The 288,358-nt window shown below is 40.1% G+C and overlaps 3 protein-coding genes across 7 annotated transcripts; all 3 read right to left on the bottom strand.

Moving 5' to 3' along the window:
- Window positions 1-39,935: 39,935 nt before the first annotated feature.
- GPNMB (glycoprotein nmb) lies at window positions 39,936-68,633 on the bottom strand. The gene is made up of 11 exons (XM_010587216.3): window positions 68,455-68,633; window positions 60,984-61,136; window positions 60,141-60,284; window positions 57,847-58,020; window positions 53,729-53,887; window positions 53,096-53,407; window positions 48,216-48,314; window positions 47,370-47,457; window positions 44,990-45,204; window positions 41,486-41,579; window positions 39,936-41,065 (listed from the first exon to the last, which is right to left on the bottom strand). The coding sequence occupies exons 1-11, from the start codon at window positions 68,522-68,524 to the stop codon at window positions 40,912-40,914; spliced, it is 1,662 nt and encodes a 553-aa protein (XP_010585518.1). The 5' UTR covers window positions 68,525-68,633; the 3' UTR covers window positions 39,936-40,911.
- A 34,223-nt stretch (window positions 68,634-102,856) lies between these two features.
- Window positions 102,857-132,263, bottom strand: NUP42 (nucleoporin 42). Of its 2 annotated transcripts, XM_003407081.4 has the most exons (7): window positions 132,054-132,263; window positions 127,435-127,663; window positions 126,047-126,141; window positions 114,312-114,388; window positions 113,471-113,557; window positions 109,578-109,662; window positions 102,857-108,938 (listed from the first exon to the last, which is right to left on the bottom strand). In XM_003407081.4, the coding sequence occupies exons 1-7, from the start codon at window positions 132,172-132,174 to the stop codon at window positions 108,370-108,372; spliced, it is 1,263 nt and encodes a 420-aa protein (XP_003407129.1). In that variant the 5' UTR covers window positions 132,175-132,263; the 3' UTR covers window positions 102,857-108,369. The 2 variants fall into 2 exon arrangements, with proteins under 2 accessions (XP_003407129.1, XP_064146140.1); XM_064290070.1 differs by lacking the exons at window positions 102,857-108,938; window positions 109,578-109,662; window positions 113,471-113,557; window positions 114,312-114,388 and adding an exon at window positions 114,397-120,020.
- Window positions 132,264-138,661: 6,398 nt separating this feature from the next.
- On the bottom strand, window positions 138,662-266,200 carry KLHL7 (kelch like family member 7). 4 transcript variants are annotated; one of them, XM_023544356.2, is made up of 12 exons: window positions 265,862-266,200; window positions 220,869-221,044; window positions 187,216-187,318; window positions 185,832-185,925; window positions 185,394-185,518; window positions 179,851-180,026; window positions 176,522-176,696; window positions 162,803-162,945; window positions 152,538-152,778; window positions 149,870-150,071; window positions 146,301-146,398; window positions 138,662-145,308 (listed from the first exon to the last, which is right to left on the bottom strand). In XM_023544356.2, the coding sequence occupies exons 3-12, from the start codon at window positions 187,292-187,294 to the stop codon at window positions 145,025-145,027; spliced, it is 1,617 nt and encodes a 538-aa protein (XP_023400124.1). In that variant the 5' UTR covers window positions 187,295-187,318; window positions 220,869-221,044; window positions 265,862-266,200; the 3' UTR covers window positions 138,662-145,024. The 4 variants fall into 4 exon arrangements, with proteins under 4 accessions (XP_023400124.1, XP_010585519.1, XP_010585520.1 ...); XM_010587217.3 differs by lacking the exon at window positions 220,869-221,044 and having other exon boundaries at window positions 138,664-145,308; XM_010587218.3 differs by lacking the exons at window positions 220,869-221,044; window positions 265,862-266,200 and adding an exon at window positions 208,247-208,894 and having other exon boundaries at window positions 138,664-145,308.
- Between the last annotated feature and the right edge of the window lie 22,158 nt (window positions 266,201-288,358).

Below are 288,358 nucleotides of genomic sequence, written 5' to 3'. Positions count from 1 at the left end.
TGAATTTGGTGGTTTTCCCCAGCTTTTGGGGTCCATTCTACATTCCTATCCTTTTTTTCTGCACACTCCACGCCTACTTAACCACCGTATTTGCTTCAAGGAGAATAAGTCTTTTATCCAAATCATCATTTCCCCAAATCTGCCAAACCCTGGTGTCTTGCCTATCTAAAAAAAAAAAAAAAAAAAAAAAACCTGTGCAGTCAGGTTGATTCCAACTCATGGTGACCCTATGCTACAGAACAGAGTAGAACTGCCCCACAGAGTTTTCAAGAGGTGCCTGGTGGATTCAAAGTGCCAGCCTATTGGTTAGTAGCCATAGCACTTACCCACTACGCCACCAGGGTTATCTAGTGCTGCTATGACAGAAATACAAGTGGATGGCTTTAAGGAAGAGAAATGTATTCACTCACAATCTAATAGGCTACAAGTCTGAATTCAGGGCATCGGCTCCAGGAGAAGGTTTTCTCTCTCTGTCGGCTCTGGAGGAAGGCCTTGCTTCTCAGCCCAGAGACCCTGGGTCGAAAGGATGTGCTATTCTCCTGTCTCTTGTGTCTTAGTGGTATGGGGTCGCCCTGTGTCTCTGCTCACTTCTTTTATATCTCAAAAGAGATTGGCTTAAATTGTAGATTAATCTTGTAGATTGAGTCTACATAACTGCTGCTAACCCCATCTCATTAACATCATGAACACAGGATTTAAAACACATAGAAAATCACATCAGATGACAAAATGGTGGACAGCCACACAATACTGGGAATCATGGCCTAGCCAAGTTGACAGATATTTTTGGTGGGACACAATTCAATCCACAGCACCTGGCCTTCAGCCAATCCAGGGTCTCCCTGCAACAAACTAATCCATTGTCAAAACCTACTTAGGCTATCTCCAAAATATTTCATTTTAGATCCAGGTTCTTGTCTTTATTCCCACTGCCCCTTCCTTGGTCCAGGTTCTCATTAGCTTTTGCCCATGGTAATTAATGAGACAGGGAGCGTGGTGGTTCAGTGGCAGAGTTCTTGCCTTCCATGCAGGAAACCTGGGTTTAATTCTTGCCCAATACACGTCATGTGCAGCCACTACCCATCTGTCAGTGGAGGCTTGCACATTGCTATGATGCTAAACAGGTTTTAGCAACTTCCAGACTAAGATGGGCTAGGAAGAAAGGCCTGGCAATCTACTTCCAAAATGAACCCATGAAAACCCTATGGATCAGAATAAAATATTGTCTGACATAGTGCTGGAAGATGAACCTCCTAGGTTGGAAAGCACTCAAAATACACAGTGGCCACAACAATGGACTGAAGCATACCAATGATGGTGAAGATGGCATGGTCTGAGACAACGTCTCATTCTGTTGCACATGTGGTCGCCATGAGTCAGAGCCCACAAATGACAGCTAATAACAACATGTCATTTGTGTTAATTAACAGAAGCAGTTTTTTTTCTTTTCTAATTAAAATATTATGCTTTTGGTGAAAGTTTACACAGCAAATTATGTTCCTATTTAAAAATTTCTATAAAATTTGTTCGGTGACATTGGTTACATTTTTCACAGTGCGTCAACTTTCTCATTATTTCTGTTCTGGTGGTTTCATTTCCAGTAATCTGGTTTCCCTGCCCGCTTGCCTTCTCGTCTTTGCTTTTGGGTAAATATTGACCATTTGGTCTCATCTGGATGATTTACTGACAGATGATATTGTTTATTTCATGAGCCAATTTGTCATTTAGCTAAAAAATGACTTCATGGAGTAGTATTGGTTCAAGGTTTAAAAAAAGTATCTTAGGGCGATAGTACTGATAGTATCAGTCCAGTATGTCTGGACTTTAAGAATTTTTCTGTTCCACATTTTGCTCCCCTTCTATCAGGATCCATCTATTGTGTTCGTGATCAGAACGTCCAGTATTAGTAGCCGGGTACCATCTAAGTCTTCTGGTTTCAGGGTGGTTAAGGTGGTGATTTGTGTAAGAGACCAACAGTTGTATATTAGATGGCCGCTCATGAGCTTTTAAGACCCCAGATGCTAATCACCAAACTAGAATGTAGAACATAAACTTTACATACTGTATTATGCTAGTTGACTGAGCTGTCCCACAAGAGTATGGTCTTAAGACTTCAGATCCCATAAACCAATCCTGCAAGGTGTTTGGCTATGTTTAAAAAGTATCCATGTTTGTGCCCCTTATGTGCTTTACTGTATATATATATGGATACATATACTTACATATATATACACCTGTATATAGATACATTGGAAACGCTGGTGGTGTAGTGGTTAAGAGCTACAGCTGCTAACCAAAAGGTCGGCAGTTTGAATCCACCAGGCGCTCCCTGGAAACCCTATGGGGCAGTTCTACTCTGTCTACAGCAACTGGGTTTTTTTTTATGACATATAAAACTGTGTAACAACTAAATAATAGGAGTGTGGACACGTGTATGTGTGTATGCATGTAAGTGTATAGGTGTATATATGTGTCTACTTTGCATGTAAGTGTATAGGTGTGTATATGTGTCTACTTTGTCCTATAGGGTCACTATGAGTCAGAATCGACTTGACAGCAATGGGTTATAGATACAGCTATAATGCCCACATATATACACACATATATATGTGGGCGTATATAGATGTATATGCGGGTTTGACAATTCCCACCTATGGAGTGCTGGGAACAGAGGGTTACAGACAAAACAGTTTCCTGAAGGAGTCTGGAATTATAAATTAACCAGGTGTCAAAGAGCAAAATTAATAACAGGCATCTTACTTTGATTTTATGGTTTTTTCTTACCCACTGTCCTAGTCATCTAGTGCTGCTATAACAGAAATACCACAAGTGGGTGGCTTTAACAAACAGAAGTTTATTCTCTCACAGTCTAGTAGGCTACAAGTCTGAATTCAGGATGCCAGCTTCAGGGGAAGGCCCTGTCTCTCTGTTGGCTCTGGAGGAAGTTCTTTGTTATCAATCTTCGCTGGACTGGGAGCTTCTCAGGCTCAGTGATCTTGGGTCCAAAGGACATGCTCTGCTGCCGGTGCTGCTTTCTTGGTGGTATGAGGTCCACTTGTCTCTCTGCTCACTTCTCTCTTTTGTATCTCAAAAGAGATTGACTAAAGACAAAATCTAATCTTGTAGCTCTCATCAACACAACTGCTGCTAATCCATCTCTTTAACATCATGGTGATAGGATTTACAACACATAGGAAAATCACATCAAATGACAAAACAGTGAAAATCACACAATGCTGGGAATCATGGCCTAGCCAAATTGATACACATATTTTGGGGGGACATAATTCAATCCATGACACCCACCAAAGCCAAATTTTTTAACAGCCTGATCAGAGACAACCTTGTGACTTGGTATCAGTTGACCTTAGTAAAAGGGGAAGGCAGGGTTCAATCAGTCACGTTAAGATTAGCCAGTGGGTGATCTTCTGTTCTTCTCCCTCCTTTTCTCTTTTTAAGCTTCATTGTAACTATCCTACTTGGAGCCATTTGCTTTGTTAGAATCAGAGTGATCTCCCTATATGCATGTAAAATAACTGCTCAGAATAAAACTTATATTCCAAGATCCTTAAATTTTGATTCTTTTTTTAAATAATATTTTATTGTGTTTTAGGTGAAAGTTTACATAGCAAATTAGGTTCCCCTTTAACAATTTTTATACAAATGGTTCCATGCCATGGGCTACAATTTTTACAACATGTCAGCATTCTCAAAGACCACTGCTGGCACAGTGGTTAAAGCACTCAGCTGCTAACGAAAAGGTCAGCCTTTTGAAAAGTTTTCGTGGGAGAAAGATGGTGGCAGCCAGCTTCCATTAAAGATTTACAGCCTTGAAAACCCTATGGGATAGTTCTATGACTCAGAATCGACTCAACGACAGTGGTTTTGGGTTTCTTGGTTTGATTATTATTCTCATTATTTCCATTCTGTTTGTTCCATTTCCATTGATCTAGCTTCCCTTTACCTCCTCACCTTCTCATCTTTGCTTTTGGGTAAATGTTGACCGTTTGGTCTCAAATAGTTAATTGTTTAAGGAAGCACATTACTCATGGGTGATATTGTTTATTTTATAAGCCAGTCTATTATTTGGCTGAAAGGTGACCTGCAGAAATACCTCCAGTTCCAAGTTCAAAGGTTATCTTAGGGTGATAGTCTCCGGGGTTCCTCTAGTCTGTATTGGTCCAGTAGTTCTGGCCTTTTTTAGGAATTTGAGTTTTATTCTACATTTTTCTCCCCTTCTTTCCAGGACCTTCTATCGTGTCCCTGATCAGAACCATTGGTAGTGGTAGTTGGGCACAATCTAGGTCTTCTGTTCTTAGGTTAGAAGGAGGCTGTGGTTCATATAGGCTATTACTCCTGTGAACTAGTTTCTTCTTTGAGCCTTTGATTTCCTTCATTCTCTTTTGTTCCATATGGGTAGAGACGAATAGTTGTATCTTAGATGGCCACTTACAAGCTCTTAAGACTCCAGACTCTACTCACCAAACTAGGATGTAGAACATTGTTTTTGTGAACAGCTATGCCAGTTGGCTGAGTTGTCCCTAGAGCTGTCAAGCCTTTTAACCCAGTAAACCAATCCCACTAGTTGTTTGGATATATGTAGGAAGCCTCCATAACTTCACTCCCTTTGTGGAGTTTTGAGTATTTTTAACAAGGGTCATGACTACAAGGACTTCTTAACTTATGGACCCTAGTGAGGTCCCTGCTGTAGTTCATTCAGGAACCTCCTGTTTGCTCTGTTAGCAGCAAAGGCAAAAGGCCCCTGAATTTGTTTCCCAGAGCTTCCTGGAAAGGCGGGAAACTGCAGTTACAGAGGTGTTTTCTGAAGCCACCTCCCAGGAATTGAGAAGAGCGTGGAGGTGGTGCTGCAGGAGATGGACTTCAAGGGCTTGCCCTGAAGAGAATAAACAACAACAACAAAAAAACCCAGTTGTGTAGATTCCGACTCATGGCGACCCCATGTGGGTCTGAGTGTTCCATAGTGGTTTCAATTGGTGATTTTTTTTTAACTTTTATTGTGCTTTAAGTGAAAGTTTACAAAGCAACTCAGTCTCTCATACAAAAATTTATATACACCTTGCTATATACTCCGTCTAATGAGACAGCACACTCCTTCCCTCCACTCTCTATTTTCGTGTCCATTTGGCCAGGTTCTGACCCCCTCTGCCCTCTCATCTCCTGTCCAGACAGGAGCTGCCCACATAGTCTCATGTGTCTACTTGATCCAAGAAGCTCATTCTTCACCAGTATCATTTTCTATCCCATAGTCCAGTCCAGTCCCTGTCTGAAGAGTTGGCTTTGCAAATGATTTCTGTCTGGGGACCATGACCTCCAGGGTCCTTCTAGTCTCAGTCAGACCATTAAGTCTGGTCTTTTTACGAGAATTTGAGGTCTGCATCCCACTGCTCTCCTGCTCCCTCAGGGATTCTCTATTGTGTTCCCTGTCAGGGCAGTCATTGGTTGTAGCCAGGTACCATCTAGTTCTTCTGGTTTCAGTCTGGTGTAGTCTCTGGTTTATGTGGCCCTTTCTCAGTTGCTGATTTTTTCGAAAGTGGATCATGAGGCCTTATCTTCCGAGACACCTTGTCAACCTTTCAGTTAGCAGCTGAGCACCTAACTGTTTGTGCCATCCAGAACAGAACAGAGAGATAGGAAGAACAGAGCAGGCTAGCCAGAGAAGGGCCTGGAGGCTAAGCTGGATAAAGGCTGAGTGTGGTGTAATAAACTGCTGTAATATGGCTTTTCTAGCCATGGTCTTATAATTCCCATAAAATGATTGGCTGGGACTATGCAAATTGAGCGACTTATGGCAGTGGCATCACTAGGGTTCGTATCACCCAGTGCAGTAACTCATGGCGTCACCTCTCCTCCTTTCCCCTCATGGGTGGAGCAGGCCAGCAAACTCCTCCCGACCCCCGTGGGCAGAGCAGCTGGCCACCGCCCAGCGGCAGGGCCAAGTCTGTGCAACTCAGGATGGCCCCACCCCTCCCATCCACTCCCCACCCTTCAGCTCCCCACAGCTCCTCCCTTCTCCTATTGGCCAAGATGGAGACCATCCTCTCCGCCCAATGGTGGTCACCATGGCCATACATATGCACCTGAATGGCAGATGAGGGGGCAGGCAAGTTCCCACACTGGGTGATGGGTAACACCAACTCTGCTGATACCACTGCCTTGGCAGCTGACCAACTGACAGAACCGATGGCCCTCCGCTGCTGCCACTGCAGAGCAGCCACTGCTAACCCTGGGGTCATTTTGGTGTCAACCCTCAGACAGTGCCATTTGGTATGGTCTACACCCCTCTAGTGAAGCCACGGCTTATGGTCTACTGAGGGGATTGGTCAGTTTTGGTCCTGGTGGGAGGATCATGCTTTGAAATTGACAAGGTATAAAGGAGCCCTGGTTGCGTAGTCATTAAGCACTTAGCGCTTACTGAAAGGTCAGCAGTTCAAACCCAACAGCTGCTCCGTGGGAGAAGCATGTGGCAGCCTGCTTCTGTAAAGATTACAGACTTGAAAACCCTATGGGGCAGTTCTACTCTATCCTATAGGGTTGCTATGAATCAAAATTCACTTTACAGCAATGGGTTTGATTTGGCTTAGTTTGAGGCTTATATGAGGGCCAGTCCCACAGAGGTTTGGTGGGACCTCACTACCAAGAAGAGTCTGGAACAGAGAGCATTCTTTGGACCCGAGGTCCCTGCTCCAAGAACCTCCTAGACCCAGAAGAAAGAGTGAAAGCTGAAGACGGCTCAGAACAGCAGCAGTGGGCTGGCCAGCGCAGAGAGTGAGTTGGCTGTGGTGGGCTTGCTGGGCCATAGAATAAGAGCTGAGCACCTTCAGGCAAGAGGCTTGCCAGTGGAGCTAAAAGAGGTGTTATCACTTGCCGGTGCAGGGCAGAAGCCTGAGTGTGCCCTGTGCAGGAGTTGCATCGGAGGATTCTGTTCAGGGGTCTTCCTGCAGCAGGGCAGAGCTGGATGCCTCTGGGCAGTGGCGCTTAAAGAGTTGTAATACTTGATTGAGCAGGGCAAGAGAAGCCTGAATATGCCACATGCAGGGGTTGTACCCCTGCCCCCAGCACGGGCAACAGAGCTCTCCAGGCCCACGTAGATGGGCAGGAGCCGGCAGCAGAGGCCAGTGAGACCCAGTGGCAGAGCAGAAGTCTTGGGAGCCCTGCAAGCCCCCAGGCAGCAGGGTGGTTGCTGGAGGCAGGTGATGTGAATACAGCATCTGGCCTGAACTACGATGCCCCTGCCCAGCAACATAAGAACAGACATGGATAATTTGGGGAGGGGTAGAAAGTTTTCCTCTTGAGAATCTGTTGTTATTGTTTACTATTTGTTTTCTCTAAATAGTAATAATGGCTTTCACTTTACCAACATTGCGTAAGTGTCTTGTGTGTCTGGCTCAATCACAGATGACCGTAGCACCCGTGGAATGGTTGATGCCACTGGGTGTATATGTCTTATTCCTAGCAGTCTTATGGGTGCCTGGAAGTTTGAGGCACAGCCTGTCTGCATGTTCAATGAAGAGAGACAGACATGTATATATACTGAGCAAGCTTCCCTGATGTACCCACATGGAACCATAGGGTGCTTAACATCACACCTGGCACATAACTATTTAACAATGAATGATTAAATTCATAGTTGCAGGATTGAGAAGTTTATCAAATCCGATTCATGCATGAATTTATAATGCATCAGTATTCCTAACCTGTACATCTCAAACCCCTTTTGACTGCAAAGCATCCTAGAATCCACATATGCATCAATATTGATTTTGGACGGAATAAACACGTCTTCCACAGCAAATGGATGTAGATAGATGCTATTTCAATGCAATATAACTTTATTTAAAAGCTTTGCTGAATTCGTAGCAGCTTTTGGTCATGCATTTGTCCGATGATATTTAAAGAGCCACATTTAAGACAAAAGGTCTTTATAATTAAAAAGCTTGGGACCACTACTGTCTAGCCTCCAGGCCCTTACTCACCCAGCCTCAGCTACTCTTCCCAGCCTCTCAGGGCAGCTCATTCCACCACTGGGCAGCTGTAGCTATTGGTGGATATTTCTGCCTCATTTAAGTTTATCCCTTTGTCCTGGATTTCTGCTCCCTTTGTACTGTTTCTGCCCTCAGGAGACCTTGCAGAGGGAGGGTCTAGGATTAAAAATTTCCGCTGTGCTACTAACCTAAAGGTTGATGGTTCAAATTCACACAACAGCACCACAGAAGAAAGTCCTGGAGATCTGCTTCTGTAAAGATTAAACAAAAAAAACCAAACCCATTGCCATCGAGTTGATTCTGACTCATAGAAACCCACAGGGTTTCCAAGGCTGTAATCTTTATGCAAGCAGACTACCACATCTTTCTCCCATGAAGTAACTGTTGGGTTCAAACTCTCAGGAAAGATTACAACCAAGAAAACCCTATGGGGTAGTTCTACTCTGTAACACATGGGGTTGCCATGAGTCAGAACTGACTCCATGGCAACGGTTTGGTTTTTTTGTTTTGTTGTTGTTGTTAAGTGCCGTTGAGTAGATTCTAACTCACAAAGATCCTATAGGGGAGAATAGAACTGCCCCATAGGGTTTCCAAGGAGCTGCTGGAAGATTCGAACTGCCAACCTTTTGGTTACCAGCCAAGCTCTGAACCATTGCCCCAATATTTTTTAAATACTATGTATTTACATATTATATTTCTATTTAAAAATCATTTTGTCTCCCTCCCTTTGTAATTCTCCTAATTGGATGATGGACAAAATCCTTTTAAAAGAGGAGATGAGTAATAGGGACTTGTTTTATAAATGTAGGAGTCAGGCAGGACCTCTCTCTTCACTCCAGTCAGTTCTGCACGCCTGCTCAGACGTTGTGTGTTGGTTTGCCAGGCATGCCATAGGGCTGGAAGGACAAGGAGTTCAGCGTGGATCAACACCAAAGGTTGTGATAAGATGAATTGTTGGCTTTTTCAATAAGCACTGAGCTGTGGTTTGAGGGCACCAAGAGCACAGTCAGGGGCTTCTAATGTAGGAGGTTCCTATATGGGAAAGTGCCTTGGCCACCGTTTCTCCAGTGAGTGTATCTCTGGGCCAACATGAGTGCTCTGACTCTCAACACTTCCCTTGGGTGGCCTTGTTTTCTCAGGTTTGCAGCCACTTGATACCCTCAGCCACTGTCTGCCCAGAAACTGGGCCTCTGAACACCCACATTTTCCTCTTGTATTGCTGGGCCCTGTCTCATAGTCAGACTATTGTTTTCTCACACAGCCTGCAGGAATTGGTAGGGAGTTTGAGGCCTCCTAGCCCAGCCCTGCTTATGCTTCATCCTCATGCTGATAAGCGTAGGTGCAGTTTGCAAACAGTTTGCACGTTTTGGGTCACTCTGAGTAGACAGTGACTCACACCCTCACCAAAAATCCTAACCATGGTTCAAGCCAACAAACATTTGGGTATCAGCCACTGGTCTAGAGCCAGGGTGGGAAAATGTGAATAAAACAGTCTCCGCTCCCAAGGACCTCAGAAAAAAAGAAAGATGATGATTAGAGTAAATGTTGTAAATGCTATGTATTCATATTTGACAACCACTTGTCCATCAGTTTGTCCCACTGTGGTAGCTTGTGTGTTGCTATGAAGCTGGAAGCTATGCCACCAGTATTTCAAATACCAAGAGGGTCACCCATGGTGGACAGTTTTCAGCAGAGCTTCCAGACAAAAACAGACTAGGAAGAAAGGCCTGGTGATCTACTTCTGAAAATTAGCCAATGAAAACCTTATGGATCACAATAGAATATTGTTGAGGTGGGAGGGAAGGAAGGGAAAATTACCAAATAGATAGAAGACGTGTTAATATTGAAGAAGAGAAAGGCTAAACACAATATGGGGGTAGTCAGCAAAACATGACCAAGGCATGGGAGTGCTGAGAGGAACACAAGGACAAAGGTCAACAGTGGTAAATACCATAGCATAGAAAATCCTGCAACAATAGTATCAACAAGCATGAAATTATGAATGGATACATAGGGAGATAAGTATGCCAAGAGATGTTGGGAGGATATAAGGGAACACTCCCACTTGAAGTTACAGGTTTGGTGGTGGATATTTCTCCATACATAACTGTAGGTGCTGCCTATATACTTATATAGACATTGAGCACATAAGGACCATAGTCAGGGCAACTTCTTAGTCATAAACAAACACCTCAGGAGACAAAGGTCCCAGGCTTGAAGTCAATGGACTATAGACTCAAGGGACATTTACGTTAATTGGCACAACATAGTTCATAGACAAAGTTCTGCTTCCTACTTTGTGAGTAGTGTCCAGGGTCTTAAAAGCTTGCCAGCAGCCATCTAAGATATAACTATTTGTCTCTTACATCTGGAGCAAAGGAAAATTAAAAAAACCAAAGACCCAAGGGAGCAATTAGTCCAAAGAACTAATCGACCACATGAACCACAGCCAACACGACTCTGAGACCAGAAGGACTAGATGGTGCCCAGGTACTACCACCAACCGCTCTGACTGGGATCACAGCAGAGGACCCTGGACAGAGCAGGAGAAAAATTGCAGAACAAAAAATCAAATTTTCAAAAAAGACCATGCTTACTGGTCTGACAGAGACTGGAGTAACCCCTGAGACTATGGGCCTAAATCACCCTTCTGAACTAGAACTGAAGCCATTCCCGGAGACCACCTTTCAGCCAAACCATAGACAGGACTATAAAATAAACAATGACATCCAAGAGGAACATGCTCTTTAGAACAATCAATTATATGAGATCAAAAGGGCAATATCTGCCCAAAAGCAAAGATGAGAATGCAGGAAGAGGTAAAAAACCTAGACAAAAGGAAATAGGAAACCTAGGAGGGAAATGGGGAGAGTGCTGACACGTTGTGGGGAATTAAACCATTGTCATGGAACACTTTATGTGTGGTGCACAAACTATTGAATGGGAAACTAATTAGCTCTATAAACTATCACTTAAAGAACAATAAAAAAAATTTTTAATTAAAAAAAAAAGGATCTTGTTCCATATACCGCTGGAAGACGAGCCCTGTGGATTGAAAGTCACTCAAAATACACAATAGGCGCAACAATGGACTCACACATACTGATGATCATGAAGATGGCTCTGAACTAATCACCAATATTGTGTTCTGTTGAACGTGGGGTCACCGAGAGCTGACTTGTCAGAAGCTAACAACCACATTTGTATTTGACAGAGGAGAATTGCAAATGCTGTAATGTATTGAAGCAATTCTGGAGGAGCTGGAGAAGGCTTCATGAAGCGTAATATTTGAGCAGACCTGGGTCTTGAGGCAGAAGAAAGGAGAGTGGGCTACAGGGCCACCACATTGCCCATCTTCAGGGACCCCTTTCACATTGTACTCCATGGGAATGCCAACACCTCTGGACACAGCTTGGAGGTGCTGTGGGGTGCCGTTCCAGGTGAGAGGAATACATGGTGAGAGTGCCAACCCAGAGAAGTCAGTGGGTTCTTACCTCCATATCTGCCTCTGCCTGTGAGACTTTTTGCCCCCTGGAGCTGATCTGTGGTCTTAGATAATGGTTCAGAAGTTCTGCAGCTGGCCTGACCCAAAAGCCAAATCAGCGTCCCTGCCCCCATGATCTCATGAGACAAGATATTGGGTTGTTTTCTTTCCAAAGAAACTGATTTCTGATGGGCCTCTTTTGATCAGATCTGTTGACAGTCCAGTAAAAATTCTGCTTTGCTTTAACTATTTTTAACCTCAATTTTATGAGGTTCATCAATTTCCTGATTATTCTTAAGACCTGAGCAATTCTGAATAGCAGATGAGGATAAGCCTCCTGGCTGAACTCATGAGGGCTAGGCCAGAGCAGACGGACTGTGCCTCCTTACCAGTAGCTTAGTGCCCTGGTTAGATCCCTGCAGTGAGGAGTTTACAGTCTGGTGCCCTCATAGGAACTCGCCACCACAGAAGAGTGCCCAGAGGGCTGGGGGCAGAGGTGAGGGAGGTTTATTCTGCCTGAGGTGGCGAGGAGACATCTCGCAGAGTGGGTCAGTTTTGAACCTGGGATTCTGGCTTTTACAGCTCTGCACCTTTCAGTCACACCTAAGGAAGATATCTGACAGCAGAAATTCCTTCCTGCAGTTGTGGCAGATCAATTCCCTTCTCTCCCTGGTAGCTTCACAAATTGACACCACAGAGAATGCTGAGACATGTAGGCAATGACTTTAGGAGCGCTCCGGTGCTGACCCATCCAGGATCAGGGTGGCCTCTCAGCCCGCTTAGGCTCCATCCTTTATTTACATTTGCCCAAAGAGCAGTCCTTTGAACCCAAACTCTGGGCCACCGGGGATGGACATGTACTCTAAGGGAAAACTCTGGCTCCAATGCTGGCACTCCCTTGTTCTTCTATAGATTTGTATTTTCTTAGATAGTTTCTGGTCAAGAAGGAATTCTCTTATATCCCTGTCAGCTCAATCATACACTAAAAAGATGTTTTTATATTTTATGCTGTATACTTGGCTTTGTTGTAATGTGAGCAGCTTCTTTGAACATCTGCTCCATCTTGTTGCTGGGAACAGAACTGGCAATTGAGATTTTATCTTTTTTATTCCCCCTAAAATTCATTTACGGAGACCTGGTGGTGCAGTGGTTAAAGCATTTGACTGCTAACCAAACCCACCAGTTGCTCCGTGGGAGAAAGATGTGGCAGCCTGCTTCTGTGAAGATTTACAGCCTTGGAAACCCTATGGGGCACTTCTACTCAGCCCTACAGGGTTACTATGAGTCACAATCGGCTCCACAGCAGTAGGTTTGGTTTTGGTTTTGGGAAAACTCATTTTCAGCTGACAATAAAGATTGATCACCCGTTGAGTGGTGAACAGCAGTTAGCCCCTCTCCATTGGGCCTACTTTGAGTTCAGTCACACTGTTCTGAGAAGAGGCTTCTGAGAAAGGAACCCAGGACCTGCATCCTGTCAGGCAGCTCCTGATTCCTTTGTTGTAGGAAGTTTAGGGGGGGCTAGGAATCATTTAAGAAACCCTGGTGGCACAATGGTTAAGCACTCGGCTGCTAATTGAAAAGTCACTGTTCAAACCCACCAGCCACTCCACAGAATAAAAGACCTGGTGATCTGCCCCTGTAAAAATTACAGCTTTGGGTAGTATGGGGTAGTTCTTCTCTGTCCTATAAGGTCACTATGAGTCCGACTGACCTCGACAGCACATAACAACAACAGGAATCATTTGAAGAGATGTAGTGGCTCGAGTCGTTATTGTTTTAATTGTATAAGTCATGGTTTTTCTTCCACTAAGAAAAGCGTTCAAAGTGCCACAAGAGTTAATTTCCATCTCCAAAGATTTAATTGCTTGACAAAGGCAAGAACTTAAGAGAACAAATGTATTCATGGTTTGGTTAGGTTTGATTCATTATTTTTCTTTCTTGTGCTTCACAAACAAAAAAGACCTCTCCTTTGCAAATCAATTGTATGTGGTGTGTGAAGGTGAAGAAATGATATATCAAGAAGCTGGGTATTACGCACATAGTATAAACCAGGGATGTGGCTGATGTACTTGATGCTGAGGAAATCAGAACCTTTGTTTTGCACTTAGAGAATCACTGGAAGTCCAAAACAAAAAACCAAGTACAACAGTCAGAGTATGCTTTATAGCTCTTTGTCTCTAAACCTATGGAGGTCGACTCAACGGCACTGGGCTTATGGAGGTACTGTAGGTAAACTGTTTAGGAGAATGTTCTATCAGTAATCCTACCAAATGTCAGGATGTGTTGGTTTTGTTTAAAAAATGGAAGGGTTTACTTTGTTCCTTGCTTTCTACAAACTATGGTTCCTATGATCTCCTAGGTGTCCCTGGGTGGTGCAGACAGTAAACATATTCAGCTGCTAACCGAAAGGTTGGTGTTTGAATCCACCCAAAGCCACCTTGGAAGAAAGGCCTGGCGATCTGAAAAATCAACCACTGAAAACCCTATGGAACACAATTGTACTCTGGCGTACCCGAAGTCACCATGAGTTGGAGTTTACTCTGAGGCAACTGGACTGTTTACAATCTCCTGAGAAGGAGGCTTCTGTTACAGTAAGCTTAACTTGAGCCACACTGGGGATCTTTGCTTTCTTCTTTTGCTTCCATTTCTTCTCTTTAGAGTTCTGAAATAACAAGGTTATGGTCAAATTAGGACCCAAACAGTTCTCTCAGGGGGCACATTGCAAAAATGTGACTAAAAAAAAATGTGACTGAGACTTCCTAATGTTGGGCAAACCAGAGCAACCCACATTGACATTGATTAAATTCAAGGTGATTCTATATAGAACAGGTCCCAGTCAAAAAGAAGTTCAAGCCAGCCTTCTCTCTCAATGACAACTCCCTTCCTCCTCTTTTCTGGGAACAGTTTGTATTTCCTGAAATGCTCAGGCTCTAAACCGAAGAGGCAATGACAGAGGGCGAAATCTGACAAAACGGGCTTTCAGCTGTCCGAAAAGCTCATGCGAAGCCGTTTGCCTTGTGGGATGACAAAAACGACTTGAACTCTGTACTGTTTTGTTTTTGTTTTCACACCGGGTCTACTCTTCTCCACTAGGTTACCACAACGAAAGTGGTTCCTGTGGTGGTCACAGGCTTTAAGTTTGGGGGTTTTTGCTCCATGTTTTTCTGAGAGCTTCCAGTCCTTCAAAAACAAGTCTCATTATAACCCTGGGGGATCTCTGTCCCCATGGCCCTCGTTACCCACTTGATTACAGGGACTGTGGTGCAGAATCTAAGAAGTATTTGGGTGTGGGAGTTTTAACCAGAATCATTAGTCTACCTATAGCAGGGAACCATGCTACGAAATCCTAGCTCAAGCCCTGGGGTTTGTATTTGTGGGATTTTAGACAGTAGTCAACCAGTGAGTTGCCTTGAAAGCAGCTACTTCATGATTACTGAGTTCGAGTTAAATGGTTTCGAAAGGTTTTTCTATGCCAGGAAGGGCCTAGCCAGGCGCTCTGGGAATGCCAAGAAGTCTGAGCCTCCGCGTGGTGGAGGAAAAAGACACAGACATGTGAAATAGGAAAATAACAAGAATGAATTTAAATATGTCTACAAAAGGAACCCAGTAGCACAAGCAGTTTATAATCAGCTACTGACCTGAAGGTTGGCAGTTTGAACCCAACCAGTGGCACAGTGAAAGAAAGTCTCGAGAATTTGCTTCTGTAAAGATTGTTAGTTGCCATCGAGTCTATTCATGGTGAACCCACGTACAGAAGTACTCCACAGGGTTTTCAAAGCTGTGACCTTTCGGAAGCAGACCGCCAGACCTGTCTCCCAAGGCATCTCTAAGTGGGTTTGAATCACCAACCTTTCGCTTAGTAGTCAAGCACTTAACTGTTTGCCTAAAGATTACAGCCAAGAAAACCCTATGGAGCAGTTCTACTCTGTAGCACATGGGGTTGCCATGAGTTGTGGGCTGACTTGACAGCAGCTAAGACAACATATATTACAAAGAGTCCCCGGGTAGTACAAACGGTTAACCTGGACTACCGAATGAAATGTTGGTGGTTCAAACCCACGCTGAAGTGTCTCGAAAGATAGGCTTGGCAATCTGCTTCTGAAAGGTCACAGCCATGAAAACCCTATGGGGAACAGTTTTACTCTGCACGCATGGGGTCACCTTGAGTTGGAATCAACTTGATGGCAATCAGTTATTTATTTATTTTTACACATACGACAATAGAAGTGAGGTCTTGTGGCAGTTTTAAAATATGACCCTCAAATTCTTTGACACTTTTCCCAATGTGAGATTGGAGTCTATGCCCCATTCACTTGAATCTGGGTGGGCTTGTCAGTGCTTTGATCAATAAAACATGGCTAAAATGACACTACGTGGCATCCAAGGCTAGATTAGAAAAAGCCACGCAGTTTCTGCTTGGCTCTCCTGGAATGATGCCTCTTGGGGTGCTCCCTCTGAGAACACAACCACCCTGTTGTGAGAAATCCAAGACACACAGAGAGGCCACATGTCTGTGCTTTGGTCAGCAATGTGTCTATGTGCAGAGTAAAACTGTTCCCCACAGGGCTTTCACGGCTGTGACCTTTCAGAAGCAGATCAACAGCTGCAGCTGAGCCCAGCCTTCAAGTCATCCTACTCCACGTCCCAGACATGTAAGAGAAGAATCCTCCAGATGATTTCAGCCCCCAGCTGTTTGAGTCTTCCCTGCCAAGGCCCCAGACATCACAAAGGAGAAAGAGGCCATGCCATCCCTGCTGTGCCCTGTCCAGTTTCTTTTTTTTTAATTTAGGACTTTTTAACTTACTAATGATTAAGGACATTCTTTTTTTTTTTAATTGTACTTTAGATGAAGGTTTACAGAACAAACCAGTTTCTCATTACACAGTTAGTACACATATTGTTTTGTGACATTGGTTACCAATCCCATGGCCTGTCAACACTCTCCCTTCTTAACCTTGGGCTCCCTGTTACCAGCTTTCCTGTCCACTCCTGCCTTCTAATCCTTGCCCCTGAGCTGGTGTGCCCCTTTAGTCTCCTTTTGTTCTATGGGCCTATCTAATCTTTGGCTGAAAGGTGAACTTCAGAAGTGACTTCAGTACTGAGCTAAAAGGGTGTCCAGAGACCACACTCTCCAGGTTTCTCCAGTCTCTGTTAGGCCAGTAAGTCTGGGTTTTTTTTGTGTGTGAGTTAGAATTTTTTTCTACATTATTCTCCGGCTCTGTCCGTGACACTCTATTGTGATCCCTGTCAGAACAGTCAGTGGTGGTAGCTGGGCACTATCTAGTTGTGCTGGACTCAGTCCGTTGAAGGCTGTGGTAGTTGTGGACCATTAGTCCTTTGGACTAATCTTTCCCTTATGTTTTTGGTTTTCTTCATTCATCCTTGTTCCCAAAGGGGTGAGACCAGTGGGGTATCTTAGGTGGCCGCTCATAAGCTTTTAAGACCCCAGATGCTACTCACCAAGATAAAATGTAGAACATTTTCTTTATAAACTATGTTATGCCAGTTGAGCTAGATGTTCCCTGAGACCATGGTCCCCAGAGCCCTCAGCCCAGCAATTTGTTCCTTCACGGAGTTTGGATGTGTCTATGGAGCTTCCATGACCTTGCCTTATACAAGTTATGCAGGCTTCCACAGAAAAGTTACCACTTATCTATTGTCTATTTAGTGGATTTAGTGTTTTCCCAACCCCATCTCTCCCCTCCCTCATAACCATCAAAGATTGTTTCATTTTGTGTGTAAACCTTTTCATGGGTTTTTATAGCAGTGGCCTCATACAATGTTTGTCCTTTTGTGATTGACTTATTTCACTCAGCATGATGCCCTCCAGATTCATCCATGTTATGAGATACTTAGAAGAGTCATCATTGTTCTTTAACGTTGCACAGTATTCCATTGTGTGTATGTACCATAGTTTGTTTATCCGTTCATCTGTTAATGGGCATCTAGGTTGTTTCCATCTTTTGCTGTTGTGAACATGCTGCAGTGAACATGGGTGTGCATATGTCTATTAGTTGATAGCTCTTATTTCTCTAGGATATATTCCTAGGAGTGGTATTTCTGGTATTTCTGTTTCTGGCTTTTTAAGGAAGTACCATATCGTATTCCAAAATGGTTGTACCATTTTGCTTTCCCACCAGCAGTGCATGAGAGTTCCAATCTCCCGCAACCTCTCCAACATTTGTTATTTTCTCTCTTTTTTTTTTATTTGTGCCAGTAATGCCAGGGTGAGATGGTATCTCACTATGGTTTTGGTTTGCATTTCTCTAATGACTAGTGATCGTGAGCCTTTCCTCATTTATCTCTTAGCCGCTTGAATGTTTTCTTTGGCAATGTGTCTGTTCATTTCCTTTGCCCATTTTTTAATTGGATTATTTGTCTTTTTGTTGTAGAGGTGTTGGGTTTTCCTGTAGACTTTAAAGACTAGACCTTGGCTGGATTTTTCCTAGCCAAAAATTTTTTTCCCAGTCTGTGAGTTCTCTTTTTACTCTTTTGGTGAAGGCTTTTGATGAGCATCAGTGTTCAATCTTTAGAAGATCCCAGTTATCTAGCTTACCTTCTGGAGTTTGTGTGTTGTTAGTTACGGTTTGTATCCTGTTAATGCCATGTATTAGGGCCTCTAGTGTTGATTCTATTTTTTCTTCTACGATCTTTATAGTTTTTGGTTTTATATTTAGGTCTTTGATCCATTTTGAATTAGTTTTTGTGTATGGTGTGAGGTATGATCCTGTTTCATTTTTTTGCAGATGGACATCCAGTTTTGCCAGCACCATTTGTTAAAAAGACTGTCTTTCCCCCATTTGATGGACTTTGGGCCCTTGTCAAAGATGAGGTGACCATAGGTAACGGATTTACTTCTGAGTTCTCAATTCTGCTCCACTGGTCAACGTATCTGTCATTGTACCAATACCAGGCTGTTTTGACTACCGTAGCTGTATAGTAGGTTCTGAGGTCAGGTAGCGTGAGTCCTCCTACTTTTTTCTTCACCTTCAATAGTGCTTTACTTACTGGGGCCTCTTCCCTTTCCGTATAAACTTAATGATTAGTCTTTCCATCTCTTTAAAAAGGTTGTTGGTATTTGGATCAGGATTGTTTTGTATTTGTAGATTCCTTTGGGTAGAATTGTCATTTTCACAATGTTGAGTCTACCTATCCCTGAGCATGGTATGTTTTTCCATTTATGTAGATCTCTTTTGGTTTCTTGCAGTAGTGTTTTGTAGTTCTCTTTGTATAGGTCTTTTACAGCCCTGGTTAGATTTATTCCTCAGTATTTTGTTTTTTTAGGGGCTGTAATAAATGGTATTGTTTTCTTGATTTCCTTTTCATCATTCTATTTATTGGTGTATGGGAGTTCAACTGATTTTTGTATGTTTATCTTGTATCCTGCTACTCTGCTGAATTTTCCTATTAGTTCCAGAAGCTTCCTCTTGGAGTCTTTTGAGTTTTCTATGTATAGTATCATGTCAACCGCAAATAGGGATAGTTTTACTTCTTCATTACCAATTTGGATGTTCTTTATTTCTTTTTCTTACCTTATTGCTTTAGCTAAGACTTCCAGTGCAATGTTAAATAGGAGTGGGTAATAAAACAGCACCCTTGTCTTGTTCCTGTTCTCAAGGCGGATGTTTTCAGCCTCTCTCCATTAAGAATGATGTTGCCTGTGGGTTTTTTTTTTTTTATATATATAGATGCCCTTTATTATATTGCAGAATTTCCCTTCTATACCTATTTTATTGAGAGGGTTTTATCAGGAATGGGTGTTGGACTTTGTTGAATGCCTTTTCTGTGTTGATTGAGATGATCATGTGATTCTTTTATTTTATGTGGTGTATTACATTGATTGATTTTCTAATGTTGAACCATTCTTGCATACCTGGTATGAATCCCACTTGGTCGTGATATATTATTTTTTTATATCTGTTCAGTTTCTTATGCCACAGAATCTGTGAGTGTAATAAAGAGGCTGTTGTTTGACACCAAGTTTGGAATGTTTGTTACTCAGCCATAGTAACTGGAATCTGCATCAACGTCAAGCAAACTGTTCAAATTGTGTTAAAGAAGTATGGCAGACAGCCCGGCATAAAACAAGTATTAAATAAACATTTTGTTGAGTGAATATTGAAAACAGAAAGAGAAAGTATTTTATGCTGGATGGGAGAGGAGGAGAGTAGAGAGAACAGTGGGAGCCTAAGATTGGAGGCAGGTAAGAGACACATTTGGTTCTAAGGAGAGTGAATAAACCAGATGGCCAGATAGGTTCTGGCAGGAAGTAGTGGGGCATCAGAGTGGAAAGGAAAGTGGATGTCAGATTGCACAGTGATTGTACCCCCTTTTTCAGTCTTGATGAACACAGTGAGAGATCATCATTTCTGGGTCGTGATTCCAAGTACAGGTCCCTAGGCATTAGTTGTAACACCAACCTAGTGTTCTTCTGCTCTGAACAAATCACAATGCAAGGCAGGGATTTTAAAGTTAAGCTTGAATCCTCATGTGAACAAAGAGGAGCACTTCATTATTTACAGACAATAGGCTTCCCCATTGCCACTGTAGATGCCCTTGGAGGCCACACCCTGCAGGTGATGGAGAACCGCTGAAAGCTCCTGAATACAGATTTGGCAATTCCAAAGTTATGTTTTAAAAGATGATCTTAGAAGCAGTGGGAGCCCTGATGGTGCAGGGGTTAATAGTTACAGCATGCTAAGGCTGTGTCCTATAGGGTCACTATGAGTTAGAATTGAAACGACGGTAACAAGTTTTTTTTTTTTTTAGAAGCAGTGAGCAATATGAGGAGATAGAGAGGGGCAGGAGGTTGGGAAAGCCATTAGGAGACCATCACAATGACCCAGATCTGAAGTGTTAACAGCTGACAGAGGAATGTTGGAGAGTGTTATAGATTGAATTGTGTTCCCCCAGAATAGATATTGAAATTCTGAACCCTGTACTTGTAAAGATGATCCTGTATGGAAATAGGATTTTCTTTGTTAGGTTAATTAGGTCATACCTGAGTAGGGTGGGTTCAAAATCGAATCATTTCTGAGTTGTAGAAAGAGCAGAATGGACACAGAGACAGAAAGGGGGGGGGGCAACAGGCTCTATGTGATGATTGTTTACAAGGCAAGGATCCAAGGAATACCTGGGGCTACTGATAAGGATGGAATGGACAAGACTGAGACCCCAATTTGAACTTTTACGTTCCAGAACTGTGAGAAAATACATTTCTTTTTTTAAGCCACCCACTTGTGGTATTTCTGTTATAGCAGTACAAAGTGACTAAGACAGAGATGAAGGGACAGATTTAAAAAAAAAACTTAAAAGTGTTAGGTTTACATTTAAAAAAAAATTTTTTTTTTAAGGGTAGTCCTCAGAGGATGAATGGTGTTGTTCAGCACAGTTCCATTACTGCCTTTAATAACCTTATGGGTTGTTTAAGGGACTAAGGCAAAGACTAAGATCAAAATGTTACTAGCAGAAGAACCAGGAGTCCCCTCAGGGCATGTTTAGTATCCATGGGCCCAGGACCAACAGGAAGCAGCCATTTTCACACAGTATTAAATTGAAGGAGATCACCAGCTGGAAGATTTGAAACGCAGCTCATCTACTGAAGTAACCTTCTGTTTTCTAAGCAAGGCTTTCAGCCGTGGCCCATCTGAGGAGCTGGTGAATATGGAACGCTTTCATCGCTACCTCTTGTCAAGAGTGTCAAGGGTTACAGAAGTAATTTTTCAGGATTAATGGCCATTTTGAACTCTACCAGAAATCACATCTTAAAGTTGGAGGGTGGGTTTTGTGGAAAAGGGGGAGAGGTCAGGGATTTGGGTTTCAAAGCTCTAGGCAGCTTGGCATAGACTAGCTTGAATTTTATTCCTATTAGGTTGTTCAGATCACACATAAAGAATAAAAAGATTGTCAATAACTAGTCCTTTTAAAAATTATTTAAAAATTTCAAACATGTGGAATAGTGTAGAGAAAAACAAATGAACCACCCAGATGTAGCAGATTTCATTTTACTATATTTGTTTTAGATCTTTTTTCTTTAAGAAAGATAAAAGGTTACAGATTCAGCTGAAACCCCTTTATACCCCTTCCTAATCCCACCCCTCTCTCACATCCTGAGAGATAACCACCGGGCCTGACTTGATACACACCATTCCCATGCATGTTTTGATTCTTTAACTTCATATGTATGCATAAACAATTTATAGTATTGTTTGAAATGGTTTTAAATTTTACCTAAATATTTTCATACTCTACCAATGACTTATTATCAACATATCTTTGTTGTTTTTGTTTGCATTCCCCTAATTGCTAGTGTGGTTGAACATCTTTTCATATGTTTATTGGCATTTGGATTTCTTCCGTAATGAATTGTCTGTTTGCTAACCTTTGCCAATTTTCTACTTCTTTCTCTTTATTCTGAAATTCTTTTTTGAGGCTCTTTTTGTCTTAGTTATCCAGTGCTGCTATAACAGAAATACCACAAGTGGATGGCTTCAACAAACACAAGTTTATTCTCTCACAGTCTAGTAGGCAAGAAGTCCAAATTCAGGGCACCAGCTCTAGGGGAAGGCTTTCTCTCTCTGTCAGCTCTGAGGGAAAGTCCTTGTCATCAATCTTCCCTATTTGAGGAGTTTCTCAGCACAGGAAGCCCCGGTCCAAAAGATGTACTATGCTCCTGGTGCTTCTTTCTTGGTGGTATGAAGTCCCCAGGTCTCTCTGCTTGCTTCTCTCTTTTATATCTCAAAAGAGATTGACTTAAAATACAACCTTATCTTGTAGATTCAGTCCTGCCTCATTAACATAACTGTCACTAATCCCATCTTGTTAACATCATAGAGATAGGATTTACAACACAAAGGAAAATCACATCAGATGACAAAATGGTGGACAATCACACAATACTGGAAATCATGGCCTAGCCAGGTTGATACACTTACCTTTGGGGACACAACTCAATCCACATTTCAATTCTTTAACTTCATATGTATGCATAAACAATTTATAGTATTGTTTGAAATTTTACCTAAATATTGTCATACTCTACCAATAACTTATTATCAACATATCTTTGTTGTTTTCATTTGCATTGCCCTAATTTTTTTTAATTGCTAGTGTGCTTGAACATCTTTTCATATGTTTATTGGCATTTGGATTTCTTCTTTATGAATTGTCTGTTTGCTGACCTTTGCCAATTTTTTTCTTTCTCTTTTCTTTTTATTGTGCTTTAGGTGAAAGTTTACAAACCAAGTCAGTCTCTCATACAAAACTGATATACATTTTGCTGTATACTCCTAGTTGCTCTCCCCCTAATGAAACAGCACACTCCTTCTCTCCACCCTGTATTTCTGTGTCCATTCAGCCAGCTTCTCACCCCCTCTGCCTTCTCATCTCCCCTCTAGACAGGAGCTGGCCGCATAGTCTCATGTGTCTGCTTGATCCAAGAGGTTCACTCCTCACCAGTATCATTTTCTATCTTACAGTCCAGTCCAATCCCTGTCTGAAGAATTGGCTTTGGGAATGGTTCCTGTCTTGGGCTAACAGAAGATCTGGGGACCATGACCTCTGCGGTCCTTCTAGTCTCAGTCAGACCATTAAGTCTGGTCTTTTTATGAGAATTTGGTGCCTGCATCCCACTGTTCTCCTGCTCCTTCAGGGATTCTCTGTTGTGTTCCCTGTCATGGCAGTCATTGGTTATAGTAGGGCACCATCTAGTTTTTCTGGTCTCGGGCTGCTGTAGTCTCTGATTGATGTGGCCCTTTCTGTCTCTTGGACCTTCGCCAATTTTTTATATTCTTTTTCTTTATTTTAAAATTCTTTTTGAGGTTCTTTTATTACACTGGGAAACCCTGATGATGTAGCGGTTAAGTGTTATGGCTGCTAACCAAAAGGTTGGCAGTTCAAATCCACCAGGTGCTCCTTGGAAACTCTATGGGGCAGTTCTACCCTGTCTGATAGGGTAGCTATGAGCCAGAATCAACTTGATGGCAATGACTTTATTACACTAAAAGAAATAAGTAACATTGGAAAAGACCAAAGAATACACATAGCATGTCTATAAAGTATGTTGTTGCTGTTGTTAGGTGTCATCAAGTCGGTTCCAACTCGTAGTGATGCTATGTACAACAAAACGAAACACTGCCCGTTCCTGCACCATCCTCACACTTGTTGCTATGTTTTAGCCAAGCAGCTTAAGTAATAAAACATGAGCAATGCTATTGAAGCCTCCTGATCGCTGCTCCCCACAGCACCCTGTTCCTCCTCCCCAGAGGCAAACATTGTGCAGAATTTTGCAAAATCATTCTTTTCTATAGATATATTACATATGTTTGCGTATATTTCCATATTGTGTAGTTTCACGTGCTTTTGAAAACTTTGTATAAGTGATATCATATTGTATGTGTTCTTTTGCAGTTTGCTTTTTCCAGTCAACATTATGTTGATGAGATTCTTTCTTCTTGGTGTTCATAGCTAGAGGTTCGTTCATTTTCACTGATGATTAGTATTCCGTTGTATACCACAACTAATTTATTCACTCTACTGTTTATGCACATTTGGGTTGTTTGTGATGCTGCTCTGAATATTCTTGTATGTGTCCCCTGGAACACATGTGCAAGAGTTTCTCTGAAGTATTACACACCTAGGAGTGGGGTTGTTGCATCATAGGTACTATGTGCATCTTCAGCTTCACCAGATGATGCCTAATTGTTTTTCAAAGCCATTGTTCCAAGTTAAACTCCCAAAAGCAAAGTATAAGAGTTCTGGTGTTCTCATTCTCACCAGCACTTGATTTTGTCAGATTATTTTTTCATCATTGTCAGTCTGGTGGGTGCGAAATTGGTCTCATTCTAGGGTGTCATGGATTGAATTATGTCCCTCCAAAAACGTGTGTATCAACTTGGTTAGGCCATGATTCCCAGTTTTGTATGGTTGTCCTCCACTTTGTGATTGTAATTTCATGTTGGAAGGATTAGAGTGGGATTGTAACACCACTCTCGCTCAGGTCACCTCCCTGATGCAAGGTAAAGGGAGTTTCCCTGGGGTGTGGCCTGCACCACCTTTTATATCTCACGAGATAAAAGGAAAGGGAAGCACGCAGAGAGTTGGGGACCTCACACCACCAAGAAAGAAGCACCAGGAGCAGAGCATGTCCTTTGGACCCTGTGTGAAGAAGCTCCTCTTCCAGGGGAATATTGATGAGAAGGCTGACAGAGAGAGAAAGCCTTCCCCTGGAGCTGAGGCCCTGAATTTGGACTTGTAACCTACTAGACCATGAGAAAATAAATTTCTTTTTGTTAAAGGCATCCACTGTGGTATTTCTGTCATGGCAGCACTAGATGACTAAGACATGGGGTAATGTACATTCCTTAATAGTTTTTTATATATTCTGGGTACTAATCTTTATCAGCCACATGCATTGCACATATATTCTTCCAATCTGTGCCTTTTCAATGTTAATCAGCTTTATTGAGGTATAATTTATATAAAATAAACATAACCAATTTTAAGTCTACAATTTGCTGATTTTGACAATGTATACAGTCATATAACCACCACCATAATCATGGTATAAAATGTTTCCCTTATCCCAAAAATTTCCTGTGGCCCTTTGCAGCCAATCCTCCCCCCGCCGCCTTCAGTCCCTATAGCTTTGCCTTTTCCAGAACGTCATATAAATGGACTTCTTCAGTACACCTGGTTTCTTTCATTTTGCATAATACTTTTGAGAGTCATCTGTGTTGTTGCATTTATAAGAGTTCGTTCTATTTTTTTGTCTGGTAATGCTTCATTATCTGGAAGTTCTAGTTTGTTTATTCATTCACCCGTTGACGGAAATTTAGGTTGTTTCCAGTTTGTGGCTATTATGAAGAAGACCATTTTAAACATTTGAGTACAAGTCATGTATGAACACATGTTTTAATTTTGAGAGGGTGAATACCTAGGTATAGAGTGGTTGCGGGCATACGGCATGTGGATAATTAACTTGTAACAAACTGAGGAACTATTTTCCAAAGAGGCTGTCCCATTTTGCTTTCCCACTCACAGTATATAAGAATTCTGTGGCTTCTTTAAAAAAAAAAAAAGAAAGAAAGAAATTTGTGTTGTTTCACATAGAATTTTAAATTATAATATAATCAGATATATCAGTCTTTTTCTTTGTGGTAAGTGTCTTTGAGGATTTACAAAATTCCCCATCATTTAGTTCTTTTTTTAAATTTTTTAAATTGTACTTTAGATGAAGGTTTACAGAACAAACTAGCTTCTCATTAAACACTTAGTTCACATATTGTTTTGTGACTTTGGTTACCAACCCCACAACAAGTCAACACTCTCTCTTCTTAACCTTGGGTTCCCTATTACCAGCTTTCCTGTCCCTTCCTGCCTTTTAGTCCTTGCCGCTGGGCGATTGTGCCTCTTGAGTCTCCTTTTTTTCTGTGGGCTTATCTAATCTTTGGCTGAAGGGTGAACCTCAGAAGTGACTTCACCACTGAGCTAAAAGGGTGTCTGGGGGCCATACTTTCAGGGTTTCTCCAGTCTCTGTCAGGCCAGTAAGTCTTTTTTTTTCTGTATGTGTGAGTTAGAATTTTGTTCTACATTTTTCTCCAGTTCTGCCTGGGACCCTCTATTGTGATCCCTGTCAGAGCAGTCATTGGTGGTAGCTGGGCACCATCTAGTTGTACTGGACCCAGTCTGGTGGGGGCAGTGTTAGTTGTGGCCTATTCCTCCTTTGGACTAATCATTCCCTGAAGGGGTGAGACCAGTGGAGTATCTTAGATGGCTGCTCACAGGCTTTTAAGGCCCCAGATGCTACACACCAAAGTAGAATGTAGAACATTTTCTTTATAAACTATATTATGCCAATTGAGCTAGATGTCCCCTGAGACCATGGCCCCCAGAGCCCTCAGCCCAGTAATTCAGTCCCTCAGGGAGTTTGGATGTGCCTATGGAGCTTCCGTGACCTTGCCTTGGACGTTTGTGTTGGCTTCCCCCGTATTGTGTACTGTCTTACCCTTCACCAAAGTTTCTACTTATCTGTTGTCTATTTTGTGTTTTTCCATCCCCACTCCTCCCCTCCCTCATAACCATCAAAGATTGTTTCTTCTTGTGTGTAAACCTTTTCATGAGTTTTTACAGTAGTGGTCTCATTCGATATTTGTCCTTTTGTGATTGACTTATTTCACTCAGCATAATACCCTCCAGATTCATCCATGTTGTGAGATGCTTTGAAGATTCATCATTGTTCTTTATCATTGCTTAGTATTCCATTGTGTGTATACCATAGTTTGTTTATCCATTCATCTGTTGATGGGCATCTAGGTTGTGTCCATCTTTTTCCTATTGTGAACAATACTGCAATGAACATGGGTGTGCATATGTCTATTCGTTTGATGGCTCTTATTTCTCTAGGTTATATTCCTAGAGGTGGAATTGCTGGATCATGTGGTATTTTTATTTCTAGCTTTCTAATGAAGTACCATATCGTTTTCCAAAATGGTTGTACCATTTTGATTCCCACCAGCAGTGCGTAAGAGTTCCAATCTCCCCACAGCCTCTCCAAAATTTGTTATTTTCTGTTTTTTGATTTCTGCCAGTAATGCTGGGGTGAGATGGTATCTCATTGTGGTTTTGATTTGCATTTCTCTAATAGCTAGTGATCTCGAGCATTTCCTTATGTGCCTGTTAGCCCCTTGAATGTCTTTGGTGAAGTGCCTGTTCATTTCCTTTGCTCATTTTTTAATTGGATTATTTGTCTTTTTGTTGTAAAAGTGTTGGATTTTATTGCGGATTTTAGAGATTAGACCTTTGTTGGATTTTTCATAGGCAAAAATTTTTTTCCTGATCTGTAGATTCTTTTTACTCTTTTGGTGAAGTCTTTTGATGAGCATAAAGGTTTAATTTTTAGAAGATTCCGTTTATCTAGCTTAGCTTCTGAAATTTGTGTGTTGTTAGTTACGGTTTGTATCCTGTTAATGCTGTGTATTAAGGCCTCTAATGTTGATTCTATTTTGCCTTCTATGATCTTTATAGTTTTTGGTTTTTGCCTTCTATGATCTTTATAGTTTTTGGTTTTATATTTAGGTCTTTGATCCATTTTGAATTAGTTTTTGTGTATGGTGTGAGGTATGATCCTGTTTCATTGTTTTTGCAGATGGACATCCAGTTTTGCCAGCACCATTTGTTAAAAATATTGTCTTTTCCCCATTTGTCCATCATTTAGTACTTAATATTGTGATTCTCCTATTTATAATTTCTCCTGAGAAGATTATTAGATTTTTTTTTTTCTTCAGGAAGTTCTTTTATAACATAACATTCGTAGGCAATGTACACTTAGCTTTCTATGTCACATGATACAGCATTTGTAGTCATGACAGAATAATGTGACATAAGAGTGAGGGGAAGAGTTCAAAGTACTAAATTAAGAAAATTAAGAGGCAGGGCCAAGATGGTGGAGTAGTCAGATGCTTCCAGTGAACCGTCTTATAACAAAGACCAGAAAAAACAAGTGAAATGATTATATTTCTGACAAGCTAGGAGCCCTGAATATCAAAGGCAAAGTTAGAAAATGGACTGAGCAGCAGGGGAGGGAGAGATGGTTCAGAAGTGGAGAGGAGTTGCAGGACCTGAATTGCCAGGAACCCTCAGGCACCATTCCAGGGAGTGACTGTGGTGGGCTGGTGGTAGCATTCAGCCGCAGTTTCTGAGAAGAACAGTGCTCTCAGAAAAAGCTAAGTACTTGCGTATATTTTACCATGCTTCCCCCCCCTCCCCAAGCTGGCTTCAGTGGCTGTCCATTTCCCTGGGCCTGAGATAGGGCCTGCTGAGTGCTCTGAGCCATTCTCCCAGCCTTGGAGAAGGAATAAATTCACAACTGGGGAAAAGATAATCTGCCAGCTCCACTAACCTGGGGAGCTCAGGGCAGAAGCAGCTCCTGTCCAGGCATAAATGGCCCATGAACTTTGAATACCTTTCCCCCCTGCATGGACCTGTGTGGACCTATTTCAGGAGAATAGGCCCTTTTTGGCAGACTGCAACTTTTTCAGCTGTGTGGACAAGAGGTGGGTGTTTGATGTTTGACACTGCTTTGCCTATTAAACAGGGTCCTCACCTACCCACATCAGGGGCCTAAGGACTGGTGGCTTCACTCCCGTCACCAGTGACAGGAGTCCAAGTATAAGTGGTACCTCCCAGTCCTTAACCAAAAACATTGGGTACCCATGGTCCATCTGCAGAACCCACCCAGCTGTGCACTCCAGGGAACAGGGACTTGCTTTCCTCACAGACACTCGGGGGACAGTTGTCAGCCCCACCTTGTGAGAGTTTGGCCCCCTGCTGCAACCAGATACCTGTACCTACACCAATCACTCCTTCCCTCTAAGACTGTAGGACAAAGCCTGTACCACACACTTGATGACCAACTACCTGGACACCTGAGCTGAATCTGTACAAGAAAAGTGAATAGACTCCTAGGCTCATATACCTGATAACAGCTCTAGCCATCTGGTGACAGGACATTAGAGCTTCAAAGGTGAAAATAATCAAGCTAGCTCATTCAAGCAACCTATTTGGGCATATCAAAACAAAACAAAGCAAGAAGCTAGGATACAATAAGCGAACGTAAAATAAACTAAAACAATAACTTATAGATGGCTTGGAGACAACAGTCAATATCAAATCACATAAAGAAGCAGATCATGATCATTTCAACAAGTTCTCAGAACAAAGAATCAAGGGATCTTCTGGATGAAGTTGCCTTCCTGGAATTACCAGATGCAGAATACAAAAGATTAATATACAGAAATCTTCAAGACATCAGGGATGAGATCAGGAAGGAGATCAGGCAATACACAGAACAAGCCAAGGAACACACAGACAAAGCAGTACAAGAAATTAAGAAGGTTATTCAAGAACATAATGAAAAATTTAATAAGCTGCAAGAATCCATAGAGAGACAGCAATCAGAAATTCAGAAGATTAACAGTAAAATTATAGAATTAGACAACTCAATAGAAAGTCAGGGGAGGAGAATTGTCAAAGTGGAAGCCAGAATTAGTGAGATTGAACATAAAACACTCAGCACCAATATAGCTGAAGAAAAATCAGATAAAATAAAATTATATTTCATGTAATAAAAATTATCTGAAAAATTCTTGCTTTCCCAATTCATTTCAGAATGGAGTTCAACAATGCTTTAGAATACAGGTCAGCAAACCTTTTTCTTTAAAGAGTTCCTGATAGTAAATATTTTTAGGCTTTTCAGGCCATATGGTCTCCGTCGCAACTACTCGACTGTGCTGTTACAGTGCAAAAGCAGTTGCTGACAATATGTAAATGAATGAGCTTGGCAGTGTTCCAATAAAACTTTATTTACATACACTGAAATTTGAATTTCATGTAATTTTTATGTGTCACAAAATAGCATTCTTTTGAAATTTCTCAACCATTTAAAAATATAAAAACTATCCTTAGCTTGTGGACCATACAAGAACAGGCAGGGGGCTGGATTTGGTCCTTAAGCCATGGTTTGCTGACCTCTGATTTAGAATATAATCTTCCTTACATTTCAATAAGGAAATCAGGTAGTAATATCTTCCCCATTTCACACAGTAATAGAACCAGAAGAAACATTAGAGTTCATCCAACTTAGTTTCCCTCTTCTCCTCCTGTCCCCCATTTTATCAAGGAGGAGGATGCAGTGCAGAGATGGAAAATGATTGGCTTCAGGTCACACAACTACTGACAATGTCAGGTTGAAGTTCAGAGCTCCTGATTTAAGTTCTATCTACTTTCCTCAACTCATTTCTGAAAACTAAAATTTAAAACTACATGCATAGCCACGAAAGCTATTCCTTCTGCCGTGTACTTATCTGCAGCTAATACTTTTTTTTATACTAAGGGAATTTATTTTAACAAACAGTTAAAATTAAGCACTTTTTAAGCTCAAGTCTTGATATTTAATTTGCATCATTAAAACCTGTACAATGTAATTAATAGTGACATTACATTGTAAATTCAAGAGAAATTTTGGTTAGTGAAGGGACATGATATTTGTGAGAAAATTACACATTGAATTAGAATTTTTTAAGTACTAAAATACCACTGAGTTACTGTCTTATGCTGGGTTCTCTAAAGAAGCAAAACCAGCAAAGCATGTATGTGTGTGTATGTATATATATATACACACATATATATATGTATATATATACACACACACATATACAGAGAGAGAGGGAAAGAATGTCTTAGGCTGGGTTCTCTAGAGAAACAAAGCCAGTGAAGCATTGAGAGAGAAAGATTTATGTCAAGAAAATGGCTTATGCGGTTGTAGAGGTTGGAAAGTCCCAAGTCCGTGAGTCAGGATGGAGGCTTCTCCTGATTCACATAGCTACTGGGGCTGGCAAACCTAAGACCAGACCACGGAGGCTGACGAAACCCAAGATCAGCAGGCAAGCTGCTAGCTCAAATCCCGAGAATCAGAGATCAAATGAACTGCAGCCAGCTGTAGGATCCACAGCTAGCAAAAGCCCTCGAGGGTTGCCAGACAATCCACCTATATTGGAAGCAGGCCACACCCCCAAGGAAGCTTCCTTTCAACCGATTGTCTACTCACAGTAGATCCCATGGAGGTAATCACATCGTTATACAACTGCCAAACTACACCTTAACTGCCAAACCCCTGCGACTCATGGCCCAGCCAAGTTGACACACAACCTTAATGATCATAGCCCACCCGTTGTCAACTTGCACCTGTACACATCTCTTTAAATCATATATAATCTCTGAATAAAGACAAGTAGTACGAAGTCATACTTGTGCCTAACATGATGCAACTAACAAATGTACAACTGAAAACATACTACCCCTATTTACATCTTCTATTTTATAAGTGGAGAAAACAAAAATATTTGATGCACACATACAAGGAAGAAACACTCATGACAATTATAGCCCTCATTTCTGCAACTGGTCATGTGGTCATAACTGGTATTTAGAACTACCTTCTTCCACCACCCATTCCGTATTCCCTTTGTCCTCGGCAAGCACCTCAGCTGGTCATGGTTCTTTGCCTGGTGGGTGACCCAAACCTTCATTCCTGAAGTGTGTGGACCCTTAGTAGTCATATTGGAATTGAGTTGCTGTAGTTTTCCATTGACTTTAATCACAGGGCATGGTAGTACTGAGAGATGCCCTAAAGGATCTCCTGCATTCCAGACATATTCTTCTTTACCTCCATTATGTAATATCAGTCTGATTTCCTCCTGGTAATCAGGATCAATTACACCAGCCAATATGGTAACTCCTTTCTTTGCCTGTTGATCCAGAGGGATAAGAAGCCCAAAGTGGCCAAGTGGTAATTTTAACTTCCAGTTCAGACGAACCAGTGATGTGTCTCCAGGTGGGAGTATTCTTCCCCTTTGGAACTAAGACCTCTAGACCTGCAGAGCATAGGGTCACAGGGACATGAAGCAAAAATTTTGTGAGTGGGACACTAGGGGTATTAGTGAGTGGTGCCAGTCCCATTTCCACCCCTTTATGTCTGGACCTGTGAACCTTGGCTGTGGGAGAAACAACACCATATATTGGATGCTGGTTTAGAGCATATACAGCCTCCTGTAGAACCCTGCCCCAACTCTGCAGGGTATTTCCACCTAGCTGTTGCCGTAATTCTGTATTTAGAAGGCCATTCCATCATTCCTTCAAGTCAGCTATGTCAGAATGATGGGAAACACGGTAAGACCAGTGAATTCCATGAGAATGGGCCCATTGCTGTACTTCATTTGCTGTGAAGTGAGCCCTTTGATCCAAAGCATTGCTGTGTGGGATACCGTGATGGTGGATAAGGCATTCAGTAAGTTCATGGATAGTAGTTTTGGCAGAAGCATTGTGTGCAGGAAAGGCAAATCTGTGTCCAGGCAAATCTGTATTCCAGTAAGAACAAAACACTGCCATTTCCATAAGGGAAGTGGTCCAACATAATCAACCTGCCACCAGGTTGCTGGCTGATCACCTTGAGGAATGGTGCCATATCGGGGACTCAGTGTTGGTCTCTGCTGCTGGCAGACTGGGCGCTCAGCAGTGGCTGTAGCCAAGTCGGCCTTGGTGAGTGGAAGTCCATGGTGCTGAGCCTATTCATAACCTCCATTCCTGCCACCATGGCCACTTACTTGGTTCATGAGCCCATTGAGCAATGACAGGCATGTCTGGGGAAGGAGGATGACTGGTTTCCACAGAATGTGTCCTCCTACCCACTTGATTGTTAAAATTCTCCTCTGCCGAGGTCACCCTTTGGTGAGCATTCAAGTGAGATGCAAATATCTTCACTTCCTTGGCCCATTCAGAGATGTCTATCTGTATACCTCTTCCTCATACCTCCTTGTCTCCAATTTTCCAATTGTGTTCCTTCCAAGTCCCTGACTATCCAGCCAAACCATTGATCATAGCCCATGAATCAGTATACAACCACACATCTGGCCATTTCTCCTTCCAAGCAAAGTGAACAACCAGGGGTACTGCTTGAAGTTGTGCCCATTGGGAGGATTTCCCTTCACCACTATCCTTCAACAAGGTTCCAGAAAGGGGCTGTAGTGCTGCCGTTCTCCAATTTTGAGCACTGCCTGCCTATCATGCAGAACCACCTGTAAACCTGGCACGAGTTTTCTCTTCCTCAGTAGACTGATCATAAGGAACATCTCATAGGGCCATAGGTGCAGACTGGGAGAGGGAAGGTAATGTGACAGGAATGGAGACCATGGGCATTTGGGCTACTTTCTCATACAAATTACTTGTGCCTTCAGGTCCTCTTTGGGCCTGATCTCGTATATACCACTTCCATTTAATGATGGAGTGCTGTTGTGCAGGTACAACTTTATGGCTCTGTGGGTCAGACAACACCTAGTTCATGATGGGCAGCTCAGGCTGCATGGTGACTTGGTGTTCCATGGTTAGGCGTTCAGTCTCTACTAAGGCCCAGTAACAAGCCAAAAGTTGTTTCTCTAAAGGAGAGTAGTTATCTGCAGAGAATGGCAGGGCTTTGCTCCAAAATCCTAAGGGTCTGCACTGTGATTCACCAACAGGGCCTGCCAAAGACTCCAAACAGCTGACACTTCAAGCACGATTGGATCAAGTGGCAGAGCAGCTTGTACGGCAGCCTGAACCTGTTGTAGAGGCTTCCTCTTGGTCTGGGCCCCACTCAAAACTAGGAACTTTTTGAGTCATTTGATAAATAGGCCAGAGTAGCACACCCAAATAAGGGATATATTAATCTGCAAAACCCTAAGAGGCCCACTAGGCATTGTGACTTTTTTAGTTGTCGGAGGGGCCAGATGCAATAAGTTATCCCTCACTTTCGAAGGAATAACTATCTAGACATGCCCCATACCACCGGACCCCTAGAAATTTCACTGAGGTAAAAGTCACCTAACTTCCCACCCTCTAGTAAGCAAATGTGTTACCAATAAGTCCAATCATTGACACTTCTTCCTTACTGGGTCCAATTAGCATAATGTCGTCAGTGTAATGGACCAGTGTGACATCTTGTGGAAGGGAAAGTGGGACCGACCAAGCGCCTTCCTTATACTCCTCATTATGAAAAAATTGTAGAAAGGTATCAAACATGCAATCAGCCAAAGCCTCGCCTTTTACCAGTACCTGATGTATTAGTGGTGATATTTTACATATTTCTATTGCCACCTCATGCCATGGATTAGAGTGCCCTCTTTACAACTAGAAGCAGAGTCATCAACATCTTTAAGACTAAGCAGACTTGAGAACCAATTTAGAAAACTCGTTCTTACAATTTTGTTTCCCTACAACCACTATCGGTACCAAATGTCTTAGACTCGGTTCTCCAGTGAAGCAAAATCAGTTAAGCATCTACATATATGTGTATACATACATACATACACACACACGTGTATATATATATATATAGAGAGAGAGAGAGAGAGAGATTTATATCAAGCAAATGTCTCACGCAGTTGGAGAAGCTGGCAAGTCCCAAGTCTGTGGGTCAGGCTGGAGGCTTGTTCTGACTCATGTAGCTATAGGGGCTGGTGAACCCAAGATCCAGACCTCAGAGGCTGACAAATTCCAAGAACAGCAGGCAAGCTCCTAGCTCAAGTCCCAAGGGCCAGAGGTCAGATGAACAGGATACAGAGTGAGCAAAAGCCCATGAGCCTTGCCAGAAAGTCCACTGATATGGGATGCGGGCCACACCCCCAAGACTCCCTTTCAACTGATTGACTACTCACAGCAGATCCCATCATGGAGGTGATCACATTATATCAGATCTCATCATAGAGGTGATTTACACCATTATACAGCTGCCAAACTGAATCGTACCTGCCAAGCCACTGAGAATCATGGCCCAGCCAAGTAGACACACTACCTTAACAATCACACACACACACACACACAGATTTATATCAAGGAAATGGCTCACGTGGTTGTAGAGGCTGGAAAGTCCCAAGTCCATGGGTCAGGTGTTAGGCTGGAGGCATCTTCTTACTCACGTAGCTGTGAGCGCTGATAAACTCAAGATCAGCAGGTCAGACAGCAGGCTGCTGGCTCAAATTCCAAGAACTGGAATTCATATGATGATGAGCTGAATGCAGGATCCACAGCAGAGCAAAAGCCAGCAAGCTTTGCCAGAAAGTCCATATATATTTGATGCAGGCCATACCCCCAAGAAAACCCCCTTTCAACTTATTGGCTGCTCATAGCAGATCTCATCATGGAGGAGAATACTTTATATCAGATCTCATCATGGAAGTAATTACATCATTGCATAACTGCCAAATTACATCATAACTGCCAAATCACTGAGAATCATGGTCCAGCCAAGTTGACACACAATCTTAACCATTTTAGTTACCAAAACCCAGTGGAAGATCTCCAAAGCAAGTTTTACTCCAGAATTTTGAGGACACAGATATGACAACTCAGTTATAAGAAGCAGAGAAATTTCTTCTGCAGGTTAAACTAAGGCCAATGGGTTTGGTCAGGATACCCAAAACTTGAACTCTCTTGTTTGCATGAGGAACTGAGAGATGTCACTGCAGCAAACGCTTGTGTGGTCACATGTTGCATTAGTCTAGAATCCAAGATCCATGAGATACAGTCCTTGTCTCTCTGTTCACTGCTGTGTCCCCACTTAGAACAGAGCCTGGCACATACTGGTGCTCAGTAAATGGTGAATGATCAAAATCAGTCTGCAACTCTTATACACTGCTGGTGGGAATGTAAAATGGTACAACCACTTTGGGAATCTATTTGGCGTTATCTTTAACAGTTAGAAATAGAACTACCATACAACCCAGAAATCCCACTCCTCGGAATATACCCTAGAGAAATAAGAGCCTTCACACAAACAGATATATGCACACCCGTGTTTATTGCAGCTCTGTTTACAATAGCAAAAAGCTGGAAGCAACCAAGGTGTCCATCAACGGATGAATGGTTAAATAAATTGTGGTATATTCACACAATGGAATACTACGCATCGATAAAGAACAGTGACGAATCTGTGAAACATTTCATAACATGGAGAAACCTGGAAGGCATTATGCTGATCGAAATTAGTCAGAGGCAAAAGGACAAATATTGTATAAGGCCACTATTACAAGATCTTGAGAAATAGTATAAACTGAGAAGAACGCATACTTTTGTGGTTACGAGGTGGGGAGGGAGGGAGAGTGGGAGAGGGTTTTTTACTGATTAATTAGTAGATAAGAACTGCTTTAGGTGAAAGGAAGGACAATACTCAATATATGGAAGGTCAGCTCAACTGGACTGGACTGGACCAAAAGCAAAGAAGTTTCCGGGATAAACTGAATACTTCAAAGGTCAGCGGAGCAAGGGCGGGGGTTTGGGGGCTATGGCTTAAGGGGACTTCTAAGTCAACTGGCAAAATAATACTATTATGAAAACATTCTGCATCCCACTTTGAAATATGGCATCTGGGGTCTTAAATGCTAACAAGCAGCCATCTAAGATGCATCAATTGGTCTCAACCCACCTGGATCAAAGGAGAATGAAGAACACCAAGGTCACACGATAACTAAGAGCCCAAGAGACAGAAAGGGCCACATGAACTAGAAACTTACATCATCCTGAGACCAGAAGAACTAGATGGTGCCCGGCCACAACCGATGACTGCCCTGGCAGGGAGCACATCAGAGAACCCCTGAGGGAGCAGGAGATCAGTGGGATGCAGACCCCAAATTCTCACAAAAAGACCATACTTAATGGTCTGACTGAGACTAGAGGAATCCTGGCAGTCATAGTCCCCAAACCTTCTGTTGGCCCAGAACAGGAACCATTCCCGAAGACAACTCAGCAGACATGAAAGGGACTGGACAGTGGGTAGGAGAGAGATGCTGATGAAGAGTGAGCTAATGATATCAGGTGAACACTTGAGACTGTGTTGGCATCTCCTGTCTGGAGAGGGGATGGGAGGATAGAGAGAGTTGGAAGCTGGCAAAATTGTCACGAAAGGAGAGACTGGAAGGGCTGACTCATTAGGGGGAGAGCAAGTGGGAGAACGGAGTAAGGTGTATATAAACTTATATGTGACAGTCTGACTTGATTTGTAAACGTTCACTTGAAGCTCAATAAAAGTTAATTAAATAAATAAATACATACATACATAAAAGTCAGTCTGCAAGAGGTAATTCCTCAGAGCTGACCTCTGAATTTGCAGGGTACCTATTCTAATAGCTTTGGGATCATTCTTTGAACTTTCTCCTTGGAGAATGAAAAAATGGAACAACCGTAATGAATTTCCTCCCACTGGACCCCCATCAGAAGGTGGTTGCCTCCTTGATGGCTATCTTCCCATCTGCCCTGCCATTTGGGTTTGGAGCTACTATACTTTCTGGATATAAATAATGCATTGCAAGTATTGCCCTCTAAGCTGTTAAACAATTGAAAATTCAACAAGGGCAACAAATGCTTATGAATGAGTCAGAAGTGTTTAAAATGCAGACATTTATAAAAAGCCCTATGAATAAGAAATTCCCAGAATAATGTATTATTTACACATTTTAATTTTCTTTGGAAGTTCTAATTCTAAGCAACATTAGTCAAGCCATCCTACTGTCTTACAGGTTATTCTCTCCATTTTATAGATAGAGATTCACCAGAAGTTAAATGACTTGTTGCCAAGGTCACATGGAGAATATATCTAAATAACTCACCATTTCAGCCCTCTCCCCTGCCACTTGTTAGGTTGAAAAATTGAGGGAGGTTTGGTGAAGATTTTGACCTGCTTTCTTAGTGATTGACTTTGTATTTGCTGCTGTCTGCTACCCCCTGTAGATACAAGAAGGGAAGAGCGGATTTCAGGACCAGTATTTTTCAAAGTGTTGGGATCAGCTCATTTATCAGCATCACGTGGGGACTTGTTGGAAATACTAATTATGGGTCTCCTCCCCAGAGTACTGAAATAGAAACTCTGGAGGCAGGACTCAGCAATTTGTGTTTTAACAAAATCCTCCAGCTGGTCCTGCTGCACTCTAGAGTTTCAGGACCACTGCTTAGACCTGTGCTGTTCAAATACGGTAGCCACCAGCGCATGTGGCAATTTAAATTAAAATTTAATAGACAATTCAGTTCCTCAGTCACACTAGATTTCAAGTGTTCAATAGTCACATCTGGTTAGTAGCTGCCACACTGGAAAGCACAGATTCATAGAATATTTCCATGATCCCAGAAAGTTCTATTGGACAGCGTTGCAAGTCTAGGCAAAATTGATGGTAAAGAATGAGAAGATGGAATTATAATAGCAAGAAGACACTTAGCAAAGAAAACCACATATTACTTTGTTGCTTTAGCCTCCTAGTCGTCATAAAAATGATGGAGCCTCTTCACATGGCTTCTGTCTTCAGGCCCGACATGTATACATAATACTATAAAAACCAAAAACAAAATCAGTTGCTGTTGAGTCGACTTTGACTCATGGCAATGGCAACCCCATATGTCAGAGTAGAACTCTACTCCATAGAGTTTTCAATGGCTGATTTTTTTGGAAATAGATCGCCAGGCCTTTCTTCTGTGGCTCCTCTGGGTGGACTTGAACCTCCAACCTTTCAGTTAGCAGCTGAGCACTTAACCGTCTGCATCACTCAGAGCTTCTATATAACACTATACCATACCCAAAATGCTTCCACGTCCATTCATTCTCTCAGATGGGTATGTAGCAGGCCTGTGAGATAGGTTAGGGAGGGACTACTATACCCATTTTATAGATGAGACTGAGGCTCAAGGAAGGTTAAATGACATGCCCAAGGCTACTCAGCTTTAAGTGGCAGGACTGGATTGAAATCCAAGTCTTCTGTCTTTACATCCAAGCCCAGAACTGCTTCTTCCTCTACGGCATGGTTTCTGACACCTCGGGCCAGATAATTCTTGGTTGCAGGGGATTGTCTTGTGCATTGTAGGATGTTTATCAGCATTCTTGGCTTCTATCTACGAAATGACAGTTGCATCCCACTACCAGTTGTAACAACCAAAAATGTCTGCAGACATTCAAATGTCCCCTGGGGAGAGGGGAGGGAAGGGGTGCAAAACTGTCCCCAGCTGAGAATCACTGCACTACAGTCATTACATAAATGAGGGGAAATATCACAATTCACATTCTTCAAATTATGTACTCTTTGGAGATGATTTTAGAGCAAATAGCTTCTTTTTGGCCTTTAAGTCATCTAGGAAGTAAAGGAATGCTGGTCTCCATAATACCTTCCCTTAAGAAAACTAACAATTCTATATCATCTGGTATCCTGTACACATTTAAATTCTCCCAGTGGTTCCAGGAATAACTTTCATATATATACATACATACATATATGTGTATGTGTGCATGTGTGTGTGTGTATAAAGTCAGGATCCAATCTAGGTTTCCAAATTCCATTTGGTTGCTATGTCTATTTAGAATCTTTTAGTCTAGAACAGGTTTTGGCAAACCACAGCCCATGGGCCAAATCTGGCCCACTCGTTTTGCAAATACGGTTGTATTGAAACGCTCTTTCATCACGTTCTCTCATCTACATATTGTCTGTGGCTGCTTTAGTGCCGCAAAGACAGAGTTAGTATTTGTGACAGAGACTGTATTGCCCACAAAACTTAAATATTTACTATCTGGTCCTTTCTAGAACAACTTGGCCAATCTCCGTCTAGAGTAATTCCTCCACCTTTATTTTTAATATAGCATTGGTTGTTTGAAGAGTTCATATACGTTTCTCATAGAATATCTCTTATTTTAGATTGGCTTGATTATACACATTTATATATTAAACCTTTTAATGAAGTGTCACATCCTGTATACATATATTTTTAAATATAAAATACTTATGAGATTATCAGCGCTCTACGGGGTAGCGTTAAACAACTTTTAATGTGTCAAAAACTATAGATAAAATGGCAAAACAAACTTGAAAAATAATTACAGTACCAAAAACTTGTCTTTATCTATACTTTATTTTTTAGAAAGGAGAGAAAAAGAATGTCATCTTTGACATACGGTAGATTGTTTCAGCTACAAATTAAGGTAAAAACCCTTCTGATTAATTTTCTGTATTACTCAAATAGAGAAACTGGTAGGAAAAGCAAGGTCCTCCTCTTGTGGAAAATCACAGTATAAGATTTGAAATATGTACACCAGAATATGCAGAAATTCAGATATGTACACATGAACGTCAACTCTCTGAGGACAGGGACCAGGTATCTAGCACAGTGCCTGGTATACAGAAAGTGCTAAATAATTGTCCAGGGAATAAAGGATTGAATGGATACTATTCCTTCACACAGGCAGGCAGGGCAGGTCGTAACCAAAATAGTCAGGCCTATTTGTTAGATTAGTTGACTTGTTTTTTTTCTCCCCTGCTATAACAAGTGTGTACAACATACTAGAGGTTTGGGTCTGTCAATGGCAGCTTATGCATGTTCATGGAAACAGAACCCATTTCGCCTGGAACATAATATTCTGGACAGGAATACATTGGTTTTATGCATATGGTTATATGGAAAGCTAGAAAGTACCTGGCCTCTTTCCAGATAACCTAGGTCAGACCCTAATGAATAGTACCTTCTCCCCTTCCGGGACACAGTATGTCTAGTCTACTGAATACCCAAGACATTATAATAAAACCCAAAAAATAATGGATAGAAGCACTGCTCAGTGGTTCTATCAGTTACCTAACATGGCTGAGACTGCATGCGTGCAGTTTAATTTCTCTCTACTTCTTTAAAATGTCTCTAAACCTATCAAATGTTAAACTGTTCTCTAAACCTACAAAAAGAATTAGACCTCCCTAAGCCACAACATATATTTAACTATAATCCTTAGGAAAAAAAAGTTGACAGTCATCCACTCCAGCATGGCCCATGTAAATGGCACTGAAGAGTACGCTGCTGGTCAGAGATAAGGCTGAAGGTTTAAATGATTCCCGGCTGGTTCTTGAGCAGCGGATCCTTCTCTTGGCTTCCTCGGGAGAACGCGGCCTTTGCCCGGCTGAAGAGAGAATTCAGGCCTTTGCCTTTGGCCGCTTTCCCAGGACTGTTTTCTATTGGTTTGTATTCTTTGTATTTTCTGAAAGCAAGGAGTTGGGCAGTTATGAAGACATCTTCAGCTAGAATATGTTGCTTTTTACAACACTTTACATGCCAAGTACAAAAAGGGTTAGTTTCATTTAACTTAATCTACGGTTTATAAGACATGAAGACTTATGAAAGTATTTTCTCTTCTTCATGCAAGGAATCTACCTGCTTACTATAATTGGAGATTATACAGGTATTCCACATCACATAGACACAATTTTGTAAAGTGACTGCAGTCTGATAGCATTTTTAAAGTTTAAAAAACTGCAGCAAAATTAATAGGCCAATTTGGTATTCATAATTCAATAGAAGAGCCTCCTCCCACACACAAATGCTTAAAAGGAAAATGGCATATCTGTGTAGAAATGACAATATACAAAAGTGATTTAATATATTAGAATAAGAAACTTACTTGTACACCATGAGGGTGACCACAATGACAAATATCACCAAGCAGCCAACAGCAATCAGGGTCCCATTTTCCATTCTTAAAGAGAATGCTGGGTCTTAAAATAGAAGCAAGACCATATTAGTCACCTCTTCCCCCCAGAGTACATGCTGCTTGTAATGCAATTAAATAAACGAGGAAGGGAGCTATCTCAGAAGATACATGGCTCCCTCTGTGCTTTCAGTAATCTTTTCCATTAAATAATACATAGTCTTTGGGCCAGCTTATCTTCCATTTAGAGAATGAGTTAGCATGTCCGGAACACTGTGTTAGGGGCCCAGGGAAACACATGTCACGTCCTGGAGACGCCTGCTCAAGTCTTGGCTAACCCAGCAGTGTCCATGTGGTGAGGGGCTCTGTGATCCACCTGCCCCCTCCTCTGCCCTTATCTTCCACTCTGCCCACCTACCTTCTACCCAGGCTAAAAATTCTCATCACACTCTTTCATATCTCCATCTCTTACCTGCTGGGCATGCCCTTCTCCTGGCTTCCTTCAAGTGCCCACCTGTTTCTGACACCTTCCCAGACATTTATGAGCACACAGGGTCACGCCTCCCTTTGTGTCACCAGTCTGCTTGTCTCGCTACCATTTGCCTCCATCACAGTATGTTGCAATGATTTCTTTACAAATAGTTCTAGCCTACTAGACTACGAGTGCTGTTAAGGCAGGGATTATGCCTTCTCTGTACTCCAGAATCTATCAACTAGTCCAGCCTCTACAACCAAAGTATAACAAGAGTCTATCTAGTTTTCCTCTATCTTCTCTGCTACCATTGAAGTCTGAGCCACCAACATCTATCCCCTGAGAGGATCTCTTACTAGTCCACTTGCTTCTACTCTTTCCCTCCAACAAGACTTTCTCCACTCAGCAGTCAGAGTGATCTTCTAAAAACATCAATCAGATCATGCTTAAAACTGGCCAGTGGCTCCCTCTTGTGCATATGATAAAGCCCAAGCCCTAATGGTGGCCTAAGCAGATGCTTTCGTCTGACTCTGGCTCATGGTGACTCCATGTGTGCCAGAGTAGACTGTGCTCCATAGGGTTTTCAATGGTTGATTTTTTTGGCAGTAGAGTGCCAGGCCTTTCTTCCAAGGTATCTCTGGGTGGACCTGAACCTCCAATCTTTTGGTTAGCAGACAAGTATGTTAATCATTTGTATCACCCAAGGACTCCAAAAAAAAAAAAAAATCAAAATGGGCTGGCCCAAAGTTACAAATTACAATCCCCACTGGATTAACAGCTCTCCTTCTGAGCTTTCTTATTTGGTTCATGAAAGTGGCTTAAAAAAAACAAAAAACCCCAGTGCCGTTGAGTCGATTCCAACTCATAGCGACCCTATAGGACAGAGTAGAACTCCCCCACAGAGTTTCCAAGGAGCACCTGACAGATTTGAACTGCCGACCCTTTGGTTAGCAGCTGTAGCACTTAACCACTACCCTTAGCAGCTGTAGCACTTAACCACTACCCACCAGGGTTTCCTGAAAGTGGCTTAGGTCACGTATAAACTTACCACTCACTATAAGAAGAATGAAAGGAAAGCAAATATCTAAACATCTAATCCAGCCAATAGAAGAGTGGTTTGCCAGCACTGAAGAAGTTTCATAGAATGGGCTATGACTAAAGGTAATTCTAAAAAGTCTCTGGGTGGTGGCAGCATAGAGGAGCGACAACCACAGCAGCTCATGGAGGTGACTACTTTGAAGACTTACGTTCACTGAGATGTAGAGGTTCCGACCTGCCTCATTCTGCCCCTGCCCTCCCCAGCTCTCCAGCCCACACCCCAATCCACCCTACCCTGCATGAAGCAAAAACTCTTCTTCTCTTCCACCTTGGTTTCTTTAAAAATCCGTACCTTGATTTTATCAATAATAAGCCCTCACGTCACCTTGTAGCTAAAGAATAAATTGGCGCAAAAAAATAATGAATATCACCTGTAAGTACTATGCTTCTTTTAAAAAATCACCTATGAACTAAGTAGACACACGAGACTATGTGGGCAGCTCCTGTCTGGAGGGGAGATGAGAGGACAGAGAGGGTCAGAAGCTGGCCGAATGGACACAAAAATAGAGAGCGGAGAGAAGGAGTGTGCTGTCTCATTAGGTGGAGAGCAACTAGGAGTATCTAGCAAGGTGTATATAAATTTTTGTATGAGAGACTGACTTGATTTGTATACTTTTACTTAAAGCACAATAAAAATTAAACAAAAAAAACAGCTGAGACTGAATGGTCAACAATTATTCTAAAATAAAGATGAGAATGTACAGGGGCAGGGAAACTAGATTAATGGAAATGGAACAACTAGAATGGAAATAATGAGAATGTTCATGTATTGCAAAAAAGGTAACAACTGTCACTGAACAATTTGTGTAGAAATTGTTGAATGGAAACAAATTGCTGTGTAAACTTCCACCAAAAAATAACAAAATTTTTTTTAACTAATAAAAATAAGCCCTTATAGAAATAATGCTATGTATGAGTACTTTTTTTTTTCCACTAGTTTTAAAGCTGCCTTTTATATGGTTAATGGGTAAATATATGTTTAAGTACATTTTATCTTGTGAGATACCATAAGATCCAAGTCCAAAGTGGTTATAATTATTAGACTGTACCTGAAGATACTCAAATTAATGGAAAAAATCAGGGCTGCAATGTGTACATGATTTAATCTTTCCCTCCCATCCACCATGTAGCACTTCTTCTAAGAGGTAAAGAAAGATCTTACAACAAAGTCAGTTATAACTGACATTCAGTAACAGCTGACGGGTACAGCCCTAATTTCGGGATTGAGAGGAATTGGATGTCATTAGTAAATGTGAATTTTTAAATGAAATTCCTTAGTTGGCTTTGTTGACATTTTACCTCAGTCACAGTCAAGCATAAGAATAGCCAAATGTTGATTTTTCTGATAATCACCTAAGAATATGTAAGTTGATTTGTTGCTGTCTCAGTGCAGTGCTTGATGGAATTTGGGAAGGGGAAAGAGTTAGAATGAGCCAGGATTCACTTGGTTTCTCAATTCCTTTCTTGGCTTCATATCTTTACCCAGGTGAATTCTCATGAAAACTGTATAAGTTATCCTGATGCCAGCCTCCCTTTTATTATAGTTTAATTGGAGAACATTGTGATTTTTTTCTGATGTTGAGTTTTACACTCTCCCCTTGAAATACAAATCTATTCAAGGACACAGAAATCATATTCCATTCATACCCATTCATGATTACAGCCAATTTTTTCATCAAAGGCTTTTCCTCAGCCACTATTTTACTGGGTCTCTCTCTCATTACTTCCCTACATAGATTTGCTGTTTGATTTTAATGCCAGTTATTAAATTCTTATTCACAATAGTTTCATGAGTTTTACAGTGAAATAAAATTAAACATTGACAGCAAAGCCCTAAGTAGCCTTACTACTGTACACACACTTTGCCTGCAACACGAAATTCTCATACAACCCCTAAACAAACTCACCTTTGCCAGGGACAGGCACGGAGACGAGGGTGCTTGTAAGGCCCAGACTTGTTGCATCGCCCAAGGTGAGGTTCAGACAATACGTGCCAGTTCCCTTGAATGCTCTTCTCACAGTCAGCAAGCAGTTATTGTCTACATCCACAGGCTCACAGACTGGGTTCTGGGCAAGCTGGCAGGTGGGGTCGGAAATGATGGTACAGACTTCCGTGGGAATGCTGAGATGTGGGAGGGTGGACGAGGGCACAGGTAGCGGAGAGTAAGAGAGCGGAACGGAATATCAGCTTCAAAAGGGAAAACCATCTCACTGCTCAGGAACTAGATTCCACCTTATTGTTGCTCACACCATATGACATCTACTTGGCCATATGAAATTTATTCTTAAACAAGCCTGGGTGATGAGCTACTGTTTCCTCTGTATTTTCAGGAAGACGAGTCCTTGTGGGTGGAAGAGGAAGAAATTATCACCCCCAAGGCAAGGGGCTGTTGGAAGCTGTGCAAAGCTCAAGTCATTCCCTCTACAGTTGGCTCCCTAGAGTCCCCAAGATGGCTTAGAAGGCATTAGGCAAAGATTTTTATTAAATGCCAGAGTCTGCCCTGCTTGGGTTCCTGGGGAGATGTACCAACAACAGCAGCAACCACAGCTGTTTTTTATGTGCTACGCCCTGAGTTTAAATATATTACATGATCCTGTTTATTCCTGTTAATGACCTTATGAGGAAAGTATTATTACCCCAGTTTAACATGTGACAAACCAGCTTGGGGAGGGGGAGTAACTAGCCCAAGGTCACACTCCCAGTTAGAAGTGGAGCTGGGATTTGAACAAAGGTTGTTGGACTCAACTGTTCTTGTAACCACTAGGCTACCTGGCCATGGCATGACTCTTTTAGTCACTGCTTTACTTCTGGACAAACTTCCTGGATGGATAGACAAGCTGGGATTTGGATCTGATCAGGGTCTGGGGTGCCAATAGTCTCTCTTCTCACAAGGCCCTGGCCTCTTGCAGCAGCTTAACTCCTCAGTCATAGTCGTGTCATCATCGTTTAACACTATTTTCTGCCATCCTCACTCTACTCCTCTCCTTGGCTAGGCAATTCTTAGCTGTTCCTTTCTACCAGAAAGGTCACATACTGTCCCATTATTTTGATTTACACGCACACACATACATATACATACATTTTCATTAATTTATATATATGTAAATTAGTTACTTTGTGGAGTATATTTAATTAGTTCATTGGTATATTATTCACATATTAATTAATTTATATTTCATTTATTATATATATAAAAATCCAGTTGCTGTCGAGTTAATTCCAACTCATGGAAATCCCATTTGTGTTAGACGGAACTGTGCTCCACACGGTTTTTGATGGCTGATTTTTTGGAAGTAGATCACCAGCCTTTCCTCCTGGGTGCCTCCGGGTGGACCTGAACCTCCAACCTTTTGGTTAGCAGCTGAGTGCGGTAACCGTTTCTACCACCCAACCAAAAAAACCAAACCCGCTGCTGTCAACTCGATTCTGACTCACAGCAACCACCCAGGGACTCCTTATTATACTCATGATACACAGTGCATTAGAAAGAGTATTGTAAATCATAAAGAAAGACAGGATTAGCAGGTATTGCTATTAACACTAGCACACAGCTCCACAGCGGGGCCCCGCCCACTTAGGAGGGGTCTGCAGGGAGCTCAAGAGCAGGGTTCTGAGCCAGATGGCAGGCCCGTGACCCGCGCTCTATCCATGGGCAAGTTCTGTAATCATTGTGTGCCTCAGGTGCCTCATCTGTGAAATGAGGATTCTCAAAGGACTGTTGTGAGGGCTCAGTGTGATCACAGATGGAAAGTGCTTAGAGCATAGTAAATTTTCAAGCAAGTATGATAATTATTTTTCAACTTACCAGTTAAAAACCAAGCCAAGCCCACTGCCGTCAAGTCTATTCTGACTCACAGCGACCCTACAGGAGAGTAGAACTGCCCCACAGAGTTTCTAAGGAGCACATGGCGGATTTGAACTGCCAGCCTTTTGGTTAGCAGCCATAGCACTTTACCACTATACCACCAGGGTAATGGTTATTTCTCAAATCTAGCCAAACAAGTGCATGCTTGCTAGCACTTTGGGGCGCACTTTCGTAAGTCCTTCGTTGACTTGTATTGCTGACCAATTAGGAATTTAAATTCACTTAGAAGGGGAGAGAGCCCTGGTGGTACAGTGATTAAGAGCTACAGCTACAAACCAAAAGGTTGGCAGTTCAAATCCACAAGCTGCTCCTTGGAAACCCAATGGGGCAGTTCTACTGTCTTATAGTGGTGGTAAAGGCCTTTGGTTTGACCTGGGGTCCTCACATTGACCCATCCCTCCACCTTCGACAATGTACTCACGTCCCTTCGCAGGTCACGACAAAGTCCATCACGGAGTCTTCAGGCTGTGGCACTGTCATCCGGACAATGTTAACTTCTAGGATTCGCTCTAACAAAACAACCCCCACAGGAAAACACATCAGGACACAACAGAAACAAAGCCAACCACACCTTAACAAAGCAGAAGGTCAAACAGTAAAACAGAGACCACTTTCTCACCAAAATTTTCAAACACCCTGGATCCAGGAATCTATCCCCATAGCTTTGGATATATGCCCATGCAGCATTTTCTAAATTCAAACTGAGCTGTCTTCAGTCCAAACTAGATTTTTATTTCCAAAGCTTGTATATTCCTTAGAAAGCAGCACCCTCTGGACAGGTGGCTCAGGAAAATGTTAGGCCTCAGGAGCGGTGCAGCCCCAAGCTCAGGGTTTCTCTCAGGTGGAACCATTGCCCCAGGGATCACAGCTTGAGTTTCTACTCCACCCATTTTTTCTGTAGGCAATGTGTGGTGACCCTGTCCATTCCCCTTTTGTACATACATTGTGAAAATTAGCTAGAGGAAGGACTGAAGCTGTAGGAGCTCCATACTGGCCTTCCTCCAGCCCCCTCGTTCATTCCCATTGCTGAGGCGGAGGGCCAGAGCCTGGCCCAGGGCAGGCTTGTGACATCCGTGTGCCTCATATAAGGCTCATTTCCATCAGGGTATCTAAGGAGGGCCAGGAAAGGCAGGTAAGAACCCACATGCTAGGACAGAGTGGCATCTCCTCTGACAGGCAGTGGGGGCCCCTGATCCCCACCTCTACCTCTCTGGAGTTAGCCTTAGATGGATTCTCACGTCCTTCCCCTGCCGGTCTTCAGCCTTACCTACAATTGTGATGGTGCCTCTAAAGTAACCATATCTGTTAATCTGGCATCTTTCATCAGGAATCTCACTCAGCTCCAGGGGGTTGTCACCAGCTTGACCTGAAGAATTTCAAAGATCAGATTTTAGAGTAGTTGCTACGTAAGTAAAAGGAGATGTGCGTGATATTACCAAAAATCAGAACATTTTTTGTCTGCTCTTTACAATACCATCAACAATTCTTTACTGTTCAAATTGCTGCAGAAGTCTGATCTAAATGGGTAATGATTCACATAGATGTGAGGGCTGTTACGGTTATAATTGCTAAATTAGGTAAGTAAATACAGTTTCATAGCTTGTTTAAACACAGGAAACAAATGAAAGGTAGAAACCGTATTTAAATATGCGATTTAACTAATCACAATGAAATAAAGCCTACCATGATAGATAATTTTGAGTCAGATATTCTGGGCTCAAATTCTAGCTCCTCTTGCTTTTAGATGTTGCAGACTTTGGGTGCATCATTTAACCTATCTGTACCTCAATCTGCTTCCTGTAAAATAGGGATAATACTGACCTCCTAGGGTGGAACCGTGAAGCTTAAATGAGAAAATGTATGTAAAACATGTCTCTCATGTCTGCCACATAAGTAAGTTAATAAAGATCTGTTTCTTTTCCTCCCACCCATACCCATTGCTGACTCAAAGCGACCCTAAAGGACAGAGTAGAACTACCCCATAGGGCTTCCAAGGGGTGCCTGGAGGATTCAAACTGCCAACCTTTTGGTTAGCAGACTTAGCTCTTAACCACTACACCACCAGGGTTTCCTCTTTTCTTCTAGTAATATACATCTATATACATCTATGTATATGAATGTGCTAGAACATATGTATGTGTGTATGTGGTTAGGAGCTCAGCTGCTAACTAAAAGACTGGCAGCTGGAATCCACCAGCCATTCCTTGGAAACCCTATGGGGCAGTTCTACTCTGTTCTACAGGGTTGCTACGAGTCGGAATTGACTCGATGGCAACAAGTTATACATATATATATATAGCACTATATATATAGTGCTGATCAACATAAGTCTTACAAAGGTTGTTTTTCAGATTTACTCACTTAAGTCTGAAAAATCAGAGGAAAGAGAATTCTGTGACTTAAAAATAACGCACACCTCTCTACCCTACGATTTAATCATCAACCTGAGTTGCCTCTTTAACTGCTTCTGTCTCACTCTGGTGGTTGCATTTGGTTTCTGATTATGGCTGTGCTTTATAATGAAGCCACTTACCAAAGCAAAGAGAATACAATTTTTTGGCCGAATAATAATCCCGTGTTCACTAATTCAAGCACCTTGATATGGCCTGTATAGCTGAAAATCCTCTCTCTTCTAGAGAACAAGTGTCCCACCCTACTTCTGTTTTTTAAGTCATGGTCCGACTCCTGTTTTCTCTATGGGTCCCATTACTTATTCCCACCTTTCCTCCATACCTCATAGTTGCTTTAAGGCATTTGGGATTGATTATGCTTGATCTTACACTTTTATCTAAGACTGGGAAGTTTCCCTTTGCCATAAAACTTAACTAATTAATAAGGTAATTATATATCTTTTATCTTATGGTCTGACATAGAGAAAATAATTACAGAAATTTCAAATACATTTTCATTGGCTTAAATATATTTTTACATGTGCTGTAAGTGGAAACCCTGGTGACACAGTAGTTAAGAGCTACGGCTGCTAACCAAAAGGTCGGCAGTTTGAATCCACCAGACGCTCCTTGGAAACCCTATGGGGCAGTTCTACTCTGTCCTTTAGGGTCGCTCATGAGTCAAAATCAACTCGACGGCCATGGGTTTGGTTTGGTTTTTGATTTTTATAATATAAGTAGCTTCTAAGAAAAACAAGCTAGCTTACTAAACATGCTATTCAAAACAGACTAACATTGATTCCTTTCATCATCGAGGAATTTCTAGGTGCAAAAGTTAAAGGCTCTGTAATTTAAAAAAAATTTTATACCTAGCCCCTTATTTTAAGGAAGACATAAATACTTGTAGATAAAAAATTGGTTCTCCTACAGAACCAGAATTATGTTATATGTTTAAAGATTCTCAATGCAGTAGCATTCGTAACTGAAACTGAATTAACCTAATCATCCATCAAGAAGAAAATGGCTAAATAAATTATATTATATCCATAATTATACGTACCTATTGAATAAAATGAGATAAATTTATATGTACTGACAATGGAAAAATGTCTATATTTGTTAAGTGAATAAAAGCAAGTTATAGGACAATATTTATAGCATGAACCCATTTTCATAAAACCCAAACAACACAATCTATAAATATTTATAGTGCTCTGATGGCACAGTGGAAACCCTAGTGGTGTAGTGGTAAAGAGCTAAGGCTGCTAACCAAAAAAGTCAGCAGTTCGAATCCACCAGGTGCTCCTTGGAAACCCTATGGGGCAGTTCTGTTCTGTTCTGTAGGGTTGCTATGAGTTGGAATCAACTCCATGGCAACGGGCTTGGTGTACCTCAAAGCGGTTAAGAATTTGGCTGCTAACCAAAAGGTTGGCACCTCAAATCCACCAGCCACTGCTTGGAAACCCTATGGGGCAGTTCTGCTCTGTCCTATAGGGTTGGTGTGAGTTGGCATCACTCAACAACACTGGGTTTGGTTTTTTTGGTTATATATATTTATATTAGTTTATAAATGCATAGAAAAACACCTGGAAGGAAATACTTGAAGATATTAACAGTGGTTAACTCTTGGGAGGATGTGAAAGGGACTTTCACCTCTTACTCTAGGCTTCTATATTGCATGAATTTCTATTAAAGAACGTGCATTAATTTTGGAATTTAAAACATTTAAAAAAAGAATTAATAAAAATCAGAAGTAATGCCTGATAGTGTCTTGATTTAGATATACCTGATTTAACAAGATCTCATTTTATTACTAAAAGGTTAGATCAAGATGGAGTGTTCCCTCAGGGCTTGGTCATGGCGCCCTCTTGGGACCAGTGAGAGAATGTCAGCCTATTATCACCCCCTGATTCTGAGGTGCTGAACTCTATTAAGGGGCCAAGTGGGGAAGGGTAGTAATACTGTGGGGAGGAGAAACGGATGGATGCTAACCCTTCCCAAAGTGGACTCTTAACTTTTTGAATGTCCTCATATACTATTAATAGGAGGTGGGATTTAATTAATTATGCTTTATATCCAGGACAATTTTAATGTCTGGGGTCTTTTCAGCTTGCTAACGCCAGAAATACTCTCAAGGTGCGTTCTTTCTTTGGCCATTTGGAAACTGGTTTCAAGTGTGGCTTTGTTTTCACTTAAAACTGGGTGGCGGGGGCAGGGGAGGGAGGGAGAAGGGGGGTGGAGAAAGAAATGTAGGAGGAGAAGGGAGGAAAGTGGGGAGGGCCTGAACGTTCACAGGGGTAAATGTGTCTTCTCGTAGCTCTGAAATATGGGGGACAAACAGAAATGTGATGGGCTACAAGGGGGAAAGCATCTGCATATAAATCAAAACAACCAAACCTACTGCAGTCAAGTCCATTCTGACTCAAACTGCCCCAGTAGGGTTTCCAAGGCTTTACAGAAATCTTTACAGAAGCAGACTGCCACATCTTTCTCTCACAGAGCAGCTGGTGGGTTCAGGCCACGGACCTTTGATTAGCCGAGCACTTTAACCACTGTACCATCAGGGTTCTTAAAGAGCTTTATACAAAAATAAATAAATAAACCAAGCCCATTGTCCTCAAGTTGATTCTGACTTATAGTGACACTGTAAGACTGAGCAGACTACCCCACAGGGTTTCCAAGGAGCACCTGGTGGATTCGAACTGCCAACCTTTTGGCCAGCAGCCAAGTTCTCAACCACTATACCACCAGGGCTCCAAAGAGCTTTATCCAAACCAAAACCCAGTGCCGTCAAGTCGATTCCAACTCATAGCGACCCTACAGGACAGAGTAGAACTGCTCCACAGAGTTTCCAAGGAGCACCTGGAGGATTCGAACTGCTGACCCTTTGGTCCGCAGCCATAGCACTTAACCACTACGCCACCAGGGTTTCCAAGAGCTTTATATGAGTCACCAAATTCTATTTACAAAATGGCTTTAAACACTGTCTCCTTGCTTCCATGTTCTAAAGGCTCAAAATAATGATTAAGTGGTTAAAAAAATCAAGAGGTACAGCCAATGATTAGACAGGCCTATAAAACAAACAATAAGACACATAGTTCAGCCATGCATACCAGACTAAATGGGCACACCAGCCCAGGGCAAGGACAAGGAGGTAGGATGGGACAGGAAAGTTTGACGAATGGAAATAAGGAGCCCAAGGTCAAGAAGAGGAGAGTGTTGGCATGTCACGGAGTTGGCAACAGATGTCACAAAACAATACGTATATTAATTGTTTAATGAGAAACTAATTTGCTCTGGGAATTTTCACCTAAACCACAACTTAAAAAAAAAAATAAAAATAACAGGAAAAAATTTAGAATATATAAAGAACTTTTCCAAGTCAATAATAAGGTAAATGGTCAAATAAAAAAAAAAAAATCAACAGGTACAGAATGAAATCATTGCAGAGCCTCTACACAATCCTTTTAACTAGGGATCTAATAAAAAAAAAAAAATTTTTTTTTTTTTTAAACAATTAAGTGCTGTATGCTAACTGAAAGGTTGGTGGTTTGAACTCACCCAGCAGCTCTGTGGAAGAAAGACCTGGAGATCTGCCCCCACAAAGATTACAGCCTAGAAAACCCTATGGGGCAGTTCTACTGTCACATGAGGTCACTATGAGTCAGAATCGACTCAAAGGCACCTAATACAACCTATGTGAATATGTTTTAGCTGTTAAGGAGACCTCCTCAAAGATTACCTGGAAAAAGCTTACCTAAAGAAGAGGTGGGTTTTGGAGGTCTGGGTGAAGGAGGAGCACAAGGTCCAGGCACTGCAGCTTGCACGGTGAGGTTAAGGCTGAAGGTTCCATTGAGCACATATGTGTGGTTCGAAATGTGATTGTTGGAAACAAACAGACCAGTGTTATCCCCGAAGTTCCACTTGTATTTAATGGCAGACTCATTAAGGAAGTGGCTAGGATCATGAATCTGGACATTGAATATAATGGGGAGGCCCCTGAGGAAGATGTCATCAGATGAATTTCGATCATTCTTCTGGAACATAGACACAAATACAGGAATCTGATCTAAAAGACACATTAAAAAAAGGAAAGAATACATGGTTGCTTGATTTTAAGTGGAGGACTTCAATGGTGCTTTTAGGTTAAAAATATTAAAATTAGGGATTATTCAACATGATTTTCCTTTTTCATATTTAATTTTTCCAGTTTTCCGAAATTACTCTGGAAAACAGATGGAATCCTATAATTAAATGTACAAATTTGGGAAGGAGCCCAGGTGAATCCTAATCTAATCCAGAACACTTGGCTCAAACCCTTTCTTAGCCCACTAATAACTCCAGCAGGAAGTATTTTATTCTCAGTTAACTTAGAGTTCATATCACTCACCTGTTACCACATACAAATCCTTAACTTTTGCAATCGGTACAAATGTCCGACCACGTCTAAAGAAGACAGCCACTTCCATGAGTTGAGGGCCAAGTGTCACATTGGCTGTGTTTATAGAAACTCTCGCTGAAGATTGTCCCAATTTCTGGAAATACTGGCCTTTAATTAAGAGAATGGACATTTTCAGTTATTGGCTATATCACATGATCGTTACAGGAAGTTTTTCTTTCTTAAAGACTAGCGACCGCCACTTAGAAAAGATTGCTTTGGGGAGGGAAAAGCAGGATGTGAATATAGTCCTCGCTGTTTCAGAAAGGAAGATGGCCTAGTGCTCATTTCTATGTAAAGCTTTACGAAACAAAGCCACAAGTTATGTAAATGTAATTGTATATATCTTAAAATGATACGAGCTGTTTAGTGGGATAATACAGCCAGTCTTTAGTTTACAAATAAATACTCTATAAATACGTGATTTGGCACCTAAAATACTTCTTTTTCTTTTCCCTGTGGACAACATTTAATGTCATGGTGAAGCATCCAAGGGAGTTAAATTTATTTATCCAAAAAAAAAAAAACCAAACTATATTATTTATTATCACTACCTGTCTTAGTCATCTAGTGCTGCTATAACAGAGATACCACAAGTGGATGGCTTTAACAAAGAGAAATTTATTTCTTCACAGTAAAGTAGGCTAAAAGTCCAAATTCAGGGCATCAGCTCCAGGGGAAGGTCTTCCCTCTATGTTGGCTCTGAAGGAAGGTCCTCCTTGTCAGTCTTCCCCTGGACTAGGAGCTTCTCCACGCAAGAACCCTGGGATAAAAGGTGGAGCAGGCCACACCCCAGGGAAACTCCCTTTACATTGGATCAGGGATGTGACCTTAGTAAGGGGATTACAATTCCACCCTAATCCTCTTTAACATAAAATTACCATCACAAAATGCAGGACAACCACACAATACTGTGAATCACGGCCTAACCAAGTTGACACATATTTTGGGGGGACACAATTCAATTTATGACACTATCTATGTCACTGGTTAAGAGCTATGGATGCTAACCAAAAGGTTGACAATTTGAATCTGTCAGCTGCTCCTTGGATACCCCATGGGACCACTCTACTCTATCCTATAGGGTTGCTATGAGTCTGAATCGACGCGATGGCAAATGGAGGGGGGGGAGTGGTGCAAATGGTTTGCCCTCAACTACTAGCCTAAAGTTTATACCCGCCCAGCAGTGCCATGGAAGAAAGGCCTGGCAACCTGCTTCTGTAAAGATTACAGCCAAGAAAACCCTACGGAGCAGTTCTACTCTGTAGTACAAGGGGCGGCCATGAATTGGGATCAGCAATGGGATAGTGTATCTATATCTCTAATTTTATGTAATATATCTACTATAGGTTTTTATTATAGGTAACTATAATGTTACCCATTATAACAACATTGCTATTTCAGCCATATTATTAAGCAGCTCTTTTTTAAGAGACTGGGATTCTCCAGACTTTCTGACAGTATTTCTATATAAAAATGCGGTAAATGATGAAAAAGAAGTAGAAGGTGGTAGATATGAAAAAGAATGGAGCAATCCCATAAACATATTTCTAGGATGCCCTTTAGTCATATTTTTTTTTTCTCTAACCTTCCTCCAATCTAACTGCTACTTGGTAGCTGGACTTTAATCCTATCATGGTGCCCCGCAGAGATCCGCCGTTGGCAAGTATGGGTATTGTCAGGGGACGTTTGGAGAACCATGTTTACCACACAGTGACAAATGTCAGAAAAGCAGGGATATGTTTTTGGAATCCCCCTCCACCTTGAGATGCAGGGGCAGTTCTGTTGGAGGTTGTGGTGGGTTTGTCATACATGAGGAAAATGTTAGCTCCGGCACTGAGGGGCGAGGCCACAGAGGCAAGACTAGTTGAGGAAGAATATCAGTTAACTCTGAGACTTTGGGGAAGATGGAAATTCAGAACAGTTGTGTTAGAAACAGAGCAATTTCTGGGCAAGGGCTGATTCTAAATAAAGACATTTTAGGTTAATGGAATGTTAACCAGGCTAAAAAGAAACCGAAGTGTGTGTTAGTGAAAGTGACATCATGCAAACTGTCAGAATTCTGCCATAGGAGTGACAGGCCAAAGACATTGTGACATTTATTGAGTTGACTGAGAGGGACGTGATGTCATCGTAAAAGAAGTCAACTTTAAGGCAACCGATTTGAATAGATGCACACAGAGTTAATACATAATATTTGATATATTTTGTACTTTGTTCAACTGATGTGTATTATTAATATTTTGTTTTGGACTATAAATAGGTTAATTTAAGAAAAAGGAGTTTTCTGTAATTTATGAAGGCAAAAACATTTAGAAAACTGGAGGCTGCTCTATTGGTAGGAGTTTTCAAATACTTGGCACCTGGTGATATTTTAAACTAATAACAGCCTTTCTAATAACCTAAATTTGCTCTTCCTAAAGATAATCGATTCACCAATAATAAAATCAAGTGAGTTCCATTTGTGGTTAAAAAAAAAAAAAAAAAGGTAAGAGGACTGACTGTGGCAAAGAAGATTGGAATAGTTAGATTATTTTATTTCTACACTGTGGAATATTACTATGTAAAAACAGACTTTAATGATATATTAAAATGCTCATTATATTAAGCAAAAATGTATATACACTATAATCTGAATCAAGAAATATCAATAAAGAAAACACCATCATGTTAATGATGACAATTCTGTGGTTAATTTTGGATGGTTTTTATCTATCCTTTGTACTTTTCTGCATTTTCCAGATCTTCTACAAAGAGCAAACCCTCTGCTGTAGAGTCAATTCTGACTCATAGTGACCCGAAAGGGCAGAGCAGAACTGCCCCACAGGGTTTCCAAGGAACTGGTGGATTCAAACTGGTGACCGATTGGTTAGCAGCCAAACGCTTAACCACTATGCCAACAGGGCTCCACAGAGTGCCCAAGTTTAATTTTTAAAAATTCTTTTAAGAACATAAAAAATAAAATAAGTTAAAAAATGCTCACTCATGTGCCATTCAGATAAATAAATGTTAGCATTTTACATTACTGTTTAAGACAGGAAAAAAAAAAACTGAGTAAATCTGTTTTCAAAAAAAGAGCTCAATCTGCTTTTTTTTCCCTTAATTCTTTGGTGTCCTGGAAATTTGGCAAGGCTAACCAAGATTTTATTTTTATCCCCCACCCTCCACCCAAGCTAAAGAAAGTTAACAGGCTAAGTGTTGTTATATTCTCTGTGTTAAAATTCGCAATCATAGAGTAAGAAAAGAGAAGAAGGTTAAAAATTTAAGGACAGGTACGGGTTATGGATTGAACTGTGTCCCCCCAAAATATGTGTTGTAAACCCTAACATCTAGGCCTGTGGTTATGATCCCATTTGGGAATGGGTTTTCTTTGTTATGCTACTAAGGCAGGATTGGTGTAGGATGGTCTGCAGTCAATTGCTTTTGAGATATAAAAGAGATTAAAAAAGTGAAAAGCAGAGATGGGGAAAGAGAGATGCCAAGCCACTGGAAGACTGCCCAGGAGCAGAAGCTCAGAAGAGACAAGGAGTTTCCTCCAGAGCTGACAGAGACAGAAAGCCTTCCCCTAGCGCTGGTGCCCTGAATTCAGACTTCTGTCCTCCTAAACTTCGAGAAAAAAATTGTTAAAGTCACCCACTTGTTGTATTTCTGTTATAGCAGCACTAGATAACTAAGATAGTGGGGAAAAGTCTAAGGGGGCTTGGAAAAGTCTAACCATGCACGTAGACTGTAAAGAATCCATCTTTGTTCCTCCACCATGTGCAGATGGTCTAGAAAATGACTGTTGGCTTTTGAAAGGGGAAAACCGTCCAAGCACGCAGTCAATCAAACATATTTCAATGTGCCCAAAGGAGATAAGATAAAACATTATTTTGTTATTATGGGGACAAAATTACCTGAATTATTCATTGGAGTTTAGCCAGCAATTAAATGGCCATTTGGGGCAGATAATGAGGTCAAATTGATGTGTTGATAATGACGCACTGATACTAATCAATATTGATACACTTTTTTAATTCTTGAAGTGGATTGAATCAAGAGAGAAATATGGAGGAAAAAAAAAGTTTTACCAAGTGTGTGGAAGAGGTAGACAAATTTACATTTCTTCCATCTAGAGGGGTAAGGAAAAGGTTTCCCATCAGGGAAAACGTTGTGATGGCCTTGGTTGGTGTCATTTCCCCAGTCACCATCCTCTGTCCAGGCAGTCCAGTTGTAAACATACAGGTCAGGAGTCAAACCAGTATCTAAACAGAGAAAGAAGCAAGCCGCGATTGGTGTCTAGACTCAGGATGCCCAATGATGAGGCTCCCGAATCAAACACTTAAATATTCGTTCATAATCAGTTTAAATATAGTCAGCCATCTAAAAATCTAACATCCAGAATTAATTAGATGGTATTTATAACATGTGCACTTTTCTGCATATGTGTTATATTTCAATAAAAAGTTTTATATAAATCATTTATTCAGATAAATTCAATCTGGAGATACTAATCAATACAATATTTATTTTCATATTGAGTCTCCAAGTCACAAACATATTCAAACCAAACTGAAGGGTGCTTTGTCTTTTTATTTTGGCATACTCTTTCTTTTTTTTTTTCCTGAATCATTTGATATCCTGTCTCGCCATTCCCAAAGAATTCAGCACGTACCTCCAAAGTATAAGGGCGTTCTACAAAACCCCAACACCATTACCACCCTACCACAGTCCAGTCAGGTTTTGCAAACTGCATTAGGCTATTCTACCCGCTGCCATCAAGTCAATTCTGACTCATACTGACCCTACAGGACAGAGAAGAACTGCCCCATAGAGTTTCCAAGGAGCACCTGGTGGCTTCGAACTGCCAACCTTTTGGTGAGCAGCCGTAGCACTTAACCACTATAGCACCAGGGTTTCCACATTTGGCTATTATGTCTCTTCAAACGATACAGAAAAGAAATACACACACGAGTGCACACAAATATGGCAAAATGTTAAATCTAGGTAGAGAGTATTTAGGTACTCAACGTACACTCTGCTTTCTACTTTTCCGTATGTATCAAATTTCTCATTTTAAACAAGCCATGATCAATAACTTTTCATCTAGAACAACCCTTTCACTCTGTTTTGTGTTTCATGGCACTAATTTTTTTTAATTGTGGTAAACCATATAGAACATATTATTTGTCATTTTAATTGTTTTAAAGTGCATAATTCAGTGGCATTAATTATATTCACAATGCTGTACAGCTATCATCACTATTTATTTCCAAAATTTTTCATTATCCTAAACAGAAACTCTATACCCATTAGATAACAGTCATTGACTTTTTTGAAGAGTCTTTTTCATCAATCTATTAGTCATTATTCTTGTTTGATTCTTAAATGGTCCCAAATATGGCCAGTGGAAGCCTGTCAAGCTGGCTCCTGTGTCCTTTTAATGTGACACCATTGTCTTTGAGCACTTCCTTGTTTCTGGGCTCACCTTAGACCTGGAATCAGCCATTTCTTTAAAGAGCCCTAGTTCCTTTTAGTGGTGATGGACATTTTATTAAAATTTTCATATATCACAAAGACTCTTTCACTGTAAAAGTACTCAGATGGCTAGATCGTCACTTGAAACAATTAGAAGATTCAGCTTTTTTTGAAAAAAATACTATGAAATATTAAGCACAACATTTTTAAATGTCAAACCCTTTCTATACAGAATGTAATGTTTTCCTCATTGCAAGGAGATAAATTGATAAGGAATGAATATATCAACATTTTAATAAAAATTCTAAATAATAAAATTTGGAAGTCAGACTATATATGCATTTAACAGTTTTCAATCAGCAAAATCTCAGTAATTAGCTCTGTTTTTAGGGAATGTACAACTTTAACCAGGTAATTTAAATGTGCTCACTTGTGTTTTTAAACACATAAGAAGAGCTCACATGTAACACAAAACAAACACAGAACAAAGCAACACAAAATATACACACTTTAGTATTTGTGCTAGCCATTTAACATTTGCTTAATACTCCTGCACAGAAATTAAAATGATTGCCAAAAATCTGTCAAATTATCTAGTCTTTGAGTAGCCCATAATCCAAGAATCCCTAGGTATATGCCACTGCACACTAAGATAAAGGTGGGTATGACAATATGGCGTTTGAAGAGACTTCCAAGCAGCTGAGAGCCACCAGTTTGCTGAAGGAGGTCTGACTGACATTGATGTTGATGAAGGGGCTGTCAGGCATTTTGAGGAGGAGGCTATGGAAGGACAACAGCAGCATGCGACACTGACAGATGTACTTGCGAGCATTGAGGTTAATGAGATGGGTCTCTAGTAGTTATGAGACAAAACTCATGTTCTTGTGACACGACTAGCATTCCTTACCGTTTCTGCAGTTCTTCTCATAGACTATGTTGCCGTTGGCATCTTCCTTTTGGCATCGGGGGAATACTAGGTTCACCACAAATGTTATATTTGAGCCTACCAGTGCTGGGGAGTCACTGGTCAGGACCGCCTGCAAATGGCCTCCTAGGGCATCAAAAATGGAGATCAGTGATCAAGCATCTCTTTCTCCTTTCACTGACAAATAAACATTTAAAGAAAAATTAAATCTACTAATAAGGACCATAGGATCCAAATACCTCTTTATAATACGTTAAATTTTTTCCTGGGTCCCTGTTAACTTCAGCTTTCAGAGTACAACGTTCAAGAAGATGAGTTAAAAAAAAAAAGTAAATTAGACCAGTTAAAGACTTCTCTAATCATAGAAAGAACATTTATTTACAATAATAAAACTTCTGCTTAATTGGATTGAGGAGACTGGTTTTAAAGGTTTCTGTCTGAAATCTCAAACCATTCACTGAAGGACTTATTCTATGTAAATGGAGAGATATTTGCTTTCCCATAAACTGCAGCTTTGACATTGTCAAAAGCAATGCTTTGGAGCCACAGATCGGAAAATGGCTATTACTGCATTAGCTAGGTTTAAGGCTAAACCTGTTCATTTTCCAAATTATACTAAGTTACCAGACTGAATATTTCTAAGGAGATTAAACATTTTCCTGTGGCTTAGAAAGTGATAATGCTGGGGTAGAGGAAAGACTGCCAAATCCAGGTGCCGTTCCATCTGGTAACTAGAGTGCTCTCATGTAATCTAAAAGGCTCTACGTTCTCAAGAGTTACCTAAATAGGAAATTACAGTGGTTTGGGTTGAATCTTGTGATATACCTTTCCACGAGTTTTTCCACCTAGAGTCTCCCTGTTTCCACACTGGATAGAGCTTTTCATTCCAGTCATTTTCATCTGAAGACCAGCCACTTAACTGGTTGTGGTCCCTCATATAAGCAGAAGGTCTTTCATCGCTCAGCACTTCATGGAATCCTGTATCAATATTTGAAAAACAAATTAATTGTCTATTCTATTCCTCATTTAGTACTTATCTAACAGTGATGAAAGGAACATTCATTTTGCAAGGTTGGGAAGTATATGCGTGATATTTCCAATATGTCAAGTAAATAACCCATTCCTGTTGATTCCGATTCATAGTGACCCTATCGGACAGAGCAGAGCTGTCCCATAGAGTTTCCAAGGCTGTAATCTTCATAGGGAAACCCTGGTGGTGTAGTGGGTAAGTGCTGCAGCTGCTAACCAAAAGATCAGCAGTTTGAGTCCACCAGGCGCTCCTTGGAAACTCTGCCGGGCAGTTCTACTCTGTCCTATAGGGTCACTAGGAGTAGGAATCAACTCAGCGGCAATGGGTTTGGGTTTTTTTTTTTTTTTTAATCTTTCCAGAAGCAGACTGCTACATCTTTCTCCAGAGGCTGGTGGGTTCGAACTGCCAAACTTTCAGTTAGCAAACGAGCACATAACCACTGCACCACGAGGGCATCTTTGTCAAGTAAATAGAGGTGCTTTTTTTAAAAAAAGACTACCAGAAATATCTTGAATACAAGCATTCAGACCCTATCTCTTTATGTACTTTAAATTCAATCAAAGTAAAATTTTGAAGGTTGGCATTTCTTAGCCATTATTTTGTTTCTCAGTATATATCCTTTGAATATTTGGAGTTCGATACAATAGCACCAGAAAACACTGATGCAGGTTATCTTCAGACCAGTTTTTCTATCTTTTTCCATCCTCAACTGTTCACTCAGCCAAAGAAATGGCAGGCACAGTAATGGCTTCAGGATTCTGAGATACATACCAGTACCCGGAAGTCCACTGCTGAACAACCTAACTTTTTTTATGGCCTAGCATATGGTCTGTCTTGGTGAATGTTCCATGGACAAGTATGTCATTTACTTTGGGTTGGTTGATAGTGTTTTTCAAGTCTTGGTTGCACAGTGGTTAAAGTGATTGGCCACTAACCGCTACTAACCAAAAGGTCGGCGGTTTGAGCCTACCAGCACTCGACCTGCCCTCCAAGGGAGAAAGATGTGGCAGTTTGCTCCCATAAAAATTATGCCCTTGGAAATCCTATTGGGGCATTTCTTCTCCATCCTATAGTGTCGCTATGAGTCTGAATTGACTCCACGGCAACAGGTTTGGCTTGATTTTGATATATCCCTATTGATCTTCTGTTTTCTTGTTAGTTCAATTACTGAGAGAGGAACATTTAAATCTTCACCTATAATTCTGGATGTTAGTATTTCCACTTTCAGTTCTGTCAGTTTTTCCTTTGAATATTTTGAAGCTCTGCTGTTAGGTATATATACATTTAGAATTGTTAAATCTACTTTACCATTACAAATTGGCCCTCTTTATCCACGGTGATATTCCTAGATTTAAAGAATACTTTGATGTTAATGCTTAGTGTTTACATGGTGTATCTTTTTCCATTCTTTTACTTTTAACCTATATGCATTTTATTTAAAGTGGGTTTCTCGCAGATGGCCGCTGGTAGTCACATAGTCTCTCCTTTCTTTGAGGATTGCAGCACACTTTGCTACTTAGCAGCCACTTCCTGCCTCTATCCCTCCTCTTTGTTTTCTCCTTGCTGGCAGAATTTCTACTACAACAGTTCAAAATTCCAGAGTCTCACTTTCCCAGCTTCCCTTAAAGTTTGGGTAGGAACAGGTGATGAAATCCTGGCCAATGGGAACTGAGAGGAAGCATGCTGGTGGCTTCTGGGAGAGGTAATCCTAAATTATAAAAAGACACATGTGAGAATAAATGCCATTTTTCCCCTTCAAAATTGATTTTTGAGATGGCAGTGTAATGATGCAATACCTGGAGCTGTGGCAGCAATATTTAACCATAAGGCACAAATCTGAGGAAGTAAGCCAACACATCAAGGGTGGCATCATGGAAAGATGAAAAGAAACAGAGTCCTTGGTGATGTCCTTGAGCTGCTCCTCTAGCACTGCCTACCTCTGGACTGACTGTGTGCAACAGAAAGTGTCTTTGGGTATTTTGTTACTCACAGCCAAAAGCAAAATTTTCTATAGCACTCAGCCATCTCCTAATCATATACTGTCTTAAACTGTCTTCTCATCAATTTTTATGGTCTTGTGTCTTGGCTTAGCTATGAACTCCTGGAAACTAGAGGCCAGAGACTCTGTCTTCTTTTATTAAATCCTGGAAGAGGCCTACCACAAGGTGTGGTGTTTAGTAGGTGCTTAGAGAAGTCATACTGAATGAATTCCATCTAACCTCTTCCTTCTTTTCCTATGTCTAATAGTCATAGTTCTCTTCTTATAAAGGAGGCAGATGGTATGGAAAAGAACATTGGACCAGGAGTCTCAGAATGATTTCTAGCCGTGATTCTGTTACTAAGCCTCAGGCCACGTGCCTTCTCTGGGCCTTCAAATCAGACAAAAACCAAATCTCCTGTGACTCTGTGAGACTGTTCCTGTTTGGACACAGACACTAAGTGAAGAAAAGAAATACATGTTGATAAATATTTACAACTGAAAATTCACTTGAATTGAGTCATAGGATGGTTTAGAATGTTCCATCTGAAGAGAAGGAGGATTGTTTAGTTCAAACCCATTCCTTTTATAAATGAAGAAATTCAGGCCTGCAGAAGTGATATGATTCTCCCAGGGTCCCCTTTCATCAAGTGAAAATGAACATTCACGTATTTGATGCCTAGAACCAGTTTTTCCCACTGTTCCTAGAGTCTCCCTCTTCCTCAGATCTGAATGAAAGTCAGTGTTTCCAGAAACACCATCAACACATAGACCTCTCCTCTGATTTTAAATGTCAGAAGTCAAGGAAAAATACAGACTTAAAAGGAGGGTGACAAGGGATGGATCCCTAGGGTAATGGAATAGAACAGAGAACCCAGAAATAGCTGCACATACATATGCCCAAATGATTTTTGATGAAGGCGCAAAAAATATTCAATGGAGTCAGGATAGCCTTTTCAACAAACGGATGAAAAGACAAGCTACAGACAGGGAGAAAATATTTGCAAACCACAAATCCAACAAAGTATTAGTAACTAAAATATGTAAGGAATGTTCACAACAGTAAAAAACAAAAAACAATCCAATTAGAAAATGGACAAAAGACCATGAACAGGCATTTCACCAAAGAGGATATACAGATGGCAAATAAAAACATGAAAAGATGTTTAACATTATTAGCCATTTAGAAAATGCACATTAAAACCACAATGACATATCACTATACAACTATCAGAATGGCTAAAATAAAACAAGAGTAACACCACCAAATGGAGGTGAGGATGCAAAGAAACTGGATCCCTTGGACATTACTGGTGGGAAGTAAAGCAGTATAGCCACTCTTATAAACAGTTCAGCAGTTTCTTATAAAACAAAACATGGAATTAGCACATAATTGAGCAACTGTACTCATGGGCATTTATTCCGCAGAAATGAAAATTTATATTCACACAAAAATCTGTGCACTAATGTTCACAGCAGCTTTATTCATAAAGCCTTAAATTGGAAACAACCCAGATGTCCTTCGGTGGGTCAACGATTAAACAAATTGCGGTACATCCATACCACGGACTATTCCTCAGTAATAAAAAAAGAACAAACCTTCCACACACCAGCAACCTGGATGAATCTCCAGGGAATTATGTTGAGTGAAACATGCCAATTCCAAAGCTTTGTACTGTATGAATCCATTTATATAACACTACTGAGGTAACAAAATTGCAGATTAGTGGTTGCCAGAGGTCGGGGTTGGGGAGGCCCGGGAGGAGGGACGGAAATGGTTGTGGATATAAAAGACCAACCCGAAGGATCCTTGGGGTCAAGGTAATGTTCTGTCTCCACCGTATCAATGCCTATATCCTGGTTGTGATATTGTACTATCGTTTGCTAGATGTCACCACCGGGAAAGGGCACATGGGATCTCTTTGTATTATCTCTTACGACTGCATGTGAATCTACAATGATCTCAAAATAAAATGCTGAATTAAAAAATAAAACCAACCCTGTGACTTTTCCTTGTACACTTTGGGCTCCCTACTATGTTCACAAGGGGAGAGGTGGTGGCTGAAGCTGCTCATTAACTGCTTTGTCAACACCTTCTCCTTTCTTCTTCATACCAGGGCTATGATTGGAAAGGAAGCCCTGGTGGTGTAGTGGTTAAAGAGCAACGGCTGCTAACCAAAAGGTCAGCAGTTTGAATCCAGGCACTCCTTGGAAACTGTATGAGACAGTTCTACCCTGTCCTATAGGGTCACTATGAGTTGGAATTGACTCGATGGCAATGGGTTTCTGTGATTGGAAAATGTAGGATGTGTGGCAAAAAATCCCTTGGTGTTTGATACATTGCTAAATCCTACCAGTTCTTTTTTTTTTCCTGGCCAGAATATTTAGTCTGGCAAAGCAAAGCCAAGAATGTCCAGATTTGGTTACACAGTCTAACAGGTTGGGGATACTCTCAAGCTGACAGCCAGGATTCCAGCTCTGGCTAACTTGCTTTACTGAGCAGAGCAAAGTGATGATGGTAGAGAGAAGATGGCCTTGAATTAGGTGTCCCATCTCCCACTGACCTGTCAATCATCTGTTCCCTCTATCTGCTGGGACTATAGACCCTAGGGGAGTCTGTACTGGGAGGTACAGTGAGGGCGGATGCAGGTCTGTCAGACAGTAACAATTGCTACCATGCGTGTGGCCCATGAAAGTCTGGGTGGCACAAGTGGTTTGTGCTCCTACTAACCAAAGGTTGCCTTTGTAACCCACCCAGCAGCACCTCGGAAGAAAGGCCAGGCAACTTGCTTCCACAAAGATTAAAACAAAAACCAAACCCGTTGCCAGGGTCATAGTAACCCTACAGCACAGTGTAGAATTGCCCCACAGAGTTTCCAAAGAGCACCAGGTGCACTGGACCTCCAAGGAGTGCAGCTGTAGTGCTTAACCACATCACCAGGGCTTTCCCACTAAGATTACAACCAAGAAAACCCTATAGAGCAGTTCTGCTCTGCAACACATGGGGTCGCTATGAGTCAGGGGACTCCACGGCAGCTAACAACAACATGTCTTTCATACCTAGAACTTTGTTAGTTGATCTCACGCATTTCACAAGAACCTTATACCCAGTTTTGCAAATGAGGAAACGAAAGCTCAGCGAAGCTGGATCACTTTGTGGCCCAGTCCCCCGGTTGGCCGGGAACCCAAGTCTGTCCAACTTCAAACCCTTGTAAGGACAAGGGTAGGGATGGAAGCCCACCTCTTCCGCTTACTAGCTGTGTGACCTGAGGCGAGTTACTTGCCCTCTCCATGGCCTGTTTCTCATCTGTAAAACGGGATAATCACAAGACGTGTGCGGCACAGCGGCCCCGCAGGCACGGGGGTCGTCAGTTTCCTTTGGGGTGCGCGGGCGGCCGCTCTCCAGGCCCTAGCACCAGCCTGCCGCATGGCCTGTGTTTGGGCTCCCGCGTCCAGAATCTGGGGTCTTTTCCGAGCCTCAGTCGGAGGAGATAAGAAGAAGGCGGGGACGGGGGAGAGAGTCTCCCGGGCCAGGGTCGTGATCCAGGCCTCGGCGGCTGCAAGCAAAAGCGACCGCACCCCTCCCGCTTCCTTTACTCCACTCCTCCACCAATGCCGGGGCCCAGCCTCCTCTGTCTTCCACCCCACCGCTTATGTCCGCCCGCCCCGCCTTGCAGACCCCCTCCTCCTCTGCCTCTAGTTCCCACCTCCGCCTCCCTTCGGCCTCTCGAGGCACCCCCCTTCCCCCCGACCAGTGCAGCAAGAGGCACGGCCTCCTTGCGGGCTCCAGGGCTACCGGTGTCTCCCCAGCTCTTCTTCTTTCTACCATCACCACCAGCCCCTGATGCAACTCTGCAAAAAAACAAACCAAACCCTTTGCAGTGGAATTGATTGGGACTCATGGCCACCCCATGTGTTACACAGTAGAACAGAGCTAGGTGGGATTTTCTTGGCTGAAATCTTTATGGAGGCAGATTGCCAGGCCTTTCTTCTGTGGGGCCAAGGGGGTGGGTTTGAACCACCGGCCTTTTGGTTAGTAGATGTGCACAGGCAGTTTGCACCACCCGGGAACTTCCAACTCTGTAAGGGCAACCTGATTAAAGGACTTTGCTTTCCCACAGGGTGAAAGAGTGAAAGGAAGGGGTGCACAAGCTGCCCAGGCCGATGTTCACCCTCCTCCTCTCTCCAGCCTGGGCTCAGCAGGTGAGAAGCAAGACCCGAGCTCATGGTTTTACTTGTTAACTATAAAGAGAAGAACATCTGCTCCACTAAGGTGGTTGTGGGAATTACCTGAATAACATACGTGCAGCAGCCTGACACATGGTGGTCCCTAGGTAGATGCTGGTCCCTTCTCAGTCCTACCTCGTCTGGGCTGAGAAGCAGAGTTTCCTCTTGGGCTCATCTCTTCCCCATGGAGTGGTCTGGTAGAATCAAGACCCCCTGAACTTTTTTTTCAACTAGCGAATGTCACTACCGTATTGGAGTGGGGTAAAGTGAACCTTCTGGGTGAGGTACAAGGCACATCCTTCTCCCACTCCACAAACTCTACCTGGAGGATGGGGGTTGCCATCCCCACCTGTTCCCTGCACTGGACGAGTGGGCTGTGCTCTGGCCCAGGGTTCTCACCCTTAGCTGTGCATTCAAATCACAAGAGGTGCTTTTTAAACAGGGATGCCCCGGCCCTACCTCCAAAGATTCTGATTTCATCATCACTGTTAAAAATCCTCCAGCCTCTAACTACACATAACCTGGGTAGAGAACCATGGCTTGGGCTTGGGCTTTTCTCTCCATGACCTCACTAAGGGCAACAGCTTCCCACAGGTCTGTGAAGAGCAGTAGGATTAGAAACAGTTTCCGAGTTGGGGCTATTAGAGTGCGTGTCTCCAGATTTGGGCCCCATTTCATCTGAGGCTTCTTCCTTGTTGGATAGGAACCCAGAGGAAGCTTAGTCAGGAGAGTCGCTTTGTTCTGGGGCTAGAGACTGTGCCCCTCACCCAAGCCTGCTGTCTAGCAGGAGGGTGAGTGGCAATCATAGTGGAAACAAAGGTCGGTAAGAGAAGACTCCGTGGTTTTTACTTTCTATGAACCTGAAGCCAAGAATGAAGCCGATGGCATTTTGCTATAATAGTTTCAGCATTCCGAAAGGTTTCCAGAAGAAACAGGTGAGGAGGCCATGAAGCCTTCTTGAGGAGCTGCAGTCCAAATTCTGGCTCAGAGGACATCGTTACTCCTGTTGCTTCAGCTGATAGCCAGGGAATGGTTAAACACAGAAAGGGAGAGTTACTCACGTTTGGCGGTGTCAAGTGGCAGTCTTGCAGCCAGAAGCAGGAATCCCAGGAAACAGTGGAAACATTCCATGCCGAATTCTCACAGACTCAAGCAATCCAGGTTTAACTTTTAACTCCTCTGGCCCTATGCTCCCGGCACAATAGTCCTCTGGCCTCTGCGGAGCCCCACTCCTTATTTCAGTTAAATACAAGGCCTCGGGGCACATCATGTGATGGTATTAAGCAGTGTTGCCTGATCTGGTCTCTTGAGTTCAACCCCTTACAACTCATGTGCTTGTGACTCACTCACTCTTGGCAACGATTTGTTTACTTTACTTTACTTTTCCACGCATACCATTTCAATGTTGCGATTCCTCATTTACTAGTTTTGGGGGAACTTCCTTTCCTATGGACTCTGTTAAACTCCCTCCACTAAATAAAATCCCAATTCTGCAACCTTATTGATTATCCATTTATGATGGCAGCTTTGTCCTTCACTGACTCACTCACCCAGCTCATGTTGAGATATCACATTATGGATCTTTTTCTAGAATTTAGATGGCCAGGTCCACCCAGTGCTAGCCAATGCTTGTCCGTCGCCTTCCCTCAAGAGGAGACAAACATGGGGCAGGGGATGTGTATCAATCACTTGAAATCGTGGGATACATATATGGGTAATGACATATATATTGTGCCAGGAATGTGCTTGAAACGGATACACATGCCTCCAGCTGCTGAGAAATTTACCCAAAAGCGCATTTAGGATATCTGTGCAATTCCCAATAACTTTTGGAACAACCTGGATAATTTTTAGTAACTGTTCTCAAAAGCATTTATGTGTTGAATCCCTTGGGGGCAACTGCACAAAACATACTGCACATTTTATTTTATAGAGAGCAGGCATTAAATTTTTTTTTTTTTAAAAAAGGCTTGCCTGGAACATGATTTTTATGAAGTAAAATCATTTCTAGTTACAATATAAGCAGAAAACGTGGCACCATGAACATTTTCTTGCTTGTGAACCTTTCTAAAGCACATCCACATGATCATATTTGGTACACAGAGAAGTCCTGCTTGAGGGTGGGGGTAAAACCTGGGGTATTGGTTTACGTTTCAGTTGTGCTAAATGAGGAACAGAAATACCAAAAACCAAACCCATTGCCTTCAAGTCGATTCTGACTCATAGCGACCCTATAGGACAGAGTAGAACTGCTCCATAGAGTTTCCAAGGAGCGCCTGGAGGATTCAAACTGCTGACCTCTTGGTTAGCAGCCGTAGCACTTAACTACTACGCCACCAGGGTTTCCAGGAATAGGAATAAATAGCCCGAAATCCACAGAGCAGGAGAGGCCAACTTCCCACCCTGAGGCCACATACAGCTCTTTAGAACTTCTTGTACAGGTTTTGAAGCAAATATGAAGGGCAAAACAGTGAAGCAAACTTATTACTCAGCCACTGAGAACCCTATGGAGCACAGTTCTGAAACACATATGGAGTCACCATGAATGAGAATTGACTCAACAGCAACTTGTTCTGATAACCAATAGTTGACAATATATACCAAACCAAAAAACCAAACCCAGTGCCGTCGAGTCGATTCCGACTCATAGCGACCCTACAGGACAGGGTAGAACTGCCCCACAGAGTTTCCAAGGGGCGCCTGGCGGATTCAAACTGCCAACCTTTAGTTAGCAGCTGTGGCGCTTAACCACTACGCCACCAGTGTTTCCAAGTAATTTAATTTGTGTAGGACTCAGATACAGACGTATTTTGGATAAGGAATGTCCTAAAGCTGGTTTTCTTTCTTTCTTTTTTAATAAAACCATAGTGTGAAAAACTTTTGAAGTAGTTCATTGGTGGAATGAAAACATCTCAATTATTTGGTATTGTAAACATGATTATTCTGTTTCGAAATGGTGTCGAGAGGGCAAGTAATAGTCATCCTTTGAGTAAAAAAAAAAAAAGTCATCCTTTGAGAAGTATCCCAAATTGCCTGGAAGCATCTTAGTTTCTGATAGCCCCTTGCAGTGGCTGTAGTCCCTGAGACTTGATGATGACAGCAGCCACCCGGAGTCATACCCAGGAGTCACAGCAGACTGCAGAGGAATTAGTGCCTTTAATTTTAGGAAGTTCTCAGTTCAGCCTGGTGTTTTTAAGCAAAACCAAAAACCCAAACCCATTGCTGTTGAGTCGATTCCTACACATAGGACAGGGCAGAACTGCCCCATAGGATTTCCAAGGAGCGGCTGGTGGATTCAAACTGCCAACCTTTTTGGTTAGTAGCCAAGCTCTTAACCACTGCACCACCAGGGCTCCTGTGTTTTTAAGCAAAATAAAAAAAATTGATTAAGGTCCTCTTCTTCCCATCTTTTGTAAACGGGTATTATATTAGTTCTCTATCACTGCTGTAACAAATTACTACCAACTTGGTGGCTTAAAACAGCACAAATTTATTGTCTTACAGTTCTGGAGTTCGGAAATCCAAAATGTGTCTCAAACCAAAAACCACACCCATTGCCGTCAATTCCTACTCATGGCGACCTTATAGGGCACAGTAGAACTGCCCCCATACGGTTTCCCAGGCTGAAATCTTTATGCAAGCAGATTGTCAGGTCTTTTCTCCTGTGGAGCAGCTGATGGGTTTGAACTGCACCACCCTTAAGTTGGCACCCAAGCACTTAACCATTGCTCCACCTTGGCTTTTGGTTAGTTGTTTAGTTGATTAGCAACCTTAATTCCATTTACAGTCTTAATTCACCCCTTGCAGAGCCCTGGGGGCACAGTTGTTAAGAGCTAGGCTGCTAACCAAAAGATTGACAGTTCAAATCCACCAGCCGCTCCTTGGAAGCCCTATGGGGCAGTTCTACTCTGTCCTATAGTGTCGCTATGAGTGGGAATTGACTTCAACAGGTTTGGTTTTTTTTTTTTTTTTTTTTTGTATGCAGCATAGCATACTGACAGGTTATGTCGGTTAGGACATAGACTTTGTTGGGGGCCATTATTCTGCTACCACAGTTATACAGCAGGTATTTTAGCAAAAGCATTCTATTCATGAAGAAAAGCCTGTGATGGGAAGGCCCTCCCACGGGTTACAGACTTGTTGAAACAAAGCCCTTGATATTTGGCAGAGTGGAAATAGATCAGTTCAAAGAGAGAAAAATCCCATTTGACTGCCTTGCCCTAATGTGAGCTTTCTGATGTTTTATAATCAGAGTCACATTTTTCAGATTTGAGCATTAGCAACTGACTGGGAGACTTCTGTTTTATATCTAACTCATCAGTCTCTCCTGTCTGGGTGCTTTTCCTATGAATAAGTAATTAAACTTTCTTCCCAGGTGTTTTAAACTTTGAAATTACTCCCACCAAAATGTTCTTCCCTGGCTTTCCAAAGAAAGAGGAGAAAATGAATCACAAACTCAGCGCATTCTTTTCCGGGCACCTCTGCAATCACAAAGTGACAACAGCTAGTTTATTTTTCGCCTGGTTTTCCACCTGTGAAGGAACTGGATTGTGGATGCAGGCAAAGGGCATCTCTTCTTGGAGTGTTGGCTGCAAACATTTTTGGAACAACCTTTCTCATCAACTTCCTGGCCCTCTTTGAAATTAGAAACAGTAGTCAGTTGGTGTAGGAAACTGAATTATCACACTCTTTGAGTTCTTAAATCATCACACTGTTTAAGTTTTTGAAGTGTTTTAATTGAATTATCAGGAGCCTGGGTGGTACAAGCTGTTTGCAATCAGCTGTTAACCTAAAGGTTGAACACATCCAGTGGCTCCACGGAAGAAAGGGCTGGCAATCTGCTGGCACAAAGATCACAGCCAAGGAAACCCAATGTAACATACAGGGTCACCAGGAGTCAGAGGCTGACCCAAGGCAGCTATCAACAACAATGGAATTATCGGTGTAGAAAGGGAGGAAGACGTGAAAGCTTACCTAGCGAATGGGGAAGCAATGGAGAATGTGCTCTACCGTTAATGGTCATAGAACAGTGAACAGGGTAAGGAGAGGCAGAGGGGGATCTGTGGAGAGAGAGAGAAGGGGTAGGCCAAAATAGAAATCTTAATGGAAACTCAGCGCCCAGCTGTATCACTGTGGATTCTCCAACTATGACTCTGAACACAGGAGCCATTGTACTGCACTCAGTCAGTTGAGATCAGCTGTAAGCCCAAAACAGAAGGAGCTAGAGCAGAAGTCAAAAGGGAGGATGACCATAGCAGCAGCCAGGAAACTGAAGGTAGAATCACACCTTGGATCTTTTTCTCACACCTAAATTTGGCTTTTTTCTCAATGGAATTTTTTTTTTAAACACCTCGGACAGAATTTAATTCAGCAAGTACTGGGGGAGAGCTACTCTTCCATGGTAGCCACTATCCACCAAGGCACGAACGATGATCTCTGACCTCAAAGGAGCATAGGATCTTATTGGGAAGATAAGACATAAACCCATAAAACAGGTATGAGGCATTATTTAATTTTTTTTTTTTATGGAAACTTTCAAGCATACACAAAAATAGAGAGAATACTATTCTCTCTGCAAGTACTCAACACCAGCTTCAGTAATAATCAATATATGGGCAATCTTGTTTCTTTTCCCTCTGTATGGTGTTGTCTGCTGGATTATTTTAAAACCAACCCTAAACATCATTGGTATGTGATATTTAAGCCAAGTCATGTAGACAGAGCTACAAGAGTTTAGAGAAGATGGAGGATGCAAAGGAGCCTTTATGGTGGGCGTAGTACTTGACCTGGCCCTTGAATGATGAGCTAAATTGGATGAACACAGAGGAGATGTGGGGAGAACATTCCAGTGGGAGGAAACAATATGAGTAGGAGAATGAATGTTCACGACTAACACAACACCTTTTATCAGGTGTGCTAAGCATCGTGCCAGAAGCTGAGGCTACAAAGGAGAATAAGGCCCCTGGCTTCACATAACTTACAGTCCGGTAAGAGGCCACAGTCAGGTGAACAAGCATGTGCATGGAGGTGCTGTGATGGAGATGTCAGCTTGAACAGTGAGGGCGCCAAGGCAGGAGCTGTTCAGTTCCATCTGGGTACCAGTTGCCAGAGTCGATTCTGGGTAGTGCTGGCCAAAAGAAACAATGTGAACTGCATGAGTAATTCTAAATTTCCTGGAAGCCACAAGAAAAAAGTAAAAAGAAACAATTAAAATTAATTCTAATATCTTTTATTTAACTCAATATATCCAAAATGTCATTTCAATATGTAAAACCTGTTGCTGTGGAACCGACTCTGACTCATAGTAGGACAGTAGAATTACCCACAGGATTTCAAGGGGAGACTGGTGGATTCAAACTGCCTGCCTTTTGGTTAGCAGCTGAGCTCTTAACCACTGTGCCACCAGGGCTGCCTTTCAACATATAATCAATATAAAAACATATTAATGAGATACTTTATATTATTTTTCTCATATTAAGTCTTTGAAATCCGGTGTGTCTTTTACACCTTTGTTGTTGTTGTTGTTGTATGCAGGCGAGTCAATTCCTACTCATGGGGACCCTGTATGACAGAGTAGAGCTGCCCCATAGGATTTCCTAGGCTATAATCTTTACAGGAAGCAGATTGCCAGGTCTTTTTTCCTTCAGAGCTGCTGTTGGGTTCCAACCTTTTGGTTAACAGCTGAGCACTTCACCATTGTGCCACCAGGGCTCCTTTTTTACACCTATAATACGTATCAGGACAAGTCCTGGTGGAGCAGTGGTTAAGGTGCTAAAGGAAAGGTTGGCCGCTCCTCAGGAGAAAGATGTGGCAGTCTGCTTCCATAAAGATTACAGCCTTGGAAACCCTGTGGGGCAGTTCTAGTCTGTCCTATAGAGTTGCTAAGAGTTGGAATTGGCTCGGTGGCTACGGATTTGGGTTTTGTACATGTCAGATTGGACCAGCCACACTGCAAGTGCTTAAGAGTCACATGTGTCTGTGGCTACGGTATTGGACAGTACGGCTCTGGAGGGACAGGAATCTTCACGAGGGCACTGTGGCTTATACGGTTCTAGACAAAGAAAAGGTTGCTGAGGCTGGAGGGGAACCGAGGCCTACAGGCTGTGAGGGAGACATGCTCACCAACAGCCGGGGCTGAAGGGGGAAAGTAAGTACAATAGGGAGGGTGTTTTAATGTACATCTGGCATTTTTTTCGCTGACAGATTACCCAGGAGTGGAGATAAGAAGAGGAAACATGAAGGCCGAGTTCCCATTACACATAATTGATTTAATGACCACTTTCCACACCCCGCCTGTCCGTCTCCAGCATTCTTTTCAAAGTGGAAATAAATCTTGCAAAACTCCATTGTAAAACTTTTTGATCTCAACTTAGTCACCCATGCCTTGCTCAAGATAATGTTTTAGTGTTAACCAAGAGTAAAATCTCCCAGTGCAACTTATTTCAGAAGTGTGGTGTATGTTCCCACAACTTTTTAAATTTTATATTCAAATAATTTCAAAAATACAGAAGAGTTGCAAGATTAGTACAAAGAACTCCGATGCACCCTTTGCCCAGATTTACTAAATTTAACACTTTGCCACATTTACGCTCTATCATCTATCCCTGCGTCCGTCCATACATCCATCCATCCTCCCACCCACCCACCTACCAACCTATATATTTTTATATATACATGTGTACATACACATACATGTTAGGGGCCATCATGTTGATTTTGACTTATAGTGACCCTTTGTACAACAGAATAAAACACTACCCAGTCCTGCACAATCCTCACAATCATTGTTATGTTTGAGCACATTGTTGCAGCCATTGTGTCAATCCATTTCGTTGAAGGTCTTCCTCTTTTTCACTCACCCTCTACTTTCTTTTATTTTTTTTTCTACTTTACCAAGCATGATGTTCTTCTCCGGGGATTGGCCCCTCCTGATAACATGTCCAAAGTATGTGAGACAAAGTCTCACCATCCTTGCTTCTAAGGAGCATTCTGACTGTACTTCTTCCAAGACAGATTTATTCATCCTTCTGGCAGTCCATGGTATACTCAATATTCTTCACCAACACCATAATTCAAAGGTATCAATTCTTTTTTGGTCTTCCTTATTCATCATCCAGCTTTTGCATGCATATGAGGTGATTGAAAACACCATGACTTGGGTCAGACGCACCTTAGTCCTCAAAGAGACATCTGTGCTTTTTAACAGTTTAAAGAGGTCTTTTGCAGCAGATTTGCTCAATGCAATACGTCATTTGATCTCCTGACTGCCGCTTCCCTGGGCGTTGATTGTGGACCCAAGTAAAATTGAATCCTTGACAACGTCGATATTTTCTCATTTATTCTGATGTTGCTTATCGATCCAGTTGTGAGGGAATAAAAAGTCCTCACACACATACATGTCATTATTTTTTCATGAACCCTAAATTGCAAACATCATGCTTCTTCACTCCTATTTTCTTCGGTTCATATTCCTTAAGATCAAGAACATTCTTTTATGTAGCACTGTAACCCATAACCCTTTGCCATTGAGTCAATTTCGACTCACAGTGATCATATAGGACAGGATAGAACTGCCCAATAGTTTCCAAGGCTGTAATCTTTATGGAAACAGACTGCCACATCTTTCTCCCACGGTGCGGCTGGTGGGTTCGAACTGCCGACCTTTTGGTTAGCAGCCTAGTGCCTAACCACTTGCGCCACCAAGGATCCTTTACAGCACAGTGCAACTATCAAAAGCAGGAAATTTAACATCAGTACAATACTACTATTTAACCTCTGACCTATATTCAAATTTTGTCAATTATTCCATTAACATCCTTTATAGCATTGTCCCCCGCCTCAGTTTGGAATTCAATCCAGCTTCATACATTGTATTTAGCTTCTATGTCTCTTTGTTACTGTTGTTGTTAGCTGTCCTAGAGTCTTCTCTGACTCATGGTGACCCCAAGTACAACACAATGAAACATTGCCTGGTCCTACACCATCTTCACAATCATTAATATGCCTGAATCCATTGCTGCTGCCACTGTGAATTTTGAGGGGCTTCCAACCTAAGGGACTCATCCTCCAGCACTATACTGGACAATATTCTGTTGTGATCCACAGGGTTTTCATTGGTTAATTTTTGGAAGTAGGCGGCCAGGCCTTTCTTCCTAATCTGGAAGCTCCACTGAAACCTGTCCACCACGGGTGACCCTGTAGGTATTTGAAATACCTGTGGCATACCTTCCAGCACTGCAGCAACACACAGGCCACCACAGTGCAACAAACTGACAGATGGGTGGTGGTATGCCTCTTCAGTGTTCTTTAATCTGGAACAGTCCCTCAGACTTTGTCTTTCAAGACATTAATATTTTTGAGGCATATAGGCTGATTTTTGTACAGAATCCCTCTCATTTTGGAGTCGTCTGATGTTTCCTCATGCTTAGATTCAGGAGCATTTTGGGCAGGAACACCACATAAGGGGTATTATTTCCTTCTCAGTGTATCACATCTGCCAATACCTTTTGAATACTTTGTTCTAGTCGTTGTAATTGAAGTTAATGTGTCTTAAACAGAAATATATGCAAACTCTTAGCATAGGACAAGCCATTTAACAGGCTCCGGAAAATTTTTGTTGATTGATTTAGAAAGTTTAGGGGCCTTATGCTAGTAAGAGAAAAAAAAAAAAAAAAGTTGCCCTCATGTAGACTCCAACTCTTGTGATCTTTCAGAAATAGATTGCCAGGTATTTCTTCTGAGGTTCCTCTGGGTGGACTCAGGCTCCCAAAGGGCTATTCCAATTCTCATGAAATTATTAAACAAACTAAAGGTTTATGCACACAGAAACTAGCAAGCTTGTCCTGGTTTTAGTACATATGAAAAAATTCTGGGAAAATGCCTAGAAAAACATGCTTTCGTAGAAAATATTTATGCAAACGTAATGAGATATAACTTAGCTCACATGCAGTTTGTATAGCAGATTCTTTTTTTTTTTTATTGTGCTTTAGGTGAAAGTTTACAGCTCAGGTAGTTTCTCACACAGAAATTTATACACCAATTGTTATGTGACCCTCGTTGCAATCCCTGTAATGTGACGGCACACTCCCCCTTTCCTTCCTGGGTTTCCTGTGTCCATTCAACCAGCTCCTACCCCTTTCTGCTTTCTCATCCTGCCTCCTGACAGGAGCTGCCCATTTAGTCTTGTGTACCTGCTTGAGCTAAAAAGCACGCTCTTCACCAGTATCATTTTATATTTTATAGTCCAGTCTCATCTTTGTCTGAAGAGTTGACTTTGGGAATGACTTTAGTTCTGGGTTAACACAGAGTCTGGAGGCCATGTCTTTGGGGGTTCCTCTGGTCTCAGTCAGACCATTAAGTCTGGCCTTTTCAAGTGAATTTGAGTTCTGCACCCCACTTTTTCCTGCTCTGTCAGGGACTCTCTGTGTGTTCCCTGTCAGGGTGGTCATTGGTGGTAGCTGGGCACCATCTAGTTCTTGTGGTCTCGGGCTGATGGAATCTGGTTTATGTGGCCCTTTTGTCTCTCGGGCTCATATTTTCCTTGTGTCTTTGATGTTCTTCATTCTCCTTTGCTCCAGGTGGGTTGGGACAAATTGATGCATTTTAGATGGCCACTTGCAAGCTTTTAGGGCCCCAGACTTCACTTACCAAAGTGAGAAGCTGATTTATTTTTATAAGAGGCTACATTCCTCTTAAAAAGAGGTTGCCATCTTGCTCTCTTTATCCTCAGCATTTTCTTAGTTTGCTGGGCCTGGACAATAACTTGTTTGCACGTGTATTTACTTCTCTTTATTGATCATGTGAATTCTAAAGCTGATAAATATTTATAGCTAAATGGTCAGTTTCATTCATCCTTTACATAGAATGAATGAAAACGAAACAAGGATTATGCTCAATATCTCTAATTAAAGGCTAAATATGGAAATGGAGGCTGGAGAAATATAGGTCAGCAATGAGTGTGCCCAGCTATGTAAGATAAAACAGGACCATGTTCCAGAGCAGAGTTACTTAGGGCCCGGCATCATGACCTCACCCTCGCTTCTTTCAAGGATCTCCAGACCCCAGTGGAAAAGGGGATATGGCTGGAAGCTGACACCCGCTCTCTTGGCCTCCTTCCTGTTCACCTATCCTCCACAGAATGGAAATCTGTTACGATTTTGGAATGTGTGTGTATGTGAGGACTGAGGGATGGATAATAAAGTGTCATATAAAATGAAGTGCTTGACCAAAGCAGAGAGCCCTGCTATCGCTGTATTCGAATTTCTGGGAGGATTTTGGAGGGACTGTGGTTCATGGCAGTGTAAAATTTTAAATATGTTGTGTTGTTCTTTTGACTACCTCTTCACCATCTTCTGACATTAAGAAACATCTTCAAAGTTGGTGCTATGCACTTAACCGGTCCAGACAATTGCCTTTGTGAAAACAAAGTGCTTTATTTGATGCATATACGTCTCTAATTTCTCTTCACTGCCCTCTGTTTCCCCCCACGTCCTGGGAGGAGGGCTGTTTGCCAACTAGAAGTCACCTCACTTTGGTGTGGGTTGACTTATTTATGTCCTTTCCTGGGCGGACAGGCGAACCCAGGAAGGCGGAAGTCGTGAAGGACAGGACAAGAGGGTGAGGACAGATTCCACAAAGTCACAGAACGAGCCAAAGTTGGGCAACACTGGTATGGAGCAAGCAGAGCAACCAAATAAAAAATGTATAAGAACCACCGTATTGTTAACTCCCTCTTTACAAAGTTTTTCAAGATTTCTTGAGCCTTAAAGATTTCTCATGTTAAAAGTTATACTTCTTTTCTTGTTAGGCCTTGTTAGATTGTCACTTCTATTGCTCAGCTGCTGAATCTAGTAAGCAGAGGTTCATAAATAGAGTGTGTAGCTTGTGGGCTTGGAACATCAAAGGAGCCATCTGTTGCGACATGCTCACGGAGCCACTGACTCTGACTCACAAAGGTCTGGGTCACATGCTGAGCACTGGCTTAACTTCTCCTTATAACCTGTGTGTTCACACCCCAGTCTTTCTCCTCTTCCCTCAGAACTGCACTTTGGTTATAAGCCATTACATACTATGGTTTTGTTTGATTGCTTGTTGAACCGTTGAAAGAGATCACTCTGGTGATCCTGATGAACCAGCCATTATGAACATAAAATTTTGATTACACAAGCCTGTGGGAACCTATTCAATCTATAGCCTCAGCTATATGACTCCTCCTTGTCCAGCAGCAGAAAGGGCCTGATTGTGTAATATTACATTTCATTAGCAGAGCTTGTAAATACTACTCAGCTAACTTTGGTGCTTCTGTGGTTTGAAAAGCTACTTGAAATTATTTGGAAAAGTTATTCTCTTTTAAAATGGATTATCCGTTTTAGGATTGACTAGAATGAAGGTATTGCTTGGTCCCACACATAGAAATTTCTGAATTGCTTCTCCAAGATCGGAAATCAGCCTTATTATTAATTAACCTTGGCGCCGAGCGTGTTCATGGCTTACTCCAAAGCCATTCCCTTGGTCCTCCTTCCATGCTATTCCTCCAGTTTTGGGTGGAGTTCTCGGGAGTGTTCCAGCTCTCAGGGGAGTGGGTTCAGTCCCTGGTTTAAGTGAGCATGGGATTCCCTTCTGGCTAATGTGATGAGGGGAAGTTTGCTGGGGGACTCCAGGGAATATTTTCCTCCCAATAAGAGGGAGGCATACTAGGTCATGTAATCAGGAGGGATCAGTTCCTGGAGAAGGGCATTGTGCTTGGTAAAGTAGAAGGTCAGCAAAAAAGAGGAAGACTCTCAATGAGATGGATTGACACAGCGACTGCAACAATAGGCTCAAATATAGCAAGGATTGGGAGCATAGTGCAGGACCGGGCAGTGTTTCATTCTGTTGTGCATAGTGTCGCTATAAGTCAGAACGAACTAGACAGCACCTAACAGATACCAGGTCACTACTACCTGTCTGTCAGTTGGTTGTACTGTGATGGTTTGCATGCTGCTATGATGCTGAAAGCTAAGCCACTGGTATTTCAAATACTAACAGGGTCACTCATGGTAGACAGGGTTCAATGGTGATTCCAGATTAGGAAGAAAGGCCTAGTGATCTACTTCCAAAAATTAGCCAATGAAACCCTTATGGACTACAACAGAGCAGTTTTTGACTCTCTGGCTTTGGACATGTCATCAGGAGGGATCATTCACTGAAGGAGGACATCATGTTTCGCAAAGTAGAGGGGCAAAAGTGAAATGAATGGGTACAATAGCCACAACATTGGACTCGAACATGCCGACCATCATGAGGATGATGCAGGACTGGGCAACATTTCGTTCTGTTCTACATAAGGTTGCCATGAATAAGAATCAACTTGACAACAGCTATTTATCTACTTGTCTGCACTAGATCAAGTTCTTTGCCCCTTGTTGCTACCAGTTTTATGACTTTGAACATGGCCACGTGAGTAAATCACCCAGGGAGCTGCCATGGCCATCTTGCAACCATGAAGGAATAGACAAGAAGATGTTTACTAGGGCCCTGACCTGACACCACTGAGCTATTGAATCAATGCCAGCCCTACCTCTGGATTTCTTATTATCTGACAATCAAAAACACTATGAGTAGGGTCTTCTGTTACTTGAAGCCAAAAGTGGTCCTAAGTGATATAAACAGCATTGATTACCTGGAAGGCACTGTGCTAAGCTATCTGAGAAATAAAATTACATGGGCTATGATCCCTATCATCAGGGGCATGTACCCAAGTTCAGGGATTAGTATGCTTTTTCTGTAAAGGGCCAAATACCAAATATTTTAACCTTTCAGAGTCGATGGTCTTGGTCACAATTCCTCATCTCTGCAGTCATAGTTGGGAAAGCATAGACAATATGTAAATGAATGAGTGTGGCTGTGTTTCAATAAAACTTTATATATGAACACTGAGATTTGAATTTCATAGAATGTTCATGTGTCAAAAAGTATTCTTCCTCTTTTTTTCAACCATTTAAAAATGTAAAAAGCCTTTCTTAGCTTGTGAGCCATATAAAAATATGTGGTGGGCCCATGCGCCATAGTTTGCTGATCTGTTCTATGTAAAGATGAGCCTAGAAAAAAAATATTACTCTTTTACATGCAAAAAGGGAAAAATTGAAGGTAAGGAAAGGACAGGCTTTAAGGTTTTTTTCTTCTTCCAGTGATGACCTCTGAGCAGTTGAGAGGTGAGAGAAGACCGGAAAATCAATTTGAATAGAAGAAATGCTGAGAGAGCTTTATACTTTTAAAACTTTAAGTCTTTCCTGTCCCCAGGTCACTGAGATATTCACCTACATTTTCTTCTATTAGTCTCATTGTTTTACCTTTCACATTTTGGTCTTTAATCTACCTGGAGTTCACCTTACATGTAGTAATAGGTAGGGATCCAGGTTTATTTTTATCCACATCGAGGCAAGATTCCCCAATACCATTTTCTGAAAATTCCTCTTTTCCTTGGTTTATTGGAGAGGAGAGTGGCTGTCAATCTGGGTGCTCATTACTGGGAGATAGGATAGTCAAAATGTAGGAATGAACACCACTGGTACCAGGCAGCAGTTAGAGGAGCAGACAAGGCATTAGCAGAACAGCATGGATCTTACAACTGTAGTGCTGGATAGCGCTCAGCTACCATTGTTGAACTCTTTCCTCAAAGACTCTATAGAAGAACACTGATCAAAAGGAGGGAAATGGAGAACAGAATTCAAAATTCTCATTGAGGCTGGATGAACCTGGGAAACTGTTGTCCTGAGATAATCTTTAAACCTGAAACCAAAAATATCCTCTGAAGCCTTCTTGAAATCAAACAATCGTTTAGCTTAATTAGTAAAGAAATGTCTGCCTTGAACATTGTACCCTTTTAGAACTATCTATATGGGTTCAAAGTGACAACAGCAACTCAAAGTTCAGACAGGAAGCTTAAGGGCAGTGAGTTTATGTTAATGGGGGAGGTATAACTCAGAAAAGGAGGGTAAGAATGGTTGCACAACTCAAAAAATTAATCAGTGTTACTGAATTGTACTTGTAGAAATTGTTGAATTGGTGTATGTTTTGCTGTGTATATTTTCAACAACAACAACAAAAATATGTAGAGCTGAAGGGGGAATGTTACACAGGTGTTCACCACCACAACACACCCTTGTAAGAACACTTGGAAATAGAGAGTTACATTAAACCAGAATGGTGGGGATGGCAGAAGAGGGTATGGAATTGAGGAGTGGGAATAAAAAAGAATAAATAAAATGTGAAACAAAGGAAGGGACTTACATGAACTAATGATGGTAATCTGCCTTGAATTGAGGAATAAAATGATCTCAACTCTCTTCACCTAGGATAAAAACAAAAATGTTAAAGAGCATTTTGAAAAGCCAGATATGTTTCGTGCCGTGTCCTGGGGGTCTTCTGATCATTCTTGCCTTTGGAGTGACTACTGGGTAATTTTCCATGCCACACCAGGGTAATTTCCTCCTGGGGGAGTGACAGGCTACTTGGCAAGTGAAAACTGCTGGAAGTTTTTGTCAGGTGCAGGCAGGAGTCAGGGAGTAGGAGCATAAGAAAAGATCGGATCAGTATCCTGAGGAAGAGCATTGTGGCAGGCCTGTAAAGGCTGGACCAGACTGAGTTAACCATCATCCACACTGGACGATGATGACAGTGACGATGATGATGACGGTGACAATGACTGCTAACAAGTCAGCACCTTCCATGTGCTGGACAATGATCTAAGTACTTTACATCCTCACAAAAACCATCTGGGGTAGCTACTCTAATTGTTTCGAGTTTTCAGATGAGGAGACTAGAGCACAGAGAGGTGCAGTAATTTCCCCAAAGTCACACAGCTAGTAAGTAATGGAACTGGGATTTGAACCCCTGCAGTTGGTTCCAGAATCTGCTGCTGAGCCCTCTCAGTGTGCTGGGGGTTTCAGTAGGTATTGACATTATCGGGTGAAGCTACATCATCTGCACCATTTAACTTATGCTCTTACTGTTTCAAATAGGAACAAATTTTTAATTTTTAAAAATATGGAAGCATTAATTACTACAGAGGTCAATATTTGGATTGTTTTTGGGCTTAAAACCTTTTTTTTTCAAGAATATTTATTCTGTAGTTTTATTTCTCAAGAAGTTACTGTAACACTGACTATTTGATGTCAAAAATGTAGAGGGTCATGTTTTTTGCTGGAACCACTAAACATACTAGGAACTGTGCTTCCCAGGCCTGGATATTGAAAAAAAAAAAAAAAGTGAGAAGGGGCTATTTTGAGGGAGATACAACTATAATGGACAATAAATAAGGAAGATCGAAGAAGAATTGATGCCTTTGAATTATGGTGTTGGCAAAAAATGTTGAATATACCATGGACTGCCAAAAATATGAACAAATCTGTCTTGGAAGAAGTACAGCCAAAATGCTCCTTAGAATCAAGGATGGCAAGACTTTGTCTCAAGTACTTTGTACATGTTATCAGGAGGGACCAGTTCCTGGAGAAGGACATCATGCTTGGTAAAGTAGAGGGTCAGCAAAAAAAAGGAAGACCCTCAGTAAGATGTACTGACACAGTGGCTGTAACAATGGGCTCAGACATAATGATTTCCTTCTGTTGTACATAGGGTCACTATGAGTTGAAACAGACTCAATGGCACCTAACAACAACAACAGCTATAACAAGTTAAGAGTTTAACCAAACCTTTTCTATCTCTAATTATATTATTTATAACCTACCCTGGTGGTGTAGTGGTTAAGTGCTACGGCTGCTAACCAAAGGGTCGGCAGTTTGAATCCGCCAGGCACTCCTTGGAAACTCCATGGGGCAGTTCTACTCTGTCCTATAGGTTCGCTATGAGTTACAATCAACTCTACAGCACTGGGTTTGGTTTGGTTTTTTAATGGAAGGGATTTTGTCCTATCTTTAATGTCTCGAAAATAAGTGATTACATTTTGCAGTACCAAACAGATCAAAATACTTTCAGCGAGTAGAATAAAATGAAGAGGAAAGAAAACAATTAGAATAATGTCAAGGAGTTGTATTAAAGGGAAAGTTAAAGATTTTGTATTCAGGGCTCTCCAGTGTTAAATTGATCTTTCAGGCCAACATTTTGGAGCATGTTCAAACCAAGAAAAAAGCAACATTCTTCATTAGCTGGAAGTAACAAGAGGCATTTTCAGTGGGGTTTAATGCTGGGCAGAGACTACAGCATGCGGGAAAATAACTGAGGGGGCTGAACTCATTGAACTGATTCGCGCTGTTTACTGATGTTTAAAAATAAAAAGCCCCCATTGATTCACATTTTCTGTCCCTGAATCATTTCATCAAGTGCGCAAGGAATTGGCATGACACTCAAGGCCAAAAAAAGTGACACCATGAAAAAGGGGATCGAAAAGGAAGTGGACTTTTCTGGCAGGAACAAACCAGAGCCTGTGAAAGGGAACATTGAATATCTGTGGGGCTGGGGCAGGGGCCACAGCTGTCAGATGGGGCCCGAGCGGAACACGTGGCTCCTGCTGCAGGAATTGGGTTTCTGAGAAAGAATGGAGACCCGGGCCGAGGTGGCAGAGGAGAGCTCAGAATAGTGAAAAAGGCAGCTGGGGTTGGCACCAGAAGAGGGCACGGGACTCAGTGAAAGGCAGCCCTGCTGCAAATAAGGGCCATTGTACAACCAGACCTGCTGAGAGGAGGTGGCCGCCCCTCTGGGCCAGCCCACACCGACTCCACAACTCACAATGCTGGAGGTTAAAGGCTTAATCCATCTTTCAAAGGATGGGTTTATGAAAATATGCTTTAACAGGTACATCCTTCAGAAAGAGGGCAGACCAAACGGTTGAGTGCTTAGCTACTAGCTGGAACTCCCACTCACCCAGAGGCACCTTGAGAACAGGCCTAGTGACCTGCTTCCAAGAGGTCACCACCTTGAAAACTCTATAGAGCAGTTCTACTCTGCACACAAGGGGTCATCACAAATTGGAATCACTAGACGAGTAACTAACAATAACTATAAATATGTAGGAGCCCTGGTGGTGCAGTGGTTAAGACCTCGGCTGCTAACCAAAAGGTCAGCAGTTTGAATCCAGCAGCCGCTTCTTGGAAACCTATGGGGCAGTTCTACTCTGTTTTATAGGTTTGCTATGAGTCGGAATCGATGGCAATGTGTTTGGTTTATACATATATACTTTGTAATATATCTTACATATTACATAATTATATAGTATTTATGTATATATACACATGCATATACACACACGCATATAAAAACCACCAACCCGTACATATATATTTACATTTTATTAGGAAAATTTCAGACTTACATAAAAATAGACTAGTACAATGATTCCCTATAAATCCATCACTTGGATTTAATAATTACTAGCATTTTCCATATTTGCTTCATCTATTTTTTATCATTTTTTGCCATTGTTTTAAAACAAAGCTCAGACACTTCCTGAATGCTTCAGTATGCCTCTCTATAGAAGAAGAATTATAAGTTAATAATAATATCTTAATATCACCTTATACCTCCTCTGTTGTATTCATTATCTGTTCCTGCGTAACAATTACTACGAACTTAACAAACCTACTGCCATGGAGTCGATTCCAACTCACAGAGACCCCATAGGGATTCCAAGGCTATAACTCTCTACGGAAACAGACTGCCACATCTTTCTCCCGACTACAAACTTAGTGGTTTAAAACAACACACATTTATTATGTCACTGATCTGCTTTTTTTCACTGTAGCTTAGTTTGCATTTTACATAAACGAGATCATACAATATGTATGTCTTTTGTGTCTGGCTTTTTTTTCATTCAGCATAATGATTTTGAAGTACATCCATGTTGTTGTGCGGGTCAGTAGTTTGGCCTTTCATATTGCTCGGTAGTGTTCCGTTATGTGGATATAAAGCAACCTGTTCATGAATATTGATGTGCATCCTTCCCCGGTTTTTGGCTGTTACAAATAAAACTGCTATAAACATTGTGTGGACATATATTTTCATTTCTCTTGGATAAATACCTAGCAATGGAATGGCTGGGCCTTATGGTAGTAAACCTGTTGCTGTCGAGTAGATTCCAACTCATAGCGACACTGTAGGACAGACATAGTACAGAGTAGAACTGCCCCATAGGGTTTCCAAGGGGTGGCTGGTAGATTCAAACTGCTGACCTTTTGGTTAGCAGCCATAGCTCTTAACCACTTCACCCACCAGAGTTTCCCAAACCCGTTGCCGTCGAGTCGATTCCAACTCATAGAGACCCTGTAAGATACAGTAGAACTGCCTCATAGGATTTCCATGGAGCTCCTGATGGATTTGAACTGCCTACCTTTTGGATAGCAACTATAGCTCTTAACCACTAAGCCACCAGCGTTTCCCTTATGGTAGTAGGTGCATGTTTAACTTTTTAAGAAACTTCCAAACTTTTTTTATTTTTTTAAGGCAGCTGTATCGTTTTCACAACCAATGCACAACTAATGTATGAGGCTTCCAGTTACTTCACATCCTCATCACCACTTGGCATTGTCAAATTTTTTTAATTGAGCTCTTTTGATGGGTGTATAGCAGTATCATATTGTGGTTTTAATTTACATCTCTCTGATGACAAATGATATTGGCATGTTTTCATGTGTTTCATTTATATACATCCCTTTATTAAGTGTCCAAATATTTTGCACTTTTTAAAGTTGGGTTATTTGTTTGATTATTATTGAGTTGGAAACCCTGGTGGTGTAGTGGTTAAGAGCTATGGCTTCTGACCAAAAGTTCGGCAGTTCGAATCCACCACGCGCTCCTTGAAAACTCTGTGGGGCTGTTCCACTCTGTCCTATAGGGTCTCTAGGAGTTGGAATAGACTTGATGGCAATGGGTAGTGATTGAGTTATAGCAGTTGTTTATGTGTTGCAAATATTTTCTCCGATTTTGTGGCTTGCCTTTCTGTTTTCTTAATGGTATCTTTTAAAGCGCAAAAGCTTTACATTTTGAGAGTCCAGTTTATCAACCTATCATACAAAGTTCATGCTTTTTTTGTCCTATTTAGGAAATCCTACCTGCCTACCTGCAAGTCATAAAAATCCCATCTGTTTTTTTTTCTAGGAATTTTAGAGTAGCTTTAGCTTTTATAATATTTAGTTCCATTCAGATCTATGATTCACTTAGAGTTAAGTGTGTATGGTGTAAGGTAATGATCGATGTTCATTTTTTTCCCACATGAATAATCTGTTGTTCCCACACAATTTTTTGAAAAGGCTTCCTTTCCACATTGAATTATCTTGACACCTTTGCCAAAATCAATTGACCACATACGTGTGGGTCTATTTCTGACTCTCTGTTCAGTTTCATTGATGTACATGTCTAGCCTTTCACCAATAACACATTATTGATTACTATAACACCATGGTTAAGTGTTTGGCTGCTAACCAAAGGGTCGGCAGTTCAAATCCACCACCTAATCCTTGGAAATTCTATGGGGGAGTTCTATTCTGTTCTATAGGGTTGCTATGAGTTGGAATCGAGTCGTTGGCAATGGGTTTTTTACAGCTTCAGAATGTCTTGAACTCAAGTAGTGTAAGTCCTCTAGCTTTGTTCTTTTTAAAAATACTTTGGCTATTCTGCATCATTGGTTATTCATTTTCCAGCTTTCTGAGATGGAGTCTTAGGTCACTGATTTTATTTACTTATTTATTTTTTATTGTGCTTTTGGTGAAAGTTTACAGCTCAAGTTAATTTCTCATGCAAAAATTTATACATATATTGTTATGTGACCCTACTTGCTCTCCTTGTAATGTGACAGCACACTCCCCCTTTCCACCCTGGGGTTCCTGTTCCCATCTACCCAGCTTCTATCCCTTTCTGCCTTTTCATCTTGCCTCCAGACAGGAGCCACCCATTTGGTCTTGTGTATCTGCCTGAACTAAGAAGCACACTCTTCACCAGTATTATTTTATGTTTTATAGTCCAGTCTAATTTTCGTCTGAAGAGTACAATGATCAAGAACAGGGAATTAGTACAGTGAAACCTGTGAAAGCCAGAACTGGGGGAGACTGTCTTATTTTTCCTGGTCTCAGCAAGCTCTCTGCCTTTGACAAGATGCAGCCTTACCACTTTTCTATCACTCATTTTAGTGGGAGATACTTGAGTTTTCCTTCACTGACAGGATTCTGCCTTACACGAGTTCTGGCTTTCTCAGGTTTTACTGTATTAGTGCAATATTAGTAACTACACTACTGACATTATTTGAATTTCACTAGTTTTTTTTTTTTGCTAATGTCCTCAGGACTCAGCTAAACTGTTGTCATCTTGAAATTCTCAGCAATTTTTGAACCAAGCACCTTGCATTTTCTCTTTGCCCTGGGCCCTGAGAATTATGTAGCCAGCCCTAGTGCAGCCTCCAGGCTCCAGCTCAGCTCCTTAAAGCACCTGGCACAGCAGCAAAGAACAGCTACGTCCCTGCATGTTTCAGGGAGGGTTTCCCTGGACTCACTAATGTAGAAGAGTTTGTAGAGCTTGCTTAGAGAGAATAGCTACAGAGGTGCGGTATGACAGCCCCACCAGTCCCCCAAAACCTGCCCAGGGGTTAAGCTAACCAGCTGAGCTTTGTCCCTCCAGGGCATAGTCTTGGTTCCCCAAAGAACTGATTTCCAACACTTACTTTGGCATGAAGCTCCCGCCTCTGTTAGAGGACATTATAAGAACCCGTTGCTGTATACCACAGGATATTATTAAGGACTCTGTTGAAGGCATTGCATTCATAGGAGAAACTTCCCTCTGATCCTGGCACCTGGAGTAGTTAGCGTTCTCCTGAGCAGCTGTTTGTTTGTGTTCTCTTTTTAGAAAAAAAAGCTAGGGGCTCTGAGAGCCACACTAGGGATTGTTGCCGTCATTATCTTGTCAGAAAGTTCAGAGCCAACTCTGTGGCCATTGTCAGCAAATGTGGAGCCCATACAACATACATTTTGGTGGCAGTCCTCATCCTTGGCTCCATTTTATCTTCTCTGCACTCCCTTTCCTTTTGTACCAGTTTTCTCATCCACTCCTCCAAAGTTTTATCCCATTCTACATATTTTTGTTAGTTCCTTCATATCCTTTCTAGAACAAAATTTATTGTAATTCAATAAATGACAATGATGAATGAAAAGAAATCAAACCCTGCAAGAACAAGTGCCTTCTTCCCATAAAGTCCGCATAAAATAAAAAGGTTTTTCAGGACCTACTCATTGAAACCCTGATGGTGTAGTAGTTAAGTGCTACAGCTGCTAACCAAAAGATTGGCAGTTCAAATCCACCTAGGCGTTCCTTGGAAGCTCTATGGGTAGTTCTACTCTGTCCTCTAGGGTCGCTATGAGTCGGAGTCGATTAGAAGGCAAAGGTTTTTTTTTTTAACTCACGGAACCTCTGTATTTTTCACAAGACAATTCTGGCACAACAGCCACCAGGGCAGTCCCATGGAGTCATGAGATTCCCTGTGTGGGAGGAGCCTGAGCCTAGTGTTGAAATACCTCCAGGCTGACAGACCCCATGACACCAAGTCAGCTGCCCAAGGTTCCTGGAGAGGAGATCGCTGCCACTTCTTCCTCTTTCTTCAAAGTAAAATAAATACAAATTAAGTCACTGACCTCTAGACAGAAAAATGCATGGTAGCTATTTCTGATAAATACAGCATGATCAGTGCAGCAGGTAGGTCGTAACTTGTTGCTCCAGCTATGCAAGAAACAGGAGAGCAGAGAAAGTCAGCCCTGCCTTAACTCGCTTTGGCAATGGCTGGGTATTTGAAATACTACAGAAGGAAGATGGATAAGGACCAGGCATCACATTATTTAACTCTGATGAAATACCACGATATCTCAGGCAGCATGAAAGAGAGTAGGGTCTTCCCAACTTCTGTCGTTTTGTAGCAACGTCATGGTTTTGTCATATTCATGTACTATTTATTATTTTTTTATTTAATATTTTTCTTTGAGTTCACTGGTTATTTACAGTAATCTCACCCTAAGCAATACTATATAAGAACAGTAGGTTAATATACTAGTCATGGTTTTTCTAATCTACTGGAAAATAAATATATACCTATTCAAATAAAAATAAAAGTTTATTCATGCACCACGTAAAATCATACTGTCTACCACTTGTGGTAGGTGTGTCAGACTCTGCAACACACCGAAGGAGGAAAAGCTTGATTGTGAGTCTCAGGGTTCTCCAGAAAATACAGGCTGCAATGGGATTTGGGGAGTGGAGGTTAGAAAAATTTGTCCTTTTAAAGAGTTTATATGTATATAATAAGACTATATATAATAAATAGCCCTGGTGGCACAATGGTTAAGTGTTCAGCTGCTAACTGAAAAGTTAGTGGTTCAGACCCATCCAGTGGCTCTGCCAGAGGAAGATCTAGTGATTTGTTTCTGTAAAGATTAACCAAAACAACCAAACCCATTGCCTTAGAATTGATTCCAACTCATAATGACCCTGTAAGACAGAGTGGGATTGCCCCATAGAGTTTCCAAGAAGTAGCTGGTGGATCCGAATTGCCAACCTTTTGCTTAGTAGTTTAGCTCTTAACCACTGTGCCATCAAGGCTACAGCCTAGAAAACCCTATGGGCAATTCTACTCTGTGACATGGAGTCCCTATGAGTCGAAAATCTACTTGACAGCACCTAACAACAACATGTGCATGTAATAGCATATAGGTGTGTACTATTGTAAACTGAAACATCATTGAATACCATAAATGTAATTGATCAAAACAATCAGTCAAACTGGCCAACTCTTGTATATTGATCCTGTCTTCTTAGTTAAGTAATGGAGTAGGCCGGCTGGATTTTCTTCTGCTTTAAACTTTAGTTATTTACTTAATAGAAATTTCGTTTGAAGTTAACTTCCCTTTTGAGCTCATCTCTTCTAAGCCGCATGAGTGAATGGAAGTTAGGTAGATATGCTGAGATAAAGTATTATTTTCACAGGATAGAGAATAACTAATGTATGTAGATCTAGTTACTCTAAGAAAAAGAAAATCAGGTTTTGGAAAACCAGAAAAATCACCAGGTGGGGACTATAACTTTAATACTCTCCTATTTCTGTTTCCAGGCTTCTGATAAAATAGAGGCTTTAAAACAAATATACTTACTAACGACAATAGTCCAGTGTTTGTAAAGCCTTTAGAAAACAATGTTAGTAGTTATAATATGTTCTTTGCATATCTTATGAATAGCATTTTTTCATTCAGCTCAGCAAGAGTCAGTAAAAGGAAGTTTTGTTTACAAAATATCAACAATCATTGTGACCCGAGGGAAGACTGTATTCCACAGTGGGCTCAAAGTTTTCCCAGAAGCCTGGTGTGGAGATGTGGATGCTACACAATTCCCCTGGTGGAGAAAGGTGAAGACCTCACCTGAAAGCTGGAGAGAGTGTTGTCAGACTGTTTTCACTCCATGCTGGGCGAACAGAGGGGAAAGGAAAAGAGGACCTGAGAACCTCTGTTGTTAAGGATGGAAAATGGGGTTGTTGGCATTTTGTCATGATACAATTGGGGATAGGAAGGCAAGAAAGGGGGGAAATAAACTTTCTTCAAGGCTAAGGAAGAGAAAGCTTATTTATTAGCAACAAAACAGGAATGGGGAATGTAGTCAGGTGTTAACAGAGGCCCGGACAATGTCGGAGCTGGGCTCCAGGTCTTCAAACGTGAGGCCAACATAGAGGTGTTTATAAATGATTATTTTTTGTATCAGGTATCAGAAGCAGAAATGACACAAGACATACTTCTGAGAGTTGCTATATTGAGTTAGCCAGAAAGGTTATTTCATGGCTTCAAGATGGTGGTTTGGCAGGATGAGGGCATTGTGAGGCTAGGCAAGGCCACTCACCACAGAGTCAGGGAGCCAGTGCAAGGGCTGAGAAGCCAGGTTCGGGTCTGGGGGCTCAATCTTGTGCAATTGAGATGGAGGTTGGAGGGTTATGGCAGTAGCTCTCTCTATGGCTTGGAACACAGCAGTTATTAGACAATAGGAATGGGCTGGGGGTGCTCCTACTGACCTTCATACTGAGCTGCCCAGGCCTGCCTTCTCCTGCTGTTGGCCTGGCCAGTCTCTCAGAGTAAAAGTCCCTCTCTACCATAGTCCTTACTCCAGTGGGAGGGGTGTCTTCCCTATGTGTTGTCATTGTTGTTAGGTGCCATTGAATCCATTGCGACTCATAACAACTCCATGTGACAGAGTAGAACTGCCCCATAGGATTTTCTTGGTTGAAATCTTTACAGAAGCAGATTGCCAGGTCTTTCTTCCAGGCAGCCCCTTACTGGGCTCAAACTGCCAACTAAGTTAGCAGCCAAACACTTAACCCTTGTGTCACCAGGGCCCCTTCTCCTCCCTATGTAGAGGAGGCAAAATTAGTTTCTTAAAACAAAGCCTGGCAGTAGCTATTACTCTCCTCTGAAAGAGGTGGCATGTAGCAGTGATTAAATCAATCCCTTTATGGCTTCCTCTCACAGTAGGGGAAGGAGAAGGGAGATTGGAAATTTCAAGGTTTCTGCTAGTTCTTATGAACTGTTATGATTGGAGCAGAAACTAAGAGGCAGAGCTGACTAGGAGAGAGGTGGTTCCCCATGTGACCCAGAGAAAGATTAGAAGCAAAGGGGGCTTCCATAGAAATTTGAGGCTTCTGTTTTGTTTTAATCTTCCAGAAAGCTTCAAGGGGGCCCTCGGTTGACAGTTGAATTACATTTGTTGACCTGAAGAGAGAGAAGGATCTGGCCACTGCAGCCTCCAGGGTCACCTGCCCCCTTTTCTTCCTCATAGTGACCACAGGAACCTAACCATGTGACATATTGGTGGTGATGGGAAGTTCCTTAAAATGCAAAAAGCATAATCCTGCAGTCATGTACTTACTGAGGTTGGCGAAGAACTGTGTGAGTGTGTGTGTGTATGTGTGTGCGCATGCACGCATGTGTGTGTGCATACTTGCATACTCTTGGGTACATAATGGTTCCAGGAAAATAGATATAGAAAAAGAAATAGATGTAGATATAGATATATGACACATAGATATATGTTCAAGAAAGTTTGTCCTGGTATTATTTATATTAGTAAATTACTAGAAAAACCAAAATGTCCATCAATAAAGAGTCAAATAACAAAAAGACGGAAACAACCTAGATGCCCATCAACGAATGAGTGGATAAACAACCTGTGACACATACGCCAATGGAGTATTATGCGATGCTAAAGAACAATGATGAATCTGTGAAGTATCTCATAACATGGATGCATCTGGAGGACATCATGCTGAGTGAAATAAGTCAATCACAGAAGGAGAAATATTGTATGAGACCACTACTGTAAAAACTCATGAAAAGGTTTACGTACAAAAAGAAACAATATTTGATGGTTATGGGGGCAGGGGGATGGAAAAACACTAAGCAGACAATAGAAAAGTGGTAACTTTCATGAAGGATAAGACAGTACACAATACTGGGGAAGTCAGCACAACCTGTACAAGGCAAGGCCGTGGTAGCTCCATAGACACATCCAAACTCCCTGAGGGACCGAACTGCTGGGCTGAGGGTTGGGGATACCATGGTCTCAGGGAACATCTAGCTCAACTGGCATAACAGGATTTACAAAGAAAAAGTCCTATGTTCTACTTTGGTGAGTAGCATCCGGGGTCTTAAAAGCCTGTGAGTGGCCATCTAGGATACTCCACTGGTCTCATCCCTTCGGGAGCAAGGAAGAATGAAGAAAACTAAAGTATAGGGGAAAAATCAGTCCAAAGGACTAATGGATCACATCTACCACAGCCTCCACCAGACTGAGTCCAGTACAGCTAGATGGTGCCCAGCTACCACCACTGACTTCTCTCACAGGGATCACAGTAGAGGGTCCCGGACAGAGCTGGAGAAAAATGTAGAACAAAATTCTGACTCAAAAAGAAAGACCAGACTTGCTGGCCTGACAGAGACTGGAGAAACCCTGAGAGTATGTCCCAGATACCCTTTCAGTCCAGTAATTAGGCAACTCCTGAGGTTCACCCTGGGGCAAGGACTGAAAGGTAGGAGGGAACAGGAAAGCTGTTAATAGAAAACCCAGGGTTGAGAAGGGAGAGTGTTAATATGTTGTGGGATTGTTAACCAATATCATACGACAATGTGCGTACTAACTAAGAAGAAACTGTAAACCGTCATCTAAAGTTCAATAAAAAAAAAAAAGAGTGATAGAAAAAAATGTAAAAAGTAAAGTTAAATAAATAATGATATATTTATACAGTGGAATACTACGCAACTGTTGAAAAGAATGAGGTAGATCCTTTATCAACCAGTTTGATTAGGAAACGAGAAGAGCCTCACTATATTCCAGGTATGAGGGTTTTTTTGTTGGTAGTAGGCAGGGCTGAGGGAGTAAAGGTCAGAAAGCTGCCACTGATGACCTCAGCCTGAAGGACCAAGTGGGTGGGTCTCACAGATTGTGGGGGGCCACGTTGAATCTTGCATTTACCACTTGTTTGATGGCAACCCAGGGGAAAGAGGGGCAACAACGGCCTCTCCTTCTTTTCCTCTTTGCAGATTTTGAGCAAGTGGCTTTCATTGGCCAACTCTAACCCAGAGCCCTATGGGGATTCTGGGAAATGTAGTTCCTAGCGCCTCTCTTGTGAGGCAGAGGTGGCCTCAGAGCAGGTGGTGGTGATCCCAGGTTGATAATCACTAACTGTCTGTACCGAGAGAAAAAGGGGTACCACCAAACTTTTAACAGTGATTACCTCCGAGATGTCACCTTGAAGACTAAGGTGCGCCTGCCCCAAGCCATGGTGTTTTCAATGGCCTCATACGCATGCGAAAGTTAAATGATGAACAAAGAAGACCTAAGAATTGACACCTTTGAATTGTGGTGTTGGTGAAGAATATTGAATATATCACGGACTGCCAGAAGAATGGAAACCCTGGTGGCGTAGTGGTTAAGTGCTACAGCTGCTAACCAAAGGGTCGGCACTTCGAATCTGCCAGGCACTCCTTGGAAACTCTATGGGGCAGGTCTACTCTGTCCTATAGGGTCTCTATGAGTCAGAAACAACTCGATGGCACTGGGTTTGGTTTTTTGGTTTTTGCCAGGAGAATGAGCAAATCTGTCCTGGAAGAAGTACAACCAGAATGCTCCTTAAAAGCAAGGATGATGAGACTACTCTTCCATACTTTGGACATGTTATCAGGAGGGATCAGTCCCTGGAGAAGGACATCATGCTTCGTAGAGTATCAGCGAAAAAGAGGAAGACCCTTCACCAAAAGGATTGACACAGTGGCTGCAACAATGAGCTCAAGCTTAACAACGATTGTGAGGAAGGCACAGGACCGGGCAGTGTTTTGTCCTGTTGCAGACGGAGTCGCTACGAGCCAGAACCAATTCCATGGCGCCTGACAGCAACCACAACCTCTGGGAGAGAGAGTTCAAATAGGAAGGGAGGGAAAGGGCATGAAGGGAGACCTTTCTTTTCTTCTCTCTCTCTTTTTTTTTTTTTATAGCTTTGTTAATACATATTTCACGTACTATAAATTCCCCTCATTTGACGTATCAGTTCAGTATTTTTTAGTATGTTTACAGTTATGCAACCATTACTACAAGAGCTTTCACTTTTAATTATGTACTTTTCTGTATTGTTTAAAATTATTCTTACAAGCCTGCACTACTAAATACATATGATGGGGCTAGGACGTAACCAAACGTAGAGATTTTTGCAGGAGGAGATAAAATAGGGCTACCAGATCAAATAAAGGACACTCAGTTAAATTTCAATTTCAGATAAACAGCAAATAATTTTTAGTATAAGTTCCATGTAATATTTGGATTTTTACTTATACTAGAAAATTATTCATTGTTTATTTGAAATTCCAGAAGGTAGAATATAATTTTTATGTTATGTATTTCTGTGTTGTTTGAATTCTGTACAGTGAACAAGCATTATTTTTGCTCAGTAATAGGATTATTGAGTATAATTTCTCTGCTAAGCACTTTACGTTCATTATTTCATTTAGTCTTCATTCAATCACTAGGCGGTAGATATTAACTGTTACATAAAAAAGTTAACTTGCTCAAGTTCACCCAATTAATAAAGATTTACACTCTTTTATATAAGGCTAATGCGATCTACACAGGCTCAGCCCATCTTGATTTAGAAGCTCCTTTCTGGCTATTCTCCTTCCCGTTATGATTTCACTTCCCCCTCAAAACTGCTAAAATTCACTTACTCTGGGAAGTCTCCTCACACTGCCCACATGACTCCATTTATTTATTTTCCTTTTTTTTAAATTGTGCTTTAAGTGAAAGTTTATAGTTTCCCACACAAAAATTTATACACACATTGTTATCCAGTCCTAGTTGCTCTCCCTATAATGTGACAGCACACTCCTCCCTTCCACCCTGGATTTCCCACATCCACTCAACCAGCTCTTGTCCCTTTCTGCCTTCTCATCTCTCCTCCAGATAGGAACTGCCCATTTAGTCTCATGTATCTACCTGAGCTAAGCAGCACACTTCTCACCTGTATCATTTTATGCCTTATAAAAAAAATAGTCCAGTCTAATCTTTGTCTGCGGAGTTGGCTTCGGGAGTGGTTTTAGTTTTGGGCTAACAAAGAGCCTGGGGGCCATGTCTTCCAAGGTCCCTTCAATTTCAGTCAGACCATTAAATCTGGTCTTTTTATGTGAATTTGAGTTCTGGACCCCACTTTTCTCCTGCTCCATCAGGGATTCTCTGTTGTGTTCCCTGTCAGGACCGTCATTGGTGGTGGATGGGCACCATCCAGTTCTTCTAGTCTGAGGCTGATGGAGTCTGGTTTATACGGCCCTTTCTGTCTCTTGGGCTCATATTTTCCTGTGTCTTTGGAGTTCTTCATTTTCCTTTGCTCCAGGTGGATTGGGACTAATTGATGTATCTTAGATGGCCACTTGCTAGCTTTTAAGATCCCAGACGGCACTCACCAAAGTAGGATGCAGAACATTTTATTCTAATTTATTATCTTTTTTTTTTATTGTGCTTTAAGTGAAAGTTTACAAATCAAGTCATTCTCTCACACAAAAACTTATATACACCTTGCTATATACTCCCAATTGCTCTCCTCCGAATGAGACAGCCTGCTCACTCCCTCCACTCTCTCTTTTTGTGTCCATTTCACCAGCTTCTAATCCCCTCTACCCTCTCATCTCCCCTCTAGAGAGGAGATGCCAACATAGTCTCAAGTGTCCACCTGATCCAAGAAGCTCACTCCTCACCAGCATCCCTCTCCAACCCATTGTCCAGTCCAATCCCTGTCTGAAGAGTTGGCTTTGGGAATGGTTCTGGTCCTGGGCCAACAGAAGGTCTAGGACCGTGACCACCGGGGTCCTTCTAGTCTCAGTCAGACCATTAAGTCTGGTCTTTTTATGAGAATTTGGGGTCTGCATCCCACTGCTCTCCTGCTCCCTCAGGGGTTCCCTGTCAGGGCAGTCATTGGTTATAGCTGGGCACCATCTACCTCTTCTGGTCTGAGGCTGATGTAGTCTCTGGTTTATGTGGCCCTTTCTGTCTCTTGGGCTAGTAATTACCTTGTGTTCTTGGTGTTCTTCATTCTCCTTTGATCCAGGTGGGTTGAGACCAATTGATACATCTTAGATGGCTGCTTGCTAGTGTTTAAGACCCCAGATGCCTCTCTCCAAGGTGGGATGTAGAATGTATTCTTAATAGATTTTATTATGCCAATTGACTTAGATGTCCCCTGAAACCATGGTCTTCAAACCAACACCCCCGCCCCCCGACCCGTGCTACGCTGCCCTCCGAAGCATTCAGTTTTTTCAGGAAACTTCTTTTTTTTTTTTGGTTTAGTCCACTTGTGCTGACCTCGCCTGTATTCTGTGTTGTCTTTCTCGTCACCTAAAGCAGTTCTTATTTACTATCTAATTGGTGAATACCCCTCTCCCGCCCTCCCTCCCCACTCTCTTAACCATCAAATAATATTTTCTTCTCTGTTTAAACTATTTCTTGAGTTCTTATAATAGTGGTCTTATACAATATTTGTCTTTTAGCAAGTGACTAATTTCACTCAGCATAATGCCTTCTAGATTCCTCCATGTTATGAAATGTTTCACAGATTCTTCACTGTTCTTTATCGATGCACAGTATTCCATTGTGTGAATATACCATAATTTATTTATCCATTCATCCATTGATGGGCACCTTGGTTGCTTCCATCTTTTTGCTATTGTAGACAGTGCTGCAATGAACATGGGTGTGCATATATCTGTTAATGTAAAGGCTCTTATTTCCCTAGGATATATTCCAAAGAGTGGGATTGCTGGATAGTATGGTAGTTCTATTTCTAGCTTTTTAAGGAAGCACCAAATCGATTTCCAAAGTGGATGTGCCATTTGACATTCTTATCAGCAGTGTAGAAGTGTTCCAATCTCTCCACAGCCTCTCCAACATTTATTGTTTTGTGTTTTTTGGATTAATGCCAGCCTTGTTGGAGTGAGATGGAATCACATTGTAGTTTTGATTTGCATTTCTGTAATGGCTAATGTTCGTGATCATTTCCTCATGTGTATGTTAGCTACCCAAATGTCTTCTCTAGTGAAGTGTCTGTTCATATCTTTTGTCCATTTTTTAATTGGGTTATTTGTCTTTTTACAGTTGAGTTTTTACAGTATCATGTAGATTTTAGAGATCAGGCACTGATCAGAAATGTCATAGCTAAAACCTTTTTCCCAGTCCGTAGGTAATCTTTTTACTCTTTTGGTGAAGTCTTTGGATGAGCATAGGTGTTTGATTTTTAGGAGCTCTCAGTTATCTAGTTTCTCTTCTGCATTGTTAGTAATGTTTTGTATACTGTTTATGCCATGTATTAGGGCTCCTAACGTTGTCCCTATTTTTTCTTCCATGATCTTTATCATTTTAGATTTTATATTTAGGTCTTTGATCCATTTTGAGCTCATTTTTGTGCATGGAGTGAGGTATGGGTTTTGTTTCATTTTTTTGCAGATGGATATCCAATTATGCTAGCACCATTTGTTAAAAAGACTGTCTGTTCCTCATTTAAGCATTTTGGGGCCTTTGTCAAATATCAATTGCTCATATGTGGATGGGTTTATGTATGGATTCTCAATTCTGTTCCCTTGGTCTATGTGCCTGTTGTTGTACCAGTACCAGGCTGTTTTGACTACTGTGGCGGTATAATAGGTTCTAAAGTCAGGTAGAGTAAGGCCTCCCACTTTGTTCTTCTTTTTCAGTAATGCTTTACTTATCCGGGCCTCTTTCCCTTCTGTATGAAGTTGGTGATTTTTTTCTCCATCTCATTAAAGAATGTCATTGGAATTTGGATCGGAATTGCATTAAATATATAGATCACTTTTGGTAGAATAGACATTTTTATAATGTTAAGTCTTCCTATGCAAGAACAAGGTATGTTTTTCCACTTACGTAGGTCTCTTTCGGTCTCTTGCAGAAGTGTACTGTAGTTTTGTTTGTATAAGTCTTTTACATCTCTGGTAAGATTTATTCCTAAGTATTTTATCTTCTTGGGGGCTACTGTAAATGGTATTGATTTGATGATTTCCTCTTCAATGTTCTTTTTGTTGGTGTAGAGGAATCCAACTGATTTTTGTATGTTTATCTTGTATCCCAATACTTTGCTGAAGTCTTCTATTAGTTTCAGTAGTTTTCTTGAGGATTCCTTAGGGTTTTCTGTGTATGAGATCATATCGTCTATGAATAGAGATAATTTTACTTCTTCCTTGACAATCTGGATGCCCTTTATTTCTTTGTCTAGCCTAATTGCTCTGGCTAAGACCTCCAGCACAATGTTGAATAAGAGTGGTGATAAAGGGCATCCTTGTCTGGTTCCCTTTCTCAAGGGAAATGCTTTCAGGCTCTCTCCATTTAGGATGATGTTGACTGTTGGCTTCGTATAGATGTCCTTTATTATGTTGAGGAATTTTCCTTCTATTCCTATTTTGCTGAGAGTTTTTATCATGAAGGGGTGTTGAACTTTGTCAAATGCCTTTTCTGCATCAATTGATAAAATCATGTGATTCTTGTCTTTTGTTTTATTTATGTAGTGGATTACATTAATCGTTTTTCAAATGTTGAACCATCCGGGCATGAATCCCACTTGGTCATGGTGAATTATTTTTTTGATATGTTGTTGAATTCTATTGGCTAGAATTTTTTGAGGATTTTCTCATCTGTGTTCATGAGGGATAAAAACCCATATAGGTCTGTAATTTTCTTTTCTTGTGGTGTAATTACCTGGTTTTTGTATCAGGGGTATGCTGGCTTCATAGAATGAATTTGGGAAAATTCCATCCTTTTCTATGCTCTGAAATACCTTTAGTAGTAGTGGTGTTAACTCTTCTCTGAAAGTTTGGTAGAACTCTGCAGTGAAGCCACCCAGGCCAGGGCTTTTTTTGTTGGGAGTTTTTTGATTACCTTTACAATCTCTTCTTTTGTTATGGGTTTATCTAGTTGTTCTACCTCTGTTTGTGTTAGTTTAGGAAGGTAGTGTGTTTCTAGGAAATCATCCATTTCTTCTAGGTTTTCAAATTTTTTAGAGTACAATTTTTCATAGTAATCTGATATGATTCTTTTAATTTCAGCTGGGTCTGTTGTAATATTGCCCATCTCATTTCTTATTTGGGTAATTTGTGTCCTCTCCTGTTTTTCTTTTGTCATTTTGGCCAATGGTTTATCAATTTTGTTGATTTTTTTCAAAGAACCAGCTTTTGGTCTTGTTAATTCTTTCAATGGTTTTTGTTTTCTGTTTCATTTAGTTCTGCTCTAATTTTTATTGTTTTTTTCTGGTGCCTGAGGGTTTCTTTTGTTGCCCTCTTTCTAGTTGTTCAAGTTGTAGGGATAATTCTTTGGTTTGGGCCCGTTCGTTTTTTTGGATGTGTGCATTTATTGATATAAATTGGCCTCTGAGCACTGCTTTCACTGTGTCCCAAAGGTTCTGATAGGAAGTGTTTTCATTCTCGTTGGATTCTATGAATTTCTTTATTCCATCCTTAATGTCTTCTATAATTCAGTCTTTTTTGAGCAGGGTATTGTTCAGTTTCCAAGTGTCTGATTTCTTTTCCCTGATTTTTCTGTTATTGATTTCCACTTTTATGGTCTTACGGTCAGAGAAGATGCTTTGTAATATTTCAATGTTTTGGATCCTGCTAAGGCTTGCTTTATGACCTAATATGCTGTCTATTCTAGAGAATGCTCCATGTGCACTAGAAAAGAAAGTATACTTGGTTGCTGTTTGGTGGAGTGTTCTGTATATGTCTATGAGGTCAAGTTGGTTGATTGTAGCATTTAGATCTTCTGTGTCTTTATTGAGCTTCTTTCTGGATGTCCTGTCCTTCACTGAAAGTGGTGTGTTGAAGTCTCCTACTATTATTATGGAGCTGTCTAACTCACTTTTCAATGCTGATAGAGTTTGTTTTATGTATCTTGCAGCCCTGTCATTGGGTGCATAAATATTTAATATGAGAACATTTTCTTAATAAACTTTGTTATGTCAATTGACTTAGATGTCCCCTGAAGCCATGGTGCCCCAGGACCCCATCCCTGCTATTCTGTCCCTGGAAGTGTTTGGCTGTGTTCGGGAAACTTCTTAGCTTTTCGTTTAGTCCAGTTATGCTTACTTCCCTGCATTTCACGACTCTGTAGCATTCTGTACTTACCCCAGAGCCTTTGCATATATGTTACTGTTTGAATTTGCATACACTATTTCTATTCTTGTTCATCTTACTCTATTCATGATGTGCTCCTTGAAAGACCTGATGCTTTGTTTGGAATCTCCCATGATCCTTCAGGGCCTGTATCCCTGCCATTCTCAGAACTGAATCCGTAGTGTAGCATTTGCATTTAAACCAAAAATCCAAACCCTATTCTGACTCATTGTGACCCTATAGCACAAAGAAGAACTGCCCCATATGGTTCTCAAGGTGGTAGGTGGCACAGTGGTTAAGAGTTCAGGCTGCTGGGTAAAAGGTTGGCAGCTGGAATCCACCAGGTACTCCTTGGAAACCCTAGAGGGCAGTTCTGCTCTGTCCTATAGGGTTGCTGTGAGTTGGAATGGACTGGATGGCAGCTGGGTTAATCTTTACAGAAACAGAATGCCACATCTTTCTCCCACAGATGCGTTTGAACCACCGACCTTTCAGAGGTCTCCTTGTTTGAATTTGGTGGGTATTTAATCAGGAGTACTGATGGCACAGTGGTTAAACACTCACCTGCTAATCAACAGATCAGCGGTTGAACCCACCAGAACCAACCAACCACTCCTAGAGAGAAAGATGTGGCAGTCTGCTTCCTTAAAGATTAACCCATTGCCATCCAGTCCATTCCAACTCACAGCAACCCTATAGGACAGAGCAGAACTGCCCCCTAGAGTTTTCAAGGAGCAGCTGGAACCTTTTGGTTAGCATGCTGAATTCTTAACCACTGTGCCACCTACAGCCTTGAGAACCCTATGAGGTTGTTCTATCTTTTCCTATAGGGTCTCTATGAGTCGGAATCAACATGACTGCAACAGGCTTGTTGGGTACTTAATATCAATGATGAACACTTTCAATGAATCAAGCAAGCTTTTTCTTATACAGGACTGTATGTTGTATCTACTGATTTATGTAAATGTCTCTGAGTTGAGTGGGTTCTGAATTAATAGGTAATTCAAGTAATGTCTTTTGACTTTTTTTTTTTTGGTGGAGAAGAGATGTGAGTCATAATGTGTTAAAAGATATTCGTGACAGAGAACTCTTCTGTTCCTCAGTTTCAAAGCTGACAGGACAGATCGCTCTTTATATTATAAAAGACCAAGGAAACAAGACTTAAAGAGCTGGTTGATGAATATTGTGGAGGAAAGGGCCTCAAGATAACTGGTTAGCATATTGGTTCTAGATTACCTTCCTTGTCTGGCATAATTAGAGAGACAAACTCATACCCTTCCTAGTGAATTAAATGTAACTTTCATTTTCTGTACAAATATTCAAATGTGTATCACTAGCATTCACTAGCCTGGTAGCAAAAAAAAATTTTCTGTATCTACAGTCAGCTGTTCTCTAGGGTAGAATTTTTACTCCTGATTTCAGTATTTAAATGGCAAGTTTCATCAATGTGACAGACTGGGATACAATTTGACAAACCAGCTGATTCATAATGATCACTTCAGAAATCTGTTACTTAATAATACACAATTTGGCATGGGAAAAAAAGCATTTTTTTTTCTAAGTTACATCTTTAAAAATATGTAAATTTATTTCAAGCATGTGGAAAAGTATAGAAAATAATATAATAAATAACTATAAATTCACCACATATGCTGTCCAATTTTAACATTCTGACATATTAAGCTTAGATTAAAAAAATAAATAAAATGTCTCGGATATAAAGTTCCTTGTATACGCCTCCCGTGTCCCATTCCTTTCCCCCACCAGGTAACCATTACTCTGAATTCAGTGCTTATTATTCCCATGCAGTTATTTCTTTACTATGTTTATGTTTATGTAGACATAAATGATATATAATTTTGATTTACATTTTGTACTTTATATAAATGGTATTCTAGACATAGTATTCTGCACCTACCCTTTTGTTGTATTGTTTACACAAGTAGTGCCAGTTGTTGTCAGGTATATCCCACAATACCAAAGTTTATCTGGGACTTATTGTTGTTTGCAACTTTTTGCTACTACAAACAGTTGTTGTTTCTGTTTTTTTTGCTACTACAGTCAATGCTGCTATGTACATTTTTGCCCATGTTTCCTTGCTCAGGCAGGCAATGATTTCAACTTTCACAGTGCGTACAGTCCTCTGGCAGATCTTGTTACAACAGACTGACTCAGTCGGACTGGGGTGGGGCTTGAGATTCTGCATTTATGGTAAATTCCCAGGTGGTGCTGATATTGCACTCTTCGAGGAGGAAGGAGTGGGCCTGCCAGGTCGTAGAGGATGTGCCTCTTCAGTGTTGTTAAGTAGGTATTGCCAAATTGCCCTGTGCTGAATTGCTTGAACCAATTCACACTCCCATAAGTAATATACAAGAGTTTCTACTTGTTATTGTTAGACTTTAATTTTTGCCAATCTGATGAGCACGAAGGGGGATCACATTAATTTGCCTTTCATGAGTATTAGTGAGGTTCAGTTTTTTTTTTTTTTTAAGTCTTCTTTTGTAATACCTCTTAATTACAAGCTGGTATTTGGGGGGAATAAAATGGCTTCATTAATTTGTTTCATACTTCAAAGCATCTCTCTTAGAAAAGATTCCCTCACTTTTTGAAGGCTTTAGCTTCTTTTTTGAAGTGGCAGAAACAAAAGTAGAAAGGAAGAATTGAAAGATGGGGGCTGGAATGGAGTGAAGAGAAGTGGATATTGTCAACTCAGCCAGATGAACTTCTTAGTCTCGTTTGCTTATGGACTCTTCTCCGGGTAAGGGCAAAGAAAAGTAATTGGAATTTTAGGAAGGAAGGGCTTATCTTCAGATAAGAGGCCTGTATCTTTTGAGTTGGTGTCCCTGGTGGACAAATAGTTAAGATCTTGGCTGCTAACAGGTTGATGGTTCAAGTCCACCCAGAGACACCTTGGAAGAAAGGCCTGGTGAGCTACTTCCAAAAGTCAACTATTGCAAATCCTACAGAGCACAGGTCTACTGTGATACACATGAGGTCACCGTGAGTCAGAGTTGACTAGAGCGGCAACTGGTTAACTTGTTACCTTCTGAGTATTTATCTTGAATCTCAGGGGAATGAAGAACTTCACTTAATTGTCCAGTTAAAATTAAAACTTTGAGGGGGAAAGTGCAGAACTGAATCGTAAATTCTCATGGATTCTAAACTTTCTGGAGCCATGGAAGCTGGATGAGCCACCAAAACTACTGCCCTAAGGTAATCTTTAAACCTTAAACCCAAAATATCCCCTGAAGTCTTCATAAAACCAACAAATAGTTTAGCTTAACTAGTAGAAAAATCTGCTTGAGCATTATGCTTTTTAAAGAACTATCTATATGGGGTCAAACTGACAACAACTCAAAAGATTAGATAGGAACCTTAGGGGGCAGTGAGTTTATGTTGATGGGGGAGGAACGACTCAGAAACTGAGAGTGAGAGTGGTTGTACAATTTGAGGAATGTAACTAATGTCAATGAATTGTACATGGAGAACCTGTTGAATTGGTGTGTTTGCTGTGTATATCCTCAACAAGATAAATAGATTAAACCTTTGCCATCTAAAGATGTTATACCCCATGCCCCAAATTACACACATATAAGGAAAAATGTAGGAAACATTTATTACAAAGATAATGTATGTTTACTGTTGAAAATACTGGTAAGCAAAAAGAAAAAAAATTATCCATAATCTGACTATATAGTATATGCGGGGTGTAAAGCGTGGTTCGAAGTCCTGTGTTGGAATTCCAGTTCAACCATTTGCTAGTTAAATGATCTTGTGCAAGTCACTTAACACTTCCAAATCTTGGCTTTCTCATTTGGAAAATGAGGATGATGATAGCACTTATAGGGTTGTAAGGATTAAGTCAGCTAAAAGACAAAGTTCTTAGAATGTTGTCTGGCACATAGCAAAAGTTCATTAAAACTTGGGCTATTATTTTTTTTTTTAGACTTCTTCCCCTATGGAAATACACTTTCTCCTAAACTGAACATCATACGTGCTATTTTATAACAGGCTTTTGCCCACTGACTACAGAATGAAAACTTTTCCAAATTATTGTGTATTCTTCCAGGTCATTTAGAAAGGTGGCTTGGCACTCCAATATATTAACTTACCACAATTAACCAATTTCCTGTTGTTGGGCATTTTATACAGAATTATTTCACTCTTATGAACACTGCGTAGCTAAATCATTCTGTGCCTTTTTTAATAGTTCTCTCCTTAGTATCAGCTCTTAGCTATTGCAATCTGTTACGGGATTATCAGTCACCTCATTTGCAGTTCTGTCTCTGCCCTAGACCCCAGGTAAAAGGGCCAGCTATCGCAGTAGCTGCAGAGGAGGCCGTTTTACGTACTGGTGGGTTGCCTTTCAGTTAGGCCCGCTCTCCTAGAACTGGTTCTTGCCTCACAGGACAAACCCAGATGGTGGCTTCTTTGACACTGGCACATGCTCTTGCTGTGCTTTTTTCCCTTGCACTCCCATCAAGCCTGCCTTTATGCCTCATCACCACCTCACCACCTGAAGCCTCGCTGCCCCTTGGCCTAGGTCTAGGAGTTCCTGGCCTTCCCGGACTGCTGATGCCTGCATTCATACTGCTGGCTTTTTTGTGGGCTTCTCTGCCTGGAAACCCTGGTGGCGTAGTGGTTAAGAACTACGGCTGCTAACCAAAAGGTCGGCAGTTGGAGTCCACCAGGCGCTCCTTGGAAACCCTGTGGAGGCAGTTCTACTCCATCCTATAGGGTCACTATGAGTCGGTAATCGACTTGACGGCAGTTGGTTTTTGGTCCTCTGCTTCAGTTTCTCCCACTTTCAAGTAACCCGTAGCTGTTCTGGCACTCTTTGACAACTTTGGATCCCATTAAACTCACATTTGTGTGTGGGTGTGAGCACAGAAAGCACACTTCAACAATTAAAAAACAAAAAACCCTGTATTATTGAGTAGCCTAAATGCAGCTAGATAGGCTCTGGTTTCCCAAACTTGCCTTAAGGATCTCATGGAACACTTTTTAAAAATTGTATTCTCTGGTCAAGCCCAAAGGAAAGGCCTGGCAATGTAAATACATTATTTAGCAAGCACTGAAGTGATTCTTATCATCAGGCAAATTTGGAAACACTGGGCCTTTAACCACCATCCTCTGTGCACCCTGGGAAGTTCTGATGGGATCCAAGTAAGCTGGTAAGCCTGTAACCAACCTCTAGGTAGTGTAGGGTTCATTCCCTGGAGGTAGGGAATTTCTAGGCTTTACCTCTAAGTTGGAACAAACATTTGAAAGCCCTTAGAGCTTGCAGCCAAAGCAGAAACTTATAGTTTACTTACTATCTCTACATCAAAGATGGTTTCGAACTTACACCCTATAGGTGTCTATTCCGTCCCAAATGCTGGGGTTTCAGAACTATGAAATGGAACCATTCAGTTCTTCAAACAGCATAACGGAGATTCTAGATCCTGAGGAGTGAATCCTTTGCATATATGCTAAAATCATTCAGAGCGTTTATCTTCTATGAGGTAAGGTTTTATTTTCACTTTAAAAAAATCAGCTCTATTTCAGAGCTGTATTAGGTTACTGCTCTGGCAGTGCTATGTAATTTTTTAGGCCTGAAAAAGTGGCACAGAACTCATATATCGGCCTATACTCACAACAGGTCTCTGATTTCACAGATCATCAATGCAGAGGATATGTGAGCTTACTACCTTGATATCCAAACATGCTCTAGAAACAGGAGCTTCAGTACATACACTATTTATTCACATGAGATCACAACTTTTATACCTCTTTCAATTTATCCACTTGATGGGACAGTGTGAGAAATAGTTATATAAAAATTAGGCCAAGATAACAAAAGCTTTGTCATCCTTTAGAGTCGTCTTTAACACGAAGGAAAGTAATGCTATTGATGTTTATTCTTGAAGTAGCCTAAATATTTGAGTTTTTCCCCCCTTAATAGTTCCAGAAACTATCTCTCCTAACCCCCCTGCAAAAAAAAGGAAAAAAAAAAAAAATTAAAGGCAAAACTTTAGGATAAGACAGTAAAGTTGTGTGGAATGTAGAAAAGTGCTTTATTCAGTGCACACTGAGTTTCTTTCAGTTCCATTCATAACTACGGTAAGACAATTCCCTTGCTTGCTGACTATGTGCTGTTTTACTAAGTTTGAATTAAGCAAAACATTCAATTTTAAAACCTCTAAAATAACTATTGAAAGCTTATATGCCTTATGAATGTGTATGTGTGCGTGTGTATACATGAATACATATCTACTCTTTTATATGAACCACTCAAAACATAATTTTAAAAGCAGTCCTTTCCTGTATTTAAATACTGCCCTTCTAAATATTTAGAAGCTCCACTGGTGGTGGCTTTAATGGAATTTTTCCCAGAGTAAATTTCCTGGACTGAAATTGTTCCAGTTCTTCCACTGTTAGTTGATCCTTGGGTGTGAATAACACATTATCTGTGGTGATGCAGCCATTTGAGACTGGGAGAGATGTGGCTGTGTTGTTATTCCCAAAGACATTATGCGATGGCTTGGAAAATGCAGTGTTAGAATGTGAGCCTGGACCACCAAAGCCAGCCACAAAACTGCCACTTCCGAAGCCCGGAGCTCCTACAGGGCCTGCTGCCAAGGAAGCTGGAAATGCTGAAAATCCGGGTGGTCCAAAACCAGAAGCGGTGGGACTTTTAAATGAAAATGAAGCAGCAGATGTGATTTTAGGCTTCCCAAACCCAAAAGGTGAAGCAGAAGTAGTGGCAGCAGAACTGGCAGAGGGTGTAGCTCCGAATGCTGGAGGACTCCCAAACACGGACTGGTTTTCAGAAGGGGCCGTGACAAATCCAGAGCTTGGCTTAAAACTAAAATTCCGAGCAGTATCGCTGCTGCTGTTGTTCAATGGAAAACCTTCAAAGCAAGAAAAAGAAAAAAACAATCTGTGACAGCAAGAAAATGTAGCAATATTACTCCTTTTTTTTTTTCTCTTATTTCTGCAATGTTTGGATACTGACAAGTTTACTGGAAGGAAGAGAAGTGAAAATGACAAGCTAGAAAAACCCACTTAAGCCCTGTTGTCCTGTTTTTTCTGCTACCAATTTCATTCTCACTGTGATTCACCATCAGCCAGGGAGAATGGGGGAAGCTCTGGAAAACTCCATGGACTAGGGAGTGGGCTTTCACTTTACGCTTGCCACCCCATCTCCCCAAGGCTGTGGCTTGAGGACAACACCATGCTGCTATACACAGTGACAAGAAGGTTCTCAAAGTTGCTGCTGCAACCACAGCTATCTATTCCCATGAAGCTCTTGAAAAATAATTCCTAAAATGTATTTCTAAAGCCTGAGCCGTAGGGTCTTCCAAAAAAAATGTCCACTCTGGTCCCATTTTCAAAGATCCTTGATGAGCCAAGTCTTTTCAGGCTCCATAATGGAAGGTGGTAGTATCTGTAAAGGTGATTTTAAACGGCATTAAACACATCTTCAGGCTTTATGATACTAAGCCTAAAAATGCTAAATCAATGAAGCCCTGCATTACTTTATCACTAACCTGCCGACCCAAATGTTGGGCCTTGCCCGCTGCCAAATCCAAACACACGTGCTGCTTGACTGACTCCAGCTTTTACATCCGGAAGCTTTAAAAGCAACATGCAAATAATAAAGTGCTTGATGAATAATTCTCAACTACCTTTTCTATATACTTCATAGTCAAGTCCAATTTTTAAAATGTGCGTTTAAAAATGTGAAGTTAAGTCTTAAAAAAAAAAAAAAAAAAAAAAAGTCCCTAATATGATGTTGAAAGAATAGGTCATAATACTGAGTAAATGGTACAATCTCAAGTAATAATATGAATCTGTACAGACAAAAACGTATCAACACCAATAAGTTAAGAGTGATTATCTCTGGGTGACAGAATTATGGGTGATCTTAATTTTGTTTATGCTCTTTTATATCTTCTAAATTTCTATGGTGAGCATATATTAAAATCACAAAAAAAAATTTCTAATAGTACAGTTCAGTGTCTGTATTATACATTTGGATTTGCTTTTATCAAGAAACCTAGATGTTAGGTAAAAGGAACCTTTAGAGGATACCCATTCTATTCATTCTAATGCTTCAATTGAAGTAGATTCACAAATACGTTACAAAATGCTTACCATTAAAATCATTAAGTTATTTCCTAGTCCCTGAAAATACTCTTGCTATTCCCTGCTGTAGAAATGTCCTTTACCTCTGCATGCTGAATTCTTCACCCCCCCTTTTAAGGAACGTTTCACTTAGTGCACCTTCCATCCAAGAAGTCTTTCCTAATCAACCCAACTGAACATGACTTCTCATTTGGAGGCCCCAGTAACATTTTTTAAAAAGTCAACTTTATTGAGGTATAACTTACATACAATAAAATGCACTCACTTTTTGTATATATTTCAGTGAATTCTGAAAAATTTATAACCACTGCCAAGATTTAGAACATTTCCATCATCCCTAATACTTCCCATCTGCCTCTTCCCAGGCAACCCCCTCTTGACCCCTGGCCTAAGGCAATCAACCATTCATTTGCTTTCTATCACTACAGTTGAGGTTTGTCCTTTCTAGAGCTTCATATAAACACAATCATATAATATGTGCTCTTTTTGGGGGGTCTAGATTTTTTCCCTTAGTGTAACGTTCATCAACAGGTAAATAGATAAACAAATTATACTGTATGTATATAATAGATTACTACTCAGTAAAGAAGAAATGAACTACTGATACATGCTAAGCCAGCTGAGGGTGGGCTGTCCCAGACCCTCACCTCTGGAGGGGCTCCTGGAAAACCAGGGAAGAGCAGGAAACTCCCAGCCCTAAGGGAGGTTCTGCAGTTCTTTGCATTTAGTTATCCCTTCTATTTCAGCTACCATCAGTGGTGATGGTGGGCTACCTCTCACTAAGGGACAGAACGCTTCCAAGACGTTCTACTAAATTCAAATGGCACCACAACAATCCAAAGATGGAAGAAAAGAGCTTGCACAAGAGTCTATTTAGGAAGCACATATTTAAGAAAGGGGCAGGGTGCTGGGACTGTCAATCATTCACTAAGCTTAGGCAGATACTAGAAATAGACAAAGTAAAGTATTATAATGAAATGTGAAAAAAAACCCTGGAGTTAGAAAACCAAAAGGTAAGAACATACTTGGCATTTCCCATGCTGACAAGAACTGAAAAAAAATTCAAGCCTCGAGCTGCAATACTGAAAGATGCTATGGAGAAAATACTGAATGGTGCAGGAAGCAACAAAGCAGATGGAAGGAATACACAGTCACTGCACCAAAAAGAACTGGCCGATGTTCAGACATTTCAGGCGGTAGCATATGATCAAGAACTGATGGTACCGAAGGAAGCAGTCCAAGCTGCACTGAAGGCATTTGCAAAATAGAAGGCTCCAGGAATCGACAGAATACCAACTGAGATGTTTCAACAAACACATGCAATGCTGGAAGCGCTCACTTGTCTATGCCAAGAAATTTATAAGACAGCTACCTGGCCAACCAACTGGAAGAGATCTGTACTATTGGCCATTTGAAAAAAAAGGTGATCCAAAAGAATCTAGAAATTATAGAGCAATATCATTAATACCACATGCAAGTAAAATTTGCTGAAAATAATTCAAAAATGGTTGCAGCAGTATACTGACAGGGAACTATATTCAAGCTGTACTCAGAAGAGGTCGTGGAATAAGGGCTATCATAGCTGATGTTAGGTGGATCCCGGCTGAAAGCAGAGAATATCAGAAAGATGTTTATCTGTGCTTTACTGACTATGCAAAGGCATTCAACTGTGGGGATCATAACAAATTATGGATAGCATTCGGAAGAATGGGAATTCCAGAACACTTAATTGTGCTCATGAGGAACCTGTACATAGGCCAAGAGGCAGTCATTCAAATAGAAAAAGGGGATACTGTGTGGTTTAAAGTCAGGAAAGGTGTATGTCACGGTTGTATCCTTTCACCATACTTATTCAATTTGTATGCTAAGCAAATAATTCAAGGAACTGGGCTATATGAAGAATGTGGCATCAGGATTGAAGGAAGACTCATTAACAACCTGTGTTACACAGATGACACACAATGCATTATGCAGATGGAAAACCCTTGCTTGTTGAAAGTGAAGAGGACTTGGGGCATTTACTGAAGAAGACCGAAGACAACAGGCTTTAGTATGGATTACACCTTAACTTAAAGAAAACAAAAATCCTGTACCAATAAGCAACATCATGATAAATGGAGAAAATATTAAAGTTGTCAAGGATTTAATTTTACTTGGATCCACAATCAACACCCAAGGAAGCAGCAATGAGGAAATCAAATGACCTATTGCATTGCGCTAATCTATAGCAAAAGATTAAAGTGTTAAAAAAGCAAAGATGTCACTTTAAGGACTAAGGTGTCCCTGACCCAAGCCATGGTATTTTCAATTGTCTGATATGCATACAAAAGCTGGATGATGAATACGGAAGACCGAAGAATTGATACATTTGAATTATAGTGCTATCAAAGAACATCGACTATACCACGGGCTACCAAGAATGAACAAATCTGTCTTGGAAGAAGTACAGCCAGAATGCTCCTTAGAAGGGAGGATGGTGAGACTTCATCTCAAGCACTTTGGTCATGTTATCAGGAGGGACCAGTCCCTGGAGAAGGACATCATGCTTGGCAAAGTAGAGGGTAAGCGAAAAAGAGAAATACCCTCAACAAGATAGACTGACATGGTACAACAACTGTGAGGATGGCGCAGGACCGAGCAGTGTTTTGTCCTGTTGCACAGAGTCGCTATGAGCTGGAACTGACTGAATGGCACCTAATAACATCCTTTCTGAGAGGCTGGAAGCAGAAGGTAGCTGGGAAATTAGAAATATTAAAGTCTAAATGTAAAAATAATGTTTTAAAATAAGGTTCTTAAGAACTTTTTATGGGGATAAAAAAATTATAACTTTACTGCCAGAGGTAATAGACATGCTATAGTCAGGACCATATACTTTGGAGACAAGTGGGTATGTATCTCCTAAAGGCATTTCTGTACATGAGAAGGAATACATAGTAAGCGTTCTTCAGGCATGACAAAAGTACACAGCACTGTAAGTGTGCATTTCTACCATTTTTTCAATTTCTTTTTAAACACTGACAGTTTGAAGTTACTTGAATTTATGTAATGTTTTCCAATTTTCAAAAATCCTTACCAAAATTAAAAAGTTTACCCTAAAAATGTTTTTAGAAAGCGTAATTATCTGTACTTTTCTGACTGAGGATCAGAGAGAATTCCAGGATCTTGAGTCTAAGTGGTGATTCAGTTCTTGAAAATGTGTGTATCACAATTCTTGAGTTTTGCTTTCCATATCTAAAGTGAAATATCCTCTGCAAAAAAGACACGCCAGCCCCGAAGAGAGCTCTTCAGTACTCACCAAGGTTACTTTAGTTGCTGTATTTAGGGTTTTCAATTCATTTACCCTTTTCCTCCATTGATTTATTAACTGTTGAATGGAATTTAGCTGAAGAGAGAAAACAGAAAGACACTTAGTCAGAAATGGGCGTTTAAGTTAATCTGTCCAGTAACAACTTCATGTGTTTATTCTCCAAAATCGCAGTTTATGAAACGTACTTATGACCCATAACTTGTAAAATTTGCATTGACCTGCCCCTATTTGCCCCAAATATTCCAGCAGCTGCAGTTCCCTCTCCCTGCTTTCCAATTGTTCGTATCATCTGGTTAAAATCACAAGTACGTGGCAGCACAGAGTTGCCCACATTTGGAGGGGAGCTGAACGTATGGACTAGCTGAAATGCATGACCATGACTGTAGAAACAGAAAAATACAGCTTATATAGTTTCCTTGAGGCACCCAACTTATACAAACCCAGCTTTTTTATTTTTTTATATTTGATATGTGAAAATGTTCATCTGTATAAAAGACTACACGTTATTTAACTTTTTTAGCAGCACTCATCAAGGTGTCTGTACCTAAGAGATACTCAATAAATGTTTACAGACTGACAAAAGGGTTTGAATTCTGGAACTGACTCCCAAGTAACTTCTAATTAAAATGACATTGCTAATCACTATACTCAAAACATACTATCATCATTCAGATAACCAATCAATATCAAATAATTTAGAAAATAGTCTTTTCTTGAAAAAAGCGATAGATCTCATCAACTTTACCAACACACAAGCAACTAGAAACAGAAAAAACAGTAATTAACAGCTAATCTGTTATGGAGGTAGATGAACAGGAAACAAACTTACATAACTCTGTAAGTTATTGCTGGTTAAGAAGTTATGGTATTGAAGCCTCAACTCTTCTGGTGAAATGTCTGTAAAACCTAAGTGAGGAATCAATTGGAATCTTTAAAATAAATGCCAATAACTTTGATAGTAAAGCTAGAGATATTAGACAAGAAAATATGCTATGTTGATTATTTAAAAATTTTCCTAACTATAAATGCAAAGCCTACACTATACTTAATGTTTAGTAAAGTATAAGAATATAGTTGAATGTTTACTTAGTAAGAATGCGGAAGAATTATCTAAAATAAGTGCAGTGAAAAGATTAACAAAGATTTGACTACATATACATTTAAACTTGTTTTTTCAAAATAAACTTCTGTACATTAGAATCTACAGTAAGCAAAATTAAAAGGCAAATTGTAAACTGGGAAAACTGGAATTACAACATATATGACAGGAGAAAAACTAGTATCTTTAATGTATGACTAGCTCTTAGAAATCAATGAAGTTCCCACAGGCAAAGATTACGAACAGACAATTCACAAAAAAACACCCCAACAACAAAAGAAACCCAAACAAAAAACTCACCCAGTAAATAAGTGAAATAAAAAGTTCAATTTAAAAATACAAGTTAAAATAGAGGTAAAATGCTTTTCTTCTTAGACTGGCAAAAAAAAAAGTCTTTATTAAGGATGTGGTGAAACAAACTCTCCTAAGTGCTGTTAAGGTAACTAAAAGGTACAAATTTTCTGGGGGAAAAACTGCCAGTAAGCATCAGATGTCTTAAAAATGTTCATGCCCTTTACCTGTAATACAACTTCTAGGATATAACCTCAGAAAACATAAACAAAGGATGTTATATGTAAGGATGCTCCTTCCAGTAGTTTTTGCAAGAGACAAACTGAAAACAAAAAAGGATACAAACTAGATTTTTATACAAAGAAATGTGCACCTTTTGAAGTACACTAAAATGTTAGTTATCTGTGGACACCAGGTATTTTTATTTACGTATTTCTGTATTCTCCAAGTTTCCTACAGCCACAGCTATAACCTTTATAATTATGAAAATGCTTTTATTAAGAAAAAAATGTTCAGCATATATCCAGGATGTCTTAGAGAATTCCTTGTAACCCAGATATTAACTCCAAGCCCAGAAGAGACTATACTTTCAAATCAGAACCTTGGATTCCTTTTGCTTGTTTTCCCCATCTTTATTAACTGCTCAGGTCAAAAACCTAGGACCACCTTAGATGTCTTTTTCCAACATTCAATTAATCAGCATCCTGCCAGTTATAGCTCCAAAACAGAACCCAAATTTGACACTTCAGTCTCCACTGCTCTAATACAGTCATTACTTGCAACTGTCCCCTAACTCATTGCCTTGCTTCTACTGTTCCCCCACCACCAATTTTTCACACAGCAGCCGAGTGAACTTTTTCTAATGTGATCATATCCCTCACCTGCTTAAAGCTCTTGATGGCTGCCAAATGCAATTAGGTCCAACATGATCTGGCCCCAGACTGCCTCTCTGGCCCATCATATTACTGTTTATTCCCCAGTGATTCAGGCCTCACTAGTCCTCAAACATGACAGCCTTGTTCCCATTTCAGGGCCTTTGCACTAGCTATTCCTTTTGCCAGGAACGTTTTCTCCAGATATTCCCATAAGTGATATACTTAACTCATTTCCCTTCAAATCTCAGCTTCAATATCGCCTAAGAAAGGCTAACCACCATCTCTGCTACTGTTTCTTCCAGTCATGCTCAACTGAGGTTCCTCTTATGAAGCACAGAACACAGAAAATGATTTGACTATTCAATTCTCCCAAGGGTGGTACAAAAGTATTATTCTTGTGACATACCCATGCTGTTAAGTTGATTACAACTCATAGCAACTCTGTAAAAAAAAAAAACAAACCCAAAACCAAACCCATCGCCATCAAGTTGATTTCCAACTCAAAGCTACCCTACAGGACGGAGCAGAACTGCCCCATAGTTTCCAAGCAGCACCTGGTGGGTTCAAACTGCCAACCTTTGGGTTGGTAGCTTTAGCACTTAAGTGCTACGCACCAGGGTTTCCTTCAGGACAAAGTATAACTGCCCACAGAGTTTCCAAGGCTGTAATTCTTTACGGAAGCAGATCGTCAGGTCTTTTCCCTGCGGAGTGGCTGGTGAGTTTGAATTGCTGATCTTCTGGCATAGAAGTTAATTCGTTATATATACGGATGGCCAATGGTAGAGATTCTCAAATAAAGACAAGTGAAATAAGTGTCATTGTTTTATATTTGTCAATCTCTTTAATGACTGGTTTTAAAGAATACTGCTGGCATCTCATGGTTGCTTTTGCATTCAATGTGTTGCAGTATTTTGTTCTGGCTGAGGTATATAAAGAAAACTTGTCCTCACACAGACATGTAGTTGGAAGAGGAAAATTGCTCCATTTTTAAAAATAATTTTATTGTTGAGAATATACACAGCAAAATATATACTCAATTCAACAATTTCTACATGTACAATTCAGTGATACTGATTACACCCTTTGAATTCTGCAACCATTCTCACCCTGTTTTTCTGAGTTGTTCTTCCCCCATTACAATGCCCCCTAAGTTTCCTATCTAATTTTTCGAGGTACTATTGTCAATTTGGTCCCATATAGTTCTTTAAAAAGCACAATGCTCAAGGCAGACATTCTTTACTAGCTAAGTTAAACTTGTTTGGTTTTATGAAGACTTCAGGAGATATTCTTTTAAGGGGAAAAGAAGGCTTTACTATTACTCCAGATAGTTGTGAATTTACTTCTTTGATATTACACCAAAACTTGACAAATGCTAGTTTCTTAAACGTTAGTTACAATGAGGCCTCAAGCCACATTAATAAACTTTTGGGCTATTACATTAAAACCCACTGGGTCCCTTAGAATGGATTTTTAGTCACGCATAATTTTGTAACATCATGAATTAGTTTTTTGGAAAATAATTGGTTCACCAAATTATGCAGAACTTCTAAATGCATACGGTATTTTACAATATCAAAAAATTCAATTTTTCAATGTTAGCACGATCACATCAGAAGAGAAGCTGTCAAGTTCATGGTGGCAGAAGAGTTCTCCATAAGCCTAACTTTTGCCTGAAAGCTTGAATTTTGTCATCGGCAATAAATACTGCCAGTTGTTTTTTTTGAAGTAACAGACACATTTTCTTCTTTTGAGAAAATGTTTGCTGAATGCTTAAGTCTGAATAGCCAGTCTTTCTGTCAGTCATTCTTTCAAACAAAAATTAAGTGGACAGGTCAGCTCACAACTCAATCACACACGTGCTTTTCTGCAATTAAACTATCATACCTGGGTATTCAGCAAAGCACATTGTGTACCTCCCATTTTGTCACAAGGGATACTAAAAAGGTGTGCACTCCAGGGTCAAGATTTAATAAAAATAATAATTTTTACCTGTTCATCAACTACATTAAGTGGAACTGGCATTTAAAATTTTTTAATTGTGACTACTACAGTAGTATGGTTTGGTGCCTCTGCCTTGATTTGGGCTGCAGTTTTATTCATCAATACTTTTGCACCATCAGTGCAATTGTCAACACAGTAAAAACAGCAACTAATGTTTTAGTATTATAAAAGTATCTTTGAATTTCACTCTGGGCACTGCTTTCACTGTATCCCAAAGGTTTTGGTATGTTTTCATTTTTGTTTAATTCTACGTATTTTTTAAATTTCACATGATTTCTTCTATGATCCATTTGGTCTTTTAGCAGTGTTAGTTTCCATAAATTCATTTGTTTTTCTTTACTCCTCTTGTTATTAATTTCCAGCTTCATTCCACTATGGTCAGAGAAGATGCTTTGTATGATTTCAATCTTTTTAAATTTATTGAAATTTGCTTTGTGTCCTAAAATATGGTCTATTCTGGAGAATGATCCATGTGCACTGTGCTACTGCTGGTTGGTTGTGTTCTATATATGTCTGTTAGGTCCAAGTGGCTAATGATGTTATTCAGGTCTTCTGTTTCTTTATTCATTTTCTTTCTAGTTGTTCCATCATGAAAAGTGGTGTATTATAGTCTCCTACCATTACTGCAGATGTATTTCTCCCTTTAATTCTGCTAGAATTTGCTTTATAAATTTTGGGGCTCTGACATTAGGTACATAGATATTTATAATTGTGTCTTGCTGAACTGGTCCTTTTCTCATTATACAATGCCCTTGTCTCCTATAATGAATTTTGATTTAAAATTTATTTTGTCAGATATTAATATTGCCATTCTTGCCCTCTTATGAGTACTGCTTGCTTGGTATGCTTTTTTCCCCCTATCCTTTAAGTCTTTGTGTCTAAGGTCTGTCTCTTGTAGACAGCATACAGATGGGTCATTTTTATCCATTCTGCCACTCTGTCTCTTGATTGCAGCATTTAATCCATTTGCATCCACTGTAATTATTGATAAAGAAGGATTTACTTCAGCCATGTTGTTATACTTTTTCTTTTGTGCAGTTGATGGTTTCTTTGTTCCTCTTTACCTTCAGTGCTATCTTTAAAAATAGATTTTTATCCCTTTTATTTTTTATTATTTTTGTGATCACTGAGTCTTATTATTTCCCTTCTTTATTTTGTTGAGATTTATTTATTTTGTGGTTACCATTCTACATTTAAAGCAACTTGTTATATCTTGAAACTGCCTTAACTTCCCCAACATGTGAAAATTCTGTATATATACCAATCATTCGCTCTTTTATTTTGATTTTGTCATCAATTATAACTTTGAGATTCCGTATAATCTCATTTTAAGTTTATTGTGTTGTTATATGCATTCAGGTAGCTGTACTTTGGGTTGTTGGCTGGCATCATTGGTTTTCTTTCTGGAGGACTCCCTTTAATATTTCTTGTAGGGCTGGTCTGTTGGTTACAAATTCCCTTAATTTCTGTTTATCTGGGAATATCTTAATTTCACCCTCGGTTTTGAACGACAATTTTGCTGGGTATACTATTCTTGGTTGACAGTTCTTTTCTTTCAAGATTTTGTATATGTCATCCCATTGCCTTCTTGCCTGCATAGTTTCTGATGAGAAATCAGCAGTTAATCTTATTGAGGCCCCTTTGTAGGTAATATTTTGCTTTTCTCGGGCCGCTCTCAAAATTCTTTCTTTATCTTTGGTTCTGGAAAGTTTGATTATGATATGCCTTGGTGTATTTCTCTTAGGGTTTAACCTATATGGAGTTCGTTGAGCTTCTTCAATGAAAATCTTCTTGTCTTCCATGATATTTGGGAAGTTTTCTGCCAATATTTCTTCAAAAATTTTTTCTGAACTTTTCACCCTCTCTTCTTCTTCTGGAATTCCCATTATGCGTATATTGTTTTTCTTGATGGTGTCCCACATAGCCCTTATGTTCTGTTCAAGTTTCTTCATTCTTGTTTCCATTTGTTCCTCAAACTGAGTCATCTCAGACTTTTTGTTTTCTATTTTGCTGACTCCTCCTTCCAATGTTTCAATTCTACTTCTGTGTCCTTCCAATGAATTGTTTAGTTCTGTTATTTTATTATCAAGCTCTGGAATTTCTAGTTGTTTTTCATTTAAAGCTTCTATCTCTTTATTGAGTTTCTCATTTTGTTCTTGCATTGTTTCCCTGATTTCTTCTAGAACTTTTCCTGTGTTTTCTTTTATCTCCTTGAGAAAACTTAATACTAGGTTTCTGAAGTCTTTGTCGGGAATTTCATAGCAATAACTGCCTACGTTAAAAAAAAAAAGAAAAAGATCTTAAATCAATAGTTTAACCTGACAACTTAGAGAAATACAAGAGTAAAAGCCCAAAGATACTACAAGAAAGGAAATAGTAAAGATCAGAACAGAAATAAACAAGAATTAAAAAACAATGGACAGAAGTCGGTTCTTTGAAAGAAATCAACAAAACAGACAAACCACTGGCTAGACTGACAAAGGAAAAAATGAGAAAATGCAAATAACCAAAATAAGAAATGAAATTAGAAACATTACAACAGATCCAACTGAGATAAAGAGGATCATACAGAATACTATGAAAAATTATACTCCAATAAACTTGAAAACTTAGATTAAATAAACAAATTCCTAGAAACACACAACCTACCTAAACTTAAACAAATAGAGGTAGAAAATGTAAAGAGACCCATAACGAGGACTGAATCTATCATCAAACTGCCCCCCAAAAGAACCCTGGACCAGAAGGGTTCACAGGGGAATTTCACAAAATTTTCAGAGAAGAATTGACACTAATCCAACTCAAACTCCTCCAAAACACAGAAGGAAGGAACCTCTCTAAGACATTCTATGAAACCAGCATCACCCTGATACCTAAGCCAGAAAAAGACATCACAAAAATAGAAAATTACAGGCCAATAATCTCTCATGAATATCCCAGACCCAGTGCCGTTGATTCTGACTCATAGCGACCCTATAGAACAGAGTAGAACTGCCCCAAAGAGTTTCCAAGGAGCACCTGGAGGATTTGAATGGCTGACCCTTTGGTTAGCAGCCGTAGCACTTAACCACTACGCCACCGGCGCTTCCCTCATGAATATAGATGTAAAAAACAAAATTCTAGAACAGAACTCAACAACATATTAAGAAAATTATACACCATGACCAAGCAGGATTGATTTATCCCAGCAATGCAGGGGTGGTTCAACATTAGAAAAGCAATCAATGTAATATCATTAAATAAAACAAAGGAAAGAACCACATGATCATCTCAATAAATGCAGAAAAAGCACTTGATAAAATCCAACACCTTTTCCTGATAAAACTCTCAGCAAAATAGGAACAGAAGAGAAATTCCTCAACATGATTAAGGGCATATACAAAAAACCAACAGTCAACATTATATTCAATGGAGGGAGACTTAAAGCCTTCCCTTTGATAATGGGAATGGAACAAGGATGCCCAGGATCACCACTCCTATTCAATATTGTACTGGAAGTCCTAGCCAGAGCAAAAGGACAAGAAAAAGAAATAAAGGGTGTTACAGATTGAGTTGTGTCTCCGCAAAATGTGTATCAACATGTGTGGGCCATGATTCCCAGTACTGTGTGATTGTCTACCATTTTGTCATCTGATGAGATCTTCCTATGTGTTGTAAACCCTACCTCTATGATGTTAATGAGGCAGGATTGGAGGTAGTTATGTTAATGAGGCAGGACTTAGTCTACAAGATTAGGTTGTATCCTGAGTCAGTCTCTTGAAATACAAGACAAGTGAGCAGAGAGAGAGGGGGACCTCAAACCACCAGGAAAGCAGAGCCAGGAGGAGTGCATGTCCTTTGGACCTGGGGTTCCTGCACTGACAAGCTCTTAGAACAGGAAAAGATCGATGAAGAAAGACTGTCCCTTAGAACCAACAGAGAGAAAAAGTCTTCCCCTAGAGCTGGCACCCTCAATTTGGACTTCTAGACTCTACGATTAGGGATTGACTTGATGGTAACAAACCTTAAACCGTGAAAGAATAAATTTCTCTTTGTTAAAGCCATCTGCTTGCGGTATTTCTGTGATAGCAGCACTAGATAACTAAGACAAAGGGTATCCAAATTAGAAAAGAAGTATAACTGTCTCTTTGAGCAGGTGACATGATTGTACACATAGAAAATCCCAAAGATTCCACAAGAAAGCTGTTGCAACCAATTTAAGAATTCAGTAATGCTGCAGGGTATAAGATCAATACGCAAAAATCAGTTTGGTTACTTTATACCGACAAGGAAAATTCTGAAAAGGAAATCAAGAAAACAATACTATTTACAACCTTAAAAAAATCAAAAGCTTTTGTTCTTCAAAAAAGACTTTACCAGAAAAGGGAAAAAAGGCAAGCTACTGACTGAAAGAATATCTTTGGAAACCATATATCTGATAAGACTCTAATAACCAAAATACATAGAAAACTTCGACAACAAAAAGACAAACAACCCAATCGTAAGATGGGCAAAGGACTTCAATGGATATTTCACCAAGAGGACATTCCAATGGCCACGAAACACATGAAAAGATGCTCAAAGTAATTAGCCATCCAAGAGATGCGAATTGAAAGCACAATGAGATTTCATTTCACTCACACTAGGATGGCTAAGATTAAAAAAATAATAATAATAATAACAAATTTTAACCAGGATGTGGGGAAACCCGAACCCTTGTCCATTCCAAGGAGTGCAAAATGGTACAGCCACTGCGAAAAACAGTGTGTTGGTTCATCAAAAAAAAAAAAAAAAAAAAAATACAATTACTATAACCCACTGCCTTCAAGTCAATTCTGACTCATAGTGACCCTATAGGACAGAGTAGAACTGCCCCGTAGAGTTTCCAAGGAGCGCCTGGCAGATTCAAACTGCCGACCCCTTGGTTAACAGCTGTAGCACTTACCCACTACACCACCAGGGTTTCCAGAATTACTGTATGACCCAGCAATTCCACTTCTAGGTATACACCCGAAAAGACTTGAAAGCAGAGACTCAAAAAGAGATTTGTACACCAGTGTTCACTGCAACATTATTCACAATAGCCAAAAGGTGGAAACAACCTAAATGCCCATCAGTGGATGAAGACATAAAATGTGGTACACTCATACATACAATGGAATACTACTCAGTCAGCAAAAGAAATCTTTATACATGCTACAATATGGATTGAGCCAGAATACAGCATGCTGGGTGAAATAACTCAATCACAAAAGGATACATTTGTATGACCTACTTATATAAAAAGACAAGAAAAGGCAAATGTATAGATAACAAAGTTGATTAGTGGTTACCAGGTGCAGGATGGAGGGGGGAAGGAGGGTTATTGTTTACAGAGTACTGAGTTTCTGTATATTTGATGCAAAAACTGCATTAAGGGTAGGGGTGCACAGCCGATTATTGTAATCATTGCCAATAAGTTATATACCTATAAAAAGCTGAACTGGCAAAAGTTCTGTGATACAGTTTCAATGACAAAAAAAAAAAAAAGTAGTTGCTGAGGCTGCTTATGTATAATCGAACACCTCATGGGATCTGGTTCCTTGGTTTGGAGGTTCAGGATCATGGTTTCAGGGGACACCCCAGTTAATTGGCCTAATAATGTGTTTAGTGCTTCTGTTCTACCTTCTAGTTCACTGCAAGTGGCCATCCAAGGCACAATAATTGGTCTCTATTCACCTGGAGCAACAAAGGAAGAAGGTGAGTCAGGAATAGGAGAAAATGGAATGTGTGGTCAATTAGCTCCATGAACAACTTCCTCTGCTGTGAGACTGGAAGAACTAGATGGTGCCTGGCTACCATTACTGAACATTTTGATCAAAGATTCTATAGAAGAATCCTGATCAGAAAGGGGAACATGCAGAACAGAATTTCAAACTCTCATGGACTCCAGACGGGACTATCTTGTGTTTCTGGGTCTCCCAAGTTTTCTGCCTTAAACAGGGTGCAGCCACCACTTTTCTATCACTCTCTATTCAGTGGTAAATATTTGAGTGTTTCTTCTGACAGGTTTCCACCTTACAAAGGTTCTGACTTTGAAGGTTTTACTGTACAATGTACTACTGATTAAAATTCTAACAGCATTCTTTGCTGAAATGGAAAAACTAACCAACCTTTATCTTGAAGATTGAAGTAGGAGACCTAATACTTCCTGATTTTGAAACATACTATACATCTACAGTAATCAGAACAGCCTGGTACTGGTTCAAAGACAGACACACAGAACAATGGAACAGAATGGAGAGCCCAGAAATAAATCCATCCTTTTATGGACAACTGATTTGCCAAGGGGTCAAAGTTCATTCAATGGGAGAAGAAAGAGGGAAGAAGGAGTCAGTCTGTTCAACAAATGGTGTTGGCAAAACTGGATATCCAAATGTAGAAAAATGAAACAGGACCCATACCTCACACCACACGCACAAACTAACTCAAGATGGATCAAAGACCTAAATGTCAAAGCTAAAAATATAAAGTTCTTAGAAGAAAACATAGGGGTAAAACTATGGGACTTAACTTTTAAAATGGTGTATTATCAAACACAATTACAAATGCCATGAAGAGCAAAAGACTAAAGCACAGATGTTAAGTTTGGAGGGCTGGAAGGGGCGATGAGACTAAAACAGAGCAGAACAACTCAAACAGAAATAATGAGAATGTTGATACAAACTGAAGAATGTAACCAATGTCACAGAACATTACTGTAAAAATTGTTGAATGGCAACCTGCTTTGCTGTAGATACTTTAACCAAAAATGCTATACATATATATATGCGCACACACACACAGAGAAAATCATATATGAACTCTGAACTTGTGTACTCCCTAAAAGGGCCTCAGGGATAGGATTGAAAGATATAGCAAATAAAAGGACAGGCTATCCGGTTAAATTTGAATTCCATAATTTGTTAATACAAAGGTTGTTCTATGCCACTGAGTTGATCAGACTCATAGCGACCCTATAAGACAAAGAAAAACTGTCCCATAGGGTTTCCTAGGCTGAAATCTTTAAGGGAGCAGATCACCAGGTCTTTTCGCCTGTGGAGCTACTGGTGGGTTTGAACCACAGACCTTTCAGTTAGCAGCTAAGCACTTAACTACTGCTCCTTGTTAACGTAAATACATCCCAGATACTGCATGGGACATATTTATATTAAAAATATTATTCTTTATTTTAAATTCAAATGTAACTAGGTACCCTGTATTTTATCTGGCAATCCTACTCAGAGACTCACAAAGATACATGTTTCACATTTTCAGAACTACTGCCTTATGGTGTGAGGGTTCATTCTGAGCCAATTAAAATTAGGAAAGGCTTAATACTGTATTATCTTTTTCAAAGAAAATATCACTATCTGAAATTATTTGCTTTACTTATTGTCTCCATCTCCCTCCCTCAAAAAGATATGCTTCATAAGGGATGGATTTTGTCTGTCTTACTCATCCCTATTATCCCTAGCCCTTAGAACACGGCCTGGCACAAAAGAAATTCAATAAATATTTCCTCAATGAATGAGTGAATAAATAAGGAGTGCTGTGACACAACACAGAGAATGAAGAGGCAGAACTGAGACAAAGGGAAGATTCCAGAGTTCTAATGTAACATACTGTAGGGGCTCCCAGACACAGGTACCTACTGTTTCCTCAATAAGACAGAGGTCCAGGGCCACTCAGAATGAGCATGGAAAAGGTTGTTGGTCTAAGTTCCAGCCCAGGAAGGGCTTAGGGGCTATGGACAAGAGGAAAGAACAAGAGGAGACTATGGACAAGTGGGAAGGAAAGAGGTAGTCTAAGAAAATGCTATCTCTGCAGCCCAGGTAAGGCTCTCCACCTTCAAACATTATCTTCAGTATAGTTCTCCATATGCCTTATGAAAAATGACTCTTCTTACAAAGAAAGACAGAACAGAACCAGCTGGCCAAGGCCTTAGTGGCAGGCAGAATGTGACTCTTCTATTCACTGCATGCAGCTAAGAGGTTCTAAAGTTGTATGTACAGGGAACCAAAAAAGCAGAGCCTCTTCCTGGGTTTATAGAATTGCAATTGTAGTGACTCCTGATTTTTATTATTTTCTCATGAAAACTATATGTCTTAAAAATAAATATATGTATCCTCCACCCTCCATCCTCGAATTCTGCTAGAATACTCAAAGATACTTTAAACAATGTCCAAACTCTCCTAATAGTAGCCAAGTTGGTGGTTAATTTTTTTAATTGGCATGGCCTTAGTTTTAGAAAGTAATAGTTTTGGAACATATTTTAAAAACGTGTAATTTCTCAGTTACCTGAAATATTAGGCTCCTTTTTCATTGGTGAATAAACAGAAAACATCCACTGCCCTGATGATTCCCAAACCTCCATATCTTTTACAATTCCTTCCCTGAAAAGAAAAAAAAAAGAGCAAAAGATCTTTTTTACCTGCTTCTTAAAATTTATTGTTTATAATTCTCAATGACTAAAATTTTAAACTAGTAAATACACAATTTTAGATTTTTTCCATTATATTTTCTGAAGAGTGTTCTTTAAAAGAGTAGCATTTAGAATCATGAGCTACATTTCATGGGTATAAATATCACTATGTCTGAGAAATTAAAATCTTGGTTTTTCAATACCTAAGCTATTAACTAATATATTTACAAAGTGAGAACAATCATAGGTATTATACATTTTTTAAAGACCTAAAATATAATAAAATATACAATACCAGCTTTAGAACCATACAACTTTAAAAGTGGGTAAAGACTTTAGAGACCATTTTGTCAAATTTTCTTATTTTGCAATAGGGGAAAACAGACCCACATCCATATAGCTAATCTTCTGGCAAAGCCACGGGAAGATCCACCTCTAAATTAAGTATTTTCCCCCCTATACAGAATGCTGCAATTAACAGTATGACAGATATTGTAGAGAATACTGTATTATACTTAGAATTGCAGCAAATATACGAAAAAGGGCTTTGTTTGTTCTTTTACTTATTACTATTATTTTTGTCAACTGTATACAATACTTGGCTCAAAATGTTTACCACTGGTTGTAATTTAGTTATGGGAAATAAAAGAATAACTAGCGTATTTAAGTTCTATACTGGTAGACAGAAGCTGAGAGAATAGTTACAGACAGCCAGATATTGCATCTTGGCACCAGTCATATCACCATGAATCTTCTTAAGAAATGTCTTGAATCTATTTGACAGTAGTAAAAGAAACCAAATGAAATGAGTATGAATAGTATAAAAAAAGGGATACCTTTTTTTTTAGTGACCTTCAAGATCACGTGTATATACAGATGAGAGATAAAAGAAATATGAATATTTGGTAGATTATTTAAATCATCTTAATTATTACTCTAAATTAGCTCATACTTTGTAAAGAACTGATAATTTACAACAAACTTAACTAGGACTAACCTTGGAAAGATATTCATCATATAACATTATCAACATAAAAGTGGAAAAAGCATAATTCACCCTAAAAGGCACTCCATTGAAATAGAAAGATAATGTATTTTTAAGTGAAATAAAGTCTAGGATGACACATAGTAATACGGTGTTTATCTCAGAATAACTGGATCATGGTTTTGTTTTTAATAACGCATTACTTCTTTTTTAAAGAAAACATTGTAGGTGCTTTTGAAAAAAAATAAGGAAATAATTTTCCCAAAGGCTTTCACTTACAGGAGTTTCTTTTCTTCTTTCTGTTCATCAGGGCTAAGTAAAGCGAATGGGTTCTGAGACAATCCAAACTCCCTGTCCCTGCCAGCTGAAGTTCCAGGCTCAAAAGACCCTAATGACGACTTCTCTTGATCTTTGCTGCCCCCCCATGGTGTGGATTTGGAGAAACTGGATGGCTGTATCACACCGGAGTATCTCTGGTTAGAGGCATTCCATCCACGTCTGCTACTGCCTAAAATCATCAATAAAATAAAACAATTTTACTGTGAACTCTTTTAAGAGGCATTTTTTAAAAATCTCTAAAAACTATATTACATTTTGTCTTAATGTCTAGAGACTACAAATATTCAACAAGCATACTACTCATTTTAAATGACAATTAAATCTTCATTTCTAATTTACATAGTAAAGTATAATATCAACAAATCACATAATGATGTAATTGCATTTTTGTTTAACAAGGCTGAGAGGATGGTAAATTCATAGGTAAATTACTAAATTCAGCTAACATAAACTTAATAATAACTACTTCATATTGAAGTTGATAAAGGGCATATACCCTAAATCATAAGCTCCTTCAGGTTAAAAGCCATGCCTTATTCTTCCCTCCACTACTGGGCCCTGTATAGTAGTAAAAGCTGAAAAAGGATTTCTGAATTCAAGAGCTTATTGAATGTAAAACATTAGATCCTACCCTCTCTTCCTGAATAGATGCTTAAAATCTACTTGACTCCTCTTCTCTGGGACAAACATGTACTCCCCATCTTTCATAGGGAGATTATAGAAGTACTTTACACATGAATCAAGGGCATTGAGTTCCTCTATTATGAGCAGATATCTGGTAATAAAGTATTATAACCCATTCACGATATTTTATAAGTATCAAAATGAGCCAACAGGACTCTCTCCTCTCCAATTTTTGTATTACGGTAAAGTACGTATCACAAAATATATGCTGTCTCAACCAGTATTAAGCATCCAATTTACTGACACTAATCACTTTTGCCATGCTGTGCAGTCATCACCACTACACATTCTGAAAAAAATGATCACCTCCAACAGAAACTATTCCTGAGGCGGTAACTCCCATTCATTTCCTCCCCCATCCCCTGGTGCTGTTGATGTTAGCTGCCATTGAGTGAGCCCCCAACCTATGGCAACACCATACACAACCAGATCGGCCATTGTGAGCACCAGGCCTTTCTTTCCAGTCTTAGTCTGGAATCTGGAAGCCTTGCTGAAGCTCAATCGACATCATAGTAACACATAAGCTCCCACTGACAAGTACAGGTGGTGGCTGCACATAAGGTGCATTGGCTGGGAATGGAACCCAGATCTCCCACATGGAGGGTGAGAGTTCTACCAGGGAACCACCACTGCCAACCCCCTGCTAACCACTGATAAAACTTCTGTCTCCAAGCACTTTCTGTTCTAGATATTCCATGTAAATGAAATCACAGTATTTGTGCTTTTGGCCATGACTTACCTCACTCAAAGCATATGATCAAGTGTCATCCACATCACAGCACGTATAGAATTTCTTTATAACTGAGTAATATTCCATTGTATGTATATACCACATTTTTGTTTATCTGCTGACAGACATCTGGGTTGTTTCCACCTTTTGGCTATGATAAATAATGCTGCAATAAACACTGGTGTACGAGTACCTGTTTGTGTCTTGCTTTCAATTCTTTTGGATATATACAGTGAAACCTGTGAGAGCTGGAACTCAATAGAACAGCCTTGCTTTTCCAGGTCTTGCAAGTTTTGTGCCTTGATAGAGTGCAGTCTCACCACTTTTCTATTGCTATTAGTGGAAAATATTTGAGTTTTCCTTCTCTGACAGGCTTCCACATTACACAGGTTCCAGTTTTTGCAGCTTTTACCGTATCTGGGAGTAAAATTCCTGGGTCATACGATAACTCTACGCTTAATTTTTTGAGGAACTGCCAAACTGTTTTTTTTTTACAGCTCCTGTACCATTTTACAACCCTACCAGCAATGGATGAGTGTTCCAATTTCTCTACATCCTTGGCAACACTTATTTTCTTTTTAAGTGTTAATAGGCGTCCTAGTGGGTGTGAAACGGTATCTCATTGTGGTTTTGATTTGAATTTCCCTGACTAATGGGAGTCCCTGGGTGATACAAATGGTTAATGTGCTCCTCTGCTAACCAAAAGGTTGGAGTCTACCCAGAGGTGCCTCAGAAGAAAGACCTGGCAATCTATTTCAGAAAAATCAGCTACTGAAAACCCTATGGAGCACGGTTCTACTCTGACACCAGTGGGGTTGCCATGAGTCAGAATCGACTCAACAGCAACATTTTTTTTAAATGACTAAACGTATTGTGCATCTTTTCACGTGCTTTTTTGCCACATGTATATTTTCTCCAGAGAAATGTCTATTTAAGTCTTTTGTCCCTTTTTTTCTTGGGAGCTCTCGTTAATGCAATTTCATGGGTCAGAGCCAACTGCTGCAGATAGCCAATTCCTGAGACAGGGGTGAGGTGAGTATCAAGAGCTTTAATGTGTATTGATACACAGGAGACAGAGGGGAATGATCTCCTCCAAAGCCTGTCTCCCCCAACGGAGGCTGGCTCAAAGATTTCTAGGGCAAAATCACAGGTTTCAGGAACTTGTGGAATGTCATTCTCTCCTGGGGTGGTTCTGGGATCATGGTCCCAAGGTATCATCTCATCTGCCCAGGGGGTGACTGGTCTCCTGGGGTGATTTCGGTGGTCATAAGTCTTTCTTAGATCATATCATTTGTTTTTACAGTCTGAAAAGGACATTAGTCATTAGTAAAAATTCAACAAGGAAAAAGGAACTGAGCAGTCAAGAATAAGTTTAGAAGAAAGAAAAATGGTGTAGGTTCTGTTTATGTCATGGCTGAGCAGCCTGTTCTACCCTGGTGGTACTGTGGTTAACAGCTTAGCTTGGCTGCTAATCAAAAGGTCGGCAATTCAAATCCACCAGCTGCTTCTTGAAAACTCTACGGGGCAGCTCTAGTCTGTCCTACAGGGTTGCTATGAGTTGGAATTAATGCGATGGCAACAGGTTATGGGGTCTGATCCTTTTTTTAAACCTTGTCACTTCAACCACCTGATTTATCATCAGTTACTACTGGGGGCCAAGATTAAAGTAATTCATTTTGTTTCTGACTAAATTAGGAGATATACCATTACGTATATTAAAACTTGGAGTGATGGAAGGTATACTCAGTTATGAAAGTTCATCTCTCAGTTCTAAACCACTTAAAACCAAAGAGAAAAAAGAGAGAAGATGATTACTGGGCCAGATCGCGTGAGGAGGGGTTAATGGTATCTTATTTTTTAAAGTTTCGAATCTTTTTGGAATGACACAACTCAAAAACTTTACTTCTTCCCTTTGTATATTTTTAGCCTTGGTATTTATTAATTCCAAGAAGCATTCATTTATTTCTGGGATACATCGTTAACTTTCCAAGAGTTTTATTTACACTTTTTTCATTCACCAATTTATCCATTCAACATTCACTTTCTAATTATTACATCCAGAGTTGAGTCTCCACAGAACATTCAATACTACATTCTACTGCCCCTGAAAGTACACTCACACTTGCCAAACCCCAAGACCTAATTTTTGGTTTGGGATATTTCATTAGACCAATCATGGATGATGCAAAAGGACTCTCTTCAAGAAGAGGAGGAGTCAGACATAAAATCACAATACAACACAAAGTTTAAGGGTCAGATGAGCAGCTCTAAGGGAAGCAAGGGACATAGCACCTGGTGACACCCTTACAGGATAAGCTCCATTCCTAAAAAAAAAAAAAAAAACCTAAATATTCATGTAACCCTTAAACCTTGTGTTGTACCGTGGTTTCAAATCTGATCCCTCCTCCTCTTGAGGACAGCACTTTTGTATCATGCACAATTGGTCTAGTGAAATATGACAAACTCTTCCACAGTGACCTAGGCCCAGACAGCAGGCCAAAGGGACCCCACACTCCCTCCTGTCATAGTCCAGCGAGTTCATAATGGTTCATCCCACCCTCCCAATTTTATCCTAAACTTTATGAACATTTTTCCGCGGTATGGTTTCGCAGCTTTTATCTGATTTTCAAAGGAGTTCACGACTTCCCCCAGAGAGCCCTAATTCTGACGTAAGTTGCCCGCCTCTCCCTGGATTTAAGAGTTCAGTAAGAATTATACACAAGAATTCAAGAAAAAATAAAGTACACACAAGGCCATTAAGAAGGCGCCAGGGCCTAGCTACGCGGCTCTCCGAAACACTGCCATTTACAGAAAGTTTTGACGCGTACTTGCGATTTAAAATTACTTTGCTTGGCGTGAACACCCAATGCCACCTTTCTGTTCTCATCCACTCAACAAACACCAACCACGTGCCTAATGCACGAGTTAAAAACTGGGTGCCCGGCCCGGGCGGGGCGGGCCGGCGGAGGCCGACGACGCGACCCGACCACGTGCGGTCACCTGACCTGCGCGCCGGGCTGCTACTCGATCCCGGGACTCTAGCTTTAGGCCTCGCGGGCCGCCGGTTCCTCGCCGCCTAGAACGCGCCCCCAACCCACGCTGGTGCTCTCCCCGCTCAGCAAGGGCGGGTTTAGGAGCACGTCACCTGAGGACTGTTGCTGAGGCTGCTGCCGTCCCCCGCTCGCACCCCTGGCGCCGGGATGTTCATTCCAGCACCGGTCTCCAAAGCGGCACCGGCCTTGAAGGAAGAACTGACAAATGGTCATTGAGACGGTTCGCCTGAGGAGCGGCCTTCAGCCAGCACGCCCGACGAGTGCAGCGGCCAGAACAACTGAAGGCGCTCGGCCCCTCCCCTGTGACGTCATTTTCTCGCCGCGGAGAAGGGTCGTTTCTCTCTTGTCCCGCCCCCAGCGCGATGAGAGGCGGCGGTTTTACCCAATGGGATTTAAAGAGAGCGCGACGCGTCGCGTATGGCCTGGGAAGGCGGGACGATTGAAAAGCTGCCCCGAGAAAGGGAGGCGCGTTGGACCCTGGTACAGAGTGTTGAGTTCCAAAATGAAAGGAAAAAGATCAAAGAAAAGCCAGAACTTCTGTGAGATCCTGAGAGGGGGGTTAGCTGTGATTTGAGAGACCGAGTTGTTCTTTTCACTTGTAAGTACTGTTAAAAATAAAACACAGAAATTTGAACATAAGGTTTATTCTGAGCAGTTATTCTACATACATATTAAAAAAAAAAAAAAGAAAGAAGGAAAAAGAAGAACCTTAGTAGATTCCGACTCATAGCTACCCTATAGGTCACAGTAGAATTGCCCCATAGGGTTTCCAAGGAGCAGCTGGCCGACCTTTTGGTTAGCAGCCTAAGGCCTAACCACGCCCATGTGTTTATAAGCAGTATCTTTTGCATGTAGGGAGATCGTTTTGATTCCAGAAAAAGCAAATTGCTGGAAAGTAGGTACAATGGAGCTTATAAAGAAGAAGAGGGAGGAATATTGACGATCAAACATTAGCTAGCCTTAACATGATTGATTGGACCCTACCTTAGCCTACTTTACTGAGATCAAACGATAACAGGATTTTTCTGGCCTGGCTGCTGATAATTTGGCCCTCCACACACCTGCAGCCTGGAGACTTTTTGAGATTTAAATTAGGAGGTAATGGTATGATGGCTATCCTTTACTAGCTGGATAAGAGAAATTTACATTGCTATAGAACAGTTTCTGGCAGGCTTTTGCAGCTTGGGTGAGGCTTTTTATGGTTAATATTTGGTTTCGTGGGTAAGAAAAACCTTAAAATCAAAGTAAGATGTTGGTTATTAATTTTCTTCTTTAACACTGCTGAGAAAGTAAAATTAGCTCAGGTTGAGAAAGTAAAAATCTCCAGCAGATCATGAGGGATAACAGGCTTAGATAAAACCAGCTGTAAAACTGACAATGACAACGAATAAGGAAGACCGAAGAATTGATGCATTTGAATTATGGTGTTAGTGAGGGATGTTGGCTATATCATGCACTGCCAGAAGAACGAATAAATCTGTCTCGGAAGAATACTTCTTAACAGCAAGGATGGTGAGACTTCATCTCACGTACTTTGGACATGTTATCAGGAGGGACCAGTTCCTGGAGAAGGACATCATGCTTAGTAAAGTAGGGGTCAGCGAAGAAGAGGAAGACCCTAAATGAGAGTGGCTGCAACAATGGGCTCAAACATAACTGTTGTGAGGATGGCGCTGGATGGGACAGTTTCTGTGTTCTGTTGTACACAGGGTTGCTATGAGTTGGAACTGACTCAACAGCACCTAACAACAACAAAGCTAGTGATGCAGTGGCTAAGTGCTCAGCTGCTAACTGAAAAGCCCAGGGTTGGAACCCACCAGCAGCTACTCTGGACCTGGTGATCTGTTTCCAAAAATATTACAACCTAGCAAACCCTATGGGGCATTTCTACTCTGCATGGCGCACAACATCAACAACAAAGTTAACAGGAAACAGTGTTTCTTTTTAAGGACAAACTGCAGCTGAAAAGTATAACCTCCTTCTTTGAGGTGATTACTGTCAAACAGAGAAATTGATACCAGATATCTTGCTTTGATTTTCGGGTTTTCTTACTCATGAAACCAAAGGTTCACTTTAAAGAGATTCCTGACCAAAATTAACCTGCCAGCGGTTTGTCTTTCACCCAGAGTGGCAAATCCTTTCTTTTCAGTCGGAAGCCAGGCTTACTAAATTTGAATTTCAAAGGTATGGCTGGGTGGAGGGGCAGAGACCATCTTGTGAACTGATATCCTTTGACAGGGAAGCTATGAGTCGGCAGTGGGTTTAGTTTAGTGGGTCGGTAAAAGGAGAGGGCAGGGTTCAATCAGTCATGTTAAGATTAGCCAGTAGTTGATAATCTAATGTTTCTCCCTCTTCTTTATGAGCCTTATTGTACCTAGCTTCCTTGAGCCATTTTCTTTTTCTGGAATTGAAATAGTCTCCCTGTATGCATATGGAGCCCTGGTGACACTGCTAACCAGCCTCTCCTTGGAAACCCTATGGGGCAGTTCTACTGTCCTATAAACAAACAAAAAAAAAAACCCAAACCCGATTCCGACTCATAGCAACCCTATAGGACTTAGTAGAGCTGCCCCATAGTTTCCAGGGAGTGCCTGGTGGATTTGAACTGCCAACCTCTTGGTTAGCAGCCATAGCACTTAATCACTATGCCACTAGGGTTTCCTACTGTCTTATAGGGTTGCTATAAGTAGGAATTGGGTCCAGGGCAATGGGTTTGGTTTGATATTTGGTATATGCATATAGACTAACTGCTGAGAATAAACCTTATGTTCAAATTTTGATTATTTCTAACACTACTAACTACATTCTTACTCTTTGAGAAAACTTGTTCTTTGAAGTTGTAGGGGAAAAAACATCACAAGGTAAAAAGCTTTATTCAGCATATATCCAAAAAGGCAAAAATTGAGAAGCGGACAAACATGCTGCCCGAGTCTAAGGAAATATCACAGAATAAACAAGAATGGAAAAATGGACAAGCATGCTGCCATAGCCATGTCTGCCAGAGTCCAGAGAATGTTACAGAATAAGCAAGAATGGGAAAATGGACAAGCATGCTGCCACAGCCCTGTCTGCAGGAGTCCAAGGAAGGTTACAAAGTCATCAGTATATATTAACATTACAAATGGGCAAAACCATTGAAAACTTGGCCTTTTCACAGATTGGCTAGAAACTGATCTTACAGTTTGAATTGTCCCTCTCAACAATCATTGGTACAGGTTTCAGTAAGGTCTTCAATCATGAGAGTCTTCATTGGTCCAACAAATTTCTATTCACTAAATCTTAATAGAAAAAGATTAGATAAAAGCCTTCTGTGTTCTGTCTTATGTGAAAGGTTCCCTGAAAGATATTTTCCAAGATTATTCTATCTATTGTCTTTATCTCAGGGCCCAATTGAATTGTCCTTGTAAGTCCTTGTTAGCTCCAGGTGGGTCACATTCTCTATGCTCAAGGACAGGGAATAATGACTCCAATATTATTTCCTAAATCAAAGTCCACATAATTGTTGCCTTTTGAAATAACAGTGGTAAAATTAAAACATCCTGCTCTTGCCTGAAAGATCTAAATCACTTTTACACAGAGAAGCAGTCTCAATCTGTACCCAGGTGCAGAGCTTCAGATAAAGGGTTTCTGAAAACAACATTTCTTACCTTTGTAGTTTCCAAGGTACAGGACACTTCTCAGTCCAGACCTGAGGTTGATGGTACACACAGCTCTGCTTTGCTTTGAGCCTGTCAAAACTGTTTCATGTAAATTTTGCCTGAACTGTACCCCCAATCCTACAATAACTCTATTTTTTAGTTTTTACTGAACTCAGAGGTGCCTCATAGTTCCTCTGATGTGTAGAGTCTGTCTTTGCTGTGAGTCAAATCTGATTTTGTTGGGTTGCAGTTTTGTCCCTGGTGGTTTGGGGGATGATTGGGCTAGGGGTGAGCCTCGTTCCTGCCCACACATTTTGTTTGGGTTTTGGAAACCACAGACTCTACAGCAGCACAGGCAGTGACTGGTACAAACCAGTTTATTATCTTTAAAAATTTATTTTATTTTGAAGCAGCCCAATTTATGGAAGAGTTACAAATATAATACAAAGAACTTTTCCCCCAAACTGAGAGGATGTTGCCCATCTGATGGCCCATTACTCCAAATCCTTATTTGTATTTTCTACAGAGAAGAACATTCTCTTCTATAACCGCAATACAATCATCAAAATCAGACATAAATTCTGATGCATTACTACCATCTAATCCTCAGCCTCCATTCAAGTTTTGTTAATTTCCCGGTAATGTCCTTTAAAGGAAAAGGATCCAGTTAGAATCGTTGTTGCCTTTTGTTCTGGGATAAAATCATCACAAGGTTATAGTAAAGCAAGAAGAAAGATTTTACTCAGCATGTGTTCCCAGAGGCAAAAGTGGGAAACGGACAAGCATGCTGCCAGAGCTCTGTCTGTCCAAAGAATGTTACAGAATCATTCGTATATATTAACATTACGAATGGGTAAAATCATGAAAAGTTTCGCCTTTTCACAGATTGGCTAAAACCTGCTGAATCACTGTGATTCTACATTTTGAATTGCCTTTGTTAATAATCATTGGTACAAATTTCAGTAAGGGACAGCTGGGAGGGTCTTTACTGGTCCAGCAAATCTTACTACTTACAAATTGCTGATAGAAAAATATAAGAGTGGAAAATATAAGGGTCTTTGTGCTCTGTCTGAAGTATTTATGTGACATTTTCCCAAAAGATATTTTTCAAGATTGTCCTAGCTATTGTTTTTATACCTCAGGGCCCAGGCGATGTGTCCTTGTGAGTCCAGCTCCAGCTGAATAACATTCTTTACATTCAAGGACAGTTAATAATAGCTCCAATTGTAACTCCTAAGTCACTTTATAGTTCTTTAGTCGCTTTCAATCTGAAATGTTTTCTCAAGTCTTCCCTTGCCTTTTATCACCTTGACACTACTGAAGATCACAGACTATGTATTTTGTAGAATGTCATTTAATGTGAGTCTGTCTCATGTTTTCTCACTGGATTCAGGTCAGGATTATCACAGAGGTGATGCTGTGGTCTTACGGTATCTATCAGGTGGTTAACAATTTCAATTTGTCTCATTCCTTTTTTTTTTAATTATACTTTATGAGTCGGAATCAACTCGACGGCACTGGGTTTGGTTTTGGTTAGATGAAGGTTTACAGAGCAAACAAGTTTCTCATTGAAAAATAAATACACATATTGTTTTGTGACGTTGGTTGCCAACCCCACTACATGTCAACACTCTCCCCTTCTCGGCCTTGGGTTCTGGATTATCAGCTTTTCTGTCCCCTCCTGCCTTCTAGTCCTTTCCCCTGGGCTGAGGTGCCCATTTATTCTCATTTTGTTTTATGGGCCTGACTAATCTTTGGCTGAAGAGTGAACTTCAGGAGTGACTTCATTACTGAGCTATAAGAGTGTCCAGGGGCCATACTTTCAGGGTTTCTCCAGCCTCTGTCAGACCAGTAAGTTTGTTTTTTTTTGTGACTTAGAATTTCATTCTACATTTATCTCCAGCTCTGTCTGGGGCGCTCTATTGTGATCCTTGTCAGAGCAGTTGGTGGTGGTAGCCAGGCACCATCTGGTTGTGCTGGACTCAGTCTGATGGAGGCTATGGTAGTTGTGGTCCATTAATTCTTTGAACTAATCTTTCCCTTGTGTCTTTGGTTTTCTTCTTTCTCCCTTGCCCCTGAAGGGGTGAGACCATTGGAGTATCTCAGATGGCAGCTCATGATTTATTTACTTATTTTTATTATTGTACTTTAGATGAAAGTTTACAGAACAAACTAGCTTCTCATTAAACAATTAGTACACATACTGTTTTGTGACATTGGTTGCCAACCCCACGACATGTCAACACTCTCCCTTCTTGACCTTGGGTCCCACATTATTAGCTTTCCTGTCCCCTCCTGCCTTCTAGTCTTTGCTCCTGGGCTGGTGTGAACTTTTAATCTCCTTTTGTTTTGTGGGCCTGTCTAATCTTTGGCTGGAGGGGGAACCTCAGGAGTGACTTCAGTACTGAGCTATAATGGTGTCCAGGGGGCCATACTTTCAGGGTTTCTCCAGTCTCTGTCAGATCAGTAAGTATGGTCTTTTTTCTTTTTCTTTTTTTTTGAGTTAGACTTTTGTTCTGTGTGACCCCAATACTCCCCAGCATGTTTTCTCCTTTTTCAAAACGGGCAACTGAGAGCTTAACATAACTAAGGCCATGATGAACCTATAAGTTTTTCTCCTTCCTCTGCCTGCTTCCTCCTTCACATACCTTTGTTTTGACCTAATGTTAATGACTTTCTTTGTTTTAATCTGATGCAAATAACTTTGTTTTGTTTTGTCCGACCACCTGTGATTTACAACCCCCCACCCAGGTGTCTGATATGTATATCTTTAGCCTGATAAAGAGATGTCCAGCAGGTAGCTCTTTAGTCTGATAATTTTTTGTCACTATCTTGTGATGAATAACTCCTCCAGCCAGGCCATCTGTGAACTACAGAGACACTTGTAACCCTTGTAAGATTCTATATAAGCTCTAATGCAAAATTGCTCTTTGGGACTCCAGAGAGACAGCCTGTGTTGCTGCAGATCCCTGGTGATGTACACATCTCCTTAGTAAACTTTCTCACTCCTTCCGACTTGGAGTACATTTCATTGGCTCGACTGCTCCAGGTCATGGAACCTAATTGGGTGACATTCTGTATTTTTCTCCAGCTCTGTCTGGGACCCTCTATTGTGATCCCTGTCAGAGCAATTGGTGGTGGTAGCCTGGCACCATCTAGTTGTGCTGGGCTCAGCCTGGTGGAGGCTGTAGTACTTGTGGTCCCTCAGTCATTTGGACTAATCTTTCCCTTATGTCTTTGGTTTTCTTCATTCTCCCTTGCTCCAGATGGTGAGGGGGTGAGACTAGTGGAGTATCTTAGATGGCCACATACAAGCTTTTAAGAAACTAGATGCTACTCACCAAAGTAGAATGTAGAACATTTTCTTTATGAACTACATTATGCCAATTGAGCTAGATGTTCCCCGAGACCATGGTCCCCACACCCCTCAGTCCAGTAATGTAGTCCCTCAGGGAGTTTGGATGTGTCTATGGAGCTACCGTGACCTTGCCTTGGACAAGTTGTTCTGGCTTTCCCCGTGTTGTGTACCGTCTTACCCTTCATCAACGTTATCACTTATCTATTTTCTGTTTAGTGTTTTTCCCTTCCACTCCTCCCCACCTCGTAACCATCAAAAATTGTTTCTTTTTGTGTGTAAACCTCTCTGTGAGTTTTCATAGTAGTGGTCTCATACAATATTTGTCCTTTTGTGTGATTGACTTATTTCACTCAGCATAATGCCCTCTAGATTCATCCATGTCATGAGATGTTTTGCAGATTCCTCATTCTTAATTGTTGCATAGTATTCCATTTTGTGTACGTACCATAGTTTATCCATTCATCTGTTTATGGGTACCTAGGTTGTTTCCATTTTTTGCTATCGTGAATAATACTGCAGTGAACATGGGTGTGCATATGTCTATTTGTGTAATGTCTCTTATTTCTCTTGAGTATATTCCTAGGAGTGGAATTGCTTCTCTTTTAATGTTCACTTTCCGAGGCTTCTCCATTGTAATGTTACTTTTTCCCTTTTTGTTATTAGCATTTTGTGGGGAGATACTTTGAAACTATATAAAAATCTTTCTTCATAAAAATTTTATTCATTTATTTGTATCAGTATAGATTCATAGTTTTCAATTTTATTCAATGGGTTATAATCCATTACTATCATTTATTTTGATGCTCAACTTGTCCCCAATTTGACCAGTGGGAAACCTTTTAAGCTAGCTCCTTTTTCTTTTGATACATCCCATGATTCTTTGAGTATTTCTTTACTTTCTTGCCCCAAAGGGATGCTCCAGTCCTGGAATCAGCCATTCTCCAAAAAGCCCTGATTCCTTTTGGTGGTACTTAGAGGCCAAGATCTGGCCTTTTAAGTGTTGTTTGTTGTTACTAGGATGTTTTTGCACCTAGACCCTTTCATGAACATTGCTAGGAAATGTTTGTAAATATGAATGTATATACATACCTACATACATATTTACATATAGACAGATATGACCATGAGTTTACACTGATAATCACCTCTAATTCCAATCTAGTATCGTAAGATTCATGTTATAACTCCCTTGTTTGGTAGTGAGAAACCTGCCTCCCCCATTCTTAATTTATTTCCTTATTTGATCAATTTTTTTGTATTAACGCATGTCTCATTTGGCTCCTCCTCCATGCAAATAGCAATGTGCATGAGGACTTTGCTGGGATCAGAGAACGAAATAACAGGGGTGGCTGAAACTTAGTGAGGGTGACCATGGTGCTCGATGAGGGTGGAGAGGTGGGCAAGGCTCCTGGTTGAGATTGTCTAGATGGAGTACTGAGTGTGAGATGAGAGCCTAGGGCTAAGGCTTGCAGAACTTATAGTGCTCAGGTATATGCGTACCTACTGCTCCACAATTTCAACTCATAGGGACCCTATAGGATAGAGTAGAACTGCCCCATAGGGTTTCCAAGGCTGTAAATCTTCACGGAAGCAGATTGGCACAGCTTTCTCCTGCAGAGCAGCTGGTGGATTTGAACTGCGGACCTTTCAGTTAGCAGCTCTGTGATTAACCACTGTACCACCAGGGCTCCTTGGATTATGAGTAGTAGGTGGAAATCAGGAGCATGGCGTTACAGGAAGGAAACTTCTGGTTTTATAACAGAAGTACTTCTGCCTCCCTTTCCTCTTGTGACCCATCTTGATGTAACAGTGAAAATAAGAAAAAACATCATCTTTGACTATAGTGTGATATCCACAGTTCTGAACCACAATTTACGAAGACTGAAAGGACATGAAAGAAAAATTGTAAATTACTTAGCAGAGAGGAAGATCAAATTATATTCCTGCAAGGTGGACATAGATGTCCCCAGAGAAGCCTGAGAAGCCTGAGGAAGAGTCACCAGGAACCACAGAAGGGTGGTTTGAAAATCTATATAAGGTGCAGGTAGAACCTAGCTCCATAAACCCACCCAGTGAGGCAGTTGACTGTCCCTGCCTGACAGGATATAGGCTTAATTCTTGAAAAAATGGAATGAAAGGCTTCAGACTCCAGGACGTCAGGTAGGGAGGACAAGTTATGGTACTGACAAAAGAGGGACTGAGTAAAGATCTGCTTATTGAAGGGTGAGACAGTGTCCTATGCCTGAGCTCCAAGAATCCAGGCTTATAGTGCCCTCCTTCTAAGGGGCAGGAAATTGGAAGATTATTTTCTAGAGAAACAAACACCCTAGAAAACTACCTATGGATCTCCTTTAGGTCTCCGGCAAAAATAGTCGGCCATTCCCTCGTTATATGGTGAGGTTTTTTTTCATGTAAATTATTATCCACACAAGAAATTATTTGTACACAAAAAATATCATCAGCTTTTAAATGTCTCATTATAAATATAAATGCACAGCCAGGAACCAGGTATTTGAGGAAAGACTCCAATAGGAAAAAGCCAAGCAAACAAACAGAAAAAGAAGTCACAGGAAACAGAAATAACACCAAAAGTATAAAAATGTTAAAGAAACAAAAATATCCTCAGTAAGGATAACATGAAACAAGGGCATACTATAAAAAAGGGCAATCATAAAAAGAAAAGTACTCTTAAAGAGTTTAAACATACGATAATGGAAACAAATCCAACAGCAGTTTGGAAGAGAAAGTCAGGGAAATCACCTGGCAAGATTTGAATGGACTTGATCTTAAACCCGATTTTACATCTTTTTAATGAAAACCCAACCCAGTGCCGTGGAGTCAATTCCATAGTCTTTCTTATGATGGTGCCTTAATTGCCTGAGAAAGCCAAAAGCTTTCTAGTTGGTAAGGATAACATTTCAGACAATTTATCAGCACAGACTATTTTTTTAATTATTATTATTACTTCCAAAGTAGTTTGACACACATTGGGAAAGGAGAAAAGTTAGGAAGATAAAAAACGGACACAAGTATTTTGGAGTCCTTTGAGGCAATTGTAAAGAGGAAGAAGGTTACTTGAAGGACTCAGCAAGTGTTAAACGATGAAGCCTAAAAAATGTCCTTTAATATTATGAAATTATTGGGATTTAGTGAGAGCTGAAGGAACTCCCTGGTGGGGCAGTGGTTAAGTACTGGGCTGCCAACTGACAGGTCGGCGGTTCCAACCCAGCAGCCACTTGGTAGGATAAAGATGTGGCAGTCTGCTTCTGCAAAGATGACAGCTTTGGACACCCTATGGGGCACTTCTACTCTGTCCTATAGGGTCGCCAGGAGTCAGAATGGACTCCGCAGCAATGAGAGTGAGAGCTGGTTTGGTGACATTGGTGGCATGTAGGAGTAGACTGAGTTTTCTCAAGTCTTTGATATGTTAACAGTTCCCATCCATTGCCCTCCAGTTGATTCTGACTCATAGCGACCCTATAGGACAGAGTAGAACTGCCCCACAGGGTTTCCAAGGATGAAAACTTTTAGGGAAGCCAACTGCCCCATCCTTCTCCTCTGGAGCAGCTGGTGGGTTGGAACCGCTGACCTCTCGGTTAGCAGCAGAATGCTTAACCACTGCACTGCCAGGGCTCCTCTCTGTTAATAAAAATATAGTACCCTTAAAAGGCAGATTTTCTTCCAGATACCTCCTTTTCCATGGTCTCTGCAGCAAATCCAGGATTTCTGCTGTTAACAGTGTTAAGGTAAAGGGATATAAACTGTTTGGTTGAATCGTTTATTAAATGACTCGTTTTCTTTTAGTAATATTTTAATGTCAAAATAATTCACAGCTCAGAGTTTTTCATGAGGCTATTTATATGCCAAGTTTTTGAAAGTTTGGTCATATAGTCACAAATTGTAGTTACTGTCTTTTACAGGAATAATTTTTTCAAGATGCTAAAACTTCTATGTTCATGGTTTTCAAAGTATAAACTAAGTTGCTGTCATCCAAACAGTGGACATAACATTAACATATCAAATGTCTACAAAAAATGTAGATACTTTATAAGTATTATTGAAAAAAGGTAGTATGTCAATCCATTGGACTTTTACTCATCTTGGCATTGACGATTTTGTAGAACATTTTCAAACAAACGGACCCTAACTGGGACTTATGATGATAAAAATTACTAAGAAAAAAACTTATTATAACCTGCATTACACTGTCTACATACTTACTATAATGTGTTCTAGTCAGTTGCACAGCCTAAAAACAAAAGGCTAGTGTATCTCAAATATCTCATACAGTGCTGCATATTCCACATTGGAGATTACAAATTACATAATATAGCCATATTGTAATATTATATTCTTCTCTTAAAAAAAAATTAACTCGCCACATTTTTCAATGGAGTTCTACATTCAAAATCCTAGATAAGAATGTCCAGAATAGGCAAATCCATAAAGTATGGTGATACTTTTAAGCCTAGGGCCGGGGGTGGGGTTTGGAGGAAATTGTGGGGTGACTGCCATTAGGTAAGAGGTTTCTCTCTGGATATGAATGTTCTAAAACTGATTGTGATAATGTTGCACAATTCTGTTAACATATTAACCATTGAATGGTACATTTTAAATGAATGAATTGTATGATATCTGAATTATATCTCGATAAATTTTTATAAAAAAAAATTTTTATACACATTAAAAAAAACCCTACATAAATATACCCATCATTAGGCTTTCTCTAATTCCTTTTTTATTGAAAAGCTTTTTAGGGATCAAAACTACTATAAACTAATATAAAGAACAGAAAGAAAATGAAAATAGAAACATTGCTTCACAGATTTAAAAAATAACCATTATCTAACACGTTTAAAACAAGGAATGAATAAAACTGAACAGTCTATTTTAGGTTAAAAAATATTTAATATTATCAGATTAAAAATAATGATGGTGACAGCTTTACATGGCTCATTCCATACACAGTGTAAAGGGCAACACATTACTGTAAGGAAAGAAATGAGTAGTTGGGATTGTAAAAGATCACTGACCACATAAAACTAACCAATATGAAATCTGATGTATATTTAAAGCTGTAATTTCTACAAAACTTTTAGAGCTTACTGGGTTGAATATATATATTTGATGTGTCCTGCTAAGGAAAAAAAAATCATGTTATCTTTTTAATCCTTAAGAAGTTCAAGGTCAACACTGATATTATGGTACAACTCTCAGTGCTCTTCTAGTGATCTAGAAATTTATTGTAAATACCTTTATCTTTTGCTAGTTAATAATTCTTATTAGGATTTGATTTGATTTAATAGTAAGGATTGAAGAGACAGAATCCTTTTTTAACCACTGGGTAAAAGTGAAATAAATTAATGATGGGTGCTGAGCTGGACATTTTGCATTAAAAAGACAGTATATATTTAATTAGACTGAATATATTTCATGAGAAGCTGGGTACATTTTTAATTCCAAAAATCCATTTATGAAGTTGTGTGAATGCGTGTGTATGTGTGTGTGCTTTAACACACTCTGGGCTTACTTTTAAATGGAATACATTTGGCACTAAATGAAGCATATGAAGACAAGCAAAATGATGTGAGACGAAGCTGCTCCACCAGAGCTGCCTGTCTGGACTTGCAATTTATACTATTCCTTAGTACTTGACAGAACAGAAACAGACCAAACTACATAGCACTTCCATGATGTATGAAAATAGAATCTAGAGCTAAGATGAGGCTGCTTCACTGATGAGCCAGTCCCCTACTCTGCCATAATCACAATTACAAACGTGAAACTCATTCTAGAATTCATATTTTCATCAAATGCTGATAATTTTTCAAGTTGTCTTGCTAGATATGTTCCTGGCTATGTGGCCAGCTAAAATAGGGTCGTCTATTCAAGTAAAGAAAACCATATAAAAGAAACATTTATTTTGCAAGGATCTTATTTTACTTAAAACTTTCTTTAAAAAAACAAAACAAAACTGTAAACCAAAACTTTGTAACCAAAATCTTGAAACAAAGCACTGATGGCCACATTTTCGAATCTCTGATGAGTCTTGAAGTCCACTCATTTTTCATGTTTCAAGGGTCTCTTCATTTGCGCCACAAGTATCAACAACACAAATTAAACAACTTGTCACTGGGAAAGCACGGACTTTGGAGTTGGCGACCCATTTGTCTGTTTCAGTATTATATTCAAGGATGTGTCCTAAACGACCCACACCTTGAAAACCAGCCAAGACATAAACTATAGAGCCAACTGCTGCACATTTCACTGTTACACCCTTCCATGGCATTGGTGAGACCATCTTCCATTCATTTAATTTAATATCGTAATACTCCACGTTGTCCAGACCACCTTCAAAAGAATACAAGATAAGCAACAAGGAAAAGTATAAGGACAATTGTACGAAGATCTCTTAAAGGAATATATTTTGTATTTTCCCAACATTTTATTTGAAAAATTTCAAACACACAGAAAAGTTGTAATAAGTTTACAACGAATGCCCACATGCCCACCACCTAAATTCTACCATTAACATTTTACTAGTCTTCAATAAAATATAAATTAAGTTTTTTGTTTTAGAATCATAAATATTGATATTTATTCTACAAAATGAAAAATGTTCTATCTATTCTGGAAAATCAAGAAGTAAACTGATCAGTGGATTAACTCAATTATAATTATTCAAATGTCTTTATGTCCCTCTTTTTTTTTTAAATTTATCTTTCAGCAGTTTATAGAAAATATCAATAGATGGGGACAGGAGAAGAGAAAAGTTATTTCTTTGTTATACTTAAGTAACACTTAAAGGTACTGGATTAAATGAAGTTTGTGGGCTATCTCTAGATTGAGTCTAGATTCCCCATTATTTAAGACAATTACTAAGATTTTTCAGCATACTATTATTTAAGACAATAAAGAGGTCAAATTTACTCATTTTAAAAATAGCAATGTTTAAAAATATTTAGAAACTTGGCCATTCAGTGCTGGAATACCAGTCCTAAAACCTGTATTTAAAAAAATTTTGAAGGTGTAAATTGTTTTATTGCTCAACAGTTTGTAAGCTGTTATGATACCATTCCCCAGGGGGTATCTGGAAATGTGTGAGAGCCATCTGAGATTGTCACAATGCCTGGAGGCCATTACTGACATTTCATGGGCAAGGATGTTAAATGTCCTGCAATGTTTCATAAAATATGCTAGTTTCCAGAAAGTATAAAAATAGGTAGAATGATGTATGTGGTAAATGCTTGCCTCTAGATTTTAAGCAATGCTTCAATAATTGGCGTTAACGAAGTATCAGCTGACTCACTGGGAAAGTTGAACAGTGAATTAACATCACATACCTAAACCATTCTGACCTCCCACAGCAAATATCTTGTCCTTTACAAATACCAGTCCATGATTCTTCCTGGCCTCAATCATTGGACACAATTCAGTCCACCTGAAAAAAAGTATTTTAGTGTGCTTGCTCATAGGAAGTAAAAGGACAAGTCATTTATTAGAGGAGTCTGTTATCCCAATTAAGTACTCCTTTACCACTGATTTGTGCACATACACACAAACACACATATACAGAGAAATGGCTAGAAGGCTAGAAAACCAAAGTTTAACAGTGATTATTATAGATGGGGTAAACAGGGATTTCATTCCTTTCAACTCGGGATATGAGAGGACATAAGAAGTAGAGAATATCTGCAGACAATTAACATGTCTTAGGAAGAAATCTATTTCCTGTGGCTCACAATAACTTCCAAACTTGTAAAACAGGAACAAAAAAAGAAGAGGCAGATACTTAGAGAATAGAAAGCACTTATTCTGCCACACGTGCTTTTAATTAATGTTTACGTACAATTTAATAAGACACTAACTTATCATAGGCCTGCAGCAAACAGTAACATCTGTCACTTTCACACATCCAGCCTCAAGTCTGCACTGTGACTTCAGGCAGCTCTGGTGGTGGAAGTACTCACCATAATTCTGTCATGTTTAACTATTTATGAGCATGTTGTGTTTACAGCCACTATTATAAATAATGAAATTGAGAATATAAATGTGGACACAACTGTTGGAAGATGCTAAAGTTCACAGGTAGCAGCTTGATACACATACACAGACAACTGTCTAACTATTTTTGATATGAGATTCAATCCCTTCTTCTGCATATGCTCCCACACACACACCTGACAGTTGTGACTATGAAGGTGGTACTGGCACATAGGTCTGGGCTCTTAATAGCTAAAATAAACTACCACCACCAACAAAAGGGAAACTTGGCATAAATGTAACTTCCTAAAATGGTTATTTATGTCTCTTCTTTAAAACAACTTGATAAATTTAACTTTCTAAAACATAAATTGGGGCATGATTATTAACTCTGAAGACATTAACAATTTTTGTTTTATATTTATGTATTGCCTTTTTTTATGGTACTTTAATTTTTTTTTTTTTAGATGGTTTACAGGGCAAATTAGTTTCTCATTAAACAATATGCATATTGTTTTGTGGTATCGGCTGCCCACCCCACGTGTCAACACTCTCCCTTCTCGACCGTGGGTTCCCGAATACCAGCTTTCCTGTCCCCTCCTGCCTACTCGTCCTTGCCCCCTGGGCTGGTGTGCCCCTTTAGTCTCGTTTTGTTCTACAGGCCTATCTAATCTTTGGCTGATGGGTGAACCTCAGGAGTATGTATTGCTTTTTGTTTTAAAAATGGTTTGAGAGAAGCCACTCTCGTTTTCAGAGCACTCTGTGGGGTGAAGTGGGCAGGCATTGCTGTTTTCAGAATAAAGACGTGTTCATCCAGGGGAAAAGGGCAGCCTTTAGCTGGGAAGTGGGAGAGCCAGGACTAGGGCTCCGCTGCCTCTCTGCACACTGAGCGCCCACAGTGCACTAAAGACTGCATTTGACTTGGAAAAATTCAATTTACATACCTCTTTCTTCTTCAGATATGTCAGTGATGTAAAGTGAAGAAAAAGTCAGTGAATGCATGTTTTTATGTCTATCTACATTTCCTGAAAGTTTACAAATAAGGAAGTTTCATAAAATACACTTCCTCTACCTCACGTGCAGAACACCTGCTAAGGCCCTGCTCTGCTCTCTCCAACCTCAAGTTTAGCGCTTAGAAGCTTTTCTTAAAGGTCCATCTGCTTAAAATGTGCCATTTTTCATAGGCTTAAGTTATAAAACATGTAAGAAAAATGTAAAAAATTAGAGTAATTCTTATAAAGTGACTCAGATAACATTTTAGAAAGAAAGTCGTAGTATCTAACTTATTTTTCATTTTGACAACTGGATAATTCACATTAGCTTTTCATTTATGTTAAGTTTAAGGGCACTGAAGAGAAGAAAGAGAATTCAAACTCAACACATAAGATCAATATACACAAAAGAAATGCTAAGCCATATAAGTTTTTAAATATTCCCTAAACAGAATATATTCACCTAGTTTTAAAAAATGTTGAGGTTGCCAAATTCCTTTGTTCTTTTTGATTTACACTGATATTGCCTGAAAAAAAAAATCTCAAAATTTAGAAGCCTTAAGTTTGTATTGTAATAGGTTCCACTTTAAGAGATTTTTTAGAAATGGAAAAGTAATTAGGCAGCAGGATAAATCAGACTACAATTTTCCAGTTAGTACGCTGTATCACTTTTTGAGCACACTGTATATGAGAGAAAGGTGGTGACTGATACAAGAGGGAAGACAGCTGGTATATACACACACATCCCCTTTGGTCTGGGACAAGATGAGGCAGATTACCGAAGTCTCAACATTTCAGCGTAAGTTTCAAAAGATCAGTGGCTTTTTACATCTATTCCCTACGGTGATAACCAGTTGAGCAAAAAATGAGAAAAGAACAGTTGTAACTGCACTTTTGCCTGGGAAAGGAATTACTGATTATGTTCCTTAAATTTGTTTTAAAGTAGGCAAGAAGCATAAATAGATAAATGCATATGACTGGTCATATTTCATAATTAATTTCTCATCTTTTAATTTAAAAAAAGCAATAGCTAGAGTTAACGACTTCTTTTTTTTTTTTATATTTCTTAGTCTGGTAATATTTTTTAAACATAAAACTTAAGCACATGAGTTTTGGTGCAACTCTTTGGCATAACATTTAAATAACTTGTTCTGATAAAAGAACAACGGGCAATCCAGCCATATGAGTAACTGACTTTTTCTCAGAGCTCTTTGGATGTTTCTAGGCCATCAACAAATCACCATGTCAACTTCCTCGTTAGGTTAGTGTCACTGCACTTACCACCGTCACCATTATTCAATGTTTAGTACATTTCCTTTGGCTATATTGAATAGGGCCCATTATTAGCTGTAAGGTCAGAAAACTTGGCTCACCATTTATTTCTTTAGCATTTTGTCTTTTTAAAAGCAGTTATTTGCTTCCCGGTTGATTCAAGAATATGAAAGCAAATATGTTTTTGTAAGTATGAACACAAAAAGACATTGTATGTAGGGGCATGATTTAGTAAGGCCAGAACCAATGAGTAATACTGTTACTTAACTGCAAATTTACTACTGATCTTAAGGGTGTCACCCTACCCTCTTGCCCCCTTCCTTCCCTATATTTCCTGGCCTCTCAAGCAAAAATATTTTATATGTTTGATGCAACAATCCAGACCTGTCTCACTCATGGCACTTATTGCCTGAGAAGGACCAGAAAGAGAAGGACTCCTGTGAGATTTAAGGTCAGGGCAGTTACCATATCAAAGAAGCACTCACTGGTGTGGAGGTCCAGACTGTAAACACGCCACTGACCTCAGCATATTCAAAAGTATATGAACATTCTCAGTCTGAGAACTAAATTGTTATGGTAGGTTCCTCCTGCCTTTTGACATCCCCTTCCACTGAGCTTAAGAAATACAATTAACTGTGAAGTAAGAGTTTTAAATCGATACATACGTTTCTGTGGCGGGATCATAAACTTCACAGGAATTCAGCACTCTCCCAGAAACATTGTTCCCTAAACTTCCACCACAAACATAGATCAGGCCATTGGCTTCCACCATCCCGTGGCTGCAGCGCTGAGTCAGCATGCTGGGCTTCGTGTGCCAGCTCTCAGTTCTTGTATCATAGCATTCAAATAAATACAGGGCGGAGTTTCCTGAAAAAGAAAAGGGCCCCATTTTGCTTAACGTTGTGTGTGTGTATGAAGGTAGGGGGTGGGATGGGGTTTGAAGCCAAGTGACTATAGAGCTGAGTCATCCGTTGGGGGAGGAAAGGATTCAGGGTTGTATAATCAGTTTTACGGGGCCCTGGTGGCGCAGTGGTTAAGAATTTGTCTGCTAACCAAAAGGGCAGCGGTTGAAATCCACCAGCTGCTCCTTGGAAACCCTATGAGGCAGTTCTACCCTGTCTCATAGGGTTGCTGTGAGTCCAAATTGACTTGATGGCAATGAGTTTAGCTTTTGGTTTTAATCAGCTTTATACTCAATCAACAATAGCAAGAAAAAAAAATACACGAGTAGTTTTTCAAAATGTAAATATTCTTACTTTTCACTTAACAAAGAAAAAGCTAATTCCATTTGTACAGATCCTGAAAAATACTCAAAGAAGGATCTGTTGGAAAGACTTATTTACTGGTAACTGAACTTAAGAAGAAGAAATTGGTTTGATGTCAACAGAAAAATAAGAAACACTATAAATATGTCTTCAAGCCCAGTGGTGCATGATGAAAATTATACCCAAACTTTAAATGTTTATATAGAAGTAAAAAGCATAGCTATTTACAGCTGATAAATCTACATCTTAAAATATGAAAACTAATAATATTCTAAGGCTTATCATTTAATTAAAAAAATTATCATTAAAAATTTTTTTTTTTTTTATCATTTAATAGTCTACAACAGCCACTGTACCATTAACAAAACTATACTTCACTCTTCTCAGTGGCTGTCTGAGTAAGCCCTGAAGTCCCAGGCTGGTCCTTTCCTGTGTATACTCTCAAGGTGTTGCTATACATCTGTTGTATTGAGATTATAAGTTTTAGGGGCAAAACATATATTCATCCTGTTTCGCAACTTTTGTACATTCTGGGAGCTCCATAAAGATTTTAGAAATGATACTATTACAGACCAAGTGCTTCTGTCCTTCCCAAAGAACAAGAAATGCGACTTTTACCAAATTATTTTGCGCTTCCCACCTGCTGGGCTTTGCAAATGCTAAAGTATTAGAAACTAAAAAACAAAACAAAGCAAAACAGAACCCTTACAATTCATCACAACCCAGGTTTATGAGAAGCAAAGATCAGAAAAGAACAAACAGAACAGTCATGAACAAAAATGACTTAACTTTTAAAAAATTTCCAATGCAGTTTACTTAGTTGTTTAACACTAGGGGAAAATTACACAGTATTTAGCAGATATCTCTCTCTCTATATCTATATATACCCTCCTGTTTAAATAAAAAAAAAAATGACTTAGTAAATATTGAAGAAATAAAGTTATTTTACTACACCACAGAGTGGTTACTTTCTATCACCTTTGGGATACACTGCATTTGGAACACTCTATTAAGAAGGCCATCTCTCAAGTCACATTGAGGATATCTTAATTTTTCTTATATTCATTTGGCATGCAGTAAGGGGTAAAAACTTAGATAAATACGCTGACGAAAATGTAAACATCTGGGTTAATATAAAAATCACCAAAGAAAAATAAAGAGATTTAATTAGTATTTAAATTCCACATCATAAGTTTGCTTGGTCTTCCTAATTTTCTTTATAAGCCCGTTATTTAGCTAAAGAAATTACTTGAAAAGATGAAAGCATATAAAAGCTATTATTTGTCTAGTCTGCACCTAGAATATTAATTAAAAAAAATCACCACTGGACACTTAATAAATTATCTATCAATGAGAAAGGCTTTTACGCCCCACAACCAGTTATGATCAGTTAAGTATAAAATACCACTGCCAGTCATTAGGTTAAAAAGTTAAACAATAAAGCAAATGAAAAAGCTCATTCTTACTTTTTTCTGATACAAAGAAAGGACAGATAAGACATACTTTAAAAGCTTGAATGCTGTAAAGAGTTCTTACAGGGTTTTTTAGAAAGCCAAACTTTGAAATCTTTAAAGCAAATAGAGTAAAACCTGCGAAAGCCAGAAACTGTGTAAGGCAGAAAGCTGTCAGAGTAGGAAAACTCAGGTGTTTTCCACTAAAATGAGTGATAGAAAAGTGGTTAAGACTGCACCCTGTCAAAGGTGGAAAACGTGCAAGACCTGGAAAAACACAGCAGTCTTGTCACGTTCTGGCTCCCCCTCTCACAGTTTCACCATATTATGTATCCAAAACACCCAATCTAAAACTAAAATTCAGATGGTGCCAAATAATGTTTCATCATCATCATAAAAAATGGACAATTAACATAAACTAGGAAGCTTAAATTCTTACAAATTACTGATTTATAAAGAAGTCAGGTAAGCCTTTGGGGAAATGGGCTCTAAAATGTGACAGATAAGCATTTAAGTTAGGTCAAAAAGTATCTGGACAAATAATACCAATTGTCTACTTCAGTATGACCTGGCTTTAAAACACTTCCCCAAAACAAAAATACTTAAGAAGTCCTTACCTACTTCTGAACCTCCAGATGTATAAATTTTGCCTTCTGCAGCACAAGCAGCAAGGCTATCTCGGGGTGCTGGAGGGCCGAGTTTGGAATACCAGCTATCCTTCACTACGTTATAGCAGTCCATTCGTTTTATGGGGAAAAGCTGGGAGCCACCCAAAATGTACACTACATTGTCCCAGAACACGCACGCTGCATCTCTTCGTTTTTCAAAGGGGCAGCGGATGTCTGTCCAGCTATAATCCTGTAACAGGAAAGGACAGGAAGCTTTCAGTAAGGGAAAAATATAATTGAAAAAGACAAAGCAAAGGTAAGAGTCAAGAAAACACAAAATACAAGAATGTGTTAGTCTCCTAGAGGACTCATAAAAATATTGGCTTGAGACTAATACCTAGTTTGTATCGTGTGATTTCTTCAGAATGTTCGTTAATTGGGGCAGAGGGCTTAAGAGAGAAATGCAACTGCTTTGGGTCCTATCTGGCTTTAAAATGAACTTAAATGCACTTGGATATATGACCACCAGTCTGCCTTCTATTCCTTCTGTTACTAATAATACATGAAAGTTGTAAGTAATTTTGTTATTTTTTTTATAAAAGCTTCTTTTTCAAATGTAAATATTCACATCTTCTTCCTGCCGGATGCATGACATGAAGCTCAAACTGCCATTATCCAATTGATGTCCAAAGATGAAATCCTGAAGATACAAGAAAGTGTTTTGTGGACTTCTGTGAGGTATTAACTTCCTCTAATATTCAGCTGTCATCTGTTACGACTGGTCTGAGTACTCACTTTTGTCTCATTCTTTCACAATAAGAGCCTCTTCATAAGGCTTCAGTTTTATACAACCGACATTAAAAACTGGGGAAAATATTTTTACTTGTTCTCTTAGAGCTCTAATTCCTACCTGACCAAGTTTATTACCAGAGAAACACAATTTCATTATTAATGCACATTATTAACCTAATGAACTTCAAGTCTTGCCACTCTCACACCCCAGTTTATTTAAGATATTATTAGAGAGCAATATGGGAGGTTCTCCATAATTTCTAAAGATATCCCTGAGAAAATTATCTTTCTGTGCTCTTCCTTAATTAACCATAGGATGAGAAAACTGGTCATATAGTCTTAAAGGATCTCCAAGGCCTGTTATTCTTCAAATGAAAAATAAATGCCCATGTAGAAGCTGGAATAAAATAAATAAATAAATACCTTTTCTTTTAGCCAGATGTCCTTAAAGATTTAGATGTTAGGGTATGAGTCTCCAAAGAATGAAATAATTCCAAAGAGTTTAATAACCGAAATAGTTTTTTCTCATACCACTCAGGGGCTAGGGGAGAGAACAGGTACTCATGTGTACTTGTCATATAGGACTTGGTTATGCTTCAGATTTAAGAATTAAATTGCTCTCTTTTCTAAGTTCAAGGGAAAAAAATGACAAGCCTGGATGTGTGCATGCATGTGATATCATATACAGGAACAGGAAATGTTTCTTATCTACTTGCAATTACTAAAAAACCTTGAGTTTTTCCAATTCTCCAAACATTGTCCATAGTAACTGTACATGTCAGACACTACTAAGCTTGATAAATACTAATTGCAATATTCTGCCAAATCTTGTAGAAAGAAGTGAAATGTTCTTTGCAAGAATTCCTACCTAGAATGCGAAATAGACTTCATTGCCGCTAAAATTTAATGTTTTACATTTGGACTCATTTAAATACACCTGTGTTTAATCATATGTGGCATTGGTTGCTGTGTCTGTGGGAGTAGGGGGGAAAGAGGGAGATGATTATTTTTTTCCTGCCTCAGAGGTCCACCTAATTCCCTCAATCTACCTCTCACCCAAATAGAGTACTGAGAAGGTGATTTGATGTTTGCCTTTGGATAACTGGTTATATAGCCTAGGAGGCAACATGTGCAATCCAGGAAGCAAGGGGAGAAGGGAGGAAAAACAAAAAGATAGGCAGTCAGGCTGTCAGCTCAGTGGGTATGAATGTCAGGGTCTTACCCCAGGGATGGGACCACTTCCAACCTGTGGCTTATGTGGAAGGAAGGTTACTTGGGGCTCCCTGCACTCCTAGGCTAAGTGCAGGCTGGAGGAACACAGTTTTTATGTTGGAAAGATGGAGGAATAGCACTAGAGTTTTAGACAGAGATGTATATTAACCTAAAAATAGAATTTAATTCAGTTAAGTTTTATTGAGTATCTATTCCATACAGGGTTCTGTGGTTAGGTGATAAGAAGACATGAAAGTGAGAAAGCTTGGGAAAGACATGGATAGAAGGATTTCTTATGTTCTGACACATCACCCATATACATATTCACCCACAGGTATGCAGACACATCCATGCATCCTAGGTCCTCGTCAGCCTTTCTTGCCTCTGCTGTGACAGCCTATACTAGACATTCTAGCGTTTTTCAAACTCATGACTCCTTTTTTGTAGGCTTCCCTGGTTTCCTTTTTCTGAATCTCCACCCCACTGAAGTCCAGACTTGAAGACTTAGCATTTTTTCATATCTTGCTCTGTGTGGTTTTTCAGCTGTAGTGCAACAGATCTTATTGCTCCCAGGAGAACACAAACTTCTTGAGGTGAGGGGAGGGGCTACAATATTCCTCAAGGTAAAAGCATCATCCTGGTATTTTCCTTGAGAGTAAAGATGGGCTATATAGTCTGTATTTTGAACATACATGGATCCATAAGAATAGAAAACTATATGTTTTATATATTATTATATATTATATAATAGTATATATCATATATAAAACATACATATTCATAATCAAGACAACCAAAATACTTTTTATTTGTAGAACTTGAGAACTTTATTTTGGATCATTTCGAGAGGAAACCAGGCCAAATTAGAAAAGGTGGAGTCTTAGAAAAAAGGGAAGGCAAAATTAACAAAATGAAAAAAATCTTCCTACAGAAAGCACAGGGAGCCAATCCAATCTGATTTTAAGATGATCAAATTATAAGCGCTTTCTCTTAAGCCATTATCTGATTTACCTTAGTTTCTAAGGGCTGTTTAAAAAAAGAAATCACAGAACTATGGGGCCAACCATATGGGAAGCAGGTTTATAACAGATGCCAGAACATTTCTAGAAGTAGTTTCATGAAAAATACAAACACTTATCACTTCAGTCATTTCATAGGGTCAAAAAGAATGTAGCTCAAAGGAGCCAGGAAAATGTGTACCAAGCTAGGCTCTGTATTAGGGAGCTATGGGTCTCAGGTAAGCCACTTAGCTTCTCAGGTACTTTAGTTTCCTTCTCTGTAAAACAAAAAGACTGAACTAGATGACTAAGATTCCCTCCCACCTCCACCCTGGCTTTCACCCCTAAAGACCAATGATCTTAGGCCCCAAATGATTTAGAAAGTATCACTAAACAAACAGCTATTATTGACTTATTAGTTATTGAGGTCTTTCAGGTACTCTGCTGAAATAATGTAAAAACATTTAATTTTTATAATAACCCAGGAGGTAATATTCTCATTTTACAGAAAACTAAACCTTAGAGATGTTTAGTACTTTGTCAAAGGTTACAGAGCTCAAAAACGGTGAATTCACTCCAAAGCTGCACTCCTAACCCTTACACTGCCTGCTTCTCTAAAAACCTTCTCATAAAACCTACTCAAAAGAACACTGGACTGGGGTAGAGCAGTCTGGGTTCTTCATCCCTGTTGTGTTTCCAGCTAAGTTGACTCTGGGCATTTGACACTGCTGGGCCTCAACAGCCTCATCTGAAAAATCAGGATGCTGTCAGGATGGCTGCTGAAGTCCTGAACGATCTCCACATCTTACCGCTTATAAACACGATGCTCAATCACTAAAAGCAAAGCTTCTGTGAGAATATGGATTTTCTTCATGTCTGTGTGGTATGTGGCCTAGGGCTTGGCATACTGAAGGAAATGTTTTTACTGGGTGATAGACCACATTCATAGAGAAGTACATCTCATCCAGTGGGCCACTTCATCTGACCTTCTAAAGGTCAGAAGACAGTAGAAGTTATACCCTGTTACTAGTCTGTAACAGTTCCTCCTGGTAGCTCTATCTAAATTACACTGACTCTAGCTGCCATCTTGACACCATGGCTGCTGGTCCTGCAGCGGCTGTAGTTGCTACTAATATTTCTGTGGTTCCCTCAGGAGTGGTACCATGGAGGACCAGAAGGACCCGTGACCAACCAACAAACAGTAAGCGGGGGTTGGGAGACCAGACTTTCATCTACTTTTTTTGTTATAGTAGTTTCCATTTTTATCTTTTGCTAGAGCAATTCTTCTCCTAGGAATTTACCCTAAAAACAAAAGCCCAAGAAATAAACAAAAAACTAGACAAATGTGCAAAGCTGGCATGTATAAGGATGTTTCACTGCAGGAGTATTTTAACAGGAAGAAAATGGATATAGGCCAAATGCTCATCAGGAAGGAAAGCATTAAATAAATTTTGGAATATCCTTATGATGGAGTACTATGCAGCCCTTCTAAAGGATAATATTTTTATTGACATGGAAATATCTCCATAATATAATGGTGAGAACGTAAGAAAACCTTTTGTAAATTAGCATGCATAGTATGATCCTCTATATATAAAAATGCAGGGACCAGAATCATGTTCACTAAACTATTGATGACTGTCTTTGGACACTGGGAGCACTTTGGCTTTCTTCTTTATATCTTGCTGTATTTGAATTTTCTGTAAGTATTTATTTAAAAAAAAATACTAAAATATATCAGGCAAGTGATTCCAAAGGTATAAGGAAAACATCTGTTTATGACAGCAGAGACCTATGGTAGTGCTAAAAATTTTAACAAATGTGTGAAATTAAAACTAAGAGTATTAAAAATTGAAAAACATATATGGTTATTATACCATGAAGCTGAATTTCAACTACAGGACAGATTACAGTCTTCCCCTTCCTTCCAAATACTGCTTTTATTAAGGCAATCTGGTTTTCCAGAAGTAAACACTTGACTGTGCCAAGTAATTTCACAGACTGTACCCATTCTGAAAATGCACACATTTTCAACAGGGTCACACAAATATTTCTGGAAACTTATTAACCTCCCATAGTCCAGAAAGGACAGAGATTTAGTACTGACCCAATAGGAGAAATAACCTTGTCATTTAAATCCTACAGCAAATATAGCAGTGGAGCTAGATAATAAAGGCTTCCACATTTGGGGCTGGGGAAACACTATTGTGCTGCTGCAGGCTGCTAGATAAAATCAGGCTTAATTAGCAACAAGTAATATACAAATGGGTATCTCTCAGCAGTTAATGATTAGTTAAAATTAACGAGTCAGAAGTGAGGCCAGAGACCAGCTCAAAGGGAATTACTAATTGAGAATCACTGCTGTTTTATAAAGTCACAAAATATCCTTTGCCTCTCCACTTTCAAACATCAACCACACCACCAAAAAACAAAGCTCGGACCTAAACGATTTAGAAATTCAAGCATGAAATGAAGTTTAAGCTGAAAGTAGAGATTGTCACAGATGTTGTACTCAGTAACAGCACTCGTCCTTTGAGTAAAAAAATAAAATAGTAGGAAAGTATCTATGTGCTATCATCCTGCCAGTTATCTATACAGAAGATACGCCTTTAAATGAGCTTGGCATGCAATTTTTAAAAGCAAGGTAAATTACACTTTAAACAATGATCTCAAATCCCAGAATGCAGTAACATATTCATTTAATAGAATGTTCTCACCAATGGGACAAGCATCTATGTGCTTGGATGTGCAGAGTATAGGAGATAATGCAGATGGCCAAGGGGTTCGGAAGAGTTAGGGAAGGTGAAGCAGAAAAGAAAGGGGGAAAATGATAAGCCGTTTTACATATAAATATGAGAAAACTAGAAAACCTAAGGATGGTAAAGATCAAAGAAAAGAAAAAGTGGGAGTCAGTGAACATAATTTCTCTCATTTAATATTCATAAAAGTCCTGAGGAGATTTAAACATGTTAAAAATATTTTTTTTTAAGACCAGAAAACTGAAGGTTAGAAAAGCTAACTGACTTGCCTAAGGTCATATATGAAATACTCTTTCTACTAAACAGCTGCTTTCCTTAAAAAGCTAACAAAAAGGCTGCACAAAAGAAAAAAGACTCATGACCTAGTCTTTCAGTTCTTTCAACTGTGTCTCATTGCTTTTTTAAAAGTACAAAGTTAGATTCTATTCAGTTAATATTTTTGGGAGCTTTTATGAACATTTATGAACAAAAAATACTTATCAAGCCAGAAAGATATATTCATACTCAGAATTCAATATTCTTATTTTGTTCTTCTTCCTATCCAAATTTACCAGCTTAAGTCTTCCTCAAGAAGACCTCCATGAAGCTTCCGTTGACAAATCCAACCCGGAGGGGTCTCTTCTTTTCTGTGGCACCAAGGCCATCACACACTGGGACACTTAACCGGTTAGGTTCTGTCAGGCAGCTGGCTGACCTCAGCCTCCGTGCTCTCTAACCACTTCATCCTTATGTGTACAAGCTCATGTGCTGTGAGTCTCAGGACAGGACTGTATCATGTGTGTCTTTCATATCCTCTGCCAGTATCCAGCACCAAGTGTCAGGCCCACAAATTTCAAATCCCTGATGAATTGTGATACTAGTAATATATTTTAAAATATTATCTGTTTGAACTATGCTTTTCCAACCAGCTAACCATACAATATGCTCTGTTATTTATAACAGTTGAAGATAATTCTCCCTCATATCTGGATCACCAATATTCAAAGAAAACAATCTGCACTAAGCCTATACTGAACATGACTTAATACTTCTGGGATGACATACTTCCTGTGCCTCTAGGTATCTTATGAACAATTACCAAAGGCAGCCAATAGTAATTTTCAGGTGACATGGTATAGTAAATAATTTATCTCCTTTCCTGTTAGTTACCCTCAGGTGACTGTTACTCCTCTTGCCCTTGGGTTCTCTGCCTGCTACACTCCAGCTACTTCCAGGACTGCCAGACTGCCAGAATGGTTACACCACCCTATTTTCCTCATCCCTTCCCACTTACAGCCCTCAATCAAATACTCGCTGCTCTGTTTCCACTCCCTCAGAGCCTTTTTAGGGGGTTGATGTACTAATTTACGATAATTATGGCTGGTTGTGACCAATGGAGAATGACTTTCATGTTATCCCTCCCAGGGTTAGTTATAATCTTACTGGGGCTTTTTTTGCAGATGCAGTGACTTAACACAAAAAGAAACAGATCTCTGAGGGTGGGAACTTCAGGCACTACATGTAGGTGGAGTGGAAGGGGCTGTGACGCTGATATTAGGACAAAACAACAAATCAGTGTGTTAAGGAAATGTGTGAAATGAAATAGACTGAAGCTCTCAATATTCCTGTTTTTGAAGACATTGCAGGAAGGCAGAGCACTCAACTGAGAATTTACCTTAGAACGTGTTCCAATGTCTTCTCACACATGAACTTACAGCACACAAGTTGCAAAGAATAACTGATTTCTCCCACTGGGTGCTGTTATACTGCCAACTAAGGAGGCATATAGGATATTGATGATCCACATTTGCATTCTAGCTATTGTCAGCCCCTGGCCACACCACCGTAGGCCCACTCCACCTGGGAGGACTGCCTGATGCTCATTTTGGATATTTTGTTCCTGTAGGTGGCTCCTGATCATCTGGTAGTGCTCAGTGCACTGCTTCTACGAATCTCTTTCACTGGTAGCAAGCAATACTGATACACCCTTACAAAAACCACCCTGATTTTTTAATGTAACGCCATTTTCCTATAAGGTTTACACTTTTTTAATGTACATTATCTTTTCAAATCGCACGCTTAGTTGACCCATGCAAGGTGTAACAGCCAATTTTCACCCTGATCATAAGGTGGCAATGTCTCTTCCTTAGTGAGAGAATCTAGGCCTCTTTAAGACAGGAAGGAGGCTATGATACTGTGAGAAAAGGCAATGTGATACCTTTAATAAATGTTATTTCCAACAGAAAAGTGTATTCCCAGTTGCAGATAGCTTCATTTTTTGGTTCAGGGCCCATATATATTTTGGGCCTAGATTGAAGTCCCTGGGTGGTACAAACAGTTAGCGTGCTTACTACTAACTAAAAGGATGGAGGTTAAGGTCCACCCAGAGGTATCTTAGAAGAAAGGTCACGTAATCTACTCCTGAAAAATCAGCATTGAAAATCCTATGAAGTGCAGTTCTACTCTGGCATATAGAGGTCACAATAATTGAGGACTTTTTAAACATTTAGATCTAAAAAAACCAGCTGAGAAAATTGCTTGAAAAATGCGATACAAAGTTGTACTGGTTCATTCATCATCACAAACTTGAGTACCTATACTTAGTGCCAGGCACTAGGCTCAGTCATGAGTCTACTTCAGAGACGTAAGGAAAGGTCCTCAGTGTAAGCCATCGATCCCGATGGTTCCATAAGATATGACACCATATTGTTTTCTGCCTTCTTTACAGACTCTTCCCCTCAACCCTGCTGGTCTTCCTCCTCTGTTTGTTTTTGGCAGGGAATATGCAGAATCCCTTGTGTCTCTAAGTTCTAAGATCTCAGCTCATCATTTGGAGGACAGGAGGAGTCTGAACAATAACTGGTCAATTAAGTCAACTTTTATTTAGGCTTCAATATCGTAAGACATTCCCATCCTACAATTTGAGGACACCACTACTTACAGAAATAGAGCAATGAACACAGATAACTCTTTCAGTAATCACTAAGTACTTGAAACTTTAAAAATAGGTGTGGTGGTGGGGGGAGGAGGAGACGGCTCAGCAGGCTCTATAAGGACCATAACAACAACAGTATCATTTAAATTCAAAACAGCAACCCAAGACTTCTTCTTCTGCCAATACTCAGAAAAAAGACTAAAATTTTCTTTCCTATCGTTTCTCAGTCAGCAATTAATACAAATATCTTCCTCCTGTCACCAGCAATATCCAAAGAATATCTAAAGACAATAGCTTATAAGCATATTGGCTTAATTCTTGACAGTTCAATTAAGTAATAGTGCTGAAAATGTCCCCTCTGAAGATCAATTTAATAAAAATTATCCCCATTTTTGGCTGGCATGGGATACATACGAATGGGTCCCATTTAATGAGTTAAAACCACTACAACATTTCTGAAAATTTTAAGTACAAGGACTTAAAAATAATTCTTATACAGTACCTCTTAAACAGTCTACGTAAATCATACTATAAAATAATCTTCACTTTGGGAGAGTCAAGGTAAATAACGTAGAATGAAACCAGCCTCCCCAATTATTTTAATATTAGAAATAATTAGGAGTAATTTATATTAAAACGTTATATACAAATCATAGTAAATGGTGATTATAGCAAAAAGAAGGAAGGGGGCTGGTACTTTTAACAGAAATATTTAATAAATACTGTAATGGGATTCTAATAGTGCTGGCTTCAGGGAATAAGAGAATTTACGGAATGACACTTTTTTTTTAATCAGCAGTTAATTCTTCAATTATTTGAATGGTCTCCTTAAAGTTCAAAAATTTGTGGTTGTGTATATGAAAGAGCAATCAAGTATAGGTCATTTTAAAAAGCAAAGCAAGGATCAAATGAATTCTGAAGTTATAGTCTCACTTCCAGGCTGGTGAAGAATATGCATCTTTTTTCAACTGTTCAATTAAAAAAAAAAAAATCAAGGAAAGTGTTAGAACTACAGGTAAAGAACAAACACAAAGAGCAAAGAATCATTTCACATTTCCCTCATTCTAGAAACAATGTCCCCTGCCTCCTCAATAGTTTCTACCAAAGCTTGGTTTAATTGCCTTTTAACTGCAAAATCAACACCACAGTTTTGAGAAACAGATGAGGTATAACTATTATCAACACCTGAAAGCTGGTGATTTATGAAATTATAATTCTACATGATTTCAGTTTTTGCTTGAAAGAAAACATATCTGGTCTTTAGAGGCAGTTTTTCATTAGAAATGGCACATAATGAAAGCAAGGAATTATAATGAAAGCAAAGGGTTGCTAAACAAAAAGAGATAAGATAGGAGAACTAGCTTTCCATTTTCTTTGACAGTGGTTACCATTCAGCACTCCAGAAATCTAAAATCCTACTTAGCCTCAATTTCCTTATTGGTAAAATGAAGATGACAACTATGTACCCTGTAAGATATGTGAAAGAACACTATACGTTGTAACACCTCTAAAGATACCAGTTATTACCACTGGTGGTAGGTGAGTGTCTATGTGTGCAGTTCTTCTATAAAAACAAAAGCAAATATAAAAATAAGCTACCTTTGGGTTAAAATATCTACAAGACTGTGGTTGGGAACCTCCAAATAGGGCTATGCGGTAGTCGTGTTTCTTTCTTCTAGGCCTTGTTCCTTCTACCAGCTCTTCTCGATCCTCTGGAGAAAGTAGATGATACCTCATTCCACCTGTAGAAAAAAACATGGCAGCTCTTTAAGAACTTCTAGCACTTTAATGCTTTCAAAATACCTAGCCATAATAGTGCACTTAGTTCTGTAACTTTCTTTCATCATTCCACTATAGCATTTGAAGAAAGAGTGAAGGGGAAGAGGCCGGAGAAATGTGTAAGGACCTGAGTCCTAACCAATTTGTTATTCTCAACAATTACTATTATTTTAAGACTGCCCCACCCACTTACCTGGTTTCTCAAGCAATAGCTGCCAAAATAATAATTACTGAAATCTAGATCTCCTAACCCAGCAGTTCACAATCTCAACTGTCCATTAGAATCACCTAGGGAATCCCTGAAAATATCTATACCCGGGCCCTACCCAGTAAAAAACCCAGTGCCGTCGAGTCGATTCCGACTCATAGCGGGCCCTACCACAGACCAATTAAAACAATCATTTCTGGCAATAGGGCTCAGGCACTGTAATTTTTTTTTTTAATTTTTTATTGTGCTTTAAGTGAAAGTTTACAAATCACATCAGTCTCTCACACAAAAACTTATATACACCTTGCTACACACTCCCAATTGCTCTCCCCCTAATGAGACAGCCACTCCCTTCCTCCACTCTCTTTTCATGTCCATTCCGCCAGCTTCTAACCCCCTCTACCCTTTCATCTCCCCTCCAGACAGGAGATGCCAACAAAATCTCAAATGTCCACCTGATCCAAAAAGCTCAGTCCTTACCAGTATACCTCTCCAACCCATTGTCCAGTCCAATCCCTGTCTGAGGAGTTGGCTTTGGGAATGGTTTCTGTCCTGGGCCAACAGAGGGTCTAAGGGCCATGACCACCGGGGTCCTTCTAGTCTCAGACCATTAAGTCTGGTCTTTTTATGAGAATTTGGGGTCTGTATCCCACTGCTCTCCTTCTCCTTCGGGAGTTCTCTGTTGTGTTCCCTGTCACGGCAGTCAGGCACCGGAATTTTAAAAGAAACATTGGTTGAAAAACCTGCAGCTTTCAGCATCAAATTGGGAGCTTGTTAGAAATGCTGCATCTCAGACCCTAACCTCAAAGAATCTGGATCTGCATTTTTAATAAAATCTCACGGTAATTCAGATGTACATAAAACTTTGAGAAGCGTTACCTTAGATGATTCTAGAATGCAAGGAGGATTCAGAACTATTGCAATCTAACATGACCCTTTTCCTTCAGCAATTCCTTAATTTGGTCAAGTGCCACTTAACAGTTAAAAACTGCCTTAAGGTGCCATTGCAAATCAGTGTGAGGAAGATCAACTGTTCAGTAAGTCATGTCAGGCAACAATATGGAGAAAAAAAGTGTACCCCACCTCTTATTTTACTCTAAAGTAAATTCCAAATGAATCACATATTTGCCTATGCAAAAAATACAAAACAAAACAAAAAAACCCTTCATAAAAGTACTAAAAGAACAATAGGATAATTTTAAATAAACAAGCCCAGAGTGGGAAGCCTAACAATGACACAAAACCCAGAAGCTATGGGAAAGAATTTGAACACTTAAGTACATAAAAACATTTTTATGTCAAATTACTGCATGGCAAAAAGAATAAACAAAATAAATGACAAAAAAATTTATAAATTATATGAAAGACAAATAAAAAAGATACCCTATTAATTAATAAGATTAACACTGGCAACCTATTGGAAAGTTAGATGAAGTATCTGAATACAGTTCACAGAAGCAAGAGTCAAAATGATAGCAATTTTATTTCCTATGTCTTTGAGGCAGACAGCCTCAGAGCCCAACCCTTCTAAGAGACACCTACTCTGGCTTATCCTCTGGAACAGAATAAGCTACACATTTTTCTGAAACTGTCCTTGACAAGATAAACTCAGAATGGGCCAGAGATGGCATCAGGCAGTTTCAGCAGGTTTTCTACATGATCTTAACACTTCAAGTGAAGTATCAGATCATTCAGTGAAAAATACATATAAGTACTCCATCTCTGGATGGAGACTTAACATCCTGGAGAATCAGGGAATCCGAACCCTTGACGAGAGAAAATGCATAATCATCCCCAAGCCCCGGAACACCTGCCTGAAGGTCAATCCTGAAGATTCATGATGAATTTGCATTTCCTTGTCTGCTCTCTGTAAAAGCCCACCTCTCCAAGCTGCCTGTGAGCAGTCTTGGAGGCAACAGCCCTGATTGTTCCTCTCCTTGCATAAGGATCGCCCACCTTGGCCTCTTGTTTATTGGCTGTAACAAGTCATGGAGAGCAGAACCTGGAGTTTCCACCCTGCAACATTTCAGTAACAAATTCATCATCTCATTGCTTCATTTGTAATTCTCACATAGGGACTAGGCTAAAGTGTAAACTTTGTACTATATACCAAGTATATATCAAATGAGTCAATGCTTTTAATAAAACTGTTGGAGAAAGATAACATTATAGCATGGATTTACATTTTTCTACTCAGTTATAAATGAGAAGTCCTTTGTTAATAGTTTCAATTACTATAAATAGCTTGAAATATATTTGCATAATAATTTGTATAAATTACAGTTCAGATCTCCAATAATTCTAATTGATGTACTTCATCATTTAACCTACGGTTATTAATTTTATTTTCAAGATTGGTCTGGTGAGTTTAAGGTTAAATAAGACATATTAATACCTATTTATGATTTCATAATTCTTGACTTTTCTTATAAAATCTCCATGTTAATTAAACTGAATTTTACTATACTTTTTCCTGCATGCATTGCTTTAAAGTACAGAAGCTATTCACAGGAATAAATTTGAATGCCAAAAAACACAATGCTTTTCCTAAAATAACTTGGAAAAACTATAAAGGAGATATTGTGAGGAACTGAGATCTTCAAGAGTGATACTACAAGCAACTCTTAAACATATAAAAAGATAATCAACTGGTCCCCTTAGAGAAATACAAGTTAAAACTAGACTTTGTTCACTTATCAGATTGGCCAAGATCAAACCCGATGGAACACAGATATATTCCTACCTTGCTGATGGAGGTGTGGATAGGTACAACCTAGAGGGCAATCCAGCATGAAAATTACAAATGCACGCACCCTTTAACCCAGTAATTCACCTTTTAGGAATTTATGAATCTAAAGTTCACTGTTAGGCAAGTGGCTAAAAAACTATGTTAATAATTTTAATATAATGAAAAATTATATGTGGCTGTTAAGAAGAATAAGGAAGCTTAATATACATAGGGGCCCTGGTGGCACAGTGGTTAAGAGCTACAGCTGCTAACCAAAAGGTTGGCAGTTTGAATCCACCAGCCGCTCCTTAGAAACCTTATGGGGCAGTTCTACCCTGTCCTATAGGGTTGGTATGAGTCAGTATTGACCTGACAGCAGTTGAGTTTGTTTTTTTTTCTTTTATTGTACTTTAGATAAAGGTTTACAGGACAAACTAGCTTCTCATTAAACAGTGAGTAAACATATTGTTTTACAACATTGGTTAACAACCCCACAACATGTCAACACTCTCCGTTCTTGTCCTTGGGTTTCCTATTACTAGCTTTCCTGCTCCTCCTGCCTTCTAGTCCTGGCGCCTGGGCTGGTGTGCCCCTTTAGTCTTACTCTGTTTTATGGGTTTGTCTAGTTTTTGGATGAAGGGTGAACCTCAGGAGTGACTTCACTACTGAGCTAAAAGGGTGTCTGGAGGGATAGTTTTTTTTTTACAATATGTATACATAGGATGATTTCTAAGAAATTATGTGGAATGAAAAAAGGAAGATAGAGAACACACGGAGTGTGACAGCATTTGTGTTTACAAAAATCCATATTTTTATGCATATATATTTATATATGTAATTTATACTTATATAATATGTATAAGCAAATAACTGTGTATGTACAGACTCTCAGACTACCTCTGAAAGGACATACAAGATAATAATGGTAACCTTCAGGATAAGAGAATGAGGGGGTAGGGAACAGGGGTATCAGGGAGATTTACTTTTCACTGTGTTCTCTCTTATACCTTTTTGAATTATGTATGATGTGTAGTATCAATTCAAAAATAATGTAAAAAATTCTTAACACATGGAAAAAGCTTCTGTACATGAAGCTGTGCCAGGCAGTTATAAGAGGAATAGGGATAGAAGATAAGTTTGGAGAACATTTTGTGAGTGAATGAAAATCAGTATTGATATTTAGCATTTCCTTCCATTTCAGAGGTGGAGAAGAAAGCACTTTTGCATTAGACCAGCTGAAAACCTCAGCAGCTGAGGATATGGCCTGTGCTCTCAGTTAGGGGTCAGCAAACCTTTTCTGCAACAGGCCAGATACAGATAGTAAATACTTCAGGCTTTATAGGCCACATATGGTTTCTGTTGCATATTCTTTTTTTGTTTTTAAAACAATCCTTACAAATGCAAAAACCACTTAGCTCACCTTAGAAAAACAGGCCAAGGGGCTAGATTTAGCCAGTGGTGCACAGTTTTCCAACCTCTGCTCTAGGTCTAGAAGAATGGTTCTCAAAGTGTGATTCCTTGACCAGTAGCATCAGCATCACCTGGAAGCTTGTCAGAAATCCAAGTTATCAGGCCTCATCATCTCAGCCCCACACATCTGTCAGTTTGTTGTACTGTGGTGGCTTGCATCTGTCTCTGATAGCGGAAGCTAGGACACTGGTATTTCAAACAGAGTGACCAGCAGGGTCACTCATGGTGGACAGGTTTTGGTGGAGCTTCCAGACTAAAACAGACTAGGTAGAAGGACCTGGCAGTCTACTTCTGAAACAATTGGCCAGTGAAAACCTTACGAATAGCAGTGGAACACTGTCTGGTATAGTGCCGAAAGATGAGCCCCTCGGGTTGGATGGTACTCAAAATACAAATGGGAAACAGCTGCCTAAAAGTAGAGTAGACCTTAATGACGTGGATGGAGTCAAGCTTTCAGGACCTTCATCTGCTGAGTTGGTAAGACTCAAAATGAGAATAAACAGCTACAAACATCCATTAATAATTGGAACATGGAATGTACCAAGTATGAATCTAGGAAAATTGGAAATTGTCAAAAGTGAAATGGAACACATAAACATCCATATCCTAGGTTTTAGTGAGCTGAAACAGACTGGTGCAGCCATTTAGAACTGGACAATCAATCATATGGTCTACTGTGCTGGGAATGACAACTTGAGGAGGAATGGCATTGCCATTCATCTGCAAAAAGAACATTTCAAGATCTATCCTGATGTACAATGTTGTCAGTGATAGGATAACATCCATATGCCTAAAAGGAAGAATAGTTAATACAACTATTATTCAAATTTACCCACCAACCACTAATGAGAAAATTGAAGATTTTTACCAATTTCTACAGTTTGAAATTGATCAAACATGCAATCAAGATGCATTGATAATTACTGATGACTGGAATGTGAAAATTGGAAATGAAGAATATCAGTAGTTGGAAAATATGGTACACAAATGACACTGGAGATCACGTGCAAGGTCAACGGCTCCCTCACCGCAAGTACCTTCTTCAGCAGCAGAAATGACAACTATACATGTGGCCCTTGCCAGATGGAATACAGAGGAATCAAACTGACTACATCTGTGGAAAGAGATGATTGAGAAGGTCAATTATCATCAGTCAGAACACGTCCAGGGACCAACTGAAGAACAGACCATCAATTGCTAATACACAAGTTCAAATTGAAGCTGAAGAAAATTACAGCAAGTCCATGAGAGGCAAGATATGGCCTTGAGTATATCCCACCTGAATTTAGAGACCACCTCAAGAACAGATTTGACGAATTGAACACTAATGACCAAAGACCAGATGAGTTGTGGAATGACATCAAGGACATCATCTAATTAAAAAGACAGGAAAAAAAAAAAGACCAAAATGGATGTCAGGAGAGACTCTGAAACTTGCTCTTGAACGTACAGTAGCCAAAGGGAGAAACGATGAAGTAAAACAGCTGAACAGAAGATTTCAAAGGGCAGCTCAAGAAGACAAAGTATTATAATGAGATGTGCAAAGACCTGGAGTTAGAAAACCAAAAGGGAAGAACACATCCAGCATTTCTCAAGCTAAAAGAATGGAAGAAAAAAATGCAAGTCTTGAGCTGCAATACTGAAAGATCTTACAGGGAAAATACGGAATGATGCAGGAAGCATCAAAGAATTCGTTGACATTCAACCATTTCAGGAGGTAGCACATGGTCAAGAACTGATCGTACTGAAGGAAGAAACCCAAGCTACACTGAAGGCATTGGCAAAAAGCAAGGCTCTAGGAATTCACAGAATACCAATTGAGATGTTTCAACAAATGGATGCAGCGCTGGAGGTTGCTCACTCGTCTGTGTCAAGAAATCTGGAAGACAGTTTCTTGGCCAACCAACTGGAAGAGATCTACATTTGTGCCCATTCCAAATAAATGTGATTCAACAGAACGTGGAAATTATTGAGCAATATCATTAATATCACACGCAAGGAAAATTTTGCTGAAAATTATTCAAAAGCAGTTGCAGCAGTCATTGTACTGCCAGAAATTCAAGCCGGATTCAGAAGAGGATGTGGAAAGAGGGGTATCACTGCTGATGTCAGATGGATCTTGGATGAAAGCAGAGAATACCAGAAGGATGTTTACTTGTGTTTTATTGGCTATGCAAAGGCATTTGACTGTGTGGATCATAACAAATTACGGATAACGTGAAGAATGGGAATTTTAGAACACTTACTTGTGCTATGAGGAACCTTTAGTTAGACCAAGAGGCAGTCATTTGCACAGACCAAGGGGATACTGTGTGGTTTATAGTCAGGAAAGGTGTGCGTCAGGGTTGTATCCTTTCACCATGTGTTTTCAATCTGTATGCTGAGCAAATAATCTGAGAAGCTGGACTATATGAAGAAGAACATCAGGACTGGAGGAAGACTCATTAGCAACCTGTGATATGCAGATGAAACAACCTTCCTTGCTGAAAGTTAAAAGGACTTCAAGCACTTACTGATCCAAGATCAAAGGCTACAGTCTTCAGTATGGATTGCACCTCGACATAAAGGAAACGAAAATCCTCACCAACAAGCAAAAGCATGATAAGTGGAGAAAAACTGAAGTTGTCAAGGATTTCATTTTGGATCCACAGATCAATGCCCATGGAAGCAGCAGTCAAGAAATCAAACAACATATTGCATTGGGCAAATCTGCTGCAAAAGACCTCTTTAACGTGTTAAAAAGCAAAGATGTCACTTTGGGGACTAAGGTATGCCTGACATAAGCCATGGTATCTTCAATTGCCTCATATGTATGTGAAAACTAGACAATGAATAAGGAAGTCAGAAGAAGAATTGATGCTTCTGAATTATGGTGTTGGCAAAGAATACTGAATAAACCAGGGACTGCCAGAAGAACCAACAAATCTATCTCGGAAGAACTATAGCCAAGATGCTCTTTTGAAGAAGGGTGGTGAGACTTTGTCTCACATACTTTGGACATGGTATCAGGAGGGGTCAGTCCCTGGAGAAGGAAATGCTTGGAAGAGAGTCAGTAAAAAAGAGGGAGACCCTCAATAAGATGGATTGACACAGTGGCTGTAACAACAAGCTCAAGCATAGCAATGATTGTGAGCATGGCACAGGACTGTGCAGTGTTTTGTTCTATCGTACATTGGGTTGCTGAATCGGACTGATTCGACAGCACCTAACAACATCATCTCAGACCTCCTGAATCAGAACCTCTGTCGTTTGAGAATCACTGGGTAGAAGGCCTCCACAGGGCTGCAGGCATGTTCTGTAATTTATGACTACTATACTCCCAATAAGAAGTAGTAGAGATAGAGAGAGACAAGGAGAGAACTGTTTGTAGTCAACAGGTCACTGAATAAAAGTGGCTGACTGTGGCCAACTTTGCTGACCTCTGGAGGTGGCACAAGCTGTAGCGCCTTCCTGCTGATAGGCTTTTTCTCTCCAAGGATAGAGCTGGGGACAAACACTCCAGTACCTGTCCCCTAAGGAGCTCTTTACTCCTTACTTAGACTTATGGGAATTATTCCTTTGACAGTTAGGTATAGTCATTTATAAATTTTTATTAAGAACTTGGCCTTGTCCTTTGTGGTGGCTATGAATGTGTATTTCATTTTTTTTTTATTAACTTTTATTAAGCTTCAAGTGAACGTTTACAAATCCAATCAGTCTGTCACATATAAGTTTACGTACATCTTACTCCGTACTCCCACTTGCTCTCCCCCATTGAGTCAGCCCTTTCAGTCTCTCCTTTCGTGACAATTTTGCCAGCTTCCCTCTCTCTCTATCCTCCCATCCCCCCTCCAGACAAGAGTTGCCAACACACTCTCAAGTGTCCACCTGATATAATTAGCTCACTCTTCATCAGCATCTCTCTCCCACCCTCAGACCAGTCCCTTTCATGTCTGATGAGTTGTCTTTGGGGATGGTTCCTGTCCTGTGCCAACAGAAGGTCTGGGGAGCATGGCCGCCGGGATTTCTCTAGTCTCAGTCAGACCATTAAGTATGGTCTTTTTATGAGAATTTGGGGTCTGCATCCCACTGATCTCCTGTTCCCTCAGGAGTTCTCTGTTGTGCTCCCTGTCAGGGCAGTCATCGATTGTGGTCGGGCACCTACTAGTTCTTCTGGTCTCAGGATGATGTAGGTCTCTGGTTCATGTGGCCCTTTCTGTCTCTTGGGCTCTTAGTTGTCATGTGACCTTGGTGTTCTTCATTTTCCTTTGATCCAGGTGGGTTGAGACCAATTGATGCATCTTAGATGGCCGCTTGTTAGCATTTAAGACCCCAGACACCACATCTCAAAGTGGGATGCAGAATGTTTTCATAATAGTATTATTTTGCCAATTGACTTAGAAGTCCCCTCAAACCATGTTCCCCAGACCCCCGCCCCTGCTCCGCTGACCTTTGAAGCATTCATTTTATCCCGGAAACTTCTTTGCTTTTGGTCCAGTCCAACTGAGCTGATCTTCCATGTATTGAGTGTTGTCTTTCCCTTCACCCAAAAAAGTTCTTATCTACTGATTAATCAGTAAAAAACCCTCTCCCTCCCTCCCCCCTTCATAACCACAAAAGTATGTGTTCTTCTCAGTTTTTACTATTTCTCAAGATCTTATAATAGTGGTCTTATACAATATTTGTCCTTTTGCCTCTGACTAATTTCACTCAGCATAATGCCTTCCAGGTTCCTCCATGTTATGAAATGTTTCACAGATTCGTCACTGTTCTTTATCGATGCGTAGTATTCCACTGTGTGAATATGCCACAATTTATTTAACCATTCATCCGTTGATGGACACCTTGGTTGCTTCCAGCTTTTTGCTATTGTAAACAGAGCTGCAATAAACATGGGTGTGCATATATCTGTTTGTGTGAAGGCTCTTGTATCTCTAGGGTATATTCCGAGGAGTGGGATTTCTGGGTTGTATGGTAGTTCTATTTCTAACTGTTTAAGATAACGCTAGATAGATTTCCAAAGTGGCTGTACCATTTTACATTCCCACCAGCAGTGTATAAGAGTTCCAATCTCTCCGCAGCCTCTCCAACATTTATTATTTTGTGTTTTTTGGATTAATGCCAGCCTTGTTGGTGTGAGATGGAATCTCATCGTAGTTTTAATTTGCATTTCTCTAATGGCTAATGATCGAGAGCATCTTCTCATCTATCTGTTGGCTGCCTGAGTATCTTCTTTAGTGAAATGCGTGTTCATATCCTTTGCCCACTTCTTGATTGGGTTGTTTGTCTTTTTGTGGTTGAGTTTTGACAGAATCATGTAGATTTTAGAGATCAGGCGCTGGTCTGAGATGTCATAGCTGAAAATTCTTTCCCAGTCTGTAGGTGGTCTTTTTACTCTTGGTGAAGTCTTTAGATGAGCATAGGTGTTTGATTTTTAGGAGCTCCCAGTTATCGGGTTTCTCTTCATCATTTTTGGTAATGTTTTGTATTCTGTTTATGCCTTGTATTAGGCCTCCTAGGGTTGTCCCTATTTTTTCTTCCATGATCTTTATCATTTTAGTCTTTATGTTTAGGTCTTTGATCCACTTGAGTTAGTTTTTGTGCATGGTGTGAGGTATGGGTCCTGTTTCATTCTTTTGCAAATGGATATCCAGTTATGCCAGCACCATTTGTTAAAAAGACTATCTTTTCCCCAATGAACTGACACTGGGCCTTTGTCAAATATCAGCTGCTCATACGTGGATGGATTTATATCTGGGTTCTCAATTCTGTTCCACTGGTCTATGTGCCTGTTGTTGTACCAGTACCAGGCTGTTTTGACTACTGTGGCTGTATAATAGGTTCTGAAATCAGGTAGAGTGAGGCCTCCCACTTTCTTCATTTTAATTTTATATCTAATTTTCTTTCAATTGTAAATGGTTTTTAGCTTAGTTTTATTTTATTTATCACCTCTTTTGTTTTCCTTAAAAGTAAGCCCAAGTCAGGCAGTAGGAAGGCAAGTGATAATCTGAACAAGGCTGGAGGCCTTCTTTTCCCCATTTAGATCTGCCCAGAACCTAAAGCTTGGAAGAGTCTCAGCTGCCTGTGCTTAGCCATGGAGTTAGAGAATGACTGTTCTTTATTTAAAAAAAAAAGAAAAAATTGTAATAAACTTGGCAAGTCAAAGAAACTAAACAATAAAACTTGCTGCTTAGGAGTCTAATCCTCACACTTGATTGAATTTCTGGAATAATTCTGCTATCCTGTTTCTAAATCAATTCAAAATCCACATAAGAACTGAACATTATATCCTGACTGAGACGGGCCAGTTGTATTCAATAGCTTATGCCACGTATGAAGAAATAGGTGGAGCTTTCTATGCAATGAAAGTCCAAGACCAGGAAAATAACACAGTTTAATATCAATCAGAATTGATATTAAAATGCATGAAAGCCAATGAGAAAAGCCCTAAACTAAAGGCATTTCCTTGGTTCTGATTTTCTTTCACCTTTCTGCACCTAAGAAACTAGTGACTAACTTATGCTCTACCTCTTAAAACTCTCTACCTGTACCACCAGGGGTCCTTGACAACCTTATTTGGGTTCAAATACTTTTAGTCTTTTTTTCTATTTCATTTTTTTTTTTAAATAGTTTTTATTGTGCTTTAAGTGAAAGTTTACAAATCAAGTCAGTCTGTCACAGATAAGCTTATATACACCTTAATACATACTCCCATTTACTCTTCCCCTAATGAGTCAGCCCGCTCCCTTCTATTTCATTTTTATTTAACAAAAAGTATTATACTATACATTGCCAATTATGAAAAATTTCCATATTCTCCTAAAATATTTTTAGTAACTATACAGCATTCCATTGATTAAATATAAACTTTTTCAATCTAGGGGACAATACTGGGTCAACTTACCAAAAATCACAACGAATACTATTAAGCAGTAACTGTGTGCTAAGTCTAATGGAAATTTTACTTAACTTTTAAATCAGGAAGCAAGTGATATTATGTAATAATTAGGACACTCAAACTTATTACCATTCTTGAGGATATCTCAGGCAGGGGTGAAAGTGCTCACTTCTCTTTTATTTATTTCCTTTAACTTTGTGCCTCAAACCAGCAATAAATAAAGCAGCCAGATGAAGTATCAAAAACAACTTAGAGGTTCATTGTAAATTTTAACTACCTTCAAGGAGAGGCTTTCTTACTCATCACATATAAACTGAAATCTCATACTTCTGCCCCATTTATAGAGAATTGTACATATGGACTTTTCTTTGAATAACACTAATGGGAACTCAAGAAGAGCCTGGAAGAGTTAACAGGAGTAAACTTAACTCAGCATATCCCAGTCATCACATTACATATTTCGTGCCTGTTTAAAGAACAATCTAAACTTTCACACAGCAGTAACAACCTCCCACTACGAAGTAACTATAAATGCTGGAAAGAATAAAACAAATATCCTTCTAAAGGCAAGCTAAGATCCCAAGAGATGAGAAGGCCAAAAATGAAGAGGGAGCTAAACACCAGAATGGTAAGCGTAAAGATACCCTGGAGCTGCTCTGAAGGCGTCTGATAATTTTGAAAACCTTGAAATTGTTCCTACTGGCTATATGAGGGAGAGGAGATAAGGTCTTGGACCTGTACAAGCTAATGAGTTTGAACTGAGATCTCTGCCTAAAGCTGGATCACCTGGGTTGGTTATACTTTTAGTGAAAACACAGCCTAAGAAAAACTCCACCTGCTGGCCAAGGGAGAAACAGTAACTAATCTGTTTTCAATTTCAGCTCCAGGTAGAGATAAAGTCTCTCTCCTTTAAAAATTTATAATGACAGCCTTGCCCTCGTGGAAGTATGAGGTCTGAAACCCTGTCTCCAAGTCTAGGAAACTACAAGACATTAATTCAAAGTCCTGGAATGTTGTGCCCCAGGGTACTTGGCAAAAATAAACACTATTCTTCTCTTGAGGAGAACAAAGAGGACACCAGGAACACAACCCTCAACTCACAATTCAAGTTTACAAAACACAAAAGAAATTAAACCACCAGGAGCAAGTCAAGAGAACCAACAAATAGCATTTGGTCTTCAAGACTTCAGACACTGGTATTATCAAACACCGATCAGAAATAACTATATTTAAAATGTTTAAGAGATAAAAGAATTGATAACATGTACAAGGAAAAAAAGGCCATCAGAAATGACCAGGGAGATTTGGAAAAATCTAAATATTTACTTAATTAAAAAGCCACAGAGAAAATTCAGATTATCTACCAAAAAAACCAAAGCCATTGCGTCAATTCCGACTCACAGCGACCCAATCGGACCAAGTAAAACTGCCCTATAGAGCTTCCAAGGAGTGCCTGGTGGATTCCAACTGCTGACCTTTTGGTCACAGCAGTGGTCGCTCTTAACCACTACGCCACCAGGGTTTCAAGGGATGAAAATCAGACTGGTAGCAGACGTTAACAGTGATGATGAAAGCATGGTGGAATAATATCTTCAAAGTGTTGAGAGCAAATATGTTTACCTAGAATTAGATGCCCAGCAAAGCTTACACTTAAGAATAGAGTGAATAAAAACGAAATGCAGGTAACTAAAAACAGTTTACGCTGTAAAGGATGTTCTTTAGAATACTAAAAATAATCTCAGAAGAGAGGTCAAAGGTGCAAGAAGAAATGGTGGGTAAAGAGATTGGCAAACATAGATAAATATAAACACGCTCTGATTATATTTTTAAAAATTTGTAATATCCCACTTGGAAGGCTAAAATGAATTTCAACTGGATCTATGATTTAAAGGTAAAAAAGGAAATTCATAAATGCACAGGAGAAAAATTTAGGTGATTAAAAAAAACTCATGTTGGAATAGAGAAGACCTTTCCAACTATATCACAAAACCCAGACATCATAAAGCTACTGTATACAAAAGTAGAGAAAGCGTAAGTAATTTTTACATTCTATCACACACCCCCCTATAAAATAAGACCTGAGGAAAGTCTCCTCCAGGTGTACAGCTGAGAACCCCAATGAAGTATCTAGAAAAGCAAAGGCTTGAATATTTCTTTCTGGTTACTCTGCGCCATTCTAAAGGATTTTAAGTCCATGAGAAACTGGCTACATGATCAGGTTATAAAAGGATATAAAAGAATATTAAGTCAACTTACTTATCACCATCTTAAGGCATTCAGGATTGTCTTGAATAAGTGGCTCAGCTTGTACTGTTTTACTTAAGAAATTCTTTGATATAAGAGGAAACCTGACTTTAGCAAGGATATCAACCATAAATGGCTGGCGATTAGGTTCATCATATTTCAGCCACCTGACTGCAGCATCATAAACCTAAGGGGGAAAAACAGCATCGTGAAGTCCATGGATGGCAACAACATTTCTAATTACCTATGTTCACTGTCTCATCAAAGAAGGAGGCCTCATTAGAGACAACCTCTTATTTCCAACATTTTATTCAAATATTTGCTTCTATCCCCAAACACGTGCCTGTACTTCAGAACACTTTATACATCGCTCTAGTGATTCCTGTACGTAATGTTTTCTAGAACTATTACTACATAATGTAATGACAGGGATGATGTTGAATTTATGACTTTTTTTTTTTTTTTAACAAAACAGCTTCCTTTTGGGAAGGAGATTCTGATGTACATTTGCACTGAAAAAAATCCACTGGTCAATGATAATTTCAATATATGCTTAATTGGTCCCAAGAAAATAGGTTATTTCCCAAAACGCTTTTCAACCCAGGAGATATGAAGGTCACACATAATTTGATTTCAATCTTTATTCTTGGATCATGAACTGACACACATTATCTGCATTCCAGAAATTTTAAGATATAAAAACTCTATACTTAAAAAACAAATCACAAGATATTGTCTTCCAAAATGACATGGTAGCATTCATTTAACTGCATTGACCAAGTCCAAGTTCATTAACGTGATATGATATACAAATCATGGAACACATTAAAAACAAAATTTATTATCTCATATATACACATCTACCACACACTCAAATTGTTTGAGCTGATTAAATATGTTAATTATGGTGTGGTATTAATAAGGCCCAAGTTTTGATCTCCCTATGAATTCGTTATTTTTATGGGAATTGGTCAATTTTTTAAATAAACTTTTTATTTTAGAATAGTTTGATTCTTTAGAAAAGACACAAAAGCAGTACAAAGAGCTCTTACATACCCTGCATCCAGTTGCTAAGATGTTACATTAATATGATACATTTATCACAACTAACCAACCAATAATTGATACGTTATTATTAACTGAAGTCCATACTTCTTTCAAGGAGCCCTGGTGGCCCAATGGTTGCTAACAGAAAGGATGGCAGGGTGAACCCACCCAGCAGCTCCGCAGAAGAATGACCTAGCAGTCTTCTCCTACAAAGATTACAGCCTAGGAAACTCTATGGGGCAGTTCTACTCTGTCCTATAGGGTTACTGCGAGCAGAAAATCGACTGGATGGGAGCAACGACCATCACCACCTTTTTTCAGATTCTTTAGTTTTTATCTAAAGAAGCTCTATCTCAGGGCCCCATCCAGGATACCCCATTTCATTTAGCCATCATGTCACCATAGGCTCCTCTAGACTGTGACAGTTTCTCAGACTTTCCTTGTTGTTTGGTAACCTTGACAGTTTTTAAGCATTCTGGTCAGGTAGTATGTCCTTCGACTTGGGTAGTCTGATATTTTTCTCATGATTCGATTAGGGCTATGTTTTTTTGGGAGGAAGACTAGAGTGGTGAAGTGCCATTCTTATCACATTTTATCAAGGGTATATGCTATCAACATGACTTATCACTGATGATGTTAACATGATCATCTGGCTGAGGCAGTGTCTATGAAGTTTCTTCAGTCTAAAGTTACTCTTTTCCTCCCTTTCCACATTGTGTATAAATCAATTAATTTGGATTACAGAAATGAGTTTTTTCTTTCTGTCCAATCAGAACTTCCAGTTCCAACCTGCCACTTTCAAACTGATTCTTTGAGCCATGAAGAACACTAGGCAAAAGAACATGGCTTAGTACAAACTTTTAATCTTTAGAACAAAAGTAACCCAAAGCGCATGATTGTCTTATAGTACCTGCAGTAGTTTCTGGGTGGTGCAAACTGTTAAGCACTGGACTAGTGGCCGAAAGGTTGGTGGTTTGAACTCACCTAGTGGCACTCGGGAGATCTGGTATTCTGCTTCTTAAAGGTCACAGCCTTGAAAACTCTATGGAGCAGTTCTACTCTGCACAATGAGGTTGCCATGAGTTGTAACTGACTTAACAGCAACTAAAAATAAAAGTAGTTTCCCATTGCTGCTACAACAAATTACCACAAAGAGTGGCTTAAAACAACACAAATTTATTATCTTATGGGGGAAGTTATGAGTCTTAAGCGGGTCTCAGTGGGTTAAAATCAAGGTTCCAGTAGGGCTACGTTCCTCTGAAGGTCTAGGAGAGAATCCACTTCTTTGCCTTTTCCAGCTTTTAGCGGCCACCTGCATTCCTCCACTTGTGGCCCCTTCCTCCATCTTCAAAGCTTGCAGCAAAGCCGGTCTAGTCTTCCTCACATTGCATTAGTCCGACACTGACTCTTGCATCCCTCATCCATATCACATTTGGCCCAACCAGATAATATCTCACTGTCAAAGCCCTTAAACTAAATCACATCTGCAAAGTCCCTTTTGCATGTAAGGTAACATTCACAGTCTCTAGGGATTAGAATATGGACATCTTTGGGCGAGACATTATTCTGCCTACCATAGTACCCAAAAGCTTTATCTCTGTCTCTCAAATAGCCAGTCCTTACAAGCACCCAAAGCTTACTCTTCCTGTGAAACACTTTGGAACAGGGCTTTGAAGCAATTCTGCCTGGTTCAGTCATGACCAAGGAAGTGTCACCACAACAGACCCGAATTTTTAAAGTTATGGTAAACTGGAAAGATACCTGGAACAGGAAAAATTATGGGTCAAAGCCCTGCTAGAAACTTAATCTACCTGTTAAAGAACAAGGACAGCACACATGTTGCATAGCAACCAAATCTCTTGCCCTTGGATTCTGAGCACAGTCCGAAGCAGTACTGCCCCGTTCAAAGATGGTGGTCAACTGTGCCACTTTGAATGTGTGTCACTCTCTTACACTCGTGCCAATAATCCAATCTCACCCATCAGGGTCCTGAAAGGGTTCATTACACATCTTCCGAGTCTCCCATTCCAGGGGTTCAAGCCATAATTTTTCCTATTCCAGGTACCGTGCCAAATCTGCAAACTATAAAACTTTGGGTCTGTTCCTATTTCTCGTCAGCCATGACTGAACTGGTTTGAATCGGTTTGAAGCCCCACTTTGGAATTCCCTATTTAGTGTAAAAAAATATTCTCTCCTAAAGTGGTTATTTTCCTTGTCATGTACCCAAACATGAGGTATAAGGAGTCGATAAGGACATTTTTACTAATGAAAGTGTGGGAGGGCAATGTAGTCACCTGATCCTCTGCTCTCACAGTCAGAGTATCCTGGTTGAGGAGGTGTGTTACTCGTTTAACATCAAGTTGTAGAAACTCATCAGTTTTGTAAACTTCAGTAAAATGCTGATGAATAAAGTCATCTGCAGTTGCTTTCAATTCAGGACAGTCTAGACACTCTGCTAGAACACTTATACCTAAATGCAGAAAGAAAATAAAAGAACAGAAAATTGCTTTTACAAAAACGAAATATACCTTAAAGTATGACTCCATGAAAATGAGACTGAATCAATTTCATAAATCTGATGATGCCTGATAAGAAAACTTTTACTATTACCTTATTTCCTTTTTCTTACTGACTGCACTGATGAAAACCTCCAGCACAAAGTTGACTAGTAGCATGTTTTCCTGTAAAAAATATTTGCTGTAGGTTTCTGACACTTATAAAGTTAATGAGGTATTCTATTTCTAGTTCAACAGTGTTTTTTTTTTAAGACATCAGGAATGGGTACTGAAAACACAAAGGTTTTCATCACCTGTTGTTACAAGTATTTATTTTTCTCTTATAACTGTGTTACTATAGTAAATTATATTAAAAGATTTCTTAACACTGAGCCGTTCTGGCATTTCTGAAGTAACTCTTACCTGATTAGGAACTATTCTTTTTAAAAATACATTCGTTGCTGGTTTTAATTTGCTTATTATTATTTTAGTGTTTTTAAAAATCAGTGCTTCTAAGTAAAAGTAGCTAAAGTTTTATATGTGTTTGCATGTGTGTATACACAGGCATGTTCTTTGTCTAATATTGGCATCATTACTACTCTTGTAGAATGAGCTGGAAAGTTTCCTATCTTTATAATTTAGAACAATTTAAATTATATATGAGTTAATCTATTTTTTGAAAGTTTGGCAGAATTAACACATAAAACTATCAAGCCTGGAACATTCACTAGGAACAGATCTTTACCTTTTCAATTGTTTCTGTTTACCGGTTACTGTTCTGGTTACTAGTTTCAGGTTTTCTACTTTTAAAGATAATATTGGTTGTCTTTTGCTTTCATACCTATAGTTGTTCTTTGATCTGTTCTTCTTGATCAGATTTGTTAAGCTTGTGACTATTTTATATTCCTCTTTCAAACAATTAGCTTTTATTTTTCTGGCCAAGTCTACAGTCTATTAGTTTTAGTTTTCTATTTCATTAATTTCAATAGTATTTTCTTTTACTTTAAATTAGGTATTTTAAAAATTATTTTTCCTTCCTCCTTGAGCAGAATACTTAGGTTTAAAAAGAGTAAAAATAAATACATTTATTTTGAAAACATTATAAGATGACAAATTTTCTTCTAAGAAATGCTCTGATCATATTCCAAAGGTTTTGATTTATTGTGTGATTAACGTCATATGTTTCTATATACATACATAGCCTGTAAGTTTATTTTCAATACTTTTTTAAAAGTGCTTTTCTAAATAACTCTTCAGTTAAATTTCTAAGTGTACAGAGAGGATGGGGGAATAGCTATCCTTTTGTAGTTAATTTCTGGTTTTACTGCACTGTCATCAGAACACGGCCTCAGTCTCTTCTCTTTTAGATACTCAAGATTTAGATACTCTCATTGGTATTAATAGATACTCCAAAGGTGCCTGAAAACAATTTGTATTTTTATTACTGGGTAAAACCTTCTGTGATTATCTACCTCTACAAATTTGTGTTATTGAAATCCTTACACTTTTCAAGCCTGATGTTTAGGACTTCTGGGCAGTTCTGAGTTACTCAATAGCCTTTCATAAATTTCTCTTCTGTTTAAACCAGCAAAAGTCCATTTATTTTGCTAGTAACTAAGAAGCCTGACTAGTTCATCCCTTCTGTGAGTTCTTCACACCTTTCACTTGGTGTAGTACTTCCCCCTGCCTACTTTTCTCAGAAGGGATCTAGGTGATTATACATTGTGTCCTTGAAATAGTCCAAATAAATGATGTCTTGGAGTACAATCCCTTTTCCCTCCCCCTATCATTTGCTTTGGGTTATCATTTGCAAACCTTGTGTTATTGTCTTCTAACTTTGTGTTGCAGATAAAAACTTACTGCCCTTCTGATTTTCTTTTCTAAGTAACCTGTTTTATCAGTTACCTATTGCTGCAAGACAAACAATCCCAAAACTCAGTGGCTCAAAATAACAAAAAATGTGTTACTTCTCACAATTCTATGGGTCACCTGAGTGGTTCTAGTCTGGGCCGGTTTGGTTGATCTCTGCAGTCAGCTAGTTGCTTGGCTGGGGCTGGATGGTATAGAATTGCCTCATTCACACATCTGGTAATAGGCAAACCAGTGGGTCTAGGAGGCCTCAGATGGAATAGCTCATCTCTGCCCCCAGTGGTCTCTAGCCTTCAAGAGCTCCCAGTAGCAAAGGAAGGCAAGCCACAAAGTGCAAATGCCTTTCAAGCCTCGGGTCACATTTTTAATGCCCAGCGGGCTAACCCTAGTAGCATAGTGGTTAAGAGCTACGTCTGCTAACCAAAAAGGTCAGCGGTTCGAATCACCAGGTGCTCCATGGAAACTCTATGGGGCAATTCTATTCTGTCCTATAGGGTTGCTATGAGTTAGAATCGACTCAAGGGCAACGGGTTTGATTTTTTTCATTTAGTGGGCTAAAGCAAGTCACATTGCTAAGTCCAGATTACAAGAGGAGAAAATCAACTCCCCCTCTTAACAGGAGGAGCTACCAAGTCACACTGCAAAGGGGTGTCACACATAGGGATAGAAAGAAATTGTCACTATTTTTTGGTAATCTATCATACCTCTTCTCTCTGAAAGTTTAAAAATTCTTTTTTCTAACTAATCTTTTCTATTGTGATAAAATATACATAAAATTTACCATTAGTGACATTTAGTACATTCACAGTGTTGTCCCACCATCACCACTATCTAGTTCTACAACATTTTCATCATCCCAAATGTTAAGTTCTCTCTTGATCTTTGGAAGTGAACAATATCACTAGGGTATATCTAGAAGAGGGATATCGTAGATCATTGATTAGGTCTAGTACTCAGTATAAGTTAGTTTTTTTAAACCCAAATAAGTTCTCTTCTATGATTTCTTCGATGACTGCTTTTCCTCCATCTGTTCCTTCTGGAATTCCTACTTCACACTGTTGCCCCTGATCTTTCGTCCTAGTCTTTAAGCTCCACTGCAACCTGTCCACTGTGGATGTTAATACTGGTGGCATAGCTTCCAGTATCATAGCAACATGCAAGTCACCACAGCATGACAAACTGATAGCTGGGTGGTAGGCAGACAGACTACGAAGAAAGGCCTGGTGATCCACTTCCAAAAACTAGCCAATGAAAACCTTATGGATCATAACAGGACAACACCCAATCTGCTTGCTCCGGAAACATCATTAAGAGAGATCAATCACTAGAGGACTTCCTATCTGGTGAAGGAGGGGGCCAACAAGGGCGTGGGGGACTCTTTGTGAGACGGATTGGCACAATAGCTGCAATGACTCAAACATGCTGGTGATTGTGAGGATGACTCAGGACCAGGCAAAATTTCATTCCGTTGTACATGAAGTTCCATTGTACATGAAGTACACTTGATGGCAGCTAACAACAACTATCTTCCTTCCTCGTCTTTTATCTTTTCACTAACGGTTTCCATTTCTTTGCATTATTGTTTTGCATCATAAGATAGTTTCCCTTGTTTGATCTTCTTTAGTAAATTTTTTAGGAGTACCCTTTCTACTTTTCAATTAAAATGAATTTTAAAACTGGAAGATCTTAAAGTTTTCTTTTTCTTTCAAATGTATCCTTTCTACTTTTAAGTTCCTTTCCATTTCTTACAATTTGCCTACAAGAGCCATTCATTTTGGCTGTTTGGCTTGGTTTTCTCTCCCTGAAACTACGGGATTCCTTTAACTTTATATGGTCTTTGCCCAGTTTCACAAGCTGCCCTATGTTCCTTTAGCACTTGTGCAAGTCAGATTGTTGTGATCTCCTGGACAGCAGAGAATTGACAGGTAGTGAAACCTAAGAGGGAATTCTTCTCCAACTGGCTCCCAGGGAGAGCCACACCCAGGGCTAAACAAAAAGCAGGCAGAAGCAGTTCCCCTGGGTACTGAGTGGTTTTAACTGGCTGGGCCACTGTCTTCACTTAAGGCTTAGCCAGGTTTTAGGCTGCTGGGCTGTCCCTCCCTCCCAGCTTTGTAAACAATGACGACAGAAGCTATCCCTAGGTAAAACTCCTAAATGGTCTCCTCAGAAGGCTACAGCCTAAGATGTGCTTAGCACCAACTCACTGCAGGTGCTTTTTATCTCCACATCTACTCCTACTTTAGCTGTTTTTCTTTCTAGCTGAATCAACTAAGAAATTTAGAGAGCTAGGGAGTTAGAAAGTATACTCAAGCCATTATCTTCCAAGATTTTACTTAATTACTTTCTCAGAATACGTTTTATAAAAATATTTGTTTATAAAAGGGGAAATAAATTTAAATCTTAGGAATGCAGAATTTAATTGATGGATGGAACCCAAACTACAGCCCAGAGAGATGGGGGACTCATTCTAGAGTGTCTGTTGCACAGATGAGATTAGAGGCTAGTCTTTTATGTTCTAATATAGGTATCTTTTCAATATGTGGAGCCCTGGTGACACAGTGGTAAAGAGCTTGGTTGCTAAACAAAAGGCTGACAGTCTGAATCCACCAGCCACTCCTTGGAAACCTTATGGGGCAGCTCTACTCTGTCCTATAGGGTTACTATAAGTTGAAATCAACTCAACAGCAGTGGGTTTGTTTTTTTGTTTTGTTTTTCAATACACAGACTTGTGACTACCTTTTAAAAAATTTCATCAGTATATTCATTCGCATAGCTGTTCCCCTTCCTGGTTCCACCCAGTCCAATTCCTTTTCTGGGTACTAGGCCAAGTCTCATTCTTATCCCTTTTCCCTGGCTTTCCCAACACCACCAGTTGTCATCAAGTTGATTCTGACTCATGGCGACCCCACGTGTCAGGCTAGAACTATACTCCATAGGGTTTCAATGGCTAATTTTTTGGAAGTAGATTACCAGGCCTTTCTTCTCAGGTGCCTCTGAGTAGACTACATTATTTGAATTCCAATTCCAGCTCCTCCACATACTAGCTATGTGATCTCTGGCAAGTTACATAACCTCAATTCCCCCATCTGTGAAGTGGAGATGGTAATGTCTGCGAGGATTAAATGAGACAATCCAAGTAAAGTATCTAGCACAGACTTTCGCATATCCTAGGTGCTTAAATAAAAGTAAACACTTATGTTTGTGTTATCATATACCACACCACCACCACCCAAATGCAATCCCTACTTCTTATCCCAGATACATGAAAACCCATTATTAAAGTCATTTTATATTCTGGAAAATGTTGATGCAATATTTAATGGGCCTGCTGCTACCCAGGTTAATAGGTACCTCCCAAGCTCCTCTTAAAATTCATTACTAGAAAATGTCCTAGTGGGCAATGTCTTTAAGGTTGAATGAGGATCCTATAACTTTTTTTTTTTCTTTATTAAAGTACGTATGTGATTTCTTACCAAGACAATTTGAAGCATCAACTTGTTCTTTCAAAAAATCAACACACATTTTCTTCACAGGTTCAATCTGGTACTGGTTCGCTGCATCTAACAATGACTGCACGTTGTTGCTATTCACAGAAATCCTGCAAATTAAAGTGAGTATTAATTGTCCACAACTTTTTATAACTTAAGTAATACTACCATAGAATATATTGTACTAACACCTGAAATTAAACAAAAAATTAAAGTTTTCCAATCTTTGATGGTTACTGAAAGAGAAAGAAAAAAAATAATAAAAGTTTTCCTTCCTAGAATTAGCATGCTGTAGAATCCTCAAATCCCTCTGTCCTTGTAGCTCTTCCTTCTGAAGAATTTGGAGCATGTCAGTTACAATGCTTTGCCATGATAGATACCAACCTTATTCCCCTAAAACAGAAACGATCCTTTTTAACTCACCTAGCAGTATAAGCAAATTCCACCAGTTGTTCAATAATGTCAGGTTCAGCATCTTTGAGTTCTACTTCAAAGGACTTTGATTCCAGCATGTTAGCTAAAATGAAAACAATAAACATAAATGGCATCAGTACTACCCCTAGTTTAACTGAGGAACCAGAACATCCCAGGCCATGTTAAACATGGAGAGGAATAACAAGACGAATTTCTCTGGAAGAAAACACTCTTGAAAGCTAAACATTCCCATAGTAAATACAAATTCATTTTGTATACTTGCGATGTGCCTGAAATGAAAATAATCCAAAAAATTAGTGTGTTGTTATGTGCTGTCGAATCAATGTTCGACTCATAGTGACACCATATGATAGGATAAAACTGCCCTATAGGATCTTCTAAGCTGTAATCTTTATGGAAGCAGACTGTTCTTTCTCTTGCAGAGTCACTGGGTGGGTTCGAACCACCAACCTTTCAGTTAGCAGCTGAGTGCTTAACCACTGTGCCACCAGGACTTCTTCACTAAAAAAATAAAAAGCCCAGGTGAACAGAGTCATAAAACTAGATTTAGTTTTTCCCCACCTCCTAAAATAATTTAGTAGCACTCTTTTAAATTGCTACTAGCAAAGCTCTTCTGATACAGCTTGAACAAACCTAAACTAACAATGACAATTACACGTAAGTCATCTATAGCTTGCAAAGCTCTCACATCTCCTAAAAACCTTGGGAGGTGGCCAGGGTACCAAACAGAAAACTTGCAGCGGACACATGTACATAATCTGATCAAACTCATAAACAGTACTAAGTAGGGGAACCTGAACTTGGATCCAGTTCTGAACTCCAAATCTAGGGTTCTTCCTAGTACAGTAAAATCTACGAACGGTGGAACCTGTATAAGGCAGAAACTTGTCAGAGAGGGAAAACTCAAATATTATTTTCCACTTAGACAAGTGATAGAAAAGTGGTAAGGCTGCAACCTGCAAAGGCAGAAACCTTTCGAGACCCAGAAAAACAAGGCAGTCCTGTTGAGTTCTGGTTCTCACAGGCTTCACAGTATAAGCTATATATCACTTCTTTTTTCTTTTTTTAAAGTTTAACTTGCTAAATAAAATGTCACAAGATTTACCTGCTCTTTTGCCTTTCCACCTGATGTTAAGAAGCATATAGGGAATTCAGGTAGAAGCCATTATTTCCATCAATAAGGTATTTGGCCCTTAGATCTAATTAAAGGACATTTTTCTTTTGGTCAATCATCATGATGTCCACTTCTCAATCTGTTTACCGTTCTATGGCCTTAAGTACTTTAAAAACTAGGAAAATAGCATATTTTCATACAGACCCTACCTTGTTCTGAAAGAAAAAAAGATGACACGTTTTATCTACAGATACTTACTTGTGAACATTAAGTTAAAAAAATGACTGGCTGCAGCAAGGACAACACGGTGAGCAGGTATCTTTCTTTCTTGGACCATGAGAATCACATCACACAAAGTTTTCTAATCAAAAGAGAAATATATAAAATCAAAAGGGGCGCATTAGGCCTAGCTTAGTGATACATACAAAAAAGATGCTTAGCAAATGATTTAACTCTAATTTCTGTTTAAATCCAGTCTTTTTCCAGCACAAAATTTGTTTACAATATGTACGTAGGAAGAACATACAGAGTTGTTATCATGTAGTATCAAAAACTGGCATTGAGTTCAAATATTTGGGGAAAAAAAGGAAAGAAAAGTTCCTTATAATCAGAAAGGAAGACTACTAATTCTTCAGGGAAGCCAAACTTTTTTTTTTTATATACACAAATTTTAAAATAATTCCATGGTGAGCTTTTATGAGGGATATTAAATGACATAATGACAATATCTTTGAGTTTTTCAAACTCAACAATCTGCTTTTGTATGATTTTTTAAAAAATTATCTTTGATAAAATCCTGAGCATACTTCATATTTCCCATGAAAGCAGCCTTCCACAGATCTAACTTGAAAGAGAAACACCTCAGAATACATAGCAGATGAACCAAATGTTTGTTGGGAAATCTTTCCCTACCAACACTTCCATCAAATACACTTCTGATAGGAGCTGGATGACAAACAAGTTTAAATTACTGACCAAGGACAAAACACCTGCTGAAAGAAGGCAAATCTAATACTTAATTAAAATATTGGAAAAATGGAATATTAGAGGAAAAAAGTTTAAGGCTTACTGGAACCCTTAATGATGAATTTCAAGGAAAAATGTTTTTGTCAAATGAAATTTCAATTTCTTAGTCAAGTTAAAGAAATAATGTACAGGTTAGGCTCACAGAAAACTGTCTTCAATGTGTCAAGGACTATGGTAGGCACTGGGAATATAAAGCAAGTGATATACTCAGAGTAAAAAAATCTTTATCACTCATACATTTAAAAATGGTTTAGTACATCAGAGTATAATGCATTTTGCACATTTTAAGTATTTTATTGAAACTATTAATCTAGTTTCTGATAGATACATCACTGCTATTTCCTACTTTATGAATAAAAACCTAAGATGACAATGCTGAGAATGAGAAGGGAAAACAGGCCCCAAATAACAGGCTAAGAGATGAATGAAAGTTTATTTTTATGGATTATCTGAGATTTTATTATAAGGACTATAGACTAATGTTTAGAAATTATATGTAGGTTACTTATACCTAAAGCTGTTTTTATCCCCATAACCTGCAGTCATCAAGTTGATTCTGACTCACAGCGACCGTACAGGACGCTGCAGAACTGCCCCATAGGGTTTCCAAGGAGTAGCTGGTGGATTCGAACTGCTGACCTTTTGGTTAGCAGCTGTAGCTCTTAACTACTGCACCTTCGGTGCTCCTTTATCTCAGTAGTGTCTGAAATTTTTTAATTTTGATTATCTTTTATTTGGGGAACAAGTACAAAGTAGGCACAGCTCTCAAGTGATTCCACCACGTTATCACACCAAAAACCAAGCTATTTTCTTATTACCAAACCAAGCCAATCAAGTTGCTTAGAAAAAAGGAAGGAAGAAGTAGGGGAGGAAGGAAGGTAGGGAGGAGAACAGCAAGCAAATCAGATCATAAAGCTCACACGGGAGAAATCTATGGCTGCTGATGGGAAGTTCCAGAAAATGTAGGGCTAAACCGAAATTTAGTGAAAACCTTTCCAAGGCATACTCAAGAAGAGGGAGTTTTAGTAGAGCAAATTTACAGGAATTTAGGGAAACAAGAGACATCTTTGAATTGCATTGATTCAATCTAACATTAATCTCCAGCTGGATATTAATGCTGCCTGTGGTGGGGGAGAGAGAGGTGCAAGGTAGGAGGAATCTTTTGTATCCAAATGGTACATTTATGTGACTAAACCACAATAGGTAGCTTTCAACTGCAGAGGAGATGGGGCTGACCTAGAAAGAGAGGCTCCTCCTGCTTTCTGCCGTCTGGGGAAGACGTGTGCATCACAGACAGGAAGTGGGAAGGGACAGAACCTTACGTAAACTGGAGAATATGAGAAGTAACAAGTCCTAGATGAGAGGAAGAGTAAAGCCCCAGCTTTTAGACAATACGTGTTCACTGGGTAAAACTTGAGAAACAAATCCTGTAATCCTTCTTTCTATTCATGTCCCCCATATACATATTTGCCTCACACTAGGTGGGTGAGTTCAGTTCAGGGGGAAAAGAATAGCAAGCCGAATTTTTTTTTTTTTAATGATTTTTATTGAGCTTTAAGTCAACGTTTACAAATCAAGTCAGTTTGTCACATATAAGCTTATATACACCTTACTCCATACTCTCCCCCTAATGAGTCAGCCCGCTCCCTCCTTCCAGTCTCTCCTTTCGTGACAATTTTGCCAGTTTCTAACCCTCTCTACCCTCCTATCTCCCCTTCAGACAGGAGATGCCAACACAGTCTCAAGTGTCCACCTGAAACAAGTAGCTCACTCTTCGTCAGCATCTCTCTCCAACCCATTGTCCAATCCCTTCCATGTCTGATGAGTTGTGTTTGGGAATGGTTCCTGTCCTGGTCCAACACAAGGTTTGGGGACCATGACTGCCGGGATTCCTCTAGTCTCAGTCAGATCCTTAAGTCTGGTCTTTTTTTTTTTTAATTAACTTTTATTGAGCTTCAAGTGAACGTTTACAAATCAAGTCAGACTGTCACATATAAGTTTATATACACCTTACTCTGCACTCCCACTTGCTCTCCCCCTAATGAGTCAGCCCTTCCAGTCTCTCCTTTCGTGACAATTTTGCCACCTTCCAACTCTTTCTATCCTCCTATCCCCCCTCCAGACAGGAGATGCCAACACAGTCTCAAGTGTCCACCTGATATCATTAGCTCACTCTTCATCAGCATCTCTCTCCCACCCACTGTCCAGTCCCTTTCATGTCTGATGAGTTGTCTTTGGGCATGGTTCCTGTCTGGTGCCAACAGAAGGTTTGGGGACCATGACCACCGGGATTCCTCTAGTCTCAGTCAGACCATTAAGTATGGTCTTTTTATGAGAATTTGGGGTCTGCATCCCACTGATCTCCTGTTCCCTCAGCGGTTCTCTGTTGTGCTCCCTGTCAGGGCAGTCATCCATTGTGGCCGGGCACCAACTAGTTTTTCTGGTCTCAGGATGATGTAGGTCTCTGGTTCATGTGGCCCTTTCTGTCTCTTGGGTGCATAGTTATCGTGTAACCTTGGTGTTCTTCATTTTCCTTTGATCCAGGTGGGTTGAGACCAATTGATGCATCTTAGATGGCCGCTTGTTAGCATTTAAGACCCCATATGCCACATTTCAAAGTGGGATGCAGAATGTTTTCATAATAGAATAATTTTGCCAATTGACTTAGGAGTCCCCTTAAGCCATAGTCCCGAAACCCCCGCCCTTGCTCCATTGACCTTTGAAGCATTCAGTTTATCCCGGAAACTTCTTTGCTTTTGGTCCAGTCCAGCTAAGCTGACCTTCCGTGTATTCCTTCACCTAAAGTGGTTCTTATCTACTAACTAATCAGTAAATAACCCTCTCCCACCCTCCCTCCCTCCCCTCCTTGTAACCACAAAAGTATGTGTTCTTCTCAGTTTATACTATTTCTCAAGATCTTATAATAGTGGTCTTATACAGTATTTGTCCTTTTGCATCTGACTAATTTCACTCAGCATAATGCCTTCCAGGTTCCTCCATGTTATGAAATGTTCCACAGATTTGTCACTGTCCTTTATTGATGTGTGGTATTCCATTGTGTGAATATACCATAATTTATTTACCCATTCATCCGTTGATGGACACCTTGGTTGCTTCCAGCTTTTTGCTATTGTAAACAGAGCTGCAATAAACATGGGTATGCATATATCTGTTACTGTAAAGGCTCTTATTTCTCTAGGGTATATTCCAAGGAGCAGGATTTCTGGGTTGTATGGTAGTTCTGTTTCTAAATTTTTAAGAAAACGCCAGATAGATTTCCAAAGTGCTTGTACCATTTTACATTCCCACCAGCAGTGTATAAGAGTTCCAATCTCTCCGCAGCCTCTCCAACATTTATTATTTCGTGTTTCTTTGGATTAATGCCAGCCTTGTTGGAGTGAGATGGAATCTCATCGTAGTTTTAATCTGTATTTCTCTAATGGCTAATGATCGAGAGCATTTTCTCATGTATCTGTTAGCTGCCTGAATATCTTCTTTAGTGACGTGCGTGTTCATATCCTTTGCTCACTTCTTGATTGGGTTGTTTGTCTTTTTGTGGTTGAGTTTTACCAGAATTATATAGATTTTAGAGATCAGGCGCTGGTCGGAGATGTCATAGCTGAAAATTCTTTCCCAATCTGTAGGTGGTCTTTTTACTCTCTTGGTGAAGTCCTTAGATGAGCATAGGTGTTTGATTTTTAGGAGCTCCCAGTTATCTGGTTTCTCTTCGTCATTTTTGGTAATGTTTTGTATTCTGTTTATGCCTTGTATTAGGGCTCCTAACGTTGTCCCTATTTTTTCTTCCATGATCTTTATCGTTTTAGTCTTTGTGTTTAGGTCTTTGATCCACTTGGAGTTAGTTTTTGTGCATGGTGTGAGGTATGAGTCCTGTTTCATTTTTCTGCAAATAGATATCCAGTTATGCCAGCACCATGTGTTAAACAGACTATCTTTTCCCCAATTAACTGACACTGGGCCTTTGTCAAATATCAGCTGCTCATATGTGGATGGATTTATATCTGGGTTCTCAATTCTGTTCCATTGGTCTATGTGCCTCTTGTTGTACCAGTACCAGGCTGTTTTGACTACTGTGACTGTAAAATAGGTTCTAAAATCAGGTAGAGTGAGGCCTCCCACTTTGTTCTTCTTTTTCAGTAATGCTTTACTTATCCGAGGCTTCTTTCCCCTCCATATGAAGTTGGTGATTTGTTTCTCCATCACATTAAAAAATTTCTTTGGAATTTGGATCGGAAGTGCATGGTATATATAGATGGCTTTTGGTAGAATAAACACTTTTACTATGTTAAGTCTTCCTATCCATGAGCAAGGTATGTGTTTCCACTTAAGTAGGTCCTTTTTAGTTTCTTGCAGTAGTACTTTGTAGTTTTCTTCGTATAGATCTTTTACATCTTTGGTAAGATTTATTCCTAAGTATTTTATCTTCTTGGGGGCTTCTGTGAATGGTATTGATTTGGTGATTTCCTCTTCGATGTTCTTTTTGTTGATATAGAGGAATCCAAGTGATTTTTGTATGTTTATCTTATAACCTGAGACTCTGCCAAACTCTTCTATTAGTTTCAGTAGTTTTCTGGAGGATTCCTTAGGGTTTTCTGTGTATAAGATCATGTTATCTGCAAATAGAGATAATTTTACTTCCTCCTTGCCAATCTGGATGCCCTTTATTTCTTTGTCTAGCCTAATTGTTCCGACTAGGACCTCTAGCAGAATGTTGAATAAGAGCGGTGATAAAGGGCATCCTTGTCTCGTTCCCGTTCTCATGGGAAATGCTTTCAGGCTCTCTCCATTTAGAGTGATGTTGGCTGTTGGCTTTGTATATATGCCCTTTATTATGTTGAGGAATTTTCCTTCAATTCCTATTTTGCTGAGAGTTTTTATCATGAATCGGATTGGACTTTGTCAAATGCCTTTTGTGCATCAATTGATAAGATCATGTGGTTTTTGTCTTTTGTTTTATTTATATGGTGGATTACATTAATGGTTTTTCTAATATTAAACCAGCCTTGCATACCTGGTATAAATCCCACTTGGTTGTGGTGGATTATTTTTTTGATATGTTGTTGAATTCTATTGGCTAGAATTTTGTTGAGGATTTTTGCATCTATGTTCATGAGGGATATAGGTCTGTAATTTTCTTTTTTTGTGGTGTCTTTACCTGGTTTTGGTATCAGGATTATGCTGAGGAAGCCCAATTTTATGCTTAGGTCAAAACCATGTTCTTCAAGCCATCTTCACCTTTAACGTATCTGTCACCTGTGACTATTTCTCAACTATTCAATACTAGTAGAGGAGGAAGGTTCCTCAAAACCATATGCACAAACACTCAATGCATCATAGAGTGAAACCAACTTTGGTGGCGGCTTTAGTACTTGTAGCCATGGGGGCTTCTACAGGAAGAGTTCTTTGGTCTAGGAAAGACTGACCTCAATATAGGCAGGAATTTAGGCAACTGTTGGTGGAATGACTCTCTGCTCTCTTTAACACGTTTGCCAGGCAGTACTGTAGGCTGGGATTTGAAATTGCAAAAGGCAGCTAGGTTCAACGTAGGCTCCAAAGCACTGCATGAGGATGGGGTTTCTAGTTTTTAATAATATGTGCTGCCATGAGTGGGAGGGATGCAATGAGCTCCCCAAATTCTGTTTTCCATTGTGTCCCAGGGAAGAAACTGAGGAATTACTAACATTTGGATTTATGTGGCTTGTCAACAAGGTTGGGTAATCAGTCCCTCTCAGTGTGATTTCCAAATGGCTCTGGATATTTCTGGATATAAATCCCTGAGCAGACTGCAGATTGAACTATAGTTGGGTGGTGTGATGGTTAAGGTGTGTCAACTTGGCTGGGCCATGATTCTCAGTGGTTTGGCAGTTATGTGATGATGTAGTTTGGCAGTTGTGCAATGATGTAGTTATCCTCCATTTTGTGATATAATGTAATCACCTCCATGATGTGATCTGATGTGGTCAGCCAATCAGTTGTAAGGGGTGTTTACTTGGGGATGTGGCCTACATCCAATATATATGGACGTTCTGGCAAAGCTCGTTGAATTTTGCTTGCTTTGGATCCTTCATCTGTCTTGTCGTCATCTGACCTTCAGTTCTTGGGACTTACGCCAGCAGCCTGCTGTCTTACCTGCCAATGTTGGATTCGTCAGCCTGATGCCTGACCCATGGACTTGGGGTCTGCCAGTCTCTACAACTGTATGAGCCATTTACACACACACACACACATGCACACACACACGTTTCACTGGTTTTGCTTCTCTAGAGAACCCAGGCTAATTAAGACAGGTAGTAAATTTAAATCACTGAAAATATAAAGGGAAATGGAGCCCTTATTATATAGGGGGTAAATCATCTCGGATAGAGATACTAAAAAAGTCTCTGTCTTAGTCATCTAGTGCTCCTATAACAGAAATAGTGTAAGTGGATGGCTTTAACAAAGACAAATTTATTTCTTCACAGAAAAATAGGCTAGAAGTCCAAATTTAGGGTGTCAGCGCCAGCGGAAGGCTTTCTCTCTCTGTTGGCCTTCTCATCAATCTTTCTCCAGACTAGGAGCTTCTCAGGTGCAGGGACCCCGGGTCCAAAGGACTCACTCTGCTCCCAGTACTGCTTTCTTTCCCCCTCCCTGCTCACTTCCCTTTCCTTTTTATCTCTTGAGAGAGAAAATGTGGTGCAGGCCACACCCCAGGGAAACTCCCTTTACTTTGGATCAAGGATGTGACCTGGGTAAGGGTGGTGTTACAATCCTACCCTAATCCTCTTTAATATAAAATTACAATCACAAAATGGAGGACAAATACTGGTAATCATGGCCTAACCAAGTTGACACATATTTCTGGGGGACACAATTCAATCTATGACAGTCTCAATAAAGCTGTAATAAACCCAAAGGCCAGGAGAAAAATTAAAAAGGCCTCTCTCTAGGAATCATGTTTGTTCAGAAAAGCAAGAAAAACAGGATTGTACTTAAACACACATAAAACCAGAATAAGGCAAGTGAGAAAGTGAAAGAAAAACAAAGGAAGGCACCAAGATTAACCTGGAGGAAAAGGAAGATTTCCTTTGTAAAGGGAAACATATGACAAGCCAGACCTGGAGAGAAAAAGGAGATATATTGTGCAATAGCTGCTCTTCAAAAGATGGAACTAGGAAACTTTTTTCCCTAGTTCCATCTGTTAAAGAGCAACTATGTCACACTGTATTACCTTTTTCTTTTGGTATTTGTTGTTACTATTGGTATTTTTTGCTGTAACTATTTCAAGGAAGGCATTATGGACCAAAGAGATATAATCAAGGAAAAGAAGTAGAAATTCAAGAGTCAACTAAAACAGTTCTCTAAGAAAGAGCCTGGATCAAGGCAAATTTTTTAAGATTCCCCCGTGAAGGTCAAGAAATCAATAAAATAATTAAAGGGCCACCCTTAATAACTGGGACTATAAGTGATTCCAGTAAATTCAGATAGATTTGAAAAGGGGAGAGGAAGATGATCAGCAATAGAGTACTTCACACATTAGTAAGTAATTTTCAGGTCTATATAGGTGGGAAGGGAGTCCCTGGGTGGCACAAAATGGTTGAACGTTGGACTAATAACCCACTCAAACTCAGGGGCACCTCAGAAGACAGGCCTGGTGATCTGCTTCTGAAAGATCACAGGATTGAAAACCCTATGGAGTAATTCCACTCTGCACACATGGGGTTGCCATGAGCCAGGAATGACTCAACGGCTATGGAGTAGTTCCACTCTGCACACATGGGGTTGCCATGAGCCAGAAATGACTCAACGGCAACTAACAACAACATAGGTGGGAAGACAGGAATGGCACATTTGGCACTGTGGTTAAGCACTTGGCTGCTGACTGAAAGGTCGGTGGTTTGAAACCACCAGCCGCTCTGTGGCTGTTTGCTTCCATAACCACTTATATAGCCTTGGAAACCCTATGGGGCAGTTCTACTCTGTCCTACAGGGTTGCTATGAGTAGGAATTGACTCGATGGCAACGGGTTTTTGGGATAGGGGAACATATCTGGGAAGCTTGTGGAAATAAGACTCTATGGAAGGACACTAGATCATGTTAAAGGGAAGCCAAATAACTCAAACATAATCCAGACCCAAGTTAGGTAATTCCCCGTAACTGGAATTACCCTCCTAAAGGTGATGGAGGCTGGCAGTAACTGAATCAATCCCGAACACACAGACCCCGTATTTTCTGTGATATGAGAAGTTCTGTAAGAAAGGCATATGCTAGTAAAATGAACATCCAAAATCACAAGGCAAGGAAAACGAAGAGAAGTATTCTGATTGAAACTATTAGTTCTACACGAGGTAGAAAGGAAAGGACTGTTGTTAAGCAGGTTAACAACTCTGCTGGGGCTGCCTAAAAGGAACAGATATACAACAGAGAAAATGAGACACTAGAGACATAGCCCATTTCAGCACAAATAGGTGACAGAAAGGAACATATCTGCTGCCACTGAGTTTCTAAGGCCTGGAATTCATATACTGAGAAAAGGCAAGGCTTTGAGAAGCATGCTGTAAAGGCTATCTTGCAGGCCTTAGGGAAATCTGTTAAAGGCCTCCAGCTGACACAAACGCAGAGGAAAGATGAAGACTTGTCCAAGCGACAAGATTCATAGATATAAGGAATTCTAGAGCAGGACAGAATCATTCTGGGGAGACAGTGGTGCAGTACAATCAGGAGTATCAGAATCCTAGTAGATCACTCTTCTCCCAGATGGGAGGGAAGACTTTGTCTCCGGACAGAACTCAGCCATTTCAGCACTGAGTTGCCAGGAACGCAAGGTTCAAAGGAAAAATGAAAATTAAGTTTTAAATGTGCAGGATGGACAATAAGGGAAATAAAGGAAACTCCAGGAGACCTGGTAGCTGAGTGTATCATGCTGGCAAATTTCAAACATTTTCTACAAGAAAAAGAATGCATCCCATGCCAGAGAAGCATCACTGAGTATAGATGAAATCCCTTCCATATTTGATGAATAGCACCTCTATCACCCTCTAGACAGCCAACACAGACTGGCAACCTGTCCAAGTCAAAAGCCAAGATTTTCTTTTCTCATGTTTTCTTTGAAAGCCCTCTGTCACCTAGAAATCTAACATTTCTAATCTGGTTTTGCTTGGGAAGAATAATGTGGGTTAGGACTGTACAGTGTCTCAACATTTGCACTAACTACTTACTGTGAGGATGAGATTTGCTGGCATCTTTTCAGGTTAATGAATGTGGAGATGATGCTGTGCTAATCTTAAGTGTCCTAGGTTACCCTTGGATGTACTGAACAAGTATGGCACTAACTACAAAACTGGAGAAATTCAGCTTTGGAGGTGCTAAACTACCTAAATCCATTCCAATCGAAGACAGCCCAGGCTGCAGCTGCTGAAGTGCCTTGATTCTACCCCAACATTTAAAAGAATGTCTTCTGGCTGAGACTGAGCAGTAAAAGAAACCAAGGAGAGAAGGCATTTGGACTTCAACAGCCTTTAATTTTAATTCAAATGGCAATCACACATGTGGGGCTTCAGCTTCTCTCTGAGAATTTAAAATGAGAGGGTTCATAACATTCAAATTTAAGGGATTTTATGTTGCTTTTTTTTTTTAGTAAAACAAACAAAAAAACCCATTGCTGTCAAGTCCATTCCAACTCATAGCCACCCTATAGGACAGAGTAGAACTGCCCCATAGAGTTTCCAAGGAATGCCTGGTGGATTCAAACTGCCAGCCTTCTGGTCAGCAGCCACAGTTCTTAACCACTATGCCACCAGGGTTTCCTTGAATGACAAGTTGGCTGAGAAAAATTTGAGATGGAAAATGGAGGTGAACTTTCAGCCTAAAGCAGCATAAGACCTGGGGTTTATATAGTAGATTTCTACCCATTCCAAAGCTTAAGCTGGTTTTAGGAGGATACACAAAAGAACAGTTATTGGTAGAGGAAAGCAGCCTCATAAAGGCAGAAACAATACTGCCCTGACAAAAATGCTGTCTACCCAAAAGGAGAGTCATACCCCAGGTTGATCTTGGGCTGGATTACAGAGCCAAAGGTTGGGAGCATGTGGATAAAGCCCCAATTCTTCTCTCCCGTTCCAACATTTCACAGTATTTCCAAGAGGATAGGAAAAGATTTCCACCTTTTTATCCATCCCTCCTATGGAAGAATGAGAAAATGGCTTCCATCATTCGATACTGGGCAGATATGGCGGCATGTTAGGGATCTCAGGCCAGGTACCATGCTAGTCATCTGGGACTGGAGCAACAATCTCTTTAATGAAGCAAGAAGAAGACAGAGTTGCAAGCCCTGGGTGCCAGCTAGCTAGAAAAGGAACTGAAACTGTTTTGTAAGCCAGAACGGTTTTATACTTCTGGTAGTGTTTATTTCGTTCCAGCTCCTTTTTAGCAGTCTATTCAAAGTTCCTGCCTGGCTTCCTCATGATAAAAGGAACAAAGGGAAGGGATTTTGTCCACAATTGGGCTAAGGCACATAAGGTATAACAAAGCACTCCCTGTGCCACTAAGAAAGAGAAAACCCAAAAGACAAGACAAACTTTGAAATAGGAACTGATAACTACTTGGTCTACTTAACTTCTATTGGAGGTAGGGTCTGGTACTTGAATTCTACCATTCAGTCCTCTGCCAAGTCTTAACTCTGGGAGCCTATGTGAGGATCAATAGCCCAATGAGCCACAAAAAAACACATTATTGACAGTTCTCTTCCCTTGTGTGCAGTGCTTCTCCGGTAAAACGAAGTTGGAAAATGAGGCTTTGCCTGATAAGCCACATTAGCTTTTCTACTCAACCCTGCATATCCCAATAATGGAAATCTTGGAATCTGCATATTCATATGTCCTGCAGGGGGAAATAAAAAGATAAGAAATGGCTGGGCCCAAGCCCAACTTAGGAAGTCTACCATAAGACACACCTTATCTGTCCTCCTTAACACAAGGAGATCAAATTAGAAGAATGTGGGTCTCTACAGAGTAATTTCACCATTAATAAAACAGCAATGTTTTTAACTAAATTAGATTAGCAACCTCTCATCTCATTGGATAAAATTAGGAAGAAAGATGGATATGAGCTCAAGATACCTCATTGCCTTTCCTTTGGGCGGTCAGAAATGTTCTCCCTTTCCAATTCCCTCAGTTCCTTTGCCTCTGCCTCCAACACCACACAGACAAAGATAACACAGGCACACACACAGTCTATTCTCCTTTCCAGGAAAAGATTTGTATCAGTGGTTTTCAAGTTTTTCTTTAAGCAGCAGAACCCATTCTCAAATGATCTGATCTCATATAATTTATACATAGAGAACAGTTTCACTACAGTCAGATGGAGATAAGAGGCTCCTCTCACTGTCGTGCTTAATGATTCACTTACAAAAAATTGTTTCCTACCTCAGCAACAGTGGGTTCTGTTAGTTTAGAGATACTGACACCCAAAAGAATGATTCCACCAGGGAACGTAACAGAATTGGAAGTTAAGATTGAGACCTGGCCAATTTGGCCTCATCCTGCCATTGGGTAAAAGGAATAGAAGGATTACATTTGGCTAGGTGTACCTGGCCATTAAGAAAAAAAAAAAAAAAGTTGGTGCTCTACTCCATGGGGCAGAAGATGGATGAAACTCAGGCAATCCCCAGGGATACAATCTACTTTGGGGGAGAGACAGTCTTCTGTGGGTCTATTGAGCTTCTACACATCTTCCTGGATATGCCAAGAATGCAAGGCCCTGACCACTCTTTACTCAGGGTACCATTTCTTAGCATTGTTTGCAGCAAGCAACCTTAAGAGTTAAGGTGATGCCTCCCTCCAGAATAAAGAGCAGACTTGCTTACTGCTTGCTACAAATGCGGCATATTCTTCAAGCTGTGTTTCTCAGCTCCAACACTAACACACTGTGTGTGTAACATCCATCTGGGTCCTCCATGTTGCCGTCATAGGACTGGGGAGGGGGGGACAAAGGAACTGATGTACACATACTAATGCTCATGCTGCCTGCTGTGCTGTGAGTAATGAAGTCCACTGCCTCTGACTCAGAAGTCTGATATCTTCCGCCAGCATCCGTGAGACAGTAACAGGCTAACTACTTAGCTTATAAACCAAAAACCAAACCCAGCAGTACTGACAAATGTGGTAAACGTTAATGGAAGACTAAGACTGTACAGGCAAGACCAAAGGCTCTTGATATCTAGGAATAAAGGAATGGGTTGCCCCACCAGATAAAGAAACCTGAAGTGTTGGCTAACGACAAAGAATAGGAATAGGCAGTGAAGGAGGAAGTCATAAATATCACAATTGTCTTCGTCATCTAGTGCTACTGTAACAGAAATCCCACAAGTGGATGGCTTTAACAAACAGAAGTTTATTCTCTCACTGTCCAGTAGGCTAGAAGTCTGAATTTAGGGCTTAAGCTCCAGCTCCAGAGAAAGGCTTTCTCTCTCTGTCTGCTCTGTAGGAAGGTCCTTGTCATCAGCGTTCCCTTGGTCTGGGAGCATCTCTGCACAGGAACCTCAGGTCCAAAGGACACGCTCTGCTCCCAGGGCTGCTTTCTTGGTGGTATGAGGTCCCCATGTCTCCCTGCTTGTTTCTCTCTTTTATATCTCAAAAGAGACTGGCTTAAAACACTATCTAATCTTGTAGATCTCATCAACAGAACTGCCTTTACTCCAACTTACTAACATCATAGCGATAGGATTTACTACTTCTAGATGTGAGAAAATAAATTTCTCTTTGTTAAAGCCATCCACTTGTGGTATTTCTGTTACAGAAGCACTAGATGACTAAGACAGTAAGCAAAAAAAAAAAAAAAACTTGGTGACTTTAAACAAAAACATATAGGAATGAGAATAAGGGCATGCATGCTTGTGTTGAACAGCCACAGGGGTGGACTGTAGTGGACATGTGTGGATTCTGGCTATGTAGCATCCAACTTCCTCTTCCTATTAGAATTCCAAGTTCCCATTTCGAGAAGAACTCCTCATTATGAACTGCCTTGGTGAAAGGGCAATTCCCAGAACCTGCCTTTCACTATGGAAGTCGAAAATCAGATTTTTTTAATTCACTCCTTAGCAGCGCCAAGATCTGGCAAACGTTCTAGCCTACTTCCAGTATTTGAATCCTCAGTGAGTGATAGAAAGATGGAAGCAAAGTCAAGGAAGTGGTCAAGACTGTTCCTGCATCGTAACCTCACTCTAGGGTTCTGGCAACTTAGCTTCCAGAGAACCACTGGTTCTTGCTTATCTCCAGCCTGTGGTAATGCTGCAAGCTCCTGATATTCTTATAAGTAATGATTTCTTCTTAAGATAGACAATAGATTTCTGTTGTTTAGTAGGCTTATTGCAATAATAACAGTATCAACAACATTTGTATGGTGCTGGATAATTTATTAAGAATTTTCACATTCTTTATTTTACTTGTTCTCAACATCAGTAAAGCATTTAACTATGATATTATGTTCACTGTTGTGAAGATAATGTATAAGACTTAAGAAGTCATGACTTGCCCAGTGTAACACAGTAAGGAGATAAGAGCTAGAGTTCACATCCAGACCTATTTGATTCTGAAATCCATGTTATTTCCACTAGCATGATGCTTCCCACAATAATGTGGGAACATTACTAAACACAACATTATCCACAGAAGTTTTACAGAAAACATTACATGATTTTTTATGATTTTTTTTGCAATAAAAGTTTATATTAAACTGTGATTCAAATTAATTCTAGTTCAAAAAGGTCTAAAAAAGAAATAAGCTAATTTAATCTTGGCACATTATTTTCCAGTAATCTAACCTTATACAGGCATAAAATTTATGACATTTAGCATACATAGATAATACATTCTTAAGAGTGTCTTTTAAATATTATATCAACCAAATTTTTTACAGGAGTTCAACTGAATGTAAGCAAATTATATGCCATATTATTATGTACTAAAATATATAAAATACTAGCTATTTCACTGATACGAATCTCTGTAGTAGACACTAACTAGAGTAGCTATCAGTCTTACAATGGCCTCATCTCAGGGGAAAGTCTTAATACACAAGAGGAGCCCCACCATGGTCATGTTGCACTACGTGGACCTATTCCCCTTACCACAGAAAACCGACTCAAAGGTTTAACACTTAACCAAAACTAGGCCAATCAGATCCTCCCTCCCCAGGAATTTGAAACTCAGATTAGGAGTAATCACAGCTGAGAGGCATTGAATGCAATGTCCTAGAAAAAGACTACAGATGTCTTTGCAGCTGTCCCGATTCTTGCCCTTTCCAGCTCAATTGTCTTTCTTCTTAGAGATACTAGAGCTTTCTAGTATCTCTAGATACTACTAGAGTTTAGAGAAAGAACATTTAGTCTATCCTGGGAAGTCTGGGAAGGCTGCACAGGAGGCAAGTCTTTGCCTACGTACTCACCACTCTATGTCTCCTTAGTACTTTAACATCTGCTTCCTTTATGGGAGAATTACATGCTATTATGAATTTGTGGATGGGGAATTTTCTAAGATCTCTGGGTAAGTTACTTGAGAATGTCAGTGGTCTACAACATTATAATTTACTAACTTTTTATTGCTTCTTGCTCTTTAGCCAGGATTGCCCACTCAATTTCAAGCCTCTCTAGAAATCAGTGGAGTTCCTGAATAGAAATGATTTAAACGGTTAACATGCTTGCTGCTATCCAATGGTTGGAGGTTCAAGTCTACCCAGAGGCACCTTGGAAGAAAGTTCTGGTGAACTACTTCTGAAAAATCAGCCACTGAAAACCCTGTGAAGCATCAAACCAAAAACCAAGCCCAGGACCGTCGAGCCGATCCCGACTCACAGCGACCCTACAGGACAGGGTAGAACTGCCCCATGGAGTTTCCAAGGAGCGCCTGGCGGATTCCAACTGCCGACCCTTTGGTTGGCAGCAGCAGCACTTAACCACTACGCCAGCAGGGTTCCCCCACGAACCACAGTTCTACTTTAACACACACGGGGTCATCTGGAGTCAGAACTGACTCAACGGCAACTGGTTTGGCTTTGGCTCTAGAAATGAGCAGTTTCTTTTTTCCCTTGGTTTCTCCACAATTTAGCCAAAAGTTGTCTTTATAATGAGCATTCAACATGCAGTTGTCGACTGATTCAATGACATCTTGTGGCCATTCTGTTTATCTTTTGGAATACTAAATAGTCGTTTTCTCCAACTGTCCAATTACATCTAAAATTAGGCTTTTCCCTAACATATTCAAAAGGGAAGTAAACACACACACACACACACACACACACACACACACACAATCTGCTTAGTTTCCCACCATTCCACTAAAACTTTATTTGCTAAGATCACCAATTTTTCAAACCCAGTGGACATTTTCTCTTTTTGGCCTCCCTATGACATTCCATACTCACTTCTTTGTAACTCACTCATACCTTGTTCTCAATAACATTACTCCTAGCTCCTTTTCTTCCTTCCCCTGCTTAACCTCCAATGCACATTTCTTCCTACCCTTTATAATGTTCATGTTCCACAGAGTTTCACCCTCTGTCCACTTTTCTTCTCACTCTGCCCTCATCCTCATACCTGTGATGTTTCCGACTCATGGCGACCAGATGTACGCAAAGTAGAACTGCTCCATAGGGTTTTCAAGGGTGTGACCTTTCAGAAACAGATCACTAGGCCTGTCTTTCCAGGCGCCTCTGGGTGGGATTAAATCGCCCACCTTTCGGCTAGCAGTCTAGCGCTTAACGCTTTGCACCACCCAGGGACTCCTATGATGTCAACTATTTAACAAATATTTGATCACCTATGTACTAGTTTTTTTTTTTGTTTATGTACTAGATGTTGGCAATGCAGCACTAAATAAGATAGACACAGTCTCTGCCCTCATGGAGCTTAGAGCCTAGTAGTAAAGATACACAAACTAAAAAGTGATTATTGCAACTGTACAGAGATAAGCTGCAACAGTATAGAGGGTTTGGCACAGTCTAGGGCATTCAGGGAAGGACTCCCTGAGGAAATTGCATTTAAGGTGAAAACTGAAGCATGCATGAGCAGGAGGGAAAGAGATTCAGGCAATGGTACAACATTTTAGGCTCTGTATTTTTTTTTTAAGGAAGTCAAGTGCCTGGAGTTGAATGGGAAAGGGAAAGGTGGTATGAGATATGACTGCAAAAGTGGGCTGGGATCAGATAATATAGAGTTGTATAGGCCAGGATGAGAATAAATATTCATTATAAATTGGGTAGCACAAATGGTTAAGCGCTTGACTACTAGCCAAAGGTTGGTGGTTTGAGCCCACCTAGAGGCACCTTGGGAGACCAGGCTTGGAGATCGACTTCTGAAAAGGTTTCAGCCTTGAAAACCTTATGGAGCAGTTTTACTCGAGTTGCACACAAAGGGTCACCATGAGTCAGAAATGACTCTATGGGAACTAACAACAATAACAACCTCAAAAGTACCTTAAAAAACACTGGCAGCCATCCTACCATTTCTGTTCTTCAAAAAAGACTACTTTCTTCCTCTTTCATTATAACAGGTGATCTCATCTCATCTACTTTTCAGAGAAAACAGAAGCCTCCAGATAGAAACTGCTGCATTCTCCTCATTCCAAACGTACAACCTACTTATAATCCTCTCCTCCTTCCCACGTCTTATGGAAGAACCACCATTCCCTTCCTCTCTGAGGCAAATCACCTTTAAATTGGATCTTATCTCAAAAATCATCTACCAATTACCCACTCTTATACATACTCAACCTCTCCATCTCAAATGAATTCTTCCCACTAGTTTTTAAACGCACTTATATCTATTCCATTTCAATAAAACCAAACAACCTTCATCTGACTCTCTAACCCTTTTGGGACCAAAGTTCTCAAAAAAAACGGCCTTACACTCCTCACAACCTACTCACTTGAACTCACACAGATCTGACTCTCACTTTTGTCTTCCCACCAAAACAACTCTGACTACAAACCCCTCCATGTTGTTACATCCTATGAGCATTTTTAATTCTAATCTTAACTTGGACCTCTCGCTGGCTTCAAAATTTGCCATTCTCCTTCTGAAACAATTTCTTCCCTGATTCACAAAACTCTTATTTTCCTGTATCCTTCCAGCCATTCTTTTGTGTCTTTTATAGGCTCATTCCCTAGTCATTATACTAGACTCTTGACAGCTTAAATGAAAACTATTTTCTATGTGTAGATAATTCAAAATTGTACACTTCTAATTTACAACTCTCTTCTAAGCTCCTGACCCGTCAACTCATCATATATACTCCAATGTCTTGTGGGCATCACAAACTTAATGTATTTCAAACCTAAGTTATAATTCTTCTCCCAAAACCCTGACCCTTTTCCTACTGGTTTCATCATCCATCTAGGTATGTATTTCAGAACTCTAGAGATCATAAGAGACACTTTGTATTGAATCCCTCAGCCTCTAAGCAACTGCCACCATCACAACAGCAACAAAAATAGCTAACATTTTTTGAGAACTTACTGGATACCAGGTACTGTTTTGTTTTACATTAATTGTACCTGATATCAAAGTTAGTCTAATCTAAATTTTGTTACCTAATTTAGTCATGAGAAACCGTGGTGGTGTAGTAGTTGAGAGCTATAGCTGCTAACCAAAAGGCTGGCAGTTCAAATCCACCAGGTGCTCCCTGGAAACCCTATGGGGCAGTTCTACTCTGTCCTATAGGGTTGCTATGAGTCAGAATCGACTTGACAGCAATGGGTTTGGTTTTTGTTTTAATTTACTCATCACAACCTCTTATGGTAATCATAACAAAATTCTGTTGATTTTACCTCCAAAATCTCTTGACTATGTCATCTTCTCGATATTGCTGCCACTGCCACTACTAGCACCTTAGTTCAAGGAACAATCACGTCTCACTGATGCTACTGAAGATGACTTCCTATCTGGTGTGCCAGCAACCACTCTGAGCCCTACCTAATTCATTTGCCACAAAGCTTTCAGTCATCTTTTCCAAAAGCAAAACAGGTATTAATTACCCACTCATCCCCCTATATAAACCTTTAAAAGGGTTTTAGAATAAAGGCAAAATCCTCTAACTTCAATTATAAGGCTATACATGAGCAAGTCCTTAGGTATTTCTCCAGTTCGCCTTGTACCACCCTTCCCCTTAGGTTATGTGCTCCAGTCAGATAAAGTGCACAAAAAAGGTATGTATCCTTTCACCACACTTATTCAGTCTGTATGCTGAGTAAATAATGCGAGAAGCTGGACTATATGAAGAATGCAACATCAGGATTGGAGAAAGCCTCATTAACAACCTGTGATATGCAGATGACACAACCTTGCCTTCCAAAGCAAAAGAGAGCTTGAAGCACTTACTGATGAAAATCAAAGACTACAGCCTTCAGTATGGATTACACCTCAACATAAAGAAAACAAAATCCTGGACCAATAAGCAACATAATGATAAATGGAGAAAACACTGAAGTCGTCAAGGACTTCATTTTACTTGGATCTAAAAATCAACACCCAGAGAAAGAGCAGTCAAGAAATCAAACGATGTATTCCATTGGGCAAATGTGCTGCAAAAGACCTCTTTAAAGTGTTAAAAAGCAAAGATGTCACCTTGAGGACTAAGGTGAGCCTGACCCAAGTCATGGTATTTTCAGTTGCCTCATATGCATATGAAAGCTGTACAATGACTAAGGAAGATCAAAGAATTGATGCATTTGAATTATGATGTTGAAGAAAATCAAACATACCATGGAATGCCAGAAGAACAAACAAGTCTGTCTTGGGAGAAGTACAGCCAGAATGCTCCTTAGAAGAGAGGATGGCAAGACTCTGTACTTTGGACATGTCATCAGGAGGGATATGTCCCTGAAGAAGGACATCATGCTTGGTAAATTAGAGGGTCAGTGAAAAAAGAGAAAGGCCTTCAACGAAATGGACAGATACAGCAGCAGCAACAGAGGGCTCAAGCATAGCACCGACTGTGGGGGTGGGGGATAGTGCAGGACCAAGAAGTGTTTCATTCCTTGTCCACAGGCTTGCTATGAGTCAGAACATGTCAGCATCTAACAACAATAACAGCAACACTACCCTTGTCATTCTTGTCTTCTGTATTATGATGTTAAACAGAATAATATAAGCACAACGTAAATCAACTTCAAAGTAAAACTGTACAGCTTGCAAAGATGCAGGATTCCACGAAGTTGATGAAAGCGATATCGGAAAACTACATGAATTACAGGCAAAGCCAATGACAAAAAGAGAATGCAGTAGATTAAGGTCAGTTAACCATCGCAGAAGAGATCCAGGGTTGCTCACCAAGTACCTGTTTTCTCCTTCCCACTTAGTAACAGAACTCTGATTTTCAGTAACTGTTAATACTTGTATTTATATTTTAACAATAAACTGATGTTAACACAGTCTAAAGCTAAGTCAAAGAAATGGATATGGATCAATTTTTAAACCCAAAGAACTATATCTGTAGGTCCCAGGCTATTTCCACCTCCTTAACTAAACATCGATGCTGCAGCCCAGTTGTATCCTATGTATTTAAGGAAAGAGGCAATGCTTTACAACGCTATACCTCACACATATTTGGAGGAGAGGCAGAATACCATAAAGACTCCTTAACAAGCTTAAGCACTGGTGAACTGCAGTTTACAGGCAGACAACAGTTAAATGCACCAGCAATCTGAAGTCAACCGTGTTGCAAACACAGAAAGGTTGACACCAAGACTACGAACGCGAAAACAGACACATGAAAGTACATTACATAAAATAATGAATTCGGACTCTTCAGCACAGAGGCCACAAACAACTAAAAGGTGCTCCTACAGCTATCTATTGCACTCCTGTTATACACCAGGCACTGTGCGCCTACTGTGCCAGGAACAAAGACAAGGGTCGGGCAGTGGGAGTTTGCTTTAAGAAACCAGAAGTTGGTATCTTTACAAAAATCTTAAATTTCTTTACTGTTGTCCATGTTCCTATCAGGACCACTACATGAGCAAACCAGGTTTTGTGGTGATTCATACGCATATCCTGCTTTTGTCTTACTGGAAAACAAACAGGACCACAGTCACAAAACTAAGAAATTGCCCTATCTCCTCAGACATGTATTTTCTATAAATAACGCTTAAAGAATCAAAAAGCAACCAAGTGAATTTTCTATGCTTATCAATGTATTAGATGCCATGGAATGAAAAAAACTAAAACCTGTCTAGTCTACCTTCTCCAGCGTTAAAATCTGTTCTTTTCATAACCCACCTTTCGCGGATGCGCTGAAGACTCTTATGAATGCATCACACATCAAACGCAGAACAAAGAGCTCCTCTTAATAACATGGGCGCACGGTGCCCTTAAAAGATGGCATGACTGTTCCTGCTCTGAATTAAGTTACTTCAATTAACACGTACAGAGGATTTGTCTTCAACTAGCTCCACCCGGGTAACACAGAAGGCGGGCGGAGATCCTTATTTTAAGCGTGGCTGATTTCAGGGCAGCAACACTTCTCCCTTCTGTGGGGGCTTCAGATTGGGCTGTGCAAATGGATTCTTCACCCAAGATTTTACGACCTTAAAACGGCTCGTCAGTGGAAGGATCCACGCCTCACAAAAAGATAACTAGGGCAGCGCTGTTATACAACCGATACCCGACGCTGAGTGCCAGGCTGAGTCCTCCAGGAGTCTGACTTAGGAGCCACATCATCAGCAAACGTGGAGGCACTTTCACTCGAGAACTATTTAACACGACCCCGCTAGTAACAACAGCTTCGCCTGCGCGCGAAAACAGAGGCAAGGGTGAAAACAGAGGGCGAAGCGGCTCGCAATTCCCAGGGCGCGGGTCTCGGCCCAGGGAGAAAGGGACCCGAGTCCCGGACCACCTCCCCACGGCCGTCCGTCACTCCCACAGAGGCGGTACCTGTTTCCGCATGCTATTCATGACACCCATGAAGCCCGCCAACAATTTAGCTTCCTCTCGAGCTGCGAGTTTCTTCTCGGTTTTTTTCTTGCTGCTCTTCTCCACCCCGGAGGCTGCCATCCTCCCTCAGCTCGGTTCACGCCCGGGGCTCGCCGGGCCGGGCGAGGGGTTGCAGGCTCCCGGCACGCGAGGGCTTCTGTTTACCAAACACTGCGGGCGGACTGCGGCTGCTGCGCCCTGCTCGTCAGGGAGCGGGCGAGCCAACTGCAGCCGGTGGGCGGGCGGGCGGACTGCGAAACGACGAGGCCTGGCGGCCGGGTCCCACGCTCCCAGGGAGACAACGTCGCGGGATCGGCTGCGTCCCGGGAAGCACCGGAGCCTGGCGGAAGAGCCTGGGAACTCTCTGCCGGAGGGAACGAAGAGGCGGCGCTATGAAGGGAACAGGGGCGGGGCATTACGTCACAGCCGTGCGCCGCTCGGGGCTACTCTCCGGGGCCGCTGCAGCCTTTGTCCTTGCCCGCTGCGGGCCAGGGTTGCCCCGAGCTGGACCTAGGTCGCGTGTACGCTTGTCTGGCCAAGAAAGGATTGAGTTTCCAAGCTTAGATTACGTGCCGATATATGTATACACACACACACATATTTGATAATTGGGCGGCAGAGCACATTTGAAGTGTTTTCCCATTAGTGTAAGCTCGATGGGAACAGGGTTTGTGTTTTCTTCACTGCTGTATCAGAGCCTGGCATACCGTAGGGGCTCAATGAATGTTTATTGAATGGATGAAAGAATATCACATGCTGAAAGTTAAAGACTTCTTATATAGAGCACAAGGTTTATTTGTGCAGGGTTCATAAAGCAAGAACGTGCGTTCCCCTTATGTCCCCTTGGCATGGGACACCTGCCTCCTAGGCTGTCTTACTCCTACCCAATATCTGAAACTCCAGAAACCTTCAGCTAGGCTTTTCCAGCGTTCTATGAGAACACCAACCGCAATCACAGCACTCACGAAAATGCTCTTTGTAACTATAAACATTTATTTTTCTAGTGTATAGTAACATACAGGATTATTTGAAATTGTACATTATTTTCCATTCTGAAAACTTCCTACATACGATCTTAAGTTTCTACCTAGTTCTGTATAAGAATATATGGAGACGTGTTTTATGTAAAATAATCTACACTATTGAAACATTTTATACATATTCACAGTACGGACTCAACAGCACCTAATGACAATATATAGTGTAACATAATATATAATGTAGTGTAACATAATATATAATGTATATAATATAAAGTATAACACTTTAATAGTGTAGATTATAATACATATTTGTTACAAAAGAATAAAACATTCATACCTCTTTTGTGCACTTTTTGTTTTTAATCTAGAAGTTCTCAGATGTGCCTCTATTTTGATTAACCAATAATTTAGGGATTTAGAGTGGACTGTGGCAAAATCAGAAACCCTGGTGGCGTAGTGGTTAAGTGCTACAGCTGCTAACCAAGAGGTCGGCAGTTCAAATCCACCAGGCGCTCCTTGGAAACTCTATGGGGCGGTTCTACTCTGTCCTACAGGGTCGCTATGAGTCGGAATCAACTCGATGGCAGCAGGTTTTGGTTTGGTGCCAAAATCGACTTAAAAGCAATGTGTTTGGGTATTTAAAAAAATTTTTTTATCCCTAATGAAATTATAAATGAGGAAAATTTGGTTTGCTTGATTAAATGCCCTCAAACAGCAAAAGCATATTTAAAATTTTTTAGATTGAAAGGAAGTGGAAATCTGTCTTTTCTAACTCTGAAGCCTTGAGAGACACTATGGGTTCATGATTAAAAGGCACAAATATAGGTGATGAAATTGAGTGCTACTTCTGTAAAAAGGCAAAAGAAACAAGAGACAGCATCCTTAATACTTGATATTGGAAAAGTCCTTTCACTTGTTGCAGGATATAGAACACCAACAGTCATGGAAGATCCATAGGTTTCAGAGTGCAAAGAAACCATTGAAATCATACAGCATGGAGGTCAGGCATAAGGCTCAGGAGTCCAACTGCCTGGATGCAAAATTAAGCATCCCCACTTTCTAGTTGTGTGACTTTGGGCAAATTGCTTAATTTTTCTTACGCCTCAATTCTCTCATCTGTAAAAAGGGGGTAACAGAGCCTACCACATAGAATTGGTGTAAAAGGATTACAAAAATAGTTAGAATGGTGCCAGCACAAGACAAGCTCTCAGTATTACTATACTGAGCTAGTAATATTAACTACAATTATTTTATTAACTAATATTATCTAATCCAGCATTTCTCAAAATGTGTTCCACAGAATACCAGTACGATGAACCATGGCCCCTGCCTCAAAATAGATTCCTTGGAAATACAACTTTGGGAAATGATTGTAAAATATGTCCTAATTCCAAAATACATTTGCATATTAAATGCCTATTGCAGACTTGCATTAAGAAACCTTTTCAACTCTGCTGTAGTAGACTGTATGGATTGAATTGTGTCCCCCCAAAAGATAATGTTGAAGTTCTAACCACTGGTACCTGTGAACATGCACTTGTTTGGGAACAGAGTCTTTAAAGACGTTACCAGTTAAGTTAGCACGGGATCATACCTGAGTATGATGGGTCCTAATCCAATATGAGTGGTCTTATAAAAGAGGAAGAGACACATAGGGAAGATGGCCATGTGAAAATGGAGGCGAGATAAAGTTAGGCTACAGCGGCAAGTGAAGGAATGCCTGCAACTACCATAACCTGGGAAAGAGATTGAACACCAAGGATTGCTAGCCATCACCTGAAGCTAAGAGAGACAGCATAATACTGCTGATGACCTGTGTTCAAATTTCTATTCTCCAGAACTGTGAGAAAATAAATTTTTATGACATCCCTGGGAAATTAATATGCTGCCCCTTGAGATGTCAACTTAGCCCATCCAAATATTCCATGAATTATTTACTTTTCTATCCATATCCACCCATAGGGTAAGCCCCTAAAACTGTACTCGTTCTATGGAACCTCACCTCTACTGACCTCAGTTTATTGGATCAAGCTTGAACACCTGTACCACAAAAAAACAAAAAACTCATTGCCGTCAAGTTGATTCCGACTCACAGTGACCTTATAGGTCAGAGTAGAACTGCCCCATAGGGTTTCCAAGGAGCGACCGGTGGATTTGAACTGCCAACCTTTTGGTTAGTGCCCAAACTCTTAAGTACTGCACTAGTACTCCTGTAGCAAGAAAGCCAATTGATACTTTGAACTGAAGATCATCAGAATTTCTCTGGAGACTGAACACATGGATGTTGCTGAGCTGATACGTGGCATTTCTACCGGGAGTATGGGGCTCAGGCAGCCATCTTTGTACCATGTGCACAGATAAGCAGAGAAAAGCTGTCTGCAGAGAGAGGAAAAATAAATTAGAAACCCAGAGAGAAGTCAGATGAGAGATCAGGTGGAGAGAGAGAAATAGATGTACAGTGAGGTTAACTAAAGCTTAAAGCTTGGGGCCTCTAACTTGAACAGGCCCAATTTCAAGACTGAGATCCTAGCAGTGTGTCCGAATGGTCATTTGGTTTTGTCAAATTTACAAAAGTAAGATATTTTAAATTAACCACAATAGGTTGAGTTGGCTGTCTCTTTGCACTCTGATACTCCTCTAGCATATTTTAAAATTACTGTCAGATGGTGTTGGAGTGGCCAATGGATATTTTGGGGGCTGGCTAAGGACAAATTGAGCTGGGGATTCATTTTTGTGAGGGTTTATTCAGATATGTTTTTGTAGATCACAGTTAGTTTCATATACAGTTATTTTTAGCCATTCTGATGTAGGAGTAGCTTCCAGGAATACTCTCTATGCCCACCGTGCCAACTCTGTGTTGTAATGCAAAAACATAGAGTCAGAGATCATATAACAATATGTCCTACAGTGCCCAGCCCTGGAAGTATGTAAATTGTGGAGAAGAAACAAGTTTGAAATGTATAGAGCCAGAAGGTGGTCCATGGAAAATTCTCTCAATTATCATGAATGTAAAATTGTAAGCAAAGAATCTGGTACCCATGGACACTTACTCAAAAACTGAAGGAATATACTTGTCATGTGTATACTTCATATTATTGTTGTCAGTTGCTGCTGAGTGGATTCTGACTCATGGAGATCTTACGTGTGTGGACTAGAATTGCTACATGGAGTTTTCAAAGCTGTGACAACCTTTCGAAAGTAGACTGCTAGGCCTGTCTTCTGAGGTGCCTCTGGGTGAGTTCAACCTGCGCACCTTTTCGGCTAGTAGTTAAGTGCTTAATCATTTCCACCACCCAGGGATTCCTATACTTCATTATGTAATTCTGCAATTTAAGGTTGTATTTATAATTTAAATACTTCATAAACTTCCAGAATGGCTGAGTAAAACCTCTGAAAATCTACTCCTCTATAAAAGCCAACAAGAACAGTGGCAAAAACTGTCAAAAGCAGCTTTTTCAGAATGCTGGAAGTTAATAAAACTTTTGTAACAATCCAAGGAGTGTTTATTTTAAAAAAAGAGAGAGAGAAGAAATCATCAACTAGATAGTAAACAAGTGTTAACTTTGATGAAAAGAAAGACAACACATAATATAGGAGAAGTCAGCACAACTTGACCAAGGCAAAGCCACAGAAGCTTCCTAGACACCTTCAAACACCTTGAGGGGCTGAGTTACCAGCCTGTGGAACATAGTCTCAGGGGACATCTAGGTCATCTGGCATAACATAGTTCATATAAAAATGTTCTACATCATAATTTGGTGAGTAGCATCTGGGATCTTAAAAGCTTGTGAGCTGCTATCAAAGATAAATCTATTGGCCCATCCCGTCTGGAGTAAAGGAGAATTAAAAAAAAAAAGACACAAGGAAAATATTTGTCCAAAGGACTAAAGGACCACATGAACCACAACCTCCGCCAGCCTGAGCCCAGAAGAACTAGATGGTGCTGGCTACCACTACTGATTGCCCTGACAGGGATCACAATAGAGGGTCCTGGCCAGAGTAGGAGAGAAATGTAGAACAAAATTCAAATTCACAAAAAAGATCAGACTTACTGGTCTGACAGAGATTGAAGGAACCCCTGAGAATGTGGCCCTGGACACCCTCCTAACTTAGAACTGAAGCCACTCTCAAAGTCCACCTTTCAGTCAAAGATTAGACAGACCTATAAAACAAACAATAACAAACATGAGGAATGTGTTTCTTAGTTCAATCAAGTATACAAGACCAAATGGGCAATACCTGCCCAAAAGCAAAGGCAAGAAGGCAGGAAGGGACAGGAAAACTGGACAAATGGACACAGCGAACCTGGGCTGAAAGGGGGAGAGTGCTGACACATTGTGGGAACTGCAACCAATGTCACAAAACAATTTGCATATAAATTTTTGAATGAGAAACTAATCTGCACTGTAAACTTTCACCTAAAGCACAATAAAAAAAGTTACCTGTAAGTACCGTGCTCCTTAAAAAAAAAAAATCACCTGTATGAGACCAAATGGTAAGAAATTCCTTTAAAACAAACATGAGAATGTAAGGGGGCAGGGAAACTAGCTTAATGGAAATGGAACAACCAGAATGGAAATAATGAGAATATTCACACATTGTGAAGAATGCAACCAATGTTACTGAACAACTTAGGTAGAAATTGTTAAATGGGAACTTAAATTATGTAAACCTTCACCAAAAACACAATAAAATATTATTATTATTTTTTAAAAAGGTTAACTTTCCATAAGAACAATCAGATTTGTGGCATTTTAACGTTCCCAAATCCCATCTCCCTCTCCCAAGCTCTGTGGTACCCTTGAAAGTCAACAGCTTGGCAAATACAGTAGCCAGCAAAATCAAAGTCACTGGAGAGGGCAGAAAAGGTTTGAATCTCCCCAGAGACTCCATTCCCAGAGAACTTAAACTATTTGACCTGCCTGGTAGCTCACTGAAAAGCTGTATTCTCAGGGCTTGACTTTAATTGACCTGACTCAGAGAAGTGCCCTACTGGCAAGGCATTTGTCAAAAACAGGTAGCAGCAACTGTTTAATATTGAGACAGCGTTACCAGTTGGGACTAGCAAGATGTGTACTAAAATACCTTAAAGCAAAAACTGGGGAGATGTCCTTGGGGGCCTTGAAAATCTTTGTCATAGTCCTGGGAATTCAAAAGGCCATATGCATCCCCAGGCTGTATTCATGCCCAGGAAAAACCTGAAAAGGCCCTAAGCCTTCACCTCTCGTTATTTTTGCGGCTCTGTACAAGCAGGAATTGACAGGTAAGGCAAAGTGATGAACTGCCTGCTGGAACATTGAAGGTAGCCCCAACACACACATAGGTTTCCTCAGCAAAGGCTGGGAGAATTATTGGTTTAAGGAATTTAAGCATATCTCTGTCCAATCATTAGATGACCACTAAGACAACAGAGGAGGTACTTCAGTAGCCAAACATGACAAAGAATACAGACTTTACAGTATTAGTCCAGAAAAGTTACTAAACAAACAGAAGCAACAACAAACAAATATAAATAAACCCTGGGGAGTGGGAAGGACTTGATTTCTGGAGTTGACACATTATATTATAGTGTGTAGTTTTCAACAAGGGATTATTACATGCAAAGAAATAGGGAATAGTAGTCCAAACATAGGAACAAAAACATTATGTGCCTGAGGAAGCCCAGACATTGAATTTGCTGGACAGACTTTAAATCAGTAATTACTAGTATGCTCACAAAACGGAAGGAAATCATGTCTAAAGAATTAAAGGAAAATATGAGAACTATGTCTCACCAAATAGAGAGTATCAATAGAAAGAAGTGTTGTTAGGTGCCATCAAGTTGATTTGTGACTCACAATGACCACAAGTAACAGTGCAGAACTTCCCCATAGGGTTTTCTAGTATGTAGTCCTTACAGGAGCTGATCACCAGGTCTGTCTCCTGCAGAGCCGCTGGGTAGGTTTGAACTGCCGACCTTTTTGGTTAGCAGCTCAGTGCTTAACTGTTGTGCTACCAGGGAACCTTGAGATAAAAAATTACTTAAAAAAAAACAACAACATGCAAACTAAAACCATAAAATTCTTAGAAGAACAAGCAGAGGCAGTGCTGTCAGGCCTGGCCTTTAACAATGAATTCTCTAATGTAATAACAAAGATCAAAAGACAAAATAAATCAATGGGTCCTCATAAAAATTAAAACTTTTGTTCACCAAAAGACATTACCAAAAAAGTGAAAAGACAAGCTACCGAATGGGAGAATATCTTCAGAAGCGATATATCTGACAAGAATCTAATAATGAAAATATATACAAAACTTTGACAACTTAGCAACAAAAGGACAAATAACCCAAGCATAAAATGGGCAAAGGACTTGAACAGACATTCCAACAAAGAACACATTCAAACGGTCACCAAACACATGAGAAGATACTCAGTGTCACTAGCCATCAGAGAGATGCAAATCAAAACCACAATGATACCATTTCACTCCCACTAGGATGGCTAAGATTAACACAAACAAGACAAAACAACACAAAAAACACGGAAAATAACAAACACTGGCGAAGATGTGGGGAAACTGGAACCCTTATCCATTGCTGGTGGAAATGGAAAATGGTACAGCCGTTGTGGAAAATGGTGTGGCAGCTCCTCAAAAACTAAAAATAGAACTATCATATGACCCAGCAGTTCCACTCCTAGATATATACCCAAAAGACTTGAAAGCAGAGACTCAAAAAGAGACATGTACACCAATGTTCATTCAGCACTATTCATAATAGCCAAAAAGTGGAAACATCCTAAATGCCCATGAACAGATGAATGAATAAACAAAATGTGGTACACACACAATGGAATACTATTCAGCCAGTAGAAGAAATGAAATCTTGATATATGCCACAGTATAAATGGAGCTTGAAGACATTATGCGGAGTGAAATAAGTCCATCACAAAAGGACAAATATTGTGTGACCTCATTCATATAAAAAGGCAAGAAAAGGTAAACGTATACAGATTGAAGTTTATTACTGGTGGAAGGGAGGAGGAGGGTTAACAGTGATGGAAAAATCACATTGATTAAGGGTAGGGTTATACAGCAGATTATTATAATGGAAGTTGTCACAGACTGAACTATGTCACCCCCAAAATGTGTGTGTCAACTTGGTTAGGCCATGATTCCCAGTATTCTGTGGCTGTCCTCCATTCTGTGATTGTAATTTTATGTTAGAGGCAATTACAGTGGGATTGTAACACCCTTACCAGATCAAATCCCTGATCCGGTGTAAAGGGAGCTTCCCTAGGGTGTGGCCTACACCACTTTTTCTCTCTCAAGAGATAAAAGAAAAGGGAAGCAAGCAGAGAGAGGGGGACTTCATACCACCAGGAAAGAAGTACAAGGAGCAGAGTGTGGCCATTGGACCTGGGATCCCTGTGCCTGAGAAGCTCCTCGACTAGGGAAGATCGATGATAAGGAATCTTCCTCCACAGCCGATAGAGAGAGAAAGCTGTCCCCTGGAGCTGACATCCTGAATTTGGACTTGTAACCTCCTAGACTGTGAGAGAGTAAATTTCTCTTTGTTAAAGCCATCCACTCGTGGTATTTCTGTTATAGCAGCATTAGATGACTAAGACAGAAGTCAATAAGTTGTACATCTGTAAAAATCTGAATCTGGTAAAAGTTGTATGATAGACATATTTACAACAATGATAAAAAAAAAAAAAGAATAGCTGCTGAGGCTGCTTATATACAACCAAATACCTCGTGGGATTTAGTTCCTTGGTTTGGAGGTTTAAGGTCATGGTTTCATGGGAGATCCCAGTTAATTGGCCTAATAACATGTTTAGTGCTTCCGTTCTACCTCCTAGTTCATTGTGTAGTGTGTGGAGTCTTAAAAGCTGGCAAGTGGCCATCCAAGGCACAATTGGTCTCTATCCACCTGAAACAACATAGAAAGAGGGAGAGTCAGGAATAGCAGGAGGATACAGAAGCTGTGGCCAGTTGCCTGCATGAACAACTGCCTCCTTTGCCACGAGACCAGCAGAACTGGATGGTGCCCAGCTATCATTACTGTCTTAGTCATCTAGTGCTGCTGTAACAGAAATACCACAAGTGGACAGCTTTAACAAAGAGAAGTTTATTCTCTCACAGTCCAGTAGGCTAGAAGTCTGAATTCAGGGCGCCACCTCCAAGGGAAGGGTTTCTCTCTCTGTTGGCTCTGGAGGAAGGTCCTTGTCATCAGTCTTCCCTTGGTCTGGGAGCATCTCAGCGCAGGAACCTCAGGTCCAAAGGACGCACTCTGCTCCTGGCGCTGCTTTCTTCGTGGTATGAGGTTCCCATGTCTGTCTGCTCACTTCTGTCTCTTACATCTCAAGAGATTGGCTTAAGACAGTACCTAATCTTGTAGACCTCATCAATGTAACTGCGACTAATCCATCTTATTACATCACAGTGATAGGATTTATAACTTACAGGAAAATTACATCAGAAAATAAAATTGTAGACAATCATACAAGGGAATCATGACCTCGCCAAGTTGACAGATGTTTTGGGGGGACACAATTCAATCCATGACATTTAACTGAACATTTTAACCAAAGAGTCCATAGATGAATTCTGATCAAAAGGGAGAAAATGCAGAACAAAGTTTCAAATTCTCAGGACTCTAGACTTTCTGGAGTCATAGAGGGTGGATGAACCTATGAAACTAGTGCCCTGAGATAATCTTTAAATCTTAAATCAAAAATATCCTCTAAAGTCTTCTGAAAACCTAACAATAGTTTAGCTTAACTAGTAAAAAGGGTCTGTCTTGAGCATTATGCTCTTTTACGAACTATCTATATGGGAATAAATTGACAACAGCAACTCATGAGATTAGATAGGAATCTTAGGGGCAGTGAGCTTATGTTAATGAGGGAGGAACAACTCAGAAAAGGAGGGTGAGAACGGTTGCACAACTTGAAGAATGTATAATGAATGTCACTAAACTGTACGTGGGGTGGGGGAAGGAACCAAATAGATATTTTGGAGTTGAGAAGTACATTAACTGAAATGAAAAATTCACTAGGTGGGCTCCACAGTAGACTTGATCTGGCAGAAAAAGGAACCATTAAACTTAAAGACAGTCTTAGGCACAGAGAGAAAAAATAATGAAGGAAAGTGAACAGGGCCTCAGATACCCATGAAACACCATCAAGCATACCAACAGACACATAATGGGAGTCCCAGAAGGAGAAGAGAGAGAAAGAATGGGCCAGAAAGAATATTTGAAGAAATAATGGCCAAAACTTTCTAAATTTATGAAAAACATCAATGTGCATATCCAAGAAGCTCAAGGAACTCCAAAGAGACCCACACCTAAGTACATCATAATCAAACAGCAGAAAGCCAAAAATAGAAAATCTTGCAAACAGCAAGAGAAAAGCAAGTCATTATATACAAGGAATCCTAAATAAGATATAAAATCCTAAATAAGATTTATAGGAGGCAGTGGGATGACATATTCAAGGTGCTGAAAGAAAAAGATTTTATCTCACTAAAGCTGTTGCTAAAAAATTTTAAATACACTATGAATTTTTTATTTTTAGAAAAAAAAATCGTATTTCATTTTAGAATTGTATGAAATAGAATTTATCAAAGCTATGTGTGGCATAAATCTGTAGCAGTAATATTAACGGTAAGTATGTCTGTGTATGAAGTCTCTTTTTTAACGCACCTTAGCGTATTGGTTCACATCTTAGCACATCTGATGCATCATGTTCTGTAAAGTTTTATGGTACCTGACAAATCAACATGCAAAATTGCCACCCGTGCAGAAAAGTGGCCTAAAAAAAAAAAAGTGTGACAAAGTTCTTATACATCAATAAATGAATGTATGTTTTATGTATTGTTGTATAACAACTTGGCTCATAGCTTAGTGACTTAATATCGTATCATGGATTGAACGGTGTCCCCCCAAAATACATATCAACTTGCCTAGGCTGTGATTCTCAGTATTGTGTGGTTGTCCTCCATTTTGTGATCTCACGTAATTATCCTGTGTGTTGTAAATCCTAGCCTCTATGCCTGTGGTTATAATTGTATTCAGGAGTGTGCTGTCTGTTATCTTAATGCGGCAGGACACAAGCTTCAGGATTAGATTGTATCTTGAGTGAATTTCTTTTGAGATATAAAAAGAGAAGTGAGCAGAGAAGAGAGGGACCTCGTTACCACCAAGAAAGAAAAGCCAGGAGCGGAGCTCATCCTTTGGACCTGGGGTCCCTGAGCTGAGAAGTTCCTAGACCAGGGAAAGAGTGATGACAAGGACCTTCCCCCAGAGGCAGAAAGCCTTCCCCTGGAGCTGGTGCCCCGAATTCAGACTTCTAGCCTCCTTAACTGTGAGAGAATTTCTCTTTGTTAAAGCCGTTCACTTCTGGCATTTCTGTTATAGCAGCACTAGATAACTAAGACATACCACAACTCAAATTTTTATTGCTATCTCATATGGTTCTACAGGTAGACTGGATGCAGTTATGTGATTTTCACTCAGGATCTCTCAAGCAATTGTGGTCAGTTGTTGGTTAAAGCTGGAGTCACCCTGAGGGCTTCCTCACAGACCTGGTGGTTGATACTATCTGTTGACTTGGACCTCAGTGGGGCTGTTACCCAGAACACTTATACATGGCCTCCCCATGTTTCCTGAACCTCCTTACAGCATGGTATCAGGGTTGCAATAGCAAAAGTCCCAAGAGGACTTGAAAGAAATACATGGCATTATTATTATGACCTGCCCATAGAAACCATGTAGAATTACTTCCATTATCATCTGTTGTTGGAGGCAGTTACAAAGTCCCACCAAATTTTAAAAGGAAAGGACACAGACCCACTACTTGATAAGAGGAGTGTCAACATCACCTGGTAAGAAGAACATGTGTGATGGGATATATTGTGGTGGCCATATTTGGAAAATCCAATCTCTATAATATACTCACAGGCCATAACAATTCATATCCCTCTCTCTTGTAAAATACATCTCTATTCCAAGATATTCAAGTCTCTTCCCATTACAGCAGTAGCTCAGTTCAAGGTATTATTTAAATCAGGTCCAGGTGTGGATGTGGTGCCTCTGAAGAAGTTCCTTGTACACTGTTCTTCTTGAAGTGGAGACCTATGAACTCAAGAAACAAGTTATCGGCTTTTCACAAATTCCAAATACAGTGATGAGACAGCTATAGATGCTCCTATTCAAAACAGGTTGGGGGAGGGGAACCTGGAGGCACACAGCAGTCACTGGTTCATAGCAATTCTGAAATCCATTCAGGCGCGTGGTACCAGTTCCTTGATTAGAGTTCAGTTTCTGCCTTGGAGTTGTTCACTGTAGGTCTTTGACTCTGATCTTTGGGTTCTTTGTTCTGCCTCCTGAGCCATCCCTCCTTTTCCATAAAAAGTAACCTAGGCAGCAGCAGAGTAGTTTTCTTAGCCCCCTCTCTGCTTGTAAAAAACTGGAAGCCCAAAGGACTCTTATTATTTTGTACTTGTCTATGTTCCTTTTAGCTGAGTCTTTTAAAATCTTGTGGGGTTTCTTTTTGTGTTATCAATTTGTTATCTACTCCATTAGACAAAACCACACTTACAAATTGCATTGAAATAAGAAATTGCATAGAAAAACTACCTTGGGCTTCCTGTGAAATGGCTATACAACACACTTCTTAAGATTCTTACAACGTACTTCTTAAGATTCTTACGAGCTCTATTTATTAACATAGAGGGCCTTCCAGGTACATGTGTAATATCGTCGTAAGGTTTTTTTTTTTTTTAATCTTTAAAACCGTATGTGTATGCATTACAGCTTGAGAAATGACTATATTTCTGTTTTGAGTTATGTCATATTTTCTTGGGAGCTACCCTCTGAATAACCTACTGAGAAAGTGATTACAAAATCAGTGCTAAATATGCTATCTGGAACTTCTAGTTCACGATGGTGGACTGAATACATATCCTATTGTCCTTACCCCTCCAGGATTTGTTGAAAGAAAAATATTTGAAAAAAACGAAAGAAAAATATTTGAAATCACAATTCTGCAGGTAAGTAGGAAAAGTACCACCAGTGAGAGCAGAAAATCTGAGAAACACTTAAAAAATAGGAAGTTAAACATGGTTTCAGTTTAACATGGTAAGTTAAATATGGTAAGCTAAATAACTTCAGTTAAACACAGTAAGTTAAATAATGTTTTTATTTCAACAATGTCCTTGAACACCTCTAAAATTATAAAATGATAGTATAGTATTAAAAAGAAAGGAATGACCAATGAGAAGAGAGAGAACGAGAGAGGAAGTGATCGCAAACAAAAGATGTTAATAAGATTTTGAAAGTTGAAAAGCAGATGGACAATGTTTAAAAAACTTAGTAGACCAGATAAAGTTCAAATCTCGTGGGACGGGGGCGGGGAAATCAATGAAAAGCAAGACTGTCTCAGTCATAGAACCTTGGCAAGGCTCAGGAATAGGAAACACCTGACACTCTTCAAGGTAGGCGCATGAAAAAATAAATTATTTTAAACAGTCTTTATAAGGAACAGAGGAAACCCTGGTGGCATAGTGGTTAAGTGCTATGGCCGCTAACCAAAAGGTCAACAGTTCGAATCTACCAAGTGCTCCTTGGAAACTCTATGGAGGCAGTTCTACTCTGTTCCATAGAGTCGCTATGAGTCAGAATCAACTCAACAGCAACTGGTTTGGTTTGGGTTTGGTATAAGGAACAGATGTCCAGAGCCCCTCCCTCACCCAACACAACCAAGCATTTTTTTCTCTCCTATTCTAGCAGATTTCTGGAGGTTTATTCTCTGGAGGGGTTGAAAGATGGGTTTTGGACTGGGGACCTGAGGCACAGAAGACATCAGCGTTGAGGTGGTATTACTGGAGATAGAAGGATTCAGAAGAATGTTATACAGGTGGCCCCCAACTTAAGACATACTCGAATCGCAATGAACTGCACGTATGACCATTTGGTTTTGTACTATCATGTTGCACTGCATAATTGCTGATGGTATCATTCTCAGATGTTCACTTGCAGATGTTTACGTGTAATGTTTCCAACCCTAAAGACAAATAATGATCGGATTTATAAAGATACTGATAATAAAAGGTAATAATAATGAAAACTAAAAGAGGTATCTGACTTACATTGGAATCAACTTAGAATAGTCAGAACAGAACTGTATTTCAGTAAAAAATAAAGCCACAAGTATCAACACACATGTATTTTACAAACACACTATGTTTTAGAGAGAAGGCAAGTTGCAGAATACACAGCATGAAACCACTTAAATGGTGTTTTAAGTGTTAAAAAAAAAAAAGGTAAAAACATATTGTTTGAGGATTAATGCACATGTACTAAAAGTATATTTAAAAAAAAAAAAAGAATGAGAATGATAAACACCAAATTAGAATAATGGTTAGCACTGTGAGGGAGGCAGAGGGATGAATTTTTGGATGTGTTCACTTCGAGTTTTAATTAATAGTTTTGGTAATGTAAGTGTATTTTTGTTTTATTTTGTTTTTCTTAAACAGATTGCTAGGTACATGCTATTTGTTATACATTTTTGCATGTCTAAAACATTTAATTATATAATTTAAAAAGAGTTATTCAGCAAAACAAATAACTATAGCAAAAAAAGTATAATAAACATAGAAAATAAAAAGGAAAGATTACTTAAAGTCTCAGCATCTAAAAAAACAAACACCACTGTTCTTGTGTCACTTTTGACTTATGATTCTGAAAGAATATTTTATAAACCAGAATCGAAAATATTTTTCTAGTTATTTCTTTTTTTTGTTCGTACTTGTGTATATTACACTTTTATCTGTCCCAAGTTGCAAGGTCCAGTACTTTCCTATTTCTTGACTCAACTCTTTTCACAGATCATAAATTTCCATTTACCCTGCATGCACCTGCTGTATCAAAATATTCTATATATATACATATGTATATATGTGCACATTCGCCAACACAACTTCCACATTTACAATTCAATGACATTGATGACACTTTTCATGTTGTGCCACTATTATCACTACCCTTTTTCAAAATATTATACTGTTATTAACACAAACTCAACATCCCCCAAACAAAAACTCCCCATTTCCCCCTCTCTCCCACCACTGATAGCAACCATAATCGTCGGTTTCTGGATATTTGCTTATTTCATATAAGTGAGATCATATAGTATTTGTCCTTTTATGACTGACTTATTTTGCTCAGCATAAAGTCTTCAAGGTTTAATCATGCTGTGGCATGCATCAGGACTGCATTCCTCCTTATGGAATGTGTATATACCACTTTTTGTTTATCCGTTCATCTGCTGATGGACATTTTGGTTGTTTCCACCTTTCGGCTACTGTGCAAAGTGCTGCAATCAACACTGGTGTATAGGTTTCTTTTTGTGTTCCTCTTATCAGTTCTTCTGGGTATATACATTGTTTTTTGTTTTGTTCTTTTCTCAAACATCTACTCCTTCTCTTGACTCCAGAAATAGCTCTGCCCCCAGGAGGAAGGGGTTGCCAATCTAGTAGGTCAGACCTGATAGTCACTGGGCCCCACTTTACTGGTGGGTAGGGTCACTATGCATTTGAAGATCAGGGCCCACACTGAGTCACTCTCTTTCATTTTCTGTTTCTATACAAAGATAAGGAAGCCCTGGCAGGGCCTGGATCTGTTGGGTAGGTCGATTTCAGGTTCTTCCAGCCTGCCATTGGATGTGTTAAGTACAGCTGAGTTCTGTTCCCCTAATAGAGCCATTTCTGATTTGAGGAAGGCCACGGAGGAAGAGAGTCTGGCTTCCCACCAAGTCCCATTCTCCAGTATGTCTTGACCAGAGCACTATACTGAAGGACTGTTGAGTTTTTGCACAGCTATTCTTAAAATGGTACTTTTTCCCTTTGACTCTTGCTTCTCATGTAAATAGCTATTATAGCTGGGAACTTTTTAAGGGAGCTGGGTTAGTGGTAGGGTTTCTGTGGTAAAATGAATTCCTTTATGTGGCCTTTTGCCTTGGTTCTTTGGAAAAACAGCTTGAGAGATCTTCCCCTAAGCCCTGAGGAATTAACTTTGCCCTAGTTTTCTATTCCTGAGAATTTGTTACTTCTGGCTCATTTGATTTTGTCCTGGTTAAGCTGTAAACATGAGTCAGAATCAACTTGACAGCAGTGGGTTTGGTTTTTTTGTAAGCTGTAAACAAGGATGGTTTGATACTTTCTGCCTGGTCCCGAGCTGCAGCCTGCCCTGTGATTGGTCAACAGACTATGCCAATAAAGTGGGCTGTAGCCTGCTATGCAAATAAAGTATTTGTGGCCTACCAAGAGGGGATTGGTCAGTTCATGGCCCTGGCGGGAGTGCCATGCCTTGAAATTGACATTTAAGCATTTAATCTTGAAATTGTATTTAAGCAGCCAGCCCCACAGAGGTTTTTTACAGACAGAAAGAAGCAGGAAGAGAAGCATCAGGAAGAAGGAAGAAAGCAGAGAGAAGGAGCAGAGAGAGAGAGAAGGCAAAGAACCTCCTACAAAAGCTGTAACATGGTTTAAGAGCTGTAACACTGAAGAAAGCAAGTGGCCCGGAATGGGCCCAACTGCAGAGCCAGCGGTTGCAGACGGTAGGGCCAAGAGAAGCCTGTCTTGAGGGGGCACAGAGGAGCCTGTCCTCAGAGGCTGAGAGGAGGCCTGCATAGTTCAGAGGAGCTAAGAGAGCTGTCCTGCACTGAAGAAGGGAGACTTTGCTTACATGCCTCCTGATCCTGAGTTGTAGCCTGATGATCTGACCCTGTTCTTTAATAAACCAGTTAACTTTAAGTATGGTCTATGAGTGTTATGTGGCCATTGCAATGGATAATCAAGCCCAGAAGAGAAGCAGAGTGCTGTGGAGGGGATGGCTGGTGTCAGAATTGGTAAAAATGTTGGAGAGTGAGGGTATGTCTGACCACCATCTCGTAAGGACCAGCCTTGGTCTGATCTTGATTTGTATTACACCCCCTGAAGTCAGACAGGTTCTGACCCTGTACCCCCTTTTTCACAGTTTCCAAAACTTTTCTCTGAACCACACCATTTGGCACCTAAATCAGCACTTAACATTTAGCAATGCCTCCTTCCTCGGTGAAAACAAGTTATCATTACTCCCTTTTGCCCTGGGGTGACAGGAAATGAACATTCTCTTTATTCTTCATGAGCCAAGGATAATAAATAGAGCTTTCTACTATGTCCCTTTTCTGTTCTATTTCACCAGCTACTAATTTCTATCACATGTAACTGTCAGAAAATGAATCTGATAAGAGGTTTGATGTGACCCAAAGAATAACTTCAACAAGAGTTAAATGTTGATAAATAGAACTGATACTCAGTGATTTTTCTTCCATAAATAATTCATTTACATTAATCATAACAGCAGATAATAGAAAATAGCAATATAGTCTACTATTTCAATATCATTTAAATTAATATTAAATTGCTGTCAAGGTTTCCATAAGCAAAATGCTTTGAAATTATTCAGTACATGCTTCTGTCTACCAAACAGAATTTTATCATTGTCAACAAAAGAGAATTACCCATAGCTATAAATGTACGTGTGTGGAAGGAAACACAGGAATGTGCTTAGATCTCCAACTCCTGACCATCTAGCTCACAATCACAAACAGTAAGGAAATCAAAGAGTTTAAGCTGATAACTAAAAATTTAAGTGTTTAAGCCATTTTTTTCCTTTAATAAAATCAACAAAAACTAACATTTACTGAGCATTTACTATGTGCTAATCACCGTTATTACATGTTTTCTCTATATTGTCTCCCCTCAAAAAAAAAATTTTTTTTTTTCACCTTTACATGGCTCTCTGGCCTAGGCATTGGTAATGTGGACTTTATCAAATTAAGAACTCATGCTCTTCAAAACACAGTGTTAAGAGATGAAAAAACAAGTTACAGACTGGAAGAAACAATTTGCAAATTACATATCTGATAAAGGACTATGTCTAGATTATATAAAGAGCTCTCAACATTCAATAATAAGGCTATTTGGGGGAAAAAAAGAACAAAAATTTGAACAGACACTTCACCAAAGCAAATACGTGCATAAAAAAATGTTCAACATTATTTGTCATCCAAACCAAACCAAACCAAACCCATTGCCGTCGAGTCAATTCCAACTCACAGCAACCCTATAGGACAGAGTAGACCTGCCCCATAGAGTTTCCAAGGAGCGCCTGGTGGAGTCCAACTGCAGACCTTTTGGTTAGCAGCTGTAGTGAATAACCACTGCACCACCAGGGTTTCCTATTAGACATTACCCACTGCCATCCAGTCCATTCCAACTCATAGCGACCCTATAGGACAGAGTAGAACTGCCCCATAGAGTTTCCAAGGAGCACCTAGCGGATTCAAACTGCCGATCCTTTGGTTAGCAGCTGTAGCGCTTAACCACTACACCACGAGGGTTTCTTTGGGGAAATACAAATTAAGATATCACTACCATAATAAGGGAGTCCTGATAATGCAGTGGTTAAGTGCTAGGCTGCTAACCAAAAAGTTGGAAATTCAAATCTACCAGCTGCTCCTCGGAAACTCATGGGGCAGTTCTACGAACTGTACTCTATAAGTTCGCTATGAGTCAGAATCAACTTGACAGCAGTGGGTTTGGTTTGGTTTTACCACAATAAGATACCACTTTACACCTAAAAGAATACCTAAAATTAAAAAGACTGACCATTATCAAGTGTTGGTGAGGATATGGAAGAACACTGCCAGTAGAGATGTTAATGTATAATCACTTTGGAAAACAGTTTGGCAGTTTCAGAATCAGCCATTCCGTTCCTATTTACCCCAAAGAAATGAAAGCATATGTCCCTACAAAGACATGTACACAAATGTTCATGCCAGCTTTACTTGTAATAGCCAAAAAACTGGAAAGAACCTAAACATACATCAACAGGTGAAGGGATTAAAAATAAAAAGTATATCCATACAATGGACTACTAGTCAGCAATAAAAACAAACTACTGATACACACAAAGACATGAATGAATCTAAAAATAATTCTGCTGAGTTAAAGAAGCCAGATTAAAAAAGAATATATATTGTATGATTCCATTTATGTAAAATTCTAGAAATTAAACTAATCTATTGTGACAGAGGAAACCCTGGTGGCGTAGTGGTTAAGTGCTACGGCTGCTAACCAAGAGGTCAGCAGTTCGAATCCGCCAGGTGCTCCTTGGAAACCCTATGGGGCAGTTCTACTCTGTCCTATAGGGTCACTATGAGTTGGAATCGACTCGATGGCAGTGGGTCTGTTTTTTTGGTTTTATAGTGACAGAAAGCATATCAGTAGTTGCCTGGGCCATGGGTTGGAGACAGGAGGGGGCGGGAGGAAAGGATTATAAAGGAAACATTTTGGGTGACAGATACTCATTATCTTGCTTATGATGATGGTTTCACATACATCAAAACTTATTAATTGTATACTTTGAATATGTGCAGTTTATTGTATGTCCATTAGTACTCAATAAACTTGTTTTAAAAAACCAACTATGAGGTCTTGGAGGCTTTTGTATGTATATACGAGCAATAACACTTTGCCATTTGAACTGCCTTGGTACTTTGTCAAAGCATATGAAGATTTAACAGCTTTAAGTATCATAGGTTGTTCACAAGTTGTCTGCTCGAATCTAACATTTATGGAGTGGTTATGCTGTGTCAAGAGTTGTACTACTATTACACGATTTTACAGGTGAGAAGACAAAGTTCCAGGTCATAGAGCTACTAGATGGCAGCACCGAGATTTGAAACTAAGCCTGTCTAACTCCAGAGCTCAGTCCCTGAACCATCACCCTATATGCCTCTCTGTGTCATATTTATGTTGAACTACTGATACAGTGTGGAAGGTAAGCAAGAGATGAACATTTATCTAGCATTTTCTATATGAAAAGTACTGTAGGGAAAGTCAAAGAAATATTACATGCTTCCTGCTTCTATCCCCCCCCGAAAAGAAAGCTTAGATTCTAATTAGGAATGTAAGACACCAGAAAGCATCAAATCAAGGCAGTAAGTGAAAATAGTTGATGAGTGGTAGACACTTTCACATGTTTCTAATAGTCTTTTCATCCAGGCCCTACTCCTATCAGGAGTGAATGAATGAACACCTGGAAGAAATCTGACTGATTTTGTCAGACTCAGGTTGTTTTGTTAGCTTTTCTAAATATCAGAATATCTCTTTTGTTCCTTTTGTGAAGATAATTGAATGGAGTGATCGTTCATCTGCAGGGAAGTGTCCTAAGTGGACAAGGGACAAAGGACAAGGGATGCTGGTAACAAGCTCGGAGACACTGGGGTAACTCTTTAAAAAAGAGCTCTAGATCTGGATTATGATTGTGGAAGCTGGGTTTTGAAAACCTTTATCAATATGACAGGCAAAAAAATGATATTTCAATGTCATTTTAAAAATTGTTAATGAGACTGAATATCTTTTCACGTTTACTGGCCTTTTTTATCTTTTGTGAATTGCCTGTGGATGTCTTTTATTGCTTTTTCATTTGGATTTTTTTTCTCATTGATTTATAAGTGCTCTTTGTTGAGGTGGTTTTAGGCAAACTGAGTTTGAGTATTGCACAGGTAATGTCCAGTAAGTCACTGGAGATGCAGGATGAGGTCTCCATGGAAAAGAGTTCAAGAGAGCAAAAGAAGAGAACTGGATCATAGCTTACAGAGGACAAGGATCCAACAGAGAAAAACAAGTATTCAGGGTGACCTGGAAAAACATGTCCTCATATGACCCTTACCAGTCATACTTCCTTTTACTATCCAATTTAGTGTTGCATGCTTTTTTGAGTTCTCCCCCAAGTATATCCAGGAAGCCCCAGAGGTGCTGGCTTATGTTCAGGTGTCTGTCCTCCTTGCTCTTATTTATTTTTTTTTTTTAGTGAAGCCAAAACCCAACGCACCTCCTGTGGGCCAGAAGATTCCACAGTGCCACGCTGATGCTGTAATCTCAGAACGTGCTGGGGCTGATACAGCATTGACTAAAGAAGCCTGGTGACACATTCTGAAGCCTGAGCAATCTGAACATGTGTCCCTGACCAGGCCATGTTCCTGCTGCCCAGTGACTATCCATGCCACTACTACTATTGCTGAAGTTGAACCTCAGTGTTGACATCTGCTGACCCAGGGCAGACCAAATAGCTGTGGCTCAAGCTGGGCCACCTGCTCTAACTATCACCGCTAGGGATATTGCAGATCTTAGCCCAGGATATGGTGGTTCCTCATTGTGCAGAGAATAGAAGCACGTTAGTTAAATGGAACCTACACCAAAAATGGCCTAGCCTCACTAGCTTCAACCTCTTATGAGTCACACAGGCACTTTCCTAGAGCCATCAGGATGACTGTGTGGTGTCTGGGGGGCAGATCTATTAATACATGCAGACTCAAGGTTAACTTTTCATGGCTGATCTCAGACAATCTTCTCCCTCTTCATAGTAAATTACCTCCCTGGGATCTTGTTGCTCTTTCTCGTTGCCTAACTTGGGATGGCCCACCCAAGTCCATCAACTACTTTGATTCATTTGAACTTCAGAGGAAAAGAGACAAGTTCTCACTTCCATTCCTCCCAAGAAGACCTTTATGTGTTGAAGGCTCTGACCAATACACCCTAATTCCCAGCAGCATGCAAGTCGTCTACAGCAATGAATATGTTTTTTGGGGGTGGTGTCTGGTACTGTTCCATCACAAAAGCACCTTCTGCCACTCTCTTAACCAGGCAAAGGTAACCTGAAATGTTGAATCCCCAGCAGAGGTGGATTTACTGTGACACTAATGAAGCTTAAGTGTCAGGGTCCCTTGCATGCCTAGTCCCTTCAAAGAGACAAAGTAAGGCCCTACTAATGTGTTTGCACACCCATATATTTTTGTAAAATGTGTAAAACAAGATATTTTTCTACTCTTTTTCTTAAAGAACTGCTTGCTACCCCCAAGTTATATAAGCTTTGTTGTTAGGTGCCGCTGAGTCAGTTCCGAATCATAGTGACCCTGTGTATGTCAGAATGAAACCTGCCGGATCCTGTGCCATCCTCACAATTGTCGTTATGCCTGAGCCCACTGGTGCAGCCACTGTGTCAATCCATCTTATTGAGGGTTTTCCTCTTTTTCGCTGACCCTCTACTAAGCATAATGTCCTTCTCCAGGGACTGGTCCCTCCTGATAACATCTCCAAAGTACCTGAGACAAAGTCTCGCCATCCTTGTTTCTAAGGAACATTCTGGCTATACTTCTTTCAAGACAGATGTGTTCATTCTTCTGACAGCCCATAGTATACTTGATATTCTTTGCCAATACAACAATTCAAACGCATTAATTCTTCTTCGTTCTTCCTTATTATCCAGCTTTCAAGTGAATATGAGGCAATTGAAAATACTATGGCTTGGGTCAGGCGCACCTTAGTCCTTAAGGTGACATCTTTGCTTTTCAGCACTTTAAAGAGATCTTTTGCAGTAGATATACTCAATGCAATACACTGATTTATCAATGGCTGCTTCCATGGGCATTGATTGTGGATCTGAGTAAAATGAAATCCTTGACAACTTCAATCTTTTCTCTGTTTATCTTGATGTTGCTTATTGGTCCAGTTGTGAGGATTTTTGTTTCATGTTGAAGTGTAATCCACACTGAAGGCTGTACTCTTTGATCTTCATTAGTAAGTGCTTCAAGTCCTCTTTACTTTCAGCAAAGAAGGTTGTGTCATCTGCATATCACAGGTTGTTAATGAGTCTTCCTCCAATTCTGATGCCTGTCTTCTTCATATGGTCCAGCTTCTCAGTTAATTGCGCAGCATACAGACTAAGTATGGTGAAAGGATACAACCCTGACACACACCTTTTCTGACTTTAAACCACCCTTGTTCTGTTTGAACGACTGCCTCTTGGTTTATGTACAGGTTCCTCATGAGCACAATTAAGTAATCTGGAATTCCCATTCTTCACAATGTTATCCATAATTTGTTATGATCCACACAGTCAAATGCCTTTGTATAGTCAATAAAACACATGTAAACATCTTTATGATATTCTCTGCTTTCAGCTAAGATCCATCTGACATCAGCAAAGATATTGCTTGTTCCTCATCCTCTTCTGAACGCAGCTTGAATTTCTGGCAGTTCCCTGTTGATGTACTGCTGCAACTGCTTTTGAATGATCTTCAGCAAACTTTTACTTGCATGTGATATTAATGATAAACCAAAAAACAAAACCTGTTGCTGTTGAGTTGATTCTGGGTCATGGTGACCCTATAGGACAGAACAGAACTGTCCCACAGAGTTTCCAAGGAGCACCTGGTGGATTTGAACTGCTGACCTTTTGGTTAGCAGCTAAGCATTTAACCACTATGCTGCCAAGGTTTCCGATATTAATGATATTGTTCGATAATTTCCACATTCTGTTGGATTACCTTTCTTTGGAATGGGTACAGGTATGGATGTCTTCCAGTTGATTGGTCTGGCAGCTGTCTTCCAAGTTAGTTAGCATAGATGAGTGAGCACCTTCAGCATTGCATCCATTTGTTGAAACATCTCAATTGGTATTCCATCAATTCCTGGAGCCTTGTTTTTCACCAATGCCTTCAATGCAGCTTGGACCTCTTCCTTTAGTACTATCTGGTCTTGATCATATGTACCTCCTAAAATGGTTGAATGTCGATTAATTCTTTTTGGTACAATAACTCTGTTGTTCCTTCCATCTTCTTTTGATGCTTCCTGTGTCGTTCAATATTTTCCTCATAGAATCCTTCAATATTGCAACTCAAGGCTTGACTTTTTTCTCCAGTTCTTTCAGATTGAGAAATGTTGAGTGTGTTTTTTCCCTTTTAGTTTTCTAATTCCAGGTCTTTGCATATTTCATTACAATACATTGTCTTCTCAAGCTGCCCTTTGAAATCTTCTTTTCAGTTCTTTTATTTCATCAATTCTTCCATTTGCTTCAGTTGCTCTACATTCAAGAGCAAGTTTCAGAGTCTCTTCTGACATCCACTGATCTTTTCTTTCTTTCCTATCTTTTTAATGACCTTTTACTTTCTTCATGTATGATGTCCTTGATGTCATTCCACAACTGGTCTGGTCTTTGGTCACTAGTATTCAATGAATCAAATCTGTTCTTGAGATGGCCTCTAAATTCAGGTGGGATATACTCAAGATTGTATTTTGGCTCTTGTGGGCTTGTTCTAATTTTCTTCTGCTTCAACTTGAACTTACATATGAGCAGTTGATGGTCTGTTCTGTCGTTGGCCCCTTTCCTTGTTCTGATTGATGATACTGAGCTTCTCCATTACCTCTTTCCACAGATGCAGTTGATTTGATTCCTGTGTATTACATTTGGTGAGGTGCACGTGTATAGCCATCATTTATGTTGTTGAAAAAAGGTATTTTGCAAAGGAGTTGTTAGTCTTGCAAAATTCTATCATGTGATCTCTGGCATTTCTATCACCAAGGCCATATTTTCCAACTACTGATCCTTCTTCTTTGTTTCCACCTTTCACGTTCCAGTCACCAGTAATTATCAGTGTAACATGTTTGATCAATTTCAGACTGCAGAAGTTGGCAAAAGCCTTAAATTTCTTCACCTTTGGCATTAGTGGCTGGTGTGTAAATCTGAGTAACAGTCATATTAACTGGTCTTCCTTTTAGGTATATGGATACTATCCTATCACTGACAGTGCTGTGCTTCAAGATAGACATTGAAATGTTCTTTTTTGACAATGAATGTGAAGCCATTCATTTTCAATTTGTCGTTCCTGGCATAGTATGATTGTCAGAGTCAAAATGGCCAGTACCAGCCCATTTGACCTCTCTAATGCCAAGGATACTGATCTTTATGCATTCCATCTCATTTTTGATGACTTCTAATTTACCTAGATTCATACTTTGTTCATTCCACATTCTGATTATTAATGGATGTTTGCAGCTGTTTCTTTTCATTTTGAGTTATGCCACATCAGCAAATGAAGGTCCTGGAAGCTTGACTCTATCCATGTCATTAAGGTCAACTCTACTTTGAGGAGGCAGCTGTTCCCCAGTTGTATTCTGAGTGCCTTCCAACCTGAGGGGCTCATCATTTGGCACTATGTCAGACAATATCCCACTACTATTCGTAAGGTTTTCACTGGCCAGTTTTTTCAGAAGTAGACTGCCAAGTCCTTCTTCTTAGTCTCTCTTAGTCTGGAAGCTCTGCTGAAACCTGTATACCCTGGGTGATGCTGCTGGTATTTGAAATACCAGTGGCATAGCTTCCAGCATCACAACAACACTCAAGCCACCACAATACAAAGTATAAACTGTAGGCTCCACAAAACCTGGATTCAACCCTCATCTCAGTTCTTATTTTAACTGTCAAGAGGCAAGGTGGCACAATAGAATATAATCACAATAACAGAACAGAATTCAGTCCCTGCTTCTACTTCTTACTAGCTGTGTAATGTTAGGCATCTTATTTAACCTTTTTGAACCTCAGGTTCCTTAGCTAAAAAATAAAGATAATAATGCATGTCTTGTAGGATTATTGTGGGAATTTAGAATATGTGTTCAGTACATAGCAGGTAATCCAAAAATGTGTGTTATTGTGGTTATTATTATTGTTTTGTTAATTGTAAACACATCTTTCTTGGAGGAGTGGGAACTCATTTCCCATGTTTCCAACATACTATTTATTCCCACTTCTGACCTAAGCCTGATCAGAGAGCCTGGAAAATGAAAGTAGAAGTCAGAAAAACTGGGCTCCACTCTGAACTCTTACCTGGAGTAAATCCACTTACTGAACACTATTTTCTCTCTTTATAGAAATTTGTGGTTTTCTGGATGACTGGATTGCCTTGCCTTTTTCAAAGTTATATAAAAGAAATTCATATCTAGGAAAGAAGGCTAGAAAAAATGTTTTTCACAACCATTTACATTTTGTCTAAACCTCAAAGGGAAAATCTGACATTGAAAGTATACTAGAAGTTAACATTCTTTCAAAAGTGATTGAAAGGGGAGAAAGTGGTGGTCTTTAGCCAATATGCCAATTCAAGTAGCCACACCTATGAATGTGGTCCCCCGTCCCACCCCAAGTTAAAGTCCTAAACAAATTTAGTCTTCCAAACTCATCTGATTCTTAGATCGAGTGGAGAAAAAAGGTATGATTTAGTCGCACCTTCAGTTGAAAAAATGTTAATTATATAGGTGCTGTAGTCAAAAGGAGCCCCAGTCGCACAGTGGTTAAGAGCTTGGCTGCTAACCAAAAAGGCTGGCAGTTTGAATCCGTCAGCCACTCCTTGAAAACCCTACGGGACAGTTCTACTCTGTCCTATAGGGTCACTATGAGTCAGAATTAACTTGACAATAATGGTTTGTAGTGAAAAAAACTCAGGAATGACAGGCAGTATCTCAAAAACCCTCAAGGAATTGTTCCCAACACAGGGGAAACTCGAGGAAGTTAATACATTTCTTATAATTGCTTAATTGACTGTTTTGCCTGTGGGTCACATACTAATTCACTGTAACCACAGCTTGTAATTAGAATGTTTTAGTTAATAGAGAAGACAACACAACAATGAATCTTTCTATGAAAGGATTTTGGTACAATGCATTTAGTTCTGCCTCACATTTGCTAGATGAGTGCAAGTGTTTGGCTCTGGATTTCCTGAGTACTTAAAATAGGTTCAGAGTGTCTCCAGCCATCTTGACTCAAGTCAATAAATATTTACACAAAGCACTAAACTAGGGGAGGCACTGTAATTGATGGCAAATGAAATATTTTTTTATATAAATTAGCAAATTATTTTCCAAAAAAAATTCATTTCCATTGTCATAAACGACTCAACACAAACCAGAAAACCAAACCCATTGCCATTCAGTCAATTCCGACTCTTACTCAACACTGTAGGCACTTAAATGTTGATTGTATTGGATAGTCAATACCAGAACCCCACTTACGTGAACTGGACAGTGGTGCTCCCCTGGAGGGCATGGCACTATTTCTTAAGGCAGACTAAAAAATTATGGCTAGAGAAATAGAGCAGATAACAGATATTTAGACTATAAAGAAAACGGACAAAGTGGTGGTCTTTAGTTCATATCCCAATTCAATTAGCCACATCCATGAATGTAGTTCCCCCCAACCCCAAGTTAAAGTCCTAAACAAATTTGTCCAGCTTAGGGTCGCTATGAGTCGGAATCGACTAGACGGCACTGGGTTGGGGTTCGCTACTGTTGTTGTTAGGTGCTGTTTAGTCAGTTTAGTCAATTCCAACTCATAGTGATCCCATGTATAACAGAACCAAACGTTGCCTGGTCCTGCACCATCCTCACAATCATTGCTATGTTTCAGCCCATTGTTGCAGTCACTGTGTCAATCCATCTTGTCAAGGGTCTTTGTCTTTTTCCATGGCCCTCTACTTTACCAAGCATGATGTCCTTCTCCAGGGACTGGTTCCTCCTGATTACGTGTCCAAAGTATGCAAGATGAAGTCTTGTCATTCTTGCTTCTAAGGAGCATTCTGGCTGTACTTCTTCCAAGACAGATTTGTTCATTCTTCTGGCAGTTCAAAGTATATTCAATATTCTTCGCCAACACCATAATTCAAATGCATTAATTCTTCTTTGGTCTTCCTTATTCATTGTCCAGCTTTTGCATGACTTTAGCTATATCCATTGTTCTTCTGGCTAACCCAGGGAGTTAAGGATGTAAAGCACAAAGATGCTGGACCATCCACTCCCTCTCATAAGCTTCTCTGTCGACTTATCTCTCACTCACCTAAGGGCTCAGGTCATTGAAGGGCCCAGTTAGAGTGAGGGACCTTTAGCGTCTTCCCAGAACGAGAGAGAACTTTTAGGGAGTTAATTCCTAGGTGGCAGTAAGGGGCTTGTATTCACAATCAACACACACGGAAACAGCAGTCAAAAAATCAGATGATGTATTGTATTGGGCAAATTTTAAAGACTTCTTTAAAAAATGTTAAAAAGCAAAGATGTCACCTTGAGGACTAGGGTGCACCTGGCCCGATTCTTCAATCGCCTCATATGCATGCGAAAGCTGGACGATGAAAAGAAGACCGAAGAATTTAGCATTTGAATTATGGTGTTGGTGAAGAATACTGAATATGCCATGGACTGCCAGAGGAACAAACAAATCTGTCACAGAAAAAGTACAGACAGAATGCTCCTTAAAGCGAGGATAGTGAGACTTCCTCTCGCTTACTTTGGATGTGTTATCAGGAGGGACCAGTCCCTGGAGAAGGACATCATACTTGGTAAAGTAGAGGGTCACTGAAAAAAAGGAAGACCATTGTGATGATTAAGGTTGTGTGTCAACTTGGCTGGGTCATGATTCTCAGTGATTTGGCAGTCGTATGATGTTGTGATCACTTCCATGATGAGATTTGATATAACGTGATCACTTCCATGATGGGATCTGCTGTGAGTAGCCAATCAGTTGAAAGGGAGTTTCCTTAAGTGAGTGGCCTCCATCAAATAAAAGTAGATATTCTGGCAAGGCTCATGGGCTTTTTGCTCACACTGGATCCTGCAGCTCGCTCCTGTTCATCTGACCTCTGGTTCTTGGGACTTGAGCTAACAGCTTAACTTTGGTCTTGCCTGCCAATCTTGGGATTCATTGATCTTCGCAGCCTGTGATCAAAAGCTCTGCTCTCTGACCTGCCAATCTTGGGTTCGCCAGCCCTTGCAGCTACGTGAATCAGGAGAAGCCTCTATCCTGACCCACAGACTTGGAATGTCCCAGCCTCTATAACCGTGTGAGCCATTTCCTTGATATAAATGTCTCTTTACATATATTCATGTTTTGCTTCTCTAGAGAACCCAGCCTAAGACAACTCTCCATGAAATGGACTGATACAGTGACTGCAATAATGGGTACAAACACAGCAACAATTGTGAGGATGGTGCAGGACAGGGCAGTGTTTCATTCCATTCTGCATGGAGTCTCTACGAGTTGGACTCAACTTAATGGCACCTAACAACGAGTAAGGGGCTTGAGTGACTGGGATTTTCCAGAGGAGATCTGTCTGTAATAGGCCCTGTTAACTTGACTGTTAATTTATGTTCTGCCACCCTCTTTTCTACCTCCCCCTCCTTTCTTTTCCACCTAACTCTGAGGGGCTTAGGACCAACCCAATCTTTGGGTAAACCTTTGACCAAGATAAATCTGTCTCTATTGTCGTATCAACTTCTCCATGCCCCCAGCATCCTCTGTGACAGACAACAAGCTTCACTTTTACCAGCTTTCTTTCCCACATGCTTAGAGAACAAGACAGTGAGCCTTCCTGCTTGTTTCTCAAGTTTGAATATATGAAACGTAAATACAGTTTACACTTAGTCTTAACATGGTTGTTGTTAGCTGCCCTTGAGTTGGTTTTGACTCAGAGCAGCCCATATAACAAAGCAGAACTGCCCCATAGCGTTTTCTTGGCCATAATCTTTATATAAGTAGATGGTCAGGCCTTTCTCCTGCAGAGCGGCTGGGTGGGTTCAAATCACTAACCTTTTGGTTAGCAGCCAAGCATCTAGCCGTTGTGCTAGTAGGGAGCCTAGTTTTAACAGTGCCCATTTTATTAGCCAGAGACAAATCTACTTGAAATATAAATATGAAGAACATACTTTCTTCTCCTGCCTTACCTCCCACCACCTTTCTGGGCTCCTAGGTCTTCAGCCAATTGAACTACCATCAGTTCCCCTAACCTACCGTGCAATTTTCGGCCTCTGCATCTTGGCTGTTTAGCCTCTTGGTATCTTCTGCTTGCTTAACTGGTCAGCTCTACTTGTTAAGTCTAATTTTAGATATTACCTCTTCCAGGAAGTCTTATCTGATTCTAGCTGCCCACCCATACCCGAAAACCAAGCAACCAACAAATAAACCCTGAGTTATTTGCCCCTCCTCTATGCTTCCCTATTGTGCATTTAAATAATGTTTTTTTTTTTTTTCTTTTATGTGTTCATATATCAATCTTCTCCATGGGGACAATCTTGTTAGCTGTTATATTCTATAATTCTATCACCTAGCATGGCACAGACTAGGTGTTGAAGCAGTAAATTAATTTATTATTAACTTATTCACCTCATTTTACTTCATAGGTCAAGTTGGCTAGAGGAAGCATGTGTTTTTTCTAAATTCCTTCCCACTGAGCTTTAGCATCCATGTCCAGCTTATCTCAAGTATCCATTTACTGCCCCTGCCCCCCCTTTCAGGGCATCTTGTTCTCCTACACTTTCATTTATCTTCCTTCCACCCTCACACTGCAGACATACACACCAGAGGGACACTGTAAAGATTCCACCCCCCTCCTGCCCACCCACTCACATTCCCTTCTCACTGGAGATTTAAGGACTGGACTTGCTAGGTAACTCTTTTCAGCTTCTCTAGACTTCTTCCCTATTCTCCGCCCCTCTACATTTCTACCTACTTTCCCTCAATCCTCATACTTCACAAGCATTTCCAAGAAAAGACAAGACACACATATAACAGAAAAACTACAAAAACAATGCACTTTTAAACCCCCAAAGAGGTTGAACACGATTCCTAAGTATTCCATTGCTATACTAACATTCAGTATCTATTGAGAAAAACTTTCATAATTTTAAGAAAATAGTTCAAGAAGACATTCAATTGACATGCAAAGATAGGAGAACATACTGAAAATATAAGTTGATAAAGAAACTGTCTGGAAAGTTAAACCAAATTGCTACCATTGGCGATATATATAGGGGATGGGAGATATTTGAACAGAAATTAAAAAAGGAAAAAAAAATATTCTCAGATCCCTTTTAAGTAGGCTGTTCTTGTTTTAAGCTGTACCACTTATTTTAGGGAAACAAACAAGGAGTAAGAGAAATAGCAAACATAAGGAAAAGTTAGAAATATTGCAAAGTTCTTTAAGAAAAGGTCCTTGGATTCATTTCTCTTGGCATAGCACTTTTGTATTTTATTACAGTAAGACTTGGGTATTTTATTATAGTAAAACAATTATATTAATGCATCTAAAGGGTCCAGGTCAGGTCATTTGCTATATCTCTCCTTGATGACAGCAAGCAGCTGATGAAGGACTGGGAGGGAGAGGTCTGGGGAACTTCCTTGAGCAAAAATCTCTCTCTTGACTGCAACCAAAGACCTCAAAATTTCCAAAAAGGCAATACTCTGGGTTGGATATTAAGTTGGCCCTCCTGTAGACTGGCTAGGAGATAAGAAGGAGTAACACAGATCAAGTACCTGTGTACTTCTTTCAGTCTTTATGGACTGAAGGTAGGTAGGTGTCTCGGGTAATGTGTAGAATGGTAAAAATCTGTAAAAGTTATTTGCTAGAAAGTATCAAGTTTTATTTATTAATTCATTAGTGAGAGAACCAGGAATTAAACAATTAGACAAAAAGAGTTTGTTCCCCACACTTCTTTTTCTCTCTCTCACACACAAGCAAACACACACAAATGTGTTTACGGTTACCAAAAGAAAATATTTCTAAGTTAGATTGGTTAACTTTCTACAGGGTAATAAAGCCATATCTTTGGGGTTAATTTCCCTAAAGGCTAAAAAAACTTATCAAATCCTTCAGGATAACTTCTAAATTTGCCTTGTATCACCTGTGGGTTGCCAGTCAAAATACACTTTAAGAACAGTTACAACGCCCATGAGAATCAGATGTGGGTCAAACAGGGCTGCAGGGTTTGAGTCTGCCTCTCTGTCGGAACATCTCCTTCTGGTATTAATTCCGAAGGCTCTCAAAATTTAACTTTAGAAGATGCCCAGTATTCTCCTATACCAAAATTGTTAGAATTGTATATAAAATAGGAGGCATATTTAAGGATACAGCCTAAGACTTAAAGTATTTGGAATTTGTGACATCTGTTTTGGCTGCTCAGAAACCTCTTTTGCTTACTCCACTGGACTCTGTTTAGGCGAAATGACCTTTGCCTTCCCCAGCTGCCTTCATAACAATGCTGCTGGAGCTTCTTCTATTATTATTTTTTTTTTATTGTGCTTTAGGTGAAAGTTTACAGCTTGAGTTAATTTCTCGTACAAAAATTTACACACATATTATTATGTGACCCTAGTTGCAATCCCTATAATGTGACAGCACACTCTCCCCTTCCACCCTGGGTTTCCCACGTCCATTCAACCAGCTTCAATACCTTTCTGCTTCTCATCTTGCCTCCAGATAGGAGCTGCCCCTTTAGTCTCCTGTATTTACTTGAACTAAGAAGCACACTCTTCACTACCATTATTTTATGTTTTATAGTCCAGTCTAACCTTTGCCTTAGAGTTGGCTTGGGGGATGGTTCTGGATTAACAGAAAGTCCGGAGACCATGTCTTCTGGGGTTCCTCTAGTCTCAGTCAGACCATTAAGTCTTGTCTTTTTATGTGAATTTGAGTTCCGCACCATACTTTTCTCCGGCTCCGTCAGGGACTCTGTTGTGTTCCCTGTCAGGGTGGTCATTGGTGGTAGCTGTGCACCATCTAGTTCTTCTGGTCTCAGGCTGATGGAGTCTCTGATTTATGTGGCCCTTTTGTCTCTTGGGCTAATCTTTTCATTCTGTCTTTGGCGTTCTTCATTCTCCTTAGCTTCAACCAGGTTGGGACCAATTGATGCATCTTAGATGGCTCCCTGCAAGCTTTTAAGACCCCAGACACCACTCACCAAAGTGAGATGCAGAACATTTTCTTAATAAACATTGTTATGCCAATTGATCTAGATGTCCCCCAAAATCATGGTCCCCAGACCCCCGCCTCTGCTACTCTGTCCCTCAAAGTGTTTGGTTATGTTCAAGAAACTTCTTAGTTTTTGGTTTAGTCCAGTTGTGGTGACTTCCCCTGTATTGTGTGTTGTCCTTCCCTTCACCTAAGATAATTCTTGTCTACTATCTAGTTAGTGAAATATCCTCTCCCTCCCTCCCCACCCTCATAACCATCAAAGAATGTTTTCTTTTGTATTTAAACCTTTTCTTGAGTTTTTATAATAGTGTTCTCATGCAATATTTGTCCTTTTGCAACTAATTTCACTCAGCATAATGCCTTCCAGATTCATCCATGTTGTGAGATGTTTCACGGATTCATCATTGCATAGTATTTCATTGCGTGAATACACCATAATTTGTTTATCCATTTGTCCGTTGGTCAGCACCTAGGTTGTTTCCATCTCTTTGCTACTGTGAACAGTGCTGCAATGAACATGGTGTATATATATCTATTCGTGTGATGGCTCTTATTTCCCTAGGATATATACCAAGGAGTAGGATTGCTGGATTGTATGGTACTTCTAGCTTTTTAAGGAAGCACCAAATAGATTTCCAAAGTGGTTGTACCATTCTACATTCCCACCAGCAGTGCAGATGTGTTCCAGTTTCTCCACAACCTCTCCAACATTTATTATTTCATGTTTTTTGGATTAATGCTAGCCTTGCTGGGGTGAGATCGTATCTCAATGTAGTTTTGATTTACACTTCTCTAATGGCTAAAGATCATGAGCATTTCTTATGTATTCGTTAGCTGCCTCAATGTTGTCTTTGGTGAAGCGCCCATTTTTTCATTGAGTTATTTGTCTTTTTGTTGTTGAGGTTTTGTAGTATCTTGTAGATTTTAGAGCTTAGACCCTTATTGGATATGTCATAGCCAAAAAATTTTTCCCAGTCTGTAGGTTGTCTTTTTATTCTTCTGGTGAAGCCTTTTGATAAGCAAAAGTGTTTGATTTTTAGGAGCTCCCAGTTATCTAGTTTCTCTTCTGGTATTTGTGATAATGCTGCTTCTTTATATGCACCTGTCAGAGAACTGTTTGTAAAATCAGCAACAAGGGAACCCTTGAGAGCAGGTTTTTTTTTTTCTTCTTCTTCCTCTTTACTCTTGTATCCCCTAGTCTTAACATAGGGCCTGGCACATAACAGGCATTCAGTAAATGAAGTAAGCATATACAATCTTAACTAGATTCTAAATGCTTCTTGTTGATGAAGTTGACATGGTGCTAGAATGTGATGAAATTAAACAAATGGAGTTTGTGAGTGGTCTATTCACATTTTAGCATGTTTTCAAAAAGCAGTCCAATTCATATTGTGTTAACTTCACCCTCATGTCTTTGATTATGCAAAATCTTTTATAAATTTCTTCATTCCCCTGCATTTTTGAGAGTAAGCTCTTAAAATTGTCTTTTATAAATGCTTCAAAAGATAATAACTTAAATGTGTTCCCAAATTTGGTTCATTTGTGATTTTTAAAGGATAATTTCTCTTCTTTGGGAGCAATATTAACTTCTCGGTAATCACAAAGTTGCTTCATACTCACTTGGCATTAACTGCCACTTGCTTCAGACAAATAGTGAAGACACTGTTTTTAAGACTGAAATATAATAGTCTCAGGACTCCCACAAAACATATTAAAAAATCACTGAAGTATGTTCTTCACTTGGTAATATGTGAAATAGCGTTATTGTAACACCCAACCAAAACAACAATCAACTGACCTCAAGTTGATTCTGACTCATAGCAACCCTATAGGACAGGGCAGAACTGTCCCATAAGGTTTCCAAGGCTATAATCTTTACAGAAGCAGACTGTCACATCTTTCTCCTGTGGAGTGCCTGGTGGGTTGCAATCACCGACCTTTTTTGGTTAGCGGCCAAGTGATTAACCACTATGCCACTAACCAAAAAACCAAACCCATTGTTGTCAAGTGGATTCCAACTTATAGTAACTCTTTAGGACAGAGTAGAACTGCCCCATAGGGTTTCCAAGGAGCGGCTGGTGGATTTGAACTGCCTCCTTTTTGATTATCAGCTGAACTCTTAACCACTGTACAACCAGGGCTCCTTTATTGTAACACAACAGTGTTTAACTATTTTGCATATGCATTCGTGCATTATGTGTGTGAGACAGAAACAGAGAAAAACAAAAAGAGAGGGAGAAAATGAGATCTTAAATATTTTGCTGCCTTTGAGAAACAATCTAGATTTTAGAGAGAGATTGGCGCCAAGTCATATAAGTTCCACACTAAGGCACAGACCAATCCATGGGATAGGAGCTCCATCCCCTGGCTACCTAACGAGGGGCTGGGAGGATTCCTGAACCATCTAACTTGGATGTAGCTGCATTTAATGCTGACTGGAGCAGCTGGTGGTGCAGTGGTTAAGAGCCTGACTGCTAACCCAAAAGACTGGCAGTTCAAATCCACCAGTTGCTCCTTGGAAACCCTACAGCACAGTTCTACTCTGTCCTATAGGGTTGCTATGAGTTGGAATCGACTCCACAGCAACCTGTTTGGTTTTTGGTTTTGGAACAGCTGGGAGTCCTGGTGGTGCAGTGGTTAAGAGTTTGGCGATTAATCAAAACGTCGGCAGTTTGAGTCCACCAGCCGCTCCTTGGAAACCCCATGGGGCAGTTCTACCCTGTCCTCCAGTGTTGCTATGTGTAGGAATTGACAGGTTTGGTTTGGTTTTTGGTTTGGAACACCTTAGGAACCTGGTAGGAATAGACGAAATGGCAAGGGTTTAGTTTGGTTTTTGGCATGGAACAGCTTAGGAGCCCTGGTGTCACAGTGGTTAAAGCGCTGGGCTGCTGGCTACAAGATCTGTGGTTTGAAACTGCCTGCTGCTCCGGGAGAAAGATGTGGCAGTCAGTTTCCATAAAGATTTACAGCCTTGGAAACCCTATGGGGGTAGTTCTACTCTGACCTGTAGGTTTGGTACGTGTCAGAATTGAGTAGCAGGCAGTAGGTTTTTTGGTTTGGAGCAGCCTGGATTCGAGTCTCTGGCATTAGTCATTGTTCCAGCACTCTGGGTGTGGCAGGATGCAATTCTGTTGTGATGAAGCTGCAGCTAGGCGAAGAAAAACAAAACTCCTTAGTGTTAAATAATACCTGATTTTCACAGGCAAGGAAGAAAAAAAAAAAAAACCCAGTGGGAAAAATTGCATTTCCAGGGGATCGTGGGCCACAGTTACAGTGTCCTTAGAAACCACTGACTTCTCTGTCACTGTCAAGTGGGAAGTTAATGTGAATATTTTACTTATCCCAGGAAACTAGGAACCCAGTCTGAATCCAGAGGAGTGGAGATAAATGTTGAAGACAGAATGTTTGATTTTCCTTGGTCATGGTTCATATCTCATACTCACTGTCTCTAAAGTGATTTTCCCATATCCTTGTCGTTTCCCACCACCCTCTTCCCTTCTCTGGTTATATGTAAATAACTATACATCTAGGGCTACAGCAAGGAAACAAAATAGAATTAAAATACAAATTTTGCTTTACAGTCCTCCCCCAAATCCTTTCTCTTGGCATCTGAAAACCAGTCTATCTGTTTTTTTCTGTGATCCAGCATTTTTTCTTTAGTACGAACACAGTAGAAAGTCTTAGGGTCAGTGAAACTCCACCCTCCAAGAAAAGCAGGGCAGAGCAACTTGATAAGCTTGGGAAAATCAGTATGAACTCAAGACTTTAAAAAGACATGTATTTTCTCACTCTGTGACTCCTCAAATGCTCCAGCAGCAGCAATATCACTTGCTCACCAACAACCCTCATATGTACTTATAATTCCCAGATTTGGGTCTCTGATACTTTTCTCCACTAGAAGGAGCCTGAACTCCTTGGACCAGGAAAAAGAATCTAAATGGGTCTGAAAATATATCTCTGTTGCCAGAAAATGGGGATTCTTTAAAAGTACATTGGGGTCTGTGCTGAAAGGACAAAGGAACCAAATTGAAGGAGCTTCCATTGGGTAAATTTTGAAAAACTAGGAATCAAAGGAGCAATTGCATTATTTTAAGTTCATAATGATACTGAAAAAAGTTAAAATAAAGTGTAATGAAAAAGGTGAATGTAAGATAAAAGAATGGTGAATATGATTGGATTTGCTCAATTTTAATTTATAAATGAAAGTAATTAGTAAGTAAAGATAAAACCCATTGCCATTGAGTCGATTCCAAACTCATAGTAAGCCTATAGAGCAGAACTCCCCCCCTAGGGTTTCCAAGGAGCAGCTGGCGGATTTGAACTGCCAACCATTTGGTTAGCAGACGAGCTCTTAACTACAAAGCCACCAGAGCTCCAAGTAAAGATAGTGGGTAGTTTTTTTTCTTTAATAAATTATATGTCTTGTTAAAGGATAACTTGTAAAAAAAAAAAAAAAGTATTATGCCCATATGATTCTCATATAAATCTAAAATGAACTCATGTGAAAGACATTTAACTCATTAATTAATGAGAGAACTATCATGACGTTACCACAGGGTCAAAGGGGAATGCAAAGAACCACACACATATTGGTAAGAAGGAATGAGGAAATGAATTTACAAATAGCTGCAAACAGGTCTATCCCCAGGGTCAGTGGACACAATTAATTTCCATTTCTATGGATAAGAATTCTTTGCACTAATAGTTTTCTACACCTTATAGTGATAAAATAGTTCAAAAACAATGAAACCTGGAAAGATGTGCTAGACAAGACAGCTAATAATTTTTTTTTCTTTTTCAAAGTCTTTCAGAATTTTTCCCAACAGTTTGTTTCTAAGGTATGGAAATGTCCTTATTTCTGTGTCTATACACAGGAAAGAATAAGCATGGGGAACTAAGAAAGCCAAGTAACTCTGGAAGAAGTGGGTATTTTTCCAAGAACAAGAAAAACTAATCAATACCAACACTTACATGAAAAAGCCAGGAGGATGAAGATTTGATATTTAATCAGCACATGCAATAACCATACACAAAGACACTGTGTTCCAACAAAATAAAGGAGCCAGGTATTCTAAAGAGGAGAATTAAATGGAAAGATTCAATCCTGCACAGAGGATACGCAAAGTATGGCTCAAGGGGGAGCAGCACTGGCATCACCTGGGAGCTTATTAGAACCAAAGACTCTCAGCCCTTCCTCAGACCTACTAAACCAAACTCTGTATTCTAACAAGATTCCCAGGTGATCTGCATGCACCTTTATGTTGCAAAATCCTAATCTAGATACTCTACTAATTATAATGAGATACTTATGGGATGTCTAAGGAGCCCTGGTGGTGCAGCGTTTAATATTTAAAGAATCGTTAAGTGAGATGTCTAAGGAGCCCTTGACTGCTAACCAAAAGGTGAGCGGTCCCACCAGCTGTTCCAAGAGAGAAAGACCTGGCAGTCTGCTTCTGTAATGATTAAAGCCTAGGAAACCTTATAGGGAAGTTCTATTTTGTCCTATAGGGTCGCTATGAGTTGGAATAGACTCCATGGCAATGGGTAATGAGATGTCTCCAATTATACCTTCAGGATTGTCCATTATATCATAATGATAAGACAATCAGTTAGGTACTGCCAGTCATAGAATACATGAAAGAATGTATCATTTTGTGGAGAGAAACCAAATTTCCAAAAATTAAAATCTATGATGAAGGCAACTAACTAAATGTAAAAGTGAGTTTTAAGTATAACAAGGCCTCAATCTAATAACCACCTGTCAGGGATTGAATTGTGTCCCCCCAAAATACGTGTCAACTTGGTTAGGCCATGATTCCCAGTATTGTGTGGCTGTCCTCCATTTTGTGATAAATATAACTTTCCTATTATTATTTTTTTTTAATGTGTTATAAATCCTAAATCTATGCCTGTGGTTAATAAGGCAAGATTAGATTATGTTAAAGATGATTAGGGTGGGATGTAACACCCTTACTCTGGTCACATCCCTGTTCCAATTTAAAGGGAGTTTCCCTGGGGTGTAGCCTGCATCACCTTTTATCTTATAAGAGATGGAAGGGAAGTGAGCAGAGTTGGGGACCCAATACAACGGAGAAAGCGGTGTTGGGAGCAGAGTGTGTCCTTTGGACTTGAGGTTCCTATGCAGAGAAGCTCCTAGACCAAGGGAAGTTTGATGACAAGGTCCTTTCTCCAGAGCTCACTGAGATAGGCTTCCACTGGAGCTGGCACCCTGAATCCAGACTTATAGCCTCCTAAACTGTGAGGAATACATTTCTCTTTGTTAAGGCCATCCACTTGTGGTATTTCTGTTATAGTAGCTCTAGGTAACTAAAGCACCGTTGGTTTGGGGTTGAATTGTTTTGGACTGTGTGATCAGATTCCAAATCCAATTGAGAAGCAATCTTTTGACCATTCAGATCCAGCAATGCTTGTAATCAATATTGTGTGTGTGTTGTCTTTTTTATACGTTATTTAAAACATTTACAGGAATCTGATTAAATTTGTGATTTTAAGTAATTTTTTAGAGAAAATAAATGTGTATAATCAATGTTCAAATATGTGGAGAATTTTAATTTGGTAATCTGTAACTTAGTTTATTACCAAATCTGTGCCTTGGTTTATTAATTGTATGAATGTTTAGAATAATGTTGATTAATATTTAAAGAATCATTAATTGCTTAATGTGTCAGCCAGAAACTTTCAATATTGATGTATAAAGAACAACTTCTAAATCACTTATTTCATACCCATAGGGCCTACAGGGGGGCCAAGGAGTCTCTCCTTTAGGCTCCTTAGGTTTGGGTATGTTACATGTGTTTCTCCTCAGGGTTCTTCTCATGGAAGATGGCAGAAGTGCAAGAAAGGAGAATGGAAGTGTCTTAGGCTGTGTCCTCTAGAGAAGCAAAACCAGTGAAGTGTATAAATGTACATACCAAGAAAAACCAAACCCATTGCCGATGAGTCAGTTCTTACTCACAGCAACACTATAGGACAAGGCAGAACTGCTACATAGAGTTTCCAAGGAGCAGCTGGTGGATGTGAACTGCTGACCTTTTGGTTAACAGCCGTAGCACTTAATCACTGTGCCACCAGGTCTCCATATATATATAGAGAGAGAGAGAGAGAGACAGAGATAGGGATTTATCTCAAGGAAATGGCTCACGCAGTTGTGGAGGCTGGCAAGTCCCAAGTCTGTGTGTCAGGTGTCAGGCTGGTGGCTTCTCCTGACTTATGTAGCTGCAGGGGCTGATGAACCCAAGATTGGTAGGTCAAATGGCAGGCTGCTGGCTCCCAGGCTGTGGAGGCCAATGAATCCCATGATCAGCATGCAATACGGCAGGCTGCTGGCTCAAGTCTCAAGAACTAGAGGTCAGATGATGATAAGCCAGATGCAGGATCCAGAGCGGGCAAGAGCCAGTGAAATTTGCCAGAACGTCCACATATAATGGATGCAGGCCACACCCCCAAGGAAACTACCCTTACAACTGATTGGCTGATCACATCAGATCACATCATTAAGGTGATTACATTATATCACAAAATGGACAATAACTACATCATTACATAACTGCCAAACCACTGAGAATCACAGCCCAGCCAAGTTGACGCACAACCTTAAACATCACACATGCAATGCCTCCTAATTCCTTGGCTTGTTCTTTTTCCTGCCCACATTCCATTAGCTAAAGCAAGTTACACGGCCAATTGCAATATCAAGGGGGTAGAGAAGAATGCTCTGACCACAGGGAGCCATGGCAAGGGTGGCAGGGAAGGAAGACTTGTGAGCAAATAATGTAATCTACCTGCTTTATGGAAACACTGGTGGCATAGTGGTTAAGTGCTATGGCTGCTAACCAAAAGGTTGGCAGTTTGAATCTGCCAGTCACTCCTTGCAAACTCTACGGGGCAGTTCTACTCTGTCCTATAGGGTCGCTATGAGTCGGAATTGACTCAACGGCAGTGGGTATGGTTTTTTTGGTACCTACTTTATAGATCTATGAAATTAAAATATGGGATGTTAAGCAAAGCGCTAATGGTTAAGATCATTCTCCATGCACCAAAGCCTCTCAGAAATAAGACTTTGTCAATATCAAGGTTCCAAGTAACAAAAGACTATTATATTTTGGTGGGGTCAAACACAATATGATATGAACTTAATATCAGTTAATCTTAGTGTTTTTGTAGCAGGGTTACTACTACTACTACTATAATTACTTATGGTACAGAAGTTTAGAAGAGATATATTTTCTTTATTTTTGTCTATAGCTGATTTGGTCTTCCTACCTAGTAAAAAAAAAAAAACCCTAGAAAGTATGAAAAAAAAAAAAAAAAGCCAAATAAACTCTATTTAATCTGGTTTAAAATGTAGTCTGATCTAGTAATTTAAACCATCTCATTACATAATTCTCAGGTTCCCAGATTTCTCAAATTTCCACTCCACACTGCCCTTTTATCTGAAAGGCACATGGCACACGGTAGAGTTATTGTATCCTTATGGAATGAGGTGGGGAGAGGGGTCCCTAGGGTCCTTGTCCTGGCTCTTGAGTGTGCACTGGTTAATATCTACTGAAGTTCACCCAGGCCTGTCCCAAGTTTTAGATACGGAGTTCAGTGCCTGCTAAAGTCGTAGTCTGTTTTTCCTTGGTTCAGTCAAGTCCTAGTTGCCCCTCTTTGTTGGCTTGGCCTCCCTTCAGCTCTCTCTGGTCACAGACCATTCTGAGTCTCTCCCCTGTACAGCCCTGAGTCAGGAGTCCATCCCACATACTTCTACTGTGGGATTAACTCAACTTTTGCCACAGCAGTTCTCACACATGTTTCTGGCTCTCAACTCTGTGTTCATGCTACATGGGACCAAGGTAGGCTTTGGAGTCTCTCTCACTCTGTCTCTGTCTCTCTAAAAGACCTCAGCACTCCAGTCTGCTAACCATGCTGGACCATCCCACATTGAGGTAGAACCACTCAGGGTAGATCTCCCAAAAATCCCAAATGGACAAGATCACTATTTTGAAGTATGAGTTACTGTTCAGCTTTCCCTTCTTCTGTTTCTGCTTTTCCTTCCCACTATTCCCTGGACCAGGAGGGAAAGATTTTCTTTTACTTCTCTATCACATCTTCTTTATATCACAGAGTAGGAAGTCTCTTGCATAGAGTCATAGGCAAAAGACAAAAAGCTCTAGGAGCCTTGTTAGTCTGGCTCCTAACACGTTAAATGGGAGCCAAAGAGATGAAGAAAATCTCTTTCACCTTGACATTTATCTCGTTGCAAAATCTTAGCTTACTTCTAATTACCACCCTCCCCCCAAGAGACACCCAAGGGATGCTTCTTTAAAGAGAAGGTCATGACGAGGAAAAACAAAAGAGAAAAGCTCATGAATTTTTCAAAGTACTGCTGCTGTCACACTGATGCTTTGTTCAGGGTTCAAAGTGAACAATATTTCAAAAAATTAAATTGGTTTCCACTTTTAGATCAATAACCTTCTTAGGCAATGTGGTGGAGAGCAGTCTAGGACATGCATGGCATGAAAATTGACGATCACTGTGAGCAGCATTAACCGTATGTATGTGTGTATTTTGGGGACTGGGTGGGTAGCCGGTGATGAAAATTATTCAAGAGTAAGGAGAGAAATAAATCTCTTACCTCCAAATTACTGTCATTACAGGTTAGGCAAGAGGGATTCTGGTCATGTTTATCACCCACCCTGATCAAAAGAAGTCTCCTTTGCATTGTTGATTCCCTGTGCACTCTCTATGGCCAGAATCTAGGATATAAAACTTTAGGACAATGATTAGCTACTTAGCATCTCAGAAGGAGATACTGCTTCTTCTCTTTGGTGACAGCTACCTTGGAAGATTAGGACGTTGATCAGGAGCACTATTCTAATAGGAGTCCTAACTCACAGAATTAATGTTACTCCTGCTCTTCAGGGCTTTCAAAAAATGCAAACCATCTCATAGACACTGTTCGACTTGTAAAATCCCATGCAGAGTAGGATTTCATCCCGGAGATTTCAAAGCAATTCTTGACTCCATCAGGACTTGCTAAAATATAGGAGATGAACTGATTTCTCCAAAGAGAGGGAAATGCCATACCTAGTGCTTCTATTCTCTTGCCCTGCCAGCACCTGGAGCTAATGGAGATACCTAGATAACAAAATGATTTGATAGCATCAAGCCTCTTGGTGTGATACTCTGAGAGTTACAACCTTCCGGGTAGAAGATATTATCTCCCTTATCTATCTTCCTGGACCTTCAGAATCCTTTTACAACTCAGAATCATACTGACATAAACTTTACGGGAAAATCTATACTCTTGGATTGATTATCCAAAGGCGCCCCGGTGGCACAACAGTTAAGCACTTGGCTGCTAACCAAAGGTTGGCAGTTTGAAGCCACCCGGCCACAGTTCAAACCCACCCAGCCACTCTGTGGGAGAAAGACCTGGAAATCTGCTCCCATAAAGCTTACAGTCTAGGAAACTCTATGGGGTAGTTCTACTCTTTCACGTGATGTTGCTGAGTCGAATGCTGACTTGATGGTACCTAACAACAAAAGTCAAAAAAGAGCTTCAAATATTTTAGAACCACTTTGGGCAAAGAGAGAAACAGCATACTAGGGACTGCTTCCGCTTGACTCATTACTCCCTGTGCTATTTGCTCAGCTGGCTTGAGTGCAAGGGCAGTGAGGTTCAGGCTGTGTATTCAGACATTCAGGTGCAATTATCTTGACCCTATTTCATGGCCTTGAATGACTCTCCCAACCCCAGTGAGCTGATCTTGGTCATATGACAAGCAAACAAGCGACTCGAGTGACGCCTCAAAGGTAGGAGAAGGGTACCAAAAAACCAAACCAGGGTGCGTGAGTAGGGACGGGAAGGCTTGTGTCTGTGGAGGGAAGTGGGGTTGGTGGGGAACATGCTTGACCAAAAATCACTGTAGATGGTGAGTTTGCCAGACTTCTTTCATTCTTTACTTATTTGCATTTGGCAAAATTGTATTGAGTAGGTACTATATCAGACACTACCTAGGAAAAGGAAAGTTTGCAATTAATACATTTTTCTTCCTTTATACACTTCACCATTCCTATTGTATCTGATCTACTCTTGACCAGAGAAGATGGTGCTGGGGGGTGAGGGGTATAGATCCTAGTTCCATTTCTGTCACCAACCCTCTGTGACATCTTAGGTAAGCCGCTGTGCTGGGTTTCTTTGAATTTCCCCTACAGATTTACTTTCCACTCTCTTCCACCTTGCTCTGTGCCATGGGAGGCTGGCCTATATGAGCTGTACTAGCAGGATCCCTTGCCCTCTGGCTTTGGTTTAGTTTAGCAAAAACAGGACACCCGGCAAGAGAAAGGAAGCGGGGACAATGAGGTCAGATTATTTATTCCTCCAGCCCCTCCCTGCTCCAAGTGACCACGGGCTGGCTGGGTGCTCCTGTCAAGTGGCACTTTACATACAGTTCCCTCTTGTTTTCATAGCTGCTCCCTTCTCTCTCCCCTTCAGACCAGGGTGGTAAACTATCCCCACTAGCTCTGTTGCTTTTCTGAAACTCTGATCATACCTTTAAAAGTAGACCCTTTTTAAAGCTCTTCTTAATTTTCCTACATAATACAGTCATTAAACCTTTCTCAGCTCCAATTTATTGCTTTGTCTATCATGTGGTAGAAAGATGTTTTCTCTTAGGGAGAGAACTGTTTTACTTGGAAAAACTCCTTGCTAAATAGTTGATATGTTATCTATTGCTGTGTAACAAATTACCATAAACTTGGCAGTTTAAAATAATACATATTTATAATCTCACAATTTCTGTGGGTCAAGAGCTTAGGGTCCTCTGCTCAGAGTCTTGCCTGACTACAATCAAGATATCATTTGGGTTGTAGTCACATCTGCAAGCTTGACTGGGGAAGAATCACTTTCAAGCTCACTTAGATTACTGGCAGAATTATTTTCTTGCAGTGATAGGACTGAGGTCTCTCAGTTCCTACAGACCACCCACAGTTCCTAGAGGCTGCCTGTAGTTCCTTGCCAGGTGGGCCTCCAAATATGGCTGTTTAATTCAAGCTAGCAAGGAGAGTCTCTAGAGGGAGTCTGCTAGAAAGATGGTATAATAACACAGGTGCCATCTTTTCACCTCTGTCGTATTTTATTGATTAGAAGCAAGTCACAGATCTTGTTCATACTCAGTGGGAGGGGATTATACATGGGCATGAACATCACAAAGTAGGGTTCATGAAGGGCCATCCCAGAAAGCCTGTGGTTTGCATTATGAAGTTAATTTTGGTTGCAAGTACCAGAACACTTGACTAAACGTGGCCAAAAAATAGGGGTTTGTTATCTCACATAAAAAGAAGTCTACAGGTAGGAGGTTTCAGGGTATTTGGGTTCTTGGTCAGCTAGTCTGCAATTCTCTTGGCTTTCTCCTCATGATCACAAGATAGCTGCCACTGTTCCAACCATCATTTTTCATCTGATAACATTCAGCAGGAAGGACTTTCCTTTCCACATATCTCTTTTACCAAAACAAACTTGGTGCTGTCAAGTTGATTCTGACTCATAGCGACCCTGTAGGACAGAGCAGAACTGCCCCATGAGGTTTCTAAGTAGTGGCTGGTGGATTAGAATTGCTGACCTTTTGGTTAGCAGCAAAGCTTTTAACCGCTATGCCACCAGGACCTTGCTCTCTTTTAGCAGGGAGGAAATCTTTTCCATAACTCTCAGCATACTTTCCCTTATAATTAATTGACACTGATTGGGTCACATTCTTGTCCTTAAACCGATGACTAGCAAAGGCAAATAAGAATACCCTGATCGGGTTAGACAGATTATACTTAGTTCCCAGAGGCTGGGCCTATGCTCCCTGAGCATTTTGCTGCCTGACCCTTGAACAGATTTGGCATTCTGATAGCAAGGAAGAAGGGAAGAATGGCATTTGGAGCCACAGCGTCTGTTGCAGGATTCTGTGCCATATGCCCAACAGCTGAGTCACCGTGCCTATGTGTTGGAGAAGACCCTCCTTCATAACTACTGCCTCCCTGTCACTCCTGTCTCATGGCAAAATGCATAAGCTGGGTTCAAGTTTCTGATCTTTCGCTTGTGAGAAATACCTGCCACTCACTGGTACATAGTGTTTTGACATAAAACATATTATCATTCCAAAATGTTAATACTTTTGCTTCAAATGTTTTTGAGGAAAGAATAATATGAGTGATCTTTCACCTAACTGGAAATGTGAATGCCTCCCTTTGGAAATAGCACACAAATATGTAACTAAAAATGGCAGATACTCTCATCATCATGTTTACATATCTGCTGTAATAACATAGTAATATAATAATGATGATGATGATGTAATAATAATAGCTACTATTTATTGAAAGAGCTCTGATAGTACAAACAGTTAAGCATTGGCTGCTGACCGACAGGCTGGCGGTTTGAATCTACCCAGCTGCTCTGCTGGAAAAGACCTGGTGGTCTGCTTCTGTAAAGACTATAGCCAAGAAAACCCTATGGGGCAGTTCTACACCATCACATAAGTTGCTATGAGTCAAAATCAACTGAACGGCACATAACAACAACAACAACCATATGTTGAATGTTCACTGTGTGCAGGCACTGGGCTAAGAATACTTATACCTGCTTGTTTTTAATCCTCAAAACAATTCCATACGATAATGTTGAATATCTCCATCTTACAAATGAGGGAACTAAGAGAGTTATAGGCCTTGCTAAGTTTTACACAACTGGGAGAAGGGCTTTGAATTCTGTTGACTGACTCAGAGCGAACCTACTTAATGCTGGTGGTGGACTGCTCTCACTAAGCCCATGATCTCACCTATTACAGATGAAGAACCAGGGTGGGAAAAGGAGTAGGAAGAGAGGTGTTTGCTAGTAGCTGGAAACTGATCACCATGGGAAGGAACTCAAATTTATTTCTAAGAAGACAAATCTGTTTTTTTAATTGTGCGTTAGATGAAGATTTACAGAGCAAATTAGTTTCTCATTAAACAATACATACATTGTTTTGTGACACTGGTTGCCAACCCCCCAACGTGTGAACACTCTCTCCTTCTCAACCTTGGGTTCCCCATTTCCATTCATCCGGCTTTCCTGTCACCCCTGCCTTCTCGTTCTTGCCCTAGGCTGGTGTGCCCATTTAGGCTCCTATACGTAGTTGAGTTACATGTATTACTGTTTGTTTTATGGGCCTGTTTAATCTTTGGCTGAAGGGTAAACCTTAGGAGTGATCTAAGAAGACAAATCTTGAGTTATATTTTTAGAGAATTATTGCTGAAGCTGCCAGGGTTCAAATTCCAGTTTTACCACTTACTAGCTGTATGAACTTGGGCAAATTTTTTCAACCATCCCTGCCTCAGTGTCCTCATGTGTAAAATGGGGATAATAATGTACCTACCTCGCAGAGCTACTATGAAGATTAAATGAGTTACTAAATATAAACCATTAAAAAAACAATGGCTGACATTTAATGAGTCACTGAAAGAATGTGAAAATAATGTAGGCTTGGAGTCAGATGGGCTTGGGTTTGAATCCTTGCTCTGCTACATACCACCTGTGTGACCTTGGGTAAAATGCTAGGCTCTCTGTGCTAACATATAGGTTGGATTTTCTAAAGTCAAAAATAGCTTGTGTTAATTAGTGGGTTTTTTTTTTTTTTTTAATCTAAGCAAATGCATACAGACAAAAGTAGATGAATGATTACCAGGGGCTGAGGGAAGCCCAAGCCATGTCCCAAGCAAGCTAAGTCCAAGGTAGAACCCCAACTAGATGCAAATGTTTACTTCCTTTGGTTTTATGTCTTCATTTGAGACAGAATCTTTTCCTCAGACATAAGCCAAACACATTTAATTGCATCAGAGCAAAACAATGTCATTTAACCTGAATGATACGAATAGTTATCTTAGAATTATTATTTTTTCTGATAGCTAAGATTAGGCCTGGAGCCCTGGTGGCGCAATGTTAGCTTGACTGCTAACCAAAAGGTCAGCAGTTCAAATCCATGCTCTGCTCCTTAGAAACCCTATGGGGGCAGTTCTACTCTGTCCTATAGGGTTGTTATGAGTCAGAATCAACCCACTGGCAGTGGATTAAGGTTAGGCCTACCCCGCAGTGTTCAGTAGTGAAGGCAAGAAGTTGTTACTTTGTGAGTTTTCTTATAACATATCCAAACTCTAAATAACTCAGGCCAAAAGATAAACTTGTACCCCTAAATTACTCAAACCATTGCTCAAATGTCCACTTTTCTTTGAGTCTTAGAGAGACAGCTGAAAAATACTTCAGAACTAGTAAGAACCAAGGGTTCAGAGGAGGAGTTACAGGGATTTTGATTTGATAGGCTGCCATTCTGTTTCCTGGGATAAAAAGGTAGTCAATTTTAAAGCCTAAGATTTTTACAACTGAACTGACAAACCAGCAATTTTCGATTTTTCACAAGAATCCAGGAAGTAGAACTCCCTACCACACTATTAAACATTTCTTGGCAGCAGCAAGCTGCATGTGCCTGAAAGCTCTTGGCAGAGGCTGTTAATAGAATCGTCCTTCTTCCTTCTATCATCCTAGCAATTCACAGTCAACCTATAGTGCTTTCTGAGAAAGGCAATTCTCAGCCCTAGGAGACACCAAAATGAAAAGCACACCAAATTAAGAGTTTAATTTCATCAACCCAAGGATTAAGTAAAAAGTCTTTTTCTCCTTGGGGCTCATAATAGCCAAATATCCTTTTGTTAGAGTGACTTGATTACATGAGCACTTCTAAAATAAACCTCTGTCATAGAGTACGTGTCATGTGAAATTGCAGCAGAGAGAAACATTTGAATGTAAATCTGTTCAATTCACCCCTTATGTGCCTACATGCATGTTAAAGTGGCTTAAAACATACGACTACTTCCTGGACTGGAGTTGGGGAGGAGGTGATTCTTAACCTGGAGTTGGCAGATGGGCTTCGGGGCGCTCATGAAATTCTCTGTAAATTTACACGTGTGTAGATGTGCATGCACACATATGGATTTTTCTGGAAACATGAGATTCACTTTTATTATAAGAATTTAAAAGAGGTTTATCAACCACAAAGGTAAAGATCCTGTTTTAGAGTGTTTTATTATACACTAAATTTTTTTTTTTTTTAAAACACTCTTAGGTTATTGTTTCCAATTCTGATTCTTTGCTTTTTAGAAGGCAATTACGTTTATTTGTTCATCCAACAAATTTTTTAGCATCCTAAATGTGACAAGCACAGTATTAGGGACTGGGGGATAGAGAGCTCAAAAAGACATGATTTCTGTTTTCAAGAAATTTAGGTTCATCAGGAACATCTAGCTCAACTGGCATAACACAGTTTATAAAGAAAATGGTCTACATTCTACTTTGGTGAGTAGCGTCTGGGGTCTTAAAAGCTTGTGAGCGGCCATCTAGGATACCCCACTGGTCTCACCCCATCTGGGGCAAGGGAGAATGAAGAAAACTGAAGACACAAAAGAAAGATTAGTACAAAGGACTAATGGACCACAACTACCACAGCTTCCACCAGACTGAGTCCAGCACAACCAGATGGTGCCTGGCTACCACCACTGCCTGCCCTGACAGGGACCAGAATAGAGGGTCTTGAACAGAGCTGAAGAAAAATGTAGAACAAAATTCTAATTCACAATAAATAAATAAATACAAAGACCAGACTTACTGGTCTGACCGAGACTGGAGAAAACCCGAGAGTATGGACCCTGGACACCCTTATAGCACAGTAATGAAGTCACTCCTGAGGTTCACCCTTCGGTCAGATTATAGACAGGCCCATAAAACAAAACAAGACTAAAGGGGCACACCAGCCCAGGGGCAAGGATGAGAAGGCAGGAGGGAACAGGAAAGCTGGCAATAAGGAACTCAAGATCGAGAAGGGGAGAGTATTGACATGTTGTGGGGTTGGCAACCAATGTCACAAAACAACGTGTATTAATTGCTTAATGAGAAACTAGTTTGCTCTGTAAACCCTCATTTAAAGTCCAAAAAAAAAATTAAAAACAAAAAAAAGACCATTCCACTTAGACAAAAAATAAAAAAAATGTACGTTCACGTAACTCATGTCATCAGCTAGTAATCAGAGGAAGAGCTAAAGGCTGCTGTGCCATTTTCAAGATTACTTTTGGGTGTTCAGACCTGTTCGTACCAGTAGATGTCACCATAGTGTAGGCCAGCTAATGTGACCAGCTAGCCTGAAGACATGGAATTCAGAAATGTCTTTTTGTTATTATTGTTTTTTGGCTTGGTGCACGATCTACATGTTAAAAAGGCATCATGTAGATTTTTTTTTCTCCCTGACACAAACACAGAGCTGCCATGAGTATCACACTGTGGTTATTTTGAAAGCGCAAGGAGATTTTGGAGCCTAACTAAAAATATTTCTACAAAAGGAATATGGATAGCCAAAAATACTACAATCTGATATATACGGAGGAGCCCTGGTGGCACAGTGGTTAAGCATTTGGCTGCAAACCAAAAGGCTGGCAGTTCAAACCCACCAGTGGTTTCACAGGAGAAAGATGTGGGAGTCTGCTGCCATAAAGATTACAGCCTAGGAAACAGTATGGGGCAGTTCTACTCTGTCCTATAGGGTCCCTATGAGTTGTAATCGACGCGACAGTAACGGGTTTTGTTGGGGTTTAATATATAATATAGCTAGCAATATGATTTTAAGCTTTCGACATGATATTGAGGTTTATTAAAGGCTCTACATATAAAAAAATATTACCTATATTTTATAACTTCTTACTTTTCTCCTATAAAACCGAAAAACAAATTGAATGCTTTTTTTAGTAACAGTAAAAGACTTAAATTTTTGCCTTTATTACATATGTTGTTTCAGATAGTACTCTATTCTGAAACAGGAAGAGTTTGGTACAAGAAAAAGCTGAACTAAAAATCAAGTCTTGTTTCAATTTTAAAGTGCTCATTCATTCATTAAATAAATTATGGTAATACCCAAGATTTTCCAAGTCTTATACCAGCACTGGGAATAAAAAGATAAAGTTATATACCTCGTTCATTAGGAGCACATATTCTAGTGAGAGAGAATTTTCTAAAACAAAAAATTAGAGTACCAATTACTAGGTCCTTTTTACTCAATTAGATTTAACATGTGTTTTTTGATTGGTCTTAAGCCACTAAAGAAGCCCTGGTGGTGAGTAGTTAAGACTTAGCTGCTAACCAAAAAGGTCAGCCGTTCAAATTCACCAACTGCTCCTTAGAAACCTTATGGGGCACTTCTACCCTGCCCTATAGGGTCACTAGGAGTCATAATCGACTCAATAGCAATGTGTTTGGTTTGGGTAAGTCACTAAATGGCCAATGAGATATACTAACTTGTATTTGTGCCAAGGCTTTGAATTTTTCTTTTCTTAATACTAAAAGGTTGGTGTCCCGGATTCTGCCACTTAACCAGTGAGTGTGTCCAGCTGACTACCAAGCATTCCACCTTTTGAGTACCGGCTTCTTTAAGGATGATCCAACGGTAAAACAGAAAGGAAAGGCAATCTGGACAGAAGGAACAACCTGTGTGAAGGCACGAAACTTGAGAGTAAGGTGCTTTCTAGGAAAGATAAGTATTTTTTGAAAGATTAATGCATAGTTATTCATCCTCGTGCTACATTTATTAACTTTTCTTAGCTTAACTTGTTCCCCTCATTCATTCCACATATTCTTGAGCACCTACTTTGTGTCAGGCATGAGATAAGGCTTAAGAAGATAATGATTTCTGTTATCAAGGAGCTCATGGGCTAGTAGGGGAGATACATGTGTTTGTATATATGCATACATGTATAGAACTGTAAAAATATTACGCACAAAAGTTACTGTAAAATGTTGTGAGATTTTAAAAATAGGGGTATGTGCATGCATATTCAAGCTACTCAGAGAATAGAGGGCCTAACTCAATATGGTGGTTACGAGTAGTAAAAGCGGAAATCTCACAGAATGTGCATTCGAGCTGAGTCTGGAGTATGAGCAAGGCTTGTCAAACAAAGGAAGAATGTCATGCAAAGCAGAGGAAACAGCATATGCAAATGCATGACAACAGAAGAGAACATGGCACTTGGAGAAAATGACAGTTTATTATGAGCACAGAGCAAAGGATACTGTGCATGTGAGTGCATAGCTGAAGAGATGGGTTAGAAAAGTAAACAAGGGAAAAACCATCAGCCTTTTGTAGGCCATGCTAAGAAATTTGAACTTATCCCACAAAAAGTTGGGAGCACTTGAAATATTTTACTCAGTGCAATGACTTGATCAGATTTGCATGGTAAAATGGTTATTTTATCAGCATTCTGGAACATGACTTGAAGATGGAAGACTAGAGACAGGGAAAAGAGCTTGATGACTGCTGCAGGAATTTAAGTGTGGGATGAAGTAAAAATATAGAGTAGAGAATACTTTTAAGAGATATCTGAGAGATGAAATTGATGGTCTTGGTAATCAACTGAAAAGTATGTGAGGGAGAAAAGGGAACTAAAGATACCTCCCAGATATCTGGTTTGGGTAACTGGATGGTAAAGCCACTGAGTTAAGTTATTACAGGAGAAAGAGAAGATCCTTCCTCTAATAAGAATCCACTAGTCTAATAAGAACACACTTTCACATAAAAGTTCTAAAAACAGCACATATTTAAATTAAAAAAGATGGCAATAACTTTTTTTTTTCTTCCTGAATTCTGTTCCCCTTGTCCCCAGCCAAGGACATATTTCTTTGCTTCTTCTCAAACACTGAAACAGACTGGACTCTTGGACCTTGCAGATCATGCCCAGTTTATGCCCTGAGCTGTTTCACTACTGGTACAATGGTTACCTTAGAAATGAGATAAGTAGAAAATTGTTTCCTTTTATGTTTCAAATAATTGTCTTGTTGCCTAGCAGTTACATTCTAACCTCAGACTCTCAGGAAAAAGGTACCAACTCTTCCTTTTTGTTAGTTCACATTATTCTGCTTTGAGATTTTCATTAAAATCTCAAAATATGCTATCCCAAGTTTCTTTGAAATGTCTACATCTTCAATATTTTCTACAACTATAACAATAGTTACTGAATGTCTACTGTGTAGCAAGAACTGTGCTAGATGCTTTAGCGATATAATTTCTTTTTAATTCTCAACACCACTGTGACATACAAGTTAGTGTCATCATGTTAAAGATGAGGAAGTAGAATGAGGGAGCAGAAACTCCATTAGTTTAATCTTGCCCTGGATTCCTTAACTAGTTAGTGAAAAGAACAAGTATTTGTACTCAGGTCTACCTGACTCCAAAGCCTTCGAAATTTCCATTGTGTCCCACTGATTAGAGCTATATATTCATTTAAAAAATCCTTTTTAATGGAAAAATTTAAACATATACAAAAGACAGTATATAGTATAATGAACCCCATGTACTCTTTACCCAGCTTCTCCGGTTATTAACTCATGGGCCAATCTTGATTCAACTCTACCCACCTAATTTTTCTTTACTACCTATGATAAGTAAGACGGTGTGTCAACTTGGCTGGGCCATGATTCTCAGTGGTTTTGCAGTTATGATGTAGTTTGTCAGTCATATAATGATGTAATCAACTTCAAGATCATATCTGATATAACGTGATCACCTCCATGATGGAATCTACTGTGAGTAGCCAATCAGTTGAAAGGGAGTTTCCTTGGGATGTAACCTCCATCCAACATATGCGTTTTCTGGCAAGGCTCTTGGGCTTTTGCTCTGCTCTGGGTCCTGCATTTGGCTGATCAGCTTCTGACCTCCAGCTCTTGGCACTTGAGCCAGCAGCCTACTGTCTGACCTGTGGATCTTGGGTTCTTCAGCCCCTGCAAATACATAAGTAAGGAGAAGCCTCCGACCTGACACCTTACACCTGACCAATGGACTTGGGACTTGCCAGCCTCTACAACAGCCTGAGCCATTTCCTTGAGATTAATCCCTTCTCTCTCTGTTGTTGTTAGGTGTTGTTGAGTCAGTTTCAACTCATAATGACCCTATGTACAACAGAGTGAAATACGTATGTGTACACACACACACGCTTCACTGGTTTTGCTTCTCTAGAGAACCCAGCCTGAGATATTCCCTCACTCTATCACTGGATTATTTTGTAGCAAATCCCAGACATCATATCTATCTTGGTTTCATCTGTAACTATATTGGTGCATAGCTTTAAAACATAAATATCCTTAGGAAAACAAACAAACAAAAAAAAAAAACCAAGCACAATGCTGTTATTACGCCAAAAGAAAACCAAAAAACCCATGGCTGTTGAGTCCATTCCGACTCATAGCAACCCTACAGGACAGAGTAGAACTGCCCCATAGAGTTTCCAAGGAGTGCCTGGCAGATTTGAACTGCTGACCTCTTGGTTAGCAGCTGTAGCACTTAACCACTATGCCACCAGGGTTTCCATACCAAAAGAAGTAGGCAATAATTCCTTAATAGCATCAAATATAGTCAATGTTCATATTTTTCTGATTGAGTTATACATTCTTTTTAACATTTGGTTATTCGAATTCGGATGATTAGAGCTAGTTTTTAATTGAGGTACATTGTTTAATTAAAGCCCAACCTTGTTGTGGTTTATCTACCATCACATCCAATGCACAAGAGCTAGAAGGAACACAATGACAAATCATAAATGAGCTACTGAAGGAGGGGGTGACCTGTGGATCTTTATTTCTGACATAGACCATGAGAGACAAGGCTGAAAGCCAATCCCATTGGTGATCCACATGAAATGAGTCAACATTTGATGCACAGTGTCACAATGTTTGACTACCCATGACAGATAATTATTATCTTGGCTTTTTTTTTGGCTGTCTCAGAAACGAGCTGAAGAATTAAGTGAGCACAGAATTTGAATTTAAATCTCTTATCAAATTAATACAGTACACAATAAAAAATATGAGCTGTATATGCTTAGTTTCTAGACAACACTAAGTAATCCCCTATATCAGAATCCAATTAATGTTCTTCAGGTTTTTGAAGTAGGCAGTGTTTGTCTCTAGGATCCTCCCTCTTCTTCCCCAGATTTCCCAGGTCTTCCTAGAGACCCCTATTAAAGCACTTATCTAGACCTGGTCTGACCCCAAATTTAACCATTCTCCAAAATGGCCCCATCTTTCATCTCATCCTCCAACTAAAACCTCTTTCCTTCAGGACAACCTGATGTAGTGAAAAGCCTGTGGACTTTAGGGTCCACAACTGTATGACCTTGGCCAAATTGGTTAACTTTACTGACTTTAAAATGGGATTAATCATTGGATTGTTGAAGGGCACAGATGCATTTATGTGCTCCAGAACTACCAGCTACCACCTTCAAACTTTTTTATGATCGATCACAAAGATTAGCCCAGGTCCCAAATCCTGCAGAAGGGGATGGAGGCGGGGGCAGGGGGAGTTGGTGGTTACAAAGGCTGCTGGTAGAGAAACAGCTCAGAGGTGGCCAGAGAGAGGACATGCTGATAACCAGCCTTTCTTTGTTTTTTTGGTTTTTCAACAAAGACCAAGACTTATGCTATCTGCCCACAGCCACTTTCCTAAATCACCAAAGTAGGCAAACTGCCCTCCCTTATTTCACATACCTCTTTCAGGTTATACATTGCCCCTTCATGGCTGGGTTTCCCTTTTTAGGTCCTTTGGGATGTTCCCTGGGATGTGATTCGGAGGTAGAGGAACAGCAAGTAAGAGGGGGGAGAGCACACATTATGATTTGCCCCATTCCATAAGCCATCAGGAAAGGCTGTGCTTAGGAGGATGCACACCAGGGGTTTGAGAAAAACAATATTCTAGACTTCCACAATTATTGCTGTTTCACAGCATGGCCATCGATGAGCAGAGGTAGAGCTAGGACTACCTGGGTGAAGCTGTATATTGTGTGAATCCAGCAGATAATTCTAGGGGCTTTCCTATCACATTTGAAATAAGCTTTCTCTTGGCCATTACTCAGTGAGACAGTAAAGTTTACAGCATCTGAGAGGCAGATTCAAAAACGGTGTTCTGAGAAGCCCTGGGGTTCCGATGATGATTAAGGAGGGGAAAAAGGGAAGGTGGGGCTCAGGCCCTCCTCACTGCACTGAAGGTCTGTCAGTTCTGCTTTCTTTTGATCTCATTTGTTGAGTCTGAAGGACATTTCATTTGGAAAAAGAACAAAGAGTTTTGCTACACACACACACACACCCTCCAGCAAACCACCCTCTATGATATTCTGCCCAAGGGGGAGTTGAAAAGGGATAGTAGGAAGAAGAGAGTAGGCAGGGAGCAGACAGCAAGGCCCTTAAACTTCTCTGTACTTAATGAGACTATATTATTAGGCCAGTAGGTGCTTGCAGTGAACTCAAGAAAACGTATGTGCTCAAGTAGAGTTGGTACAGTCTTTTGGATGAGCACTTCTCAATCCTTCCTGCGCATTGTAATCACCTGGGGAGTTTGTAAACAGTGCCATTGCCTGGGTTTCACCCCAGAGAGTCTCAAAAGATCCTTGGCTATTAACCCAGCTCTGGTTGCTGGTAATAAAAAACATATATCCATACAGTAGCACCAGAACAACTATATATTACGGTAAAAAAAATTTTATAGGGAAACTTGGCACAATTATACAGTTGAATTATTAACAATGACTACCACTAATGACATTGTTGGATATTTTCTCAATTTCATATTCTTCTTTGCTCATGTAGGCACACGATAAATAACCACAGGCCTTCCTGGCATTGTGTTAGACAAGGTGAGGCCATAAAACAAACTTTTATCATTTTTTGTTTTCTGTATCAACCAAAGGAATAATAACATACATTCATCTTTATGATCTATTATTGCCTCCTGGTTACAATAAAGGACATTTTAAGAGCGTTATTCTCTGGATCAATAATCTGATGTCAAACACTTGCTTCAGAATATGACTGTAAGGGGTATCCGTGATAACCTTGGAAAACACAGGGCCATAAATGTCCACTCTTTTTGAATGATGCTGCAAGAAAGTATAAGCATTAAATAACTTCAGAAGCCATTTACTGTAAATTTACTCCAAAGTCTCTGTTATTCTTCAAGATGACAAAATTAAACAGCTGACAACCAACTATAACATTAAAATGTAAAGCACACATAAGAGCTTCTTAATTTGAAAGTATTTGAAAAGGTTGCGTTTCCTAATTGTATCATTTTTCACCATTAAAAATGTGATGATGGAACCATAAAGCAAACTGTCCCGAAAAATTCTTTAGAACTCATGGGAGTGAGTCATGAAATATTTAGAACACATACCCGTCTGAGCTTGTAGGGTGAAATTCTTTCTTCCTTGATGTGGTTGCTTCAAAGCAGGGTTTTGAACCGGTTCGAACCAGTTCAGTGAAGGCCCACGAAACGAAACCAGAACGGACCTGAATTTCCACTATTTGGGTTATCCGGAACGTATCAGGAACGTGAAAAATTACGGGTAGAAGGCCGGGAATGGGAGACTTGAAGAGGCGTAGCGCGCCCTTTCGGGAGCCGAACACGTGAGATCGGACTTTTGGCAGGACTGCAAAGAGCGACCCACATTGAAAGCAGCGAAGCCGGCCACCATCTTTGAGTGGGGCACCGCTGTTTCTGACTGTGCTCAAAATCCAATGGGCAAGACATTTGGTTGCTATACAACGCCTACGCTGCCCTTATGCTCTAAGGGGGAAATTAAGTTTCTAACAGGCTTCACCTACAATATTTCCCCTTCCGGTTCACCCAACTGCTAAAAATTCCGGTTCCTTTCGGTGACGCTTCCTCGGCCATGACTGAATTGGGAAGAACCACTTCAAAGCCCTGCTTCAAAGGGATTTTTTTTTTTCTTGAGAACCACAGTGTGAAGTAAATAATTTAAAGTGGCCTTTGTGCCTGAGAAATAACCTTTGGAGTAATTGAGGTGCCTTGGTCTGGGACTTCCGGGCCACATCTGAGGATTTGTACTGAAAAAAAAAAAAAATTTTTTTTTTTTAGTGGGGGCACCCAAGACCAGAAAACACTCATTGGGGAGGCTGATTTCACATGCTTCAGGGGGCATATTTCAGCCTATTTTGCAGGACTGGTCAGTCATGAGTCGGAATGGACTCGACGGCAGTGGGTTTGGTTTTTTGGTTTTGGTCAATAAAAACCCGGAACCCGAAGGCTCAGAGAGTTTCCTGGCCGGCAAAGAGAGGGTGATGCACCCGCTTTGAGACAAAAAACCTTTGCGTTGGGGAAGCTCCCAGGTGTCTTCCTTATGATGCTCTTGATTAGTATCCTTTCTTTATAATAAATCTAGAATTCTAAGTATAATACTGTCTATGAGTTCTGAGTTGTTCCAATGAGTTATTGAACCCAAAGGAGAAGGGGGAGCCCACAGGAGAAAGCGAGGGTGTCATGTGGACTCCCAAAGTGGCGGCTGGCATCTGCCTATTTGGCAGTCTAAAGGATGGTATCCTTTTAACCTGTGAGATCTTCTCTAGCTCTGGACGGCTGGGGTCAGAGTGAGTGTGCCATGTAGGTGGATAGTATCAGAAATGATAGAGAAGTAAGGCGAGGACTGGATACATGCAGATTCTTAATCCACTAATATGGCCCTTGTTGCCATGAGCAAAAAAAAAAAAAAAAAAAAATAGCTTTTCCAAAACTTTATCTGTGGGTACTGCTGCCCTTTATTGCAGAGGGACTTGGGAAAGGAAAGAGCAGGCTCCTTACCCCTTAGAGACCATAGATTTAACACAGTTTGAGAGGAATCGTTCTGAAATTTGGAAATGGTCCTCCAAATTAAAATGTGGACCCCGCATATTCCACTTAAAAAACATCTGGGAAAAAAATCATCAGGAGAGCATAGATAAGGTAGGCTAATGGAAGCTGCCGGGTTTGTTCTCATAGATCTGGGTTCTAACACCTAGGAAAATTTTAGCTAAAAAGTCACAAGCAGATTTTTACCCCCCGTTCCTGATGGTATTTAAAAAGTTGCTTTTGAATGGAAGTATTTATCTTGGAAAATAAGTAAATGTTCAAAAATATTTCCTTCTTATTTAGCAAATTATAACACTTTCCACAGGGCAATAGCCAGGGGAGGGAACATTTATTAAATACCTATTATAACCCAGACATTGTGCAAATCACTTTTATATGTATTATCTCCTTTAGCCCTTACAAATGCCATATAAAATGCCATTTAACAGATTAAAAACCAAAGTTTTGGAGAAGCTAAATAACTTTCCCAAAGTTAAAATTTAGGAGAGTGGTGAAGCCAAGATTTAAATTATTGCCTGAATCTAACATCATTACACCAAATTCCCTCTTTGCTAAAAAGTAGAATAAGCTAAATTACATAACGCCAAATGTATTACAGAATCTCAAAGAGTTAGTTTGATGGGAGTGGGGGAGAGTAGGGCAGGATAGTATAATGGCCAAGCAAATGGAAGATGGGGCCAGACAGACCTAAATCCCGGCTCCCTCACCCAGAAGCTCACTGAGTTTGGGCAAGTTACCACTTCACAGGGGCTATGCTAGGTATTAAATGATAAATTGCTAAATAATATCTTTGGCAGTGCATGACATATAGTAGAGCACTGGATAAATGTTAGCTACAATTGTTTTCATTTTCACAAATTTAAAGACTCTCAAGTCCAATGCCGTTACAAAAGTAAAAACTGGGGTCCAGAGAGTCTTAAGTGAATTTCTCCGCAGCATGGATTTATTCGATAGCGGAACTAGAACTGGTACTTGGCTCTCTTGAATCCTGATACATTCTCGTCATCTTTACAAGACATTGTATGTTCATGGGAAGAATTTAAGAAAGTTTTTGAGATAGTCATTTTAATGGTGACCATATTTTGCAAACCCCATGAAACAGAATATTTAAAACAAGAACTACCCTTAAAAAATTCAGGATGTGGACAGTGTTGGATGCTCAACAGGGATTCCATCCCCCTCTCTCCTTCCTAACAACCCTGTTTTGGCTCAGGTACCCATCCCTTCCCCATATCCATAGCTCGATCCTATTTAGTCTGCTGTTGTGGCCTTCAAATGTTAGAATACATGGAGGGCTTGTTAAAACCCAGACTGCTGGACCCCACACCCAGAATTTCTGATTCAGTAGGTCTGGAGTAGGGTCCAATAATTTGCATTTCTAACAAGTTTCCAGGCTCTCAGCAGTTTATTCTGCTGGCCCAGGGTCCACACTTTGAGAATCACTACTTTAGGACAACCTGATGTAAGTGCCCTGTTCTGGTGATAGGCAAGTGTGGTGAGCTAGCCCAATCAGATTAAAGGGACGGATTCATATTCCTTATTTCGGGGATTTACTCTCTCAGAATCAACTCGAGGACAGAGGGTTTGGTGGTTTTTTTGTTTTTTTTTTTTTCATGAGGGTTATACATGAATAATGAACAATGTTGCCTCAGTTGTTGCTGGCAGCCATCTTGTCACCAGCCTCAGGAAAAAGCCAGGGTGGGTAGATGGCAGAGCAAAAAGAGGAAGAGAACCCAAACCTTTGATGACATCATTGAGCCCCTTAATCAGACAAACCTGAGGACAGATCTTCCTCAGGACTTTGGGGGATGTGAGTTTGCAAATTTCCGTATTATTTAAGCTAGTTCAAATCAGAGTGCTGCTTGGCCATACTTATCTGCTTAAAATCATAAAGTTCCTAAGACTCATTAGATTGGAAATAAATATATTTGAAATAAGCAACATTTTAATTTAATGCCGGCTTTTCCTCTTCCTGAGAGTCCTGGTGGCGCAGTGGTTAACTGCTCAGCTGCTAGCAAAGGTTGATGGTTTGAACCCACCAGCCACTCCTCAGGAGACGGATGTGGCAGTCTACTTCTGTAAAGATTTACAACCTTGGTAACTGGGGGGAGGAAGATCTACTCTGTCCTATAGGGTTGATGGCAGTGGGTTTTTCCTCTTCCAAATAGCTGACAACTTTATCTTTCATTAGTGAGCCAATATTTGTATATAAATACAAATCTATTTGTGTGCTTTAAACCACAAGACTGCATATACTGTGGGTGGGAAAAACAATTGTCTTTTGAAAGATTCAATGTGATTAGGTAGTAGTTGTCACTGAGAAACATATTCCAATTACGAAACACTTGAAATTCTTAGACAAGATAAATTCCTTCTAAGGAAGTCGATCCACATAATCTTAACAACTGCCAGTTTATTAGAGACTCCATTCTGTTTTATAAATCCGAGTAGGAACAGAAGTGAAATAAATTCCTTCAGCTTCTTATGATTATATTTTTATTGTAAATATGTAACTGTGTTGTTGTTAGGTGCCATGGAGTCAGTTTCTACTCATAGCGACTCTGTACAACAGAACAAAACACTGCCCAGTCCTACGCCATCCTCACAATTGTTGTGCTTGAGCCTGTTGTTGCAGCCACTGTGTCAGTCCATCTCGTTGAGGTTTTTCCTCTTTTTTGTTGACCCCGTACTTTACCAAGCATGATGTCCTTCTCCAGGGACTGGTCCCTCCTGACAACCTGTCCAAAGTGTGTGACATAGCCTCGCCATTCTTGCTTCCAAAGAGCATTCAGGCTATACTTCTTCCAAGACAAATTTGTTCGTTCTTTTGGCAGTCCATGGTATATTCAATATTCTTCACCAATGCCACAACTCCAAGGCACCAATTCTTCTCTGTTCCTCCTTATTTGTTGTCCAGCTTTCGAATGCATATGATGCGATTGAAAACACCATGGCTTGGGTCAGGCAACTATGTATAGGATATTAAAAATGAAAAGGAAAAACTCTCATATAACATATCAGGTCTTCCATCTAGCACCCCAGAACTATAATACATATTTTTACCCAGTGGCATTACTAAGAGGATATGGGGGCTGTGGACTGTGCCAGGTGACACTGTCAGAGGGGGTGACACCAAATCGACTGCTTGTAAAATTTTTGTGCAGTGTTTCAGCAGAAATTTTTTGTTTTTTTTTATAAAAATATCTCTGTAGTGAGCTATAAGAAAAAAATTCTTCGTAAGCCTAGCTTACATGTATCAATGTAAGGCAAAACTCTATACTAATTTACTTTTAAAACCTCCTAATGTGCCCCGATTAGAGCTCTTTATTACCCAACGACGGTGATGCTTCAAATTGCATGGTTACGTCTGCATGCGCTACAAGCTGCCAGTGTTTTTATGGTTGCTGATGTTGTCAAAATTTCTGGTGTTTTAGCTACAGTGTAGTGGTAATTAGTATTTGTGAACCTGTATCAATAACTTTTTTTTGAGAATGAAGTAGTAATTAAAGAAAAAGGAGAAAAATAAAAAAAGGCTTCCGTTTAGTTATTAATAATGCTTTAACTAATAATGTAATTCAATGTAGAAAGGTTTTACAAAACAATTTCATTGCTAGTATTCATATAATCTAAGAAATATTACATTAAAGCAATTTGCAACTATATCACAGTTATGATTAAAATTGGTAGTAAAATTACATATATAATTATTGATTATACAGTATAACTCTTTGATAACTAAGTAGAGAAACTGACAGTTTAGAACATGAAGTGAGGGAAATGCTGTTTCTTGATACATGTTTAGAAATATAACTTAAATCTTAAATTCAGGTTTTTAAAAATTTTAGTCTTTTTAAAATGTACTTTAAAAACATCACTGTCACCCTGAATAGCTAAAACAGTATTGAAAGTGCACCACCACTGCCGTCGAGTCGATTCTGACTCATAGCGACCCTACAGGACAGAGTAGAACTGCCCCATAGAGTTTCAAAAGAGAAGAGCAAAGTAGGAGGGTTCACACTTCCTGATTTTAAAACATACTGTACAGCTACAGTAATCAAAACACCCCAGTACTGGTATAACAATAGACATGTAGACCAATGGAATGGAGTTTGAGAGTCCAGAGATAAACGCATACATCTATGGTCAACTAATTTTTGACAAGGGTGCTAAGTCCATTCAATGTGGAAAGAAGAGTCTGTTCCATAAACTGTACTGGAAAAATTGGATTCCCACATGCAGAAAAATGAAGCAGGATCCAGGCCTCACACCATACACAAAAACAACTTCAAAATGGATTTAGGTCCTAAATGTGCAAGGTAACACCATTAAATTCTTAGAAGTATAAGCAGGGGCAATGCTGTCAGGCCTAGCTTGCAACAATGGATTATCTAATGTAATAACAAAGGCACAAACAGAAAAACACAAAATAAATGAGACCTCCTAAAAATTAAAAACATTTATTCATCAAAAGAATTTACCAAAAAATGAAAAGACAAGCTACTGACTGGGAGAATGTCTTTGGAAGCCATATATTCAACAAGAATCTAATAATCAATACATATGTAAAACTTAGACAACTTAACAAAAAGACAAATAACCCAATCATAAAATGGGCAAAGGACTTGAATAGGCATTTCACCAAAGAGTACATTGAAGTGGACACCAGACACATGAAAAGATGCTCAGCATCATTAGCCATCAGACAGATGCAAATCAAAACCAAAATGAGATACCACTTCACTTCTACTAGGATGACTATGATAAAAACAAAAACAGAAAATAACAAATGTTGGTGAGGATGTGGGGAAATTGGAATCTTTATCCATTGCTGGTGGGAATGCAAAATGGTACCACTGTTGTGGAAAACAGTGTGGCAGTTTCTCAAAAAACTAAAAATAGAACTATCATATGACCCAGAAATTCCACTCCTATTTATATAACCAAAAGACTTCTAAGCAGAGACTCAAAAGAGGCTTGTATACCAATGTTTATTGCAGCACTATTCACAATAGCCAATAGGTGGAAATAACCTAAATGCCTATCAACAGATGAATGGAAAAACAAAAGGTTGAACATATATACAATGGAATTCTACTCAGCCAGTAGGAGAAATGAAGTCTTGATACATGCTACAGTATGGATGGAGTTTGAAGACATTACGCTGAGCTAAATAAGCCAATCACAAAAGGACAAATATTTTATGACCTCATTTATATAAAAAGAAAAGGTAAATGTACAGAGACCAAAGTTTACTAGTGGATATCAGGGGCAGGTGAGAGGGGGAGAAAGGGGGTTAACGATGACAGAAAAGTCACATTGATTAAAGGTAGGGTTGTACAGCTGATTATTATAATTGCAGTCAATAAGTTCTACACCTTTAAAAAATGAATTGACCAAAGTTGTGTGGTAGATATATTTATGATATAGACCAAAAAAAGTAGCTGCCAAGGCTGCTTATGTACAACCAAATACCTCACGGGATTTGGTTCCTTGAAGGTTTAGGGTCATGGTTTCATGGGAAATCTCAGTTAATTGGGCTAATAATGTATTTAGCGCTTCTGTTCTACCTCCTAGTTTGTTGTGTAGTGTGTGAGGTCTTAAAAGCTTGCAAATGGCCACCTAGGCATGATAATTGGTCTCTACTCACCTGGAGCAATAGAGGAAGAAGGAAAGTCAGGAATAAGAGGAGGATATGGAATGAGTGGCTAATTGCCTCCATGAACAACCATCTCCTTTGCCATGAGACCAGAACTGGATGGTGCCCAGTTGCCATTACTGAACATTTTGATCAAAGATTCCATAGTAGAATCCTGATCAAAAGGCAGGAGTGGGGGTGAGTGGGGAGGGGAATGCAGACTAGAATTTGAAGTTCTCATGGACTCCAGACTTCCTGGAGCCATGGAGGGTGGATAAACCCCTGAAACTATTGCCCTGAGATCATCTTTAAGCCCTCAACCAAAAGATATCCCCTGAACTCATCTTAAAACCAGACAATAGTTTAAGTAGTAAAAAAAGGTCTGCCTTGAGCCTTATGCCCTTTAAGAACTGCCTGTATGGGATCAGGAGCCCTGGTGGTACAGTGACTAGCTGCTAACCAAAAGGCTGGCAGTTTGAATCCACCAGCCACTCCTTGGAAATCCCATCGACTTGACAGAAATGGTTTTTGTTTGTTTCTTTCTTTATGTGGAATCAAATTGACAACAGTAACTTGAAAGATTGGGTTGGAAACTTAGAGAGCCATGAGTTTTTGTTACTGGGGGAGGAACAACTCGGAAAAGAAGGCTGAGAATGGTTGCACAACTTGAAGAATGTAATCAATGCCACTGAATTGTACATGTAGAAACTGTTGAATTGGTGTATGTTTTGCTGTGTATATTCTCAACAACAATGATAAAAAGAAAAATGATAGGGAAAAAAAATCACCGTCTTGCAAATATATCTGACTTTAATGAAATTTTCAGGGTTTAAGTTTGAATTATGATTAAAAAAAATACAGACACATTAAAAAGTATGTTAGTGAAAGGCATTGATTTCAATGAAGTCATTCACAAGTTTGCAGCTTTGAAGGCCAGGCAAGGAAAGTTTTGATTTAGTCGACATGTTCACTAAGTGCTGAAATACTTGTGTATTTGTTCCTGTTTATTTTTATGGAATTATTTCATTAAGAATATATTTCCATGTGCATTTGTCTACAACTTCTACATTATTTGGGCTGTTATTGATTATGCAAACCAAATCCATTAATGTATCTCACGTAATGGTAAAGATTAATGTTAAAATGAACATAATTTTGAGGTAGCTTCGAATTCTGCTGTTTCCTTACCACATGAAACTATGTAAATGTAAATCCATTTATGCTGTGCATATGGTTTTGTAATTTAAAGGTGTAATTTTAATTTTGCTAGCTGTTTTATGTCACTACTTTTGCCATTACATTCAGTGATATATGGGAGTTATGATTTACGAGTAACATTAATACAAAAAACATTACTAAGGATCCTGTAGGTTCTGGTATGGAAGAAGGTCCGGGGAGGGGGCATGACACCCTGAGTCACTGCACTGGGTGACACCAACACTAGTGAAGCCACTGATTTTACCCAGTTCATTTCTTCCCTGTAGAAACATGCCTTCTTTTTTTATGGCTGTAAGCAAACAACATTTTCAATCTGTAACTCGGATACACTCCCATGTAAGACTTTTGTGTGTGCAAGGTCATTTTATTATGACATAATCGTTTGGTTGTCTTTCAGAAAATACACGTTACCTAAGGACAGAGTGTGTTTAAGTCTTTTTTAAAGGGGTCCAATAACATGTTTTGATATTTCCTATTTCCCAAATTTCCTCCCTCTACACAATCCCCGCATCCAATGGAGGCTGCCCTTGGACTGCTCTCTTCTGTATTATCTAAAATTTTTCCATGTCTAAACATTGTGAGAGGGTTAAACCATTAAGTAGGATTCTTTACTGTAGTAGCTCTCGTTGACTTTAATACGCATTGGGACTCTCCAAGAAGGAGCCACATTTTCTGATATTTCCCCAAATTATTTGACTATAAATCAACCTCTTCCACCCATACAGGAGAATCTTACAGTGTTAGGATTCTATGGCACACACTTTGGCTGATTCAAGCTATTTTTGCTCTTAAAAATGTCTTTATTCCTCCCTCCCCATCTAAGCACTTTAATGCTCTGAAAGTTCCAAGTTTTATTTCCTGCAATTGCAAACTTCCCGCCCCCGCCAATCTTCTGCATCTTCAATATATTTAGTTTTCAGACTTCACAGACATTTCTTGTCAAATTTAGAATATCTGTAATAGACAATGTCACATATTCCTTGGTTCCTGGATGATACAGCATCCTCAGTCCCCAATTACTGGGGGAGGAGGGAAAAGAAAAAGAGACAGGGAGGAAGGTTATAACCAGCAATAGAAAGCACACATTTCAGTAAAGAAATGAAAACTTGGCATGGTCCTTCTGAAAAGCTGCCAGCTCCTGACTGAAACAATAATTTATTTAAATTAAAGTCATGGATCATATCTATTCTGAATGCATAATGAAAGGGGAAACTTGGAAACTGCCTGCTTTATCTGGTCACGTTTCAAAGCCAAATCTAATTATTCTGGTGGGAAGAAGTGTGCTGAGGGAGGAAAGGGTCTTTGGAATGTGGATCATGCAGTCTGACCATTTACATTATCAAATAACCATTCCAAACCTGGATTGCTTCTGTGTGAAGTATGTGGCTGCATACTGTTGTGAGTTGCTGTACTGATGAAATCTAGCTAGAAAAAACAGTGGAATATAAAATGTGTCAGTAATGAGTGGCTCAAATGGTTAAGCATGTGGCTACTAACCAAAAGATTGGTGATCCAAATCCACCCAGAGGTGCCTCACAAGAAAGGCCTGGTGGTCTGCTTCTGAAACATCACAGTCGTGAAAACCCTGTGGAGCGCACTTCACGTGGAATCGCCAGAGGCCGGGATCGACTCGACGGTAACTGGTTTGTTTGGTTTTAAGTAATAATAATAAAAAAGGCACTGTTCAACTCTGCCCCTTCTTTTCACCAGACCATCTCTCTCTGGAAATGAGAAGAACAGTCAAGGTTAGCATCAAAAGGGGAGAGGTAATGGAGCACTGTGGTTCACAACTTCCTTCTTGAAGAGAATAGTTTTGTATCTGCCGGGGTTCCGGTAGGAAACAGAATTCCCCACTCGAAATAGTTCAGGAAGCGATTTTGATAAAGGGACTATTTACAGAGGCGAAACTAGGCTAAGGGAACCAGCAAAGATGTTGAAGCACCCCCAGGATAGTGACAGTGGAAGCTGTTACCACCCGTAGGCCTGAGAGGCAAGAAGAGGACAGATGTCATTAGCTGGAGGAAGTCCACTCTTCAGGATACCAAAGAAGAAAGGGAGCAGGAAATAATTACCTGTTTTCTCTTTCACTCCTTCAGCCCTCAGTTCTCCTGCACGTGCCTCCCACTGACCAAACCCAGCCAGAATGGAGCCCAGGAGTTGCACTGCGGGTAGTCAGAGCTTCTTGGGAATCAGAGCAAGGCAGGAATCTGGATAGGAAATGGAAAATAAACAGGCCTCCTTTGTCAGACTTCTAACCTCTGGGCAGACATGTGCCATCGATACTGGGCTATCCATATGAATAAGGAAGTTCACACAAACACAAAAAGGTACAAGTTGCACAGAAATGAAAATATGGTTATGTTAGAGCCCACCTACATCTCTTTAATCAAGCTGAGTGGATCTGAAAAGAGGTCATCTGGACCTGTCGAAATGTAGGACAGGTGCATTGTATGGCAATCTGGATGGGTAAAGATAGTGGCCAGCATGACTGGTTCTGTTGGGTTCAGTAGGGACTTTGGGCGTCCAGTGAATGCAGGACACTTTAAGTTTTAATGCTTCAGAGTCAGTATAGGGAAAATTTAGGAAATGGCTGACTGTTGTTTTAAGTTGCCTCATGTCCCACTCCTTCTTCCAAGTTTCCTTCTTCCTCCTACTTTATTTCATGTTATGAAGAGCTAGTTACTAGCTTAACTAGGAGCCACACTACCTCTCCCTTGAATGTGGCTCTTTTGAATGCGATCCAGCATTTCAGACTTTCCTAGGCCCTTTGCTCAATCGAGACCTATTTGCCCTTCAAAACCAGTTGCCATTGAGTTGATTCTGACTCATGGCAACCCCATGTGTGTCGTAGTAGAACTGTGCTCCATAGGGTTTTCAATGGCTGGTTTTATGGAAGTGGATAACCAGGCTTTCTTCCAAGGTACCTCTGGACGGACATGAACCTCTAACCTTTCATTTAGCAGCTGAGCATGTTAACCATTCGCACTACCCAGGGAATCCATTTGTCCTTCAGGGTTTTCCTTTTAGTGAGATTTCAGCAGTGGATCTCCTAACCAAGTGTGTGCCTGTTAAGGGTTACTACTTAATGTGTTACCCTTCCCAAGTATTCTCCTCATATTCTTATCACTCTTCCCACATTTATAGTATCTCAATCTGATAAACAGATTCTATGATGAATATTCATATATTCTGTGTCAGAGGCAGCAGGGAAAGGTCAAACTAGCCCCCCTCTTGGCTGAGATGCAGAGAAAGGTAATTCAGGCCTTTTTTCTAAAACAGAAAATAAGTCCCTTGTCTGCCCCTGTTGCCACCTCTGGGCAAAACTTCACCAGGCAGAATCTGAGGCCAGTACGCCTTTCTTCAAGGAGCCCTGGTGGCACAATGGTTAAGTTCTTGGCTGCTGACTGAAAGGTTGGTGGTTGAAACCCACCCAGCTGCTCTATGGGAGAAAGACCTGGCAATCTGCTCCTGTAAAGATTACAGGCTAGAAAACCTTATGGGGCAGTTCTACTATGTCACATGGGGTCCCTTTGAGTTGAAATCAACTCCACAGCATCTATCAAAAATAAGTCTTTCTTTGACCCTCAAAGACAGCATGTTACCTAAGGTTCACCCACATTTTCAGAGAGCCTGTTCTCTCTGTGAGTCATTGAGAAAGATCTTTCTCAGAAATTTTTATTTCACAATACCACCAAACACTTGTCAAAGTTCTCTTTTCCCTGGCTTTTCAGGACTAGTATTGTCTGTAGTGGTATTAATCATCATCCTATTTTATGGCTGATCAGAACCAAAGCCAAAACCAAACCCACTGCCATCGAGTTGATTCCATCTCATAGTGACCCTACAGGACAAAGTAAAACTGCTCCATAGGGTTTCCAAGGCCGTAACCTTTACGGAAGCAAACGGCCACACCTTTCTTCCAAGGAGTGGCTGGTAGGTTTGAACCTCTGACCTTTCAGTTAGCAGCCGAGTGCTCTAACCATTATACCACCAGGGCTCCTTTGTGGCTGATAGGTAAAATTATTTAGTTGCAGAAACTGGCATAAACTATTTCCAAGCAGCAAAGTTTTGAAAATACTGCTCTCAACTCTCAACCCCATTCCCACCACTCAGCTTCTGCCCCCGCTGGGCCATTCATCACACAGAAGTGCTTCCTCCATGATGTCAGTGACTATGTGCCCTAGAGTTAAACCAGCAGTGCTGACCGGAAATCACCCAGTTCAGAAAAATCCCTCACCATCACCTTTAGCTCATGTACATGAAGGCATCTAACACATGTACATGTAGTCTCTGGCTCACAGTTGTTAGCTGTTGGTGAGTCAAACTCTGACTCATGGCAACCCCTTGCACAAGGTGCCGCCCAGTCCTACACCATTCCCATAATCAGTTGTGGATCAGACCGCTGTGAACCACAGGGTTTTCACCGACTGATTTTCGGAAGCAGGTAACCAAGCCTTTCTTCCTAACCCACCTTGGTCTGAAGGCTCTCTGAAAGCTGGTCAGCATCACAGGAACAAGCAAGCCTCCACTGACAGACTGGTGGAAGCTGTATATTAAGTGTATTGGCCAGAAATCGAACCCAGTTCTCCCAGATTGGAGGCAATAATTCTACCGCCGAACCACTCACCACTGCCCACCTTGACTCATGGTTGGGACTTGATAAATGATTGCTAGTTCTCAATCTAAATGTGACTGAGCAGTGATTTGGAATAAAACAGACACGCAGAGCATAAAAAGATCTGCATTGGTCATCAGGGAAATGCAAATTAAAATGCGATGAGATACCACTACACACCCACCAGAATAGCTGGAATTTAAAAGACTGATAATACAAATATTGGCAAGGATGTGGAGCAACTGGAATCCTCATATTCCACTGGTGGGTATGTAAAGGATTCAGCTACTTCGGAAAATGGTTTGGCAGTATCCTCTAAAGGAGAGCATATGCCAGTGTCGTACCCAGCAATTCCACTCCTGGATATATACCACAGAAGTCCATGTCCAAGGGCACTGAGAGTCACGTACAAGAACACTCCCAGCAGCACTATTAGTTATAGCTCACCACTGGAAACAACCCAAAAGCCCATCAGCTTTAGAACTATCAAATAGATCAGGACATATTCATACAGTAGTATACCATATACCCATGAAAATGAACAAAGTACAAAACAACAAGAAACATGGATGCTCTTCACAAACATAACATTGAGAGAAAAAAGCCAGACACAAAAGTGTATATTTGGTATGATTCTATTTATATAAAATTTAGCAGGCATAGATAAACTGAAACATTAGAAGTCAAAATAGAGGTTATTTCTGGGAAGGAGAAAAGGAGGACAACTGTGGGCCGGCCAAAAGAGGCTTCTGGAATATTCTCTTTCTTCACCTGGATAGGTGGTTGCAGTGTTTGCTTTGTGATAATCCACTGAGCTAATCATATTTTTGTCTTCTTTACTTTCCTATATGTGTGTTTTACCTCAACTTTAAAAAGTTACAAAAATTGCAGAGATGGCTTCCCCGAATGACTGGGTAAATAGTTCCCTCAGTGACCCCCAGCAGGACCGACATGAGGCAACACAGCCTGCCCCTCCTTGCTCTTTCTGGCGCTTCTTATTTCCTTTCACAGTCCCTCTGAGTCTTCCCAGCACCTGGTAGTGTCTTGATGCCCACAGTCTCCAGGGTGTGAGTCCCTCCTAGGCACTCTCTCAGTTTCTGAATTTCTGTATTCCTTCCCTCTGCCTTCCCAATCGTCTTTCCAAAAGCCCTGCCCTTTCTTTGGGATTTGACCAACTTATCCTTGCTATATTTTTTTCCCCTAAATTTTATTTATTTTGTTGTTGTTTCTTTGTTACATTTTTTGATGACAGATGTGGGATCTTGTTCTCCTGGTGGTATAATTCAACTTTGAGAAAAATCTGTGAGAGTGATTAATGGTTAGTACCATGGTCCAGCCCATAGGGATAGAGGTTTTTTTTTTGAGGGATAAATTTTAGGAGCCCTATAAATGGCACAAGGTAGATGGCCCTGGACATGAGTTCCCTGCCTGTGCTGAGCGCTTGCCTTGGGTAAGTGGGGAAGTCAGGAGAAGGTGTAGTTTGGCTCTTCAAGTACAACAGGTGTCAAAAAAGGCCAGCTTGACGATGGGCCGGGTCACTTCTGAATAGCGGTGGGGGAAATCGGAGCCAGGGTTGTCCTTACTGAATGCTGGTGATGTTATGCTCTCTCACTGAAACATTTTTTTGGCATAAATATCAGGGCGTGGTGATGATGACTAAGTAAATGAGAACAAAATAGAAAACTGGAAGTGTTATTCATACTTTGGACTCTCTTAGCCCCAAAAGTTACAAACCAGAGTGAGTGGCTGGCAAAATCTTTGGACTCAGGATTGTGCCTCTCCCAGCCATTCCTTTTCACCCCTCTCCTTGGAGCTGGGCCTTGAGGTCCCAGACTCACTCACCCTTCATCCAGTACTTGTGCTTGCTGAGTTGCTCCATGGATACCACTCAGCAGCTCAGGCAAGGAGGTAATTGCTGCCACTGCCCTTTGAACAATTTTGATCATACTCAAGGTGATACACAATGAAGTGTTAAACTAAATGTAATTGAAACACATTGCATCTGATGAGTGCAGTGAGTGATCACAAAAGGGAGAAAGCATTTTCCAGTACTTAGCCTATGGACTTTGGAAATAGGTTTGTAAAACTGAAAAAGATTCATAAACCAGAGGCAGAAGAGGAAAACTACTTGTGAACTCATTTAACCTGTGTTTCTGAAATCCCTCTATGGGCCAACTACTTTATTATTGCAGAGACTGTAGGATGACGAAACACAGTTCTGCTTCCTCTGATGGTGGTGGTAGCGTGGGGGGCCGGCGGGTGCACAATTTAGTATATTTACCTCCGTACTTTCTCATGTTGTCTGCTGGGCCCCCATTTGAAGAGAAAATGTGCATACAACTTTGTGCTTCCACATGAAATACTCACTTAGTGAGGCCTTTGGCTTGTCAGCAATAAAGCTTCTCTGTGGGATTTATAGAAGCACTTTAAAGACTTTTGAATAATACATTGACTAAAAGTGAAAGGAAGAGTGTTTAACTGAGCTTCCCTTAGGCAGAATTAACAATAAGCAATGTATCCTATGCCGTCTCTTTGTGTTAAAAAAAAAGTACGTGTCTCTCTTTTTAGTTATAAAACTAACACGTTTATTGCAGATCATTTGATAAATGAAAAACACGCATAAAGAAGAAAATAAAATTCACCTATGATTTTTAAAAAATTATGGTGAAAAATACACAATGAAAGATAACAGCAATTCAACAACTTCTGCATGTGCAATTTAGTGACATTGATTACATTCTTCACTTTGTGCAACCCTTCTCACTATCTTTTTCCAAATTATTCCACCACCAGGAATATACATTCAATTCAGCCTAGGCAAAACTCCTTACTATCCCCGGTAACCACTAATAATTTTTGGTTTTTATATGTTTGCTTATTTCATGTTTACCCAAGATTTCTTAAATTTTTAAAAAATTTTTAATGTTTAGGAATTATTTTTTATTAAATTATATGATACGTAAGGAAAAGTGAATATATTATGTACAGAGTGATTTTTTTTGGAGACTTAATGAATGCTCGTAACCAGCACCCAGATCAAGAAACAGAACGTTACTAGCACCCATTATTCTCTGGGCGGTGCAAATGGTTAGCTTGCTCAGCTGCGAACTGAAAGATTGGCTGCTTGAATCCACCTGGAAGCAACCTGGAAGAAAGGCCTGGAGATCTTCCCCTGAAAAATCAGTTGTTGAAAACCTTATGGAGCACAGTTCTACTCTGACACACATGGGGTCGCCATTAATTGAAATCGACTCGACAGCAACTGGCTTACTGGTTAGACACCCTCTCGTGCTTCCCATAAGGGTAACTATGATCCCAATCTCTAATAGCATGTAAGAAAACAAAACAAAATACAAACCTGCTGCCGTTGAGCCGATTTCAGCTCGTGGTAACCCCACGTATTACACAGCAGAGTTGCTCCGCAGGTTTTTTTTGTCTGTAATCTTTACTGAAGCAGATTGCCAGGCCTCCCTCCCTCTGCGTGCAGCTGGGTAGGTTTGAGCAGCCAACCTTTAGACCAGCAGTTGAGTACAAACTGCGCCACCCAGGGATCTTTCTTTCTTTTTTTTTTTTTTTAGTAATATTTTTTTGTGTTTAAGGTGAAAGTTTACATAGCAAATTAGCTTCTCATTTAACAATTTCTACAGAAATTATTCAGTGATTATTGGTTACGTTTTCCACAACGTGTCACTCTCATTTATTCCGTTCTAATTGTACTATTTCCAGTACTCTAGTTTCCCTGCCCCCTTACCTTCTCATCTCTGCTTTAGAGTGATTTTTGATCATTTGGTTTCATACAGATGATTTTTTAAAGGAGCTTGTTACCCATGGGTAGCATTCTTTATTTTATGAACCAATCTATTATTTAGCTAAAAGGTGACCTCAACGGATAATTTTGGCTTAAGGTTTAAAGAATAACTCAGGGCGAGAGTCTCAAGGAGTCCTCTAATATCAACTTTTTAAAGAATTTGAGTTCTATTCCACATTTTTCTCTCATTCTATCAGGATCCATCTAATGTGGCCCTGATCTGAATGGTTGGTAGTGGTAGCTAGGTACTATCTAGTTCTTCTGGTCTCAGGGTAGATGAGGCCATGGTTCATGTAGACTATTAGTCCAGTATACTACTTTCTTCTGAGTCTTTGGTTTCCTTCTTTCTCTTTTGTTCCAGACAAGTAGAGACTAATAGTTGTGGCTTAGATGGCCTGCAAGCTTTAAGATCCCAGACGCTACTCACCACACAGGGATGCAGAACATACACTTGATGAACTATATTATGCCAATTAACTTAGTTGTCCCGTGACTATGCGCCTAAGCCTTCAAACCCCAAAAAACAATCGAGGTGTTTGGGTATGTCTAAGAAGTATCTGTATTTTTGTCCCCTATGTGGCTTATTATATATATGGATGCACATGCACACACACACACACACCTGTATGAGTATATATATATGTATATATGCCTCTAGATACATCTATCTGTGTACATGTAATGTACCCACATATTCATATCATACACATTTATGCTTATATACATACTTCTGGAACCACAAACATATTTTTGGTGGTTGTTGGTGTTGTTGCATCACCCATGATTTCTTAATGCTTACATGTTCTGATATATCTTCCTGAAACAAACATTTGCAAAATTGTGGTCATGTTGTATACACGGCTTTGTATCCAGCGTTTTCATCTAACATGATAGAAGAACTGTCTTTTTCCATATTATAAAATATTTTTCAAAAATATGATTTATAAAAGCTGTATAATAAGACTTTCCTAGCCGTAATTCGTCTAGAACACATTGGCTAATAAAATGCCTTGGAAGATACATGTGGATATTTTTCATTTCCAATCACTTGAGGATAGCAATTAGTCACTGGGTTTTCCACTCCTATCTATATAGCTTTCTCATAAATATGAGCAGCACTGGCTCAACTATTAAAAGATAAAAGAAGCTGGCAAAATGGACACGAAAAGAGAGAGTGGTGGGAGAGAGCGGGCTGTCTCATTAGGGGGAGAGTAATTGAGAGTGTGTAGCAAGGTGTATATGGGTTTTTGTGTGAGAGTCTGACTTGATTTGTAAACTTTCACTTAAAGCACAATAAAAATTATTAAAAAAAAAGATAAGAGGCCTTTTCTCCCACTGAAATATCTGTTATAACATTTTAATTTATTTTAGGATATGAAGAAATCTACTTTGCTGCATTTTTATATTTTCTTCTTTCTAGGGATCTTATTCTTTTTTGTTGCTTTGTTTTTTCGTTAAGGTGGCACAACAATTAGGTGCTTGGCTGCTAACCAAAGTTTTGGAGGTTTGAACTCACCCAACAGCACTGTGGGAGAAACATCTGGTGATCTGTTCCTGTAAAGATTACAGCCTAGAAAACCCTGTGGGGCAGTTCTACTCTGTCACATGGGGTTGCTAAGAGTTAGAATTGACTTGGTGGCATCTAACCTAACCTGACCTAAACTGTATGTGTAACAAAATACATGCCATTTCAACATTCTTCACATAAGCAATTCAGTAACAATTATGTTTATCCTGTTGTTCAATCAACACCATTATTTGTTGCCAAATTTTTCCCTCCCCCTTGACAGACGCTCAGTGTTGGGGATGTTATTCTTAAAAAATGCCGTAACCTAGCTTGAAGGATAACCAGGGGTGTAGGGAGGCAGAGGAGGGCACTGGCCCCTGTGTGCAAGTCCAAGGGAACGCCAGATGAGGGACGAATGGCATTCTGAGGTGCCACAAATGTGAAAAGTGCCTGACTGTGACAGCTGGACTAGAGTGTTAAGACATTTCTGGTGATGGGTCGCAGCTATCCACATCTATTCATTTTGAAATTGGGGGGGAGGAGGAGCAACTTAGAGATTGTTCTGAGCACTCAAATGGGTGGGGGATGCAATTTAGAGATTGCCCCGGTACCCTCCCTATGCACCTGAGGATAATGTTCTCTTCACAAAATGCAACTTGTCCAGTTTCTTTCAGTTGGTCTTCTAGCTACATGAATCTGGAAGTCTACTTATAGGCTGATACACGGTGCAAGGTACAAAAATTTACTTAAAATACCTTAGGGTATATGGGATGGCTCAACTTCCCATTATAGGTAAAATGGGTATCTTATGGGACTTGGGGGAACAGCTGCAATTGGGCTTACAGATGTTGGATGCAAACAGTGGGAACTAGAGTGATTTGGTGCAACTATAGGAAATGGGTTGAGGCGGGGCCAAGATGGCGGACTAGGTGGACGCTACCGCGGATCCCTCTTGCAACAAAGACTTGGAAAAACAAGTGAATCGATCACATACATAACAATCTATGAACTCAGGAAATCATGGAAATCAATAGATAAACGATCACAATAATCAAAAAGAGGGACTAAATATAGGAGGCATTGAACTGCCAGATGGAGAGTGATACAAGGCGATACAGAAGGATATAAGTTAGGTTTTTACTTAGAAAAATAGGGGTAAATAATAAGGTAACCACAAAAAGGAATATCAATTCCATAACTCAAGAAAAAAGCCAAGAAAAACGTAACGACTCAACAAACACAAAGTTAAACATTATGAAAATGAGGATCTCACAAGCTACTAAGAAAAACATCTCAGCACAAAAAAGCATGTGGAAAAATGAAATGGCCAACAACACACATGAAAAGGCATCAAAATGACAGCACTAAAAACTTATTTATCTATAATTACGCTGAATGTAAATGGACTAAATGCACCAATAAAGAGACAGAGAGTCACGGACTGGATAAAGAAACACGATCCATCTATATGCTGCCTACAAGAGACATACCTTAGACTTAGAGACACAAACAAACTAAAACTCAAAGGATGGAAAAAAATATATCAAGCAAACAATAAGCAAAAAAGAAGAGGAGTACCAATATTAATTTCTGACAAAATAGACTTTAGACTTAAATCTGCCACAAAGGACAAAGAAGGACACTATATAATGATAAAAGGGACAATTGATCAGGAAGACATAACCATATTAAATATTTACACACCCAATGACAGGGCTGCAAGATACATAAATCAAATTTTAACAGAATTGAAAAGTGAGATAGACACCTCCACATTTATAGTAGGAGACTTCAACATACCACTTTCGGAGAAGGACAGGACATCCAGTAAGAAGCTCAATAGAGACAAGGAAATGGGTTATCTCATTGTCCCCTCAGAATAGGACTTCATCAATCCTGATCTTTATTACAGTGACTTATTCTACTCTGTCTTTACTTCTACTGTTTCTTTGTTATTCATTACTTCTCCCTCCACTGTCTATGTGTCTTCTCTACCTAATGGCTTCAGTTGACTCATAACTTGCCTCTTACGGTGTCTCAGGGCTCCTTTCTATTTCCTGACTTCATTTCTGCTCCTACCACCCAGTGATTGATTTTTCTATTTCTAGTTCACATTTCTGAAGGAGAATGGGTATATAGGTAGTCACCGTCATCTTTGGGTAGAGTGCTCATATCAGGTCACCTTTCAGACTTGGCTGCCCTTGGGTTATATCACTCTTTGGAGGAGGCCATGTCACAGATCATGGTTCTGGCTGCTGTCACAACTAGGGGTGCTGGCTGGTGTGCTCTCCATAGAAGGGGACTCTGTGCAAGGCGGGTATGGCACAATTAATTACTTTTATGTGTGGCCTTTCTAGCTGTGGTCTTGTAACTGCCACCCAGGTGATTGTGTGACAAGGTAATTGTGGCCTACCAAGGGGATTGGTCAGTTTCGCCTTAAAAGAGAACCAATTCCAGAGCAGAGAAGAGGAGTCCACCACCACAAAGGAAGAAGAGGCCCAGAAGCAGGAGACGGTGTGGTGCCCCGGCCCATGGAGAGAGAAAGCTGAGTGCCTTTGGGCAGAGACCTAGGGCCAGGAAGGGGCATGCCTGCGAGTACAGCTAGGAAGAAGCTATTCTGATGGAAAAACTGTATCTGGAGTGTTTCTGAGCCTGAATTGTAACTGTTACTTCCCTAATAAACCCCATAATTGTGAGTATGGTCTGTGAGTTCTGTGTGGCCATTGCAGCGAATTATCAAACCCAGCAGAGAGTGCTTCGGGAGGGAATGTTGGTGTCGGAAATGGTAGAGATGGCAGAGGAAGGAGGTGTTTCTGACCTCCACCTCATAGGAATCAGCTTTGGGCTGTTGCTCTTGGTTCTCCTTCGCCCTTGTAGGATTGGATGAGGTCAGACACTGCCCCCAAGCTGTTTTTACAGCAGGCTCCTTGAATGACCCCTCAGGCATATTCTTTGTTTTTTGTTTTTTTTTTCTTTTAATACTTTTAAACGTATTTACCTCTAGATATTTTTCATATCTTGTTCAGGACAAAATTCTCCTGACTTCTTCATTTAAAATACTCATGTTACCTAGCTGGTTTCAGCTGCCTTTGAGAGAAGTATGTATAAGCTAAATTTTTTTTTTTAATAATTTTTATTGAGCTTTAAGTGAATGTTTACAAATCAAGTCAGTCTGTCACATATAAGCTTATATACACCTTACTACATACTCCCACTTACTCTCCCCCTAATGAGTCAGCCCACTCCCTCCTTCCAGTCTCTCCTTTTGTGACGATTTTGCCAGTTTCTAACCCTCTCTACCCTCCTATCTCCCCTCCAGACAGGAGATGCCAACACAGTCTCAAGTGTCCACCTGATACAAGTAGCTCAGTCTTCATCACCATCTCTCTCCAACCCATTGTCCAGTCCCTTCCATATCTGATGAGTTGTCTTCGGGAATGGTTCCTGTCCTGGGCCAACACAAGGTTTGGGGACCATGACCGCTGGGATTCCTCTAGTCTCAGTCAGACCATTAAGTCTGGTCTTTTTATGAGAATTTGGGGTCTGCATCCCACTGATCTCCTGCTCCCTCAGGAGTTCTCTGTTGTGCTCCCTGTGGGGGCAGTCATTGGTTGTGGCTGGGCATCATCTAGTTCTTCTGGTCTCAGGATGATGTAAGTCTCTGGTTCATGTGGCTCTTTCTGTCTCTTGGGCTCATAGTTGTCGTGTGACCTTGGTGTTCTTCATTCTCCTTTGCTCCAGGTGGGTTGAGACCAATTGATGCATCTTAGATGGCCGCTTGTTAGCATTTAAGACCCCATATGCCACATTTCAAAGTGCGATGTAGAATGTTTTCATAATAGTATTATTTTGCCAATTGACTTAGATGTCCCCTTAAGCCATAGTCCCCAAACCCTTGCCCTTGCTCCGCTGACCTTCGAAGCATTCAGTTTATCCCGGAAACTTCTTTGCTTTTGGTCCAGTCCAGTTGAGCTGACCTTCCGTGTATTGAGTATTGTCCTTCCCTTCACCTAAAGTAGTTCTTATCTACTAACTAATCAGTAAATAACCCTCTCCCACCCTCCCTCCCTCCCCCCTCGTAACCACAAAAGTATGTGTTCTTCTCAGTTTATACTATTTCTCAAGGTCTTATAATAGTGGTCTTATACAATATTTGTCCTTTTACCTCTGACTAATTTTGCTCAGCATAATGCCTTCCAGGTTCCTCCATGTTATGAAATGTTTCACAGATTCGTCACTGT

The sequence above is a fragment of the Loxodonta africana genome, chromosome 8, assembly GCF_030014295.1.
Source record: "Loxodonta africana isolate mLoxAfr1 chromosome 8, mLoxAfr1.hap2, whole genome shotgun sequence".
Taxonomy (NCBI): Eukaryota; Metazoa; Chordata; class Mammalia; order Proboscidea; family Elephantidae; genus Loxodonta; species Loxodonta africana.
The sequence above is the reverse complement of the archived record's forward strand: the minus strand, read 5'-3'. Positions and strand labels throughout refer to the sequence as shown.

Bases quoted from the DNA above. Each gene is read 5' to 3' on its own strand.
- KLHL7 (XM_003407082.4), bottom strand. From the start codon at position 209,020: ATGGCAGCCTCCGGGGTGGAGAAGAGCAGCAAGAAAAAAACCGAGAAG. The intron at 162,946-176,521 runs GTAAGTTGACTT...TTTTTTCTACAG, and splicing joins ATGCCTTAAGATGGTGATAA to GTGGAATGAGGTATCATCTA. The intron at 145,309-146,300 runs GTATGTGATGTT...ATTCTTTTGAAG, and splicing joins GGGAGGTCAGAATGGTTTAG to GTGGTCTGGACAACGTGGAG.
- NUP42 (XM_064290070.1), bottom strand. From the start codon at position 132,174: ATGACCATTTGTCAGTTCTTCCTTCAAGGCCGGTGCCGCTTTGGAGAC. The intron at 127,664-132,053 runs GTGACGTGCTCC...TGATGATTTTAG, and splicing joins GCCTCAGCAACAGTCCTCAG to GCAGTAGCAGACGTGGATGG. The intron at 126,142-127,434 runs GTAAGTGAAAGC...TTTTCTTTTCAG, and splicing joins AAAGAAGAAAAGAAACTCCT to GGAAGGAATTGTAAAAGATA.
- GPNMB (XM_010587216.3), bottom strand. From the start codon at position 68,524: ATGGAATGTTTCCACTGTTTCCTGGGATTCCTGCTTCTGGCTGCAAGA. The intron at 58,021-60,140 runs GTAAGGAATGCT...TTCTCTGTTTAG, and splicing joins TGAGAAGAACTGCAGAAACG to ATACTGGTTTGACTCCTGAC. The intron at 47,458-48,215 runs GTAAGGCTGAAG...TTGTTTTGTTAG, and splicing joins AGGCACCATCACAATTGTAG to AGCGAATCCTAGAAGTTAAC.